The 212,376-nt window shown below is 37.3% G+C and overlaps 3 protein-coding genes across 6 annotated transcripts; 1 reads left to right on the top strand and 2 right to left on the bottom strand.

The window, feature by feature from the left end:
* Positions 1-8,137: 8,137 nt before the first annotated feature.
* Positions 8,138-127,135, top strand: NRG4 (neuregulin 4). 3 transcript variants are annotated; one of them, XM_069456975.1, is made up of 8 exons: positions 53,727-53,805; positions 53,984-54,127; positions 54,855-54,919; positions 57,238-57,331; positions 113,443-113,592; positions 117,445-117,524; positions 117,744-117,826; positions 125,669-127,135. In XM_069456975.1, the coding sequence occupies exons 3-7, from the start codon at positions 54,910-54,912 to the stop codon at positions 117,758-117,760; spliced, it is 351 nt and encodes a 116-aa protein (XP_069313076.1). In that variant the 5' UTR covers positions 53,727-53,805; positions 53,984-54,127; positions 54,855-54,909; the 3' UTR covers positions 117,761-117,826; positions 125,669-127,135. The 3 variants fall into 3 exon arrangements, with proteins under 3 accessions (XP_069313082.1, XP_069313076.1, XP_069313090.1); XM_069456981.1 differs by lacking the exons at positions 53,727-53,805; positions 53,984-54,127 and adding an exon at positions 8,138-8,192; XM_069456989.1 differs by lacking the exon at positions 53,984-54,127.
* Positions 127,136-127,550: 415 nt separating this feature from the next.
* Positions 127,551-152,249, bottom strand: FBXO22 (F-box protein 22). The gene is made up of 7 exons (XM_069456965.1): positions 152,017-152,249; positions 151,537-151,675; positions 147,123-147,210; positions 145,593-145,688; positions 143,313-143,477; positions 131,809-131,974; positions 127,551-129,489 (listed from the first exon to the last, which is right to left on the bottom strand). Exons 1-7 carry the CDS (start codon positions 152,157-152,159, stop codon positions 129,072-129,074), a joined length of 1,215 nt encoding a protein of 404 aa, XP_069313066.1. The 5' UTR covers positions 152,160-152,249; the 3' UTR covers positions 127,551-129,071.
* Positions 152,250-155,697: 3,448 nt separating this feature from the next.
* UBE2Q2 (ubiquitin conjugating enzyme E2 Q2) lies at positions 155,698-211,900 on the bottom strand. Of its 2 annotated transcripts, XM_069456947.1 has the most exons (13): positions 211,445-211,900; positions 199,217-199,318; positions 194,976-195,080; positions 187,425-187,481; positions 184,471-184,611; positions 182,569-182,653; positions 180,679-180,739; positions 179,817-179,907; positions 173,485-173,543; positions 166,171-166,219; positions 165,615-165,710; positions 159,706-159,772; positions 155,698-157,338 (listed from the first exon to the last, which is right to left on the bottom strand). In XM_069456947.1, exons 1-13 carry the CDS (start codon positions 211,631-211,633, stop codon positions 157,307-157,309), a joined length of 1,134 nt encoding a protein of 377 aa, XP_069313048.1. In that variant the 5' UTR covers positions 211,634-211,900; the 3' UTR covers positions 155,698-157,306. The 2 variants fall into 2 exon arrangements, with proteins under 2 accessions (XP_069313048.1, XP_069313056.1); XM_069456955.1 differs by lacking the exon at positions 194,976-195,080.
* Positions 211,901-212,376: the final 476 nt, after the last annotated feature.

Here is a 212,376-nt window from a genome sequence, read left to right as displayed (position 1 = left end):
TGTTGCTCTGAGGACTGGCAGTGAGACCAGAAGATAGTGTGCAAGGCAGCAGAGCAAGAAGGGTAGGGTGGGATGCAATAATGGAAAACAGGAGCGATTCATTCTACCCAGTACATATACATTTCATAGGTTTAAATCTGGAGTCAAACAACTTCTTGAACTTAACTGCTTGTGTGGGAGAATGAAGTGGAAGCACCTCTTGGACCTCACTTTTTATAGGCTCAGGGCCACCTCAAAAAATTCCACACAGACCCATTCCAAAACAACAGTTTTCTTACTGGAAAGCCACAAAGTTAGTGTGAAATCTGAGAAATGGAAAATCAGACCCAAGCCAGTGTGCTTATGCATAAGCTTGATCTTAACGAACAGGTACTTAAAGTGGAGCAGCAGCACCCACGTTAAAGGTTACCCCCAACCCCCCAGTAATTGATGCACTTGAGTTTTTATCCTTAACCTGTCCCCGACGGTTTGACCTTGGACAAGCTAATTAACCTTTCTAAGTGTTAGCTTCTTCATCTTCAACGTGGAGATAAAAGGTTTGTTGTGAGGATTAAATGAGATCATGCACAAATAGCTTTTAGCTCAGTACCTGGTACATATGAGCATTTAAGAAATGTGTCCCTCTTGTGATTAGATGTGGTACTCTGACTATATTTTAGAAGCAATTACAGTCCAACTGTCATATCCCAACATCTTGTGATAACCATTTCATTCTATGCTTCTAGCTCTTACAATTCTTTTCACCACAACATTTTGGGAGGTTCGGGAGGGAAGGTAAGCAGTCATATATACCCCACTTTTCCAACTATTGCCTAGAGCAAGGTGAAAAGCCAGGGAAATAGGTAACATATATACTAAAGAGAAATTCAGTCTTTAGGATATGATGTTATAGGTGTATGGAATATAAACAAATCATATAATTTCAATCTATAACATATGGGGCATCAAATCATAGGTAGGTTTTATTTAAAAAAAAAAAAAAAAAGCCAAGCAGCATTGAAGACAGAAGGAACCCATATGGGCCTATCACTATCTCAGTGTTGGTGTCTATGAAACAGGGATTGGTGGGCTAGATTATGGGGGTTTCATGGGGTCTGACTTCCAACAGGTGGCTAGCTTTGGTCATCTTCAGGTGCAAAACCTTAATGAGTTTGAGTATTCATTTCTCAGGCATTCTGTTCAAGGCCTTCTCTCGACAATTAAGGGAGACAATTTTCTAGGTTTAAGCCTCCCTGTCAAGTTAGCAAGCAGGGAACTGTCTGCTGTAGCTTGCACCTGTCCCCTGAACGAGATTCTGGCCTGACGGTGAAAACCCACCATCCTTTCCAGACAGCCCATCCTGCCACCGGGGCACCTTCCAACAAACGGAGGAAGCCCACTAGGAAGTGGTCACGACCAACCAAGCCACAAATCCCCAGGGTGTGGGATTTCCACCTCTATACCACGTCTGAAAACCAAAAATAGGCGCCGGCTTGCCACACTGCAATGGGAATCCCCCCAGCAGCACCACCCCCCCCACCCCAAGCTTGCATGCTTTATTAATACATGCAAGATGGCACACGGAGGCAAAGAATGGGAGGTAAGGCATCTGCGGCTGGACCCGAACCAGGGCAGTTTGCAAAAATAAATAAGAAGCATGTGACAAGAAGCAGGTCCCCAGGCTGGAGCTGAAGCCCCGGGCTGCCCCACGCAACCTCGCCTGGCTTCCCCGTCCAGGGGGATGAAGGTCAGCAGCAAGATCCCAGCCCTCCGGGCACTCATCCTGCAAACCTTGACCGGCCCCCACCCCCGCCCCGCCACAGGATTCGGGCCGCGAGGCAGAGGAAGCCCGGCCGCTGCCAGCTGCCAGAACACATACCTGCTGCCGGGGCTCGGGATTCTCGGGGCTCTGCAGCGGAGCCGGCCGCGGCTCGCGCTCCCGGGGCTCCCCTCTCCGCCCCCCCGCCCCCTCGCGGCCCCGCCGCTCCCGCCGCCCCTCCGCCCACCGCGCTCGGGGGCGCGCTCGGCTTCGCGCCGGCCGCTCACCCGGGCCCGCGCCTGCGCCCTCGTCTCCCGCCGGCCGCGCGCGTCCCGGAGGCTGCGGGGCGGCCGCGCGGCTGTCTAGGAAACGGCGGCGTCCGCGGGCCGGGCAGGCGGTCGGAGCCGGGCAGGGGGAGGGCGGGGGCCGCAGCCCAGGCCGGAGCGCAGCGCGCGGGCTTCGTGGCGTGGGTGAGGAGGTCGTGGGGCAGGGTCGCGGCGAGTGTGTGCGGGCGGAGAGAGGAGGGGTCGCTCGGGGAAGGTCTGAGATGGAGGCGGGCGGGGCAGAGAAGCAACAAGTGCGGGGCCGAGCGGGCCCCTCAGGGAAGCGGAGGCCCCGCCCGGGCGTTCCGTGCAGCGGAGAACGGGAACCTCCGGTGGCTTTGGTGCAGTGCTTTGCAGCTTCCAGAGCTCTCGCCCGCTGCTCCGTTTCTGCGCGGGGCGCGCTTGCCCCCTGTGTTCGGAGGCCTCTGACGGGGAAACGCCTCTTTCTGGCCAGGGTCCTGGCAGAATCAGAGACCCTTGACTCAGTCTGCTGCTGCCTGGGAGAAAAATATCTGTCATACAGTCATTTGATGGCTTTTACTCAGGCCCCTTTTAGGACAGTGTTTCTCATCCTTTTTTTCTCGTTCGTTCATTATGGCACTCTTAAGCCTACGCATTTCCCCTGCCCCCGAATCCCCCTTCCGCGTGAAATTCTAATACCACGGATATACCGCGTATCTGTGCCTTATACATGAAAGGAGTAAGATTTCGCCTCCCCCCGGAGGAGATATCGCCCCGGTTGAGTATGCTTATTCTAGGGCCGCGGTTTCTAGTTAGTGGGTAGGGTAAGCGGAGTCACAGAGCAATCTGGATACACCCACAAATATTGTCTGTAGGTTAAAAAAAAAGTCCTCAAACAAAAATGTACAACTCTTTCTAATGTCTGCAGGTGCTGCTGTGAGCACAGCCATTTAAGCAGCTTCAGGATTCATAGCTTATTTGTCTTCTTCAATTCTTGCTAAAGATATAGCTGTTTTCTTATGGGGTCTTGACATTTTTATGTTAAAATATTTGAAAAGATTGGAAACTCTGGTTTCTAGGACGCTAAGTTCCAGAGTGGCCTTTGGCTCTGCAGACAGTCTTGATTTCCAGTTATCATACTTCTTCTGAAGTGTTTTTATTCGGTTAGGTCCCGTTGGCCTCCCAGGAGCGTTGTCTTTCTTGCCTCCTCTAACCTCAGCTTTTCTAGTTAAACGGTAGAAAATCATTGTAGAGCTGAAAGACTTCAAAACCCACCTCATGGAATTGCCCCAGGGTCTTGGATTATACTTTTGTTAGACACAGGAATATCTAGATTGGGAGTATCTAATTTTGGACAGCTGGGAAAACGTAAAATTCTTCAGGACCTCCCTTACCTTTCAACATTTCTTACTCAACTCTAATCTCTAATGGTGGGATTTCAGAGGGAAAAAAAGCCCTTGAAGGTGATATTTGGAAAAGCTACCTGGGTTGCAAGAGGATCTTTCTTCTACATTTCTAGAAGGAAGCAATGTGGACTGAAAAGGATAAAGTGGGGATGAGTTAAGCAGAATTAATGGAGGATGCCTGGGATGGACAGTATAGTTTTCTGACAGGTGGTGGCAACATTTCAACCACATACACTTGATTTAGAAAAAGCCTTGGCATAGTTACCCAAGTTGTTATCCACTCCACTTTTTCCCTACTTAGAACTCTACTTAAGATTTGATTAAAACCATTGAAAGCATCTAGTTACAATGCTAATTAAATATTAGAGTAGGAAGGACAAGTATTTTGAAACTTGCGGAGAGAAATTGGAAGACGGCTTTGGTTTACTTGCAATCTTTGTATTCTAATACAAGTTTTTCAATTCAGGTGCATGCTTCTTCAAGGGAACTTTTTTACTACAATGGCTGTCTGTAAAGACCTTCTAGAGAAATCTATTGGAAAATTACATGCTAATAACTTTTACCTATGTCTTTTAAGAGTGCTTTTTTTTTCTTTTTTGGGTAATCTGCGTTCATGGAAATTGTAGGTGCAGCCATTTTAAGTTGTACTGTGAAGTCAAAAATCCTAAAACATGTGTAATTTGTCAGCTCTATGCTGCCCCCTCGTGGTGTCCTGCTTCAGAACCCATACCCAAACTAAAATCTTCACCCTTTGATAAGTTCTTTAGGGTACTGAAAATTTAAACCAGGTGTAGACACGATGTCATTCTGCATTCTCCGAATGTAGTCCTGCCCTTGATTTCAAATGCCCTACAGCCTAAGAGGAGGATTAGCCCTTGAGGCTGATCATTCTAGAAGCACTATGAAGATCTACCACAGACCTCGCTTTCACTTGGAGCATTATTCTCAAACTTGCCTGGCCTGTAAGAGTCAGGTGGGAACACTTTTGAAAAATCAAATTCTGGAGGCTCACCTCAAGTCCCTTGAAATCTAATTCCAAGGGATTGACTTGTGATTTTTATTTTTAATTGCTCCAGGTGATTCTCATTGATAGGAGTGGTTGGGGAAATCGTAGAGCTGTAAATAGCACAGGTGCTGCTTCAGTAGACTGCAGGTGACTAATGGGAGGGAATTTTGTGGGTGAAGGAAATTCCCAGCAACAGGAAATCATGGGAGCTATATAAAGCGGGAGTGGCATTGTGGGTTTAAACCTTATGTGTCACTTTCTTGCCAGATATACCGTTTGTAAAGTGGCTGTAATTGGCATGATGTCCCATACCAAGATGACTTTTGAGGTAAGTCAGATTTTCTTTTAGTTAAAAAGACTGCCTTTTCAAGAGTACCAGGATCACATAAACAGAATATTTTTTGCGTGTTTGCAGCTGGGAGATTATGGGAGGGCAGCTTGATCCTATGAATGTCTGAAAAAGATTGATGTCAGAGTTAAAACTTTTGTTCTCTTTAGGTAGTTGCGTGTAAAAATAGAACATATGAATCTGGTGCCATATGATTTGTGAAAATTTCAGTAACACCCAAAGTCCTTAAATTGTTAATGTTTATGTAAATATTAACATTTTGAAAGATCTTCTAAATGTTGAATTATAATATAGCCTCACTTATTTGGAATGTTCAGTGAAATCTCAGTGAAAGCTTGAAAAATGGAATATGTTTGACTTTGTGTGATATTTATTTTAAATTTAAGTACACATGATAACTGCTAACAAAGCAAGTTTTTAAAAATCCTGCTGAGAGGACTTTAATGAATAAATATGATTGACTTGTAACTAGCAATATTCATGTGTGTACAGTCTATGTGAATACAATACAAAGCACAATACCATGCAGTCAGTAGTAGGCTCTTGATAAACATTAACTGTAAAAAAGTTTTCTCATAAGTAGTTTAAATATATTTAATGCAGCAAGCCCATCTTTAAGGATAGTACTCTAAGGGCAGATTTTACCTTGAGCAGTGGCATAACAAGGATGGGGCAATGAGAGGAGTCACCTTAGGTGTAGGCAATAATAATTCTTATTATCTGTAGAGAATTTAAACTATAATAAACCCACTAAAAGTCTATCTGCTTTTTATTGCCAGCAATTTTTATGTACCAGTAATTCTAAGCAATGTCAATGGCAAAATAGTCCTCCATGAAAAATCTCTTGTGGGTGTAGGTTCTAAACAATTTCTGCAGTTTCTGTTGTTTTAGTAATACATATGTAAACTTCAACTTAGCGTATTTTAACTATCCCTTAATAAACATTATATTCTACATGGAAATTAATTTAGAGAACTCCCACCTATGCAAATGGCCATAAATAAATATGAACTCAGCTATTGCTTACGTTTCCAAGTAAATTCATGAAAGTTCAGGGTAATTAAAGACTTGAGGCCCAGTTCATGTCTACAACTCCATGGGTCATATTTAACTGCATTTAAACAGTAGATTCTTGATAAATAATGGTAGTACAGTGATTATAAGCATGAAAAAACAGAACTTGATTACTTAAAATTGTCATTTTTGTGACCACTTAGAGTTTTTATTTGTGTGTAAAATTTAAGAATAAAACAAAGTGCAGACTTTGAGGTGTAATGTTTTTGGTTGGCAAGTACAAATTTTAGTTCATCCATGAAATTATTCTCCTGAATAACTGAATTCAAATACTGTCTTTAATTTTGAAATTTATTCTTTTTTAATTGTTAATATTTACTTCAAAACTAAAGAACAAATCAAGAAAATAGGAGGTATGATGTTGTTATTTAGTACTGGAAACAGGCCAATATGTAGGTATAAGTTTTTTCCTTTTTTCAAAAACATTAATTCCATTACATTTTCCTTTTTTGTATTATTTATTTTATTTTATATTGGCACGTAAATGGAGTTAAATAAAAAAGAATTTTTACTGTCAGATTCTTTCCCTGCTATTATTATTTTATTTCATGATCATTACTGAAAATAATTTTATCACATAAAAGAGAGGGTATTCTCTGAGTGTCAGATATTCTGAGTATATCACTGGGCCCAGATGATCACCAAGTGAATCGTATCCAATGTTTAAGCGAGTTTTATTATGTGTTTACTATTTGGAATTTTGCATGTACTCTGTGAGGAACTATTCCTTTGTCCACACAATTCACGCGCCAAACTGGAACATCAGTGATTATGTATACATGTACTTGAAAACACAAAAATGATCCAATATCCCAATTCTAGTATAATTATGCTAGTTTAAAACCTAACAAGTACGTAACCATGTGTTTATTTACAGAATCCTAGTAATTGAACATTTACTGAATTGAATATTTACTGAATGTTTACAATGTGTTGGACACCATTCTCTGTGCTTTCTGTGTATTAATATTTTTATAGCAATCCTATTGGGAAGATATGGTTATTATCAATCTCCTTTCACAGATGAAGAAACTGAGACACAGAGGCTTTAAGTAGCTTGCTCAAAATTGCACAGCTAGTAAGTGGAGGAACGAAGATTCAAACCTGGGGTCTGATTCAGAGACTTCAGTTCAGCCCTGGTGCCTCACTCCTTCACAGATATACACAAAGTTGTGCCTAAATAAGTTTGAGAAATCATTAAGTAGTGAGAAAAGCATTCTGGCTTCCAGGGTTCCACCTGTAATTCATTCTGTGACTTTGAGTAAGGGAATGTCTCTGATTTAGAGAGTATTGAACTTATTCCATCTGGAAGGTCTCTAAATTTTTTTCTAGCTCTAAATTTTTATGTCCATGATTATTTTTATGTAAAGAAGAAAATTTGACTTTTATCTAACAGACTAACTAAAAATAAGCCAGAAAAATAAAGGAACCAGAATAATCGAATTTGAAGATAGATAAAACTTTGATGTTTTGTAGTTGTAAAAATACAGCTACAAAAAAAAAACCTTTTATGTTCATTATTTGTATGACTATAGAAAGACTATAAACTTCTGAAAAATTGCCCCATTCTAACAATTGGCTTGAATAAAAATTTATAATAGTATTTATGCCACTTTTATATAACGGTGTTCTGAGCCATTGCCTTGATCTTAGTGCCATATAAAGTAAAAGATCTTTGGGAAAATTAACTTTTTAAGTGGAAGATAGATTGTATTATATACCACTGTTTCCCTTCTTTCCCATGAAGGCTACCACCTTATTGAAGTGACAAGCCTTATTAAGCCTCTATCTATGATAATGCATGTAAAATTTTTTTCTTGGGGAAAATATAACACAAAAAGTAGTTTTCATAGTAAAAGAAATATAATTCCTTGCCTTTCTTCAGAAGTCCCTGTTTGTATGGTATGAAAGGGCTTTTCCCTTCCCCTATCCAATAATCTTAATAACATTCTATTTCCCTCTGAACCCAACACCTTGCCTTTTATCTGGAAATAATAACAACAGATTATTTTCCTGGGGCACTAAAAAAGGTTGAGGAAGACAGAGAAATTAAACATGTCAACAAAGTGAAGCTTCTGCTTCTTATTGTAAAGTCCTTTGAGGTATCACTAAGTAAAAGGAAAAGTTCGTATGAAATTTGTAAACATATTATTGTACTTTCTTTCTCTTCATGCATTACTACAATTGTTACATAAATATTTTGTTTTTATTTTTTCTTTACGGTGTCTACAATTTCTATTAAAGCAAAAGAAATAGACATGAACCATAAAGAGACAGCCAGTTTCCTCTCTATTCTGCAATCTAGAAGAAAAATTTTCATCTAAGGACAGATAAGGTAAGTATTCATTCATTTTAATGTTTTAGAGCTATATGTGCAGCCATATTTTGTTAACTATATGCCTAGATCATTGATTTGACTTAACTAATAGACAGTCAAGAGCAGCCTCTGCAATAGGAAAATTCTATAATTTTTTAATTTTCTAGGTCTCAAGTCTAATGTTTGAGAAGCCTATATGTATAGAACTATGTTCAATTATATGTTAACTATTTATATAAAAAAATTGGCTGGGTGCAGTGGCTCACACCTGTAATCTTAGCCCTCTGGGAGGCCAAGATGGGGTTGTGGGGGTGGGGATTGCTTGAGCTTAGGAGTTCGAGACCAGGCTGAACAAGAGCGAGACTCCATCTCTACTAAAAATAGAAATATTAGCTGGGCTTCGTGGTGGCACCTGTAGTCCCAGCTACTTGGGAAGCTGAGGCAAGAGGATCGCTTGAGGCTGGAGTTTGAAGTTGCAGTGAGTTATGATGACGCCACTGAACTCTTTTACCCAAGGCAACAGAGCGAGACTCTGTCTCAAAACAATTAAATAAATAAAAATAAATAAATAAAAAACAACAAATTGCTTTATACTGGTTTAATCTAAATCTAGTCTTTGTGATTTAAAAATAATATGAGCTGGGTGCACTGGTGCATACTTGTAGTGCCAGCTACTTGGGAAGCTGAGGCAGGAGGGTCACTTAAGCCCTGAAGTTCAAGACTAGCCTGGGCAACATAGTGAGACCTGTCTCAAAAAAAATTAATATGAATAGAATTAAAATGTGACCAGAATTAAAGTTTTGGAGAACAGGAGTCTGGAGAAAAGTCCAAGTTCTTGAGGTGAGAAAAATGAAGGCTCAGGGGTGACAATAATGCTTTTCAAGTAGATGAGATCTGTCGTACTGAGGATGGTGCCTGTCTTTTTCCAATCTCTACAGGGGAAAAGTAGCAGGATAAATTTAAATTGTAAAAATCAAAGATTTTGAAATTAAGAATGTTTAAGATTGTGATTATTTACCTTGGGAAATTGTAGAATCTTTCTAGAAGGTCTTTTAAGTAGTGATCATCTGTCAAGAATAGCTTATATGCTCAACTTCTATACCCATCATAAGGCCTTCTAGCCTTATGATGCTATAGTTTCTTTTGAAAAGCAGATGGTGATTTATGTCTAAGGCAGTAGCTAACATGATATGTTACTACTGATAGAATATATAAATTTATAGAACTTGACTTTAAGAGTACTATGAAGTTATTTTATGAGTGCAGAAATAGTGATGTATTTTATTCAACTGGATTGTTGACCATGTGACCATCATTAACATGTTTAATTTTTCTGGTTCATGTAATACTCTCTAAGTACATATACGTTAGCATTGACAGAAGTTGAATCGTGGACTCTTAATGTATCACCTCTACCAAGACTAGAGAGAAGGATGGAAGGACAAATTTATAGAACAGTGTGTTCAAATAGAATTGTTGAGGATGGTTCTCTGAAATGTGGGATAAGGTGGAGATTTCAAACAATGAGTAGTGGACCACACAGTATGATAATCTGAAAATAGCATGTGAGAGCAAAGAAAAGACTGTTCCTCAATTTCTTTCCACTGAGTCAGAGAAAAAGTTGAAAGTAAGGATTAAATGGTTATATTGGAAAAGGTACCTTGTGATCTAAGAGAGAACCAGATTTTTATTAGAGTGGAAAGAGTTTGTCCTCAAAGAAATGGACTTTCCTAGTAGATATGGCTGATGGATGGGGCAGAGGGAAAAGTTGAAGAATTAGGTGTACAGTGAGTGTGGCTGAGAGGGTTTGAGAGCGAAGGTGTGAGAATCAGAAGCAAAAGAAAAAAGAGGCTTGTGTTCATGGAGGTGAGCAAGTAAAATGAAAATGAAAGAAGCATTTGAGTAGGAGGGAAAGTAGACACGTCAGAGGAAATATTAAGCAAGGAAATATTAAGGATCACCAGTTATGTATACCAAGGAAAATGGGGAGGAAGATAATTACTCCAGGCCTGCATAGGGCACACACATGTGAAAAGTAACTAGGCTGATTGGCCCCCTTATTTCAGAGATGTTTTCCCAGGACATTGTTTGGAGACATATCCTCTTGGGGTGTTGCAGACTGAGTTTCTAGGCTTCAAGGACATAGGAAAGCTCTAGGGAGACCAAGGTATGCAAGGCAGCGCTGAGGGAGTGGCGGAGTGGGGAGCTGGATGATTTTTCTTTCCATTACATTTCTATACAGAGCTATAGCATTTTGTAGGAGACATGCATAATTCAAGACTATTTCTGGCAGCAAAGAATGGAAAGTTTGATATTGCCATGTGGCAGTAGCTTAAAAGAGTTTATAAATCACTCACTAAACAGCTTCGAAACTGTGATTCTTGATGAATTATTAATTTGGGGGAATTTGTGTTATTTTGTATTTAGCATATAAAGTGAATCTTTATTATCAAATCATCTTACATTTGCATAGAATGCAACCATACGCTATTTAATTTTTCCAGTTAAGGGTAATAATGATAGCTAACACTTGTTGAATCCTTCCTATGTTCCAGCTATTTTACGTGTAGAATTCATTTTATATCAGATAACCATTTGAAGTAGGTACTATCATTCTGTCCTCTCCTACCCCAGCCCTCATGTATAGATGAGGAAACTGGAAAGAATGACTTTTACCCAATGTCACACACCCACTGTGGGGTAGAATATTGTACTGTGGAACTGGGATTTGCACTCCAGCCTTCTGGCTCCGTAGCCCATGCCCTCTATACTGTATACCTATACGACATTCCTTTTTATACGTGAAAAGTGTGAGCTGAGGATTGCTTGGAAACTATCGTACTTTGAATGGTTGGTGCCTTGGGTATATTTATAGTGGCACAATTTAAGTGAAATAAAGTGGCTTTTGTGAGCTTCATGGATTGAAAATTGATTTATGGCTTTTATAAACATTTTAAAGAGGTTTAGCCAGGCATGGTGACACATACCTGTAGTCCCAGCTACTTGAAAGGCTCAGGCAGGAGGATCACTTGAGCCCAGGAGCTTGAGACAAGCCTGGGCAACATAGAGAGACCCTGTCTGGGGGCGGTGGGGAAAAGAAAGAAGTTCATGCTGATACACTTAGTGATGTGAAGGGCTATAGCTATAGCCTGGGGCAGATCAGTTGCTGTAATTCAAAAGACCACATGGGGTCTGGTATAACTTTAGTGAATTTACCAGGGGCTGACCCTCAATCTTGTGGTCTTAACTGATCTGATCAGTAGTGTTCCAGACACTACTGATTAAATTGGTCTAACAACCTTATAAACCTAGTATGTAATGCCAGAATGCAAATTTATTAATAGATAAGGAGATAAAACTGTTACATAAACCAGTTGAACCAGGATGATCAAAGCATTTTCTTCCAGGTGGTGGACCTAGTTGGGAAACCAAATTATAATCAAGAGATTCTTGGTGAACAACAGGCACCTTAAATATTTTTCAGGTTTTTTTCCCCTCAGTATCTATTTTAGAAACGCCACAAATATTTCATCAATAATAGCTGCTGTTGGAATGTGCTGTTGATCTTTAACTTATAAATAGCCTCCATCCCTGTCCCCCCTCCCCGCAACCAGGGGCTCTGCTGCCATAGAAACAGCTGTTAATAAACATGGGTATTTTAGAGAATCTGTGGGTTCAGAATTGAAGGAAGGGAAGAGCCTGTGAAAAGCAGAATTGCTTGCTTAAGGGTGCTAATTTCAGGGATAGACTCCTAAGTAGAATGAGTTTGCTTGAGTGGAAATTTCTTTACCTAAAATATATTTCTATTATACTGTCTGAGGGGCTTCCCTCCCCCCACTTCTATTATAGTATCTGAAATTTCACCAAAGAGAGATTGGTTTCTTAAAACTACAAATATCTATGTATGGCAGGTATCCTAATCCCCATTCCCCATTGCTTACCTTCATTTTGTTAGGGCAGCAGTGTGCCCAGGTTCGAGCAAAAAACCATGACTAGCTGAAGCTAGTCATGACAATCCCATTCATTTCCCTTTGCCAGTGATTTGAAAGGAAGTCGGGGAGGGCTTTTGCTTTTCTGATACAGAGGGCGTAGGTGGCTGGTACTCTGCTTATTCCTCTTGCTTTATTCCTTAAATGCATACATGAAGCCTGGAGCTGTAGCAGCCATCTTGCAACCATGAGATGACAAGCATGAGGCTGAAAATGTGATTCCAACAAGCTGAGGACCTTTGAGGAGGACGAGTGAAAGAATCTGGGACATTGTTGAACAGCAGTTCCAACCTTGACTGCCTATCCCCAGACATTATGGAGAAAGATAAAGAAAGGAAAGTTGTAGCCGTTGATACATGATAGCAAAGCATTTGATTAACTTGTGCCTGCTGTTCCATGGAAGGCTAACTCTGTGCGAACTGAGGCTATAGTATTAGAAAAAATAATAGGAAAATTTTGGAATATTTTTATGCATTTGTTACTTCTTGCGACTTTTCAGTATGAGCCTATGGAAGGGGGTGAGTGAACTCAAATTAGTGCTCCTCCGCATGAAAGCACAGAGTGGGGAAAATACAGCTTTGCTGTAGAGGTACGCTGCCTTAAGCTCCAAATTGACAAAGAGCTTCATAATGTGGAATTTTGCAGGAGTTAATGGTAGCATCTCCCTATCTAAGGTTATTGTTAGAATTGCCTGAAGTCTGTTATGAATTCAGAGGTCAGCAGCAAAGAGATGAGAATCTCCAGGCCTAAGTATTATCTGGAAATGTTTTTTAGCTATGGTTATTCACATAAGGAATTGATCTGAAGCAAGTAGAACAGAAGTTTGATATGTTTTTGAGGGAATTGTATTACAAAGCTGGCAGCTAGTTCTGATTGTTTTTAGTCTCCAAGCGATTCCCATTTTTATGTCCCTAAGTCAAACCAACATAAAGTAGGCTACAAAAGCTGTGGAGCCCCTGGGAAGGGCATCCATTTCAAAACCTACCTTAGATATGGCCACAGAGGACAATGATGAAGCAGATTCTTCTGAGACTTAAACTAGGACCTACCATATTGACTAACCAAAGAGTCGAGTTTATTGCTTGCCAGGAAATCGGCAATTTCTGTCCAGTAAGATATGGTAAGGATTGTGGACTGTTGACAACTGTGTGCTTTCCATTATCCCCTTTTCTGAATGGGAGTTCTTATTGAAGTTACTCTGTTCTCTCTTTTTCACAGTTATTTTACAGGAGAGGGTTGTTTAGAGACAGATAGTTTATGTTTTAGTTATATAGATGGTCAGACAAGAGTTGCCATATTCAGACTTGAGAGAACAAATAGAAAAATCACCCAGAGATTCTGCTTCAAGCTGGATGCAGTAATTGGGTGAGATAACAGGGTTGTCTTGAGGAGAGTATGCGTATATTTAATGAATGAAGTTTGTATGTGCATGTTGGGTTGAGGACTGTGGCAGATACTGCTGGTTGGCCAATCCAATATCCATTCGTTACCTCTACCATAAAAATTAGAGAAGTTAAATATTAGATTTTCTAAACTTTCTTATTGCTACAGTGGCCATGTAATATGATTCCAGTCCATGAATCTCCTGGGGGACTTCATGGAAGGCTTTCCCTTTTTATAATAAAAGGGTCAGACAGGGCTGGGGTAACCCTGTTTTCTTGCTTTGACTTTAGATGTGATGCTTGGAGCTGCAGTGACTGTCTTGGAACCATTAGGCAATAAATATGAGTATAAAAAGTTAATGCACTGAGGATGGTGAAACAAAAATATTGAAAATATTGATAATCATTGATTAGTAAACCAACTTTAGAACTTTAGCAGTTGCTCTGTTCAAGATTTCTTGTCTTGGGAGATAAATTAATCTGTATTTGTTTATGTGATTGTGAACTGGGTTATCTGTTACTTAAAACTCAAAGCATTGGAAACTGATACATTATAAAGATCTCTTTTATATGCTACAGTGTCAGGGACAGTTTTTGTTTTTAACTGTGATGTCTTATTAGTAAATAGTGGTTATATGAAGTGACTTGTTTAAAGAAAATGTTTACAATAGGCTGATTCACATGTAAAATTGCACTATTGAAGTGTTACTATTGACAGGCATCTTCTCCATATATGGCCCAGTTTACATTTTACTTTTAGGAATAGAATATCAGCATAGCTCAGCCTTGCACTTTAATATAATTGGGGAACGCCTTCGGAAAATTGATTTCCCATGCAGTAAGAAATGCTAAAAACTTTTGCAACCAAGTAAGTCTGCAGAAAGCAATTGCTAAGTCCTGTAGAATAGGTTCAATATAAAGTCATGGCTTTTGTATAGAATGATATCTTAGTTCTCCATCATTAATTGCTAGTGAATCTTTGTTATTTCTAAAGTAATATTTTACTCTAAATGCCTTATATCAAAAAAATGTACTTTTTCTTTGAGTTGTCCTTTTAAATGTTTTTGTTCATCATTTCAGAAAATTTTTTTATTCCAATTGTTGATGTAACCATATGAAGTTCAAGATTTTGCTTTTCTATTTTTGCCTTTCTGAAAATTAATTAGTGGTAATAGCCATGTGTGCCAGCTTTTTATATCACAAGGAGATGCTTGAATGCCAACTAAAGGAAAATAAGGGGCAAGGAGAACAGACATATTTTTGTTAATGTAGTTTATAGAAAAATTATATTTGGCCTTCAAGGAAAGATAGCTTTTTAAAATTGTGTTTGTTACTTTTTAACAAATTGACGAGATGTGACCCAAATAATTTTCCTAGAAAAGTGTTTTAGCCTGAAGGGAATTTTTAAATTTTGTTTACATTAAATTCTAAAGCCAAAAGCTTTTAAAAATAATATGAAAGGTCTTGAAACTGAAGATTCTTTTATTACCATATCTCAATGTTTAAGAAGTGATTTGAGGCCGGGCGCGGTGGCTCACGCCTGTAATCCTAGCACTCTGGGAGGCCGAGGTGGGCGGATCGTTTGAGCTCAGGAGTTCGAGACCAGCCTGAGCAAGAGCGAAACCCCATCTCTACTAAAAATAGAAAGAAATTATATGGACAGCTAAAAATATATATAGAAAAAATTAGCCGGGCATGGTGGTGCATGCCTGTAGTCCCAGCTACTCGGGAGGCTGAGACAGGAGGATCGCTTGAGCTCAGGAGTTTGAGGTTGCTGTGAGCTAGGCTGACGCCACGGCACTCACTCTAGACTGGGCAACAGAGTGAGACTCTGTCTCAAAAAAAAAAAAAAAAAAAAAAAGAAGTGATTTGGGGGGTATTGAGATGTATTGGTCTCTACAGTGATTTTCCTGCTGGCTTTATACACAATATTTTGCTTTCTTTTCCTGATGCACACTGAGTCAGGCCTGAGAAAAAACTGGTAATATTTATCGTAAGACTAGCAAAGTTAACATATAAGTGGGAGATTCTTAAATGTATGATAAGGGTATTTTTAACCAACTAACAGAAAAATCTTTCTGGTCTATTTCTGAGATTTGAGCACTCTATTGAAGAGGTTTGAAACAGAGTTCCTGTATGGAAGAGGTTTGAAACAGTTTAAAGCTCGAAGTCCTTTCTTGTTTAAATTACTCTTATTTTTAAGAATGTATTGTTAGTAGGGTGGTGGCTCTATGCCTATCATATAAAGTCTTTTTGCTTGGTGATTCTGTCTACTTTTTGTTTACCCTGTTTGCTGGCTTTTCTTAAATCATATATGATGTATACACATGCTCACTTTCTTTCACTATTGGAGGAATTCATCTGTGAATAATGACAGCTTTACTTTTTCCTTTCCAATTTTTATGTTTCTTTTTATTGTCCTAATGTGCTGGTTAAGACCTCCAGTATAATGGTGATAGACGTAGTGAAATTGAATATTTTTGCCTTGTTTCTAATCTTAGGGGAAAAGCTTTTAATATTTCAACATTAAGTATGATGTTTATTGTAGGTTTTTAGTAGATATTCTTTATAAGCTTAAGGAAGTTCCCCTAGTTTGTGGAGATTTTATTCTCTCATGAAAGGTTGTTGAAGTTTTATCACATGCCTTTTCTGCACCTGTTGAAGAAACAATTTAATTTTTCTCCTGTATTTTGTTAATGTAAGTCATGTTGATTCACACGTGTTAAACCAACTATGCATCACTGTGATAAACCCTCACTGGTCGTGATATATTATCCTTTTACTATATCATTAGATTCAACCTGCTAATATTTTGTTTAGGATTTTTCAGTCCAAGTACATGAGGATTAATGATAATTTTCTTTAATTCCTTGTCAGGTTTTGGTGTCAGGTTTATGTTAGCCTCAAAACAATGAGTTGGGAAATGTCCATTCTTTCTCTATTCTCTGAAAGAGTTTGTATAAGATTATCATTTCCTTTCCTGAAATGTTTGGTGGAATTCACCAGTGAGGCCATCCAGGCATGGTGTTTTCTGTGTGGGAAGATTTTAAATTAGAGACTCGATTTCTTTAACAAATACGAAGGCTATTTCAATTTCTATTTCTCCTTATGCCAGTTTGAGAATGTTGTGCTTTTGTGGGAATTTGTTTCATCTAAGTCATCAAATGTCATGCGTGAAGTAATTCATAACAATGTCTTATTAAAAATGTCTGAATCATCTGTAGCGATGCTGCTTTTTTCATTTCTGTTATTGATAAATTGTTTTCTTTTTCTCTTTATTGACCATTTATGTCTTTTAGTTGGAGTATTTAGTCCATTTACATTTACTATACTTACATGACAGGGCTTACATCTCCCATCTTTCTATTTGATTTCTATTTGTTCCATTTGTTCTATTTTTCATTTTATAGTTTTCACTTTCTACCTTCTTTTGATTAATCAAATATTTTTTCATATTCTATTTTATCTCTTCTCTTGTTGAAGTTTGAGCCCCAATATTAGAGGTGGGGCCTAATGGGAGGTGTTTGAGTCTTGAAGGGGGTGGATCCTTCATGAATAGATTAATGTCTTCACTTGGGAGTGAGTTCTCACTCTGTTAATTTCCATAAGAGCTGGTTGTTAAAAAGAGCCCAGCTTCCTCTCTCTAGCATCCTCCCTCACCATATGATCTCTGCACATGATGGCTCCACTTCACCTTCGACCCTGAGTGGAAGCAGCCTGAAGCCCTCACTAGAAGCAGATGCTGGCATCATGCTTCTTGTACAGCCTTTGGAACTGTGAGCCAAATAAACCTCTTTTCTGTATAAATTACCAGCCTCAGATATTCCTTTATAGCAACACTAAATGGACTGAGACAATCTCCTTTACTGGTGTTTTAGTTATGCCTGCATATCGTTTTTTAGTAGTTGCTCCAGGGATAACAATAAGCATCCTTATATGATCATAATTAACTTTGAATTACTATTTTACCACTTCATGTATAATTTAACAACTTTACAACATATATTTCCTTTTCCTCCCTCCCATCCTTCATTATTGCTGCCATACATATTAAACATCTACTTATATTATAAACCTCATTATCTACTTTTATTATTTTTGTTAAAATGATTTTATATTTATCCATATATTTACTACTTACAGTGTTCTTCATTCCGTCTTGTGAATTCAGGCTTCATTATGGGATCATTTATACTTTCAGCCTGAAGAAATTATTTTGGTCTGTTTTCATTGTGTGGGTCTATTAATCACAAATTCTCTCACTTTTGTTTTTAAAGTGTCTTTCTTTTTGCCCTTAATCCCGTTAGTGTTTTTACAAAATTCTAGAATTTTTTTCTTTCAGCACTTGAAAGCACTTGAAAGATGTCATTTTGTTATTTTCTGGCTTCCTGTGTTTGCAATGAGAAGTTAGGCATTGTTCTTATTTCTCTGCAGGTAATTTACCTTACTTTTTTCTCTTTGGCTGCTTTTATAGTTTTTCTTTCTTTGGTGTCTAGTAGTTTGACTGTGATATGTCTAGATATGTCCTCCTTGTTTGCTGAAATCCTTGGATCCCGGGGTTTATGTCTCTCAGAAATCTTGGAGATGATTTGACCATGATCTCTTCAAATATTGTTTTTGCCATATTCTCCTTCGTTTCTTCTGAAACTCCAATTACACATGTTAGAGCATTTAATATTGTCCCACCGCACTTGGATACTATATGTTTTTTTCGTTCTTTTACTCTCTGTGCTTCTATTTGGATAATTTCTATTCAGCTGTCCTCAAGTTCACTAATCCTTTCATCTACTATGTCCAGTCTGATGTTTAGACCATTCAGTGAACTGTACGTTTCTGCTGTTTTACTTTTTAGTTCTTGACATTCCATTTGGTCTGTTCTAGAGTTTCCACTTCTCTGCTGAATACTCCATGTCTTCCTTCCATCATTTTCTCTAAATTAATTAACGTATTTATCATAGTTCTTTAAAGCCCTTGTCTGATAATTCTAACACCTGGGTCATCTATGGTCTGATTTCATTGACTGCTTTTTCTCTTAGCTACAGGTAATATTTTCCAGCTGCTTTTCATGTCTAATAATTTTGATTATATGCTTGACATTGGTGGAGATGTATTTTATAGACTTTGGATTATGTTATCCTCTACTGAAGAGTTCTGAGTTTTTTCTGGAAAGCAATTAGATTCCTGATAGATCACCTTAATCCTTTCATTTAGGTTTGAGACTTTCCTAGGACAGATCTATTTCTGGCATGTAACCCTTACTCTTAGGACATGATTCATACTTCTAAGGTTTTGGCCTTAATGGAATCCCAACCTTCATGCCCAGGTTATTAATCAAGATCTTTCTACTTTGGCTAGGAACTCCAGTGTTAGATAGGTATTCAGCTATTCTCTGCTATGCCTTTTAGAATAGCAATTCCCATTCCCACCATCGGAGAATTCATGTGACCATTTCCAGGCTGCTTATTTGTGGTCACTGAAAGTGCTATTCTTTTTAATTTTTGTTGGGTAATTAATGAAAAATTATCTCATCATTGCTTTTATTTCTTCTCTGACTCTGTTAATGAAGATAAACATCTTTTCGAGTTTATTAGACATTCAGATTTCTTCTGTGGAATGTTCCTAAGTTTCACCCATTTTTATCTTGCTATTTATTTTCTTATTAAATGATCAGCTTTTTGTATACTACAACTGTTAATAATTTGCCTGTTATAAACATCAAATACTTTCTCAGTCTTTTTATTCTTTTGACTCTGTTTATAGTAGTCTTTTCCCATATAAAAGTTGATTTTTTAATGTTAAACATGTATACTTTTTCATTTATGGCTTCTGGGTTTCCTGTCTGTGTTAGGCAGCCTTCCTTTGCAGGAAACAAAGATAAATCTAGCTATTTTAAATAGGAAGAAAAAATTTAATACAAGAAATTAAATGCTTACAAAGTTTTAGAAGAAATAAGCAGTAGGATCTAGGCCATGCCTCAAGGAATGAATGCCAGGACAACAATGCCAAACTGGCCTGCAAGACTGGAGGACTTAGGAAAAGTAACAACTTAATGCAGTGTGGGATCCTCAATAGGATCCCAGCATAGAAAAATAATATTAGTGGAAGAATTGGTGAAATTCAAAGTGTGTATTTCAGTTAATTATAGTATACCAATGCTAATTTCTTGGTTTTGGTCACCGGACAGTGGCTATATGTGATGTTAACATTATGGAAAACATGCTGAGGGATATAAGGGTACTCTGTACTATTTTTGCAACTCTTTTGTAAGTCCAAAATTGTTCAAAATAAAAAGTTGTCTTTTTTTTTTTTTTAAACCCAAACTATTAATTTATAAATAACCTGCTACGGGAGGTACTATCATTGCCACGGTTGAAACTACTGACTAGTACTAGAACTGATTTCGAGAACATAGTGCTAAAACTATGGTTCAGGGATCATCAGGCTGCCAACAGCTACTACCCAAGATCCTTGAAGCCAATGGCTGAATGTTATTAGAATGCTAAATCTGACTCCCAGCACCATTTGTTGAAAAACTCTTCTTTTCCCATGGCTCTGCAATGCTATTGTTGTTACACATGCAAAGGCTTGTTTCTGGATTCTTCGTTCTGCTTGATTGGCCTATTTGTCTAACCCTGTACCAATTTCATACTGCCCAAATTATTATTGCTTCATAATAAGACTTTATCTTATTAAACAAGGCTTCTCTCTTTCTTGTTCTTTAAGAGTGCTTTGGCTATTGTTAGTCCTTTTATTTCCAAATCATGAAGTTGCAGTTCCACAAAAATAATCTCCTGCTATTTTTATTGCCATTGCATTGAATCTAGAGATCAATTTGGGAGACTTGACATTCTTACAGTGTTTAGTCTTCCAATCCATAAGTATGGTATATTCCTTCATTTATTTAGGTAACCTTTAACTTTGCAATTATTTTACATTTATTTTATAATTCTCTTTCTGAAGGTCTTATGCATATTTTATTAAATTTATTCCTAGGAACTTGATATTTTTGATGTTTTCAGTTTTCTGTGCTGCAAATCTCTGCTTCCATTCTGTGCTTTTTTTGTGCTCTTTAATAGTGTCTTTTAATGAAAAAAACTTATTAATTTTTCTTTATGGTTGTGCCTTATGGTGATTCTGAGTCCTGTTTAAGCAATCTTTCCCAACTCCAAGGTCATGAAGATATTCTATATTTTTTTTGTGTGTTGCTTTGTTAAATTTCATTTTCTCTCTTTTTGTTACTGGGATATAGAATACAATTGAAATTTGTATATTGATCTTTATATCCTAGAATTGTGCTAATCTCTCAATTTTAATCTTTAGATTATCATCTGGTTATTCTATCTATGAATAATAATTTGTTTCTTTCCTAAGCTTTTTACAATTTTTCTTGCTTCCCTGTGTATCTGTAAAGTCCAGTACAATATTAAATACAGAAGTAAAAGTAAATGCTCTTTCTTTGTTCCCAAACTCAAAGGGAAAGCTTTCAATGTACTATTATTACATAGATGTTTATAGTAGGGGTTTTAAAAATATATACCCTTTATCAAATTAAAATAGTTCCCCTTTTATTTCTAGTGTAAGGGTTTTTTTTTTTAATCATGAAAGTTTATTGAATTTTAGGAAATCCTTTTTTTAAAAAAAATCTATTGAAATCGTATAGCCTCTCCTTAATCTGTTAAAAGTTAATTACATTGAATTTTTTCTAATGTTAAACTAACCTTGCATTTCTCTTATATACCCATCTGGTCATGAGTAATATACTTTTTATATGCTGATAGATTCAATTTGCAATTTTTATTAGATTTTTGCGTCTGTGTCCATGGTGAGATTGTCCTATGATTTTTCTTTCTAGTTTTAAGGGTGTTCAGGATTTGTTTTAATTAGATATGGTAAGACAAACAGACACAGAATTGACTTTTTTTGGGGGAGGGGTGGACAGGGTCTTGCTATGTTGCCCAGGCTGGTCTGAAACTCCTGGGCTCAAGTGATCCTCCTGCCTCAGCCTCCCAGGTAGCTGGGACCATGGGCACCTGCCACCACTCCCAGCAGAAATGACTGTCTTTTTTTTTTTTTTTTTATTTTTTGAGACAGAGTCTCACTCCTTTGCCCAGGCTAGAGTGCTGTGGTGTCAGCCTAGCTCACAGCAACCTCAAACTCCTGGGCTTAAATAATCCTTCTGCCTCAGCCTCCAGAGTACCTGGGACTACAGGCATGTGCCACCATGCCCGGCTAATTTTGTTTTTTCTATATGTATTTTTAGTTGTCCATATAATTTCTTTCTATTTTTAGTAGAGACAGGGTCTCGCTCTTGCTCAGGCTGGTCTCAAACTCCTGACCTCGAGCGATCCTCCCACCTCAGCCTCCCAGAATGCTAGGATTACAGGCATGAGCCACCGCACCTGGCCCAGAAATGACTGTCTTAAAGGAAGAGGTTTATCGTACCCAGAGATCCTGAGAGAAAAGGGGCATGGTGTGCCATACAGGGCCACATAGGGAAGCACTGGTGTGGCTCAGGAGGCAGAGGGAACAGAAGGAAATGTGGGTAAAGGCCTTTATTATGGGTTTCTATGAGAAGGAGCGGGCAAAGCAGGGTAAGCAGGTTTAGGATTGGTTAGTTTGAATAATTTCAATGGGCTCTGAGCATAGGGAATGTCCCTAGTTGTCTGGTACCTGGCCTTGGGGTGATTAGGGCAGACGGACAATGACCTAGAGTGTAAGAGCTCAATAGAGGAGGTGGTTGGGAGTGTAGGCCCTGGATTGGTTGGTTTGCATTTGAAAAGTGTGCTTCCAGGTAAGTTGTTTACTATCTCTAGGAATTGTTTAACTCTGGGAGGTGCAGTCCCTCCAGGGGCAGCAAGAACCCAAAATGTCAAAGCATCAGAATACAACAAATAGAAGATGTGGTTGTTAATACCATCCTTGTCAGATTTTGTTATCAACATTATACTAGCCTCGTAAGAGTTAGGGATTTCCCCTCCTTTTTCCTATTTTCTAGAAGGATTAATATAAAATTGGAATTCTTTCTTTTTTTCTTTTTAGAGACAGGGTCTCATTCTTTCACCCAAGTTGGAGTGCAGTGGCACCATCATAGCTCAATGCACCTCCAAACTCCTAAGCTCAAGCGATCCCCCCACCTCAGCCTCCCCAGGAGCTGGGACTATAGGCACATACTACCACATCTGGCTAATTTTTAAGATTTTTTTTGTAGAGACCGAATCTTACTGTGTTGCCCAGGCTGATCTCAAACTCCTGGCCTCCAGTGATTCTCCTGCCTCAGCCTCCCAAAATGCTGGGATTACAGGTGTGAGCCACCTTGCCTGGCCTGAATTATTTCTTATTTGGATGTTTGGTAGAACATGGAATGTTCTTGTTGGGCCTGGAATTTTCTTTATGGGAAGATTTTTCTATTAATTTTTTTTTTATTTCTTTAACGTTTATGGAACTATTCAGATTGTTTCTTATGTCAATTTCTTTAACTTATTTTTTTATAGAAATTGTTAAATTTCATCCAAATTTTTATAAATTTGTTCATAATAGTTTTATCATTACAATATCTGCAAGATCTGTAAATTTCTCCCCCTTGTTTTTTTTAGAGACATTGGTTGTTCCTACCTTCTCTTATTTTTTCTTGATCAGCCTCAACAGATATTTGTCAATTTTTTTTTTTTTTGTAAAATCTTTTTTTTTTTTTGTCTTTCTGTGCCTGGTTTATTTGACTTAAAATTATGTCCTCCAGATCTATCCATATTTCTGAAAATGACAAAATTTCCTTCTTTTTTAAAGCTAAATAAGATATTTGTCAATTTTTTAAAGACTTTCTAAAGAACTAACTTTTGGCTTTGTTAATTCTCTAAATTGTGTATCTTTTCCATTTCACTTTTTGAGTTGGATGTTTAGCTAATTTGTAAGCCTTTTTTCCCTTACTACATGGATTTAAGGCTATAAATTTCTCTTTAAATGCTGCTTTAGTTTCATGGACTAGTTCTACTATATGATATTTTTATAATTAAAATTTTCTAAAATCGATTTTTAATTTCTTCATTGACCTATTTATTTCTAGTTTATTCTCACTGTAGCCATAGAACTTACTCTGCATGATTTCAGTCCTTTGAAATTTTCTGAAACTTGCTGTTCAATAATGATAATGTTTTTTATAAATGTTCTGTGTATGGTTGAAAAATGTATATTTAGCAGTTGTTGGGAGCACTGTTTTATATATGTTCATTAGGTCAAGTTTGCTCATCATGTAGTTCATGAGTCCTTTATTTATTCATTTTTTTGTAGACTGGTTCTCTCTATACTGAGAAAAATGTAGACAACCCCCACTATGATAGAGACTTTGAGTTTATGCCATTGTATTTGCTTTTCACTGCTTATCTTATGGGTTTCATATTTATTTTCTCCCCTTTTGCCTTCTTTTGGAATTATTTTCAAAAAATTACTCAGTTTACCCCTTCTGCTAGTTGGGACTTATACACTGCTTCTATTCTGCTGGTAATTACCCTAGAAAGTAACAACATGCATTATTAACTTATCAAAGTTTAATGTTAATACTTTTCCTCTCATCCCAGAAAATAAAAGGACTTTAACTTACCCCCTCCCAATTGTCATGCTCTTGTTTTCAGGTATTTAAGGCTATATTTATATCAATTAAACCCAAAGGATTTTACCATTTTTCTATAGTGTTTATTTAGATTATTATCGTATTTACTGCTTTCTTTGACTTTATTCCTTCTTGCATCTCAGACTTTTTTTTTTTTTTTTTTTTGAGACAGAATCTCACTCTGTTGCCCAGGCTAGAGTGCCCTGGCCTCAGCCTAGCTCACAGCAACCTCAAACTCCTGGGATCAAGCAATCCTCCTGCCTTAGCCTCCCTAGTAGATGGGACTACGGGCATGCGCCACCATGCCCGGCTAATTTTTTCTGTACATATTTTTAGTTGTCCATATAATTTCTTTCTATTTTTAGTAGAGACGGGGTCTCGGTCTTGCTCAGGCTGGTCTCAAACTCCTGAGGTCAAACGATCCACCCGCCTCGGCCTCCCAGAGTGCTAGGATTACAGGCGTGAGCCACCGCGCCTGGCCACATCTCAGACTTTGTAGCTAGAATCATTTGTGTTTCTTCCATTCATCCTTTAGAATTTAATGTAATGTTTTTAGTTCAACTTTTTTTTTGTTTTGAGTTTTGGTTTACCCAGAAAATGTTTAAATTTTAAAAAATATGCTATGAACATTTGTGTACAAATCTTTGAGTGGACATATGTTTTCATTCCTTTTAGGTAGATTACTAAGAGAAGAATTGCTCAGTTGTATGATAAATATGTTTAAATTTTTAAGAAACTGGCACACTTTTTCAAAGTGGTTGTTCCATCTTACATTTCCACCAGCAATATATGAGGCTTTCAGTTTCTCCACATCCTTGCCAAACTAGATTACCTATATTTTTATGTAATTAAAAATGGCTATAATGGCATTCTAGTAGATATATAATGGTATCTCATTATGGTTGTAATTTCAGTTTCCCTAATGACAAATGATGTTGAGCATCTTTTCATGTGGTTATTAGTCATTTATGTATCTTTTTGGTGACAGGTCTATTTAGATCTTTTGCCAATTCTTTAATTGGGTTGTTTGTTGTCTTTTTATTTGTGTTATAAGAAATCTTTGGGCTAGGCGCAGTGGCTCACACCTGTAATCCTAGCACTCTGGGAGGCCGAGGCGGGCAGATTGTTTGAGCTCAGGAGTTTGAGACCAGCCTGAGCAAGAGCGAGACCCCGACTCTACTAAAAATAGAAAGAAATTATATGGACAGCTAAAAAATATATATTATTATATATAATAGAGAAATTATATTGTATATAATAGAGAAAAATTAGCCGGGCATGGTGGCGCATGCCTATAGTCCCAGCTACTCGGGAGGCTGAGGCAGGAGGATTGTTTGAGCCCAGGAGTTTGAGGTTGCTGTGAGCTAGGCTGACGCCACGGCACTCTAGCCTGGGGAACAGAGTAAGACTCTGTCTCAAAAAAAAAAAAAAGGCCGGGCGCGGTGGCTCACGCCTGTAATCCTAGCACTCTGGAAGGCCGAGGCGGGTGGATCGCTCGAGGTCAGGAGTTCGAGATCAGCCTGAGCAAGAGTGAGACCCTGTCTCTACTAAAAATAGAAAGAAATTATATGGACAACTAAAATATATATATATATACAAAAAATTAGCTGGGCATGGTGGCACATGCCTGTAGTCCCAGCTACTCGGGAGGCTGAGACAGTAGGATCGCTTAAGCCCAGGAGTTTGAGGTTGCTGTGAGCTAGGCTGATGCCATGGCACTCACTCTAGCCCGGGCAACAGAGTGAGACTCTGTCTCACAAAAAAAAAAAAAAAAAAAAAAAAAAGAAATTTTTGTATATTCTGAATACAAGTCTTTTATTGGATATATGATTTGCAAATATCTTCTTTCCATTCTATGGCTTGCCTTTTCATTTTGAATGATATTTTTTAAATAGAAAAACTTTTAAATTTTGAAGTCTAATTTGTCAATTTTCTTTCTTTTGTAGATTGTACTCTTGGTGTCATATCTAAGAAATTTTTGCATAACCCAAAGTCACAAAGATTTTCTCCTATATTTTCTTCTAGAAGTTTTATAGTTTTAGCTCTTACGTGTAGGTCTGTGATCTATTTTGAGTTAATTTGTGTGTATGGTGTAAGGTGAAGGTCTAAGTTCATTTTTGGCATACAGATATTCAAATATCCCAACACCTTTTGTTGAAAGACTATCTTTTCCTCATTGAATTGCCTTTGCATCTTTGTCAAAAATATTAGTAACATAAGGGTTTATTTTCAATATACAGATTTTGATCTATAGATTCAACACATTCCCTGGCAATATCCCAACTTGTTTTTTGGTTTTTTTTTTGTAGTAGTTGACAAGCTATTCTAGAATTCATATGGAAAGGCAAAGGTCCAAGAATATCCAAAATAGTTTTAAAAAGAAGAACAAAGTTGGAAAACTTACTTACCTGATTTCAGAATTTATTATAAAGCTGCAGTAACCAAGACGGTGTGCTTTTTCTAGGAAGAAAAGAGAAATCCAACTTAGGCCACTATCTTCAGACCAGAAGTTTTCTCTGTTTCATTTCTTATTATTGTGACAGTAATCCATTTTGGATATTGCAAAAGCATAACCATCACAAGCATTGAAAAATTTTAGGAAGTTTTTCCAGTTGATGAATTTTTATCTTTTTGAGATAAGACTAAAGTAGCCGCTAACATTCTTTTCTCATGTTTAGAAGGTGAACCAGAAGAACTTGTAGAACCTGTAAGAATGAGGTATAAAGGTGTGGCACTGGGCACTCTGTTCTTTTGGGCAATTCCAGGTCATTTCATACAAAATTATTTTTAGAGCTTATAAAACATATTTCTATCTATGTTTCAGAAGATGAAAGATTGAGGTGATAATATTCTGCCTTATTCATATAAATTAAAAATAAAATATGCAAAGACTGATATATTCTTTCAAAAAAAATCCTTGATAATCAAAGCTTATAGTTTTGTTTTTTTTTTTAGTAAAACGTAAGAAATTACAAGTCATTCTAGCAGTCAACTATCAACAGTAAATTCATAAACACTTACTATGAATAAGGCAATGGTGCCAAATCTAACCTGGAGGAATACAAAGGTAAATAAGACACAATTTCTGTTCTAGAAAATTTATAGTCTAAATTAAGGAAATAAAGCATATTCATATAGAAACTAAAAAGAAAAAATCCAGGGTAGGAAGTGAAGAATGTTATCAGGTTTCTCTTTTTTATCTTTTTTCTAGGTGGTTCAATTTCCATTTTTCTCCCAATGAATTCCTTATAATAGTTTTATTCCTGTTATCAACCTGGTAGTATTCTTTGGATCTGCTTTGGTTTCAATCCTAAAAGATTGTACAACACAGAATGTCACAGACACTCAAACTGTACCGTAATCTAGTGGTTCTCAAAGTGCAGACCAAGACTAAGTAGCATCATCATCACCTGGGAACTTGTTACAAATGCAAATTCTTAGACCCCACATCAGACCTACAGAATTAGAAGCTCTGGGGATAGGGCCCGTGAGTCTACTCTTTAGCAGGCCCTCCAGGTAATTCTGGTGCATGGTAAAGTTTGAGAATTACTGGCCTAACCATTATAGGATAGAAAGGAATTATTTACTCCTTTGTTCTAGAAATTCTCTTTCTTAAAACCAACTTTATAGAGATATAATTAACATACCATAAAGTACACTCATTTTAAATATACAGTTTAATGAGTTCTGACAAATATATAAGAGGTATCTCTATATATTCATTTCTATTAATACAATCAAGATACAGAACATTTTCACCACCCCCGAAAGTTTTCTGATGCCCGTTTGCAGTCATTCCCTAACCTCTGTCCCTAGCCCCAGGCAACCACTGATCTGCCATCTATTACTATAGATTAGTTTGCATTTTCTAGAATTTCATAAACAGAATCAAACAGCATGTATTGGTTTGTGTTGGCTCCTTTCACCTTACCTGTTTTTGAGATTCATCTGTGTTATATGTTTCGGTTGTTTGTCCTTTTTTATTGATGGTAGTATTCACTGTCTAAATATACCACAATTTGTTAATTCACCTGTTGACGGACATTTGGTTTTTTCCAGTTTGTGGCTATTAAGAATAATGCTACTACAAGTAATTCAGGTACACATCTTTGTGTATACATGTTTTCTTTTGGGTAAATACGTGGGAGTGGAATTGCTGGGTCATACGGTAGGCTTCTGAGTTATCTATTGCTGTATAACAAATAGAGGCTGAAAACAACAAAAATTTATTATCTCAGAGTTTCTTTAAGTGAGGAATCTGGGAATGACTTAGCCAAATAATTCTGGCTCAGGGCCAGTGAAGGTATCAGTAGGGGCTATGCTCATCTCAAGTCTTGCCTGGGTGAGAATCTATCTCCAAGCTCACTTGTGTGCTATGTCAGGCCTCAATTCTTTGCCACATGACTGCCTCATGAGATGACATCTGGCTTCCCCCAGAGTGAAACAATCTAAGAGAGGGGAGAGTACCCAACACAGAAGCCATCATCTTTATCATCTTGTCTTGGATCCCCTTACTTCTGCCGTATTCTACTCTGTAGAAGTGAGTCAGTAAGTCTAGCCCACACTGAAGGGGAGACAGTCATACAAGGGTGTGACTATCAGGAAGTGGAGTTCATATGGCTCCACCTTAAAGGCTTTCTATCACAGTAGGTGTTGGCTTAAATTTATAAGACACTATCACACTGTTTCCTAAACTCTTTTACCACTTTACACTCCCACTAGCAATGATGAGAGTTATAGTTGTTCTACATTCTTGCTAACATTTGATATAGTTAGCCTTTTAAATGTTAGGCATTCTAATATGGGTATAGATTTCATTGTGGTTTTAAATTGCTATTGTCTGATGACTAATGATGTTGAGTATCTTTTTGTGTGCTTATTAACCATTCATACATCTTCTTTGGTAAAATGACTTCACATTGCTTGCCAATTTTACAATTGAATTGTCTCCTCATTACTGAGTTGTAGGAGTTCATTATATATGAGTAAGGGGTACAAGTCCTTTGTCAGATATATGTATAGGAAATATTTTCTCCCAATCTGTAGCTTGCCTTTTCATCATCTTAATGGTGTCTTTCAAAAAGCAAAAATTTTTATTTTGATCAGGTCCAGTTTATCAATTTTTATTTTATGGTTCATGCTTTTTATGTTCTAAGAAATCTTTTCTTTTTATAAGGCTGCAAAGATTTTTGGAGATTTTATTTTTATTAATGTAAACTGGGGAATTGGGAACCTCTCAATATTGTTATAGCAGAAAACTATATTAGCTTGTATAATTCATATATGTGCAGCGTATATAAACTGCTTTGCATGGCTATACATTTATTTTTGTTGAACTTTTCATGTTTCTCATTAACTAGATTATATGAATCTTCAGAATAGAAAATGTTTTTAATTCTTTTATGTATCCTTTTGTGTCCCTCTGGAACAAAGTAGGGACTCAGTAAATACTTGTTGGTTTGAATTATTTTTTAAAATTAAGATAACACTGGGACCCTTACATAGAAATGTTCAAAAGTAGAGCTTATGAGAATGATTCAGGCTCTAAATAAAAAATGGGACTCCTCTCCATAGAGGAATAATTAAAGTCATGGAAATGGATGAGATCTGCAAGGGAGAGCTATACAGAAACAGGGTCGAACCTTGGATTGTAGCACCTCTGAACTATAATCAACAAGGGTGCTTCATTTGATCTTTTCCTAAAAAGGACGACTCTGGATCAGTTATTTGCATTATTTTGGCATCTCTGCTTATATGTGTGTCATTGAATATTAAAACAATATTCTTCAGTTTGAATAGTAAGAATAAAATAGTAGCCAAAAATTAATCCCCACTTCAAATACTGAATTATGAGGAAGCTATAATTTGGCTTTAACAGGTGCTTGTTTTTAGTTATATTTTGAATTATTAATATCTAATTGGTAATAGTATTGAATTCAGAATGCTGCTTTTGGGTTGTGGATTATTTTAAGGTACAAGCCTAGTGCTTCCATATATAGACTAAATGTAGATTCTGGGTGCTACTCACTGCCTGTAGATGCTTCATCCTTGACGTTTTTGTTGGTATAATTTAGGGTCTCCAAGAAAGAATTCTAGAAATTGTCTGCCCTTTTAAAGTTGCAGATATTTCTAACCCTCTTGAAAGTTGGAGATTAGGTGTGCCTTGGAGAAAGAAGAGGATGGCTTAAAAGGGATAACTCTCTTGTTACAGATCTAGCCTGCTGTTTAATTGCTTTTTTATTTTTTAAAAAATGGACTTCTTTTTTTTAGAGCAGTTTTAGGTTCTCAGCAAAATTGAATAGAAAGTACAGAGAGTTCCCATATATCTCCTGCCTCTACACATTCACAGCCTACCCCACCTTCAATGTCACATTGACGCATCATTACTTTCAAAGTCCATATTTTACATTAGGATTCACTCTTGATGGCACACTCTTTGGGTTTTGACAAATGTATAATGACATGTATCCACCATTATAGTATTATACAAAATAGTTTCACTTCCCCCCAAATCCTTTGCTCTATCTATTCTTCCCTCCCTCCCCCTATAACCCCTGATCTTGTTACTGTCTTTTTAAAAACTGATCTGCCTTTTCAAGAATGTCATGTAGTTGCAATCATACAGTACGTAGTTTTTGGATTGGCTTCTTCCACTTAGTAATATGCATTTGAAGATCCACCATGTTTTTTCATGGAATGATAGTGCATTTCTTTTTAGTGTTGAATAATATTCCATTGTCTGGATGTACCACAGTTTACTTATACATTTACCTATTGAAAGACATCTTGGTTGCTTTCAAGTTTTGACAATTGTGAATAGGACTACTATAAACATCCATGTACGTTTTTTTTGTGTGTGTGTGGACATGAGTTTTCAACTCCTTTGGGTTGAAATTCCAAGAATCATTGCTGGATCATATGGTATGAGTATGTTTAGTTTTGTAAGAAACTGCCAAACTGTCTTCCAAACTGGCTGTACCATTTTGCATTCTTACCAGAATGAATGAGAGTTCCTGTTGTTCCACCAGCTTTTGGTGTTGTCAGTGTTTTGGATTTTGGCCATTCTAATAGGTGTGCAGTGATATCTCATTGTTTTAATTTGCATTTCCCTAATGACATATGATGTGGAGCATATTTTCATGTGCTTATTTACAATGTATATCTACTGTGGTGGAGTATCTGTTTAAGACTTTTGCCCATTTTTGGGTTGTTTTCTTATTGAGTTTTTAGAATTTTTTAAATATATATATATATTTTTGGCTAACAGTATTTTTTCAGATTATTTGCAGACATTTTCTGCATTCTGTGTCATGTTTTTTTATTCTCATTGACAGTGTCTTTCATAGAGCAGAAATTTTTAATTTTAATGAAGTCCAGCTTATCTTAGCAATTAGTAATTCTTTCTTTCATTTCTTTTCTTTTTTTTTTTTTTTTCCTGAGACAGTCTTGCCCTGTCACCTGGGCTAGAGTGCAGTGACGTCATCATAGCTCACTGCAACCACCACCTCCTGCGCTCAAGCAATCCTCCTACCTCAGCCTCCCAAGTAGCTAGGACTATAGGCACGTGCTACAGCACCTGGCTGATTTTTTCTATTTTTAGTGGAGGTGGGGTCTTGCTCTTGCTCAGGCTGGTCTTGAACTCCAGACCTCAAGCAATCCTCCTGCCTTGGCCTCCCAGAGTCCTAGAATTACAGACATGAGCCACTGCACCCAGGCTCAATTCTTTCTTTCATGGATCATGCCTTTGATGTTTTATCTAAAAAGTCATCACCAAATGCAAGGTCATCTAGAGTTTCTCCATTGCTGTCTTCTAGAAATTTTATAGTTTTGCATTTCTCATTTATGTCTGTGATCTATTTTGAGTTAATTTTTCTTAAGCGTGTAAGGTCTGTGTCTAGATGTATTTTTTTTTTTTCATGTGGAGGTCCAGTTGTTCCAGCACAATTTGTTGAAAAGACTGTGTTCTCTCCATTGTGTTGCTTTTGCTCCTTCGTCAAAGATCAGTTGACTTTTTACATTGATCTATTTCTGGGCTTTCTATTTTGTCTCTTGTTCTATTTGTATTCTTTCACCAATACCACACTGTCTTGATTACATTGGCTTTATAGTAAGTTTTGAAGTTGGGTAGTGCTAGTCCTGTGACTTTGTTTTTCTCCTTCAATATTGTGTTGGCTATGCTGGATCTTTCGCCTCTCCATATAAGCTTTAGAATCAGTTTGTTTATATTCCAAAATTAACTGGTTGATATTTTGATTGGGATTGCATTGAATCTATAGATCAAATTGGAAGAACTGACATCCTGACAACATTGAATCTTCCTTTCCATGTACACGGAATATCTCTCTACTAGTTCTTCCTTGATTTCTTTCATCAGAATTTTATAAATTTCCTCATATAGATATTGTATATATTTTGTTAGATTTATACCTAAGTATTTAATATTTTTGGGTGGTAATGTAAATGATATTGTGTTTTTAATTTTAAATTCCACTTATTCGTTGTTAGTGTATAGGAAAATGACTTTTGTATGTTAACTTTTTATCCTGCAACCTTGCTATAATCATATATTCAAGAAGTTTTTGGTTGATCCTTTCAGAATTTCTACATAGATGATCATGTCATCAATGAATAAATATAGTTTTATTTCTTCCTTCCCAGTCTCTATGCCTTTTATTTCCTTTTCTTGTCTTACTGCATTAGCTAGGATTTCCAGTATGATGTTGGAAAAGAGTGGTGAGAAGAGACATCCTTGCCTTGTTTCTGATCTTAGTGGAAACTTCTAGTTTCTTACTACTAAGTATATGTTAGCTGTAGGGTTTTTGTAGATGTTCTTTTTTTTTTTTTTGAGACAGAGTCTCGCTTTGTTACCCGGGCTAGAGTGAGTGCCATGGCGTCAACCTAGCTCACAGCAACCTCAAACTTCTGGGCTTAAGCAATCCTACTGCCTCAGCCTCCCGAGTAGCTGGGACTACAGGCATTCGCCACCATGCCTGGCTAATTTTTTCTATATATATTTTTAGTTGGCCAGATAATTTCTTTCTGTTTTTAGTAGAGATGGGGCCTCACTCTTGCGCAGGCTGGTCTCGAATTCCTGACCTCCAGCGATCTACCCACCTCGGCCTCCCAGAGTGCTAGGATTACAGGCGTGAGCCACCGTGCCTGGCCTGATGTTCTTTATCAAGTTGAGGAAGTTCCCTTCTATTCCTAATTTGCTGAGTTTTTTTTTTTTTAATCATGAATGGAAGTTGGATTTTGGTCATGCTTTTTCTGCATTTATTGATATGGTCATGTGATTTTTTTTTTCTATAGCCTGTTGATGTCATAGATTGCATTAATTGATTTAAGCATGTTGAACTGGCCTTGTATAGCTGACAAAAATCCCACATGGTTGTGGTGTATAATTCTTCTAGACAGTTGTTAAATTTGATTGGCTAATATTTTATTGAGGGTGTTTATATCTATGTTCATGAGAGATATTGGACTGTAGTTTTCTTTTCTTGAAATGTCTATGTCTGGTTTTTGTATTACAGTAATGGTGGCCTTATAGAATGAATTAGAAAGTATTCCCTCTGCTTCTATATTCTGGAAGAGATTGTGGAGAATTGGTATCATTTCTTTCTTAAACGTTTGGTAGAATTCACCAGTGAATGAGTCTGGGCTTGGTGCTTTCTGTTTTGGAAGGTTAATAATTATTGACTCAATTTCTTTAATAGATGTAGACCTATTCAGGTTGTCTGTTTCTTCTGTTGTGAGTTTTGGCAAATTGTGTCTTTCAAGAAATTGATCCATTTTGTCTAGGTTGTTGAATTTGTGGGCATAGAGTTGTTCATAATATTCCTTCATTATCCTTTTAATGTCTGTGGGATCTGTAATGATATCCCCTCTTTCATTTTTGATGTTAGTAATTTGTACCTTATTGCCTTTTTTCATCACCTGACTGAAGACTTATTTCTTTTGATCTTTCAAAGAATCAGCTTTTGCTTTTGTTGATTTTTTTTTTCTCTGTTGATTTCCTGTTTTCACTTTTATTGATTTCTGTTCTTGTTTTTTTTCTTTTGCTTACTTTGGATTTAATATGTTCTTTTTCTACTTTGCTAAGGTGTAAGTTTTGATTATTAAATTAAGATCTTCTTTTATAATGTCTACATTCAATGCTATAAATTTCCCTGTAAGCACTGCTTTTACTGTATCCCACAAATTTTGATAAGTTGTAATTTTATTTTTATTTAGTTCAAAAAATTTTTTAATTTCTCTTAAGATTTCTTCTTTGATCCATGTTTCATTGTTGTGTTATTGTTGTGTAATGTCGTTTAATCTCCAAGTATTTGGGGGATTTTTTTTTAAAGCTATTTTTCCGTTAGTTATTTCTTATTTAATTCCATTGTGATTTGAGAGCATACATTGTATGATTTCTATTATTTTGAATTTGTTAAGGTGTGTTTTATGGCCCAGAATATGGTCTGTCCTGGTGAATGTTCCATGTGAACTTGAGAAGAATGTGTAATCTGCTGTTGTGAGATGAAGTATTGTATAGATTTCAATTATATCCAGTTTATTGATGGTACTGTTTTTACTGACTTCTTGCCTGCTGGATCTGCCCATTACTGACAGAGGAGTGTTGAAGTCTTTCTTTTTTTCCCTCATCTTTATTGAGGTATACTTGACAAAAAACTGCATATATTTAAGGAGTACAGCATGGTTTGATACACATTTACATTGTGAAATGATTATCACAATCAAGCTAATTAACACATTATTATCTCATGTAGCTATCAATTTTGTGTATATGTGGCAAGAACACTTAAGATCTGCTCTCTTAGCAAATTTCAAATATTCAATACAATATTATCAACTATAGTTACTAAGTTGTACATTAGAACTTATTCATCTTATAACTGAAAGTTTGTTCCCTTTGACCTACATCTCCCTATTCCCCTATCCCCCTGCTCCTGGCAACCACCATTCTACTCTCTGCTTTAATGAGTTTGACTTTTTTAGATTCTACATATAAGTGAGCTCATACAGTATTTGTCTTTCTGTGTTTGGCTTATTTCACTTAGCTTAATATCCTACAGGTCAGGTTCATCCATGTTGTTGCAAATGGTAGGATTTCCTTCTTTTTTATGGTTGAATAATATTCACATGTGTGTGTACCACATTTTTTAATGCATTCATCTGTTGATGAATACTTAGGTTGTTTTCATGTCTTGGCTATTGTGAAGTCTTTCAATTGCTTTTAATACTTTCTCTTTGCTCCCTAATCTTCATTAGTTATACAACAGATTCTGTAAAGGGTTAGTTCTTACAAATTTAGACCATTTAATTGAGGAGAGTGTTGAATAGAAGTACAATATTATTTTAATTTTACTCTCAATGAAAACAGATGAAAAAATCACATGAAGTAAGAAAGCAACATATATAAAAGTCTAGAAACAAGCTAATCTTTTTAATGATCTCAAGTTAAATTCTTAGAATCTATAGATTTAGGCTTTCGAAGTATACCTAAGGTAGAGGCCAAATAGCCATCCATTAGATCAATTTGGGTGAGTTGTTTGTCTTGTGAAGACTTTGGCTATAGCTTCATTTCCTGATTTTAGTCTTGTAGAACTTTAGCCCAGGGAACTCTGGAGGCATTTCATATTGGAATTACATGAGGGAGCAGCTCTATTGAATGGTGATTTTCCTGTGCTGTGACCTGTCAACCCAGCTTCCTCAACTACAACTGTCTTGAATCTCTACAATTTGATCACCTAGGTATGCTTATTCTAAGTATAGCATAATCTAGATAAAACTAACAATAGATTATATTAATAGTTTATTGATTACTCATGATAATCTGAGAACTATCCTAAGGAATTTACAAAATTAAGTTTTTATTTTTTTGAGTATTAAAAGAGATAAGAGGTTGGTAATATTATCATCTCCACTTTACAGGTGAAAAAACTGAGGCTTAGAAAGGTTAAGCAACTTCCTTAAGATAGCACAATTTAAGTGATAGAACTATTTTTTCCAGCACAGGTCTGCCTGACTCCAAAGCCCATTCTCTTAATTGTGCTACCATGCCTTTCAATCTTGAGGACCCTCTGAGACAGTTTTAGGAACCAATTGCTTAGGCTTGAAAGTAATAGAACATGAAACTAGCACACACTTGCAACAGCAAAACACACTTTTTTAGTTTTCTAGTTCTTAATCCCAGATCCCATTCTCACAGATTCAGCTTTAGCACTTTTTACTCCCTTACAGTGATAAATTATAATATAAAACAGATCAAGACTATATTAATAAGATCTAGCAAAAGTGCTTGGATGGTGTTCCTTTGAAATCATTGCTTTAGAGGAAGGAAAAATATAACCATAGATGTTTAAGTGGTACTTTGTAGAAATGATCTAAGGTTTTGGTATTTTAGTTTCTAATTTTGTAAAATGTGCCATTTTTCTATATTCTAAAAGCGAAATTTGTTTTAAGTTGGAATGAATTTGAGCTGCCAAGATTAAAGGTGTTATTACTATTAATGGTGTGGTAGGATTTCAGCTATCACTTTAACTTATGGGTTTAATAAAACCTTTTCTTACTTCTTAATGCCAAGCTTTAATGAAAATGTAGTTATACATGTCTTTCACAGAAAATTTTGTATAAAAATGATTTCAATTTGTTTTCTATTTTTAAAAAATATGATACAAGTCATTTCCATTCTTCTCCAACTAGACGTAATATTTTTATATGGATGGTTTGTATTCATATTTATAAAAAATATTGATTTTGTTTTCTTTTACCAAATTTACAGTGAGAGTAAAAGCCTTGGGTGATTAGATGCTAAGATTCCATCATTCTATAAAAATATGGGTATTTTTTCCCTCCATATGAAGTTAACACTAGCTCCATCGTTCTATAAAAATAAAAACATTTCTTCTTATGCAATTAACAGTTTTTTAATGCATAATACTTTCTCTTGCTCACATAAGGATTTTCTGGCTGGTTAACTGAAATAGTTGAGGAACAAATGTGTAGTTGTAACTTGAATTGTATCTGTTTTCTACAGAATTAGTCAGGGGGGTACACAGTGACAAAATGGAAGAAAAACTGGTTTCACTACAGTCACTAGTCATAAGACTGAAATGATCTATTAGCTGGAAATTCCCTTTTTCTTTTATTTTGTTCCAACATGATTGTTGGCTCTGGAACAAGGGGGTGCAAACTTTCTATAAAGTGTCAGATGGTAAATATTTTAAGATTTATAGACCCTATAAAGTTATGATTTCTGTGTTAGTTTGTGCTGCTATAATAAAAGGACTCAGACTTTTGTTTCTCACAGTTCTAGAGGCTGGGACATCTAAGATCAATGTGCGAGTAGGTTCAGTGTCTCAGGATGGCTGCTCTCTGCTTCTAAGGTGGCACCTTGTTGCTGCATCCTCTGGAGGCAGCGATCACTGTGTCCTCACATGGCAGAAGGGACAGAGGGCAAAAAGGTCAAATGCTGTATGAAGCCTTAAGATAGAGAGGGCCCAAATGACTGTCCAGCACTATTTAGGAAAATTTTTTTGAGATATCATTCTCATAAAATTTTATAACCTTGAGGATAAATAGAAGATCTTAAATACTTTGCCAGGTTGGAGCGGGGAGGTGGGTGGGAAGCAAACAGATAACCTAAAAAGTTTTAGTGATTAGACTGGCATCAGGCTTCTCATCTGTATCTCTGGATATTGAAAGAAAACAGTGCAACATCCAAATTGAAGGGAAAATATTTTTAATGTGAATTAATATGACCAACCAAACTGTCATTCAGATATGAAGGCAGAAGAAAGATGTCTTTAGTCATGCCGGAACTCAAAGTTTCTGCTGCATCCTCTTTGGGAAAATTAGTTGATAATGGACTCCAGCAAAATGAGAGTAAACCAAATGGAAGACATGAAATCTAGGAAGCTGCAATTAATCCAGAAGATCATGTTAGGATTTTTAGAATGACAGCTGAACTCAGTAGTATTTCTAAAGTAAATTTAGAGACAAAGTATAAAATATTTCATTAGGGTTATATACCAGAATGTAAATGTTAAAAACCTTTACAATATGAGAGTCAAGATATAGCTAACAAAGAAGAAGGTAGAGGAGAGAAAAGATGGAAGGAAAGTTAGTGGTTCAGTTACTTATTTTGTAAGGTGAGTCCTCAGTCTGTGAACTGACCCAAGTTCATTAAGACATAAAGGTGGCCGGGCGCAGTGGCTCATGCCTGTAATCCTAGCACTCTGGGAGGCTGAGGCGGGAGGATCGGTCAAGGTTAGGAGTTTGAGACCAGCCTGAGCAAGAACGAGACCCTGTCTCTACTAAAAAATAGAAATAAATTAACCGGACAACTAAAAATATATAGAAAAAATTAGCTGAGCATGGTGGCACATGCCTGTAGTCCCAGCTACTCGGGAGGCTGAGGCAGGAGGATTGCTTGAGCCCAGGAGTTTGAGGTTGCTGGGAGCTATGATGATGACACCATGGCACTCTAGCCCGGGCAACAGAGTGAGACTCTGTCTCAAAAATAAATAAAAAAATAAAAATAAAAAATAAATAAAGGTATATTATTTAAAATTACAAATGTAACCAAGAGAACAAATATTTATTAAACATTGAAATGAGGAAAGGTTAACGAGGTGGAGGGTAGAGTAAGAGAGCAAAAACCTGTCTTTCGTAGTTAGGAACCTAGATGTTGTCTACAGTGATAAATGTAGACAGTGTAAGTGTTTTAAATTATGGAGGTAATACCAAAAAATCGAAAACAACAACTGTTAAGAAGAGCTTGCCTCTGGAGAGAGGGATTACGATCATTTTGCCTTGTTAGGTTATTTCTGTGATCATTTAACGGGCCCCACCTCCTCTAATAACTCTGCTCTTAAATGTTGGTTTTTTCAGGAATCCACCCATGGCTTCTGTTTCACATGACACCTGCACACTCTGAGCTAGTTCATTCACATAAGTGGCTTCAACTACCACCTGTGGGCTTTTGAATCCCAAATCTTTTTATCTCTAAACTGATTGTTTCCTTCAATACAAGATGTACATTTTCAGACATCTCCTTATGCATATCCCAATAACATTTAACATTTGACATGTCCAAAATGGAAGTCATTCTCTTACTCATGAAATCTGTTTCTCATGAATTCTTTGTTTTCAACAGTTTCATTGAAATGTAATTTAATACCATAAAATTCACCTGTTTTAAGTGTATAATTCAATGACTCAGTAAATTTACAGAGTTGTGCAACCATTTCCAGAATCCAATTTTAGAACATTTCCATCACACTAAAAAGATTCCTCAAGCTCTCACCCAATTCAGCAGGAAGTAGCTCGATGACTAGGTCACCCCTCCTCCCATAGATATGGAATGGCAAAATTGACAGGGAGGAATATGTAACAGAGTAGTCGCCCTTCCTTCCGTAGATATGGAAAGGTGACATTGACAGGGGGAATATGTAACAGAAGGAATGGCCTGAAAAAAGACAGCAAAGATATTTTATGTCTCTTAAAAGCATTCCCCACTCCTTTTTGAGAACTAGGACCTGCATGCCTATCTCAGGCCAGCGGTGGGGAGGAGCAGGGGAATGTCTTCTGTTCTTTGTGCTGCAAGAGATGGCTTAGTAGACGGCTCAGCAGAACTACTGCTGCCCAGACCTGGCAGACGGAGGTCCTGAGTGGAAGTCATGAGATTGTCCTAGACAGAGATGGGATGATCAGAAGCATCAATAGTAGTTGAAGGGCAATTGCCTGAAGCTGAGAACCCACCCTTTAAAAGCTCTGTATTTCTGCTTATTATTAAGACAATGACATTTTTAGACAGTAGTCTCTACATTCCTCATTTACCAACAGATTAGTAAATGTCTCTTTCCTTCTCCTCAAAAAATAAATAAATAAATAAATAAATTCTTCATGCTCATGTGCAGTCATTGTCCATTCCTCGTCCCAGTCAACCATTCATCTCTGTCTCTATAGATCTGCCTTTTCTAGATATTTCATATAAATGAAATCATATAATATGTGATCTTTTGTGACTGGCTTCTTTCACTTAGCATGTTTTAAAGTTCATTCATGTTATAACATGTACTAATACTTCATTCCTTTTTATACTGAGTAGTATTCCACTATATGGCTGTACCACATTTTATTTATCCATTCATCAGTTGATGGACATTTGGGTTGTTACCAGTTTGGGGCCCTGATGAATAATGCTTTTCTAAACATTTGCATATGAGTCTGTGTATGGATAGGTCCATACATGATAAGTTTGTTTAACTTTTAAAGAAACTATCAAGCTATTTTCCAAAGTAACTGTACCATTTTATAGTCCCATCGGCAATGTATGAGTGTTCCAGCTTCTCTATAACCTTGCCAGCATTTGTTACTATTGTCTATCATTTTGTTCGTAGCCATTCTAGTGGATGTGAAATGATATCTCATTGTGGTTTTTTTCTTGATTAAATTTATTTATTTTTGTGGGGTGCATAGTGATGTTGTGATAAATATAATGTGTATAATCAGATCAGGGTAATTAGTATATCCATCATCTCAAACATTTATCATTTCTTTGTGTTGAGAACATTCAATGTCCTCCTTCTAGCTCATTTGAAACTATTATTGTTAACTGTAGTCATCCTACAGTGGTACAGAACACTAGAACTTATTCCTCTTATCTATTAGAGCTGTAATTTGTATCCTTTAATAAATCTCTTCTTGTCTCCCCCTTCCCAACCTTTAGTATCCTCTCTTCTGCTTTTTACTTCTGTGAGATCAACCTGTTTTGTTTTTTTTTCTTCACTTTTAACATATGAGTGAGAACATGCAGTGTTTAAGTTTCTGTTCCTGGCTATTTCACTTAACGTAATGTCCTGCAGTTCCATCCATGTTTCCAAGAATGACAGGATTTCATTCTTTTTTATGACTAAATAGTATTCCATTGTGTATATATACTACATTTTCTTTATCCATTCATCTATTGTTGGACACCTAGGTTGATTCGATATCTTGGCTATTGTGAATAGTGCTTCAGTAACCATGGGGGGGTTGCAGATGTCTCTTTGTTATACTGATTTCCTTTCCTTTGGATAAATGCCAATTAATGGGATTGCTGGATCACACAGTAGTTCTATTTATAGGTTTTTGAGGAACCTCCATAGTGTTCTCCACAGTGGCTGTACTAGTTTATGTTCTCACCAATAGTGTATTAGAGTTTTCTTTTCTCCTCATCCTTGTCCAAATTTATTTTTTGTTTATTTATTTTTTTTTTTTTGATAATAGCCATCCTAGCCGGGGTGAGATGATACTTTATTGTGATTTTGATTTGCATTTCCCTGATGATTAGTGATGTTGAGCATTTTTTCATATACCTGTTGGCCATTTTTATGTCTTCTATTGAGAAATGTCTGTTCAGATCATTTGCCCATATTTGCCCAGCGTTTAATTGGATTTAATTTTAATTTTAATTTTTTTCTGTTGAGATGTTTGAGTTCCTTTTGTATATTCTGGGCATTAATCCCCTGTCTAATGAATAGTTTGCAGATGTTTTTACCCATTCTGTAAGTTGTCTTTTCACACTGTTGATTGTTTCCTTTGCTGTACAGAAGCTTTTTGGTTTGATATAATGTCATTTGTTTATTTTTGCTTGTGTTGCTTATACTTTTGAGGTCTTACTCATGAATATTTTCCCAGACCAATGTCCTGAAGTGCTTCCTCTATGTTTTTTTCTAGTAGTTTCATAATTTTGTGTCTTACATTTAGATCTTTGGTCCATTTTGAGTTGATTTTTGTATTGGGTGAGAGGTGGTGGTCCAGTTTTATTCTTTTGCATATGGATATCCAGTTTTATCAGCACCATTTACTAAAGAGACAGTTCTTTCTCCAATAAGTGTTTGTGGCACCTTTGTCAAAAATCAATTGGCTGTCTACATGTGGATTAACTTCTCTGTTCTCTATTCTGTTCCATTGATCTATGTGTTTGTTTTTATGCCAGTACCATGCTGTTTTGGTTACTATAGCTTTGTAGTATATTTTGAAGTCTGGTAGTATGATGCCTCCAGGTTTGTTCTTTGTGATTTTTTTGTTTTTTTGAGATAGGGTCTTGCTTTATCTCCTGGGGTAGAGTGCAGTGACATCATCATAGCTCACAGCAGCCTCAAACTCCTGGGTGCAAGTGATCCTTCTGCCTCAACCTCCTGAGTAGCTGTGACTAGAGGCATGCCACCACACCTGGCTAATTTTTCTATTTTTCATAGAGATGGGGTCTCACTCTTTCTCAGGCTGGTCTAATTCCTGGCCTCAAGCAATCCTCCCACCTTGTAATCCAAATTGCTAGGATCACAGGTGTGAGTCACTGTGCCTGGCCCAGCTTTGCTCAGAATTACTTTGGCTATTAGGAGTCTTTTGTGGTTCCTATAAATATTTATATTTTTAAAAAATTTCTATGAATAATATACATGAATTTTGATACAGATTGCATTGAATCTGTAGATTACTTTGGATGATATGGTTGTTTTAACAATATTCTTCCAATCCATGAGCATGGGATGTATTTTCATTCATTTATATCCTCCTCAATTTCTTTCATCAATGTTTTATAGTTTTCCTTGTGGAGATCTTTCACCTCCTTGGTTAAATTTATTCCTAGTATTTGTTTCGTTGCTATTTTAAATAAGATTACCTTCTTGATTTCTTTTTTAGCTTTTTGTATACAGAAACAGTGCTGATTTTTATATCCTCTGACTTTACTGAATTCATTTATCAGTTCTAAAAGAGTTTTTTGGTAGAGTCTTCAGGTTTTTCTATATGTAAGATCGTGTCATCTACAAACAGGGACAGTTTCACTTCTTCCTTTCCAATATGGATGCCTTTTATTTCTTTCTCTTGCCTAGTTTCTCTGGCATGGACTTCCAGTACTATGTTGAATAAGAGTGATGAGAGTGGGCATCTTTGTATCGTTCCAGTTCTTAAAGGAAAAGTTTTGAGCTTTTCCTTGTTTAGTATGATGTTAGCTGTGGGTTTGTTATATGTAGCCTTTATTGTGTTAAGGTACTTTCCTTCTATACTTAAGTTATTGAGAGTTTTTTATCATAAAGCAGTGTTGGATTTTATCAGATACTTTTCTGCATCTATTGAGATGGTCATGTGGTTCTCATCCTTCATTCTGTTGATTTGATGTATCATGTTTATTGATTTATGTTGAACCATCCTTGCATTCCTAGAATAAATCTCACTTGATCATGATGTTTTATCTTTTCGATGTATTGTTGCATTCATTTTGTTAGTATTTTATTGAGGATTTTTACATCTGTATTCATCAGGGATATTGGCCTATAGTTTCCTTTTGGCCTGTAGTTTCCATTTTTCGTTGTGTTCTTGTCTGGTTTTGGTATCAGGGTTATGGTGGTCTCATAGAATGAGTTAGGAAGAGTTACCTTCACTTTAATTTTTTGGAATAGTTTGAGAATTGGTATTAATTCTTCTTTAAAGGCTTAGTAGAATTCAGCAGTGAAGCCATCTGGTCCTAGACTTTTTCTGGGAGGGAGACTTTTTATTAGTGATTCAATCTCATTACTTGCTATTGATCTGTTTAGGTTTTCTGTGTTTTCTGGGTTAAATTTTTGTAGGTTGTAAGTGTTCAGTAATTTATCCATTTCTTCTAGGTTTCGAGTTTATTGGTGTGCAGCTATTCATAGTTGTCTCTAATGATCCTTTGTATTTCTATCATATTCATTGTGATGTTGCCTTCTTTGTTTCTGATTTTATTTATTTGGGTCTTCTCTTTTTCTTAGTTTAGCTAATGGTTTGTCAGTTTTGTTTATCTTTTCAAAAAGCCGACTTTTTGTTTCATTGATCTTTTGTATGTTTTTTAATTCTCAATTTTGTTTATTTCTGCTCTGATATTTATTCTTCTACTGATTTTGGGTTTAGTTTTTTCTTTTCTAGTTCCTTGAGGTATATCGTTAAGTTGTTTATTGAAATCTTTCTGGTTTTATTTGAAATCTTACTACTGCCTTTGCTGTGTCCTATAGGTTTTGTTATGTTGTGTTTCTGTTTTCATTTGTTTCCAGGAATTTTAAATTTCATTCTTAATTTCATCCTTCATCCATTGTTTGTTCAGGAACATGTGTTTAGTTTCCATGTATTTGTACAGTTTCAAATGTTCCTCTTCTTATCGATTTCTAGTTTTATTCCCTTGTGGCCAGATAAAATACTTGATATGATTTCAATTTTTAAAAATTTCTGAGACTTGTTTTATGTCCTAATATATGGTCAATCTTGGAGAATGTTCCATATGCTGATGAAAAGAATGTGTATTCTGCACCTGTGGGTGAAATGTTCTATAAATGTCTATTAGGTCCATTTGGTTTATGGTACAGTTTAAATTTGATGTGTCTTTGATTTTCTGTCTAGATAATCTGTCCAATGCTGAAAGTGTGGTGTTGAAATCCCCAACTATTATTATATTGAGGGCTAGCTCTCTCTTTAGATCTAATAATATTTGCTTTATATATCTGAGTGCTCTGATATTGAGTGCATTTATATTTATAATTGTTATATTTGCTTGCTGAATTGATCCCTTTCTTATTGTATGATATCCATCTTTGTCTCTCTTTACAGCTTTTGATTTGATCTGTTTTATCTGATGTAAGTAGAGCTACTCTTGCTCACTTTTGGTTTTCATTTGTGAGGATTTCTTTTTTTATTATTATTTCAATAGATGTAGGGGGGTACAAGTGGTACAAGTTTTTGTTACATGGATGAATTGTATCATGGTGAAGTCTGGGCCTTTAGTGTACCCATCTCCTGAATAGTGTACATTATACCCAATAGGTAATTTTTCATCCCTTATCTCCCTCCCAACCTCCCCTTCTGAATCTCCAGTGTCCCGTAAGACACTCTGCATGACCATGCGTACCCATAGTTTAGTTCCAACTTATAAGCGAGAACATAGGGTATTTGTTTTTCCATTCCAGAGTTACTTCACTTAGGATAATTGCCTCCAGTTCAAGTTGCTGTAAAGGACATTTCATTCTTTTTTGTGTCTAAGTAGTATTCCACACTTTCTTTATTGCATGGAATATCTTTTTTCATCCCTTCATGTTCAGCCTATGTGTGTCTTTATGGACAAGGTGAATTTCTTGCAGGTAGCATGTAGTTGGGTCTTGTTTTTTTTAAATCTATTCTGTCAGTCTATTACTTTTATATGGAGGATTTAGTCTGTTGACATTTGAGGTTATTGATAGATGAGGATTTACTACTATCATTTTATTGATTGTTTTCTGTTTTTTTTATATCCTTTGTTCCTTACTTCCTTTTTATTGTTTATTTTTGGAGTTAGCTGATTTTCTGTAGTGATAACGTTTGATTCCTTTCTCTTTCTCCTTTGTGTATCAGCTCTACCCATGAGTTTTTATAGTTTTGCATGTTTTCATGATGGTGGTTATCATCTTTTTACTTCCAAATTTAAGATTCCCTTGAGCATTTCTTGTAAGGCCAGTCTAGTGGTGATGAGTTCTCTTAGTTTTTGCTTGTCTTTGAGAGATTTTATTTCTCCTTCATTTCTGAAGGATAGTTTCACTGGGTATCATATTCTTGGCTGACAGGGTTTTTGGTGGTTTTTTTTTTTTTTTTTTTTTCCCTTTTAGTACTTTGAATATATCATCCCATTCTCTAGGGCTGTAAGATTTCTGCTGAGAAATCTGCTATTAGATTAATGGGATTTTCTTTATATGCGACTTTACATTTTTCTCTTGCTGTTTTTAGAATTCTTTCTTTGTCTTTGTCTTTTGACAATTCAACTGTAATTTTGGCCTGGAGAGTACCTGTTTGGGGTTCTTTTCACTTCCTGAATCTGGATATCCATCTCTCTCCAGAGACCTGGGAAGTTTTCAGCTGTTATTTCATTAAATATGTTTTCTACTTCTTTTCCCTTCTCTTCAACTTCTGGAATGCTCATAATGCAAATATTTGTTCACTTAATGGTGTCCCATTAATCCTGTCATCTTTCTCATTTATTTTCCTTTTTTTTTTGGTCTTCCTTTTATTGCAAAAGACCTGTCTTCAAGTTCAGAAATTCTTTCTTCTGCTTGATCTAGTCTATTGTTGAAGCTCTCAATTGTATTTTTTATTTAATTCATTGAATCATTCAGCTCTAGGATTTGTTTAGTTTTTTTATATATCTCTTTATTGAATTTCACATTCAAATCATGAATTGTTTTCTGATTTCATTGAATTGTCTATCTGTAATCTCTTATATCTCACTGGAGGTATCATGTTTACTTGCCTTTTTATGTTTGATGTGTCTCTGTTGATTTCTACACCTCTGGTGGAATAGTAGCCTCTTCCAATTTTATGGAGTAGGTTTAATTTGGAAAGATTTGTTCATATAGATGGGTCTTGGGGTGTTGGTTCAGTGGGGTGCATTGGCTTTGGTTATAGGTGAATGCGGTAGTATAGTCTCCATGTAGTTTCTTCACCTGTAACCTATGCTAGTGATATCTGCAAGTCTCTCAGTGGCCTAGACTGAGAATTTGTGATGGTAGTGGTGCAGCTTTGCTGGGGGTGAGCTCACTGGGCTGTCCTCAGGTCAGGGCACATGTGTGCACATGGTAGGTCAGCCAATTTGGGGTCTTGCTCACTAGGATTGGGGCCATAGGGCTGTAACTCCAGCTAGGGGCATGTGCATACAACTGCTCATCTGGCCTGGGGCCATGCCTGCCAGGGGCAGCCTATAAGGCTGTTTCTCAGGCTTTGACTGCAGGTGCAGGGCCTTGGGCATGCCAGGAGTATGTCCACAGGGGGTGGGCACCATGGGGCCTTTTTTAGGTCTTGGGCATGAACCACTTTACTTGCCTGGAGGTGTTTCAGTTGCTTGTTGGCTCAGAGACCTCTTCCTGCATGAGGGAAGGCATGCAGTGGTTTGGCTGGCTCAAGAATGGGTTCACCCTGGGTGGGACTGCCAGACTGTTCCTCTAGGAACTGGGCTCAAGGCTTCAGAGGACTTTGATGTTCTCCTGTAGTAAGGACTGTAGGTATTTGTGGTGGCAATGGGGGTTAGTGGGGTTCTCCTGCTTGCCTTTCCCCCTAAAGGGGAAGTCCCTCCTGTCTCCAGGACAGTCTGATCCAGGTGGGGGAAATGGGACTACAGAGGATAGGTGCTTCCATGTTGCCCTCCTGGGCTTCAGCACAGGTGCCTCTCCACTCCCCTGCTGTACTCCTGAGCTCTTACTTCTACGCTCCAGTGCTCTCCCTTCTGTACTCCAGGCAAATCTGAGCTGTTTATTTGTCACCTTGGTCCTTTCTTATGGGGAGGACAAGTGCCAGGCATCTCTGTTCAGCCATCTTGCTGACATCACCTGATTGTGGTTTTAGTATTGCCTTTCTCTAATAGCTATTTCTTCACTTGTTTAATTTCAGCAATACTTGAAAGTTATCTTTGATTTTTCTTTCTTACTCTGCTCACCTATTCTGCGGCTGTACAGAATAGTCTTTAATTATCCCTCTCCTTTATTTTTTTTTTTTTTAAAGCTTTCTACCACAAAGTATTTTATTTAAGTTTTCTCTAGAACTAAAGGAAAAATGAAAATGTCAGGAGGCTGGGACTGTCCTCAAAACTCTTTTCCCCAATTTTATTCAGTATTGATTGATTACTTGTTGCTATGCCAGTTATAGAAATTAGCATTGTTAATTTTTTTCACCTTATCTCATGTCTTTTTTTTTTTTTTTTTTTTTTTGGAGACAGGGTCTTGCTCTGTGGCCCAGGCTAGAATGCAGTGTCATGGTCATAGCTCACTATCACCCGAAACTATTGAGCTCAGGTGATCCTCCTGCCTCAGTCTCCCAAGTAGCTGGGACTACACATGCATGCCACCAGGCCCAGTAATTTTTAAATTTCTTTTAGAGACAGATTCTTGCTATGCTGCCAGGCTTGCCTCGAACTCCTGGGCTCAAGTGATCCTCCTGCCTCAGCCTTCCTCTTGAAGTACTGGGATTACGGGCATGAGCCACTGCACCCAGCCCCCTGTCATTTTTGTTTTTTTGTATGTTTTTTAAAATTTCAAAATATTAAGGAGGTACAAATGTTTTTGTTACATGGATACATTGTATAATGCTGACGTTAGGGTTTTTAATGTGTCCATCACCAGAATAGTGTTCATTGTACCTGATAGGTAAGTTTTTATCCCTCCTTCTCCTTTATTCTAATTCCTATTGCTTTATTTCTTCACTATTACTGATTATTAAAATAGCCTCCAAACTGCTTTCTCTGATACCATTTCCCTAGCAGGTTCCAATCTATTTTCCACACTGCCATCAAAATGAATTTTCTGAAATGCAGACGTGGTCATGTTACTCTTTTGCTAAAAAGCTTTCAGAGTCTTCCATTGCCTTTAAGATAAAGTCCACAATTTGGACCCTGCTTGTTTTAGACTATCTATTCTTGCCACTCTTTCCCCCACCATTCCATCCTTCTATAACCACCCCCCACTACACACACACACGCACACACACACACACTCCCACACCCTGCACATATCCTTAACTGTGATCTACCCTCAATTATTTGGTTTTTTTTGTTTGTTTGTTTGTTTGTTTTGAGAGAGTCTCGCTTTGTTGCCCGGGCTAGAGTGCCGTGGCATCAGCCTAGCTCGCAGCAACCTCAAACTCCTGGGCTCAAGCAATCCTCCTGCCTCAGCCTCCCGAGTAGCTGGGACCACAGGCATGCGCCACCATGCCTAGCTAATTTTTTCTATATATAGTTTTAGTTGACCAGATAATTTCTTTCTATTTTTAGTAGAGACAGGGTCTCGCTCTTGCTCAGGCTGGTCTCGAACTCCTGACCTCGAACGATCCACCCGCCTCAGCCTCCCAGAGTGCTAGGATTACAGGCATGAGCCGCCACACCTGGCCTTACCCTTAATTATTTGAATACTTCCTTCTTCTGTTCCTTTGAACATTCTGTTACCTCTGTCTGGAATGTTCATTCATATCTGTTTACAAACTCTTACTCATTCTTCAAGGTTAAGCACAAATAATACTACCTCTTGGAATCTTTCCCTAATTCTCAACAGTTAGCATTGTGTATGTGTGTGTGTGTGTGTGTAAATATAGTGATGTACACCTGTGTCTATGAGAATATTAGGTTGAATCACATGAAATTTTCATTTGTTTATTTACATTGTGCAAAAAATAGTCAACACAAACTGTCATGATATGTCTCTTAATAAATATACCTTGAATGTCATGGATGAAGTCATAGGTTAACTTCCACACACAGTTTAGTAGTTATTTTTATGTTAGTAGACAGCATCATAATTCCATAGTACAAATAATAAAGGGTATTGATTTTTTTCAGAAAAGCATCATTTTAAAATTCAAACACCATAAGCTAAAACAATTTATGTGTGTATGTCAGATATACCTCAGAGATATTGCAGGTTTGGTTCCAGAACACCACAACAGAGCAAATATCACAATAAAGCAAATATTGCAATAACGTGAGTCACACGAAGTTTTTCATTTCCCAATGTGTATGAAAGTTGTGTTTATATTATGTTGTAGTCTATTAAGTATGTAATAGCATTTTGTCTAAAAAACAATGTACACATCTTGATTTTAAAATACTTTCTTGCTAAAAAATGGTAAGGATCATCTGAGCCTTTAGTGTGAGTTGGAGTCTTTTGCTGGTGGAGAGTCTTGCTTTGATGTTGATGGCTGCTGACTGATCAGGGTGGTTGCCAAATCTTGGGGTAACTGTGGCAATTTCTTAAAATAAGACAACAGTGAAGTTTGCTGCATCGGTTGACTCTTCCTTTCATGAAAGGAAGCATGTAGTATGCAATGCTGTTTGATAGCATTTTACCCACAGTAGAACTTCTTTCAAAGTTGGAGTCAATCCTCTCAAATCCTGCTGATGCTTTATCAACTGGGCTTATTTAATATTCTAAATCCTTTGTTCTTATTTCAGCAATGTTCATAGCATCTTCACCAGGCATAGATTTAATCTCAACAAACCACTATTTTTTTTTTTTTGCTCATCCATAAAAACAACTTGTCATTAATAAACATTTTATCATGAGATTGCAGTGATTCAGTCATATCTTCAGGCTCCACTTCTAATTCTGGTTCTCTTGATATTTCTACCACACCTACAGTTACTTCCTTTACTGAAGTCTTGAACCCCTCAAAGCCATCTATGAGAGTTGGAATCAACTTCTTCTAAACTCTTGTTAATGTTGATAATTCTTAATGAAATCTAAAATAGTCAATTTTCTCCAGGAGGTTTTCAGTTTACTTTGCCCAGATCCATTAGAGGAATCACTGATCTATGACCTCTAGCCTTACAAACTGTGTTTCTTAAATAGTAAGACTTGAAAGTCAAAACTACTCCTTGATCCATGGGCTGCAGAATGGGTGTGGTGTTAGCAGGCATGAAAACAACATTCATCTCCTTGTGGCCGGGCGCGGTGGCTCACGCCTGTAATCCTAGCACTCTGGGAGGCCGAGGCGGGCAGATTGATTGAGCTCAGGAGTTCGAGACCAGCCTGAGCAAGAGTGAAACCTCGTCTCTACTAAAAATAGAAAGAAATTATATGGACAGCTAAAAATATATATAGAAAAAATTAACTGGGCATGGTGGCACATGCCTGTAGTCCCAGCTACTTGGGAGGCTGAAGCAGGAGGATTGCTTGAGCCCAGGAGTTTGAGGTTGCTGTGAGCTAGGTTGACGCCACGGCACTCTAAGCCAGGGCAACAGAGTGAGACTATGTCTCAAAAAAAAAAAAAAAACCCAAAACATTCATCTCCTTGTACATCTCCATCAGAGCTCTTGAGTGACCAGGTGCATTGTTAATGAGTAGTAATATTTTGAAAGGAATCTTTTTTTTATGAGCAGTAAGGCTCACTGGATTTAAAATAATCAGTAAACTGTGCTGTTAACAGATGTGCTGTCATCTGGGCTTTGTTGTTCTGTTTCTAGAGCATAAGCAGAATAGATTTAGTGTAACTCTTAAGGGCCCTAGGATTTTCAAAATGCTACATGAGCACTGGCTTCAACTTAAAGTCACCAGCTGCATTAACCCCTAACGAGACAGTTAGGCTGTTCTTTGAAGCTTGGAAGCCAGACATTGACTTCTCTCTAGATATAAAAGTCCTAGATGGCATCTTCTTCCAACAGAGGGCTGTTTCGTCTACATTGAAAATCTGTTGTTTAGAGTAGCTTTCTTCATAAATGATCTTAGTTAGATCTTCTAGATAACTTGCTTCAGCTTCTACATCAATACTTGCTGCCTCACCTTGCACTTTTATGTTATAGGGACGGCTTCTTTCCTTAAACCTCATGGACCAACCTCTGCTAGCTTCCAGTTTTTCTTCTACAGCTTACTTACCTGTCTCAGGCTTCACAGAATTGACAAGAGTTAGGGCCTTGTTCTTGATTAGGCTTTGGCTTAAGGGAATGTTGTGGCTGATTTGACCTTATATTCAGATCACTAAAACTTTCTCCATATCAGCAGTAAGGCTATTTTGCTTTCTTATCATTTATGTGTTCACTGGAGTAGCACTTTTAATCTTCAAGTACTTTTCCTTTGTATTCACAACTTCCCTAACTGTTTGGCATAAGGAGCCTAGCTTTCAGCCTATCTTAGCTGTCTATATGCCTTCCTCACTAAGCTTAATCATTTCTAACTTTTGATTTAAAGTGAGAGACCATGGTTTCGCTTGAACATTTAGAGGCCATTGTAGGGTTATTAATTGGCCTAATTCCAATATTGTTGTGTCTCAGGGAATGGGGATGCCCAAGGAGAAGGGAGATGGGGGAACAGCCAATCAGTGAAGCAGTGAGAATACACACCACATTTATTATTAAGTTCTCTGTAGTATATGGCATGGTTCATGGTGTCCTAAAACAATTAGAATAACATCAAAGATCACTGGTGGTAAATCACCAGATATAATTATAATGAATAAGTTTGAAATATTGTAAGAATTGTCAAAATGTGACACAGAGACAGAAATTGAGCACGTGCTGTTGGAAAAATGGTGCCGAGAGACTTGTTCAATGCAGGGTTGTCACAAACCTTCAACTTATTAAAAAGAAAAAACCCACAATATTCATGAAGCACAATAAAGCGAAGCACAATAAGATGAAGTATGCCTGTATAATGGTTATGGCTATGTAAAAATTGCCTTTGAATGTGGGAGATAATATATAATAATGAAGACAGTTGTTTTCATAGTGTATGATTATGAGTTTATTTTCTTAAAAGAATGAAACAAATGGCCGGGTGAGGTGGCTCATGCCTGTAATCCTAACACACTGGGAGGCCGAGGTGGGAAGATCTCTCAAGGTCAGGAGTTCAAGACCAGCCTGAACAAGAGGGAGACCCCATCTCTAATGGAAAAAAAAAAAAAATAGAAAGAAATGATCTGGACAGCTAAAAATATATAGAAAAAAAATTAGCCGGGCATGGTGGCACATGCCTGTAGTCCCAGCTACTCGGGAGGCTGAGGCAGAAGGATCGCTTAAGCCCAGGAGTTTGAGGTTGCTGTGAGCTAGGCTGATGCCACGGCACTCTAGCCAGGGCAACAGAGTGAGACTCTGTCTCAAAAAAAAAAAAAAAATGTATTTCTCTACCACAGTGTGTGTGGAAATAGAAATTAAGAGCATTTTCTGCAAGTTTTATAAATGTCTTATTATAAGGCTAATAAAACCAAAGAAGCAACATAATTGCATGTAGAATAATTAATCTCTTGACAATTTTGGAAAATATAATATCCTTTGAAATATAAAAAAAAGTATTAGTTTCTATGTTTTACAGTAATCAAATAGTAATGTCTGAATTGTAGTTTTGGAAAAGATAACTATTTAAACGCTTGGCATGATTTAGATAATTATATGATGAAGAGCATTGTACTTTATTTAAATAAAATTACAGTTTTAGTAAATATTTTTAAATCATTTATGATTTTTAAAACTTAACTCTCCTTAATGCATGAGTAATAGCTTTGCCATAGTATTCAGGTAGTTATATTATCAATAGTACTAGTCAAATTAGTCAAGTTCATTGATTATATTCATTTTAAATTGAACATGGTGTTATAAATTCTATTGTAGCTATTACCTTCTTTCAGTTTTATAAGTTTGAGTATTACATATATAAATTTTGTGATTTGTAAGGAAACACAAACCATATAAAACGCAAATTTTAAAAAATTATTTTAAAAAATCCTGTGGAATAGTTATCTATTAGCTCCACGTTAAAAGTCCTTTTCTCCCAAACTTACACAACCCTCTTGAATTATTCAGACAAGCAAAGATAAGTAAGGAGTCTAAAGAATGTGGCTTATTTCATAACTTTAAAACTTGGACAGTGATTTGGGAGTGCGCTTAGTACAAATCCTTTTCTAAATAAAATTCTGCTCCATTTGCAACTCTGAACATGACGACTGAAGGGGTGGTTCCCTTGACCAGTGCCTGACCTCTGTGCACACCTTGATTGGTCTTGACCTTGCCCACACTGCACACTGCAGCCATATAAATCAGATTTTTGGCATGTTGTAAAATGCAAGTCACAGCTGCTGCAGTCTGCAGTATTCAAAAACTTTTGAAACACTGCATGTCCAACTAAACTTATTTTTTGTGTGAATTTAAGTTTTTGTTGAGGGTAAGTCTTATTTGTTTGGAAAAAAGAAACTCAGAATGAGCCAGTGATTATCTAAAATCAAATGGGTAATATCTTTCTTTCTTTCTCTTCCTTCCCTCCCTCTTCTTCCCTCCCCACCCCCTCCCCCTCCCCCTCCCCCCCCCCCCCCCCCCCCGCCCCCTTTGTCTGTGTAAGACAGAGCGATTGGCTTTGGGAGAAGACCTTGATATTACACCTGTGTTAATGGGAAGTTGTAGATTGAGATTTCTGTTACAAAGTCTTTGTGCTTAGGTCAGGAGTAGGTGGCCTTTAAGGAACAGAATTGAGAGCTTGTAATCATAGTGTAAGTATAAATGCTTCATCTCTTCAAATATGTTTTAATTCCTTTGTTTCTATTATAGCAAATAACTTTACACATAAAGTATGTCTCGTTAGCTACTTTGCTTTGCCAGATACCAGACATTTTTTAAAAGAAAGGCATGTGTAGACTGGTAAATGTAATCTACAGGAAACTTAAAAAGTGCTTTTATAAAAAGGTTTAAAGGTTCTATAGAAATGTAAAAATTTTAAATGCTGTTAAAGATTTTTCTATAGTATTTGGCTATTTTCAATAAATTGAAAAATGGGAAGTTACTGATTCTACTTAAAAGTCAGATTATAAATGGGCTTTATGAAAAAGTAAAAAGTCAATTCAGGTCATTCAGTTTCATTTACTGCCTCAGATCTTTCATATAAAATCTCATAGTACACTACTATATTAATGTTTACTAAAGGTAAAGCTTATTAGACTTTTCTGCAGAGAGATATTTAAGATTAAATTATGTTATTCAGGCAATGATTCATATTTAGTTTATACTATTTAATGTTGATCTTTTAGTTTTATCTGTTCAGATTTTTTATTGATATGTAGTATCTATCTAAAAAAATGCTGTAACTAGATTTTTTGCTGGTATGTAAATGTCTTAATTATTTTCAAAATTTAAGTGTATTGCTATTAGAATATTTGACATTTTATAATGTCCTCAAAAGAAGATCATTTTTCCTAAGTTATTAATTTTAAACTGTTTTAGGTGCTGTTTTTCAACCCTAATTTTTGACCAAGAATGAAACTATTTAAAAATTAAGATGCCAACAGGTAATTTCTTGTAAGTTTATAGTTTTTCAATGTGTATCACATAGCAATAGAACAACAACAAAAAAGGTATATTAACACAAGGCTTTATTGTTCCTGTCTAACATCATTTCAGAATATGAAATATTTTGGTTTTGAAAGCCCTTCCTTTATAACATTAAAAAAACTATTTTAGACTTACATATTTTATTGGTTTTCATAAACTGACAAATTCTAGCTTATTCTATATTTGAAATCAAGTTCTCAAATAATAAATAAATCAGTGGTTGGGCATGGTGGCTCATACCTGTAATCCCAGCACTTTGGGAAGGTGAAGTGGGGGGATCACTAGAGGCCAAGAGTTCTAGACCAGCCTGGGCAACATGGTGAGACCTCATCTCTAAAAAAAATTATTTAAAAAATTAGTCAGGTGTGGTGGTGTGGCCTGTAGTCCCAGCTACAAGGGAGACTGAGGCAGGAGGATTGCTTGAGCCCAGGAATTCAATGTTGCAGTAAGCTATGGTGACGCCACTGCACTCCAGCCTGGACAACAGAGTGAGACCAAGAAATCAACCAGAATAAAAATAGTCGTTCGAGTTAGATAAGTTTTCTTTGCTGATAAAATACCAGATGTTGAGAGATATCTGGTTATAATCCGGTTAAAAACTAAGACATTAATTTTTAACAGTGATAAAATTACATTGCACCGTTAATGGAAAACCCATATTTGATGGCTCTCGTGATGCTGATATAATGAAATGTTGATTGAGATTTTATTTGTCTTGAACTCCTGACCTCCAGCAATCCTCCCGCCTCGGCCTCCCAGAGTGCTAGGATTACAGGCGTGAGCCACCGCGTCCAGCCAGTTGAGATTTTATTTGTTGGCCAAATTATTTCTGAAAATGTGTACAGTATTATTAAAGGTTTTTTGCTTATAATGAATCATGGCATTGTGTAAAAAAGAAAAATATCTTAAAAAATTAGTTTTGGTTAGTTTGGTTTCTCCTTTACTAGTTAAATTCTCTTTAGTTCTGTTTTCCTCTTTACATTTTTTTATTTTTATAGTTAATGATGTGATGTTGAAGTAGATTTTTCTCAATCTAAAGTAAAAAAGTTTTAAAATTTCAAATTCTAATTATGAAGACATCTGACTCATAGCAATTGTATCTTAACAGGTATTGACATCGTAATGGCAAATAAATGCTAGACAATTTTTTAAAAATTTAGTATACTTTTTGTTTAAATGCCAAATTGGAGGCCTAATGGGAGTACTGCCATTTTCTTTTTCACGTTAGGTGATTCTGGGTCATTTGCTAGACAGAAACAATCAGGAACTAACAATGTGTAATTTTAAAGCAAAATAATCCTGCCTTCAAGGCTAAAAGATAAAGTATTCAGCTGTTTTCTCTTCTCATCATAAATTAGTAGTATAATGACTCAATGAATTCTTCTATTATTATTTCTAATTTTTTCTGTATGGTAACTTTGGTGGCCAGGAGTCAAAGGAAAGGGATTTTTTTTTTTTTTTTAAGATAATTGGGTCAGGGTGAAGCTGGAATGGGGGAGAGAGGTACCAAGGGAGAAAAGGAAGGCAAAGAGATAAAAGAATGATAAAGGAAAGTTCAAAGACAAAGAAGGAAGGTGAGGGTGGAGAAAGAAGAGGAAGAGGAAAGAAGAGATAAATGGAAGTTTATTTTCTTAATATTCTGAAACATTTGGCTGTATGACATAGGTTTATAATTTTACTTTAGAACTTTAGATATTTCCTTACAGTTACTAGCTATTACCTAAAATCACCTTGCAAATCAAAACTGTATACGATTATTTTTGGCTTTCACATTAAGACTGTCATATAGGAATATTTAAAGATAATTTTGGAAATAAAAATTTATTCCAATCATCTAAATCTTTTTTCCACCACAGCTTCAAATTTTAATACATTTGAGACCCAATAGGAAAAATAAGAATCGAAATAAAACCTTGGGACAGGGAAGCTCTAAGTAATAATACAGAATCTCTGTACTAAATAAGAAAGGTCCCATTTATTCTAAGATCCTAATCACCTTTTAATCTGACTAATATAGATATTCCTTATTTCTATTATATAGCTTCTAAATCCATTATAATTAATGGCCATATCTTTAGGATGGATTAATTTTTCCCTCAAAGGGACAGAAGTTCCTATCAAGTAAGGAATAAGATTAAGTCTTTCACTTTGAGAAAAAATTCTTAATTGTGAATTTTAGGATTGCTACTTCATTCTAAGCTAGTTATTCCTATTCCTTGTTGCATTAGAAAAACTTTAATTGCCTTTCTCTATTTCATATATGTATGTGTTTTAGATCACGAAGAGCCCTGTGGTCCCAGTCACAGGTCATTTTGCCTGAATGGGGGGATTTGTTATGTGATACCTACTATTCCCAGCCCATTTTGTAGGTGAGTGAAATGGACTGGGGGGAGAGGGTAATTTTATTTTTTATCATCTAACTTCTTTGAGAAATGATTAAAAAGTAAGCAAAAAATGTAAGATGAAAAAGTGTGTTTTCATATTTACATAGGGTAAAATTATGCTTTTAAGACAAAACAAAAAATAGGAAATAAAAATCTCACTCATCAGGTATTAATTTTGAAAATGGGTAATGGTAGTTTCTAGCCTAGACAGATTTCTTAGAAATGATCCATTTCAGTGAACTCTCTGATTGTAGCAATTTAGGGAAGACAGTCTATGTTTAATATTACTGGCAAAACAGCTAGAGAACTCACTAATGTCAAAAGTGCAACACGAGGTATTTTGTTCTGAGTTTAGAATACATAAATACATGAGAACTGAGTTGGTACCAAAACTTACACTTGATATGTTAAAAAGAAAATGGAGAGTTAAATTTTTCTAATGGTAATAGCAAATAAAAAAGAAGGTTATCTTAGCCACGCTTGTTTTAAAATAATACAATTCACTTTGGGAGTATGGATATAGCCAGTAATCAATAAAGACTTCAAAATAGTAATTGTATAGCTGGCTTCCTGTAAGTTTGGTTGAATAGGATTTAAGTGTATATAATAATCCTCTTTTAGTACATGAGTTAGCAACATAGTAGTGCCAGTGAGGCCCGTAGACTTTGTGGAGCTAACAACTAAACACCTCAAGATATTTTGTAATATATGTGAATTACTATTTTTTTGTTCTTTAGCTGAAATGAGAGGTATACAATCTAAATTTAAGATCTTGCTATGCAAAAGGATAGAAAGGTGAAATTTGTAGGGAGAGTTAAAGATACTGGGATTTAGTGTGAAGCAGAGGAGGCCAAGAGCAATAACCTCATAATTATCACAGGAAGTTTTTAGGGATTTTCTTACGGGGAATAGTGCCTAAGTGTTTTTCCTTTCAAGTGAAGATATAAAGGGAAGGGGGTGGAGATACAAACTAACAATTACTTAATACCTACCCCTGTGCCTCAACAATGTTCTTTTTGTTTCTTTTTAAATCTAGTTAGTGAGATATAATTTATGTATGATAAACTACATTCATTCAAAGTGCACAATTGACTAATTTTGACAAACGTTTATACCTGTGAAGTCACCGCCACCGCCATGTCAAACTATATTAATAGAATATTTCCATTGCTCCCCCCAAATTTTGTTGCTCATCCTGTTCTTTGTTTACATTTTAAATCTTCTCTCAAAAACTTTAGACAGTAGAGAAGGGAGGCAGGGAGACCTTAGACAATAGAAAAATAAGAAGAAAATGAGAAATTAAGTGACTTGTCAAAGGTCACATAGCTAGGAAGAAGAAAGAAATGGCTTTTGAATACAACTCCCAAGTTTCGCTTAACCTTATATTCATTCTGAATTTTTTCTATGGGGATATGGCATTTATAAAATGAAACTAAAATGCTTGTTAGAAGTACATTTAATGTTAACAATTTTCAAATACATATTTGCTTCATCCTAAAAATTTTATAGTTTGTTATTCGGTTTTAAGTTTTAAAATTTTTCCATTATGATTTCTTTAAGCAGTGGAATTTTTTGTTATCCTTTTATATCTAATTTAATTGTATTATGGTCAGAGTACTTGGTCCATTAAGCTGTACACTTAGTATTTGTGTACTAAGTGTCTGTTATACTGCACTGAATAAGTTGAAAGAAAGAATTAGGAGTATTAGAATTTGGGGAGTCATTAAAATGGAAAGAAACCTAGGTTGTCACCCTACTTTTGTACCTTGGTTAGATGCATTTTTAGTATATTTTCAAAAAGTTACCAACAATGAAAGACAATAGTCAACTTTGCTGGTAACCCACACCAGGTTTAAAAATATGTCCTGTTTCTTCCTAATTTCAAACTTTAAAAGTAGTAATTAAGGAATAGTTGAAACCATGCCTCATGGGTTTATAATGGATAGAGAATGAAGCAAGGTTGCACTTGTTGCTCAATAACAGGATAGTCTGTGGGATTGGCACCTTGTACACAATGTGGATGGCATACCCTGGAGTTGTTAAACACCTGAAGGAAGTGAAGTAGTGGAGGGGAGGAACAAAAAGGAGACTGAGAAAAGGAAGGAACACAGTGACTGAAGGTTCAGTGAAGTTGAATGGCAGATATATTTTAAATCATATATTATTTTATAGAAATAATAGCTTTCCAGTGCTTTTAGGACCTCATTTTTAATCTAGCCCTGTAGGCTATAATAACAATATTCAAGGGTGCAAGAAGAAAAGGCCCTTCTTACAGTGTTCCTCCAGTGCCCTTTACTGACAAGGCCTAACATTGTGCAGCTGGTAAAGGAGAAATGTTGTAGGTTGAAGCCACAGTTTCACAAAACTAGGTCAAGGAAGGGTAGATTTAGAGGGGAGAGGTGAAAAAGTGGTAAGTGGCATAGTCTACCTCTTTGGCTGCTCACCTTCTGTGTGTACCTTCTACACATTTGAACTTGCATGCAATAAAAAAATTCTTGCGTTTACCCAAATGAAGAAGCATCCAGTGCCAAAGGTCGTTTTCATAGCTAGTAATATTAATTATTCCTCAAACTTCATTGTAGTGTGGCTGAATGTACTGTTGCATAAAGACTAATTGCTAAAGTTAACCTTCTATAATAGCAAGAAGAAGAAGGAAATAGTTAATATATCCATATATATATATATATATATATTTTTTTTTTTTGAGACAGAGTCTTGCTGTGTTGCCTGGGCTAGAGTGAGTGCCGTGGCATCAGCCTAGCTCACAGCAACCTCAAACTCCTGGGCTTAAGCGATCCTACTGCCTCAGCCTCCCGAGTAGCTAGGACTACAGGCATGTGCCACCATGCCTAGCTAATTTTTTCTGTATATATTTTTAATTGTCTATATAATTTCTTTCTATTTTTAGTAGAGACGGGGTCTTGCTCTTGCTCAGGCTGGTCTCGAACTCCTGAGCTCAAACAATCCACCTGCCTCAGCCTCCCAGAGTGCTAGGATTACAGGCGTGAGCCACCATGCCCAGCCGGTTAATATATCCAAATGAAGACATACACATAATAAGCAGAGAAAATATGTATTACAGTCCTTTTTGTAAATAATTGGTCATCAGACCATAGATGGTATCTGCAGCTTCCTCTGCTACTACCAGTTCCATATTTCCCTTGTCTTCAGTCATAACCTCAATAGGTTTCTTACTTGATAGAGAGACCCAAACCTTCCTTCCTGAGAGGTGTGGGTCCTCAATACTCCTGCTTCTTTTTGGTTGCTGTAATTTGCAAATAACCTGTACTGTTGGGAGTAGACATAATGACAGTATTAAGAGGCACCCCAAAGAATTCCCTGGGTTCAGGTATACTCTTCCTTTCCCCTATTATATAACAGTAACTTAATTTCCTCTTGGTAATTGGGATCAACCACTCAAGCCAATAGAGTAAATCACTCTTTTTACTTTTGGTTTAGTGGCATGAAGAGCCCAAAATGACCAGGTAGGAGTCTTATCTCTCGATTTATTGTTTTATTCCCTGATGGAATCATTCTCCCCTTGGGGACTATGATCTCTACTCTATAGGTACGGAGAACAAAATTGCTTGGATGAGAATTAAAAATTCAGCAAATGGGTTATTAGGTATGATAGTGACTGAAGCCACTATCATTCCACCTCTTAATTCCCAGACCTATATATTCTGACTGTGGAGGAGACAGCACCAATGACATGATCTCTGATTCAAAGCATATATTGCATCCTATAAGACGGAGCCCCCTCCTTTCAGGGTGTTGTCTCCCACCCAACTGGTATCATTTTATCTTTAATTAGTCCAGATGCTTCTGAGTGGAAGCATATGTGGTAAAAATCAGCTAATTTCATAGACATGAGCTCAGAGCTTCTCTTCCTAGGCTGTGAAATTAGTTCCATGATCAGAAGCAAGTTTCCTTGGAATACTGTGATGGTGGATAAGTCCGTGGATGATGGTGCTAGCAGATCATTATTAACAAAAAAGGTGAATCCATATTCAGAATATGTCTATTCCAGTGAGAATAAATCTCTGCCTCCCTCCGTGATGGAAAAAGGTATAGTGTATTAAACCTATCACCAAATGGCTGACTTTTCCCCCAGGAAATGGTTCCATATCAGGGACTCAGTGTTGATCTCTGCCTTGGCAGACTTGGTGCTCAGTAGTGGCATTAGTCAGGTCAGCTCTGGTAAGGGGAGGTCAATGTTGTTAAGCTCATTTACATCCTCCCTCTGCCACCATGGTCACTTTGTTACTGGACACATTGAGCAAGCACTAGGGCAGCTGAAGAGAGAGGGTAACAGAAAAAGTGTTATTTTGGTTGCTAATCGTACATAACCTGGTTGGTAAGAGCTTCCTCTGCAGCAAAAGTCTTTTGTTAGGCAATCACAATGGGCACAGATATCATCACAGTCTGTGCCCATTCCGAAACATCCATCCACCTACTTCTTCCCCAGGTTTCTTTGTCATCAATCTTCCAATCTTGTTATTACTACCCATGACCATCAGCCAAATTGTTAACAACTGTCCTTAGATCTGTATATATCTGTAGAGCAACTGCCCATAGATCCATACTTCTGTCCATCTCTCCAAATAAAGTGGACAATGTACTGCTCTCAGTTCTGCCCACTGGTAGAATTTTCTTTCATTAGTTGCTCTTTAGGGTCTCTGCTGAGTAGGGTTGTGATGCTGTAGCTGTCCAATTTCAGGTGGTATAAGCATATTATACAGATCCACTCATAAACTGGGTTTGAACAGTTTCTTCCTTATTTAGTTGGTCATAAGGAACTCCCCAGGAAACTGTAGGCATAGATTGAGTGAAAAGAGGTAATGCAACAGAAGTCAGAGTCTGAACTACCTGCTCCTGTAACTTATACCTTCCAGACCTGTCTGTACTTGATCTTATAGGCCATTTCCATTTGACAGTGTGCATACTCAAAACTTATAGCTAGTTGAGTCAAACAGCACCCAGTTCACAATGGGGAGCTCAGGTCACCTGGTCATCTGATGCCCCATGTGGTATCATCTATGGTCATATATGGTCCTACAAAGGAAAGCAACTACAGAGCTTTTCAAAGATATAGGTGATGCCCTCACTAATACATTTACAAATGCCATAGTGACAGGAGTGCCTTGTAGGTCTTCTTGGGAGATGATGTGATAAGGTGGACATGCAGATAACGCATGACAAATCCACTCCAGCATTCCTATCGCCCTAAGCCCTTATGTTCCCTCCTCTATAGCACCAGTCCCCTACCTTTTTGGTACCAGGGACTGGTTTCATGGAAGACAATTTTTCCATAGCTGGCAGGAGGCAGAGCTCAGTTGGTGATACAAGTGATGGGGAGTGGCTGTAAATACAGATGAAGCTTCACTCGCCTGCCACTCACCTCCTGCTGCATGGCCTGATTCCCAACAGGCCACAGACCAGTACTGGTCCACAGCCTAGGGGCTGAGGACTGCAGCTGTATAGCATTCTGTGGAAGCTCCTGCATTTCAGTCTCATTAAATATAGGCCACTGAATCCAAGTTTCAGTCAACCAAATAAGTAACTTCCTAGCTTATACAGCAGGAAATGACTCTAACATATTAAATCCAGACTCTCTAGTAAGTATACCTAAATCCATAAATTTGTCTTTCCTTGGTCTAACACCTGTAAAATCCACTCCAGCACATATTCCCAGGATAGACACACACACACACACACACACACACACACACAGAGTTATGTAACTCTTGTGGTATGTAAGCTATGTAAGCTGTCTCCTCTTGGGTCCCAGTGTGTACATTACTCCTGAAGCATACTAATATAGTTGACCCTAGTTATTGGTCTACTGTGGTTATAGTGAGTTTTGAGGAGGATGAGTGTCCCCTTGTGAGGCATTTGCTCCAGGTTAGGTTACCATAAGATTTTTAAACAAAGAAAAATTAATTTCCTCAGACACAGGAAGGCCAGCTCCTTCCGCTGGCAAAGGAGTCTCAGGGAAACCTGGGAATTTGAAAGTGCTGATTTCATCTGGCCTACCAGATGTACCCATTCCTAGTTCTAGAGGCTCATTCTCTATCAATTCCCTGATATTCACATAAGCTTGGCAAGACTATGAATCCAACTAGTATTATAATTCAGAAGCATGAACAAGTAAATTTTGTACTAGATTTTAGCAAAAATAGCCCTGTGGCTAAAAGAAATGGATTATTTTTGGGCTGTTGTGGGAGCTTTCTGGTTCTCAGACCAGGATTTGAGTTTCTTTTGTTTTCTTTCTGTAAGTGCTCTAGAGCACTCAAGGCAATCTATCCCACACCTTATGGTCATCATTACTACTGTAACAGTCAAGTGCTCCCCAGGTACTTGCTTCAGTTGGCACTTCATCACAATTGTTATGCCACTACATGCCATGGATTAATAGCATCCTGTTTCCTGCTGTCGAAGAGTTTATTTCTGCACTTAAGCCTCAGGGCATGACCAAATCAGTCCCCAAATATTTTTTAATTTGTTTTTTTTTTTATTTGTTTCTTTAATTTGTTCTAATTTTATTTTGTTTAGAGATAGGATCTCACTATATTCCACAGTTTGGCCTCAAACTCCTGGGCTCAAGCAAATCCTCCCACCTCAGCCTCCCAAGCACCTGGGGCTACAGCAGTTCATCACCACAGCCCAGATCTTATTTTTGAGAGTCTTCTGACATCACTCCCAGAAACAATTCTGTTTCAGTCACTTCCAGTCAAGAGACAGAATCCAAAATAGTAATTTGCACAGGGAATGTTTAATGCAAATAATCTTAAGTTTGTAAAAAGGGATTAACTACTTTTAGGGTTTACTGAAGGCTATAGTGAAACCTAAAGAATATGCAGGAATAACAGATGAAGAGGGCAGCCACAAACTTAGAATACTTTGTCCACCTTCCCATGTTGAGCTTCAGACCTTATTGAAGAAGGTGAGACTACGGCTTACTGGATGGGGAACCAGTTTGCTGAGGTGCCTTAGGCCAGAGCTGATGAGCGGGAAACCTCTCCCCTGGTTGTCAAACAAAGCTTGTTGGGAAGCTCCTTGCTGCAATACCTCCAAGACTCATGTGCTAGTCAGTCTCCTGTGTAAAGCCACTCACTGGCTGCTGCATCATAAGAGCCAAATAAATGCACCAAAGCCAAGAAACTAAACACCTTCCTTTTTTCTGAAGCCTGAACTTTTGCATTAGTTTTTCAGCAAAACTAGATGAAAATCTCCAGTGCCTTCTACTGACAAGGCCTAAGATTGTGCCAGCTGGCAAAGGAGAAATGTTTACAGGATCTAGTTGCAGTATTACAAAGCAGGGCAAAGAAGAGTGCATTTGGAGCTGACAGGAAATAAATCTATAACTGGCATATTTTCTTCTTAGTGTCTGTATGATCTGTAATTATATTCCCTCTCTCATTTCTGTAATTGATAATTTATGTCTTCTCATCAGCAGTTTGGCTAGAGGTTTATACATTTTATTCTCAAAGAGCCTGGTTTTGGTTTCATTGATATTTCTTTTTTGTGTTTCTGTTTTCTATTTCATTGATTATTAATCTTTATTTCTAATTTGCATTTAATTTAGCCTTTTATTCAAGTTTTTTAAGGTAAAAGCTTAGGTCATTGATTTGAGATCAAATTTTCTTAAAAAGCACTATTTTATTTGTATCCCATAATTTTTGACATATGCTTTCGTATTCATTCAGTTACAATTACCCTAATTTCCCTTTTGATTTCTTTGATTCATAGGTTATTCAGAAGCATGTTGTTTGGTTTCCAAAGATTTGGGGATTTTTCCAGATATCTTTATATTATTAATTTTTTTCTATTTAAAATACATATAAAATTTACAATCTTAACCATTTTTAAATGTACAGTTCAGTAGTATTGAATACATTCATAATGTTGTGCAACCATCACCATCATCTATCTCCATAACTCTTTTCATCTTGTAAAAGTGAAACTCTATGCCCATTAAACAATAACTCCCCAGTCCTCCTCCCCAAAGCCTCTGGCAACTACCATTCTACTTTTTGTCTCTATGATTTTGACTACTGTAGGTATCTCATGTAAGTGGAATCATGCAGTATATTTTTATGAGGGACTTACTTCACTTAGCATAATGTCCTCAAGATTCGTTTATTTTGTCACATATGCCAGAACTTCCTTCTTTTTTAAGGCCAAATATATTCCATTGTATGTATCTATCACGTTTTGCTTATCCATTCACTCATGGATGGACAGTTAGGTTGCTTCCACGTTTTGCTATTGTGAATAATGCAGCTATGACTATGATACATAAATATGTCTTTGAGATCCTGCTTTCAATTCTTTGGAGTATATACCCAGAAGTGGAATTGCTGGATCATATGATAATTCTATTTTTAATTTTTTTAGGAACTGCAATACTATTTTCTATAGCAGTGGACTGTTTTACATTCCCAACAACAGTGCACAAGGATTCTACTTTCTCCACAGTCTCACCAATGCTCTTTATTTTCTGTTGTTTTTTTTTTTTAATATGTAGTGCCATCCAAATGGGTATTAGGTGATATCTTATTGTATTAATAATTTTGATTTGCATTTCTCTAATGATTACTGATGTTCAGCCTCTTTTCATGTGCTTATTAGCCATTTGTATATCTTCTTTGTAGAAATGTCTATTCAACTCCTTTGCTTACTTTTTAATTAGGTTGTTTTTTATTGTTCAATTTTAGGAGTTCTCTATATATTCTGAAAGTTAATCCTTAATCACATATATGATTTGCAAATATTTTCTCCCATTCTTTGAATTGTCTTTTTACTAGGTTGGTGTAGTATCTTATGTTGCAAAAAATTTAAAAATTCTGACAAAGTCTAATTTGTCTGATTTTTCTTGCACAGGCCTTTGGTGTCATACTCAAGAAAACATTGCCAAATCTAATCTCATGAAGCTTTTGCTTTATTTCCTTCTAAGAGTTTATAGTTTTAGGTCATACATTTAGGTCTTTAATCCATTTTGAGTTAATTTTTGCATATGGTGTTAGGTCAGGGTACAGCTTTAATGTTTTGCATGTAAATATCCAGTTTTACCAGCACCATTTGTTGAAAAGACTGTCCTTTCTCCATTAAATAGTTGTGGCACTTTGTCAAAAATCATTTGATCATATATGTGATGATTTATTTCTGGATTCTCTAATCTATTCCACTGGTCTATATGTTTGTTTTTGTGCCAGTACCACACTGTTTTAATTACTGTAGATTTGTAGTAAGTTTTAAAATCAAGAAGTATGAGTTCTCCATTTCATTCTTCTGTTTCAAGATTGTTTTGGCTGCTCAGGATCCTTTGAGGTTCTTCAGGATGAATTTTTCTATTTCTGGGAAAAAAATTTTAATTTCTTTCAGCAGTGTTTTGTAGTTCTCATTGTACAAATTGTATACCTCCTTGGTTAAGCTAATGTTTATTCTTTTTGATGCTATCATAAATGGAATTGTTCTTGTAATTCTCTTTTCGGATTGTTCATTGTTAGTGTATAGAAATCCAACTGATTTTTGTGTGTTGACTTTGTATCCTGCTGCTTTGCTGAATTGATTTATTAGCTCTAACAGGGTTGGTTTTCTTTTTTTTTTTTTTTTTTTTTTGGTGGAATCTTTAGAGTCTTCTACATGTAAGATCATATCACTTGCAAATAGATAATTTTACTTATTACTTTCCAACTTGGATGTCATTTATTTCTATTTCTTGCCTAATTGTTCTAGTTAGAACTTCCGTACTCTGTTAGTTAGAAGTGGTGAAAGTGGGAATACTTGTCTTGTTCCTGATCCTAGAGGAAAAGCTTTCAGTCTTTCACCATTGAGTATGATGTGCACTGTGGATTTTTCATGTATGGCTATTATTATGACTTCGTTTCCCTTTATTCTTAGCTTGAGTGTTTTTATCATGAAAGGGTGTTGAATTTTGTCGGATGCTTTTTCTGCATTATTTGAGATTATCATATGTTTTTCCACCTTCATTCTGTTAATGTGGTGTATTACATTCATCTAGTTTCATATATTTGAAATATTCTTACATTCCAGGAATAAATTCCACTTGGTCATGGTATATAATCCTTTTAATATGCTTCTGAATTCAGCTTATTAGTATTTGTTTGAAGAAAAGAAAGGTGAAGGATCTAGAGCTGGAGAATTTAATGCCAGCAAAGGATGATTTGATGATTTTGGATAGAAGTTTGTCTTTAAAAAATGTCAAAATAATAAGAGAAGCAACTTCTGCTAACCAAGAGGTAGCAGACTAGTTCCTGAATACCATCAAGAAAATCACTGAAAAGAAAGGATATTTGCCTAAATAGGTTTTTAATGCAGAATAAAGTGCCTTATTCTGGGGGAAAAAAAGGCCACAAAGGACATTTATTAGTAAGGAAGAGAAGTGAGCACCAGGGTTTAAGGCAGGAAGGGATAGGCCAACTCTACCATTTTGTGTAAATGCAGTCAGGTTTACGATCAGGACTGCCCTTATCTATAAAGCTGCTAATCTCTGAGCCTTGAGGGGAAAAGATAAACACCAGTTGCCAGTCTTCTGGTTGTACAACAAGAAGGCCTGGACTATAAGACCACCTTTTCTGGATTTGTTCCATCGAAGCTTTGTCCCTGAAGGTAGGGAGTATCTTGATGGCAGGGGACTGCCTTTTAAAGTTTTGATATTATACAATGCCCCTGACTACCCATGAATTCAACACCAAAGGTGTCTAAGTAGTCTACTTGTCCCCAAACACAGCATCTCTAATTCAGCCTCTAGATCAGCGGGGTCATAAGGACCTTTACGTTTCATTACATATGGTACTCTATGGAAAGGATTGTCAATGCTATGGAAGAGAAACTCAATAGAGAAAACATCCTGAAAGTCTGGAAGGATTACACCATTGATGATGCCATCATTAAGGAAAAAGCTGTGAAAGCCATCAAGTCTGAAAAAATTCCTTCTGCAGATATGACATTACAGGATTTACAACAGAGCCAATCAAAGAAATCCTGGAAGATATTGTAGATATGGCAAAAAGGAGAGGGGGCAGAAGTGTTTCAAGATATGGATCTTGGAGAAATTCAAGAGCTAATAGACACCACACCAGAGGGATGGCAGAATACAGCTTGATGGACATGAATGCATCCAAACCAGTGCCAGATGATGAGGGAGAAGACATAGAAGAAGCAGTGCTAGAAAACAAATTGATATTAGACAATCTGGCCGAAGGGTTCTGATTATTCAAGAATGCTAGATGATGGACCCTTCTATAATTTGGGCACTGAAACTAAAACAAATGGTGGAAGGAGGATTGGCACCATATAGAAACATTTTTAGAGAAATGAAAAAGCAAAAAAATCAGACAGAAATTATGATGTTATTTCCATAAAGTTATACCAAGTGTGCCTGCCTGCCTTTCCTGCCTCCTCTTCCACCTCCACGTCTTCTACCTCTGCCACCCCTGAGACAGCAGCTGACTCCTCCTCGTCAGCCTACTCATGAAGATGACAAGGATGAAGACCTTTAAGGTCAACCACTTCCACTTAATGAATAGTAAATATATTTATTCTCTTCTTTATGATTTTCTTAATAACATTTTCTTATCTCTAGCTTATTTTCTCAAAAGAATATAGTATATAATACAGGTAACATGCAAAATATGTTAATTGATGTTTATGTTATTGGTAAGGCTTCTGGTCAAAAGTAGGCTATTAGTAGTTAAATTCTGGGGGAGTTAAAAGTTATACATGAATTTTTGACTGCATGGAGTGGGGGTTGGTGCCCCTAACGCCCACATTTTTCAAGAGTCAACTATATTTGTATCTTTAGATCTAAAATATCCCTTGTAGTTAGCATATAGTTACATCATGTGTTGTTATCCATTTTGCTAATATCTGCCTTTTGATTAAAGAGTTTAATCCATTTGCATTTAAAGTAAGTACTGATAAGGAGGAACTTCTACCATTTTGGTATATATTCTGCATATGTCTTATCACTTTTTTGTTTCTTGTTTTCTATATTACTGTCTTTTGTGTTTAGTTGATTTTTTGTAGTAAAATATTTAAATTTCTTTTTTTATTTCCTTTTGTGTATATTCTGTAGCAATTTTCTTTCTAGTTACCATGGGGATTATATTTAATCTCTTAAAGTTATAACACTCTAATTTGAATTTATACCAGTTTAACTTTAATAACATACAAAAACTCTGCTCCTTTATTACTGTCCCTGCTTTTATTGATTGTCACAAAATTACATTTTTGTACATCATATATCACAAAACACAAACTAGTATTTTTCTAAATACATTATTCTCTTAAATTATGTAAAAGATAAAATTTGGAGTTACAAACCATTGTTATAATACTGCTAGTTTTTTTAATTGTCAATATATTTATCTTTATATCTTTATTTCTTTGTGGTTTTGAGTTACTGTTTAGTATCCTTTCATTTCACCATGTCGGACTCCCTTGAGTATTTCTTGCAGGGAAGGTCTAGTGATAACAAACTCCCTCAGCACTTGCACAGCAGGTCTAGTGATAATGAACTCTCTCAGCTTTTGTTTACCTGGAAATGTCTTTTTAAAAAATCTGTGAGTTTTTGGCCGGTCATGGTGGCTCACACCTGTAATCCTAGCACTTTGGGAGGCCAAGGTGGGAGGTTCGTTTGAGGCCAGGGGTTAAGACCAGCCTGAACAAGAATGAGACCCTATCTCTACAAAAATGAATAAATACATACATACATACATGCAAAAATTAGCTGGGCGTGGTGGCATGTGCCTGTAGTCCCAGCTACTTCGGAGGCTGAGGCAGGAGGATTGATTTTGCCCAGGAGTTTGAGGCTACAGTGAGCTATGATGACGCCACTGCACTCCAGCCTGGGTGACAGAGTGAGACCCTACCTCAAAAAAAAAAAAAAAAAAAAAACAAAACAACCTCTTAATTTTAAAGGACAGTTTTGTCAGATATAGGATTCTTGGTTCACAGTTTCAGTTTTTTTTCTTTTAGAACTTTGAATTTATTGGCCTACTGCCTACTGGCTTACATAGTTTTTGATGAGAAATATGCTTATAATCTTATTGAGGATCCCTTATATGTGAGGAGTCACCTCTTTTGCTGCTTTCAGGGACTTTGGCATTCAGAAGAGAAATTTTGATTATAATGAGTCTCAGTGTGGGTCTCTTACAGTTCATCTTACTTGGAATCCATTGAGCTTTTTGGATGTTTATATTCGTGTCTTTCATCAAATCTGGGAAGTTTTCAACAGTTATTTCTTCAAATGTTCTCTTTACTCCTTTCTTCTCCTTCTGGAACTCCCACGATGGGTATGTTCACCTGTTTGATGGTATTCCACTGGTCCTTTAGGCTCTATTCACTTTTCTTAAATCTTTTTCCTTTCTGTTGCTCAGAATCAATAATTTCCATTACCTTCATCTATTGTAATATAGAATTTTAAAGTTATAAATTTCCCTCTGAGAACCAATTTAGTTGCAACCTACAATTTTGGTGTGTCATATTTTCATTTTATTGAATTCAAATGTTTCCTAATATCCTTTGGGACTTTTTCTTTGATCTGTTATTTCTATGAAAGTATGTCATTCAATTTTCAAACATTTGTGGATTTCCTGGTTACATTTTGCCACTGGTTTCATGTTTAATTCCATTACAGTCAGAGAATAATATACTTTTTCTCTTTTGAAATTTATTGAGACTTTGTGGTCCTTCATGTAACCTATTTCGGTTAATGTTCCTTGTGCGTTTGAAAATGAGAAACTGATTGGTAGTATTTTATAGTGCTATTCAAATATTCTATTTCCATACTGATATTTTGTCTGATTATTCTGTCATTTACTTAGATATGTTTGTTAACATCTTGAAATGTGATTATCGATTGCCTGTTTCTCCTTTTAGTTCTATCAATTTTGCTTTATATATTTTGAAGCTATGTTAGTTATTACATGTACATAAGCTTAAACTTTGTATGTGTTCTTGTTTAATTGACCCTTATATCATTATGAAATGGCCCTGTTTATCTTTAGTATTACTTCTTGCCCTAATGTCTAGCTCCCTAGCTTTTTTTTTTTTTTTTTTGCATTTGTGTTTTATAGGATTTATCTCTTTATATCCTCTTACTTTTAATCTATCTATGTCTTTATATTTAAAGTGTGGCTCTTGTAAACAGGGTGTAGACAGGTTTTTTTTTTTACTTTTTTATTCAATTTGATAGTCTCTGTCTTTTAATTAGATGGTTTAGTCCATTTGCATTTAATGCACTTAATGATATAGCTAGGTTTAAGTCTACCCTCTTGCTGTTTTGTCGTCCCATCTGTTTTTTTCCTTCAAGTATTCCTTCTCTCTTGCCCTTTTGTTGGCTAATCATTTACATAGGTCTAAGCTGAATTGATAGAACTAACAGGAGAAACAGGCAATCAGTAATCATACTTCAAGATGTTAACATACATATCTAAGTAAATGATAGAATAATCAGACAAAATATTGGTATGGAAATAGAATATTTGAATAGCACTATAAAATAACATTTTTTATTCCCACTTTATTTTCTTTATCTTTTTAGTTATACTTTTCTATATCATTCTTTGAGTGATTATCCTAGATAGTACAATATGTACTCTTGATTTATTACAGTTTACCCTCAATTTGTACTTTTACTCTTCCTGAAAAATGCAAGTATCTTATAACAGTTTAAATCCATCTAACATGTTTTTGCCTCTTTTTTGTGCATTTTTGTGCATCAGATATGTTTAGTGATTAGTCCATGTGCATTTCAGGTTTTGAAATAGCTATGTTTAACTTTATCCTCTTGTTATTTTCTGTTTGCCCTATCTGTCCTTTGTTCTTTTTTTCCTATGAGAGATTTCATTCATCTTTTCTGGCCCAACCCAGCTTTTGATTGAGTGGCTGTAAAGTCTCTGTTTCCTCTGCTTTGAAAGTTAGGCCCTTTGGAGCTTTTGAACTTAGCTACAAGTTCAAAATCTGGTAAAAGTCTGGCTGGGAGTAGGAGACCTGTCATGTGTTTATTGTAGGCCGCTCTTACAAGAAGTTTAAAATGTATAATAAATATGTTCATATTTTTCAAAGAAAAAATGAAATCAAAAGATATAGTGATATATATTTCTCTACTTCTCTCTCTATTGACATTTTTTCTCCTTGGGTACTATAAGAAAGAAATAGGCTCTTATCTAAACTTGCAGGGCTGCTTTTTGCAAATTCAAGGAAATACAAATGCATATTTTAACCTCCCACTCTTACTAGAATAGTTCCTAATATATAACAGTCATTCAAGAAATATTTGTCAAATGATTAAAAGAACAAACATTCTATACTTCTGTGGTCCAGTATGGTAGCCAGGAGCCATGTATAGCTAGCGTGACTGAGAACTAAGTGGAAATGTACAATGAAAATAATCCTTAGATACCGAAGACTTAGTATGAAAAAACAGTGTAAACTATCTCATTAGTAATTTTCATATTGATTGTAAGTTGAAATTATAATATTTTAGATATATTGAACTAAAATATATCACAAAAAATAATTTCATCTTTTTTGTTTTTTAATGTGGCTAAAAAATTTAAGATTAAACATTTTATTTCTGTTGCTATATACACTATTCTGTACTTTGTTCTTTTTTCTTAATACTGTATCCTAGATAACTGTTCATTTCAATATATAGCTTCCTAAATCTTTTTACAGCTGGAAGCTATTCCATTTGTGTGAATGTAGCATAGTTTATTTAACCAGACCTCTATTAATGGACATTGTTGTGCACACAGTGCTGGAATAATAACCTCATAAATAAATCTGCACATGTATGAAATTATACATGTATGAAATAAATTCCTGGAAGTAAAATTGCTGGGTTAAAGGTAAATGCATTTGTAACTGTAATACAAATTGCCAAATTGCTCTCCATAAGGATTGTAATACTATTTTGAACTCCTGCCAACAATGTATTTGGGTACCTGTTTTTCCATACCCTTGCCACAGAGTTGTCAAGCTTCTAGTTTTTCCAATCTGATAGATGAAAGCATGGTATCTCAGTGTTCTTTTAATTTGTATTTTCCTAATTATGAGTAAAGTTGATCATATTTCATTTGTTTAAATACTAATTAAAGTCTCTTTTGGTAATGCATTTGTTTACATATTTGCTTACTTTTAGTAATTAAATCTTTGATTATTTTCTTTTTATTTCTAGAATTTATATTGGGAAGATTATCCTTTTGTCTATAATATTAATTGCAGATAATTATTTATAGTTTATTATTTTTCCTGTTGCCTGGCCTATAGCGTTTATTTTTCCATGCATTTGGTTTTTTGTTTTTGTTTTACTGTAGTTAAATTTATCAATTTTTTTTTACATTTCTTAGAGTTTGAGTCATACTTAGACAAGCCTTTCCTACTCCAACATTATAAGGAATTCTTTTATGTTCATTTAAAGTACTTTTTAAAAAATTAAATCTTTATTCTGTTTGGATTATGTACGTGGTTTAAGGTATGTATCCAGATTTATCTTCTTCAATGTGACTATTGTCTTAGTCCATTTGTGCTGCTATAACAATGTATTTGAAACTGTATAATTTATATAAACAATACAAATTTATTTTCTCACAGTTTTGGAGGCCTGGAAATCTAAAATCAAGGCACCAGAGAACTTGGTGTCTGATGAGGGCCTTCTTGCAGCATCCTCACATAGCAGAAGGGGCAAACACTGAGTCCTCACATGGTGGAGGGAAGAAAGGCAAACAGGAAGGAACACCTTGTCCTCACATGGCAGAAGAGTAGATGAGCAAAAAAGAGCCTAAGCTAGTTTCCTGTAGCCTTTTTATTGGGGACCAATTCATCATAAATATGGAGAAGGCCCCACCTCCTTGTACCAACACAATGGGATTACATTTCAACATGAATTTTTGGAGGAGACATATTTAAACCATAGTAGCTACCCAGTCTTCCCAACATTATTAGTTTTTATATCATAATTTGCATTAGAATGTCAGCCCCATGAGTGCAGAAATTTTTACCATATGTTTACTGCTAGAGCAGCACCTAAGACATAGTTGGTAATAAATATTTATTAAATGAATGAATGAATTCTCCCACTGATTTTAGATGCCAGCTTTGTTATATACTAAGTTCCATATGTATTTGAATTCTTACTGGAACTTTTATTATTTTCCTTTGGTCTATCCATTTATTTACTTGCCAGTAGCATCTCCTTTCATTGTTGAACTTTATAGTGATTTCAGTATACGATAAATCTAGTTTTTGTCCACCTTCCCTCCAATGGATGTTCTTGCTCTGTTATTTTTCCATATGAACTTTAGAATCAGTTTATCTGTCCAGAAGAAAAAACTGTGAATTTTTAAAAATTACATTAAATTGATAAATTTTCTTAACTAAAATTTCTCATGATGCTGAGTTCTCTTATCTAAGATTGATGTCTTCCCATTTGTTCAAATCCTTTTTTTGTGCCTCAGGAGTGTTTTAACATTATTTATATGTGTTTTGCACATTTTTGAAGTTTTTTTCCCTATAGATTCATTTTTTGTTGCTTATGTAAGTCAGTTTTCATATGTAAAAATAAACATATTACTCCTATGTTAAAAACCTTTCAATGACTCTCTGTCTCACTCAGATAAAAGCTAGTGGCTTATAAAACCCTAATGATATGGCCTCCTATTATAGTTTTGGCCTCAGAGCCTACTACTCTTCCGTTGTTCCGTCTACTTCAGCCCTTCTGCCACACCAGTCTCCTTGCTGTTCCCTATGCCAGGAAACTTCCTGACTTAAGGTGTTGCCCTGGATCTTCCTTCTGTGTTGGATGCTTTCCTCCATGATGTCCTCATGGTTAACTTCTTCACATCCTTCCAGTCTTCACTATTAACTTCTCAACTAGGCTTCCCAGACCACTCTTAAAAAAGTAAAACCCACTCTTCTCGTATTCCCTCTCTTTTTTCCTCCAAATCTCTTACCATCTACTAACATTCTATGCAACTTACTTTCTCTCTTCCCAAGCTAGTATATAATCTCCACAGAGAAAGAAAATTTTGTCTGTTTTGCTCACTGATATTTTCTGTGCATCTAGAACAGGCATAGAGTAGGCACTCAATAATTATCTGTTGAATAAATAAATGCTACTTTGTTCAACTACTTTGTTGAATTCTTTTATGATTTGTAATATTTTTTCTGTTAATTATCTCAAGTGAATTTGATTAAAGTTGAGTGATCTGAAACCCAACTCAAGCTTTATATCCTATATGAAGCTTTTCCAGGTAGAATTAGGCATTCTCCATTTTATGCCCTGTGGCAGAGGCTGTAAGTATCCATGTGGTGCTCTCTATTTCCCAGCCTCACTTGCAGTTAGATTGGGTCAATGTGATTGGGGTCTGGACAGTAGGGTATGGGCAAAAGGGATGCAAGCCACTCCCAAGTCTGGCCCCCAAAAGCCATCTGAAAAACTCTAGCCCTAATTTTTCCTGCCTCAGTGCCCTTGGAGGCCATGTTTTCCACGTAGCAGAGCCAAGAAATGGAGAAGGACTGCCTGACTGGCATTAGGAATTAGACTGTAATGTTAGCAAGAAATGACCTTTTATTGTATGAAGCCACCAGTATTTGAGGACTTGCCTTTAATGGCGGCTAGTTTCAATTTTTTTGACTATTATATTGCCCACATTGTACCCAGACATATTTCCATCTTACATCTCTCTATTGCACTTATGATTTATGTGTATATTGTTCCCTAATAGAACCTAACCCCCATGGTACTGAACCATTCTCTTATTTGTCTTTGAATCTCTTCCATCTAGTATAGTTCATGGAATTTAATAAGCACTCACATAGCAAGTAAACAAGGGTAAGAGAAGAAATAATAAAGAAGAAATTCTATGACGAATATCCTTTTGTTTTGTGGTGGTTTTATTTATTTGTTTATTATTTTTGTAGGTAGTGTCTCACTATGTTGGCTAGGTTGGAGTGCAGTGGCACAATCATAGCTCACTGCAGCCTCAAACTCCTGGTTTCAAGCAATCCTCCTGCTGCCTCAGCCTTCAAGTAGCTGGGACTACAGGTGCACACCACCAAGCTTGGCCGATTTTTATTTTTAGAGAAAAGGTTTTGCGATATTGGCTAGGCTGATCTCGAGCTCCTAGGCTCAAGCATACTCCTGCTTCAACCTTCCAAGGTCCTGGGGTTACAGATGTGACCACCATGCCCAGCAAGAATAACTTTGTAATACAGTAGATTTTTAAGTATTCATTGAGTTGAATTAGTTCCCCCTAAAATCAAAATTTTCTCACATTAGGGAAAATGAGAGGATGAATTATCTCATAAAAAGTTATTTGTAATTTTGTACAGAGATGTTATTGAACTGGTTTTTGCCCTTATTTAAGTTTACATATTTTTCTTCTCTCATTAAGCTTATAGCAAATCAGCTTTTCTGGAAATCTCTGAAACTTAGTCTAATAGAGTATTAAAGTGGGATAAGACTCAAATTGGGGAGGGAAGGTCATGAAAAAAGCCTTAAAAATACTATTAAAATAATTTCCTGTTTTACACCTACCTCATCCTTTTTACAAAGTATCTCAACAAATATGTGTTAAATGAAAATTCCAAATATAGAGCTAACCCTGGCCATCAAGTAGAGATGTGTAATACTGATATTTATGGATCTTTATGATACAATTCCCATAATGCATTTCACTGGAAATATTCAAGGTTTGATCTATTTATTTCCACATTCTGATATAGCCATTTCATCTGATTCCTACCAAGACCACAAACAGATATGGTAATCATAAAATATTGAGATCTAGTATTATGTAGGTGAATGAGTTAAGCAAGTCACTATTCACTGTAAAAATAAATGATTATTAACAGGAATTTGGCCCTTTTTCCAATATTGTGATTGAATCTGTTCTTTGCTACATCTAAGGAATTTTTTTATGTCAGGGATTATTGTCTGGTTTCCTGTCAGATTGACAGCTCTTTCTTTAGGTATGTTAATACATATTTACTCAGTCTCCCTTATTCAAGGGAACTTTGCTTTTTTAAGCTCTGATTAATGGATATTATAATTCAATTTGTAATAATCTTATTTTCTTCCATTGTGAGTATTAATAGATCACATCAGTTCTCTACTTTGTACTTAATATACAATCTAAACATAGGTGAGGCATATTACAAACATTATGTTGCGCATTTTTCTTTGTGTCTTAGGCTTTCAGGAATATGATTCTTATGGCTAATTCACCATTTTTCTACTAAAGTCTTAGAAAAAGCATATAGATTTTAAATTCTTTAAGGTCCTTTCATGCTTGAGCATTATCAGTGTTAAGTTCTGATTAAAACCACTTGCTTTGCATAAGGCTGGAGTACCTCATATCAGACATACCTCCTTTTTACAAATAAAAATGATAAACTCTGTACAAACAAACACCGTTGAAGGCTCTAAAAAATGACTAAAAGTATGCAGAAACAGAAAGAAAGTTGAAACTTGGAAGAAGGGAATATTGCTGCGTGAGTTTCCCATTTTTTATGGCTTTTTGCTTGAGAACAGGCCCTAATCAGTGCCACCTAGAGTGGGTAATACTGGATAGAAATTTGCAGTCACCACAGCTGGAAACTGATGGGGAGAACATCCTGAAGAGAGCCACAGAGCCCAAGATCTTTATATAAACTCCTCCCAAATCTCTGGTTGGCCCTGAATTTATATGCAGAGAGGAATCCAGACAAGCCCAGCTAAGGCTAAGAAAAGCGAATAGATATTTTAGCTGTTGCAATAGTAGGAGAGAGTGAGTTTAGAGTTTCAATTAATCCAGGTTATCCTGGTAAAACAAAAGTCAATACTATAAAGAGGAACATAACAGAATCTACCACGTATATTGCTCGTAAGGTCAGAGATAGAATTCAAAATGATTAGACATATGAAGATAGAAAAATGTGATCCCAACTCAAGGGTAAAGAAAATTAGTGGAGTCTTACCCTGAGATGACCCAGATGTTCGAATTAGCAAACAAGAATTTTATTAAGAAGTCTGAAGGATTTATCCCCAAGGACATAGTAGGAAATAGGAAATAGGTAACCCCAGCAGAGAATTAGGATATATGGAAAAATAAATGGAAATTATAGAACTAAAAAATATAACATCTGGAATAAATTTTCTGGATAGGCTTAGTAGCAGACTGGAAAAGACAGAAGAAAGAATAGTTAAAGGTAGATCAGTAGAAATTATCTATATGAAAAAGAGAAAAAAAAATTTTAAAACCCTTAGTGACCTGTCAAACAAAAAAGCTCAAATACTTGTAATTGAAACCCCAGAAGGAGAAAAGAGGATACAGTGGGGAAAAAATATTTAAAGAAATGATGGCCCAAAATTTAGTGAAAGACGAATTTGCAGATTTAAGCTCAGGAAACACCAAGCAGATTTAGGCATATTATAATCAAAGGGCTGGGGGTGGAATAGATAAAGAAAATCTTGAAAGCAGTCAGAGAAAGTGACATATAACATACAGGGAGGCCAGGTGCAGAGGCTCACGCCTGTAATCCTAGCACTCTGGGAAGCCAAGGCGGGAGGATTGCTTGAGCTCAGGAGTTCAAGACCAGCCTGAGCAAGAGTGAGACCTTGTCTCTACTAAAGATAGAAAAATTAGCTGGTCATCATGGTGTGCCCCTGTAGTCCCAGCTTTTCAGGAGGCTGAGGCAGGAGAATCTCTTGAGCCCAGGAGTTTGAGGTTGCAGTGAGGTATGATGATGCCACTGTACTCTACCCGAGACAACAGAGTGAGACTCTGTCTCAAAAACAAAAAACAGAGAAACAGCAATATAAATGGCAGCTTATTTCTTTTCAGAAATCATGGAGACCAAAAGATAGTGGAAGAAAATATTTAAAGGATTAGAGAAAACTCTAAACCCAGAATTCATCATTATTGGGTCACACTACAAGAAATGTTAAAGGAAGTTCATCAGCAAAAGTCAACTGAAACCAGATGGGAACTTTGATCTATACAAAGGAATGAATAGAGCAGAAGTCTGATATTCTTCCTGTCAGTCCAAAACATCCACATTGCTATGAGTTAAAGCAAAAATGGTACTCTTAAGAAATTGATGTAGGATTCTATGTTTGGTACCTTCTGGGGTAAATTCGTGTGTTTGATTTCTTCCCCAGGGTCTATGTGGTCTTATTTGCAGACTGACTTCCACTGTGTCTTCCCAGTTGATTTCTCCTGATATAAAAAAGCACATAGACTTGTTGATTCAGATCAGAGCTAATATCACTGGTTGGTTCCTTGGCATCATCCATTTTACACCATTTACACAGAGTTAATTTCTAGTGTGACATACAGAAAATAAGCAGTTCTGTTTAGCTAAGACCTGTGTTTATCTGTCAAGAGACTCAGGATATTTCATATCCTAAACAACTTTATGAAATCTGTGAAATGCTTCAATACAAAACTATGAACGTTAGAAAGAGTTGTGTAAGAGCCAACCTCTTTGAGGCTGGCATGCTCTTTGACACACGCTGTAACTGTAGAATTTCTCCCATCTAGCTTCTCAGTCTTCACAAATTGTTACAAAGCTTGGTTCACATTCTTAACTGCCTTAATATCCAGGGTAATGTGTCAATATTCAAATGTCAAGCATCTGAAACTTCTTGGTAATGGAGACACTTTATTTGAGAACTTTAGGACACCTGTCTATATTGTCATAGCTATTCAAACATGCTTCCTGTACAGCATCTACCATGTATATCATAAATTCGTGTGCAACTTCCTGCTTTTGACTGTTGGAGCATCTAGATAGTGTTTGAATGTCACAGATGTCAGTGCCTTAATGATATTACCAGGATTATCGTGAGCCCAAGTAATATGAAGCTAAAGGCTCCTTGCTGGCAGCAGGTCATAGAGTGCTCTTGGAACAGCCCTTCTAATTAGCAAGAGGTGGTATATGCATCACACTCTGCAGTGGTATACATGGAAGTGGTTATCCATATTCTAGAGCAGCCATTTCCAGTGGATTCTATTGCTTAGTAAAATAGGAAAATGGATTTGGGGAAACAAAAAAGCATCCTCTCCCACAGACCATCCAAATATGTATTCAGATTCTTCTTACCTAAACTCTCATCCAATTTGAAGTCCAGAATCTCTGGGCAATTTATAGTTTTATCTAGCAGGTTCAGATTTCGCTCCTCATGGTCCAGCAACCAATAAACTAAAAATTATTAGCCACTACTGCACCCCATATGTCTTAGTTCAGGCTACTATAACAGAATACCATACACTGGGTGACTTAAATACCAGAGATTTATTTCTCACAGTTCTAGAGACTGGGAAGTCCAAGGTCAAGGTGCCAGCTTATTTGGTTTGTGGTGAGGGCGCTCTTCCTGTTTTGCAGATGGACACCTTCTTGCTGTGTATTTACATGGCAGAGAAAGAGAGGGAGGGAGGGAGAGATGGAGGAAGTGAATCTCATCTGTCTCTTATAAGGAAAAAAACGAAACATAAAATAGTCACTGGGCCGTAGCCATTATCATATTCTCCTTAACAAAAATTGTAAAAACCCCTTGCTCTGATATGAAATAAGTTCCTTGGTTAGCCATTCTGGCAGCTCCTTTGGAAGGAGCTTTTAAGTCCATTGACCTCCTTGGCCTCTGGCTCTGTCCTGGTGGATGATCTTACATAATCATTTTCCTCCAAGGCCACATCTGAGTGATTGAAAAGTGTGTCTTTCTTGGTGACTGTAAAACTTTCATAGCGCACTTCTGCTCTTGAGGGCCTAGGGATTGCTTTAGAATTTGAACAGGCTTTTGCAGGCTGGACTTTTGTGTTCTTTGGTAATACAATTTACTCAAAAACATACTAGGCTCTGGAGCTCTCCCTATTTCCACTCAGTTTCGTATTCAAACAACCACAGCTAAAGATCTAATATAAATAGTTTTTAAACTTAAAGATTTAGATCTTTTACATTAATGTCCTCTATTCTTGGTCCATCCTTTCCCTTCCAATTTAACAGCAGTTACCCTAACGCCATCTGAAACAATAGGCTTAGTTAGAGAAGGCCACATCCGTAATCTGATTTTTGCCTATGAGTTGGCTACCATTGTCTAGCAAAGAAATAAATAAAAGACTTGGGATGTAGTCTTATCTCATGCTAAGATTATTCCTTAGCAGCCATCTCCTACCACTGCTGCAGTTTTGGTTATAGAAGCTGTTGACATTTTAAAAAATTGGTAATAAATTCATGTAGTTCAAACATCAAACAATAATAAAACATATATAATGAAAATTATTTCCACCCCTTCCCTTGATGTGTCTGTTCCCTACTCAACTCTCACAAGTGACCAATTTTAAGTTTATTACTTATCTTCTGACATATATGTATGCATATATAAGTCTATGCCAACTTGAAATCTTTTCTATCAGTTTTTATACTGTTTTCTACCTTGTTTTTTCACTTTATAATACATTTTAGGGACTACTTCATGCCAGTACACAGAGTACTTTATTACAGCTTCATAGTATTATATTTTATGCAGATAATGTGGTATATTTAACCCTATTGATGGACATTTGGGTTGTTTCTCATCTTTCACTAATGCAAATAATACCACAATGAATATAACCTTATATGTATGTTATTTTTTAGGGTGCAAGTAAATTCCAAGAATTTGGCTGGGTCAAAAGGTAAATGCATTTGTAATATTGGTAGGTATTGCTGAATTGCTCTGAATAAGAATTTGAATTCCTACCAACTATATTTGAGAGTGCCTCATTTTCTAGCAGGGTATATTGTCTAACTTTGGACTTTTACCAATCTGATATATAAGAAATGGTATCTCAGTGTTGCTTTAATTCACATTTATCTTATGATAGGTGAGGTTGAGCCGTTTATATTTCTTTTCCTGTCAACAGTTTTTTGTCCAGTTTTTCTATTAAGTCATATTCTTATTGTCCATTTTAGTAACTTTTTATAGAATAAGGATATTACAAAAAGATATCTTTTTGATTGAAATATGAGTAGTAAACATTTTTTCCTAGTTTGTCACTTGTCTTGTGATTTTGTTCCTGGTAAATTTTGGCTATGAATAAGTTTTTTTTTTAATTTTTACATGCCTAATTTTATCAATCTTCCATAGCTTTTGGATGTTGACTTATAATTAGGTTTTCCATATTCAAGATGTACAGAGTTAATGTAGCAGGCCTTAGGCTGCTATTCTTAGAAAGGCCTGCTTGCAAAGTTGGCCCTTATTGGTGTTTGGAAACTTGGCTGGTACACAGCTCCCTATACTTATGTGAAACTTTCCCTAAATGATAAGGGTGTCTTGCTGTGCCTAAACTGTTGGTGTAAGCAGTGTGGTTTATGCTGAAACACTGCTTTTCTTTTGGGAGTCTGGAATTTTGATATGTACAAGGCAGAGGATACATACAAGACCAGTTCTCATTAAAAATCTCAGGCACTGAGTCTCCGATGAGTTTTCCTGGTAGACAACACTTCACATGTGCTGAAACAATTTATTACTGGAGAAATTAGATATGTCCTGTGTGACTCCACTAGGAGAGAATTCTTGGAAGTTGTGCCTAATTTCCTTTGGACTTAGCGTTATGTGTCTTTTCCTTTTGCAGTTTTTGCTGTTTATCTTTTTGCTGTAATAAATCGTTACCATGGGTACAACTGTGTGCTTAGTTCATTGAGTCTTCCAAATTACCAAACCTGGGAATTGTAATGGAATTTACATATTTTTTTCTTTTGTTTTTTAAAAAAAAGACTTTATTTTTTTAGGGCAGTGTTAGATTCACAGCAAAATTGAGAGGAAGGTACAGAGATTTCCCATATACTCCCTACCTTGACACATGCCAATGTGTCCTCTCCTATTATCAATATCCCCCATCAGAGTGGTACATTTGTTAACAGTTGGTGAACCTTCATCAGCACATCATAATCACCAAAGTCCATAGTTTAGATTCTGTGGGTTTGTACAAATGTATACGGTATTTTCACTGCCCTAAAAATCCTCTGTGCTCTGTCTATTCATCCCTTCCCCCTGTGTTTTCTTTAGGAACTTTGATGGGTTTCTGTATTTAGATATTGGAGCAACATTTATATGCATAAATTAACTTAGAATTTATGTTTATGAAGTTGAATCTATCTAACCTAGAATATGTTTTAAAAGTTTTTATATATTTCTTAAATGTATTCTTAGTTATTTCCTCATTTTGTTTCTATTGTGTCTGGGGCCTTTTTTATCTTCTAATTATTGTTTGTAAGAAACCTTGTGGTTTCTGTATATTAATCTTCCTCCACAATTTCACTGAATTATGTTATTATTTATAGCAGTTTTTCATTTGATTCCCTTGGGTTTTCAAGGTGTGGAACCATCTCATCTATAAATAGTAATAGTTTTACTTCTTTCTAATTGCTGTGCCTTTTATTTCTGTATCTTGTATAATAGCATTATTAGGACTTTCAGTACAATATTAAATAATAATGGTAGCAGTGGGTGTTTTTTACTTTGTTTTTTTTTTTTTTTTTGAGACAGAGTCTCACTCTGTTGCCCAGGCTAGAGTGAGTGCCGTGGCGTCAGCCTAGCTCACAGCAACCTCAAACTCCTGAGCTCAAGCGATCCTCCTGTCTCAGCCTCCCGAGTAGCTGGGACTACAGGCATGTACCACCATGCCCGGCTAATTTTTTCTATATATATTTTTAGCTGTCCATATAATTTCTTTCTATTTTTAGTAGAGGTGGGGTCTCGCTCTTGCTCAGGCTGGTCTCGAACTCCTGAGCTCAAACGATCCGCCCACCTCGGCCTCCCAGAGTGCTAGGATTACAGGCGTGAGCCACCACGCCCGGCCTTTTACTTTGTTTTGATTTTAGTGGGAATGCCTTTAGTATTTCTAGTAAATCTGATGATAACTTTTGGCTGGGATAGATATATTTTGTCATGCTAAGGAAGTATCCATCTATTTCTATTTTACTGAGGCTTTTTTCCAGTTCTTAGATTTCCTTTTTTGTTTTTTTGTTTCTGTATCTCTGCTGAGACTTCTCATTGCCTTGCTGATATTTTCATGCATTGTAAATGTTTAGCTTAACTTCATTAAGGATGGTTATTTTTATTAGTGGCTTAAATTCTTGTCCATTAGATCCAATATCTGGTTCATCTTGGGTTTGGACTCAATATATTTTCTCTTAAGAATGTTCAATATTTTTGGTTATTTGTATGCTAGGTGATTTTGGATTGTTTCTGGGATACTATGAATGTTAATTGTGGATGATTCTATTATTTTTCTCTGATTAGCATGGTTTTCTTTGTTTAGTAAGCAATTTTCTTGGCTGAGCTTTTACTGTACATGCTCTTTCTTGTATGGCAGCTCCAGTCTGTTCAGATATTTTGTTTTTATCTGGCCTGTTTTAAATCTGTTCTAAGCATGCATGGTTCAGGTGTTAGTCAGATGTGGGTAGGCCGATTTTGGGGACCTCCTCTCTGATTTGTGCTCATCCAGGATTCTCCTACTCTTTCAGCATTCATGGCTTTCTTGTCAAGAGCAGCCTAAGTCTAGCTGCTCTTAGCACAAAGATCCAATTTTTGAGACAAGGATTGCGAAGGAAGAAAGGAATTTCTTAATACGAAAGGTCTTGCTGGGAGAATGCAGAAGCTGCCTCAAATCCAACTCCCTGACTACTGTAGAACATGGGCTTTTTAAGGAGGGGCCACCTGCCTTGGGGCAGGTTGTGGTACATTGGGGGCCGGGTGAGTCAAGGAGCAGGAAGTCTGCCCAGAGGCCTTAGAATCTCAACTCCTTTGTCTTGCAGAAAATCCACCATTTCTGGGATACAGCTCAAAGGTCAAATAGTTAAGGGAAAGGATTATTAAAAAAAAAATATAGGGGTCATTTAAATTTGTTCCTAAAGCCAGTTACATACAGCATCATAGCTTCTTTTTTCTAGTTCCCCAAATCAGAAAGAGTTCTTCCATGCAAGGCCCCCACTGCTGCTGTACTTACTAGTTGGCTTGTACGTGGCCCAGGGTTAAAAGCTGCAGAAACAGGAATTTACTTGCATATCCCTGTCTCCTTTCCTCTGAACTACCATGAACTCCCCTCCAGAGTTGTTATCTGTTCACTTTCTAGGACCTTCAGGTAGTTGCTTTTCAATTTGTCTAGATCTTTATAGTTTTTTGCAGAGGGTGGAGAGGAGATCATCCTATAGAATCTTGGCAAGTCATACCCAGAAGTGGAACCTCTCACATTCATCAAGTGTTGTTTTAAATCAAGAATGGTGGTTGAATTTTATCAAGCATCTTTTCAGAGTTGATGGACATGATCATGGTTTGTTTGTTTTTTTTTTGTTTGTTTGTTTGTTTGTTTTTTTGCTTTGCTCTTTAACTGTATCTACAGGATGTATTGTATAGTTGGATTTCCTGATTTTGAACCAGTCTTGTATTCCTGGAGTACAACCCACTTATTACTCTTTTTTTTTTTTTTTTTTTGAGACACAGTCTCACACTGTCTCCTAGCCTGGAGTGCAGTGGCATGATCATAGCTCACTGTAGCTTTGAACTGCTGGGCTCATGAACTCCTGGGCTCAAGCAATCATCCTGCCTTACTCCTACTCCCAAGTAGCTGGGACTACAGGCACACACCACCACACCTGGCTAATTTTTCATATTGTTTTGTAGAGACAAGGTCTTACTCTGTTGCCCAGGCTGTTCTCAAACTCCTAGACTCAAGCAGCCCTCCCACCTCGGGCTCCCAAAGTGCTGGGATTACAGGCATGAGCCACCACACTTGGCCCAAAATAGAATTATTTTAAAAAATATTCTCCATTTCTGTGGTTAAGTTTTCTTTATCATGTCTTCATTTACATTTTGTAGCTTGTTTATCTATTTTGCATAACAACCCTAAAAATCAGTAGCTTAAAAAACCATTTTATTTGCTTATAATGCTGTGGAACAGGAATTTGGGCTGGTCTCACCCAGGTAGTTATGCTCCACATGGTATCGTGGGGCTACATTCAGCCTCCAGTAGCAATTTCCTCACTGTACTTTCAGCCTCTAATAAAACAGTCTCCTTACTGCCCCTTAGGTCTCTACGTACTGCTTGGTTCAAAATCCAGTGCCACGCATTGTAGGTTTCAGTTATACCAACACCCTACTTCTAGGATTATCTATTTCTGTGTAACATACTGATGGTAGGGGATATCCCAAGGAAGGGAGGAAAGCCCCCTGACCTTGCCAAGTCGGTTCTTGGCTTCAGGCAGAAAAGAATTCAAGAGTGATAACTAGTGACAAGAAAGTTTATTGAGAGAGAGAGACAGACAGCAGATCCTATTCCACAGACAGAGTAGGGGTCCTCCCTCAAGCAGGAGGCAAACCCCTTGTGGGGCAGTGGTAACATTTTAAATGTTCCAAAACCCTGTTGGGGAACAGCTATATGTTACTAACATTGTCTTGATGATGGTCAGTCCGTAAAGGTTAATCTTAACCTGCTGTCACAGAAAGGTAAGCACAGTTTATAAGGCATCTAGCTTAGAAATTTATTCATCTCGGCTGGTCCTGGGCCAGAGGCTTTTTGGCAACTTCTTTGTTCGTGGTGGTTAGGGTCTGGTATCAGACAAAATGGCTGCACTGAGCCTCTCTTGGCCTTCTTTTTCAGCCTTATCCCTACGTTAATGCTATCCCACAACTTAGTAGCTTAAAACAACAATAAGTTCTGTGGATTAGGAATTCCAGCAGGGTGATGCTGGGTTGTTCTTTTCCTCGTGGTATTGGCAAGGGTTATTCATGGAGCTTTGTTCAGTTGGGTGTTTGGCAGGGTCTGGAAGATCTAATGTGGCTTCAGATCTCTCCCAAGAGGAGAGTCAGACTTCATACATGGAGACCAAAAGGGAGTATTTCTATAGATAAAAGTGAAAGCTATAGACCTGTTAATACCTAATTTAAAAAATTATGAAGCATCATCTACCACATTCTACTTGTCAAAACAAATCATAGGGCCACTCACATTCAAGGGGAGGGGAAATAGATCCCAATACTCAATGAGAGGAGTGACAAAAAAATTGTGGCCATCTTTAATCCACCACAATGTGCTTTCTCCCAAGTTTATTTCATTTTATTTTACTAAGAACCAGCTCTTGGATTTATGTGTTGGTTTCACTATTTTTTCTGTTTTCTAACTCATTTATTTCTGCCTTTATCTTTATTAATTCTTCCTTTCTATTTACCTTGGAATTACATTCTTTTAAAAATCTTTTATATCAAGATGTCTTATTAACTTGTTTTCATTTTCTCTCCTATTAATGTAAGTATTTAGAACTAATGAGCATTGCTATGAAGGTTGCATTAGCCATATCCCATAGGTTCTAATATTTCTTGTTTTCAACAAATGCTACAATTCTGCTCTTTATTTCCTCTCTGACTCAAGGAATTTCCAGTAGAAAAACCTTTTATTTTTCACTTTTGTTTTTTATCTCTATTTTTTTTTTCCTGAAATGTTATCAGAATGTTATCTGTAGGGGTTTGTTTTTTTTTTTTTTGGTGGTATAATATTGAGTCAGTATTTTTTACTATTCTTTGGGCATTGATATAGAAGAACTATATTCTTTTTATGGTAAAGAATTTAATATATCAATCAGATCTTTCTTAATTATGTTATTTGGTTCTATATTCTTATATATATATTTTATACTTTATCATGGACTATGAGAAATAAAGTTGTTGACTATTGTGTTTCTCTCTTTCCCTTTATCTACTATAGTTTATACTTAATGATGATTGCTGCTGTGTTATTTGCTATAAAGATATCAATAACTGTTATGTCTTCATGTACATTAGATCTCTTAGCATTATGAAGTAGCTTTTTTGGTCTAATTTAATGCTTTTGGCCTGAACTTTACTTTGTCTAATGTTAATATCATGATTCCTGATCTTAATCTTTCTCTAATCTTTTATTTTCTACCTTTCTGAATTACTTTATTCTAGATATATGTCATAATGCAGCATAGAGTTGAATTTTGTGTTGTGAGCCAATATGAGCACTTTTTTCTTTGAAATTCCTTTATATTTCTTGATGTGACATATATTTAATCTTACTTCTGTCATGTTATTTTTTTTATTTTTGTCATCTTTCAAAAGCCCTCCCCTATTTCGTTAGATAGCATGTATTAGTTCCCAACTATGAACAGTGATGAAAAAGAGCAGGTATCTTTACCCCTGCTTCTCCTCCACCCTTCAGTTTTAGACCATAATATTATTAAAAATCCTTAATGTGCTTATCCTTTTATAGTACTTGATATTACATCATTAAATTATATGCTGTGACTACTAGCCAATGTAAACTTTAACTCTCAGTCTTCACTCTACCTTCCATTTTCTTTATTTCCTTTCCTTCCCAATTTTTGTAAAATATAGAATTTCTACTCTGTTAGGCTATATAACATTTTCATTCTGTTTTGTCACCCCATTCCTTCATTTGTGTCAGTCTCTTCTATAGTTACATATATTCTTGCTGCCTGTCCTTTGGCCAATGCCTCTGCAGTCCTGTCATGATTCGCTGAAGTGTGTCTTCTAGCTGCCTTCCACAAGGAGGGCTCATAGGTTCAAATTCCCTCCACGTTCCAGCACACTTGCACATTTATACTTATGTTTTTATTCCTTCCTCTACTTCCTGGTTCCTTCAGAGGCCACTGCATGTAGGAAAACTTGTTCCTGCAAGTCAAAATGAGCCCTTCACCTTCAGGAAGCATTTTTAATGGTGCACACTGAGATCTACCATCACTGGCCTTCTTGATAATCCCTAGAACTCTTACTCTGTGGCTTCTGCCCAATCCTAGCTGCTTTTGACATTTCTCACACATGTTTTAGAATCTATAGATTACATCTTTTCAAATATTATAGGGAGAAAAAGGAGACATTTCTGCTTCTTTAAAGGGCATTTCTAGAAGTTAGAAGTTGCACCCATCACTTTCCTCAACTCTGTTGTTTGGCACCTAGTCACATGACCTTGCCTCACTAGAAGTGGGACTGAGAAGTGCAGTCTTTAGTTTTTGTAGCTGTGTGCCTAGCTAAGGATTTTGTAATTGGACGAGAGAAAAGATAAAAAGGGTAACAGGAATTGAGGGGACATCTAGCAGTTTCTGCCATATCCCCACTCTTTTAGTTGACATAAGGAGTGTTGTCTGAAAATATACATACAGTCGTGCATCACTTGATAGGAATACGTTCTGAGAAATGCATTAAGTGATTTTTTCATTATGCTAACATCATAGAGTGTACTTACACAAACCTAGATGGTGTAGCCTATGACACATCTATGCTATACTGTATGGCCTATTGTCCCTAGGCTACAAACCTGTACAGCATGCTACTATACTGAGTACCGTAGGCACTTGTAACACAGTGGTAAGCATTTGTGTATCTGAACATATCTAAACATAGATAAAGGTACAGTAAAAATGTGGAATAAAAGATTAAAAATGGTACATCTGTATAGGATACTTACCATGAATAGAGCTGCAGGATTGGAAGTTGCTCTGGGTGAGTCAGTGAGTGAGTGGTGAGTGAATGTGAAGGCCTACTGTAGACTTTATAAACACTGTACACTTAAGCTATACTAAATTTATGAAAAAAAATTTGTCTCCAATAGTATTAATAAATTAACCTTAGCTTATAGTCACTTTATAAGCTCTTTAATTTTTTTAACTTGTCTCTTTTGTAACAACATTTAGCTTAAAACACTAAACACACTGTACAAAAATATTTTCTTTCTTTATATCTTATCTATATTTTTTCTATTTTTAAAATTTTATATTTTTTTTACTTTTTAAACTTTTTGTTAAAAACTAAGATACAAACATATTAGCTTACACCTAACGTAGGATCAGGATTATCAAGCCATCACCAGGCAATAGGAATTTTTCAGCTCCATTATAATCTTATGAGGTCACCGTCCTATGTGCAGTCCATTCTTGACTGAAACGTCATTATGCGGTACATGTCTATTTATACATGTATAACATTGGTAAGGATTAAAGGGTGATGTGAACTTTTCAAGAGAGAATATGCAGTATCCGTTCTTTTCTAACTGTGACCTAAACTGAGAAGTCTTAGTTATCTATAAAATCTTCCTTAAGACTATCTACACACCTAATGGGTGCGGTGTGCACCATCTGGGGGATGGACACACTTGAAGCTCTGACTCAGGTGGGGCAAAGGCAATGTATGTAACTTAAACATTTATACCCCCATAATATGCTGAAATAAAAAAAAGACTATCTAAATTCTTTTGAAATTGCTGAACTTCCCTTTAGTAGGATGAATACAGTCATTATTATCCAAGTCTAGCTAAATATATAAGGACCTTGACTTGTATAACTTGATTATTTTCTATAAGTTGTGAAGTGGTTCTTGGTTACGTGCAAATGAGCCTCAGAGGATTAATGCTGTGGTCATTAGTAAGTATTAACTTAGCAGTAGAAATTAATTTATTAGAACTGACTGAAGTCTCTGAGGGATGTAGGGGGCAGAAAGTGATCTGGAACATGGGACCTTGCCTGGATATCTCTGCAATAGGATGTCCTAAGTACCTTTGAAGACTTGGCTCTGGGTGCCATGTGGCAACAGAAAACTGAAAAGTGAGGTGAAAGGATGGCAGAGGAAACCTTGAAACACTTTTGCATGGAAATACCCTAGATTATGCCTGACATTCATAATGAGTGTACCCTTCCTTATACTTTCTATTGGTTTGCTATATTTGATTATATATATTGAGTATCCCTTATCCAAAATGCTTGAGACCAGAAGTGTTTTGGATTTTGAACTTTTGGATTAGTAGGGATACTCAATCTGTATCAAATAACATCAGTAAAAAAAAAAAAAAATTCCCTAAAGAAAAAAATTGTATCTATTTTGAATTTATCCAGTAGTTTTCAACCCATACCCACTATTTCTGCTTTCACTAATTTCCATTTTCCCTCTTACTATCCTCCAGAATCTAGACATTTTAGAAACACTGGCAGTTTCTTATGCACCTTGTAAAAATTCCTTGAGATGCTTTCTTTTCACTTTATTTTTGTTCTTAAACTAACTTGTTTTACTGCTGAATGTGGTGTTTTGGTTTGGTTTGTTTTATTTTTTGTAAGAGACAGTGTCTCACTCTGTTGCCCAGGCTGGAGTCCGGAGTGCAGTGGTATAGTCACAGCTCACTGCAACCTCAAACTCCTGGGCTCAAATAATCCTCCTGGCTCAGCCTCCCGAGTAGCTGGGACTACAGGTGTGTGTCTCCATGCCCAGATAATTATTTTATTTTATTTTTTGTAGAAAGGAGATCTTGCTATGTTGCCCAGGCTGGTCTTAAACTCTTGGCCTCAGGCAATCCTTCTGCCCGGGACTCCCAAAGTGCTGGGATTACAGGTGTGAGCCACTATGCGCAGCCTATAGATCTTTTTGAAGCAAAATTCTTTCTTGTATATGTATTTTGAACATGCTATAAGATTATCAGGTGAAAAATAGTAAGAACAGTCAATAAAAAGTCAGATAATATTTTAGGTACTTTACATATACCCACAAACATTTTTCAGGAAACAATTATAAATTAGTTGACTTATCAGTAAAATAATTTTGAAAGTCTTTCACATGATAGCTATAAGATTTATAAGTTAATACTAAGAAAAAAGCCTAAATTACCATTTGCAGTGCAATTTCAGCTGAGTTCTTTGTTGTTTGTCTCATTTTGTTTTAATAAGAATTAAAGTTATTGAGAATGGGAATAAATACATAGGAGGCAAGAAAAATATGTGATGAAAGAAAAAATAATTTAGGAAATGTATTTTGAAATACAAAAAACTAAATGTTAAAATGCAATATATTCAGTTGACCTTTTATATAAGTTAAGCTCTTCATATAATATCTAGAAAATGAAATGTATCACATAGTTGTGTGCATAGTGAATGATCATTGTTGTCAGCCTTTTTCTTTTGTCAGCATTTTACTGGTCTGTTCTAATACAGTGATTATTAAAGCAGGAAATGTAACCTTTTCAATAAAATGTAACCTTTTAAACCAGATTTAATTTTAGCTGTTTTAATCTTGACAAATAATATTTCCAAGAGGCACCAAGATAAAATTATGTGTTTGTGTTTTTCCTCTTAAAATCCACATATTCAAATAAACATCATTAAAACAGCCTAATTACAAAAAAAAAAGAGGAGTCAAAATCCACTCAGTTTAGAGTTCAGAGAAGAATAATATGAACAGTTTTGCTGATACAAGCAAAACTATTACTGCCTATATATAGCTAATGCTGAGCTGTTCTGCTATTATTCAGGTGTCAGCATTTCTATTATGGACTTACATCGTAGTTATAAGAATCTACTATAATTTATAGTCTGGAATAAAGTGTGCTATTGTTTCTGAACTTCACCTGAGAGCCTTAACACAATAGGAAGAAAATATAGCCCAAGTTTTAAATATCCAGTCACATTATTTAGCTTTTTACTCACTTAAAAAAAATTGTATGTAACTATCTAAAATGTTTTAAAGAAATTTCAGAAAACTGAGTAATTATTATATGTCTTCATACATTTTTATGTATATAGCATTATTTTATATTCAGATACTCTATTCATATATAATTTATTCCAGTTTTACACATAAAGTGCATAACTCCATTACACAAACCAGACTGTCGGTTAGTATGTCAAAATCTACATTATCCCTTTCTCCATTTATTTATTTATTTCCTTCTCAGACTTCCCCTACTCAAACCATTCATAAAACTAGGAAAGCAGCAAGCAGTCAGGCCACAGCTCATATTCAAGAGTTTACCAGATTGTGTATTTGTTCATAAACATTATTGAGCACCTTGATATGCCAAGTACTTTGAAATATAATAGCTCATTGGATTGTCCCAGGATTCCAATTAGGTCAGTATAAGAATATAAGTTTAAGTAATTTATTTCAGCTCATTGGCCTTTTCTACTACCACACACTGGCTTACCTTTGTATGCCTAAGACCTCTCTGAGGAGCACATATTCTAATGACTGTCCAAGAAAAAGGTACTTGTCATCAGAACCAACTGGGAAGTAGTAGAAAGTTATCTTTTTTTGCCTCTTTTCCTGTCATGATTCTTTTCCTTATACTATGTATTCTTCCCACTGTTCTTTCTTTCTATTCTTTCTAAAAAATCTCCATTCACACTGAGGTACAAATATCAGTGTAGCTTAACATCTTACTTTTCCCAGAAATATTGACATTTTAACTTTGTCCATAGAAAAGGAATTGAGAGGAGAATCAGAATCTTATGGTTCCAACTGTCTCACTATTAGGAAGTCTTTTACCTATATTTCCTCAAGCTGCCATTTGTTAAATTTGTTATGCCTAATCCAAATAGATTTTACTAATATATCACTTAGTTCTTTGTAAGATAAAAGGAATTTCAATTGCTTTATTGCTTGACATCCTATTTTTGAAGTATTTTTTAGATTATTTTCCTGTTCCAATGCAGTGAACAAGTTATAGAAATTAACCCATGAAATATTGTGATTCTGAAAGAAATTACATTTTCAATTCTATATTTTTAGTCATTAAAGGTAGGATGGTAGATAGAAGAAATTTCAGAAGTATGATTCTTTACTGTTAAAGTTTTGATCCAGGGTAATTTGTTTTATTATGACTTTTGTCTTACTTTTATTTTTCATGCATAGAAGGTTTTAAAAACATGTTTGAAGATCAGTGTCTAAAATTTGTTGGTGAGGTGCTATAAGGTACCTTAGAGACCTGTAAAATATCATAAAATTCCAAAATATGATAGCGTAGTTGCTGTTTTCTTTTATGGTGGCAACTCAATTGATGTGTAAGAATCTTTCCAGACTCAGGTCAACCTTCCTGGCATTAGAGGATAATTTTCTTAAAAGATAAAAGAATGATCTCTTACAAATATCAATGAACCTGTCAAAGATTTTATTTAATTCATTAATTAGGGAACCAGTAAGGTGTTACAACCAGTACAAAGGGGAATTAAAGCAACAGATGCATATGTAGACAATCAAGAATGCTGAAAACAATTTACAAATTAATGTAAAACTGATCAACATCTACAAGTCAATAATTAGTTGTATTCCACCAGGTAAAATTCATTTGTATTTCTGTAGAAAGGAATCATTTGCACTACTGTACATTTTCTACAATTCACAGAACTGTAAAGTAGCTTAAAGAGGAGAAAGGATGCAGGCCCCTATAAAATCAGATAATTCAGAAGGGTGCATTGGACAGGATACCTAGTAATGTTTTAAGAAAAATTTTGTCCATTTCAAAGTCTTTCATAATTTTTCCTAACAGTCTCCTCTCTAAGAGTGACATCAGCAAGATGGCAGAATACAACATCCCCCAGCATCATTTCACCAACAAAACTACAACTAGAATCTATTAATAGAAACAAGAATACCACCCTATTTACACCAGGACTCGGAGGGAAGCAGAGAAACCGCCTAGTACCACAGAATTGAGAGAAACTGCAACCATTTACAGAAACAACCATTTCAGACAGTGCCATCTTCTCCCCTAAGGCAGCCTGACACCACTCACAGAGAATTTTCCTAGACCCATGGTTGCCAAGGTGAGAGGAAAAATTTGGAGGTGGATGTTCATTCTCCCCACCAGTCTGGGAATCTTCACAATAAACCCACTCCAGTCCCGTCCCATGGAAACCATTGGGAGTGTCATGAGGGCTGGACTACCTGGTGTGAATTGAGGACAAACAGTGGGTTACTAAGCACAGCAGTTGGCACACTGGTAACCCAGTGCTCTGGTCATTGGGGGCTCCATGTTGAAGAGACTGCCTGGCACCATAGTGCCACAGGGACATAATCCATGGGAAGGCCCAAATCTCTAGCCAGATTTTCCACAAAGCCCAGGTGCTCACATGGAGTCTTCCCCTGGCTCAGAAACAACTAAAAGGTAGCGATTAAGTTCCAGCACGTGCTTAAGTCTTCCCTAGACTAGGAAAGATGGCAGGGCAACAATGGAGTTCTAGGGCAGCAGTTAAGCTCTGGTGCTCACCATAAATCTTCCCCAGACCAGAAAACAATGCAGGGCAGTGATTTAGTTCCAGAATAGCGTTTAAGTTCCAGTGTTCACTGTAAGTCTTCCCCAGACTGGAAAACAATCACAGGGCAATGGGTTAGTTCCAGTGTAGTGTTTTAGTTCTGGTGCTCACTGTAAGTCCTCCCTAGAATGAGAAGTGACAACAGGGCAGCATTTAAGTTCCACTACAAAGAAATAAAAGTCTAAGGAGGGGCCAAGAAGTGCACTAGAAGTAGCCTGCACAATGCTGCTCTCATGGAGAGGATGGAAAGTGGTGAATAGATATTCACCTTCAGATAGATCACCTAAGAGAGAGCATTGGGAATTAACAGAGAGGCGATGGGAGGCACCTAAAGTAGAGAGGGAAGTGGGATGACCCACTAAGCAGAATCAGAAGAACTAGGGAAGGTGCCCACATGTGCAGAAGGGACAGAGAGAATCCTGGGGCTCCACACTTTCCCTGGGGACATTGCAACGAGAGCTGTGGGAGGGCCCCTCCACCTCAGCAGGCCTGCGGACTGATACGAAGACTTGACTGGAGGCTACAGAGTGGCACTGATCTGGAAAGAAGGCACAGCTGGCTTCCGAACCCAGGCACTACAACTAACACCATTTTGAGGTCCCAGACCCAGCGTGCTGCACCTACCCAGGGGTCAGCTCCAAAGCTGCCACCTCCCCCTCACCCCTGCCAGGTAGAGGAGGCAGCAGGGAAGTTCAGTGCACCCTGTAGGGAGATGCTGCATACCCTCACCACTGTTGGGGGACCTAGGCAGAGCAGGCACCCATGGACCTGGCACCTGCTGCCAAAGCCTGGGTGGCCCTGACAAGCCACACTTCCCGTGGGACCTGAGAAGAACACATGCCCATGGTTCTCAGTGCCTGCTGCCCATCCTCTAGGCAGCGCAGCTGCTGCTGTCTGGGAAACCCTGCTGCAGACAGAGCTGGGAAGGGTGAATGCCTATGCAGCTGCTGCCACCGGACCTGGGCAGACTACCTGTTGCAGGCCCACCTTGTCACAGGCCTGCCCTGCCATGGTGGCCATGTGAAAACCACAGGGCAGCAGGAAGCCGTAAGAGAGCAGCAGTGTGAAAGGCTCACAGGGCTTCTGCCCTTCACCTGCCTGGTACATCTTCCAGAGTAGGACTCAAGCATACCATCCAGGGACCTCTCTGTCTCTTAACCAAGCAACAGAGGTCTGAGCAGAAGAGAACAGGTGTACTACAAAGCTATCTGTTTTGAGCTGAGAGAAGAAGTTCCAGATGAGAAGGATACCAGGTTAAGAACTTTGACAACATGATAAAACAGGCTGTCTCGACACCCCAAAAGAATCATAATAGCTCTCCATCAGTGGAACTCCAACCAAGATGAAATTGTTGAAATGTCAGATATGGAATTCAGAATATGGATGGCAAGTAAGATCAATGGATTGATGAAAAAGTTGAAAACGAATACAAAGAAACCAAAAAAATAATTCGGCACATGAGAGAAAAAATCACTGAAGAGATAGATATTACAGGAAAAATAAAACAGAACTTCTGGAAATGAAACAGTCATTTAGGGAGTTTCAAAATATAGCAGAAAGTTTTAACAACAGACTAGACCAAGCAGAAGAAAGAATTTCAGAGCCTGAACACAAGGCTTTTGAATTAACCCAGTGAATCAAAAATGAAGAAAAAAGAAGAATGAAGAATCACTCCAAGAAATATGGGACTGTGTAAAGAAAATGAATATAGGAATCATAGGTATCTCTGAGGGAGACGAAGAAAAAACAAAAAGCATGGAAAACCTATTTGAGGGAATAATCAAGGAAAACTTCCTGCATATTGCTAGAGATTTAGACATCTAGATACAAGATTATTAAACACCCAGAAGATTCACAGCAAATAGGACTTCACCAAGGCACTTAGTCATCAGTGTGGTTAAAGTAATAGTGAAAGAAAACATCCTACAAGCTGTGAAGTGAAAGCAACAAGTTACTTACAGAGGAAAACTCATCAGACTAACAGCAGACTTCTCAGCAGAGACCTTACAGGCCAGAAGGGATTGGGAGTTTTAGTCTTCTTAAACAGAATAACTGCCAGCCAAGAATTTTGTATCTTGCAAAACTAAGTTTCATAAATGAAGGCGAAATAAAGTCTTTCTTATATGAGCAAACACTAAGGGAATTTGTCACTACTAGACCTGCCCAACAAGAAATGCTTAAAAGGGCTCTGTACATGGAACAGAACAATCAACACCCACCAGTATAAAATGACCTAAAAGCTAAAACTCACAGCTCTTATAAACCATTAACACAAGGGAGAAAACAAACCAACTAGGTTAGAAAAACATGATGACCAGAATAGTACTGCATATATCAGTACCAGCATTGAATGTAAACAGTCTTAATGCCCCACTTAAAAGATACAGACTGGCTGAATGGATTAAAACAAAACAAAAAACAAAACCCACAATCCAAATATTTGCTGTTTCCAAGAAACCCATTTAACTCACAAAGATTCTCGTAGACTCAAGGTAACAGGGTGGAAAAAATATTCCATGCAAATGGAAACCAAGAGCAAGCACAGTACCTATTCTCATTTGGATAAAATTGACCTTAAATCAACAATGGTAAAAAAAAAAAAAAAAAACCCAAACCAAACCAAATATGTTCATTACATAATGATAAAAAGGTCAATTCAATAAGAAAATATAACAATCTTGACTGTATATATGCCCCTAACACAGGAGCTCCCAGATTCATAAATTGAATTCTACTAGACACAAGCAAAAAAATAGACAGCAACATTATAATGGCCCAGGACCTCAACACTCCACTGACAGAAGTAGACAGATCATTGAGAAAGAAAATAAACAAAGAAACACTGGACATAAATAGGACTCTAGAACAAATGGACCTAACAGACATTTACAGAAGAGTCTACCCAAAAACTGCAAAATATACATTCTTCTCATCAACACATGGAACTTTTTCCAAGTTAGATCATATGTTAGGCCACAAAAGAAGTCTCAGTAATATTTAGAAAAATCGAAATCATGCCATGTATCTTCTCAGACCACAGTGGAATAAAACTAGAAATAACTTCCAAGAGGAACTCTCAAAACTACTCAAAGACATGGAAATTAAACAGCCTGCTGCTGAATGATCCTTGGGTCAATGACAAGACCAAGATGGAAGTAAAAAAAGATTTCAGATTGAATGACAAAGATGACACAAGCTCCCCAAATCTCCGGAATATAGAAAAAGTAGCGCAAAGAGGAAAGTTCATAGGCTTAAATGCCTATATCAAAAAGACAGGCCAGGCACAGTGGCTCACGTTTATAATCCTATACTTTGGGAGGCCAAGGTGGGAGGATCACTTGAAGCCAGGAGTTCAAGACAAGCCTGAGCAAGATAGCAAGACCCCATTTCTATAAAAATTAGATTAGCCAGGTGTGGTGGTACATGCTTGTAGTCCCAGCTACTTGGGAGGTTGAGGCAGGAGGATCACATGAACCAAAGAGTTTGAGGTTTTAGTAAGCTGTGATGATGCCACTGCACTTTAGCTCAGGCAACAGAGCAAGGTATTATCTCAAAAAAAAAGAAAAAAAGAAAAGAAAAAAAAAGATCACAAATTAACAACCTAATGTCACACCTCAAGGAACTAGGAAAAGAAGAAAAATTCAAACCCAAGCAAACAGAGAAAAGAAATAACAAAAATAAGAACAAAACTGAATGAAATTGAAACAAACAGAAAAAAAATACAAAAGACAAAGGATCAACAAAACAAAAAGTTGGTTTTTTGAAAAGATAAAATGAATAGACCACTAGCTAGAGTAACTAGAAACAGAAGGGAAAGGATTCGAATAAGCCCAAGCAAAAATGAAAAAGGAGACATTATAATGAATACCACAACAATACAAAATATCCATGACTACTGTGAAAACCTCTATGTACACAAACTAGAAAATCTAGAGGAAATGGATACATTTTTGGAAACCCACAACGTCCCAAGTTTGAATCAGGAGGAAGTAGAAATCCTGAACAGATCAATAACAAGTAGTGAGATTGAAACAGTAACAAAAAATCTCCCCCTCCCCCCAAAAAAGCTCAGGTCCAGAGAGATTCACAGCCAGATTCTACCAGATGTACAAAAAATTGGCATCTATTCTACTGAAACTGTTTCAAGATATCAAGAAGGAGGGAATCCTCCCTAACTCATTCTGCAAAGCTAGCATCACCTGGATACCAAAGCTAGGTAAGGACACAACAAAAAAATAAACCACAGACCAATATCCCTCATGAACCTAGATACAAAAATCCTCAACAAAATACTAGCAAACCGAATCCAACAGCACATCAAAAAGATAATTCACCATGATCAAGTGGGTTTCATCCCAGGGATGCAAGTATGGTGCAACCTACACAAATCACAGAATGTGATTCACCACATAAACAGAATTAAAAACAAAAACCATGTGATCATCTCAATAGATGCAGAAAAAGCATTCAATAAAATCCAACACCCCTTCCTGATAAAAACCCTCCATAAACTAGGCATAGCAGGAACATACCTCAACATAGTAAAAGTCGTATGTGACAAACCCTCAGCCAACATCATACTGAATGGGGAAAACTTGAATGCATTCCTCTTAAGAACTGAAACCAGAGAAGGGTGTCCACTGTCAGCACTTCTATTCAACATGGTACTGGGAGTCCTAGCCAGAGCAATCAGACAAGAGAAGGAAATGAAGGGCATGCAAATCAGGAAAGAGGAGGTCAAACTATCTCTGTTTGCTGATGATATGATCCTATATCTAAAAAACCCTAAAGACTCCACTGAAAGACATCTAGAATTGAGAAATACATTCCATAAAGTCTCAGGTTACAAAATTAATATACACAAATCAGTAGCATTTCTGTATACTAGTAACAGTCAAGCTGAGAGTCGACTGATCAAGAACTCTATACCATTTACAATAGTTGCAAAGAAAATAAAATAACTAGGTATATACTTAACTAAAGTATATAGTGTATATGCTTTAGTGTATAAACTAAAGATCTCTTCAAGGAGGACCACAGCACACTGGTGAAAGAAATCATAGATGCCACAACCAAATGGAAAAACAGCCCATGCTCATGCATTGGAAGAATCAACATTGTTAAAACGTCCATACTGCCCAAAGTGATTTACAGATTCAATGCAATTCCCATCAAACTACCAACATCACTTTTCACAGATGTAGAACAAAGAATCCTAAACTTCATATGGAACCAAAAAAGAGCTGACCTAACCAGATCAGTGATAAGTAAAAAGAACAAATCTGGAGCCATCACATTACCTGATTTCAAATTATACTACAAGGCTATAGTAAGCAAACAGCATGCTACTGATATAAAGGTAGACACCTAGACCAATGTAACAGCATAGAGAGCCCAGAAATAAAGCCATATAGTTACAATTAACTGATTTTCATCAACATAGACAAAAACATATACTGGAGAATGGACATCTTATTCAATAAATGGTGCTGGGAAAATTGGATAGCCATATGCAGAAGAATGAAACTGGATCCCTATCTCTCACCATATATAAAAAATTAAGACATATGAAAGACTTAAATGTAAGACTTGAAACCATAAAAATTTTAGAAGAAAACATATGAAAAACTCTTCTAGACATTGGCCTACTGGGCAAAGAATTTATGGCTAGGACCCCAAAAGCAATTACAGCAACAGCAAAAATAAATGAGACTTAATTAAACTAAAAAGTTTCTTCACAGCAAAGAAAATAGTCAACACAGTAAATATACAACCTCCACAATGGAAGAAAATATTCTCAAACGATATGTCAGACAAAGGACTAATATCCAGAATCTGTAAAGAAATCAAGAAAAATAACAACTCATCAAAACTTGAACAAAAGACATGAACAGGTCTTTCTCAAAAGAAGATAGACAATTGGCCAAGAAACATGAAAAAATGTTCAACATCACTAATTATCAGGGAAATGCAAATTAAAACCACAGTGAGGTACCACCTTATCCCCGTCAGAATGACAATTATTAAAAGTGAAAAAACAATAGATGTTGGTGCAGATGCATTGAAAAGGGAACACTTATAAACTGTTGGTGAGAATGTGGATTAGTACAACCTCTCTGGAAAACAGTATGGAGATTGCTCAAAGAACTAAAAGCAGACCTATCATTTGATCCAGCAATCCCACCATTGGGTATCTAGCCAAAGGAAAAGAAGTCATTTTATAAAAATAACACCTGCACCAGAATGTTTATTGCAGCACAATTCACAATCACAAAGTTATGAAACCAACCTCAATGCCCATTAACTGATGAGTGGATAAAGAAAATGTGGTATGTATATACCATGGAGTACTACTCAGCCCTAACAAAAGGTATGAAATAATGTCTTTTGCAGCAACTTGGATGGAACTAGAGACCATTATCCTAAGTGAAATATCTCAGGAATGGAAAAACAAATACCACATGTTCTTACTTATAAGTGGAAGCTACATGAAGGGTATATATGATTATAAAGTGGTGTAATGGACATTGAAAACTAGGAATGGGCAGGGAGGGAGGGTAATGAGGGATAAAAATCTACCCATCAGGTACAATGTACAGTATTCTGGTGTTGGGTACACTAAAATCTCTGACTTCAGCATTACACAATTCATTCACTTAACAAAAAGCACTTTTGCTCCCTAAGTCTATTGAAATAAGAAATAAATAAATAAATAAAAGTCTAACACCACCAAAGAACATCTGCAAAAACTGCAAGAGGTGGCCATCTCCTTAAATGCACAGGCATCAGTGTAAACATACAAGGATTTTGAAAACGTAGGGAAATATGACACCACCAAAAAAAAGCCAACAGTAATGGACCCAGAAGAATGTAAGATCTATGAAATGTCTGACAGAGAATTCAGAAAATCCTCTTAAAAGTAGTTCATGGAATCACAAGGAAATACCAGTGAAACCAATCCAGGAAAAAAATGAGAAAATTGACAATGAAATAGAAGCAGGAAAGAAAAGAAAACCAACAAAACCATACACACACAAAAATGAAATAGAATCCTAGAAATAAAGAATACAGTAGCAGGGCTAGAAAAAGTCATTAGAGAGATTTAATAGCCAACTTGATCAAATAGAGGAAAGAATTGGCAAACTTGAAGACAGAATATATGAAATTACACAATCAGAGGAACAAAGAGAAAAAAGAATAAGAAAGAAGGGCTATGAGAACTATGGGACGCCATCAAGTGTACTAACCTTTGCATAATTAGAATTCCCAAAGCAGATGAGAGAGAAAAAGGCCTCAAAAGCCTATTTAGGAAATAATGGCTGAAAATTTCTTAAATCTGAGGAAAGACAAAGCATCCAGGTACAGGAAGCTCAATGCAAAGAAGAAATCCCTGAGGCATACCTTAATCAAATTAGCAAAAATCAAAGACAAAGAATACTCAAAACATATAACATTCACACATATCACATTGAACAGAACCCCAGTATGGCCTTCAGCAGAAAACTCTGCAGGCTAGGAGAGAGTGGGATGCTATATTCAAAGTGCTAAAGGAGAGGGGAAAAAAATCCTGCCAACCAAGAATACTGTGTCCAGCAAAACTATCCTTCAAGCACGAAGGAAAGAGACTTTCCCAGACAGACAAAAACTGAAGGAATTCATGAACACCAGAACTATCTTACAAGAAATGCTAAAGGGAGTTCTCCATACTGAAAGAATTGGATGCTAATGTGAAATAAGAAAACATTTGGGCTGGATGTGGTGGCTCATGCCTATAATCCTAGTATTCTGGGAGGCCCAGGCAGGAGGATTACTTGAGGTCAGGGGTTCAAGGAGAGCCTGAGCAAGAGCAAGACCTCATTTCTACAAAAAATAGAAAGCCAGGTGTGGTGGCACCTGCCTGCAGTCTCAGCTACTTGGGAAGCTGAGGCAGGAGGATCACTTAAGCCCAGGAGTTTGAGGTTGCAGTGAGCTATGATGATGCCACTGCATGCTAGCCTGGGTGACAGAGCAAGACCTTGTCTCAAAACAAAAAAGCATTTTTATAATACTAAGATGTTATTTATAACATGCTATGTGTTTATCATTCTTATTTTCAAATGAATCAAATATTTTTTTTTAATTATGCTCAATTTCCAATATAGTAAATACCAATAATTCTAACTCATGTACACAAAAACACTCTGGAGTCCTCAGTAAGTCCTAGAGGGCTCCAGTTTGGAGGCCAAAAGGCCTAAGAAATGCTGCTTTCAAACAAACTCTTTTTTCTTGAAAAACAAAAGTGCATACACAATTATATTTCTGTCATGACTATTCCTAGTATAGTCTCATTACTCATATGAATTATAACTTTCAACCAAGTAACTAACTTTTATTTCACAGAGAAAACTAGGGAGTGGATAGTTAACAACTGCCTAGCATACACTGTTAAGTTAGTAGACATTCAAAAGTCATGAACACACATTACAATTTTCTACTGCCACACACATCCTTTATACAACTTTTTATTTATTTATTTATTTATTTTTATTTATTTATTTATTTTTTTTTTGAGACAGAGTCTCACTTTGTTGCCCTGGCTAGAGTGAGTGCCGTGGCGTCAGCCTAGCTCACAGCAACCTCAAACTCCTGGGCTTAAGCGATCCTACTGCCTCAGCCTCCCGAGTGGCTGGGACTACAGACATGCACCACCATGCCCAGCTAATTTTTTCTCTATATATTTTTTTTAGTTGGCCATATAATTTCTTTCTATTTTTAGTAGAGACGGGGTCTCGCTCTTGCTCAGGCTGGTCTCGAACTCTTGACCTCGAGCGATCCACCCGCCTCGGCCTCCCAGAGTGCTAGGATTACAGGCGTGAGCCACCGCGCCCGGCCTATACAACTTTTTAAAGTGGCAAAATAAATATCTTCATTAACATGATCCAAAGCTATAACCTTTATATAACAAACAAAAGTATAAACATAAAATTATAGTTAGTGATTGTTTCCATATTCTCTTTCTTAAAAATTATTTATTTCTAATGATACTAATTTAATATTAGTCTAAGGTTTACATTTACCTTGGAAATTATTGTACTATAAAAGATAAATACTACAAAACATAATTATGGTTGAAATAAAATGTCAGAATGATTCAAGTTAGTTGAACATAGTTTTACATTTTTTAATAATTTCTAACAATTTATAGGATCAATGTTAGCTTATTTGATCAGTAAACCTATATAAGTTAGGAAAAACAAACCCAAGTAGAATAAAATGTATGTTTGTGTCATACTTAATATGGATAAATGAGAGAAAAGATATAGCTGTTTTTATTAAACCAAAATTATTAGGCTAGTCTTGTTGAATAAAGATTTATTAATATGAGGCCGGGCACGGTGGCTCACGCCTGTAATCCTAGCACTCTGGGAGGCCGAGGTGGGCGGATCGTTTGAGCTCAGGAGTTCGAGACCAGCCTGAGCAAGAGCGAGACCCCATCTCTACTAAAAATAGAAAGAAATTATATGGACAGCTAAAAATATATATATAGAAAAAAATAGCCGGGCATGGTGGTGCATGCCTGTAGTCCCAGCTACTCGGGAGGCTGAGACAGGAGGATTGCTTGAGCTCAGGAGTTTGAGGTTGCTGTGAGCTAGGCTGACGCCACGGCACTCACTCTAGCCTGGGCAACAGAGTGAGACTCTGCCTCAAAAAAAAAAAAAAAGATTTATTAATATGAACTTGGATTTTTAAAATGTATGTTTTGGTGAGAATAATTTTATTTAACACAATTAAGGCATTAGAAGTTCAATTTCCTTATTCTGGGAATTTTAGAATATTCAACTTATATAAGGGCTTATTTATCTTTATAAGTCAATCAGAACAGAACTTATTTAAGAGATGTTATATTATAATTTATTAATATCGTCTGTTGCTAGGAAGACATTTTACCCTCACATAATGAGAGGTAAAGGGCCTTCTGAATTTCAGACACAGATACAGAGCTTATAGCTTCAGATCTCCAAATTTGGCACAAATCTGAGTAAACACAGAAACACAAAATATCTCTGGTCCAAATGTCAAAGAGGTGTTCTCCTTTGCAGTGGGCATAACATTTTAATTGATTTGAGCTAAAAAAAAAAAAAATAGACAAATAGACAATGTTTTTTAAAAAGTCTAACAAACCAGCTTCTCTGTCGTGTGTCACCCAATAGAGAATAGATATCTCACCATTAGATGGTTAAACTATAAAACCGAAGTTCTCATCACTGCTCTTACAAATGACAAAATAACTAATCAGCCATAAATCAATCAACAATAAAAAACTCCATAAAATTAGTAGAGAGGGGAAAAAGCTAGAGAAACAGAAAGCCAGCAGATTTAAAGCTCTACTGCTCGGAATTCACCTCTGGGAGCCAGGAAGAGACAGGCCTGGGCGTAGACTGTTGTGGAGGTATATTTCTGTGGCATCTCATTTTCTGTAGCTCTGTCAGAGGAATGCATTGTGCATGTCAGTGGATGACCTTCAAAACTGTTAAAAAAAAATTTTTTTATAAAAGGGAAAATTATACAAATATGAAATGAACACGTCAAGATATATTTAATTAATGAGGAACTGATTAATGAGGGACCAGTAGATGTCAGAACTGACTCAAAGGAGCATTGAAGCCATCCATACATATATAGGTAATCAGACATGTTGAAATGAATTTACAAATAGGTATGAAACTAGTCAGTATCCACAGGGCAATCTGTTGTATTATCCTGACAAAATTCATTTTAATCAACATAAGTTTTCTACAATTTACAGAGTTGTAAAATAGCTGAAAGACAACGAAAAGTGCAGGCCCGTATGGAATCAGATAACCCAAAAAGGTACATTTGACAGGACACCTGGTAATCCTTTTTTGATGTCTACTTCAGTCTTTTACTAGAAAACCATCCAGGCACTTCTTGGCCAACTTAGACACAAGGTCAGCCAGCCCCTAATCTTTCAACCTTACCACTGGAACTTACTAGGTTCTTGGAGCAAGAGGGGCACTAACTGGGTGAAGCCTCTACTTGCTGCCCCACTTTCCTCCATGCATCTTGTGACCCATCCTGAGGATGCCTTCAGAGCTAACCCTTGCATAGTGTGGGCATGGAACTTTGTGGTAGGCGGTTTAACTTGGCAAAGAATTATCTGTTGGAATAGTTACCCAGAGTGACTTAGTAAGCTCCCGCCCAGAGGGGCATTTCCAAGCAGTACTTGCCCACACAGCCATAAGCTTAGACCAGGGGGGCTCCCTGCTCCCCTGGCTGGGACCAAATTCTGTCCCCTGTCTACACAGTGGCAGTCCTACTGTTGAATAGGTGGAAATCATCATTTGTCAGGTGCTAAAGACTGAAATGTATTTAAGAGAAACAGTTTAGGAGTGCAAACATGTAATGTATGAAAGGCCAGTTAAATGAAAGTAAAATGATTAAGGTTGAGGATCACTTACAATTGGAAGATTTAAGAAAACCAACATTTATTGTGCTTCTACATTTGGCATATTGTCTCATTTAATTGTATATTGTATTTTTGTTTGTCTGCAGTTTTGCTGAACCTCACTGTATATTTTACTAAACTCAGTTTCCAAAAGGAATTGTCAGGATTTTATGAGTTGCTTTATTAACCACAGAAAATTTTAAGATTTTCTTAAGCTCAGTTGGTGAAGATGGTCTGGTTCTTGGCATTCTTTTTAGATAAGACTTCTGCCTTTTCATCTGTAAATTTAATAGGAGGTTGTAGTTCAATAGAAAAAAGTTCAGAATGCCTCTGTGATGATATTAATTAGAACAACATCTTCTTTACTTTGACTTTTGGCACTGTGCCAATAGCTTTATTAAACATCAGGAATTAGATTGATCTTTAGAACACCTTTAAGAATGGAAATATCAGCCTCAAAGCTTATAATAGAAGAACAGTTGCAAATGCATAAAACAGCTGCTCTATTTAGCTATGCATTTTGTTAACACTTTTCATTTTAGTAACCTTCCTTCTGATAAAGATTCTTTATTAGTGTTCTCAGCAGTAACAAGTGATATCTTTCTTGACCTCACCATGCTTAGAGAAAAACTTAAAATAGGATAAATCTTCTTTAAACCTCACATTTTGCCAGATCATTGTGCTGCTAATATCACACTTGCCCGGATATGGTTATGAAATCATGGAAACACATGTATACTTGCTCTCTGAGGTCTACTTCTCTTCTACCTGAGTTTGTCTTACTGATTTGTGTCCCTTGTCCAAGAGTAGAAACTCCTCTCCAGAACTAGCTCAGGTCAGCTCATTGCTGTTCTAGGAAGCCAACAGCTGATAAAGGCAACATATGCCTTACTTTAAAGTTCCTTCATTTTCTTATTCTTCTTGTTGCATAATGAAGTTATATCAAATTATGCACTTCCTTCCAAATTTTGATTATCCTTTTGATTACTGTCTTTATCATCCATTATTTCCTTTGGAAGGCAGCTGAAAAACATTCCATTATGTCATCAGTAAGATTTCATTTTCTACATAGGAATACCCTGCAGAGTGACAACTGTGACTTTTGCCCAGCTCTAATACTTAACTTCTTTTGTCAGGAAGTGAACTGATGCTGGCTTCTCTTTGTCTTATTCCAAGTTGAGGCATGAGATTTTCCCTGCATTAGAAGGTTGTTGAGACCTGAAGCCTGGGAAGGTAAGATGCCAGCGTGAATACCATCCATTTAGAACTGTGGTTTAACTGAGTGTCTGGTGATTTAAGAGCATAAGTCTTTCCAGTTGTCCCTGGTTTATTGTCTTAATGAACCCTTAAAGTTTTACCCAAACATGAACAATGAAAAACCTTTATAATTGGAAGGCCTATTACTATATTATTTATAATATTTAAATATAATTTTGTTTATTGAAATTACCTTTTTACTTAAAAGACAGACATATACCAATTTTTATGTATAAATACTTTTTATATACAAGTGTATATGTATATTTTTATTACAATAATCATAACATAATAAACTATGAAAAATATGTACTTTTTGTTTGTAGTTTTACTTCTTCTGATTTTTTTTTTTTTTTTTTTTTTTTGAGACAGATTCTCACTCTGTTGCTCGGGCTAGAGTGCCGTGGCGTCAGCCTAGCTCACAGCAACCTCAAACTCCTGGGCTCAAGCAATCCTCCTGCCTCAGCCTCCCGAGTAGCTGGGACTACAGGCATGCGCCACCATGCCCAGCTAATTTTTTCTATATATATTTTTAGTTGTACATATAATTTCTTTCTATTTTTAGTAGAGACGGGGTCTTGCTCTTGCTCAGGCCGGTCTCGAACTCCTGACCTCGAGCAGTCCTCCCACCTGGGCCTCCCAGAGTGCTAGGATTACAGGCATGAGCCACTGCACCCGGCCTTCTTCTGATTTTTTTAAAAAATATAATAGACTTTATTTTTTAGAATAGTTTTAGATTTCTTCCCTGATCAGTTTTTTGAGGCAGGCAAAATAGAGAAAAGAAAGACTTGAGTTACTTATTTTGTTAATAGGGAGAAAGAAGACAACATTAAGAAAATCAACAAATCATAAAATTTTGTCTTAGTACTTCAATGACCCAAGCAGCATTCTGTGGGCATTTCTCCCCAAAAGTCTTCATTGGAGAAAACTAGCCAATGTACACACTCAGTAATAAAGGTCATGTTTTTACACTCCTGTTGCTTACTCTCATCTTTTCTTTAACATGCTTCTTCTTTCACTGTGCGTTAGCTAGTGTCAGTAAATAAAATGTTTCAAATTTTCCTAGTGATTTACTTAACCTCAAAAATTATAGTCCTTCACAATGAAACTATAGATAATACTTGACTTCATGACAAATGTGGATTATTCTCTATACAGACTGTTTTGTCATTTATATTCAAATATAATATGTAGTCTATTCCAGCATAAGAATTATCTGAGTAACAGTCAATTTTGAAAAAATCTAAGATACTACTCTTTAACTGGACTTAAATTATGCTAATTATACTAATACATTTAAATTATACTAATACATTTGAAGAACTAATAGCTTTTAATGGTGCTAATGTCATATAAATATGACATGGAACAACAAAATTTTTGTAAGATTGAATATATAGTATCTAAGTATCCCTAGATACTGTAAAGAATCTAACAAATGCTTAATGAACTTGCATTTATAGCACTAGCTAACAAAAGAGGCAAAGGTTGTGAGCCAGTCTTCCCTAACTGAGTTCTTGGCCTATAAAATCTGGTAGGAGTTTCATAGGATTTTGGCTACATTTGTGTGTTGTTATGTGGCCCTGGATTATTAAAGGGATCCAAGCCCATGTTGTCAGTTTGTTTTCTTGAACACTTTTAATAGTTTTATTTTATTTTTGATTTATTTTTCATGAGTTTCAGATTGAACTTTGATTGCCACAGAGTATCACGGGAAAGTCAACTTTGCCATTTGCCAGTATTAGACTTTTTCTTTCCAGGATAGATTAGCTCAAGTGAAGTGGTATTGACAGTGAGTCTCCCTTTGGTTAATGAACTCTTTTATAATATTATAAACTTTATATCCTATTTCTGACAAATATTTAGTAATATCACATTTACTGATCACCATGCTCTTAGCCTTTTCTAGTTATAATTTTTCTTAGGAAGTTTATTCCCTGTAGTCTAACATTAGATGTAAACATGACCCTTGTAAGTTGACTACTTTCATTTCAATTTTACTTGTATAATGTATGTTTCAGTGTTCAGAGCACCCTTAGACTTTGTCTCAATTGATTCTGACAACAGCCATATGAAATAGTTAAAGCAAGTGGTGTTATTTTCATTTTACAGAGTCTTAGAGAGTTTAAGTGACTTGCCTAAGATCACACAGCCAGCAAGCATGAGAATGGGATCAAGAACCAGTTTGTTTCAGCTCACAGTCCAGTATTCTTTCTGGAAGCTAAATGGCACTGTTTGTTTACGTGACTACAAACTTGGTTCTTTATTCATGCTAAAGTTGTAACAACTTTACTTGAATGCTGTAGAATCTAATGAATTTATTTCATGTCCAGTAAACACAGCTTCTGTATTTGGGTTCAGATTGTTGATAGTATTCAGCCAGAAAACCAGCATGTATAACTTGGATTCTGAGTTTTGAAATTTCTCACCTAGGGGAGCATTTGTACCTATTCCAGCATTAATCTTCAATTCCAGGCAAATGTGCATGACCTCTTAGTACGTGGTATTCACCTCATTAGGTGGCACAACTGTTTGCTACTTGGCAGTGTATGCAGAAGCGAGGTCCAGAAATCATTTAGCAAGAGCATTACTTACATAAAGACTGAAAGCTACTTAGTTCTGTGTAAATGCTGGTGCAACATTTAACCTACGTTTTGCTTCTACTAGTTCTGCCAGCTGCCTGTCTGTATCTACTTAACTCACCATTATTTATCTTTAAAGAAATTGATTAATCTATTTGCCTGAAATTTGGTATCTGCGTCATAACTGAGGCCATAACATTTTCATAAATGAGCTAGAGTTTTAAAAGTGGAATCCTTGAACACAGTCATTGGTAGGCAGTATTTACTTTTTTGTATGATAAATATTTAAAAAATTAAAATTTATTTTTAGGTTAACAATCCTGTATCTTAGTAACAATATAATATTTAAATTTGTCTTTGCCTTTCTCTAGATTCTGATTTGACTAGTTAAACAATAAGATTGCTTTTTCTTGACTTTGCTTAAAGTTATCATCAGGTTTTTCCTTTCCCACAAGAGCACATATTTGCTTTATCCCAGCTACAAGACAATAGAATTCCCTAGTGTTGGTTTCCTCTGTATGCCTTTTTCTGTTAGCTTAAATCTTGATCTGACCACTAAGCTTGTATTTACACCATTCCCTTGACTCCTTCTAACTCAAAGTATTTATTGTCCAAGTAAAACATTTACAGTTAGTCATATCAAGCTAGTTTGTCTTTTTTTCTTTGAAATTCAAACTTACCTAAACTTGAACAGCCTTAAGAAATCTGAGTAATGAGCTTATAGCTTTTTTAAAAGAAATCGTCCCTATCAAAAAGAATTATAATGTCCCATTTCAGGATAGGGTCTAGTTATTTTTTCTAGAATGGAAACTGAACCCCAGTTTTAACATTATTTCAAAACTTGAAACTTATTCTAAAACTATGGTGGGAATTTTCCTTGGCTAAAACTTTCCTTTAAAAACCTTTAACAGTCACAGATAATTGTTACTAAATTATAATTTAAAAAACAAAAATAGAGAAATTATAAAGGAGATTTATTTTATTTTTGTTAGTGATACTTTTGAAAATTAAATTTAGTCCCCTGTTGTGTTTTTTTACCGTGTGGAATGCTGTCCCTCTCCTTTACTTTATGGTGGCGTGTGAACTGTGATGGCAGTCTCTGTGTTGACTTTCAGGGGGCGGGGGAGTGTGTTTATTCCCCTTTGGAGAAGCAAGAGGTGGAGCTAGAAGGGAGAGAAACAAATTATTTTATTTTCATTTATTCTATTTTTTCCTTAGCTTATTTAACTGACTTACACTATGGAAAATTTGGTATTTTATATTTTGACTTTAGGTAATTGTGATTTTCCCAAAATATTTTTGCTTGCATTTCAGTTTGCCACTCCTAGCCTATCCTTACCTTTCTTTTCTATGTATCCTCAACCCCATCGTTACGGTAGTTTGAGAGAATCTGGACTGCTGCTTTGCCTAAGCTGACACCCAGTGGAAGCTATCGCCAGTCACACCACTGCCTCACACTGAGTAGAGCTTAAAGTGCACAAAGCGTCTTTCCTATGCTCATTTAACAAAAATTTATCCCTTGTGCTATATCTCAATGTTCTTTCCTCTTATTTTACAATGCTTTATTAGTCTATCACTGATTAGTAACAAAGCTAGTAATTAGTTCTAAACCTATAGCCTTATTTGTCTACAGTGAGAGAAACAGAGATAAAATTTCTAAATACCCACCTAATCTGGAAAGAGGTGAGGAGTATTTAGTAGAATCAAGCTTTCTATTTTTTGGTAAAATAGCTTAACATCAGATGGTTTGGTAAAACCAGCTTATATACACATACACATACTTTCTTACACAGAATTATTGCTAAGTGTCATCTTCTCCAAGTTTACTCCCTAAAGGTTCTTGGATTCCTTTATAAAAATTAGTTTATATTAAAATATTCTTTATTTTAAATGCAACAACAAAATAATGAAATTGATCTGGTGCCAAACAGTATCACTCTCGTTCATTTGTATCAATCCCTGTGTTTTATAATCCTTTGGATATACTAACAGGGAAAAAGGAACTGTCTGGCAATACCAAAGACAATGGTCTTTGTCATACAGTTTTAGAGAGCTAAAAATAATTGGCTTTAAAATATTTGGTTGGAAATTGGGAATATTAAAAAAATTCTAAAAAAAAAAAGTAGTAAGATAGGGAATAGAACTACCAGATATTAAAACATAAAGTAACAAAATTGAAGCAATGTGGTAAAGGCCCAAGATTAGATGTGTAGATTATTGAAAAACAGAAAGAAATGCTGTTACTTACATAAATTTGACATATGTTAAAGGAGTCACTGTTAAAAGTGGGTAAGGGAATGATTATTTAATAAATGGGGTTGGAATAACTAGCTAGCAGTTTTAAGAAAAAAAGCATTTAGATCCTCATGTATACCAGATACAACAAAAAATAAATTTTAAATGAATTTTAGTTAAGTATGGACAATTACATCACTGAAAATCTGGAAGATAAGATTGAATACTCTATAATTTCTCTAGAGTTTCTAGGCAATTAGAAAACTGGAAAAAGAAGATAGCAAAGATTACACTGAATTTGTTTCATTGTAACTGTAGTTCTGTTAGCGTTATAGGAAATGAAAGCATGTCTATTCCATGTTCACATTCTAAAAATTAGTCTTCTTTTCTCTTCATAACAGCTGGAAACCTTTTTCTTTCTAAATTAGCTAATAGAACATGGAATGCAATTCTTTATCTAAAATTTTATTCTATAGGTGCATTGAAAATTATACAGGAGCTCGTTGTGAAGAAGTTTTTCTCCCAAGCTCCAGCATCCAAACGAAAAGCAACCTGTTTGCAGCTTTCGTGGTGTTGGTTGTCCTTCTAGTAACACTTATCATTGGAGCCCTCTACTTCCTTTGCAGGTAACCGTAATAGAAACGTCCTTTGAAAAGAAAAAGGTAGTGCATGTAGTAGTTGTTCCACTAAATAATCAATATGCCCTTTAGTTCTAGATATTTTTTCCAGATACTGTCTTATGTTTAGAGTTATCTCTCAAATACAGTTTTTGTTATTAAATTAATATCATTTTTGAAAGGGTCTTAATAAGCAGTCTTAATTTGGTTTTTGTTACTGTCATCATTATTTACTTTGACTTCTCTAAAGTACTAACATAGACCCACACTCACTACAGTAATCATGCCAAAACACCTAAATTTGGGGGCTAGGTGTATTTAAAAGTAAAATTTGAATATGAAAGAAAAAAACAGGTATGCAATACTGTAAATGTTAAGTTTAAGACATATGGTTAATATCTAGGGTCAACTATTTAGTGCCTACCATGTGTTAGGCATTGTGCTAAAAAATACAATAATGAACAAATAGACGTGTTCCCTAACTTCATAGAGATTTAAATCAATTTGGAGAGATAAATAAGCAGGCAATTAATTTGGGGAGACTGGTAACTCAGAAAAGAAAAACTGACTTGCATGAAGCAACACTATACAATTAAGATTACTTTCATTCATTAGTTTTGTCTTCAATTTTTTAAAAAATTGTGAAAATATTTAATAAGTGAATGTGTGGAAAATGAAAGATCTCTGGTGTCTCTTCCTCTTCTTATGAGGACACCAGTCCTGTCACGTTAGGGCCCCACCCTATGACCACATTTTACCTTGATTACCTTCCCTAGAAGGGAGGTCTTCCTGTCTTCAAATGTAGGTGCATTGGAGGTTAGGGCTTCAACATAAGAATTTCGGGGGAACACAATTCAGTTCATAACAGACAGTATGTTTTAGTGTTTAAGTCAGTGTTCTCCAAAGAAACAGAACCAATAGGGTGTGGGTGTGTGTGTGTGTGTGTGTGTGTGTAGAGAGAGAGAAGGAGAGAGAGAAGAGAGATTTATTTTGAGGCGTTGGCACAAGCCATTCCAAGGCTGGCAAGTCCAAACTCTGCAAGGTGGGCCAGCAGGCTGGAGATCCAGGGAAAAGCTGCTGTTGCAGTTCAAGTCCAAGGGCATTCTGCTGGCAGAATTCCTTTTTTACTCAAGGGAGGTCAGTCTTTATCTGTTAAAGCCTTCAACTGATTGGATGAGGCTCGCCCACGCTGTGGAAGGCAATCTGCTTTACTCAAAGTCCACAGATTTAAATGTTAATCTCATCCAAAACACACCTTCACAGAAACATCAATAATAGTGTTTGGCCAAACATCTGGGCACCGTGGCCCAGCCAAGTTAACAAATAAAATGAACCATTATGTAATAAAAAAGAAAATTATGGGCCAATTTTATTCATTAGTCTAGATGTAAAAGATTAAAGATTAGTCAACCAAATCCAGAAAGGTATTAAAAAAAACAAATTGGTATTTTGAACTCACGAGTAAAACTCTGTGATGATCTTAGATTTATTCCAGGAATGCAAAGTTATTATAACACTAAAATATTAACTAATATATTTCATTCTATTTATAGATTAAAGGAGAAAAATCTTTTAACCTCCTCAATAAAGATACTTACAGCAAGCAGCATATGTGAATGGTTGGCATACAGCAGAGGTGGTACTGGAGAGCAGTGGGGAAATAGTGGGCTTTTCAATAAGTGGTGTTGGCATTAATGTGTATCCATATAGAAGAAAGGAAAATTGGATCTTTGCTTCAAAACTCAAAATCCAGTTCAGGAAGATTAAAGACCTAAATATGAAAGCTCGCAGAAGAACATGTAAAGAATGTCTTTGTGCCCTTGGGGGGTAGGGATAGATTTTTGAAACAAGAATCAAGAGGCACAGGTCACAAAAGACGTGGCTGATAAATCTGTATTAAAATTGAAAACTTCTAGTTATCAAAAGACACCATTAGAAAAAGAAAAAAGCCAAGCTACAAACTGGAGGTAGATGTTTGTAACACATGAAAATAGACTTACGGATATTTATGTCTTGAATATATTAACTCCTATACATCATTAAGAAAAAGGTAGACATATATGGGAAAAATAGTTTATAGAAGATGAAAGCTCCAGCAAATATATATATGAAAAGACACTCAACCTTATTAGTCAGAGAAATGCAAATTAAACCTACTATGAGATACCATTATCTCACCCATGAGATTGGGAAAAACTTTTTTAAAAAACAACCAGACAATATAAAATATTTTGAGACTTTAGAATCTGAAACAGTTTTGACCACTTTTGAAGCAGTTTGCAAATACCTTGTGAAGCTGAACGAGTACATGCTCTACACGCCAGTAATTTCACTTCTGGGTATATACCTTACAGAACCTCTCACAAATGTGTACCAGGAGTTTATACTAGAACTGGTCATAATAGCAAAAAATTAGAAATTACCCAAGTACCTAATAAACAGTAAAACAGACAAATAAGTTATGGCATGTTTATATCAAAGAATAATACATAAGAGCAGAAATGAACTACAGCTACATACATCAACCTGGATGAATCTTAGAATCATAATTGAGTGAAAGAAGCAAGTCACAGAAGAAAACGTAATAGCACAATTCAATTCATATAAAGTCTAAAACTAGGTAAAACTAAATAATGTATTGTTTAGGGTCCATATATAAGTGGTTAGCACAAAATGTAGGATAGCAGTTACCTCTGGTGGGAAGAAGAGGGAAAAAATTAGAGAAGGCACATTTCTGGGAAATGTTAATGGCCTATTTTTAATCCTGTGCTGGGTGCATAGGTGTTTATTGCTGATTTCTAAACTGTACATATTCTTATCCACTCTTTTTGTATGTATGCTTTAACATTTTCATTTTAAGATGTTTGGAAAATGGGTATCAATTTAATCAATGAGAAAATAGCATCCTTAACATGCTTATAAAATAACATCCTTGAATAATGTTCAGATAGGGTTGCAATGTGTTTGAAATCATACATTTTTCATTTTTTGAAGAACAAGCAAAGCAGATATATGAGCAGAGGTATGTCATAGTGTCGAGAGCGGAATTAATTTGAAAAATAACACGAGCAGCTATTGCTTATGGAATCTAGACGTAAGATTTAGGTTGTTATATATGGACCATGTGAAATGTATTTGTCTCTTGGAAATGTGGTGCTTTCAAGAATGAAACTGTTGATTGTAATAGTTTTGGTCTATTCATGGTTGAAATTGCTTTAAACTGAGGGCCTTTTGAACATTAATTACTAATGCCATCTTTGAATAGGGGCCAGGATGGTACCCCACTAATGCTAAAATCTGAGGTAGAATCAGTAGTTTCAGGAGCAACTGTACATTCTAAAATCTTTAAAGTCGTTTTTTAAAAATATGTCATGATCACATAAATTATAACCTGTATTAATTGATCAGATGATCCAAAAAACTGAGGGACTGAGACCTTAAAAATGCCCAAAGTGATGTTTTAAAATGCCATTAATAGTTGACTAAAGCCACTCCATGTCACATAGGGGTCCCTACTAAAAATGGAAATTAACCTCTTCAGAAAGAGCACTTGATGTTTAAGGGGGATCTTAAATAAATAAAGCACAAAAAAATTGCACTAAGGTATAGCAGCTTTGCTGTCTTAAAGGAGAAAGACTAGGTGGTATCATCAGCATCTGAAGTCCCCACAGATGACCCACCTGCACTGAGGGATTTGTTAAATAATGAGACGCAATTTTAAAGCATCCCTGACAATTTCAGGTAATTGTGGAGAGAAAATTAACTTGTAAATATTCAAGTGTAAACTTTCTTTCTAGCTCTTCTGACATACTTTCCTATTACCCATTTTTCTATTTTTGTGTTTCTCTTATTTGTTGTCAGGAAGGGCCACCTTCAGAGAGCCAGTTCCGTCCAGTATGATATCAACCTGGTAGAGACAAGCCATACCAGTGCCTACCACAGTGAGTAAAGTCACAATGAAATGCTTACCTTCAAGCCCTAGATGAGACTGTTGTTGTAAAAGGTAGGGATTTAGATTTGGATCTATCCTCAACTCTTCATATCACAGACAGAAGAAGCAGGTTTAAATATGTGAATAAGAGAGATGTGTAGGTGGGTGTGTGTATTTAAAAAAAAATCACAATGGAGAAAACATCTCAGTTCTTAATTATTTTCCATAGGTCATGGAGAACATTGAAGAAACGTCAGAGTGAACCAAATCACTGCTTTTATTTTACAAAGGCAGAAAATGAAACAACATAAGGTAAGAGCAATTAAAAGTTAACCCTTCATTTCCTAAATAGTTGTCATATCACAAAACAGTCTGCTCTGCTGCAAGATATATGTGCTTCTGTGAGGTACATCAGCTCACATGCAATTGGTAAATAGGGGAATGATATCAGTATAATGTGGAAGTCACATTGGTTCAAAATGATTTTTCCCAGCAAGCTAATGAAGCAATCAGGGACAAATGTTCTTAGAACTAGAGAGAAGGAATAGATGAAGAACTTATGAAAAAGAAGATAAAAATCCTTTGAGTGCAAGGAGTGGCTGGTTTAGAGGATTCATAAACCACCTCACTTTTTGCTATGTTAAGGTATCTGAGAAGCTGCAAGTACAGAGGAAAAGCTGTGAAGATGTTTCACCTGGCAATTAGGAAAAAGCACTGACTGATGAAGAAGGATACCTCTGCATCGTATTTTTAGTATTGACAAAAATGGTTTCTATTAGAAGGGATTGATTTTAAGGATCTGTATTTCACAGGAAGAAACACAAATTTGAAAGTTTAAGACTGCAAAAGATGGACTAATTCTCCGTGCAAATGCCAGTGGAAATTTTGGTTTTTGCTATTACTACACAGGTTACAAAGTTCCAAACCTGTTTTCTTCGTAAAGCCTATAATTTCTAGTGCATGATTTTGTAGAATGGGAAGTTTTAATCTTTTCAGGTGCAAATTAAGAATTGGTTAGGGCCGGGCGCGGTGGCTCACGCCTGTAATCCTAGCACTCTGGGAGGCCGAGGTGGGCGGATCGTTTGAGCTCAGGAGTTCGAGACCAGCCTGAGCAAGAGCGAGACCCCATCTCTACCAAAAATAGAAAGAAATTATATGGACAGCTAAAAAATATATAGAAAACATTAGCCGGGCATGGTGGCGCATGCCTGTAGTCCCAGCTACTCGGGAGGCTGAGACAGGAGGATCGCTTGAGCTCAGGAGTTTGAGGTTGCTGTGAGCTAGGCTGACGCCACGGCACTCACTCTAGCCTGGGCAACAGAGTGAGACTCTGTCTCAAAAAAAAAAAAAAAAAAAAAAAAAAGAATTGGTTAGGTCAGAACAATTTAATTTCTCCTTTTTTTTCCCCCCTAAGTTACATGGAAAAAAAAGAACAAGTAAAGGGAAAAAAGCAATAGTGACTTTAAGGAAGTATGGAAATAAAGTCTTGGAGCAGTGTGGAAGAGTGGAAAGGTCTGGGGGCTGGCAAATGGTCAGGCAGAAGAGCAAGCACTGGCTGAATTTAACAGCCCATCTCTGACCCATGTCCTCCTCAAGACTGGCGTGCAAATTGGCTTTTCTGCACAGCCTGGTCCAGTGTAGGCATTGTGAATTGAATCTGTCACTAGTGTCATTGATTCATTCACCCGTCATTCACTTATTCAACAAATATATATGAGCATGAGACACTGAGATAGAGTACATAAAATGAAAATTATTTTTAATTAATTTTAAATAATTATTTTATTTGAAATTAAAATTAATTCTTTATTCTTCAAAAAGTTTTAGATTTACAGAAAAACTGAGCAGATAATACTGAGTTCCTATATGCTCCCCTCCCCCATCCAGTTCCTCTATTAAACATCTTACAACTAGTGCGATATGTTTAATTAATGAACCAATACCGACACATTCTTATTTGCTAAAGTCTGTAGTTTACATTAAGTTCCTCTTTTTGTTGTACAGTTTTATGGGTTTTGACATTTCTTGTAATCCTAGTATTTACTACTCCTTCTCTCCCAGTGAACTTCTGGCAAACACTAATGTCCCTACTGTCTCTCTAACTTTGCTTTTTCCAGAATGTCATATACTTGGAATTACATAGTACATAGCATTTCAGACTGGCTTCTTTTACTTAGTGATACACATTTAAGATTCTTCTATGTCTTGTGGCTTGATAGCTCTTTAAAAAAAAAATAGCTAGGCCATATATTTTTCTTTTTAGTGGTCTAAAAATTTTATTGTGGTAAAATATAAATAGGATTTAAATTTTAACCATTTGGAACTATATGGTTTAGTGGCATTAAGCACATTCACAGTGCGTGGCAACCATCCCCACGATGCATCTCCAGAACTTTTCCATGACCCCACACTAAATCTCTGTACCCCTTAAACAATAAATCCCCATTCACTCCTGCCCCCAACCCCTGACAGAAAGTATCCATTGTCCTACTTTGTCTCTATAAATTTCACTATTCTAGGTACCTCATATAAATGGAATCACACAGTATTTGTCCTTTTGTGATTTATTTCACTTAACATAATGTCTTAAAGGTTCATCCATGTATCCTGTATCAGAATTTCATTCCTTTTTATGTCTGAGTAATATTCCCTTGTTACAGATATACCACATTTTGTCTATCCAGTCATCTGTTGATGGATATTTGGGTTGTTTCCAACTTTCAACTACTGTGAATAATCCTGCTATGAACACCGGTATACAAATCTACCCTCAAGCCCCTACTTTGAGTTATTTTGTATATATACCCAGAACTGGAATTGCTAATCAAATGGTAATTCTATATTTAATTTGAAAATTGCCATACCATTTTCTACAGCATCTGCACCACTTTATATTTCCACCAGCAATGAACAAGAGTTTCAGTTTCTTCACTTCCTTGCCAACACTTATTTTCTGTTTTTGCTTTTTTTTTTTTTTTTTAATAATAGCCATCCCAATAGGTATGAAGTGGTATCTCATTGTGGTTTTGATGTGCATTTCCCCATTGTTTAGGGAATCCCTGTTGTTTCTGGACCATCTTTTCATCACCTTTTCATGTGCTCATTGTCCATCTGTGTATCTTCTTTAGAGACCTGTCTATTCAAGTCCTTTGCCACTTCTTAATCAGGTTTTTTGGTTGTTGCATTTTAGGTGTTTTGTATGTATTCTAGATATTAAATCCTTATATGTATGAATTGCAAATACTTTCTGCCATGTTGTGGACTGCCTTTTTACTGTTGATAGTGTCCTTTGATGCACAAGATTTTAAAATTTTGATGAAGTCTAGTTTGTCTCTTTTTTCCTTTTGCCTATGAATTTGGTTTCAAATCCAAGAAAGCATTGCCACATCCCACATCCTGAAGCTTTCCCCATTTTCTTCTAAGAGTTGTTTCTGCTCTTACATTTAGGTCGTTGATCCATTTTGAGTTAATTTTTGCATGCTTGGGTAAGGTTCCAACTTCATCCTTTAGCATGTGGCTACCCAGTTTTCCCACCACCATTTGTTGAAACAACCCCGTCTTTTTCGCATCAAATGGTCTTGGCATCTTTCTCAAAAATCATTTAACTATATATGAGAGGGTTTATTTCTAGGCTTTCTATTCTATTCCATTGGTCTGTATGTCTGACTTTATGCCAGAATCACACTTTTTTTTATTACTATAGTTTTGTAATAAGTTTCGAAATCAGCAAGTGTGAGTCCTCCAGCTTTTTCTTTTTTAAGATCAATTTGACTATCTGGGGTCCCTTGAGATTCCATATAAACTTTAGGATGGGGTTTTTTTTTCTGCCAAAAAAAAAAAAAAAGTCATTGGGGTTTTGATAGGGTTGCATCGAATCTGTAAATCCCTTTGGGTAGTAGTATTGACATCTTAACAATATTCAATCTTCCAATCCATGAACACAGGATGTGTTTCCATTTATTTATGTCATCTTTAATTTCTTTCAGCAAGTTTTATAGTTTTCATTGTACAAGTCATTCACTTCCTTTTGTTAACTACTAGGTATTTTATTCTTTTTGATGCTACTGTAAATGAAATTGTTCTTGTAATTTTCCTTTCAGATCGTTCACTGTTAATGTATAGAATGCAACTGATTTTTATGTGCTGACTTTGAATCCTGTTACGTTGCCGAATTCATATATTAGCTCTTTTTTTTGTGGAATCTTTAGCGCTTTCTACATGTAAGATCATATCATCTGTGAATGAAGATACTTTTACTTCATACTTTCCAACTTGGATGCCTTTTATTTCTTTTCCTTGACCAATTGCTCAGGCTAGAACTTCCAGTACCATGTTGAATAGAAGCGGTGTAAGTAGGCATCCTTGTCTTGACCTTAGAGGACAAGTTTTCAGTCTTTCACCATTGAGTATGATGTCCACTGTGGGATTTTCATATATGGCTTTTACTATGTTGACAGTTTCCTTCTATTCATTTGTTGTTTTTAATCACGAGAGGATGTTGAATTCTGTCAAATGCTTTTTCTGTATCAATTGAGATGATCATGTGGTTTTTCTCCTTCATTCTCCTAATGTGGTGTATTGATTGGTTTTTGTATGTTGAACAGTCCTTGCAGTCCAGGAATTAATTCCACTTGGTCATGGTAAAATCCTTTTAATAATGCTGCTGAATTCAATTTGCTAGTATTTTGTGAGGATTGTTGAGTCAATGTTCATGAGAAATATTGGTCTGTAGTGTTTTTTGTTTTGTTTTGTTTTCCCTTGTATCTTTGTCTGGCTTGGGTGTCTTAGCCTCTCAGAATGAGTTAGGAAGTGTTCCTCCTCTTCAACTTTTGGGAAAAGTTTGAGAAAGACTGGTTTTATTTCTTAATTGCATGGTAGAATTCACAAGTGAAGCCATCAGGTCCAAGGCTCTTCTTTTTCAGGAGAATTTTGATTACTAATTCAATCTCCTTACTAGTTATAGGTCTATTAGGTTTGGCCTTTCTAGGAATTTGTTCGTTTCATCTAAGTTGTACAATTTGTTGGTGTACAATAGTTCATAGTACTCTTATAACCCTTTTCATTTTTGTAGAATCAGTGTACTCCCCATTTTCACTTATGTTAGCAATTTGAGTCTTTTTTTTTTTCTTAGTCCATCTAGGGATAGGTTTTTCAATTTTTTGATCTTTTTAAAAAACTTGTGGTTCCATTGATTTTCTCTAATCTTCTATTAATTTCTTTTATCTCTGCTCTAATGTTATTTCCTTCCTTCTGCTACTTTTAAGTTTAGTTCTCTTTTTTTCCTCACTCCTTAAGTTTTAAAGTTAGGTTACTGTTTTGAGATCTTTTTTGTTTTTTAATGTAAGCACTCATGGCTATAAATTTCCACCTTAGCAATGCTTTTGCTGCATCCCATAAATTTTGGTGTCTTGAGTTTGTGTTTTTATTCATCTGTTTAATTTCGCTGTGATTTCTCTTTTGACCCATTAGTTGTTTCAGAATGTGTTCCTTAATTTCCAGATTTGTGAGTTTTCATTTCCTTTTGTTACTGATTTCTAACTACATCCTGTCGTGGCCTGAGAATATACTTTATATCTTCTTTACCTTGTGTGTGATATATATCTTTTTAAATAACTATTGAAACTTGAATTTCTGTCCTTTCTGCTTTCAGTTGTCCTGTCTCAAGTTTGCTGATCCTTTCCCCACCCTGCTCAAATTTGCTGTGTTTTAGAACCCCTACAGTGAAAATTTCATTTGTTATTGTATTTTTCTTTTCCTGACTTCTTTGGTTTCTTTTTTGTAATTCTTATCTCTTTGTTGATATTCTGATTTTGTTAATTTATCATTTCCTGATTTCTTTGTTCATTTCTTCCTTTAGCCCTTTAAGCACATTTAACACATGAACTGCCATGTGAGTTGTATTTAACTCACACCAGTTTTGAGCCCGGGGCCTCCTGCAGCGTATGTAACTCACACATCTCTTCACGCTGGGAGCTGCGAGAACTATTTTTCAAGTTGCGTATAACTCATGCACAGAAACAATAAAAAATAACAAATTTTTCATTAAATTAGAAAGGACTGTTTTGTTTTCAAAGTTTTTATTCTATTTTTGAAATAAAACACCATGGCCCCAAGGGAAAGAAATTTTTTTTTCTAGTGTGGTAGTCAGTGTGTTAAGACAGTTATCTTAGTCTTTGTCCAGTGAGCTTAATGTCTGGGCCTCTTTAGGGACAATGTCAATTAATTTTGATCCTTTGGGCTTTCCCTGTTCCTTTGCATTGCTCGTGGTTTTTTTCCTTGAAATCTGGGCATTTCACTATAATAATATGGTAACTCTAGGTAGCAGATTCTCGCCTTTCCCAGGGTTTTCCACTTGGTTTATTTTTGTTAAAGGCTATCATCCCTTTGCTTTGAGACTTTTCCAAACTATTTTTACAAAGGACTACGTTTTTGTGTGCGATCATTTAAGTCTCTGTTCTTTTTATCTCATTTTCAGCTATTTTGACAGAAATTCCCTTGAATGCCAGGAGCTCTCCCAGTTTTTTCAGGTTGGCTTTGTGCTAGGGTAATCCTCCAATTCTTAGGCTTGCGCCGATCTTAGCAACCGTACTAAGGTGACAGCTTAGGTCCTAGAACTTTTCTGAGTGTCTCCCCTGGGCATGTGTGTGACATTTTATATCTCCCTTGTATGTATGACTGCTTTTGAATGTCCAATTTCCCAAGTCTTACCCCAGCTCCTCCTCTGGGTCTTAGCTGCTCTATTTTATGTCTCCACCCATAACCTCTTCCACAGGCATCTGTGAGTCCCTGCAGCTTTCACAGGAAGTAGCCACCCTTCCAGTTAGGCGAAACAAAGATGAGCACCTGTGTCAGTCCTTCAGGCATCCCCAGACAGATTAGAAAAAACATACACAATAATTTGCAAATAAGGTCTATTCTGCTTCCTCCAGTTCAAGGGAGGGACCTGGGAACTGGCCTTTTGCTGCTTCAAGAACAAGATCTCCACTATGCCAGGGAGGGGTGGGGCAAGAGCCAGCAAAAAAAAAAAAAAAAAAAAAAAAAAATCACGAAACTTTCCTATTGTTTTAAAGATAGCTTTCCTTGACTGGGCGTTCCCTTGGTTGCGGTAAGCCTGTAACTGTTTTCTAGCGCTCTCACAAAGCTGGTTCAGACAGCTGCTGCTGCTTATTTTCAGTGTTTCTGTGGGGGAACACGAGCTTGGAGCTTCACAGTCCACCATTTTGCTGGTAGCACTCAGGTCAAATTATGTTTTATTCCTGTCTGTAATTCTAGTATTATGACAAGACCTTGAGTAGAGTATGTTTATTAACTATGTGGTGTTTGATTTTTGGTTAGTCAGAATTACAAAAATGTTAAGACAGTGGTCTCAAAATTCTTCTCAATCTGCTTGTTTGCATTTACCATCAATGTTAATGAATATATTTTCTTTCAATTTTTTCTAAATTAATGAATCTTGGCTTTTTTTTTTTTCCTGGCTATGACGACAGTCACTAAGAACAAAAACTTTTATAAAATCTGCTTAAGAAATGAAAGTGTAGCCAGGCATAGTGGCTTATGCCTATAATCCCAGCACTTTTGGAGGTGAAAGCAGGAGGATCACTTGAGCCCAGGAGTTTGAGACCAGCCTGGGCAGCACAACAAGACCCTGTCTCTACAAAAACTGAGAAAAATTAGCCAGATGTGGTGGTGTGCCCTTGTAGTCCTAGCTATGTGGGAGGCTGAGGCAGGATTGCTTGAGCCCAGGAGTTTGAGGCTGCAGTGAGCTATGATTCTGGCCTAGGCAACAGAATGAAACCTCATCTCTTAAAAAAAAAAAAAAAAGTGCTCCATACACTCAGTACCAAAACATTAAATGACATCTATTGGCTTTTGCCAACGTTTTCTACACATTGTAGTAGTATAATGTCTTGTAGCCTGTCTTCAGTTGTGGCACAAGGTAGAAGTGAAATATATAAAACAAAAATAACATGTTTTGCACATATTTGACTATTCTGCCCTGTATAGGGCCAATATTAAAATAACTTTCTGGTAACCACATTCTTTACATAGTATAGGTGCTATTTTTGTTCATATAATGATATTAGTATAGGTGCTATTTTTGTTCATATAATGATATTATTTCTGATGCTTATTACATTTTCTTTATTATTTTAGGATTTTCATTAAGCCAACTCACCCAGTTTCTACAACTGAAAATCAAGGCAATCATCTAAAAATCTCATGATTTCTCATCCAGAGTATTTGGAGTCTTCCATTCCCATTAAAACTGAATTTATGGTAGTCCAAACCTGGGCCAGACTGTGTATGTATAAAATGACAAAAGCACATTTATTTTTTTCTTGAACATTTCTGTAGATTACATAGAAAGTTCTCAGATTTGTAAAAGTTTATTTCTATTGTATAATAATTCTTTGCACGTTCACTCTGTTAAATTTGCAATATAAATCAGTGACAATCTGCTATCTGGCCACCTACATTGAGATATCCAGGTTTAAGCAAAATCAAGAGAACTGTAGTGAGGCAGCTTACCGGACCCCCGTTCCATCACCCTGCAGGGCGTATCTATCCCAGGTCTGAGATCCAGCGCCCACCTTCCCTCTCCTTAAGATGTCCACTGGCTGGTAGGGGCTTTCATTCTGCCTGGACTGAAGGGAATGGAAGCATATTCCTTGACGGAGCCTTTGACAAAGCAAACTGTAGGCCCAGAAATGATTTTGCTTTGAAAATCAGTGTTTTTGAATGTCTTGATTAATAAACCATTCTGTAATCTAGTCTTCACTTGAGAGAAGGCCAGCAACTCAGTACTTACACTAAGGGTACCCCTTTACTTCTCTTTTTGTGCTTGCCTCGATTTTTTTCATGTGATCATTTTTTGTTTGTTTGTTTCATAAAGGACCACAATGGTTGTCATCTCTAGGAATTTAGTTTGTTTTTGGCTGAAACAATAATTATTCCTTTAATGCTTGCTTTTTTTTAAGACAGACCTTTCAAAATTGTAATAAATTAGTTATTGAGCTTTAACTTTGGTTAAATTACTATTCTCCTTCCACATAACCTAGAGGCCTAAGGCAGGGAGGATGATTTTCATTAGTACTATTGTTGTTTCTATTGGTCACTTCACCCCTTTCTACTGTGCACTAAGGTTGCAACCCGCCAGGCGCGGTGGCTCACGCCTATAATCCTAGCACTCTGGGAGGCCAAGGCAGGAGGATCGCTCAAGGTCAGGAGTTCGAAACCAGCCTGAGCAAGAGCAAGACTCCGTCTCTACTAAAAATAGAAAGAAATTATCTGGACAACTAAAAATATATAGAAAAAATTAGCTGGCCATGGTGGTGCATACCTGTAGTCCCAGCTACTCAAGGGGCTGAGGCAGTAGGATCACTTGAGCCCAGGAGTTGAGGTTGCTATGAGGTGGGCTGAGGCCACGGCACTCTAGCTCGGGCAACAGAGTGAGACTCTGTCTAAAAAAAAAAAAAGAGGTTGCAACCATGTAACCAAATGATTTTATTGTTCATAACAAGCTCCAAAGGCTCAACTGTAACAACAGCAAAGATTGCATGACATTCTCCTGCAGCAGACTCTCTTTTGAGAACTAACAAAGTATCTTATGTGAGTATTAGTTTGAAAAAGTAAAATAATACATTCAATTCTCAGGCTCATTTTGTTCATATTTTCAGTTTTAAAAATTGGTTTTCCTCTACTATTCAACCAACCAACTCTGGTTAATATCAGAGACAAAAAAAAATTATAGAATGTTTGTCTTAAATGCTATATGAGCACATTCAAGGACTAGAATTTTGAGGTACTGTCTACTTGATAATGCATACCAAAGTGAAATAACAGAAAAGTTAATAGCCAAGCAGCGATGACTAAATATAAATATTCACTGATAAAAAGTTCTGACAATCAGACTTTTCTATGGACTTTCCTCAGGAACTAAGATTTATAATACTGAAAGATAAAGGAATCTTTTAAGTATTTTTATCATATATATAAATAAGAGAAAAATCTTTTGAGGTAAAAATCAGTAGAAAAGTCATAAAAACAGAAAAGCAGGAATGTTAATACATTTGATTTTTACTTACCTTGCAAGTTTTCTACTGTCCTGTTAGAACCACTGACCACTACAAAAGTGCCATACGTTAGTTATATCACACTGCATTAGGTAGGGTATGTTAATATAAGGATATCCTGCAACAAAGACCTAAAAAAAAAAACAGCAACACAACAGCGGTGTAAGCAAGCCCAGTGTTAATTTCGCTCCTATAAAACAGTCTGGAGGTAGGTTGTCCAGGCCACTTAATGGCCGCGCTTCAACAAGGTTGTACAAAGACCCAGGATCCATGTGTGGGTCTCTGCCACAAAGGGGCGCTGCCTCCTCCGTGGGCTCTAGGATGGCTCACTACCAGAGCCACATTCCAAGCAACAGGATGGAGAAAGGGCCAAAAAAAAAACCAAATAAATAAAAGGTCATGGACTTTTGAAGGCTACACATCATTTCCCCCTCAGATTCTATTGCCCAGAACACAGGGTCAATGTAGTCTTTATTCTGGGAGACATGCGCCTCACTGAGAAATCAAAGGTTCTACCACTATGTGCAAAAGAAAGAATGCATAATGAGGGGAAAATGGTGTTACCTGCACATCTGTCATTTAGATATTTTTGTAATTAGAAATTCAGATTTGACACTCACTCCATTAGGAATATGACAGCATTGACTAGCTAAAAAATACTATTCTCAGTTTTCATTTATAATGCATTAGTTTACTTCCTCTTTTGTTCACCCACCAAAAGCAATGAAATGCACAACACTATCTGAATGAGTTTCCAAGGTATGTTTTATTGGTATAAAACCAAAATAAGGTGATATAATTCTCTGGTCTGCCAATTAGCTATATAGAACTAGGTGAAAAAAAGATTTTCTCTTGCAATTTCTTTATTGAGGAAAGAAGGAAAATGTTTTACTTATAAAATAATAAAATACTGATTAGTCTTGGCAATCTATCTGACTGAACAAATGTAGAGTACCAAAACAAAAATATTCTTTAATTTTTACCAAATAAGTAAAAAGTCTGTAATAATATTGTTACAACTTCTGAAAAATTCATAAAATTGAAAAGCAGAGAAAGATTTCTCAAGCCATCTGCGTATTTTTCTCCTTTATAAAGGGAGAAAAAAAATGTCTTCATGATTCTGCTAAAAGATCATCTAGCAATACAAAGAGGTAGTTGTGGAATGTCTTCCATCTCCATCCTATCGATGAATCCCCTTTAAGCTTCCTATGCAGGAAGACTTGGTCACGTGACACAGCTACAGGACCTGGTAGAACACAGCTCACTGTTCCTGCCCGATGCAAAAGCTCTCAACTCTTGGTCTGTGTTATGTTACATACAAAGCTGTCTTTCATCTAATGTATTAAAAACTTACCCCTATGTGATCTTAGAGCATCAATCAAAGGTACCAATCAGATATCTCTAAAGTATTTTTGTTTGAAATACACATATCCCAAGGCAGAACCCGAAAGATATAGACTGCAAAAGCCACTTTAAAGATGGCTTTATTTAGATGACCCCAGATGAATGAGTGCCATTATGGTTGTGTAGCTATGAAACAGATCGTCATCCTTTACCTCGTTACATTTCCTCAATATAAAGTTCCCAGTGACTATCCGATCACATCCAATCTCTCCATTTCCAAAGAAGCCAAATAAGGGGACACTAGGAAAAAACTTTCTAAATGCATCAGCCTCAACATTCCTCTTGGCTCTGTAATGCTGAAAGCCCCTGCCCACACATGCAAACATGAAGCCAATGGTATTCTGTTCTGGAATGCTGGCCGCTTTGAGACGCTGCATCGCAGCCTCAGCAGTCTTCTCATCGTTGACATCCTCGTTGAGGAGCACAGTGGCACTCTGGATTCGGTGTCCACTAAATGACAGTCCAACCACACCAGTGGCATCAATATCCAGAGGGTTCCTGGAAAATTAAATGAGAAAAGTGGCAATATATCATGAAGCAAAATTAAAAATTTAAAGTATAAAAAAAAAATCCTTCTGATTCACTGACGGGTGGCTGCTTCCTTTAGCAGCCTATGGTTAATCTGAGGTTCACCCTCCCACATAAGAGGAAGACAATAAGGGTTAAAATTTGAACTATTAAAATTAATACATTAAAAGAATGCAGAAGGCAGATCAAGAGAAGCCACTATTTTTTTCAATCACAAATGCAAAGGGACAATGCATATCCACAAAGATTTCTGAAACCCGCCTTGGATCGTTAGAAGGTAGAGAGTATTCTTACCTTCCTGACTTCCTTAAAAGGAAACTTCTAATTCATATACACAAAGATTATTAAGTGAAGCTTTTTGGTATTATTTATATCATTAACATCTTCCCCACCCCACCCTTAGCTATCAAATTCTGAAAGAAATATAATCATGGAGGGTAATTTTAAAAACCTATTAACTCTGCAAGTTTTAGCTTTGTTTGGTCCATTAGGAAGTCTTGTTCATTGCTTTGAGCCTAGAATTCAGCTTATTCTGATAGTAAAAACTCATGTTTTCTTTTTGTATTTTCATGATATTTTTTAAATGAAATATTTGATCCTTACAAAAGAAAATATAATGTTGATAAAGGTTATAAAGCATAATATAATGAGCACACACTGGAGGAGAAACAAGTACATACGTTACATTTCTATCATGATCACCAACATCTGAATCTATAAAACGGGCAAGATTCGCTGGGTTAGTGAGAAACTTAAGACTCAAACAGGTTAAGTGACGAAGATAATAAGGCTAACCAGTGGCAAAACCAGTCTGTGAAGAGCAAAATCCATCTTCAAAAGTCCTGTGCTGCTTTTGTAATCACTTTTCCTCTTTGGTATACAATTGTTAATAAATGTTGTCAATCTCTTACCTCAAAGAATTATCTACCTATCTTCTTGGGGGCAGAGGTAGGCTGGGTTATATGGGCACTCCATGGCTTCTCTTACCCACTGATGCAGTATGAAGACCACATTAAAATTAATGTGTCACATAAGGAATAATGATGTCGGGAGGTATATTTCCCATATTAGGTATAAAAAGTAGATGATATACAAATAGCCACACTAACACTGTAAGGCTAGCACCTCGCATGTTGTAAGTCTAAGTGAGATATGTGCATTTCAAAGGTAAACTGTATGTTAAGTCACCACTGCCCTATCTGTATACAACTTAAAGGCAATCACAAAGACGGAAGAAATTAGGCAAGAGGGGAAATAACCTCAGATACCAAGAATTAGGTGTATGTATGCACGAAATCCAGTGTTTGATATCCTACTCCCTGGGATTCAGTGCACTTGGCTTTTCCCTGTTCTTCCCCACTGGCGGTCTAGGGACCTTGGCTATAGCTATTTGCTTTCCCAAATCCATAGAGACTACCAGGAGAGAGACGTAAGTAGGGTGATTTACATTGCTCTTACAGATACTGGTCTCGTCTGTCCCCATGTCACCACTCTGGCACCAAACATTAAACATAAATATAGTGAGAAACAAATACTAGTGTTTACAAGTATTGGGGGTTGGATGGGATCTCATTTTCCTGCTTTTGGAAACAATATTTACATCCACTTAATTAGCTCAAACTCAAAATGTCACATACTGTCATTCAAAATGGAAAGGGAGTAATGGCTCCCAAGATAGAAGAGCAAATATTTTTTATCTTTGAAAGCAAAAGCCTTAGTAACAAAAATCAAAATTCCACAATTTTTGAGCTTGAAGAAGCTTTTCAAAAGATCTAGCACAGAATTTCCAAAAATGTATGCCAAGGAATACCAGTGGGCCCTGGAAAATGCTTGTGGAAAAAAGGTTTTGTGATTTGAGAACTGCCACAGTTAATATTACTCCCAAAGCACTGAGCATATCAGAGGCTCTGAGTTTTGCCATGAAGATCCACTTTAACCGTGTATTTCTTTAAAGGAGGAAAGAGAACTAGAGAGGAAATGACATACTGAGTTCACACAGACCACCGCAGCTGTCAAAGGAAAGATCAACAGACAATGTTGAAAATCAATTTTTAGAATGTGAGTCCAACTAGGAAGTTCTTAAAGGACAATATATAAATATGTAATTCTTCACCTGTAAGCAGAATTATGTTGAGTAAGCCCCCTAACCAACATCTGTAAAATGGAATGAATTGTTACCTTAATTCTTTAAATGTGTTTTTTTTTTTAAAAAAAAAAAACCCAAAGTAACAAAAGCCTGAGACCATTTCTGTTCATCCACAAAAGAAATCAGAACCACAGCAGACATACTTTTCAGAAGTCAGTGATGACAGGTTGTCCACCTGGCCCCCAGCCAAGATGATATTCATATCACTAAAAGTGCTGACTACTCGATGCAGGTAGTTACTGGCTCCCACCTTACAGCAGTTGTAGCCAAAGACAAGGACCACACGAAGTTCAGGGTTATCTAAAAGACCTGCGGAGAAACAAACGGCAGCAATTAAAGATGGCCTTAAAACAGAAATTATTTCAATACATGTTACAAAATAAAATGTTACTGGCTTACACTCCTAGTTAAGTGCAATTTAGTGGCTTAATCTGTCAAGTTTTCCATATTTTACCATTTTAATACAGAAAATCTTAGCTACAGTTTTATTTCTGTAAAAAAACTAAATGGCTATTTGCAAATAACACAATCAACGCAAACATGGAAGCAGCTACGCACTGAGCAGCAACCTGTGGAGGACCACGGCACAAGCTGGCTCTGCACAGGCCACCACCTGGAACAAAAGGGAACACTGGTCTACACGGAGCAGGTTTAGCAGCACAGCTGCAAGGGGAATTTAAAGATACAAACAAACAAACAAACAACAAACCAGTGCAGTGGAGAGAAACGGTGCTAATCACCTGCAGTGGGGTGAATGGGTGCCCCCCAAAAGATCTATTACAGTAAATCCCTGGAACCTATGAACGTGACCTTATTGGAAAACGGATCTTTGCAGACGTGATTAAGGACCTTGAGATGAGATCATCTGGCTTATCCAGGCGGGCTCTAAATCCAATGACAAGTGTCCTGATGCTAAGAGATATAAAAGAGAGAGAAAGAGAGGGTGGCAGTGTGATCACAGAAGCAGAAACTGGAGCGATGCAACTGTCAGGAACGCCAGTGGCCACCAGAAGCAGGAAGGGACAAAGAACAGATTCTTCCCTAGAGCCTCCAGGGCAGTGCAGCCCTGTTGACGCCCTGATTTCAGACCTCTGGCCTCTTGATAGTGACAGGATAAAATTTCTGTTGTTTTAAGACACCAAGTTTCTGGTACTTTGTTATAGCAGCCTTAGGAAACTACTATAGCACTGAAACACAGGCTTTACCCACCTCCTCCGGGAAAGCGGGTGGGAGTGAAGGCGGGTCAGCCACTGGAAACTCCTGCCAAAGCAGGACGGTGTCCAGGACGGTGTCCCAGTCTGTGGCGTACGAACTAAAAGCCGCTCCCACTGAGGGGCAGCAGAGTCTCCCGGAGACAGGCTGTGCTCGCATTGCCCACGGCCCCCAGGCTTTCAGCGGAGACTCTGGCACCTTGTCACAGACTGGCAGTTGGAAATGTGCCAGCATTACCAGAGGTGGCTTTGGGGAGAGGGAAAAATCCAAAACCGAACCACACTTGTGTTTCCACCTGACTCAGCTACGTGACTTCCATCTTGACAGACCCACGGTGAAGGTTACCAGGCTCACTCACAGAAACGTGTGTGAATGACCACTGACTAACACCAAATACTGACTTAGTCTGGGAAACTGCCTCTGGTTCGTTTCTAATTCTCCACACAGTAAATCACGGACTTGGACACTGAAAGGAGTATTAGTACTTTCATGACACCATATACCCCAAACCATGACTACGGGGTCTTTTTTCCCTATAGACTAGCCCAACAGATTTCAAAAGAATATTTTTTCCTTTTTAGAACAAATTTTCAGGGTTGGAAGAGGCCTGTGAGATCAACAATCTTATTTACAAACCAGGATTAACAATGCCAGAGAAGTGACTAAACCTAGGACGGTATCATGGCGGACTCTAGATTAAAACCCTTATCTCCTGACTTTCAGGGCTTTAGGTTTTAGAAACCTAAAGACTTCTAAATCTCTATCTTTCCTACTGTTTTCTAAGCTCCAGATGCTCTTTTACAATTGTCCACTAAACATTTTCATCTGCACGTTCTAAAGACACCACCTTCATTCATTTAACAGACACATACCCAACATCTTCCCCAGTGGTACTGTTCTCAGCTAATGGAACCCCCTACACACACACACCCTAGGAAAGTGGAATCACACTCCCCTACCCCAACTTAGAGAATAAACCCGCCTAGGCTAAGGCTGGCTGTCTGACAGAGCAGGCTCTCTATTTAACCAACAGATTGGTGCTTCAGTTAAAACAGAGGAAAGGTACAACTCAAACTCCCTGCCACTCAAAATTGAAAGGCCTAAAGTATGTATGGCCTGAGAATTGCATCACTCAGCTTCACACAAGGTGAGGGGCAGTGCCAGTTCTTCCCCAAAGATTCTGAGGTCCCCTCCAATTTGCCGTAAAGAATCATCAGGGATCCAGTATTCTGGGCCACTTACCATAGAATATGACTAATAATTTGATTCTAGAATTTTTTAAAAAATGGTTGAGGTAGCAGGAGCTTACTTCAACCATTAAAAACAATCCCACAAAAGCATTTCATAAGGCACTTGAAATAGTGTAACCTTTCCGGTGAACCTTTCAAGATGGTAAGCTGGTTGCAAAATGTAACCTCTGGTAACAGAACAGATTGCCCTGCCATGTAGGATTGGTAACTATAATCAAGTTAAATACTGTGGGTGTCTACCAAGAAGTGTCTTAGTTTTAGAATAGTATGAAACTATTTTTTGTGTGTTTGTTTGTTTGTTTTTTTTTGAGACAGAGTCTCACTCTGTTGCCCTGGCTAGAATGCTGTGGGGTCAGCCTAGCTCACAGCAACCTCAAACTCCTGGGCTTAAGCGATCCTCCTGCCTCAGCCTCCCAGAGTGCTGGGATCACAGGCGTGAACCACCACGCCCAGCCTGAAACTATTCTTTCTAGCAAGAATCCTGTTAGGTCAGTTTAGCAAAGAATTACCACCACTTAAGAATTTTTCATCCACCAACCCCCTACCCCCACCGTGACCCTGCTCCTTGGCTATAAATCCCCACTGGTCTTTGTATTTAGAATTGAGTCCAATCTCTCTCTCCTACTGCGAAACCACATCACAGCAGTCCCCCTGAATAAGTTAGCCTTCCTCTTTAACAAGTATCAGCATCACTTTTTCTTTAACACCACCTTCCTGTCACTTAGCTTTCTCAAGGGCTGGGCAACTTCAAAAAAGCAGAGCGAGTTCAATCAATCCCCTTAGCACCAATTCTCTCGGCTTCACACCTGGTCACTGCTAATCACCCCTAGAGATTCTTTATAATATCCCTAGGTAATTTGAGAACTTTGTCCTTCTTTGAATTTTTTTGGAATCTGACAAATCATTAAAGTTTTTGTTTATACCCCTCTTGGTTGCTGGTAGAATTCAGGAAGAGTACTCAAAGGACCAGAAACAGGACACAGAAAGGACCTGAACAACCCACAAGCTAGATCACTAGATTACCAATGTCACAACAAACACAGCATTTCACTGTTCTAAGCACTTTACAGAAATTAACTTATTTAATGCCTGTAAAAACACATTAGGTACTGTTTAGCTCCTACAAAGTCTGTGAGGACCCAATGGCTTTCAAAATTCACATTAAACATGCAAATTATATCCATATTCTAGGACCTAACCCAGAACAGACGTAAGTAAATCAAATACACACCCCAGAACTGGCTGCCAGAAAGGAACTGGTGCCTGCTGAGCTACGGAAAACACAAGACACTTCCCACTCCTCTCCTTCCAAGAGCAAATGCAACTGGATTCTTCAAGAGCTTCCTCTCTTGACCCTAAAATATAAAAACCAATGGGAGAGCTTTTCTAATGGGAATCTCTGCAAATAAAACTGAAATTGAAAATCACCATGCCCCAACAGGTAATGTTACAGGTTTGAGCTTCTAGGAGAACATCAGAAGGACATGTTTGTAAAAGGAACAGAGAGAAAGGACCACAGGTGTGAGGCAACTAGTAGAGCTAACCACCTCAAGCATTCCCAGAGGAGGAAAGGCCCTTAAACTCAAGCCCACCTTATGAGCAAGCAGCAGTGCTGAGGCTGCCTTCTCCAGCTCTCTCATCTGTGGTACAGACAGATGGTCGGAGCCTCCAGGCACTGCTCCGAGTGCTAGAGGTGGATTACAGGAAGCCTTAGGAGAAGAAGTGCACGAGCACTGTCAGGGAGGGAGGCTCCTCCCGCCCCTGCAGCTGTGGCTTTCAGACTGTGCCCTAGTGGGCTGAGAGTTCCAAAGAAGCCCCTGGGGTACATGGGGGAGAAACTAAGCAACCTCAGTCCTAGGCCTACTGCACTTCCTTCAACCTAAGCAGCCCTGCATTTATCTGCTTTATTTTTACGTTGGTGTCCTATGTAAGACTGTATTTAGAAGTGAGCTGTTTAAAAGAAAAGTTAAATGGTTCAAGAAGCTCCTTACTGAGTAGTCTCAATAAAGTCTTCAACATAAGCACAAGGGAGGGACGTTATAATGATACTACATTAGTACCAACCTGGACAATCAACACCCACTACTGAGCCCCCTTCCCCGCCCCTCCTCCTCACATCACTGACGCTAGTGGCCTCAGCTGCCATTAATTACCTGGTCCGGCCCACTCTCCAGAGCTCCAGACCCATGTAGTCAACTATCTAATCAATATTCAACATGTCAGAAACAGAACTGATGATCTGATTCCTCTAAACTGTGCCTTGTAGTCTATCCTCACCTCAGTGGTACTGTGCAGCTTCCCTAGCCAGAAACCTGGGTGACACTGCTGCCACCTCCCTCATTCTCAACACCTAGCATTTCATCAGTCTACCACATCCTGTCCACTCACCTCCAGATGTCATCTCGAATCCATCCAGGTTTCAACTCCCTGGCCACTGCCCTAATCCAAGCTGCCACATCCTCTTGCCTTAAGCACAACAGCCTCCTGTTTTTCCTGCATCTACTTTTTTAAAAATTTATTTTCATTGACAAATGAGAAATATATATATTTATCATGTACAACAAGGTGTTTTGAAATATATATACACTACTGAATGGTTAAATCAAGCTAATCCTGCATCCACTCTTACATTCCTCCAAACTGATCACACCGCAGCCAGAGGAGTGTTCTCAAAAGACCTATCTGATGATGCCACTCTTGTTTCAAAGCCTGGCTTCCCGCTGCCCATCTGGGGTATGTCCTGCAAGGCAGGACCTGGCCTCCTGCCCGCCTCCTGTCCAACTCCACCTTACACCAAGCCCCTGCCTGCTGTCACTACTGTTAGACACACTGGTATTTATGGTTCCCAGATGAGCTATGAGAATCCACATTTATATCCTGAAGGGGAGGTGGCAGGTCCTTTCTATTTCCTGTCCCTTGTTCTCTTGGCTACTGTTTTTACTGTTTGTTTGTTTTTTTTTTCCTTTTGGTCTGCAACCTGGAGAGAAGGTAAAGACCACCTGCAATACTGCTCCCCACTGCACACCTGAGGGCTGAGTCTGTCCACTCAAGCCTCGTTCTCGTCGTCTTAGGGCTGTCAAAATGTCACTTTGCCAACACCCGGCCTCGATTAAGTCCCCTATGTCTTACAGCACACCTGTGCTTCTACCTGGTAGCACTCAGCACATCTGTGGTGGTTTATTCAAAGTCAGCCTGCTCTGCAAGACTGGAAGCTCCAGGAGCAGTAGCAGCGTGTCAAATGCAGTGACTGGCACACAACATACAAGTAGTTTTCTAATAAATAAACATCGGCTTTTTATGAAACTTTGCTGAGGTATTTTTGCTTTTATTCCATAAAAATTAAGTTTGCCCATTTGTGTTTTTTTTTCATTCCAGAGACCCATTTTAACACAGGATACCACATACATCTTAGAACAATCTATGCCTTATTTTAAAAATGTACCATATTTGGTAAGATTTCTCCAAAAAGAATTTAACAATGTGTATGTATAAAATTATATGTGCTATGACACTGGGGCAGATTATGACATCTCCTACACACAAGGTCTAGCAAAACTATAATTATCAAACACAAGGTCGCTGTCTTCAGGGGTACTGCCAATTTCATGAGAGAATTTAGCCCCTTCTTTGTTTTTGTGAGCTTTTCATACGAGGTCTTACAGTCACTGTAGCTAAGCACTGTAAGGCAGGGGGAGACAAACTATACACGGGCCAAACCCAGCCCACCTTCTATGTCTCCTTTTGTAAATAAAGCTTTATTGGAACACAGCTATCACTTATGCATTATGTATGGCTGCTTTTGCACTCCAGCAGCAAAGAATAGACACAGCTGGCACCACATGGCTGGCAAAACCTAAAATATTTACTATCTGGCCCTTTACAAAAAAACTTTGCCAACCTCTAGGAGATATGAATAGGATGCTTTGAGTGTTGAAGAACACAGAGAAGACTGGCTCCAGGTATTTGGTTCAGGAATGCAGGCTGGGACTGAGCAGAAGGCGTGTCCCATGTCACAGCCTCCAGGCAGTCACTCCTCGCCCACTTTAGATTACTACATCTTCTTGAGCACGTAAGAGACAACGGTCCAAATGTAGACAGTCATCCCTCAGCATCCGTGGGGGATGGGTTCCAGGACCTCCCTCGGATTCCAAAATCTGTGGATCTTCAAGTTCCTGATATAAAATGGTGTAGCATTTGCATATCACCTATGCACATCCTCCCGTACACTTTAAATCATCTCTAGATCACTTACAGTACCTAATACAATGGGAATGCTATGTAAATACTTATTATACTGTATTGTTTAGGGAATGACACAAAAAAAGACTGTACATGTTCAGTATAGATGCTTTCTTCCCCCTTCTCAAACATGTCTGATCCGCAGTTGGTTGAATCCATGGATGCAGAACCCAGATATAGAAGGCCGACTATACATAAAATTAGGACACAAAATAGCATGTGAAAGAAAAGAGATTATTATCTCAAGCTAGGCAAAGATTCAATTTCCAGAAGGCCATGAACAGGATGAAAATGGTGCCTTGGAATAAGCCAACAATGCTGACAGCAAGTGGCTCAGGAAAGGAACCCCATAAGAAACCATCAGAGAGCAGAATAATTCTGGGGTTGTTTCTCCTTTCAGTTTTCTCCTTCCTATACTTGGCCCTATAATGCAAACATGCTCTAACAAATGTAACAATTTTATCATAAAGTGGATGGTTTCTTCTCCTCAAGATTTTGGCTTTTTGTAAACTGACAAACTAGGATTCCAGCTTAAACCAGTTCTGTGTATGAGGACCTCATCGAGGATTCCCAAGGTGCTCCAGGGGGACAGAGGAGGGAAGTGCCCTATCAGGTTTAGCCATATGACCTTTAGGAGAAGCACTGAATTAAAAACCAAAACAAGCATCTCTAGTGGGGTTTCACTGTTCCCTATTTCTTCTCCCGGTCCTGCTTCCCCTGTCCCAGCGTTCCCTGTTTCTGCTCAAAACTCAAGAGTCATCACTGAGTCCCCAGCCTCCCTGCTCCACACCCAATCAACCTGGTAGTTTCCTCCAATCAATTCCCTACTCTTCACACCCTGGTGTTATTTCTTGCCTAGACTCTTAAAGAGGGCTCCTACCTGGGCTCTCACTTCCAGCATCTCCGCACTACGCAGGGCTGCATCCACTGCCACCCAATCCATCTCTGAGTGACAGCAGTCATTACTGAGGACAGGACCAAGTCCAGACTCTAACCTGGCCGCACCGCAACCCCTCTTTTGTTCTAGCGATTCCCCTCACACACCCTTTGCTTGCAAAACTGATTTACTCTTTCCCCAACATGCTCTGTGGTTAGCTGGCTCTGTGCCTGTGCTTCCCTATTCTTTCAGCCTGACAAGGATGAGTAACATCCTTACCTCTCATATGCCCTCTCATCCTTCCAGGGTTTGAACACTACGCGCTCCGTGAAACCTCCTTGACCTGCCTCCCAGTGGCAGGACCCTACGGCAATCTACCACGCCACCTCCTGGCATAGCTCACATCCTCACTTGGGTTATAACCATACAGTCATGCTCCACAAAACAACACTTCCGTCAAGGATGGACTGCACATACGACGACAGTGGTCCCATAAGATTATAATGGAGCTGAAAAATTCTAGCCCCCTGGTGACGTCACAGCACAATGCGTTACTCGAACCTCCGTGATGCTGCTGCTGTGAATGAACATGCGGCCCCGCCAGTCACACAGCAAGTGCAGCACATCCAACCGTGCACAGCACATCACTCTAGATAATGACAATGAGCAACCATGTTACTGGTTTATGTACTTACTATAATATACTTTTTGTCATTATTTTAGAATGTACTCCTGATACTTACAAAAAAAAAAAAGTCAGCTGTAAAACAGCCTCAGGCAGGTCCTCCAGGAGGTGCTGCAGAAGAAGGCATCGCTGTAACAGGAGATGACAGCTCCATGTGTGTCACTGCCCTTGAAGACCTCCCGGTGGGACAAGACACGGAGGTGGCAGACAGTGACAGTGACGGTCCTGGCCCTGTGTAGGCCTAGGCCAATGTGTGTGTTTGTGTCTTAGTTTATAACAAAAAGCTTAAAAGTAAAAATAGTAAGTAAAACATTTTGAAAGTAGAAAAAAGCTTACAGACTAAGGATGTATTTTGTACAGCTGTACAGTGTGTGTGTTTTAAGTGAAGTGTTATTTTATTACAAAAGAGTTAAAAAGCTAAAAAAAATTTTTTTAAAGTTTATGAGGTAAAAAAGTTATAGTAAGATAAGTTAATTTATTATTAGAGAAAGAAAATTTTTAAGATAAATTTAGTGTGGCCTAAATGCACAGTGTTTCTATAGTAGAGCACAGTGCTGTCCTGGGCCTTCACATTCACTCACGACTCAGTGACCCAAAGCAAGTGCTAGTCCTGCAAGCTCCGTGCATGGTAAGAGTCCTACACAGATGTACCATTTTTAAAAAATCTTTTATAAGGTATTTTTACTGTACATTCTCTAATGTTTAGATATGTTCAGATACACACATAGATACTGGTGTTACTGGTGCGTACAGTATTAAGGACAGTAACGTGCTGTGCAGGTTTGCAGCCTCGGAGCAGCAGGCTGTACAGCACAGCCCAGGTGTGCAGCAGGCTACGCCACCTAGGGTCGTGTAAGTACACTGTATGATGCCTGCACAAAGACGACACTGCCTAGCAATGCATTTCTCAGAACTTACCCCCACTGTCAAGCAACACCTGCCTGTATAAGTATCTTTCACACCCTTCCTAGAATGTCACTAAGACAGAATCTGCACTCAATTCGTTTTTCTAACCCTATGAGACCTTTTAATAAACTATATAAAATTAATAGAGGATTTCTACATCATGAACCAACTGTATATAGCCAACTCCTTGTCAACATCAACATGTATTTCTTCTTCCTTCCCTGTACTAAATGTGCTGCTGTAATCCTTTCCAGAGTCTAAGTTGTCCTGAACTGATTTACTGCAAGACCTTCAATGGCAGCTGACACTTTTACAAACTGCAAATGGCTCTCAGACCAACATGTCTGACTACAGCTTCTCCTTTGAGTTTTACACCTACTATTTTCTAACCACCTGACCAATTCTGAATATGATCAGGTTTGCTGAATGTTGTTAGCTCCAGCTAGCCTTCCAACCTCGGGTCGCATTATGATGACAAGCTCACCTGAGCCTGGCTACATGGCTACATTTGCCCCTAAATTCTTTTTCCCTTTACACTTAACATTGGGTCAGTTTAAAGGCACTATCTGATCTTTTCTCTAAAGGAAGTTTAGCATCAACTTAGGGTAGCTTTAACCATTCAGTTAACTTTACTGTTTACATACCCCAGTAGCCTTCGCTCTCTATTCCCATCAGAGTTCAGCTTCCTCGTCGGTAGTATTCCATGATAAGTTTTGCCTGGCAAAGCTGTGGTGAGGATTAGAAATAACACAGTGCCCAGCATACGATACCTCCATGAATGTCAGCCATCGTTGTCACTATAAGCAAAGACATACGCGAGCTCCTCTGGCATGCTGCTTCTGAACGGGCTGACAAGGACACCTAAGACCCCTGGCTGCCCTTACACCGTCCCTGCTGGAGCTCCCTCTAGCCTAGTCCTCCACAGACCATGAGGCCAACGCTAGCCTTCCATCCACCATCTGCTGAACAAGGCATGTTGCTAAGCACTTTTACACAAATCATTTCATTCAATCCTCACAACTCAGTTATTTCCAATTTATGGATGAAGAAAACAGAGGGTTACAAAAGTTTAAAAACTTGCTCTCAATAAGAGAGCCAGAAAGTAGCAGAACTAGGGCAGCTATAAGCCTGTATTCTTTTTTTTAAAGGTTGACTACCTTCTATTTATTTATTTGACAGATTAAATTGTACTTACTGTATACAACATGATGTTTTAAAGTCTCTAAACATTGCGAAATGGTTATATCTAGCTAATTAACATATATACAATGCACATACTCCTTTTTTTTCTGATCAGCAAATGAAATTTTCCCTTTCCTGCTATATATATATATATATATTTTTTTTTTTTTTTTTTGAGACAGAGTTTCACTCTGTCACCTGGCTAGAGTGCAGTGGCGTCATCACAGCTCACTGCAAGCTCAAATTCCTGGGCTCAAGTGATCCCCCTGCCACAGCCTCCCAGGTAGCCGGGACTACAGGCGTGGACCACCATACCTGGCTATTTTTTTTGTTTTTAGTAGAGGCAGGGTCTTGCTCTTGCTCAGGCTGGTCTCAAACTCCTGACCTCAAGCGATCCTCCCATCTCAGCCTCCCAGAGTGCTGGGATTACAGGCGTGAGCCACTGTGCCCGGTCTGCTATACAATTTTTTATTTCTGCTGGGTTGAGTGCCATTTCAAATAAGGGAGGCTTATCTCTATAGGCTGGCTGATTTATGTAGAAGTGAGGTGTTACCGTTGAATTGTTTTTATGCCAACATTGAGTTTTTTAATAGTGATTATTTTAAGGAGTAAAACAAGTCCCATGAGTTTATCTGCAGATGTGGATGAAGGGACTTCACACCGCTTTGCTGTGCCTTACTGTATTAAGCTTTCCCATCAAAGCCGAGGCATTAAGCCAACTCTTTACCTCTGCAAACTCACCTCTCGTGACTCCATCATACTTCCTGCAGATGTTTCCTAGTGCACCCTTGCTTAATAGATTCTTCCTTAACAACTTCTACCTTTCCTAACACTTACGAGGTTCACTACACTTAATTCCTATCTTTCTCATTAGTCCCCTGCATCTTCTAAAATGTTTTACAATAAATGCTTATTACTAGTATAAAAAAGAAATAAAAGTTTAAAAAAACTTTTCAGCTTCAAAAAATAAAAATAGGGCAAAATAAAAAACTAATAGAGCAAGAATTCCTTCAAAATTCAGAATTACATACAAATAAGTTTTATTATTAACAGAGTACTGATGAGAAACTTTTCATCTCTAGTTCTCTTAGGCTTTAATATGTCACATAATTCTAAAAGTAAATCAATTCGACAAAAATTTACTGCACTAGCCTCTGTTAGTCACTAGTTTGAATTACCTACATCTCCGCTAACATTCTCCCAAAGGAGCCAAGTATCTACCAACCAGCCAGAAATAAAAACAGAACAAAATTCATCAACAAAATGAGCAATTAATGATAAATAATAGTAACTTACCTACTTCAGTGAGTTGATGTCTTTCTAATGTTAAGTTCTTCGGATCCTTAATAAAATGAAAGGGCTGTATTTTTATTCCTTCAATTTGAGGGAATAACAGAGCAAAACCAGATTCTCCAATTTCTATTTCCTGAGGTCGACTGCTACCTGATCCCATTGGAGTCACTAAGGAAAAAGTTAAACAAATTTGTGAACAGATTGAGTAAAAAGGGGAATTTAATTTGGCAACAGTGTAGATTAGCCAGCCCGACCCAGATAACTACCATTCAGCTCACAAAGACAATCATCAAGCCGATGGGTCACTATCTGTGGAAAAGTTTTCCAGCTTTGACATTTCAAGGTGTAGTGTCATGATGTCTGCAACTTAACTTTCAAATAGTTCAGAGAGAAATGTTTTTGTAAACAAACTGAGAAAAAGCAAACGCTGCAAAATTTTTTCAATCATTGAATCCAGACGAAAAATATATGGGTGTTTACCATACTGTTCTATCATTCTTTCAACTTTCCCATAGGTTTGAAGTTTTTCAAAATAAAGAGTTGGGGGGTAGTAAATACACTTTCATAGCAATTTCACTTTTTAAAATTTTCCCTAAAGATATTTGACAATCATATGAAGTATATATACACACAAGTAGTTTTATCACAGAATTTTTAGTAGGAAATAAAAGAAAAAAACTTCAATGTCCTAACTGGTATTTAGATTAAAAGTTACATTTGTATAATACAATGTAGCCATTAAAATGATGACAGGTGTATACTTACTGACATGGAAATATGTTTGTCATATGCTCTGAAATTTAAAGGCAGATATTATAGACTAAATTGTCCCCCCCCCAATTCATGTGTTGCAGCCCTAACCCCACTATGTGGCTGTACTTGGAGATAAGGCCTTATAACACACAGTTAAGATTAAATGAGGTCATATGGGCCCTAATCCAACAGGACTAGAGTCCTTGTAAGAGGAAAGGACACAGAAGAACGCATGAGAAAGCCACTGTTTGCAAGCTTCAGGGAAACCCATGCTGATTTTGGACTTCCAGGCTCCAAAACTGTGAGAAAATAAATTTCTGTTTTTTAAGTCATCCAATCTATGGTATTTTGTTATGGTAGCCCTAGGAGACTAATACAGTAGGCCATAAGTCTATAGAAAATTACATTCTGGTTTTATATATATTAACGTATGTTAACATCATAACGTTAATAGAGTGGCATTCTGTGGTGCTTAAAGGTGCTTAATTTTTTTTTTTTTTGCTTACTTGTATCTTCTAATTTTTCTTTCTCTTTTCTAATAATAAATGATTACAACTAAAGTAAAAAAGTAATAAAGTTTTTGAAAAAAAAGGCCTTTTAAAAACCAAAGCTAGGGCAAAATGAAAAAATAATATTCATTTATAAACACCCGAAATCCTTTGTACCTCAAGAGTCTTAAATTCAGTTCAAAAGTCTTTCAGTGAAGATTAAAAATGTTAATTATGGAGTACTACTGAGTTGGAACAAAGAAAATAATATTAGCCAACATTTAACTTATTGCTTTCTGTATATTTCCCTTCTAAATGCTTTACATGTGTTAATTCATGTAAGCCTCACAACCCTCTAAGGAAGGCACTACTGTCCCCATCCCCATTTCACTGATGGGAAACTGAAGCCCCATGAAGTTAGGTAATTTGCTCAAACTCAGACAGACACTAGGTGGTACAGATGGGATTCCAATCCAAGTGTCTTAACCACTGCACCCTTACAGCCCCAACAGAATTTCTCCCCCCATTACCTATAGAAAACAATCAAAAATAATAAACAAAAATTCACCAACAGCAATCAAACATGGAAAAGGGCACAACTTCACACTATAAACCCTAACAGTGGCAGCCAAGCAGAGAAATAGAAGTTTCCTAGTAAGATCCATTTTAGCACCTAATCCCAGTCCTACCTCACTCCTACTGACCAGAAACAGGACTGGCTGAACTGACACAACTCTGAAAATGCCCATGAATATTTTCTAATTTGCATAGAGACAGAATGAGATCTTTTCCCTCTTATGATTGGCTACTAGGTATTTGTTACATTTGGTTTACACAGGTAGCCTGGAGATTTGAAATACTAACCACAATAACTTAAATATTAATATAAGTCAAATATAATACTGTAATAAATATGACTAACTTTATTGTATTTTGGATGGCCACTAATATAAATGTGCTTTTAAGCTACAAATAATTCACCCATCTACAGGATCCCACATTAATGCAAGAAAGAAATCACGAAGCTGCTAATTTCTCTCACCTATAATTCCTGGGGTCACAATCCCAAGGACTTGGCATTGTTTCGGGAATAGCTTTTCAAGGGCAAATGCTGTTTCCATACTAGTTCTTCTCCTTGCTGCAAAAATACAATAGCAAAATTATTATTTTTTTTTTTATTTTTTTTTTATTTTTTTTATTTTTTTTTTAATATGGGAAATATTCATGATAAATTATTAAGTGAACAGTGCAAGTTAAAAACAATAGTTTCATATTTTTTTCCCCACCCCCCCTTTCCCGAGTCAGCACCTTCAAGTGTTACCACTCCCCAAACGGTGCGCAATGCACTCATTGTGTAGGCATACCCCCATCCCCTCCCCCACCCCCCACCTCAGTCTGATGTCCAATTGGTGTCGTTTCCAGATTTGCAAAATTATTAAATATCATCCATTTAAAGTCAAATCTGACAATGTAAAAAAGTCATCTGACACCAGAAAGCTTTACAAAAAAGCCTAAAAGCTTTGATTAAAACAAACGTTTCCCCCATTCCGGCCCCTGCTTTATATTTTAAATTCTAAATCTGACCTTTAGCCTCAGTAGTTTGCCTTTCCCCTTTGTTCATATACTGCTTTTGCCCCAATAATGCCAAATTTAGCAGTCGCAGCTAAATGTTAGACTTACTACTGTACCTTTGTGTTCAGTTGATATACAGCATAACAACTACGTGACTGCATAAACAGTTAGCTAGACTCAAATTAGACAATGAGAGTCTGTTATCTATGTCTAACTCGGGGCCTCAGTGTGCCCATCTTGGATACTTAGTCTGCTTTTTGTCTTAGCAAGCCAAGAATGCACAATCTCTGCAGACAACTCTGGTAAATGAGACTCCATGTTCCAACACAGTAAAAGACTTCAGTAGCCAAAGTCATACATCCTGTTTTAATAATAAAAAGAAGTGCTTAGAAGATTAAAGTATTTCAAAATGAGAAAAACACCTTTCTAAAAAATTTGTTTGAATTGAACTACAAGGTTTAAAAATCAATCTGAAGCAAAAAGGGCTCATCAAGCAAGGTTCAATGACAAATATATTCATGCACATTACAGGGCGCAGTCCCAGAGCCTCAGACAGTCACCAGCTCTTCAAGACTAGTACAATATTGGGCCGGGTGCAGTGGCTCACGCCTGTAATCCTAGCACTCTGGGAGGCTGAGGTGGGAAGATCGCTCCAGGTCAGGTGTTTGAGACCAGCCTGAGCAAGAGCAAGACTCTGTCTCTACTAAAAATAGAAAGAAATGATCTGGACAGCTAAAAATATATATAGAAAAAAAAAAATTAGCCAGGCATGGTGGAACATGCCTGTAGTCCCAGCTACTCGGGAGGCTGAGGCAGGATTGCTTAAGCCTAGGAGTTTGAGGTTGCTGTGAGCTTGACGCCACAGCACTCGAGCCCGGGCAACAGAACGTGACTCTGTCTCAAAAAAAAAAAAAAAGAAAAAAGACTAGTACAATGTTGAACTCCATGCAGAAGGTACATAAGGAAACAAGAAAAATAAGCCTTTCCTTTAGATATTTACCTCTCTTATGGCCACGGCACTCTTCCAGACTAATGAACGTTTCTGAATCAGCCATGTAGAGAACAGTGTGTGGTAAGATATGAACATTCTGCAAAGAAAAAAAAATCGGAATCGGGTCCCATGAATCCCTGAGTGCTTTCACGTGGTCCCTCAAAGTGTCTCCCCGGTCCAAACTGCTGTCACCCTATCTTCCTTCAGGTCAGTGTTGGCATTCTGAGTCCATCCACTTCTCGTGCATTTTTCACTCATGCTCTTTCATTTTCAGCTCACTTACTGAGCGCCTATTTCTTCAAGCTGAACTCATTCCAGTCCTCAGGAAGCTTATTTTCATAATGGCAATTTAAGCTCTTAGAACAAAAACATCAAGTACCAGCAAAAGATGCCACTTGCTTTATTTGAACAGACATCACAGTAACAGACATCTCAGCAACAGGGAAGGCATACAGGCCGTGTCACTCTTTTCATTGTCTATCAAATCAAATAATCCAGGCCTTCATTTCCAGCCTCACTGACTGGCTTCCTCTAGGAGCCCTTAGCTTACTATTATCCAGACGTATCCACTTACGCATATGTCCTCCTGTTGCTCTTTTCTTGTGGAACTTAAAAGTGTTAAAAAAAAAAAAAAAAAAAAAGCCAGGCACAGTGGTGGCACCTGTAGTCCCAGCTACTTGGGAGGCTGAGGCAGGAGGATCCCTTGAGCCCAGGAGTGTGAGTATACAGTGGGCTATGATGATGCCACTGCACTCTAGCCCAGGGAACAGAGCAAGAAGACCCTGTCTCTTAAGTGCCACCTCCTCTACTACAAAACCTTTTCCTAGACTCCCTCAGGACTGTGGACTTCAAATGCAGCATCCCTTAATCCCAGTTATTCTTTGTGCCTGATCTCTCCTATGAGCTGTGCTTATTCAGACTCTTGTTTTCCACTAAACCTTCCAATCACAGACAAGCAGCAGAGCAGCTGAATTAAATGAAAAGGATGAAGATATTCTGTCTAGCTGGTTATTTTCAAAGATTTTTACTATGAAAATGGAATGAAGTAACTCGCTGGTTAGATGAAAAAAATGTTAGTCCATTATAATTTGGGGGACTGAGATGTTTCAGAATATAAAGATCTATATTCTATAAAGATAAAGATTCTATAAAGCTGTTTCAGAATATAATATAAAGATCTCTCTATAAACTCACAAAAGATACCAAGTCAAGACGATGACCTGTAGGCCCCAGGGACAGATAAGACCTATGGATGTAGTTTCTATGGCCCACACAGCATTTTCAAAAAATGTAAACTGGCTGCCAACTTCAAAATGCCACAGAATTTTTTACATAAAATGTGGATTTCCAGATTCTTTTGAAAAACTAGACATTCTGGTGACACTCAGACCGGGGCTAAACAGAGGCAAGCCTTCTGCAGTCTGCCATGGCTCTACCAGTCCACCGAGCGAGGGGGACTCTGCAGCTACTTGCCTGACCCTTGAGTATTCTGACCCTGTGGTGCCTGGTGCAGAGAGTAAAGGAGACAGAATTCAAGAGATTTAGGTCTCAGTGCTAATTCTGCCACAAACTAGCAGAATAACTGTCAAAGTTTTTTGGTCTCAGGTTCCCTATTCTTAAAGAAATGTTAGAGGTCTGGTCCTGAGGTTTTATGAGTCTCTCTTTTCTCACACACACTAAAAAGCAATTGCTGAATCCCCCTTCCTGATTCAGAAGCAGTGACAATGACAAGCCTCAACATGAAATTTTCTCAAAGCACAATTAAGGCAAATAGGACCACATTCCATTATTCAAAGAAGTTACAAATGGCAAGTGATTTTATAAAACTTCTAGAGGACTTTAAAATATTTCTAATAAAAAAAGTCAAATCAACTTTTTTATGGCTACGAAAGTACTGTGTCCACTAGACAATTTGAAAACACAAATAAATAGAATGTACGATTTGGATAGGGTTTCCATGTTTTTGTCTCACCAGTAGTTTATTACAATGTATATACTTCTTTAGGAGTATTACTATATGAATTTTAGTAATGATACTAATAACAGTATTTAATAACATCTGCTAAAAACTTATATTCCTGGTACTGTAGGTATGTGTTATATGCATTATCTTTTCATTATTTAATCCTTACAACTCTATATGGGAACAGGGGAATTATTATTTTTCTTTTTATTTTATGGAGATAGGACCTGTGGCCCAGAGAGATTAAGTAACTTCTTCAAATTCACACTGCTAGTAGGTGCCAAAGCTGGGGTTCACACCTCAGTCCATCTGGCCATAACAGCCACTGCAATGTATAAACTTTTAAAGCTATATAAAAATAATACCTGCTGTGGTAAAAATCTGAAAACCAAGTTTTCAAAAGCATTAAAAAAAAAAAAAAAAAAAACACACAATTCTATCCCCAAAGGAAATTTGCTAACATTTTAGTTTATTTCTTTTCTACTCTTCTTTTCTTGTTTTCAATAATTCAGATTATACTAAACATATAATTTCATAATCTGCTTTTTTCACTTTTAACATCAACATTTTCTCTTGTCATTAATGCATCTTGCAGTTTATCATTTAATGTTTTCATTTATTAGATTAACATTAAGTTGTTTTTAATTCTCCTTATGATAAATGATGCTCCAAAGAACAATTTTGTGAGTAAGTCTTTGCTTGAATTTTGAATTTTTCCAAATAACATACTTTTGGAAATTGCGGGATCTGGGCCAAAGTGCCAGAGAAGAAAGTCTTCTAACCCTCCTGCCTTTAGATACTGCCCAACTCCTTAGGATGTGAGTGCCACAACCCAAATAGGGTAAGGAGAAAATCTATACAAGGGGGAAACGAAAGATTGGTTACATATGGGGGGCACTGATCTAACATCTAAGCATATTAAGAATGATGAGAACCAGGCTTCTCATTGTCCAAAGCGAGGTACAAATATGAGCAGAAACAAAACTAGAAAGAATCCTATGTTTGATTGGAAATAGATGTACCTGTGTGAACTCATGGGTATCAACAGAAGTATAGTTATAAATGTGTGCTATGTATACACACGTATATGCATGCATTTACATACATGTACTCCTGGTTTGGAGCAGCAAACCCTCAATAGCAATGAATACACTTAGAGAGTCCAGGTTTTGGCTTCTAAATACCATTCTCTGCTACAAGGAACCAGGGCTTCTTGGAGAAATGGCTGATTGGTGCCAGGACTGAAGTAGGCAAAACACAAGACAAGCTTAGAACATCTTTGTGCCAGAAAGCAAGAAAGTGCTCAAAGATAACGTCATCTCTAAAAGACACTGAAGCCAGCCTGAAGGGACTCCCACTAGCGAAAATCGGGGGTAATCTGAGCAACCAAATAAATACTGACAGTAACAGATTATATCCCATTGAATAAGAGACCAAGAGTGTGTACAGATATAAATAAATGAATAAACTGAAACAGGATATTGACATAGTTTCAAGCTATCTCTCCACGAAACACTTATTACAGTGGAAAAGTAATTTTAGTGTAGATGCACCTTGTAGACACCACCTTAATCAAGTAATCAAAGGTAGTATCATCAGCAATGGGACAAATGGAAATCATATGCCACCCAAAAGGATGCTGTAAGAGCACAGCATCACCTCTGTGCTATTCCTGCCAAAAATACATGATCTGAATCTAGTAAGAAACCTCGGACATGGTCAATTGATAAATGTCCCACAAAATTACTGGCCTATAACCTTCGTAAGTGTCAAAGTTGGGAAAGTCAAGAAAGGCTTGAGAAACTGTTCCAGATCAAGGGAGATTAAAGAAACATGCCTTGTTGGCCGGGCACAGTGGCTCACGCCTGTAATCCTAGCACACTGGGAGGCCAAGGCGGGCAGATCGTTTGGGCTCAGGAGTTCAAGACCAGCCTGAGCAAGAGCGAGACACTGTCTCTACTAAAAATACAAAGAAATTATCTGGACAACTAAAAAATATATATATATAAAAGAAATTAGCCGGGCATGGTGGCGCATGCCTGTAGTCCCAGCTACTTGGGAGGCTGAGGCAGGATTGCTTGAGCCTAGGAGTTTGAGGTTGCTGTGAGCTAGGCTGACGCCATGGCACTCTAGCCTGGGCAACAGAGCGAGACTCTTTCAAAAAAAAAAAAAGTTCTAAAATAAATAAAAAAAAGAAAAAAAATACTTGCTTCAAGGGAGGGTCTGAGCAGCACTATTACAACAGTGAAAATCTGGATACTTAAATACCCAAGATTTGATGAACAGCCAAATAAATCATGGCACATCCTTACAGCATAGTCACTAAAACTGATGTCTACAAAAATCTTTTCACGGCATGAGAAAATGTTCCCTAAATTAACAAAATTGGGATTAAAAAAAAGTTCTCAAAGATTGACCACTAATGCTGCAAGTGACTGCATGACACCCCTTTTTACTTGCCTCAAGCTCCTCTGCGACCACACGAACCAAGCAATGCCCCTGAAAGTGGCCTGCCTCGGCCAGGCCTGCGGAGATCCAGGTCACACTTCGATGGGTCCGCAACACTCTCCGCACACACTCCCTCCATAAGCGGCACACGCTGGGGACGCAAATGCACAAAAGATTGCTAACTCACGTTCATCTCTCCGGCTGCTCAAAGCCCCCCACCCGCTGCGAAGCAGCAGGAGATCCCCGCGGGATCCAAGGCCCCGGCAGAGGGCGCTGCTGCGGAGGCACGCCAGGCGCGGAGAAGCCCCAGCGGGACTTCGCCCTCAGGGAGCCCAGGTGAGCAGTTCGGCAGGCTAGCTCGCGGGTGGGGTCGGCCCAGGAAAGGGAAGGGAGCCGGGCACACTCTGGGTCTCGCAAATGGGTCCCGATGGCCTCTGTACCCCCGCCAGCCCGGGACATCCCCGAGGTAAGCTGCCCGCCTCCTCTCCTCACCCGGCCGCTCGCAGCAGCGCCTTGGCGGGCAGGAAGGCGAGCACACGCTCCACCACCTCCGCTAGGTTACTCAGCACGAAGGTGCCCCGTGGGTCTGCGGAGGAGGAGCCGCAGCGGTCTCCGCCACCGCCCACCGGCTCCATCCTCACCAACCCGCCGGAGCAGGCAGTACGGCGGCCCGGAGGGACCGGGCTCGGCCGGCACGAGACTGCCGGGCCCGGGCGCACTGAGCAGGCGCGCGCGCCACTTCCGGCCGGGCGGGGAGGCGGGGCCGCGGCGGGGCGGAGTCGTTTCCGGTGCCGGTCTAGGAGTGCCCGCCTGTGCTCGGAAGTCGGGCCGGTGCCCAGTAGTCTCCTGGGACTTTCTGAGAGGCCTCCCGAGTCAAGACATGTTCTCCTCCCTCTGTGCCTCTCACTGCACCTGCGCTGCGGTTTCTTAGTTCACATGTTTGTCTAATCCATGTGTTCTTTTAAGGCAGGGACTAGGTAGCATTTATTGGTCGTTATAGTCCCAATGCCTGTTAAACAACATGAGCCCAATTTTTGAACCAACAGCATGTTTTTAAAAAACTGCCTTAGTGTGTGAAAACCACAGCTTTTATTCAACACCTTGTGAACTCTGTCAACTAGTTGTCACCTTCAAGTTTTGATGTGTAAAACGGCATAAATAGCACCTGCCATTCTAAGGTGGCTCACTAATTGCTGTGAGGAGACGCCCCAAGCCGCGCACCAGTTCCACACCAGTAGCACGAGAATCACCTGGGAATTTAAGTGTTGGCACCTTCTCAATCCTTACTCCAGGGCTACTGAATCAGACACGGGAGTGAGGCCCAGCAGTCTACGTTTTAACAAACTTTCCGGTCATTTTGATACATGCTCAAGTTGAGAATGCACGACAGAAGGAATGGAAACACAGCAGACAGCTGCGTCCCCAACCTAACATGCGTCCTTCCAGACGCTTCCTTTGCTGAGAGTGTCCTGATTTGATTCCCAGCTCTCGAGGGTAAACTTCGTTAGTCTAAACTAGTGATTCTCATTTTGGCCTCAGGACCCCTTTACACTCTTAAATACTGACACCACCAAAAAGCTTATGTGTGTTATGTCTATCATTATTTACCACATAAAAAATTAAAATATCTTAATTTAAAAATAAATCAATTACACATTAATATTTTTATGTAAAATAACCATTTCCCAATCTTCCTCCCCCTAATAATGAATAGTATGACATCACTTTACATTTTGCAAATCTCTAATTTCTGACTTAATAGAAAACAGCTGGATTCTACTCTGCACTACTACATGTCATGTAGCCTCTGGAAAACTCCACTGCACACTCATGAGAATGAGTGAAAATGGGAAATGTTTTAGTATTACAAAAAAAAAAATAGTTTTAAATAATTTTACGCTTTGTATGGAATCAGAGAAGACCCCGCTTAGCAAAAGCAATTTTAGGTAATAAGAACAAAATGGGAGATATTAATTTACCAGACTTCAAACTATACTACAAGGCTGTGGTTATTAAAACTGCATGGTATTGGCACAAGTGCAGGGACATAGACCAGTAGAACAGAACAGAAAATCCAGATATAAAACCATCCTCATATAGCCATCTAATCCTTGACAAAGCAGACAAAAACATACTCTGGGGAAAAGAATCCTTATTCCATAAATGGTGCTGGAAAAACTGGATAGCCACATGTAGAAGATTGAAACAGGACCCACCCCTTTCACCTCTCACAAAAATCAAATTTAAACATTAGGTGTGAAACTATTAGAATTCTAGAAGAAAATGTGGGAAAGACTCTTATAGACATTGGCCTAGGCAAAGAATTTATGAAGAAGACCCCAAAAGCAATCACAGCAACAATAAAAATAAATAAATGGGACCTGATTAAATTAAAAAGCTTCTGCACAGCCAAAGAAACAGTCACAAGAGCAAACAGACAACCTACAAAATGGGAAAAAAAATTTTGCATGCTACACATCTGATAAAGGACTGATAACTAGAATCTATTTAGAACTCAGGAAAATCAGCAAGAAAAAAAATCAAACAACCCTATCAAAAAGTGGGCAAAGGACATGAATAGAAATTTTTCAAAAGATAGAACAATGGCCAACAAACATATGAAAAAATGCTCAACATCGCTAATCATCAGGGAAATGCAAATCAAAACCACAGTGAGATATCATCACTTAACTCCAGTGAGAATGGCCTTTATCAAAAAGTCCCCAAACAATAAATGTTGGCGTGGATGCAGAGAGACAGGAACACTCATACACTGCTGGTGGGACTGCAAACTAGTGCAACCCCTGTGGAAAGCAATATGGAGATACCTTAAACAGATACAAGTAGACCTACCATTTGATCCAGCAATCCCATTATTGGGCATCTACCCAAAAGAACAAAAGACATTCTATAAAAAAGACATCTGCACTTGAATGTTTATAGCAGCACAATTCACAATCGCAAAGATGTGGAAACAACTCAAATGCCCATCAATACATGAGTGGATTAGTAAAATCTGGTATATGTATACCATGGAGTATTACTCAGCTATAAGAAGTAATGGTGATATAGAATCTCTTATGTTCTCCAGGATACAGTTGGAACCCATTCTACTAAGTGAAGTATCCCAAGAATGGAAAAATAAGCACCACATGTACTCACCAGCAAATTGGCTTCCCTGATCATTACCTAAGTGCACATTTGGGAATAACACCAATTGGGGGTTGGGCAGATGTGGTGGGGGGGTAGGGGAGGAGGGTGTATACCTACATAATGTGTGTGATGCGCACTGTCTGGGGAATGGACACGCTTTAAGTTCTGACTCGGCGGGGGGGGGGGGGGGGCATGGGCAATATATATAACCTAAACTTTTGTGCCCCCATAATATGCTGAAATAAAAAAAAAAAAATAGCATGTTAAAAAAATCATTGTAAAGCACAAATTGAAAAAAATATAATAGTTTTGACCATACAAACCTCCCGAAAGGGTCCCAGGGTTCCCCAAATTATGCTTTGAGAACCATCTGTCCAAACTAATCATGATGTTTCATTCTTTTCACCAGGCACTGGTTTAGGGGTGGGCACAGCAGGCCCTTGCTCTAACCAAGGAAAAGCGAGAGGTAGTGTGCTTGGGGTAGGGCTTCCAAAGATTTCCTCACCTCTTAAGGAGACACTAGAAGAGAGTGCCATTACTTACCTCTGCCTCTGGGCCAAGTAAGGTGGCTGACATCCAAACATATCATTCAGTCAAAAGATGAAAACATGGAAAAATCTCAAAGCAGCAAAGCCCCAATGTGCTGTGCCTGGAGCTGTCCCACCCTCTGTATTTCTTGTCTATGAGATAACCTGAAAACTGTGTGCAAGGAGGCCTTGGGTATGGTAAGACGGAGACTTTTGTAACCAGGGTAGAATTAGGGACAGCCATCAAGAAAGTGGGTCTTGAATTTATATTAAAGAATGAGTATGGAAGAGGAAAAAGGCTGAGGAAAAGCTGAGTATATCAAGTGTGTAGACACCATTTCTAGGTTCTCTCACTTTCTCTTATTAAATCAATCTGCCGTTCTTCCTCTCAAGCCTCCCTTTACGCAATCCCTCCTTAAATATCCTATTCCAAGAAACTCAATAGAGCCTACAGACACCTGAAGCAGAGTATGTCTTATGAGGGAAAAGTGACAAAATAATTTTTAAATGGTTCTTTATTCATAAACTTGATGCAAGTTTACAAAATTTACTGTACATTGCCAAATAAATCTGCAATGAAAAATAAAATCAAAAAAAAAAAAAAAAGCATGCCAACTGTGCAGCTGTCAATCTGCTAGCCATCAGGATATTAAAGAATTCAATAATGTATTCAAGATTTAGCCTTAGGTTTAAGGAACTTAAGGAACTTTAATGCTTTAAAGAATTCTGCCTCGTCACTTGTTATCTGAGTAACTGGCAATCAGAACTTTATATAAATGTAACCGAGTGAACAATAATACTATAAAGTCTTCATCTACTGCCCTCTTAACCAAAACAGAATCAAAAGAAATTAAACACACACAATAATGCAGAAGTGCCAAGTCTCTTGAATATGGTTTACAAAGTTAAAAACTGAATCTTAAACCAAATGCGTAAGAAACACTTTTGAACTTTGTAACTGGTTTGTGCAGAAAAGTGTGCTTCTGGATTTCTTTTTAAAAGTGCTTAATAACTACAATTTACTTTTAAATCAAACTTGGGCATATAAAAAAATCGATTACCAACTACACAGGACTGATTCAGGTAAGGCAGTAAAATGGAGAGTACCTTGATTTGAGTCAGGTTTTATAAAAGAATTAACATATGGAGAGTTCCTATTAGTCTTTCATTGTAAAAGCCATTGTTATGACTATAGCAAAACTTTTAAGAGTCTCCAAATTAGGTATCTTTTTGTACTTGACTGCAGCTTTTGCTCAAGGAGTCTTTGTGCCAATCACTTTATAAGTTTATTAGTTTACAAATGATTGCAACATCCCGTTAATAAAATGGAAACGTAAAATGACTTAGTATTTTAAATAACTTCAAGTTCTATACTGTGGCTTTTCTTCATAAGAAATCTTGAACCAACAAGAAGCAGATTCAGCCCAGCAAGACTCTGATGCCCCAGTGGAAATTACTACTTACAAGCCTTGATTGGCATAGCCTTGCTTTGCTTTGCCTAAAAGCACGATATAACTCAATTAAGAGTGTATCTTCAGGAAATAGTTCCTATCTTCACATAGCCATAAAAAATTTTTTTTAACAATTTAGGTTTCCTGACATTATTTTGGCAATATCATAAAATGGTTTTAGACCTCAAAGAGCTACTGTGATTTAGAAGACCTGAAATTTTCTAAACCAATATTGAACGTCAATTAAACTTTTATTGGCTCTAAACAGAACAGTATCTTGCAAATCGTCATAACCTATGGACTCCATATAGGAAAATTACCCTGAAGTTACATCTTCAGTAACCTGATGCTGACTCGTCTGCTTAAAAGATTTCACTTTTCAAGAAAAAGAGATGATAAGGAGTGGCCAGTATGTGTATTTATCAGGAAAAATACAGTAAAGGCCCCACTGCTCAGTCCAAGATACCTAAAATGAGCAAAATGAAAAGGCTGTAACTTATACTGGATGTCAGTTGACAGATTATCCACTAAAATATCTATTAGCTAACATCTTCGGTACTGCTGTTATAGGGGCACTCAAAGCTTGTGTCTGCATGTTGGAAAGATTTTCTTTAAAGCAACATTGGTCCGAACGTATGACAGTCAACATATTTAGCCATCTTCCTTTGGAGGGGTGTACCAGCCTGAAACAGAATGCAAAAAATAAATAAATAAATAAGTTAAAATAATTCCTAAAACAACTAGGAGAACTGGCACTTATTAAGGTTAACTACAGTCTCTAGCCATAATTTTGGTGTTTAAATCTACTGTAAAAATTACACTTATTCTTGGGTCAGTAACACTGCATTTTGATATGCTCACAATAGAAGTTATTTTCTATGAATAAATTGTACTTGCATTTTCAACACAAGAGCTTTTTATATTAATGGAATTCCTAACTAAATATGATAGTGTGGAATATTAGACTACATGATAGATTTTATTCCATTTTAGTTCTGTACTTGAAAGTAAACTTCACTGAAAATAACTATTCCCAAACAAAATCCTGGCATTTCAGAATGAACTTGGATTGTCATCAGCACAATGATGTCATTTCACCAATGAGGAAGCCACTGAAGCAGGTGCAGTGACTAAATGACTATGCCTAAGATCCGAGTTAGCAGCAGAAGCCAAACTAGACTCACCTCAATCTACTATACGACATGGTGACTATAGTTAACAATATATTGTATTCTTGAAAGATGCTGAGACAATGGATGTAAAGTGTCTCACCACAAAAATAACTAGGTGAGGTGATGCATATATTAGCTAGATTTAACTATTCCACAAAGTATATATACTTCAAAACATCCATGTTGTACACAATACAATTTTATCTGTTAATTTTTTAAATATAAGATTTAAAAATTAAAAAAACCTGGAATCCATCTCTCTTGATCCTGAATCTATTGCTCTTTCACCATGGCTAAGCTTACACACTCCCAAATACATGATTTTCTATAAACATTTGAATGCAGGTTATAATGTTTGCTTTAAGAAAAAAATAAAAGAGAGATAAGAAAAAATATGACTGTTTCCCAGACTCCACCAAAATCTAAGCTCTCTATAGAAAGGCAAATTAGATTAAGTACTGTTTGGTACAAAATTGACATTGGAACAGTGTGTCTATACTAATATTTGTAGAGCATCCATATGGTTATGAAGTAGCATACAGGTTTCTTTGGATCTACTTATTTAGTGTGCCAGCTATGATTATGAAAACCTGGCCTTGTCCTCAAATTTTATCATTTCTCTCTTTGGGCTTGAAAATTTTGTTTTGAATCCTATTTTCAGAAGTAAGCTATCACTGAACAAGTGACAAGTTTGCTTTGTCATTAAAATGAAAAAGAGCACAAAACACAAATCTTGAGTCACAAACTGCCACCCTTCTAGCAAAGTAAAGAACACTTTACAGGCTCTGGCATGCACCTATAGTCCTGCTACTCTGGAGGCTGAGGCAGAACGATCACTTGAGCCCAGGAGTTGGAAGCTGCAGTGAGCTATGATCACACCTGTGAATAGCCACCGCACTCCAGTCTGGGCAACATAGCAAGACTCTGTCTCTCGCAAAGTTTTTGAAAAAACACCTCACCGTTAATACTCTCCTTAAAGAAAATCACTTCCTACTATTTATTTTGCACAGAAAGGCAGTGTCACTACCACTGCTACAATGAATACCTTATTATCAGCACTTAGATACAAAGTGCTATACATACACGCTACTCTTTTTCTTCACAAGTTTGGCAAGACAGACATTATGTCAATTTTAGAGATGAGGAAACTGAGCCTAGAAGAGATAAGGGGACTTGCTCAGGACCACAGATCCAGTGAGTGACAAAACTGGCACTTGAAAATAGGTATTCCAATTCCAAGTGTAGTTGGCTTTTTAAATCTTACTGTTAGAGACAAAAAAACAAACAAACAAACAAAAAAACCACAAAACGTGTATTGTAAATAAAGTACAAGCAAAATTTAAAGGCCAATAAAGGTTATGAAAGGTATTTTAGGATTTAACTTTTTTATTAATTTACTACTCATACTCAAGTGTATACTGAAATTAGAACTCATCTTAAATAGATAAATGTATAAGGTTGTCAAAAGCATTAAATATAGTCTGAAGGTGTTTCAGAAAAAGCTGGTCATGATCCTGATTACATCTACTCAGTTATAACAAGAACTCCACCTGTAAACAGTGGCCTTTAACTCCTTTTCCTATCCTAACACCATAGATTTCAAGCGAGTACAGGGAGTCATCCATTAATCTACTTAAAAATCCTGACTGACTCAGAGGTACCCAGGCGAGTGTTTAAGATACAAAGAGTGTGAATGAAGCACAATGATGTTAAAGGTTCCCTGAAAGATTCTGAATGTAGCACAAGTTAAATTTTTTTCACTATGGTAACAGCACTTTAAGAAATTAAAGCAAAAACAGAAAAACAAAACAGGATAAATATCAATATATTATATAAAACTTCATAAATGCCAATACATACTTATTGAATTAAACATACCGTTTTTCTCATGTATCTGTACAATGGAATTATAGGATTGTTGAGCTCTTGCTAGATTATATTGATTCTGAAAGAGAATTATACCTTTTAAATCAAAACTAACTAGATGAAAGTCATAATAAATTTATGAATGCATCAATGCTGTGCTTAAAAGAACACAGGAAATGGAATTATATTTTCATTTCAAAAACAATTTTAATTTAAACTCTCAATTTCATTATTCTTTACAATTTTGTAAGAATAACAAAAACAAAATTGTACTCCAATAAAAATTTACAGGCTTCACAGTTCATTTTTGGAAGTCTTCCTACCATTGGCCAAGCACAAGGCTTTTTAGTTCTAGTGTTCCTCTTCCATACTGATGAATCAAGTTAAAGGATGCTATTTGGACATGAGTAAAGCTCAAACTCTCTTCCTCATAACTTCTATCCAAGTTTATACACACATAAAACTTTCAAATAAGAAAATATTAAGCTTCAAGGCCTACACATATGAATGACAATTTGAGTTAGAAATCTAAAGAATGCCTATAACTGGCACCAAGCCATTACACTAAAGGAGTCCTCTTTTGGTAAAGATATAGAATCTTTTCTAAGGAGCCAAATCTAGGATCAATTTTGTCACCGTAATTACAACTGACCTACATCTTAACTTCCAATTAAGATAATAATATCATGAGTATTCACCATAGTGGTATATACCTATCTAATATATTGTCATAGAATTTTTTGAGTAATAAAGTCACACAGTACAAGAATCGAAAATGTATAAAAAAAAAAAATTCTAAGTGAAAATTCTCCTTCCTTCCTCCCTGTCCCCCCAACCACCCAGTTCCCCCAATTCATCCGAGTTCCTCCATTCAAGTTAATTACTATTACTAGTTTTTTGTATGTCCTTTTTTAAGATTATGCAAGAAAATTCATGTATGGCCCATTGTTATTAGCCATTGTCCCCCGCTTTCCCCCAACTAACGGCTGCATGCTACAGACACTGTTCTGCCTCTTTTCTCCTTTATCATACCTTGCAGCTTGTTCTATATCAATATTCAGAAAGCTTTACCTTTCTTTCTTTGTTTTTACAGTGAAAAATTTCTATTGTATGGATACTCAAAGTCAGTACTGGTGGACATTTAGGTTGTTCTCAATATTTTGCTATTACAGTGTTACAATGAGCAACTCTGTACACACATTTGCAAAGTACTAGTAAAAATGTCCCAGTGGAGTTGCTGGGTCAAAAGACTTACATGCCTTTGTAATTTTGAGATAGTGCTAAACTGCCCGCTATGGGACTATATGTGCTTTCCCACTAGCCATGTATGAAAATACCTGGATACTGCCTAAGAGTATTTCATCACACCTTTGTGATTTTTGACAATATACAAGGTGAAAGATGGGCTCTCAGTGTAGTTTTGATCTGCATTTCTATTATTCAGTGAGGCTGAGCATGTCTCCATCTGTTTGCAAGACATTTATTTCTATTTCTACAGACTTTTTATATCCTTTCCCCAATTTTTCTACAGGATAGTCTTTTTTAATTTCTAAGAGTTCCTTAAAGTACCAAAGCCCTGACGTAACAAACCTAACAAACTAAAACATAGAAAACATGCAGTACTATTTTCTCAAAGTTAATGAAAACTAGTGTTTTTCAGTCTGTATATCTACAAAAAGGACAAAAATGAAAGATATGGAAACAGCCTGTACGTAACACAAAGCACACACCCCCTGGAACTCCCAGGCGCATCCCACCCCACTGCCCACCCAGCCAAGGCACAGGAGAAAAGGTCAGCCTCCCCACTCGCAACTGTCAACAGCCAGGTATTCGGGCTGGTTTCACGGGGACTAACGGGGACGTTCTGCAGAGGCTTTACTGGAATGCGGAGTTAGCCCTTCCTATTTTTCTAACTCACTGATTTCTGCTTATGTCTTTGTTTCTCCATTCTGTTTTCCTTCAGATTACTGGATTGTCCTTTCTGAGTTAGAGGCTCAATTCATTTTAATTCTTCTTTTAATAAGGATTTTAAGGCTGCGAATATTCCTCTGAGCTCTCCTTTAGCTTATGGTAAGTAATGATTGCATTATTGCTAATCTCTAAATAGTCTCAGTCTTAATTTCAAATTCCCATTTGACTTAAGGGCTACTGGAGTTTAAAATTCCACAAAGAAACATTTGTTTTCTGGTTTTGTTATAACTTACAGTTTTATTTAACTAGGATCAGAGAATGACATCTGTCCTTTTTTTTTTTTTTTTTCTACTTTTCAGAATTTGAGGTTTTCTTTATGGAACAGGATTAGCTTCATGAATGTTTCAGACAGAGAGGGAAAGGGAGGATATTCGATATATAGAGAGAGAGAGGGAGAGAGTGAAGAATAGATAGAATTTTAGTATTTTAATTATGGTTCAATTTCAACTATTTTTAAATTTTCATTTTTTTTTAGCCAATATTTAGAAGTATGTTTAATTTCCAAATTCATGTAGGTTTTTATTAGTCTCTACATTACTGCCTTCTAACCTTAATTGTATCATATTTAAATTATTATTATTTGTATGGTACCAATTGTTTTTAAATCTTCTGACTTGCTTTATGGATTAATATATGAAGAATTTTTCCCCTATATTCCATATATGCTTGAGAAGGACATATAATATCTAATTATTGGGTATAGAGTTCTATGTTTATCCACTAGACCATTCCTGTTAATCGGTTACTCAAATCTGTATTTTGACATTCTGTTTAACTTACCATAAGCAGGGCATGTTGAAATCTCCAACTAGTGTGGTAGACTCGTCAGTTTCTCCCTGTGGTTTTAGCAGGTTTTTCTCTGTATTTTGAGGCTACTTTGATAGGTATGTGAAGCACAAAAATTGCTACAGTCTCCTAGTTAGCTCAGACTTTTATCATTTAGTTCACTAATGCTTTCTGTTCCAAGATCCTACTTTGTTTAATAGATACTAGAGCTACATCACCCTGTTTTTGATTAATGTATGCATAGCCTTATCACCCTTCTCCCTGTATTAAAAAAAAACGTTAAATCTTTTTGAATCCTATTTTAAATACACTCCTTAAAAACAGCTGCATTTTGTTTTGTTAATTCAATTTAACGGGTAACTTCAGTCCATTTACATTTGTTATGACTGATGTATGTGAACTTGCTTCTGTCACCTTTATAACTTCTATTTCTCTCACTTTTTAATATAATTTTAGTATTTCCTCCTGGGATTCCACTAAGCCGTATCTTAGACCTCACTCATCTCTTTCAACATGTGCCATATTATCTATCCCCATGTGTCTCTGTGCAACATTCTGAGTTACTTCTTTGGAGACATCGTCTAATCAATTTTCTCTTCTGATAGATAATCCATCTATTGAGTTTCTCATTTCAACAACTGTATTATTTCTGTAAGTTCTATTTAATTGTTTTTCAGATCTTTCTCATAATTCCTGGTGGTCTTATTGCTTGTCCAATTTTATGAATTCCATCTTTTTCTTTATATTACATTTCAGATACAACTATTTTCTCACAATTCTAATATCTGATGCCTCTGTTCTGTATCTGGAAATTCCAAAACCTATGAAGTCTTTGGGAATACATGTCTATTGTTCATCATTTCTGCCAATTCTCCTCCATGCAGGGTTCCCTACTTGAATGCTATGATCTTTAACTGAATTCCTACATGCTTAACTTTACTCTTTAGGAATCCTGCAGGCTTAAATAAGAGATGCTTTCCTCCCAGAAAGTATCTGTGTCTGCTTCTGATGACAGCTGTGGGTACAACTCACATGAGACCATTTTAGCCCCCCGGAGAATCTCAGGGTTATGCAAGGTTCTCAGATTTGGCTCTGTAAGCTTGCTACTTTATAAATAGAAGACTAGACTGCTTAGTATAGGTAGCCACTCGCTTCCCCCTGGCCTTGCAAAGAACAAAAACAAAACAGATCTCCCACCTGAATGTGATCACTAACTAGGGGATTCTGTAGGTGAATCACTGGAGGTTTGCAGGCAGTGGGGAAAGAGAAGTGCCCTTCCCGACTAGAGAAATAGGTCAGGAGCTGTTCCAAGGCTGTGTGCTCCAAGATTTCACTATAACTCAACTACCAGTCCCTCCAATAATAGTGAATGGAAGCACTATCTTGCCTTTAAACCCCAAATTCCTGCTAGAAGTCATGATAACAGACCTCTGCTTTGGAAGGCTTTCTCACTACTATGTCCTAGAGTGGATGTTACACCCTGTGTTTCATGTTAACTGAACAGAAAACCAGCCTGATGACCAACATCCTTCTGCCTCGTGGCTGGCTCTCAGCTCCTGATGGCTAAGCCTAGGTGAGCCAGACTGGTCCCAATTCTTGCTCTGCTACCCATGACCTTAGACAAATTACCTAACCTCTGTGTGCTTCAGTTTCCTCATCTACAAAACGAAGACAATAGCAGGATCGACCTTTTAGGTTATTAAGAGGGTTGAAAGAGTTAATATAGGTAAAAATTTCAGACTAGAGCCTAGCACATAAAGCTCACTAGGAATTAAGTATTATAACATGATCTCAATTTTGCAAAACTTCAAAGTACATATAATTTTTTACTTATTAGGCTATACATACCAATAATAAATTAAAAACTGTACATAAGAGATTTTTATAGTATTCAGAGATGATATTTTGTATTTCCATGGTTTCAGTTGTGATTTCTCCTTTTTCATTCCTGATTGAGCTTATTAGAGTCCTTTCTTTTCTTTTTTTGGTTAATTTAGCATAGGTCTGTCAATTTTGTTTATCTTTTCAAAGAACCAACTTTTTGTTTCATTAATCTTCCATACAGTTCTTTTGTTATCGATTTCATTTAGTTCTGCTCTGATCCTGGTTATTTCTTTTCTTCTGCTGGGACTGAGATTGGTTTGCTCATCCTTTTCCAGTTCCTTGAGACAATTAATTAGATTATTGATTTGTGATCTTTCTGTCTTTTAGATGTAGGCATTTATGGCTATGAATTTTCCTCTCAGGACTGCTTTAGCTGTATCCCAGATTTTGTTGTTCTTGTTTAGACTCCTGGTTTGACTAAATGTATCCCAGATTTTGATAACTTGTTCCCCCCCCTTTAACATTTAGTTCAAAGAATCTTTTGATTTCCATCTTAATTTCCTCCTTGACACAACTATCGTTCAGCAGTATGTTTAGTTTCCATGAGTTTGTGTAACGATGAGTGTTTCTGTTGAAGTTGATTTCTAATTTTATTCCACTGTGATCTGAGAGGATGCATGATATAATTTCTATTTTTTTTTAATTTGTTGAGACATGCTTTGTGACCTAGGATGTGATCAATCTTAGAGAATGTTTCATGAGTTGATGAGAAGAACATATATTCAGTGGGTTTTGGGTAGAATGTTCTGTAAATGTCAGTTAGGCCCATTTGTTCTAGAGTTCTGTTTAAGTCCATTGTTTCTTTGTTTATTTTCTGTTATGAGGATCTGTCCCATTCTGTCAGAGGGGTGTTGAAGTCCCCGGCTATTATAGTGCTGCTGTTTATCATTTTACTTAGATCAAGTAAGATTTGCTTTATGAATCTTGGCGCACCTGTGTTAGGTACGTAAATATTTAGAATTGTTATGTCTTCTTGTTGAATTGTTCCCGTTACCATTATAAATTGAATATCTTTTTCTTTACTTTTGTTGATTTGAAGTCTATGTTATCTGATATGAGAACTGCTACATGTTTATAATAAACATAAGACAAAAAGGACAGATACTAAATAATTATCAATGAGTATCTTCAATTTTCTTATACTTATGTTTTCTATAGATCTCTTCTGTAACAAGAACCAAATGAAAATGAAATTAATTGTCTCAAGAAGAAGTAAATCAACACAGAAATAAGCCTCACAAAGTAACATATAGTTTACGTAAAGTTCTTATTAAAAGTACCTTATTTGCTCCAAACTGTACTCTGGCTTTGCCTTTGACTAAGGTGGCATTTATTTGCATGATGACAGATTCTATCGAGTAGGCACTGCTCCAGCCCTACAGGAAGAAAAAAACACATCTCTAAAACACAGTAGTATTCCCCATTCCCACTTGGGAAAACCTAATGAAATGGCACATAACAACTCAACAATAGCAAATCGGTTTTAAGAAGTTTGTAGTCAAGGGAACAAAGTAAAATTGGACCGTTTCCAGAATCTCACAAAAAATTAAAAAAAAAACAAAACCCTACATTCTAAGGGCCTAACATGAGCAAATTATAACCTTAAATAAACATCACTCTTAATGCCTATCCTAGCATAGATTCAGCACCAAGTACAATGTCATTTTATTGGTTTACCTTAAACAGCTTTTTCTTTATTAAAAGTAGATGCTATTAAGAAAAATTAAATTTTTTAAAAGTGGGAGCTATTACATAAGAACTTTTCTACTTAGAATCTAACTGCATAATCAAAACATCATTGAGGTTGACAATTGAGTACCATAAGAAAACAGTTACCTGTTTTGTGAGAAGTTCCATACATAATGCTCCTCCACCCAACACATACCTTAAAAAGAAAAAAGGAATCATACAAAATTCTCTTGATCTCAATGTTCCTTCTCAAACAATTTTTAAAGTACCATTACTTAGAAAGTATGTATACAAGTAAAGATTAAAACATGCAAAAATGAAAACAGCTGTTAGGGATATAGGACTATGGGTAAAAGTTTTAATGTCATTGCGGCAAATCTAGTCAATTCTTAAAACAATGGTTCTTAGAACAGAATACTTTCAGACTTCTACGATACCAGAAACTAATAACTTAGCCCTAAATATTCCAAAGAATAGGACAGAAGAACCAGTTTTCTTAAAGGGCATTCAAGTGTTTGCACCTTAAACTTTCTCTACCATCATGTTATACAGCCAAGAGTTTTTCCTCCAACAATGGCACCAACCTTACCCTATCCATAATAATGAACATCAGGATGTATTTTATGGTTTAAGTTTTTATCCACTCTGTTGTCAAAATCAAATGGTTCTGACCAAGAAGCCTCTCTCAGGGATTCAATTACCTTTGCAGGCCAGAGGACTGCTCTCTGAACCAAAGACAACTCCTATGGATTGCTCAAATCTGCCTGCAGGAAATCATTATTTAGATCAAGATTCTTCAGCCTTTTAACCCTTTCTGAAACAAAATAATTTCATTCCTCCCTTAATATTACTTGAAACTTCAAAATACATTAAATAAAATCAAGGGAGTAATTTTATTAGAAAAACTGTGGTACTCTTGAAAACACAAAAGCTAAGACCACTAATGAGGTCTATGTGGAGTCCACCACAAACTGACTTGTCCTCTGGAGCTTTGCTTTGCCCATGCCCTTCCCTTACCGGTGAGTCCTTCTGCTTCCTTCCAAATGCCGTACTTTCCCCCCATAAAATCTGCCAAGACCATTCTAGCCTGTGAATCTTCCATTCCACTAACCAAATGCATCCTCGTGTTGACTAAACCAAGTTACTTTGCAGGAAAGTAAGGAATCTAAACATTTCTACTGTTGAACATTAACAATAGTAATTGTTACAGTGAAATTATTCAATAATGAAAAGAGAGAAAGAAGTACTCTTCAACTTCCCCATCCTGGAGAATTCAAGCAAGTATCTCTCTTACTTGCTTTGCCCAAACCCTGTGACCTTTCAAAGTGAAAGTTTAATAGGAGGGAAAGAAAACCTAAAAGGAAAATACCCACCAAAATTTAATTTGGGTGATGAATCATGGGATTAAAAAAACATAACAAAACAAAACACTTCCGCATATTCTCTTGTATTCCTGAAACAAATCTCCAATTCTGTGAATTTCCCACTGGGCTAAAAGAGTATCTAGTACATAATGAGCACTTGCTGATTTAACAGAATTAGAAGATCTATAGGTTCTCATTTCGATTTTGGTTCCACAACTGCTCAAAGTCTAGTAATCTGTTAGTAAGTTAACACCATACTTGTTCTATACATTTTGGAAAAGTTAAAGGTAGATATGGAGTTGTTTTAGGAAAAGGAAGTATGCAGTACACACTAAGTTAACCATTATCCAACTACCACCGTTCCTTTAAGTACCCTACTCTTTCTGTGGAGGAGTACAGAGGCTCATTGGGTGGGAAGAAGGAAATTTTTGCATTTCCAGGTCAAAAGAAAGTACATTTGTACAAGCACATGATACCTACACGAATGTTTGCTGGATGTCTAAACACAAGACAGAAGTAGTTCTAGTACCTACATAAAAAGTGAGATAAGTAAACATTTCCTTAATATACACTATCAGCAGCATTTACACCTAAAAGAAGTGGTTGATTCTACTTCTCTATTGAATTATTTTATCAGTATCAATAACTCTTTATCAAGAGTTGTGTTCCCAACTCTTATTGCTCTTTGCCTCCAAAGAGTTCCTGAGACAGTTCACGGACACTAGGCAAAAAAAAAAAAAAAAAAAAATTAATAATCTAAGAATAATCGAAGGATAATATGCCACACACATGAACATAGTAATACTTTAACTTAAAAAATTTCAGTTGCCAAAGTTGTGTAGCAAGTGCTATCCTAAGCTCAGCCTCTTTAGGCATTCAGTTTATAATTATTATAAAAGATGCCAGCCACAAAGGCTACATTTTATATGATTCTATTTATAGGACACGCAAATCTAGAAAGACAGAGAGTAAGACCAGTGGTTGCCAGGATCAATGGTGGGAGAGACGGGGATAGGGAATGACTGCTAATGAGGTTTCTTTCTGGGGTGATGACAATGTTCTGAAATTAGGTAGTGATAATGGTTGCACGACTCTAAATATACTAAAAACCACTGGATTGTACACTTTAAAAGGGTGAGTTTTAGCATATTAATACGTGAATGATATCACAATAAAGCTGTTGGTTTAAAAAAAAATTGTCTATGTCAAGAAATAAATAGGGTAGTAGCTAGAAGACATGGTATAGAAAAAAATATATGGAACAAAAAGTGCTTGATAATCTACCCAGAATCACACAATGCTTAAACTTTACCTTAATTCTGAGATTGCAAACTCTGAATTTTATCAGTAATTCACAATTTTTGGTTCTCCATTTTGTAGTTTTTATTAATAGTTCAGCCAATAATAATTCTACCTCACTTAACAGTTGACTATGAAGACCGAATCATTGATTCTGCCTCAGTTGAGCTTTTCACTCCTCTTTCCCTTCCCGTTACTACCGCACCAATTTAGGTTCCCACCCCTTCACTCAAAGACAGCAGCACGGGCTCTCAGCTAATGTCACGTCCTGGGCTTCGTGAGCAGTGTGTCTTGTAGTCTATTCTGTCACCAGATTTATCTTTCTAAAACATTTTCTTTACTGTTGTTCCCTTGTTCCTGCACCAGTTATGGAAAGATGAATTCAATACCCAGGGATAATAGTTTGTTTACAAGGGGGAAAAAAAAAAGACGTGTCAGCAGTTCCATGGTGCTACGTTAGTACAAGACATGTCAGCACTATTTCTTACAACTCTTCTGTATGAATCCTGCCCACCTTGTGCTAGAGCTCAGACTGGTCTGGTATACTCTGAATATATCATACTCTTTCCTAGAAATGTGATTGTGTTTACTTTTTACCGATCTACATAATTATCCTTGAACCTCCAGCAGCTGACCAACCCCACTCACATTGCCAGGCCCAGCTGAGATCTCACCTACTTCATGGAGTCTCCCCAGGTCACTACTGCCAGAGCGACTCCTTGCTCCTCTAAACCTCTGAGAACTTAAACCCATACTTAACATTTGACATTCAGTGGAGTACTTAGCGCTTTTAATCCCCTCTTATATAGCTGGCATTTGGTATAATGGAAAACACTTTCAGGGCTCAGAAGATTATTTGGACAAATCACAAGCTGACTTATTACTCGGATTTTTCACTTGAATAATGGGGATAACAACCCTGTTGTGGCAAAAAAACAATCAATGAAGAGAAACTATGTAACAGATTTTAAAACTGAAAATGGAATTATTCGTAAATTCATGTATTTGTCTCTACTGCTGGGAAGTAAACTACTTAAGATCACAAACTTAAAATTCCTGGGACTTCTCACAACAAAATGTGAAAAATCTATGCTAGTCAATTTTATGATCAGATTTCAAAATTCTTCAAAGTATTTTTATCTCTTTATCTTGAATTTTAAGAATTTTTCCAAATCCTTTCCTTGATTATTTTTTTCTCTTGAATAAGATTTAACAAAAAATAAACTTTCTTTTCCCATATTTATGGAAATTTTGAGTAAACATACAATTTTATGAACAAGCACAAAACTAAAGCACCACAGTATGTCTTCTCCCCAATCATTAAAGGCTTCATAAAAAAGATATTTTAACATGAAACAATGAAAAACACAACAACTACAACTTGGTGTCTAGTAAAAGGCTGGTGTTGTGAGCAAGAGACGCAAAGGCTGAAAGAGGATCATTTTTCATTCCTAGGTTTGTTTTGCATATTTACCTATCATTTCAGCTTCCAAAATTCATCATGAGGCTTTATGACTAGACAAGTTTTTATAGGACTTTTACTGCCTAATCCAAAACAGTCTAGGACAGCCTTAAAGGTAACAAAATGAAATTTTATACAATTCTAAACAACTTTGTTTCATGCTTAATTAACCTGTGACTTCCACTCATCTTCGTGATCAACTTTGTAACAGCCTGTCAAAGAGAGACCCCTAAAATCCACCCACATTACGTCAGCTTTTCTTGCTCACCAGCAGAAAATATATGGGAGTCACTTGGAACTTTCAAGTTGTTTTTTTGGTTTTTTTTTTTTTTTTTTTAATTTCAGAATGCTAGGGGGATACTGTTTTGGTTACATATATGGCCTTTGCATCACCCAAGCCAGAGCTACTAGTGCCTGTCCCCGAGACATGCATTCCGCACTCATTTGTTACAAATTTATTCATCCCCTCCACACCCCTCCCACCTGCCCAGCACCTGATGAATATTACTTCCACCTGTGCACCTAAGTGTTGACCAGTTAGTACCAGGTGAGCACATGTGGTGCTTGTTTTTCCATTCTTGCGATACTTCACTTCGAAGAATGGGCTGTAGCTTCAATCAAGATAATACTAGAGGTACTAGATCACCATTGTTTTTTGTAGCTAAGTAGAACGCCATGGTATACATATACCACATTTTATTAACCCACTCATGTATTGATGGGCACTTGGGTTGTTTCCACATCTTTGCAATTGTGAATTGTGCTGCCATTAAACTTTCAAGTGCAGATGTCTTTATTATAAAATGACTTTTTTTCCTTTGGGAAGATGTCTAGTAGTGGGATTGCTGGATCAAATGGTATTTCTATTTTTAGTTCTTTAAGATATCTCCATATTAATTTCCATAGAGGTTGCACTAATTTGCAGTCCCATCAGCAATGTAAGAGTGTTCCTATCTCTCCACATCCACGTCACCATTTGTTGTTTTGGGACAAAACTCCATTCCCACTGGAGTTAAGCGATTATCTCATTGTGGTTTTGATTTGCATTTCCCTGATGATTAGAGATGTTGAGCACTTTATTATTATTTATAAAAGCACTTATTTATTATTCTGTCTTCTTTTGAAAAGTTTTGGTTCATGTCCTTTGCCTACTTTTTAATGGGTTGTTTGATTTTTTCGTGTTAATTTTCTTAAGTTCTACATAGATTCTAGTTATCAGCCCTTAATCAGATGTGTAGCATGCAAATATTTTCTCCCATTCTGTAGGTTGTCTATTCACTCTAATAATATTGGCTGTGCAGAAGCTTTTTAATTTGATCAGGTCCCATTTATTTATTTTTCTTATTGCTGTGATTGCTTTGGGGGTCCTCTTCATAAATTCTTTGCCTAGGCCAATGTCTGTAAGAGTTTTCCCAACATTTTCTTCTAGAATTCTTATGGTTTCATGTCTTCAGGTTTAAGTCTGTTATCCATTGTGAGTTGGTTTTTGTGAGAGGCACGGATCCAGTTTCAATCTTCTGCATGTGGCAATCCAATTTTCCCAGCACCATTTATTGAATAGGGATTCTTTTCCCCAGTGTATATTTTTGTCTGCTTTGTCAAAGATTAGATGACAATATGAGGATGGTTTTATATCTGGGTTCTCCGTCCTGTTGCAAAGGTCTGTATCTCTGTTCTTATGCCAGTACCAGGCTGTTTTGGTTAGTAATAAGTTTCTAACAGAGTAGCCTTTCCCAAAGAACAACCCAGAGGACACCATCCTCTTAGATGCTTGTGGGGTAAAAAATTATGAATTAAATAAATCTGGGAAAAGTTGTTTAACATCATCTTGGAAAGTCACATCAAAGCTCCAAGAAGTCCTTTGGTAAAGAATAGTTTGAGCCTGGTTTCCCAAAATCCTGCAATCCTTTCAAAACAAGTATCCATTAATCTATCACCGTACTAGTGCTCACAGAACATTCTGGGAGATGTGGCAAAGGATAAGGCTGCAGGTATCAGGTAAGCAAACCCTCAAGAAGCAGTATTACTGGCCAGGCATGGCCGCTCATGCCTGTAATCCTAGCACTCTGGGAGGCCAAGGCAGGAAGATCCCTTGTGCTTAGGAGTTCGAGGCCAGCCTGAGCAAGAGAGAGACCCCATCTCTACCAAACATAGAAAAATGAGCCAGGCATCATGGCACATGCCTATAATCCCAGCTACTTGGGAGGCTGAGGCAGGAGGATTGCTCGAACCCAGGAATTTGAGGTTGCAGTGAGCTACAATGACGCCACTGCACTCTAGCCAGAGCAACAGAGCAAGACTCTGTCTCAAAAAAAAAAAAAGGAAAAAGAAATGTTACTTTACTGTGTTGCAGAACTCAAAATGGGCTGAGCACATCCATATGTAATACTAAACTTTTTTTAAACCATGCTTTTTATTTACCCTGAACTTTATAGATAGATATCATGCCCAAGTAACTATTCTGTAGTATCAACACTACAATTAATACATATTCTGACTTTACAGAAACAATTCTTAAGATGTGAGTACAAAAAGCACAGAAATAAGCACGTAAAGCAAACATAATTTAAAAAAGTGCAGGAGCAAACCACTTCTACAGAAAATTCTGAAGTCTTTAAATAGTCGCCCATATTTTTACCCTAAATGTAATTATTACTATCTCAACCACAGAAATGATCAAAAGAAGGTCTGCATATTTTTAGATTTTAATCATCATAATGTGGATTATCTCACAAAATGGAATTAGCTTAGTATCTGAAAATTCTCAAATTAGTTTAATTGCTCCTACACTGAGGACCTATAGAACATTTCATAACCAACCTGAGTACAAATTCTGATCTTTTCCACACCATCGTAAGACTTCCAATCACAAAAAAAGCATCAATATGAACTTCAGTAAAACTGCATGACAATTACCATTTGATTCTACTAAATTGCAACTACTACACTTCTAGAAAGAACTAGACAGCCAGTTCCAAAGGCCCGTGAGATTTCCTGTGATTATACCTAGTGATCACAAGCATGTGGGAATCACTCTCTAGTAACTTCCTCTAAACCTTTAATCACAATTTATATTTGAAAAATATTTGGGTTTTTTGTGGTGAAATATACATGAACAGGAACCATTAAAAACTCTACCTATAAACAATAAAATGGTTTATAACCAATGGTTTTCAATGTGGGCCCCAGGACCAATAGCATCAACTTCACCTGGGAACTTCTTAGAAATGTAAATGTTCAGGCCCACCCCAGATCTAAATAAAAAACCCTGAGATTAGTTCTCCAAATGATTTTGTTGCACACTATTAAAAAAAAAAAGTAATCACTTAAACTTACCCTCCTGAGAGAACAGGTAACACCACTCGAACAAATGGTGGATCAAATGGAAAGTTATCCTAAAAAGCAAATATGTTTAATTAATTTTAAGAACATCCTTAAGACTACATTCAGAAAATTTTGAGCCAATAAATAATATGTACATATCAGATAATGAGTGAGGGTCATAAAGTTAGTACCAAAAAAACAAAATGAAGTGAAAACCAAAGCAAATAAAAATGAGGTTAAGATCAGGCCCAAATAGAACTGTTTTGATAAACTTATGAAATACAGGAAGGGGTTCCCCTTCCAAAAGAACTATATGAAGGAACCATTCCAATAACAATACACTGGGTAATTCAGATCAGTCTTCTGGCTGAGAACTAGAAAAGGTAGAGCAAAATGTGACAGTTACAGGTCTAAGAGCAGAAAGAAAAGGGAACCTCAGAGAGCAGGCCTTTTTCCTTAGGTTTTCTTCCAATTACAGAAGAGAAAGACAAGAGGTTAATAAGCTAGGTAGAAGTCACAGAACCACAGAGAGATAAAAATTGGAGCTCAGGGTCCAAAGAGAGGGCCTGATAAGTCTCCCACACTGTAGGTTGGGGCCCTGAAGGACAAACTGCAAACTGTCCAATGAAGTCTGGCTTTAAATCATTTCAATTTCTGATTCGATGAGGTGATCCCGGGTTGCTAATACCCAAATGTAAATCCTCCCTGGAGGAGAATATTATTCTAAGGCTTCCAATTAGCTCTATAATTTTTCATACGTAATGTCTATCACTAAAAATAATCAGCCATGGGTCTTACAGACGACATGATCAGAAAACAAGAGGCACAAACAAAAGACTGGGAACCACAAGAGAGCAAGATAATAGAGTTAAAAACCTGCTGGGTATGTGCAAGGAAAGGAAAGGCAAGACGGAAAGAAAACCTGAAGAGAACTGCAAATTGTAAAAATGAACCATATGGAAATTCTGACATTTAGAAACGTAACAACTGCAATGAATAACTTAATGGATGAGTTTAACCATAGCAGAAACTAAGAGATTCAGTAAATTGGAAAATAGCAAAAGGCAAAAAGGTGAAAAATGCAGAAAATAAGACAAGATAATATATGGAAAAGGTCTATCATATACATAGAACCCCTGCAGGAGAAAGAATGGGACAGAGCAACATTTGAAGATATGGTTGCTGAGAATTTTCCAAAACTGATCAAAGACTTCCCAACATTTAATCACCATAAATACTTCAAGAGGAAGTAGAGGCTACGGTAAGAGAGTATCTTCAAGGTGCTGAAAGAAAGGAATTGCCAAGCTAGAAATCTATCCTCAATGAAAATACTCGGCAAAAACAAAGTAAAAATAAAGGCATTTTCCTATCTACAGGCCCACACTAAAGGAAATACTAATAGGTATTTTCAGGCAGGAGAAAGATGATCTAGATGAAAATTTGGAGAATAAAGAGCATGAGAAGAGCAAATATGCATGTAGATCTAAGTGGACATTGACTATTATATAATAATTATGCGTAGGGTTTTAGATAAGTATAGAACTAAAACACATGACAGTAACAGCACATATTTGGCAGGGAGTGCATGAACTCAAAGTGTTCTATGGTCCTTGCATTGACGAGCAAAAGAAAAACATATAAATTAAAAAATTTATAATAGACTTTGACAAGTCAAGGACATGTACTCTAACTGTAGAGTAGTAGAGAACTACTAAACTAACAGAGGTGGGAAACTGCAGTAATAAAAAAATAATCCAAAAGTGAAAATGGAACATGGAGCAATGATGACAAATAGAAATCATCTAAAGATGGTAGATTTAAGCCCAAATATCAATGAAATAACATTAAATGCAATGGACTAATTGGTCCAATTAAAGAATGATCATCAGACTTGATAAAAATACACGAAGAGAGGAAGATGAGTTAGAAGATGAGAGAAAAGAAATCTCTGCTACTTCTTAGGCTGCCAAGCACAATTCTCTCTCTCAAATTCCCAGTCCTGGGCACTGAAGCTTTCCAGAAGAATAAGAGCTTTTCCAGTAATGAACTGAAGCAAAGACCATAGCTGAAGTAGCCAAGAGTGTTATCAGTCAGCCCCTGGATGGCCAGGAGAGAAGGCCAAGAAGGTTGCCCCTCATCTTCCTCCTGCGGGCAGGCAGAGAAATGGCATATTGCCTCTAATGAAGATACGTCAGGAGATCCGAGAGAAATTGCCCCCAATTTCTATGTTCAAACAAAAAGGGATTAAAAGAAACAATGAATACCTTTTAAAAAACCAATTGGAAGGTAAGGAATCTAAACAAACATTTGTTTCATCCAGTTATTTCCAATGAACTGGGAGGAAGAATAAGCAGCATAATTTCAGTACTTTAACTCCCTTCCTCTGCTTACTCTCGAGTAAGATTCTGAGAAACATAAAAACTATGAAAATTCAATCCTGCTAACAGGAAGATATGTGTATTATTTCTACTACAAGTTAGGAAAGAAAGAAACCTACCCACACAAGATACCAACTTAATGACAGATGTTACAATCTACTTTCAAACAAGCAGCTCACCTTTTAGAATATCTACAATTTAACAGACATAATGAAAAGAGGAGATGCAAAGCTTGGTAAAGCAAAACCTCATTTAATCTCCTATTATTTAGATCTTTCAATATGTGATGCCAAATCAGTGACTACAAAGTCTCACATCAATTGATTATGTGAGAACTACCTTCATTTTAAGTAGTTCTTCTGAGTAACTGTTCTGTATCAAAACCTGGGGATTCTACTCCATAAACTCTGTACCCTGGAACTTAGTAATTAAGATTTTACGGAAATAAAAAGGAGTTCTTCAGGAAAAAAGGGGGGAGGACGGGGGTGGTTGAGGATGACTATTAAAAGGAAGTTTGATCTACCTTGGTTAGCACACGTGAACTCAAACTCTCAGGCTTCACAAGGGGCTCAGAAGGTTATCTGGACTTCCAGTTTAACATCTTGGCCTCCTAGGTAGGCTATTCTTTTTTTTTTTTTTTTTTTTTGAGACAGTCTTGCTCTGTTGCCTGGGCTAGAGTGCCGTGGTGTCAAGCTCACAGCAACCTCAAACTCCTGAGCTTAAGCAATCCTTCTGCCTCAGCCTCCCCGGTAGCTGGAACTAGGCATGCACCACCATGCCCAGCTAATTTTTTTTCTATATATATAATTTTAGCTGTCTAGATCATTTGTTTCTATTTTTAGTAGAGACGGGGTCTCGCTCTTGCTCAGAGCTGGTCTTGAACTCCTGACCTCGAGCGATCCTCCCGCCTTGGCCTCCCAGAGTGCTAGGATTACAGGTGTGAGCCACCTCGCCTGGCCCTCCTAAACTATTCTTAAGGATGAACATTCTCTTTTTGAAAGACTACCTCACCAGATGGCTCTACATAGTTACAAATCACTTCCTTACATTGAATTGAAAATCGCCTCTTTATAATTTGACTTATTTGTTCTAGTTTTATGCCCTGTGTTCACCAACAAATCAAACTAATGCTTCCACGTCCTTGAAACAGTTCAAAACAAGCTATCATGAACCCCCATGTTCTCCTCTCCAAATCCACAATTTAAGCAGCTATCTTAGGACATGAAATAGAATCTCTTCCAACCCTGGCTACTAGTCTCTAAATGAGCCTAAATTTGTCTAAGGAACCCCTTCTTAAAGTATTAATATTCCCTCACAATTCAATTCAATAATTCAGATGTTGCCTGAAAAGTCAGAAAACCACTTCCTTAAAAGCACACAAAATGGATTTACCAAGCTGCTGTCCCATTCCCTCCTGCCTCCATTTCCAGCCTTGTGTTATATCTCAAGTTCCATTTTTCTTATCATTCATGGCTCTCAAGTTGTCACTGTGGACATCAAGGCCATAAATATACACTGTTCTGGCTCCTTCCTGTGTCATACCTGCTATCCTCCAAAGTCTGTGAATCCTGATACTAATAACTTGGCAATTTAGTTTAAGGTCCTCTTCATAGGGTCAGTTAGCTCAAGGCAATCACATTCTTCCCAGGCCTCTTAAGAAATACTCCAACCCTAGAAAAGGCCCTTCTTTCTGGTATCAGAAGCCATGGTCCAGAAACACAAATCCAATAGAATTTCAGCCATTTACCTCCCAGATCATCCCCTCCCTGAAGTTTCTACCTACAGTAGGAAAAAATAATGAAAACACTACCTGCAGTCACAAGTCCTCCAGTTTCCTGGCCAAGATTTCATATTTCCTTATAGATATCTCCCCCAAGGAGGAAGTGACAGGGGAAGGGCACACAGGGGGCTTTCTAAGGTACTGATAAGGTTGTTTTTGTTTTTTAAAGAGACAGGGTCTCACTGTCACCCAGACCGGAGTATAGAGGCGTGATATAGCTCACTGCAACCTTGAACTCCTGGGCTCAAGTGATCCTCCTGCCTCAGCCTCCCACATGGCTAGGACTATAGGCATTCCACAATGACTGGCTAATTTTTTTAAAAAATTTTTTTAGAGATGGGGTCTCGCTATGTTTCCCAGGCCGGTCTCGAGCTCCTGGCTTCAAGCGATCCTCCTGCCTCAGCCTCCCAAGTCTAAGGTTTTATTTCTTAAGTTTGGTGTTGGGTATATGAGCATATGCTTTAATGTTTTAAAAAGAAAGATACCTTCCTGGTTTTTCCAGTGTTTTTTGTTTGTTTTGTTTGGCCTGGGCATTTCATTCATTCCCCATAAGAATCAGTAAAAATGCAGTCATTAGCAACTTCAATAAACATAGACCACATTTACACTCTAAGGAGACAACCCAGTTGACAACCACAACAGTTCTGACAATAAAGAAACTGAGAGAAAATACTGACATTTGGGCAATTTCAAGAAAATTCAATCATAACATATATCCCCAAACAAGAATACGCATGCACAAAAGCGAGGTAAGAAACTTTCAGAAAATTATAACCATTCTTTTCGCAAGTATGAAAAAAGTATTCTTTCATGTCTTTGTTTTCCTTCAAAATAATCTCAGATCCACAGACTTTAAACCATTACATATTAAATCATTAACATTTTATCTAGATTCCACTGCTATTCTTTTTTAACCTTTATTTTTAGCATCTTAAAAATACTTTATCAAACATAACACATAAATTTAGAAAAGTGCATAAAATATAGAGGTACATCTTAACAAGTTATTGTAAAATATGTGCCCATGGGACCCCCCACCCTGGTCAATAAAAGATTACAGTCCGTATGCAAGAACCCCGCAGACGTCCCCTGCAACACCTCCTCACTCCCACCAAAACGAGAGGGACTCCTTATCCTAACCGGCATGGTCTTTGCTCTTCTTGATAGTTTTACTGCCCACCCAAGTATGAATCCACAAATTAGTGTTTCTCAGCCTTTCTTTAATTTTTGCCCCACTAAGAAGCCTCTTTATTTTTTTTTTTATTTATTTTTTTTTTTTTGAGACAGAGTCTCACTCTGTTGCCCAGGCTAGAGTGAGTGCCATGGCGTCAGCCTAGCTCACAGCAACCTCAAACTCCTGAGCTCAAGCGATCCTCCTGTCTCAGCCTCCCGAGTAGCTGGGACTACAGGCATGTGCCACCATGCTCGGCTAATTTTTTCTATATATATTTTTAGCTGTCCATATAATTTCTTTCTATTTTTAGTAGAGATGGGGTCTCGCTCTTGCTCAGGCTGGTCTCGAACTCCTGAGCTCAAACGATCCGCCCACCTCGGCCTCCCAGAGTGCTAGGATTACAGGCGTGAGCCACCGCGCCCGGCCAAGAAGCCTCTTTAGAAATTCTTTTTTCTAATTCCATCTCCCTGCCCCATGGAATTTTAACACCACAGATATATCTGTTTCTGTTCTCTGGCCCTTTGGAGAGCATCAGACCATAGCTAAGATTTTTTCATTTCAAGGACCAATTTTCACCCCACTGGGGGTGATCCTGTCTCCACTGAGAATGCATGTCCTAACCAATATTAGTTTTACCTATTTTTGAACTCTATATAATGAAAATATACAAAACAGATTTTGGAGTCTGGTTTGTTTTACTCAACAATATATTTAAGATTCACCCATCATGTTGCATGTAGCTGTATCCATTTTATGAATATCACAATTCTCCATTTTATTGGAATGAACATGGGTTATTTTCTGTTTGAGGCCATTATAAATAGTGCCACTCTGAACACACTCCAGGTGCACTTAAGTCCTCATTTCTTACAGAATATATACCTGTAAGAAATCCTGAACCACATGGTATGAGTATCTTCTACTTTACCAAATAATACCAAAGTGTTTTCCAAAGCACTGCACAAACACACGCCCATCAGAAGCAGATGGAGTCCCATAACTATTTTCTTACCTTAAAAGAGAAGTTAAGCAAAATATATTCTATGCCTTCTTTTTCTTTTAAGATCTGAAGATCACTGTGCAAAGGACTATCAGGGTCAACCCTAAGAATTACAAAACACAGTTCAAACAAAACGTTAGAACATTTTTCTTACTAAACTCAAAAATGAACCAGTCCAAGAGCTAAAACAGAGCCCCTAAGATAAGTTCCAGACAGAGAAGGGCTTAAAGGTGCTCTACAGCCCCAGGAAAAATAGGTCCCTATAGCCTCCAGCTCCTTGGGAATAAATGTCCAAAAGATCATATAATAGTACTCTAAATCTGTTCTAATAAGGGGAATTAAAGATAGCAATCATTCTAAAAGAAAACAGTCATATGTATATAATTTTCTCAAGAACTCAAAAATAATTTTAATATGCTTTCCTAAACTTGTATTATTAGCCAAGGAGTTCAAGAAAGAAATTTGCCATGAAGAAGACTACAAAAAGTTAAATTGCTAATAAAATCTGAATTTGTCTATAATTGTTCTATATATGCAAATCCTACTCAAATCCCTTACTTCAAATATAAACTGCTTATCACAGTCAGTCTCATCAAGTTACTATCAATAAATACACTTGTTTCTAAGTTCCCACTGTTTCACTAATTCCATGAAATACTTTATCCCACAACTGGTCCCTCTTTTTCTCCTTCTTTCTCATTTTACTTAAGCCTCAGAAATAGCACATTTTAACAATCTAAGAACTATTTCTATAGAAACAAAGTCTAAAGTTTTAAGTAAAAGCCATATATAAAGGTATCGATTTAAGAGAAAAAAACTCCATTGTGATAGTCCAATATTGCAAAGAGTGAGGTAGCATAAAAAAGCCACTTACTTCTGCAGTTTAACATGCCAGTCATACAAACTATCATTTATGAGTTCCACTGAATAAATCCCTGTTAACATATAGAACATGTTAATGACTCTTCATTTGCTCATATAACTATTACTCTGGTATAAATCGATACAACAAATATCCAACAAAAGCCAGAAATTTTGCTATTAAAACACGGAAAAACTAAGCTAAATTATAAATATTTTAACACTAGAGCTGAGTTTCTTATTCCCTTAACAGACAATTAAAGCAATCAATTAAAAGGATTCTTTAATGAGTTGAAAAACTTACCATTAAGTAAATGAAAAAAAAACTACCATGTAAAATCATATGTACCTTCTCTTCTATGTACACATAAACATTTCTATAAAGATGGAATCTTTATATATTGTTTCATAGTCTTTCTTCAACTTTCCAAGATTACCTTTCCAAGTTAGTTTACATAAATCTGTATCTTTTATTATAATAATTATAGCATTTTATGGATATACTGTAATTTAACTAATTCCATCCAATATCTGGTTATTAATTTTGCTACTGTAAATAATGCTGAAACAAGTGATTATTTAACATTTAAACATAAAATCAGTATTCAAATATTCGTACTCTATTAGGTTTCTACAGATAAACTTTTAGACTTCTTAAAAGAAAAACTATAAGGATACCCAAAACTTCTAATAACTCAGAAACAAGTTTGGCTTTATCTTGAACTCTATAAAGCAGAGAGGTTTTTGTTTTTTTAAGTTAAGTTCTAATGATTGTGATTTGATCCTGAATGGGTTATAATGCTATCCCTTCAAACAAGTTAAAGTTTGGCTCTTCACAAGTTAAAGTTTGGCTCTTTCCCTTATTTAACACTGTTAGAATCTCTGTAACAATATGGAAGGATTTCACCTCTAGTTACAGAGGTTCCACAATATTCAAGTCTTATTGGATAAGAACACTCAAGTCAAATAATGAAATAAAAATTTTAAAAACCCACCTATTTAAAAAATAATACCGTAACTATCTCTATAATAAAGGTTGGTTTCAAAAAAGTGGAGAAAAATCAACTTGGCAATAGTTCTTTGTACAGTGAAATACATTATTTCTGGGTTTTTTTTGTTTTTTTTTTTTTTTTGAGACAGAGTCTCGCTCTGTTCCCCAGGCTAGAGTGCCGTGGCATCAGCCTAGCTCACAGCAACCTCAAACTCCTGGGCTCAAGCAATCCTTCTGCCTCAGCCTCCCGAGTAGCTGGGACTACAGGCATGTGTCACCATGCCCGGCTAATTTTTTTCTATATATATTTTTAGCTGTCCAGATCATTTCTTTCTATTTGTAGTAGAGACGGGGTCTCACTCTTGCTCAGGCTGGTCTCAAACTCCTGACCTCAAGTGATCCTCCCGCCTCGGCCTCCCAGAGTGCTAGGATTACAGGCGTGAGCCACCGCGCCCGGCCCATTATTTCTTATTTACTTTCCAAAGTAATATTACTCATGCTTTTGCCAGAAGATAAAGAATTATGATATATGTATAAAAACAATTTTTTTTCTTTCTTTTTTTTTTTTTTTTTTAAGAGAGAGTCTCACTCTGTTGCCCTGAGTAGAGTGCCATGGCGTCAGCCTAGCTCACAGCAACCTCAAACTCCTAGGCTCAAGTGATCCTCCCACCTCAGCCTCCCAGAGTGCCAGGATTATAGGCAAAAACAATTTTCTTTTTTAAAAATCCAAAGAACAAGTAAACTCAGCTTATTTTACCCCTAACATTTTGGAACTTGATTATATCTGAGTTTCACATCCCCTAAAATAAAATTAATAAACATTTCCATTTCTGTCCAGTTATAAGACATGACATTATCTGAAAATAGAAAAGAACAAAATAACAGGAACAACAGAGATCCAGAGGTCCTTACCTGTTTTATAACTCTGTGATCTGTATATGTCCCTGAGCTCTTTCATAAGTCTATCTGAAGCTTGCACTGACCCAGACACTGCACCCTGAAACACAAAACTTGTTGTTTACCAAGGTGTACTGAGTCAAGTAATTAAAGATTTAAGGTATTTCAACTTGATATAAAAGTTTACAGTAAAAATGGATCACCACTCAACATTTTAAGAAGTCAAAAAAGTTAAGTTCAATTAAAGGAAGGATTACAAAGTTTCAAGAGAAATAAAAAACTGGGGACAAGTCTGGTTCATTTACTATTTCTTATCATCTGGAAGGAAAAAAAAAAAAAAAGTCTAGCCAACATGTCCACACCACTATGGACTCTGCCAACAGCATAGAATTCAGTATGGCTCTATTCCAAACTCCAAATTTTGAAAATATTAGAAGACCCTCATCATGACATGGTAACTAAAACAGAGTTCCATTAAGGAGACTACAAGCAAGAATGTTCCACTGACAGTCTAGTTCACATATTAAGAAACTGAGAAACATGTTTGCCCTACATGCAACTGGTTTCAGTTTTTTCAGTGTTGGGACTTCTTCAAAGATGAGAATCTGCCAGTATCTTACCCTAAGACTGAACATGAATGGAACTATTTTTTGATAGTGTGAAATTTTGATCACATAAAATTAAAGATTTTAAAGGTTGCCCTATGCTTTGAGGAGGGGGAAAAAAGCCAAGTTACAAAGATGTTACTTCCTAGCTATGTGACCTTGAACCGGTTTAAACCCAGTTTTCATATCTATAAAATATAAAGAATACATATTTCACACAGTGGCAATGAAGATTAAATGAGAAGGTATAAAGTACCTGGCATAGTACTATCATGTGAAAGTGTTCAATAATTTACAGCTGTTTGATTACAACATATACACACTGAAATTGATCACAAGGCACAGTAAAGCATCACCAATCCAGATGCCACAAATTTTTTTAATAATCAAGATACGGGCTTGGTTAAATTTCTTTGCTCTATTAGAAAGGGTTTGCCAATTAAATTAACATGCTAAATAGGAATGAAGGAGGGAGAGTAATCTACCTATTTTCAACACTTGGCATCTATTTGCATAACGATTCATTCCCTATGTTTGAAAACCTGTGCCCATAACAAAGTAACTGGTTCTCAGATTGCATGGGGTTGAATTAACAGCTCTAATACAAAGAAGGAAGCAGGAAGTGTTCACATACACAGCCAGACTATCATTTGATGTTTCCCTATTCTGTCTGGGCATTTTATATATATATATATATATATATATATATATATATATATAGACACACACACACACACACACACACACACATCATTATCATTTATTTTTCACAGCAATCATCCAAAAGGTATGTATTGTCCACATTTTAGAGTTGAAGAAACCGAAGCCACAAAAGATGTGTTTGTCACCAAACTCAGTGTTCACTTCACACTCCTCTGCTGCTTCACATAAAAGAGATTTAAGTCAAAAGAGAAAAATTACTTTTGGTTTGCTCAAGACAGGACAGACCAGAGTTCAGCTTCCTGGAGGAGGAGAAAGAATATGAATGCATTTTGTCGGAAAGACTGAACTTGACTATGCAGATCCTGCAGGAGGAGGGTAAGCAGAGAAACAGCTTAAAAAGGCTGGAAATGGGCACATACAGGGACCAGCAGGTGAGTCCAGGATATGGAGAGCAGAAGAACAGGGTAGGAAGTGACTATGGATAGAGGAGAAAGGTAAATTAGGGCAACAAAACCCATGACCAAATCTACCATTAAGGCAGGGACAAAGGAAGAGGGCAGCTGAGATTGGTATCTTAATGAACTGCCCAGTGTTAATTATAATTACTTAACCACAAAAGTCCAGGTTCTAAATATTTACACACACTTACATTTAAATGGTCTTGTCTTTGAGTCTTCCTAATTTTCTCTAATATTGCCAAATTTTCTTTCTCAATTCCTTCATCCTCCAACTTTTTCCCACTAATGGGCTCTTCTTCCTTCATCTCATAGTGATCTAAGTCTTCTATATCCTACAAAAAGAAAAATATTACCTTATACCAGTTATTTTTCTTGAGTAGTTTCTTATGCAAAAGTTATTCTTCACTCAACCAGAAACAGGAAAGAGAATGCATTTATTCCATGGAGAAGGGAAAAATGCCTTCATATTCAACTCAAAAGACTCCCTCCCTCTTATATCCTATATTTTATTAAAAGCTAAACTCTGGGTAAAGCAGTTTTAATAGCTTTACAAAGTTATAACTATGACCAAATGAGCCATCCTTTAAGTCTCCTACTAAAAGGAACTTTTGAAACAGTTTAGCAGCAGGGATCAAGAACCTTAACTGTCAATACAATTTCTAGAATTCTATTCTAAGAAACTAGTCTAAATTGTAAACACAGATTTAGGCATAAAGATACCTATTTCAACCTTACAATCACAAAAACACAAAATACACATGTGCAAAAATGGTAAAAGTTAACTCAATTCCATGGAATACTAGGAGGCCATTAAAATACCAATATAGCATAATTATTTCTTCTGTATTAATAAAAACTTTGAAATGAAAATCGGAATACAAAACAGAATATACAGAATCTCAATTGTGCCAAAGCAAGCACAGAAAAAGACCAGAAGGACTTATACCAAAATGTTAACAGCTGTTAACTCTGAGACACTTAATACTTTTCCTTGTTTTCCAACTTTTCTGTAGTAAGCATATATTGACTTTTAAAATTAGAAATCAGGAAAAGAATTTGAATAATTCTAGACCAACATCTTTAATTACATGATTCTGCTCTCTCTTTCCCTGTATCATCTGCTCTTAAATATAAATCTACGCAGAATTCTTTTAATCCTAACTTTTTTCAATTATCTTACTCCTCTTTTATTTCAACTGCCAAAACCTCTAAAGGAGTAGTCTATACTTACTATCTCTACTTTTTCAAGCCAACTAATTAACCAATTTCTAGACCAGGTTAATGACCACCTTCTACCCAGACACAACGGGTCTCTTTCTGGGCATGCCATCTCTTCAACCCTCATGACACTCCATTCCTATTCAAACTCTGCCCGTGACTCTATACTCAGAGCTCTCTTCCCCGGTGTGTACCTTTCAGCCCTCATCTTCCATTCTACACTTGTTTTCTTCAGAATTCTCACAAATGCCTTTAGCCTGTATCTTCCCCTCTTACACCTTCAACCTCGGTCATATTGCCATCCACAAAACTTCTCCACTTGAGTATTAATCAGCCCATCCCAAACAAAATTCATCATTATCTTTCTAAAACAATATCCTCAGCACACTGTTCTCTGCTTAAGGCCTTGTTTTCAACAATCTTACCAAATAGGAACATTTGTCTCTAATTCAAGACTTGTAACCATCTGCCTTTTTTAGTCCATCTTGCTTTCCATGACTCCAACACATTAACCTTCTTCTCCCCAAAGAACAGCATCCAATGCACCCAAACACATCATGCCCAAGGACATTCTGGGCCTTTTCTACCACATTATTTTTGTAGCCTAGAATATCTTCACCTGTCCTAACCTGACATCTCCAAAGTCCAGTCTCCTACCTTTCTAGATTTCCCTAAAAGTTGCTGTCCCTTGTTTATCATCCTATGAGGAAAAAAGGAAAGGTACATAAACTGTTTTAGTTCATCATACACTTCATTGTACACCGGACCCATGGAAAAAGTTTGATATTTTCATGTAGCACATTCCACCTAAGTTAAACTGCAAGAAAACATTAATCTCTCTACCCCGAAAAGGCATTCTAATTGGACAATTTTAAGAACTATTTTACTCCCAGACACACAAAACAAGCCTACAACTACTTCAGTTCTGAAGCATTCTAGAAGTATGTTTTAGATTAAAAATTTCCAAATCAAGAAAATAAGGTGAAAGCCTGAATTAATTCTAAGATCCAAAACAGAAAAAATGTTTTAAATTCAAGACCACAGAATTCATACACCTTCTATGTGATCAGTGCAGAGACAGATCTTCATTCTGAAGTTTGCATTTAAGTGCAAAGCTTCAGAGCCTGAAAACCTCTAAAATTGTATCAATGACTGACAACTAACTGGCCTAAGCTCAACGTCTTTGGAATCCGCTCTACTAAATTTGCTATGGTTTGAATGTGTCCCCTCCAAAATTCCGGTGTTGCCAGTGTGACAGTATTAAGAGGCAGGGCCCTTACGAGGTGATTAGGTCACGAGAGCTCCTTGCTCTTTGATGAGATTAAGGGCCAGCACGCCCTGTTGCCCTTCAGTTCTGCCATGTGAGGACACAACAAGAAGGCTTGCCAGACACCAAATGGCCAACAACTCATTCTTGGACTTCCCAACCTCCAAAACTATGAGAAAATAAATTTCTGTTCTTTATAAATTGCCCCATCTCACGTATTCTGTTATAGCAGTTTTAATGGATTGAGACAAAACTCTTAGTTGATTTTTCAACAAGCAATGGTTTCCCTGTTCCTGGCAAGTAGTCCTTGAAATGTTCTCAAATTCACCTTTTATGCAAATACAGAACTTTTTAAACTTAGTAGTTCCTCTTCCTAATAATAAACAAATACAGGTTAAGTACTGATTACTATTAAATGTAAATATAATTTGAGTGGTAAATGTTAATAAGAGCTTTTATTTTCTAGGAAATCAAATCCAAGGAATTCAGATAAAGCAATTTGCCCAAAGGTGTATCATTAGTTAGAGGCAATGTCAGAGCTTAGAAATTATATATTGCATTCCAAAGACAAAGTGCTTTTCATTATTTCACATTAGAGAATTATTAATGCTCAAAAATGAAGACATTTATAAAATTTTTTTCTTACATAAAAATACCTACTTCAGCCATCTCTTCCTCCTCCTCTTCTTCAGAAGTCACTTCTTCTGTTGTCCCATTCTGAAACAGAGAAAGAATTTGCCAGGGCTACACACAACAAATATGAACAGGCTGAGTACATCAGAAGGCTGGTGCCACAGCTTTAGGGACAAACCATTTATCTGTCACTGCAGTTCCACTAACAGCTTATTAAAATTAAAACAATTATTTTTACATCTCGCTTTGACAAATAAAATCTACCAGCTTTTAAAAAAGAAACAATAGTGAACAATTCAACTTAATAGATGCCTGAGGAATAAACAAAGGCAATCAGGCAGATATAAAGCAAAACTGAAAATTTTAAAACATAAATCTAATTTAAAAGGAGAAAACATTTTACTATTATATGGCTCTATATCTAAGGTCAATGGCTTATTTTGTTTAAAATAAATATCCCAACCTATTGATACCTTAAAATAGCTACCTTTTCAACTTTGAAAAGCCTGTATTCTTTACCTAAATTCAACTGCCTTAATTTTAAAAGTTCAGATGTTTTCCAATAGACACTTCATAAAACAGATACTTTACAAAACTAAAAATGAAATAAACAATCACCACTTCACTGAAGAGCCAATTTAAAAAAAAAAAAAATGCTATTTACTACAGAATACTTCTCTACAAGACATAATTTACCATTCATTCACAAATGAATTTAATGAAGTTTCAGGAAAGGCCTTCAATATCCAGTTTTGGCGGAGTTCAAAAAGACAAGTTTCCTGGGCCAGAGCATAGTTCTCTAGGACACAGGACATACATGCATCTCTAACCAGAAAGGCCAGCTGAGGTTAGAACCCAGACTATCTAAAAGATCAAGAAACTGGGTTCCAGAGATCAAATCATACCAACAAAGATCTCAGCAGTCTCTATTCTTACTCTGATGGCATAATTCTTAAGGGAAAAAAAATCCATTATCACAGAGGATATTATAACTCTTCTGCATTAGTGAGCTGGAGAATTTCACATGGGCACACATACTCATGCAGAATAAACTTATAATTGCTTTAAATCTGTATCTCTTGAGACATTATTTGTCTCCTACAAACTAAATGAGAAAATGAAGCAAGCAGCAGCTCCCAAAATGTTACAATTCACCCCTTTTTCACTTCCGTAACTTGTACATTCCAAATCAGACTGTTTTGGGGTATCTAAATATACCTCACCTAAAAGTCCCAATGACAGAGATCATTTTTTAAATGCTATTTTCAAAGCCTACCCTAAGGAATCTGCTTTTATAAAGCAATTTGATGTGATTCTGACAGGCAACCAGGTCTGTGACCAATAACCCAGTCCTTATTCTTCCTTTTACAAATGAGTAAGCTGAGCCCCCACCCCCTCAAAAAGGCAAGTAATTTAACCAAAACACAAAGCCAGTTAGGGTTGTAAAATCCTAAGATGAATTTCATTTCAAGATGTGCCCTGGCCTTCTTTCCAAAACCCCACTGAAATGACAGAAGAATTTTATTAAAAAAAAAAAAAAAAGTAACATCACAGCACTAGAAAAACAACAAACACAAGAAGGGTACCATCAGTGAACCACAACTATAGGGAAATGTTAGAAGACATAAAGCAGGCGGAATCAGACCTCGAGTCCTGAGAAAGCCATAACCCAATCCAGACAATGGAGGGGCCACTTTACACATTCTTTGCTGTACTTGTCCCAACTATAGTTGGTAAGGATTGCTTTCCTACATAGGAAGCCTAGCTCGAAGCCTCTTACTACGGGTGTTGGAACCAAAGAGAAAAGAATGTTTTTATTAATAACATAACTCAACGCAGCAGCAAAATCTCATAACAGACTCTGTCTCTTCCTTTTACTTGGGAGCTGGAAGCCACCTACCAGCACTTCCCCATCCTCATGCCCCAGGAAGAGCATAGCTCTGCAAACCAGGAGGGGAGGCCACAGCAGAGAAGAGTGACAATTCTGAGGCCACCCATATCAAAAGTCAAAAATAAGATCCCTCCACCCTGCCTCAAAAAAACAAAACCAAACCTCAGTAGAAGGGCCACAACACAATGGGCTTGACTGAACAAAGCCTTTATGTCTACAAGCACCAAACTGTGCCATTGCCTTGGAAGAGGAGGAGATAGGGAAAAAAACAGAGGAGATGGAATTAAGAGAATAGTTAAGGGCATGGAAGATACAGAGATCTAGCATTCATCCAGAGGATGGAAGGAAAAACTAAAAAGGAGTAAAAGAGACAAATGTTGCCAAGCTACAGAAAGACTTTAGACTATTAAGTGGCTCTGAATACCTCAAAGGAATACTAAAAAGTAAAACTTCATACTTTACACAGTTACAGAGAAAAAAGGAAAAAATAAAATATACAGAAAGAATAAAGAATCAGACAGGCATCAGACTTCCCATTTGTAACAATAAATTCCAGAAGATAAAAGCGTGAAGAACTGGGAAGAGACTCAATTATTTAGAGCCTCCTAAAGAATTCTTATTTAGAATCCCATATCTAGCTCCATCAGGACAGGAACCGTATCTGTGTGCATTCACTACTTGATCCTCTACACCAACAGAGTACTTTTTACAGAATCAGATATTTGTTGAATGAAAAAAACATCAAGTATTCAAGGAACACTCTCCATACACATTCCCACAAACCCTTCTAGGAAGAAAAAAATCAGGATATTATTCAGGGATATACTTGGAGGGCAGGGAGCAGGGGACCATGAAATACAAGAAACAGCAATAAACAAGGACAACAGGCCGGGGGCAATGGCCTGTGATCCAGCACTTTGGGAGGCCGAGGCAGAAAAATCAGTTAAGGCCAGGAGTTTGAGGCCAGCCTGGGCAACACAGTGAGACCCCCAACTCTACAAACCAAACCAAACAAAACAAAACCACAAAGACAACAGTGACACCAACAGTTAAGTCCAAGCAACTGCTGATAATGCAGCCAAGAGGTCACAGGCTATAGTCTCTGACCATATCGACAAACTAAAAATAACCCAAAAGCTACCCGAAAATGTTTTCTAAAGTTTATTTCCTAGATAAATCTTGGGTTAAGGAAGAAATTGATCCCCATGCCCCAGTAATCCAACTACGTATTTGCCCCAGAGACATGCTTGCACAGGGGTACCATGAAATACAGACAAAAATCATATTTGCCTCCTTATGTGTATCAAAAGTTTAAAAAAAAAAAAAAGAATGATCATACTAAGACTGTTCCTAATAGCAAAACACTGAAAACACCACTGATTTTTATACACAGTCAAATGGATAAATGTTATGGTATAATCAATGGAATAAATACAGCCATGAAAAGAACTACAGCACACATAGTATGAATGAATTTCACACACAATGTTGAGCAAAACAAAGATGAACAATACATACAGTATTTCTCTTAACAGAATGCTTGAAAGCAGGCAACACTATGGTGTTCTAGAATGCATACATGAGCGATAAACCTGGAGAAAAGTAAGGAAAGCATTATATCCAGAGGGACGAGGATCTGGAAGGACCTCCAGAAGGTTCCCATAGTGCTAACAATGTTCTGTTTCTTCACCTGGGTGGTAGCTCCCAGGTAGTCAGTGTTACACTAAACTCATGTTTTACACATTTTCAATATATATTTCCCAATAAGAAGTTTTAATAGTGAGAGTAATGTGAACAAAAGATGGAATAAAACAACTAAGGAAATACAAACTATTTGGAAAATACACTAAATTTTAAAACTTGGGCAATAAAGTCAAATGGCACTCCAAGAAATGTATATCCTTACATGTTTGTTAAAAAATCAATTTAAATTACATTGATCTGCTAAGCTAGGAAAAGCAAAATAAAAAAGGGGAAATAATTAAAACACAAGAAAAGAAAAACATCCTAGATTTTAAAACTAAAACTATTTCAAAAGGCCAATATAATAAAAGCAAACAAGCCACTGACAAGATACCAAGGCAAAGAAAATAACTTTAGAAATAAAAAGAGGATATAACCACATATGAAGATTATTCAAAAAGTGAAAATACTTTGACATCTTTACAATAGCTTCAAAAGTAAAGATGAAGTGATCATTCTTTTTTTTAGGATCTAAAGTTACCAAAACTGACTGAAGAAGTGGAAAATTTGAACAGACCAACACAAAGAAAAGATAGTCAAAGATTTATCCTCCAAAAAGGATCCAGCTCAGATACTTATTTAAAGCAGGGTTTCTGAACCTCAGCGACAGCGATATATGGGACCAGATAATTTTTAGCTGAGGGGAGTTCTCGGGTGCGTTGCAGGATGTTTAGTATCATCCCCCTACCCATGAGATGCCAATAGCACCCCCTCACCACAGCCAGTTGAGACAACCAAAAACATCTCCAGATATTTCCAACGTCCCGTGGGAGGCAATAATTACCTTTGGTTGAAAATTACTGGTTTAAACTGTCCTAGATCATAGAAAGAAGACGTAAAGCTTCCCAAGTGACTGGCCAGCATAGCCCTGATACTGAAATGAAACAAGAGCCACAAGCAAAACTATATTACAATCTCACTTAATATAGAAGTTAAAAATCCAAAAATAAAGTATTGCCATATCCTTTCTAACAGTGTCTATTATGGAAATGTAAGGATGATTCAAAATTAGGAAATTGTCATGTACTTCACAAACCGTTGTATCTCTACATAAAATTATAGGCACAATCATGAAAAAATGGTAGGTCCATGTGCATTATGTCCATGATATTACTCAGTGAAAAACACAAGTTGCAGACAACACAGAGAAGGAAAGTTGAACATAGAACATACTTCTCCCATATTCTCTCTTTCCTGAGGCTCCACCAGAATTACAGTGAAGAATAAACATTGTATAAACACAAAACAAGAAAAGGAATAAGGTTACCGACAGAAAAGAATTCCCCTACAACACTAGAAGACGACAGTAAATGGAGAAATGGCAATTAATGGAGCAAAGCAAATAAGGTGCAGAGGGAACCTGATAACGAGGCTAATCTGCCCCACAGCGCCCGGAGGGGCTCTAAACTGAGACACCAGGTACACTGGAGAGTGGGAATGACAGGTAGGACTGAGAACAGAGAGATTAACCAAAAGCCTGTAGACAGAACACATTTTCCAGCCCCTAAAACACACTGCTCTCCCACAGCTCCTTAAGCAGAATCCAGACAGACACATCTGCCTTAGGCAAGAGACCATAAGGCTTCATCTCCAGAGAAACGGAATAGTTCTGACTACCATCCTGAAGAAAGAGAAGCCACACAAAGAGGCCCAGGAGGATGAGGTGCCACGAAGAGAAAGGCCGTGTGAAGAAATGCCGGGACAGACCTGGGAGTGAAGCAGCTGTCTCAGACGTTCCCGAGCAGTCGAAGGTCCAGATGAGGCCAGCACCAGCCACCACCTAATGCACAGTCAGAGTCCCCAAATGAGACCAGTAGGAAAACTGTCCAGCTAAGCCTATTTATCCCATACAATAGCAAGAGACAGATAAAATTGTTCTTTTATGCTATTAAGTTTTGGGGCAATTGGTTAAGCAGGCAATAAATAACCAAAACAAAACTTAAAGTTATGGCTGTCCAAATAAAATTTCCAAAAGTTGAAAGAAAAATCTTCTAGAATTTAGAATTAAAAGAGGTAGAATTTAGAAATAATGTAAGAGATACGACTCAAGCCAAGATGTCTAAAATCCAATTAGCAGGCATTCCAACATAAATAAATAAAATGGAAAGGAGAAAGCTGGTTAAAAAAAAAAAAGAAAATAAAATAAAGAAAGAAAAGAAGAGAAGAGAAGAGAAGAGCAGAGCAGAGCAGAGCAGAGCCGAGCCGAGCCGGGCCGGGCCGGGCCGGGCCGGGTGCGGTGGCTCACGCCTGTAATCCTAGCACTCTGGGAGGCCGAGGTGGGAGGATTGTTTGAGCTCAGGAGTTCGAGATCAGCCTGAGCAAGAGCAAGACCCCATCTCTACTAAAAATAGAAAGAAATTATATGGAAGTTAAAAATATATATAGAAAAATTAGCCAGGCATGGTGGCACATGCCTGCAGTCCCAGCTACTTGGGAGGTTGAGGCAAGAGGATCGCTTGAGCCCAGGCGTTTGAGGTTGCTGTGAGCTAGGCTGACGCCACGGCACTCTAGCCTGGGCAACAGAGTGAGACTCTGTCAAAAAAAAAAAAAAAAAAAAATTTTCAGGATTCCAAATTTGAAAAGGCATCCATACTGAGTGCCCAGTACAATCAATGAAAAAAGACTCACAACTAAGTACATCACTGTGATATTTCAGAACACTAAGGAAAAGAAATTCCTAAAAGCTTCAAGAGAGAAAGTCATACATAAATGAATGAAACCCAGAATGACATCAGGCTTCCACACCACCATTGTTAGAAGATTAAAGCACAGTCTGAAATTCTGAGGTAAAATTATCTTCAACCTAGAATTATATATTCAAACAATCGTGAGGGCAGAATATAACATTTATTGAAAATATACTATGCACTGGGCACTGTTCTGAATAATTTACATGTACCAACTCATTTAATCCTTATAACTCCCCAAAAATACAGGTACTACTACTATTTTCTCCATTTTGCAAATGGGAAATTGACACAGAGTGATTAGTAATTGGCCCAAAGGCACACACCTTACAAGCAACAGAACCAAGATTCAAACCCATGGCAGTTGGGCTCCAAAACCCAAACTCTAGACCATACTTTTTCAGAAGCTAGAACTCAGAAAATGTATCTCTCCATGCTTTCTGAGTTTTTTACTTGAGGATGTACTCAGGCACAATGAGAAAGGGTAAGCCAAGAAAGAGGCCATGAGATCCGGGAAACAATGGATCTACTCTAGGAGAGCAGACAAGAAAAACCTCACGATGACAGCTGTACAGCCGGCCCAGAGAACAACCTGCCAAGACTGGCATAGGACAGAGGGAGAGCTCACAGAAAGGGACAGAACATAATTTTTTTAAAACCAGGAATTACTGTTTAAAACTAGGAAGACACTGTAAAACAAAAAGCTCACAAGAAAGGAAATATAATAGAAAACTTGACTCTAATGATAAACGGTGATTATTCCTATGACTAAAGATAATATTTTAGGAAGGAGAGGTGGGTGGGTAAGCTGGTGGTGTAAGAGCTCAATATTCGTTTATTATAGTAAAAAGTCAATAGTCGATGCCAAAATAGGTAGGTGTAGAAATCCAGAGACGTTAGGGGTGGTGGTGAGCTAGCGTGAACTTTGTTGCACTTGGGTTACTCCTTAGGAAGCACAGAGAGACTTAAGGAGGCGGCATTCCAGGTGAAGGTAACCAAATACGCAAAGAATCAAGGAACATTTATGGAACCCAGGAATGTTAAGAACAAAAAGGTGGTGGTAGGGAGGGGGCCAACTGTTTGCCTGTCATAGTAAATACCAGTAGCTCCAAAGAATGAAAATCTTATTTTTAGTACCTAAAACAAAACAAACAGAACAATTCAACAGGAACACAAAAGCTAACTTCTAAATAAGCAGAATAACAAAAAGAAAAATCATCCTAGTTTTACTTTTGCTTGAGAGAGTTTTTACTTTACCTGACCCGTGGGTAGTGGTTGATCTAGCATCTCAACATCCAGGTGCTTAGGAAGGTTATATAATCTGCAGAGTTCACATATCAACCACTTCAATTGCTGACGAAGCTACAAAACACATTTCAGTAAATAAGCATTATGTTAAAGAGCCCTTAGAAGACATGAATAATGCTATGACGACTGTAACCAATCCAGGAGGAAATGAAAAAGTTTGCTACTGCTCAACTGCAACCTACAGATAAAATAATAGTCTTTAAAATACTTTTAGGGGCTGCTAGTGTAAGAAAGTTACTATGGCTTGGGGTATAATCCCTACAACTCATACCTAGCAGAATGACGACAAAAAAGCAAACGAAGGGAGTTCCAGACACTGCCCAATTTCTAGTTGTTAACTTCAGACAAGAGAACATTAATTCATTAATAAGGCTACAAAACATAGGCAGTGTTGTTACACATGGATTACAGAATTACATATTCCAGTCACATCATTTAAAAGTACAGAGGCAAATGTGATCTAGTAGACAGAGCCTGGGAAGGGAATCTAGATGACCTTGAATATGTTATCTAACTCCCTGAGTTTGAGTCTGCCCATCTGTAAAACAAATTAAAACTTTTCTAGAATGGTAAAGATTAAATGAAACCTGTGAAAACATTTGACGATTAGTAGGCTCTTAAGAATCTTAAGATCTTAAGTATCTTAAAAAAATAAACAATTCACCAGGACAACTGCAAAGAATAACTGTAAATTTCCATTTCTAAACCCAGATTATTTTGTAAGTACATTTACTTTAAGCAAGCAAGGTAAATTATGTGCACAAACATGTTTTCCATTGTTGAAATTTTTTTTCAATGTATAAATTTACCAATTACGGTTTAAGAAGAATGGTCAACACTTAGTAGACTCAAATGGGATCTAATAACGCAACTTATGTCATTTGGTCAGGAATGGTTTCCTAGGTGTCTCTGACCATAAAACAGATGAAGAGAAGGAGCTAGGTTTATGAAGGACTAAGAAAGAAGACATAGGATTAGAGGTTAACAAAGCAAAGGCTTTCCAAAGTGGACAAAGGAGCAAGTGGAAATGAGGAAGGCTGAATAGTAAATTAGTATCAAACAAAAATCCTCATGCTTACAAGGAAGCAAAGCCCCACTGTGGATCTGTTATCCATCCAATGAGCTCTGTTTTGTGCTAAGGACATAATGAAGATGAGGCAGGGCGATCTGGACACAGACCTGGACACTCCAACCCCTGGCACGGGAGGATCTATAGGAGTGCTGTGGGAGAGGCAGCAGTGTGGTGGAGTCATACCAAACAAGGTAGTACATCTTCTTGCCCGAAAAAAAAAACAAAGGTGTTTGAGGGATGGGGGGAAGAAACTAAGAGCATAACGAAGAACTTAAGAAATATTCAGAAGGTAGATGGACACGTCTTAGAAACTTACTAGATAGTTTAGGGGTCAGGAACAGTGGTGTAAAAAGAACTATATGATAGCTCCCACGTTCAGGCATGAGTGACTAGTTTCATTATTGCATTTTGTCCCACACACTGTCACAGAGAGAATTACTGAGAGAAAACATGATGGGAGTGGTGGAGTGCTAGGAGGCAGATGAGTATAAATTTAAATGTCATTTGGAAACCCATGGCACATCCAAGTGATATTCCCTTAACATATATATAATATATGGACAGATATATGAGTTTGAAACTCTGAAGATAAATTTTAGCTAGAGACACAGATTTAGGAACCCCTGGAATACAGGTCATGACTTAAGTAATGGGAATGGAAGAGATTACTCAGAGAAAGCAGAGTGAGAAGAGGAAGACCAAGGAAGAGATCAGAGGAGACCTTGCAAGGCAGGGTGATAAGATAAAAACAGTGGCAGTGATCTGACATTAGATTATCAGTTCCCAGAGGACAGGGACATGCCTTATTTGTCTTTTATACCCACCACTCATCAGAGTCTGGCACAGAAGCCAATCAATTTTTTTAAAAAATATTTTTCTGTGTTCTACTATTAACAGTTTCCTATATATCCATCTACCCGGGAGGGTGAGGGGGAAGTAAGTATACAAGCTTAGATACGGATTTTTTTTTTTTTTTTACAACATTGTAATACAAAAGGGGCCAGATTACACAATATTCTATGCCATAATTTTCATTTAACCAACTCTTTGCTGGTGAACATTAAGTAATAAATGTCTGTTGAAATATTTCAACAAGGGAACAATCAATAGTATCAAAATGCTGTAGAGGGGTCAATTTTGGGACTAAAAAAGGAGCCACTGGATTTGGCAACTAGGAGATTAATTTAGTGCAACAATGAAGGCAGAATCCAGATCATAATAAGTGAATTAAAGATGAAGAAATATAGCTTATTTTATCAAGAAACTAGATTATGAGAAACTGGCAGAGGCTGTAAGATAAAGTGGAAAGTGAATTGTTTTTCCCTTAATGCAAATATATCTACTTTTTATAAAATTAGGCCCAATTTTATATCCTATTTCATTTAACTTTAGGAGCATTTTTATGTAATATTTTAGACACTGAAAAATAACTTGATTCATTTCTGCCATTATAAAACCGGTATCTTCAGATCTTTTAGAGGCAGCCTCCTAAAAGGACACGGCAGTAATGGGGCTGTGTCTACCGCTCTTTTTCATCATCCCCCTGCTGGAGAAGTGAACATACATCTGTCTAGCTTTTAATTTTTACCTCTTACCTTCATCACTCTCCATACCAGCCTTAACTCTTAAAATATCTTCAAACTGACGTTCTTCTGTCCTTAAACAATCTATAACTGATTTTGACAAAAATCTGAGTTAAATGGCCGGTGCTCCCAAAACCATTTATGGAATAATCTATCCATTCTTTATTGAATTAAAATACCACCTTTATCATAAATTCTCATTTGCGTGACCCTGGTTCTAAACTTCTATTGCCTTTCTGTGTCTGGTACAGGGCCAGTACACAGTATCTTATTTAACATCTAGCTGGGCAAGTCTCTTATTACCTTTTTATAACTTTATTTTTTATTATTTACTCTTCTAAACAAATTTTAGAGTCATTTGTTAAGTTCCAAAAATAAATTTGCTGGGATTTATACTAGAATTGCATTTTATTTATAAATTAATATGAAGACATGAATATAACTGACATATTTAATATGGAGTCTGCCCGTCTAGGAACATAATATTCAAGTCTTTCATTCCACTCAGCAAAATTTTGTAGTTTTCTTCATACAAGCCCTGTACATCTAAGTTTATTCCTTGGTATTTAATTTTTATTATAATTGTCAATAAAATACTTTATCACTATGTCTTCTGATTATAGCTGAAATTTGGAAAAGCTATTATATAACAGAACTTTTAACGAGTCATCTCAAAAATTTTTTTCAGTTGGTTTCTTTGGACTTTTTTTAGTAAACAATCATGTCACCTGCGAATAATGATTGTTACTTTTCTATAAGAACTTTATAACATCTTGGGAAAATACAATGACAATGTTACCTTTTTAAAAGGATACAAAACTGTACAGAATATGACCTCAACTATTTAAACATATGCGTAAGAGTACATGTATTTTACTAGCAAAGAAAAAAATACTAGTAGACAATAGCCATCATGTCAACAGTGGTTACATTACATAAACTATGGGAGAGATTTTTAATTTCTTCTTTTTGCTTTTCTGTATTTTACTAATTTTCTCACAATGGCTGCTTATGAGTTTTATAATCAAAGAAAAAGTTTTTTAAAATTTTTATGAAATGGAAAGTTACATTTCTTTACATATTAAAAACAAGAAAACTTTCTATTTGAATACTTTTGGCTTTTACTACAGACTTACAGACCCTTGAAGGAAAGACCAATTCTCTATCACTAGTACTGGTGTCATTCTATCATCTTCCTTCACACCTACCTTGGTCTTATTCCACTTCCCACCCTGGCCAGTGGTCTCTCCCAAAATGCTCGGTTTAATGGTTAGAATTCAGGGAAAAGAGACCCTTAATTCCTAATTTAAATTAAGGGTATACCCATGGGAAATAAATTTAAAAAAGAGAGAGACCAGGTAGTAAACAGAATTTGAAGGACTTAAAAAACATATACACACTCTGATCTTTAACCCCTCTAAGATTATCAAATAATCATTAATCGTGCTTTTCATATCATGATATCTCTTAACATTTAAGTGTGGTATAAAATGTTCATTCTAAAGAAAAGAAAGTAGCTTGGCTTATTTTCTCACCAAATTGTTGTTCTTAGTATCTTCTAGACGTTCCAGAACTGATGTCAGATTTGGGTCATCAGAGTCCACAAACCATATGGGTGAAGAAGATGGATAGGATTCCTGTTACAGAGACATCTCTGTTAAACACATTCACATACAGCCTGACACACTTAAACCACACCGCTAAAGGGCACGATGACCACGGATTTAAGTAAAATTTATCAAGAGGGGAAAAAAGCAACACATTAAAATCCATGTGGGGAGAAACAAACTTCTTTTTATGGATTTCTTTTAAAAATATAATGTTCCTAAGTTTCATGGTTTAATCTTGCCTGTTCCATGTTACATAATTCGTAAGTCTAAAAACAACAGAAGCACTTTACCTAGTAAGCAGTATGATTTAAAACCAACAAGAGAATACACTGCAAAAGTTATGTTTTATCAAAAGCATAAAAAATGGTATTCAGGTACCAAGGAAGATGGGCTTCCTTCCTTTACAAGGAAAGGTCATCACGGCCTGAATTCTCCAGCTTTCACAATTTTAAAGGGCTTTAAAATCTGGGATCATAATAAATCTCCCAAAAAGCAAAAACAAATTTAAAAATAAATAAAAACATCCCAACCATAAAGTACAGTCTGTAGATTTAAATTGTATTATATTTGCCTTTTAATGTAACAAAGTTACATTTTCTAAACTGCACCTGGAAATCTAACTCTACATTTTTTTAATAAAGCCAAGGATTATGTTTTTAAAACATCACAAATGCTAAAAATGATTTTTAAAAATCCTCTACTCACTATCGTGCTTACTTTCTGTGTAATCCCAGAATTTGAGATTTTTCTCTACTAGAAAAATTGGGCCCTAAGATTTATCCCATTTAATTTTGTCTTTTTCCTAATAAATTTTCATCTCAGAATATAGGGCAGAATGTAATTTCTAAAAGAACAGATTTCTTAAATGAAGTTAATATTAATTCTTAAATACAGCAGATGTTAGAAGGCAAGACAAGCAGTACCACAGGGCTACCATGGCGCTTTCACTTGCCATAGCACCTGGACTTTTGAAACCACCATTCTCCTTGCACAGCCATTGTCTGTGTGCTACAGCTCAGAGACGTCAATGATGTTCCCGCACTGTGGTAGGCAGCCTCTAAAATGGCCCCATAATGCTCACCTCCTGGTATTCACACCCTTGTAAAATTCCCTCCCCTGGACCTACTGACACCTCCAAGAAACAGAATACAGGAAAGTAATGGATGTCACCTCTGCGATTAGGTTACAAAAAGACTATAATGCCTGCCTTGCTCACTCTCTCCTGCTCTCCCTATTGCTCTGCCGGAAGCGGCTGCCGTGTGGTGAGCTGCCCTATGGAGAGGCCCACGTGGCAAAGAACTGAAAAAGGCTTCTGACCAATAGCCAGCCAGAAGGTGAGGTTTTCGGTCCAACTGCCTGTGAAGAGATGCATCCTGCCAACAACTACGTGAGTGGGCTTGGAGATGGATTCTCTCCCTGGCCAGCCTTGAGATGACCGCAGCCGCCACCACCAACACCTTCACTGCACAGCGTACCCAAGGGAAAACTGCAGACAGACTCCTGACCCGCAGAAACTGTGAGATAATGTTTGTTGTTTTAAGCTGCTAAATTTGTTACAGAGCAAACGACAACTAACTCAAACACCATAAAATCTAATATTTATTCCGTCACACAAACTGAGTACTACCAAGAAATGCTATTACTACGTATGTGTTTTTTAAAACACAATTATATGTGTTGATTTTTTAAAAAAGTGAATGAACTAAGCATTATGTGTTTTCATCTACTAGTACAGCAATCCTCGACTTTTTGGGCACCAGGGACCAGTTTCATGGAAGACAATTTTTCCACAGACCAGGGTGAGGGCAATGGTTTCGGGATGATTCAAGCCCATTACATTTATTGTGCAGTCAAACCTCTCTGCTAATGATAATCTGTATTTGCAGCTGCTCCCCAGTGCTAGCATCGCCTCCTCAGCTCCACATCAGATCATCAGGCATTAGACTCTCATAAGGAGTGTGCAACCTGGACCTCTCCCATGCAGTTTACAGTAGGGCTAGTGCTCCTATGAGAATCTAATGCTGCGGCTGATCTGACAGGGGGCGGAGCTCAGGTAGTGATACGAGTGATGGGGAGCAGCTGTAAATACAGATGAAGCTTTGCTGGCTTGCCCACCACTCACCTCCTGGCTGGGTCCTGGTTCCTAACAGACCATCGACCAGTATCAGTCCGCAGCCCGGGGGGGCTGGGGACCACAGCACTAAAAGACATTTACTTTGTTCATTTGTGCTGTTTTCTATTATAAATTGGGGGAAAGCCATTATTATTAGATATTAGCTGCAGAACAACTAGGTTCAAGTCGTAAGAAAACAATTTTGCACACAGTTTTAAAGAAGCATTGCTTTGAGAACTATAATCTTAATTATTAATATAATATAGTTAAGCCACAGAAACTGAATCTTTTTAAGGCATTTTAACAAATGTTAAGTAAAAGAAATTGCATGGAAGTAGGATATCATTAACAGTATTAGTATATCTGTTCAGTAATGGTTTATTTTTCTATTCTTATTTCTCTAACCCTTACTGTGTCCCAAATCTCTTTACAGGCTAAAAGGTAAACTGTCTTTAGAATTAATCCTGTTCTTAATGAAAACCACTTATTGAGTATTGCATTTTCTTCTTCAAATTCTTCAGCCTACTTTGGGAACATACCATCTAGACCATTTTTACTGTTTTAGTTTTGTATTTTATTTAGCCTTAAAAAAAAAAACTAGATTTAGCACTTCATTCTATAGATTAGTGTTGTCTAGTAAACTTCTGCATAAGCAAAATAAAACACGCACTGTTGCTTTGGACTGAAACTTCTCAAAACCATATTAAGAGAATTGTAAAAAAATTAACTGGAATCATTTACTACCTCAGACGTTTTTTTCAATCCTGAACATGAGAAGATATATAATAGGTCTAAATACCTCTTTCAATGGTTCCCAAAGTGGGGCCCTCAGACCTCTAAATCCAAACTATTTCTGTAAGAATACTAAGACGGTGACATTTGCACTAATGCACCAAGTGGTGGGTAAAACTGCTGGTGCCTTAGCACAAATAAAGGCAGTAACACCAATACTAGAAGTCATAGTACTATTCACCACCATGCACTGAGGTGTTTAAAAGGCAGAAGAAAAAAGGGTCAGTTTCACTTAAGTATGTCTATGACACAGCAGTAAAAATTATTTTTCTAAATCTGGATCCTTGAATATTGCCAGTGATGAAATGGGAAGTATACATGAGCACTCCTACAGTCTACCAGAGAAAAAGCACTTATGTGGCTGAGTTGAGGTGAACTAACTTTAATTGAACACCATTTTTACTTGCAAAGATGAATGACTGACAACAGTTAATCCAACTGGGATTTTTGGCAGACGTTTTCTCAACAATGAATGAAAAGAGTCTGTCATTTCAAGGAAAACAAAGGACAGTACCTATTGCCGATAATAAAATTCAAGCTTTTGAGCAAAAAATTAGAACGTTGGAAAACTTGTACCCACCGCCACGAACTTGATATCTTCCAGAGTGTTCTGATAGGACTGATGGCAATATGAATACATTCTGATATTACATAATGAATAGATCTCAATGAACCAGTATTTTCCAAAGGGCAAAAGATCTGTTCAAAGTTCAAGAAAGAGCAAGTTTTGATGGAGTATCAAAAAAGAATATCCACAATTATCTGAAATGGCTACTAAAATACCTCTTTTTCCAACCAGGTATCTGTGAGGCTGGATTTTGTTCATATCATTTCAACTAAATGTCACACAACAAATTGAATGCAGAAGCAGATGCTAGACCAGCCACCAAACAGACTTGCAAAAAAATGTAAGACTGTACTGCTATTCTCACTGAATTCTTTCAGTTTAGAAAGTACGGTTATTTTTCACAAAGCCATTCGTAATAATATGTAATAAGTTTTTTTAATGAATTAATGTTTTAAATATTTCTAATGATAAATATCAATAGATATAACCTGCATAAACAAAGGCTCCTTGGGCCCTCAAAATATCTTTAAGAGTGTAAAGGAGCCCTGACCCCAAAAACTTTGAAAACTGCTGCCTTCCCCTTCACCTTTCCCCACACCTAGAATTTCTTCCTTGGAAGAAACATCCCTTCACCATCCTGTGTTAACCTTTGTAACTGCATTGACAGTAGTTTTGCTACCTCCATCCATCCTTCTCTCGCCCTCCCTCCCCTGACATAAAACCTGACCAAAGGACTCTACCAGCCCACCCCATTCCCAGTGATTAGCTGTCAGGTAGGCTAAGCCAGGAAAATCTGTGTCTTTCCTGGGGCTAGAGCTTTCTTTCTGGGACACCTGGAGTCACAGGGATAATGCTGGCCCACCTGGGATAGTCAGCATTTATCTTGTCTAAATCGATAGTAGGGAGAGTACATGGAGCCAAATAAATCACTTTCTAAAAAGTCACAGATAATTATACTTTCTGCCATGGCTGTGAGAATGCCCACTTCATTGCCCACTTGCTAACATTTTTACCAATCTGATAAAAGCTGGTACCCAGAAGAAAAAAAAGTTCCTATACAATATAAGTTATTTCATCTCTAGAAACCAGCTCAGCAATAAGAATAGAAAGCCACCACTCCTAGGAAGGTTTCAAAGGACATTACCTACACGTACAAGTATTTAGCTCTAGCTTGACGTTCACAGCATCATTTATGATAGGGAAAAAAAAAAAACCAAACACATCTCTATGTGCAGTACTAATAGTACAGCCATACAACAATTGAAGCCACTATAGAGGAGAGTACGTCATGACACAGATCTACAATATTGTGGAGTGAAAAAGAAGATTTAAAAAAATCAGACTATTTTGTAAAGAAAAAAAGGGGGGGGGGAGAAAATATAAGCACAGGAGAAAAGAGATGACCAGAAAGATATATAACAAAATTGATAGTGGTATCTTCTGAGTGGTAGAATTATATGTGATTTTTTCTAGTTCTGCTTACCTGGTTTCTAAATTCCTTACAATAAGAACGTCTTGTTTTCTATATTATATATTTCCACCGCCACCCCCCAAAACTTAAACCTTCACAAACTCGACATCATGTTCAAGGTTTGTTCAGTGTAATGTTTAAAAGACAATCTATTTTGAAAGACATCTAAAATGATGACCCATTCTTAAACCTCTGCATTACTATTTTCAATCTTTCATACACTTCAAGCTTTGCAATTTGTATAAGGTTAACTAAGCTTTGTATCTCTCTATCTTAAAAAGATAGTTTTCTTGTTATTGCTCTTTAAAATGACCTGTAATATCCAGGGGTTTTTTTTATTATTATTTTATTTTTTTCACCCTACATGAACTTTGACTAGATATCCAGTTTTTAAACATTAGATGGTGCTCAAAAATCCCAATACGAATTCAGGCAGTTTTCCTTAACAAATTATGTTTGCTTCTAACACAGCTCTTTTTCACCAGTTGTGAAAATTTTAAAGACTTAAGTAAATATAGAACAATTACCTAAGCATCTAACTATGTAGGTCCTTTGTTTCTACTCCATTCTACTATTAGTTTTACAGTGATTTTAAGGCCTACAGGATGATGTCTGTGAACGCCACCACAAAGGTGACCATAAGTGGACAAACTGCAAACAAGTTCACCCACTACTATCCCTACCATAAAATTGTCCTAATATGGGGCAACACAACTCAAGGTTAATCAAGCCAACCTCTTTACCTCTCGCTGCTTTAAAAAGGGAATTTTTCATCTTGTTTAAAAATAGCTTTATTTTTCTACATAAATCCACTAAGAGACCCATGTGTGGCTCTATCTCAAGCATCAGCCAGGAAAACTGCCTGCCAGAATGCTCAGTTTTTGCTATCTTTCCAAATGGTAGGACACAGCTATCTCCAGGGATTTCATACTTTTTTTTAAACTGATGCCCATACTTCTTGTTGAAGGTTCAGAAATACAGCAGTTGTAATCCTTCTGGAGACCGGTTATAGGACACATTACTTTCACAATTTGCTGTTCAATAAATGTGGGGTGGAGAATGAAGTAAACTAACAAAATTACCATATAGCACCTTAATAAAATTCTAAGTGCTCTGACAACATAAGATACTAAATATATATACACACACACACATAAATATACATTGTTCCCTGCTAATCATTTTACAGGTAATCAAGTAGCTAGCCCAGAACCCATATACTAGCTGTTAGTGAAAGTACTAACACTTGGTAAAAGAAAAATACATACATACCCTGTGACTTTAAAATTATGCTTAAGTATCCAAACACAGGGAGCAAATTACAGCTACTCAGAACATCATTCTAAGTGAATTGAGGCAGAGAAAACAAAGGTGCTAAAGAGGATTTGAATCACCTAAGCTGCTGAAACCCACTGGATGGGTTTCCTTGGTTCTGAGTCTTTCAGAACGATCTTCTAGAAGAGATCACATAACACTGCTACAAAGGACTTGGGGAAAAAAGGATCCCTGCTTTATCACTCTGGCTCTCCAGTAATGCTTTACATTTCACAGTGACTACTTCAATTCAATTCAATTCCCCACCCCTCAACTAGCTGACATTTAGCTAATGCTACCATTTTCCAGGTCTAAGTGAGTTTTAACAAAAAAAATAAAAATTAAAAAAAAAATAATCAAGGGATACACCACTCATAAAAAGGAAACCTAAGTATCCTCTTCATATATCTGCTCCTTTCAAGGAAGGGCATAAAAATGGAGATGGGGGAGGATAGACAAGCACTAGGAATTTGACCTTACATTACATATTATAAATTGGCCAAATAAATGAAAACAATGATTTTCTCCAGCCTGAAAATACCACTTAGGCACTTAACATGGCAGTTCTGATATTTCCAAATGCTTCTCCATGTTCAATTTGGAAAAGTAATCTGTCCCACAAGAGTAAACCAAAGAAAAGGTCTTGGGTTCCTTAGTCAAGATTTGTCCATTATTTCCTTTGTACAACTTTGGCTGGACTACTTTTTATCAAGGTAAAGACTAGAAAAATGAAAAATGAGTTAAGAGCATTGCCCCATTCCCCATGAAAAGCTGTTAGAAAGCATTTTCAAAATAAAGTGTTATTCAGCCACAAATGACACCATCACTTTTCTATTTGTAGGGAACAACGTGGTTGCCAAAGCGTTTTTCTATATATGCTCTTTTGCAGGGCAAAAAGTTTTACCTATTTGATAGAGAAAGATAGTAAAAGAAGTGATCATTTAAAGTCCTAACTACTAAGTAAAAGCTAAACCTCTCTCTTCCCACTACAATCAGAGTTCCAACATGTTTAAATTTAGTATTTTGCTGTTGGAGGAAAGGACTTTTTGGCAATGATGGATACAAATTGAGCTAACCAAAAAACTGTTCCACCAAAGATAGCCTAGCACACAGCCACTCAGGCAGAAAGAGTAATGATTTACGTTATATGAATAATACAAAACAATGAATTTTCATCTGTTTACCAGGTGATTACTTCCTGGGGGAGATTTTTTACTTTAAAACTGTGATTCTCTACCAAGAGTCCCCAGATGTCAAGAAGTCCATAAAAGGAGTAAAATGGAGTTGCCAAGTTAGGTTAAATACTTCAAAAAGACTAAAGGAAAGCCAAATACTAGCTTCCAATAAGGCTGCACAGGTTATTAAAACAAGCTGCTTTGCTTTTAGGTGTGATCACAACTGGATGTTAGCACTGACTGGCAATTAGGTCTGTTTACTGAAAATGACAAAACCATACTTAAGTTTGCATAACAGACAATCTTTCATATTATGACTTCAAAGAAGTGATAAAAAGGACTCCTTGAGGTTGAAAAAGAGCACTCTTTTCCCTTCATATTTAAGATCAGGATGAATTTATAAAATAGGGGTGGGGAAATAGCTCAATTCCCTTGGCCTAGAGAGTAAAACATCTACTATGTTTTGGGAGTTTTTTTCCCCCACATCTTACACTGTCTTTCACATGAAGTCAATTTACAGATTTCCTATAAGCCTTCAGTGACCTTGCTGTACTATCTATGACACATTCTTGATATTATCTCTACAATTTTTACAAACTCTTGGCAATTAACTTACAGGGCAGTTAAGATTTTTGTGCAAACAGAATATAGCTAGACTGGGGCCATACAGTCAATAAAACATATTTACTGAGCATTTACTGAGTGGAAGATGAAAAACATAAAGCATAATTAAAGAATATTCTCCCTTGCCACCATAAAAAAAACAAAACTTAAAAAAAAAGATGCAAGGCCAGGTGCGGTGGCTCACACCTGTAATCCTAGCACTTTGAGAGGCCAAGGCAGGAAGATCACTTGAGACCAGGAGTTTGAGACTAGACTGGATAACACAGTGGACTTATCTCTAAATGAATTTTTTTTTTTAAAAAAAAAAAGATTTAAACACCCAAAACTATAACAGAATACAGCATAAGAAAACATAACCAAGGCCGGGCACGGTGGCTCACGCCTGTAATCCTAGCACTCTGGGAGGCCGAGGCAGGAGGATCGCTCAAGGTCAGGAGTTCGAGACCAGCCTGAACAAGAGTGAGACCCCGTCTCTACTAAAAAATCGAAAGAAATTATATGGACAACTAAAAATATATATAGAAAAAATTAGCCAGGCATGGTGGTGCACGCCTGTAGTCCCGGTGACTCAGGAGGCTGAGGCAGAAGGATTGCTTAAGCCCAGGAGTTTGAGGTTGCTGTGAGCTAGGCTGATGCCACGGCACTCTGGCCAGGGCAAAAAGAGTGAGACTTTTGTCTCCAAAAAAAAAAGAAAGAAAGAAAAGAAAACATAACCAAAGCAGAAATAGTAAGGACTAAAAGAAGGGAGGAAGGAGAAATATCAGCATGAACTGAATATATCCCAGAAGAGCCTTAAGGGACAGTCAGACTTGGACAGATAGATTGGGTACTGTAAGGGTTAGGGGTTGGGGGCACATTCTACACGGAGAAAAATAGCTGATACAGAAGGCTGAAAGGAAAAGCGATACAGTATCTCTAGGGGATTATTCAGAAACTAGCATGCACGTGTGTAAAATAACTAGTGAAGTACTATTCATTCAAACATCACAGAAACTGTATAAGGATGCTTCTTGGTGGGCATGAAGAACACAGGGCCTGGCATGTAAAAGAGCTAAATAAATATCTGAGCAGTCTAAAGAGGAAAAGTTAAAAAAAAAAAAAAAAAAAAAAAAGGTCAAACTCATTACCTCCCCCTCCCACCCTCTCCAGAAACAGGATCTTACGCTTGTCACCCAGGCTGGAATGCAGTGGTAACAATCACAGCTCACTGTAACCTCGAACTCCTAGGATCAAGCAATCCTCCCACTTCAGCCTCCCAAAGTGTTGGGATTACAGGCCAGAGCCACCATGTCAGGCCTTTTTTTTTTTTTTTACAACTACAACTTTTTAGAGAATAACAAATCACAAACCCAGCAAACAGCTCCTGGCACTTGAAATCCAACTGCATTTTTTCCTTGCTAAGCAAAGGGTGTCAATATGAACAAGCCATGCAGATTTATCAAAACATTCATCCATGTTTAAAAGAGATACATACTGAAAATTTACAGATAAAATGATCTGTCTGGAATTTGCTTCAAAATAATCCCAAGGTGGAGTATGGATGAAGTAAGATCAGCCAAAAGTTTACCATTGTTGAGGTTGGGTACATGGAGGTTATCTACACCATTCAACTTTTGTATGTTTAATGTTTTTCCATAATAAAAAGTTACACACATACTGAGCATCTACCAATAATGTCTGTCATAATTCATTAGCACCTCAATTTTAATAGTTTCTACTAGTGGTATGCCATTATACTAGTCCTCACCAAATCCTGTTTGCCCAAAGTATCTAATTCACTTCTTGCTCCATATTTCTGTTGCCCTTGCCTAATCCAGATCATCACTCATTATCTTTGTCTGCAGCAGACCCTATCAGCCTCTAATATGGTTCTCAATGAGGCTCTGCTGGCATTTCAGGTGTGATAATTCTTTCTTGTGGCAGACTGCCAGAATGTTATTAATACAAAACATTTGGCGCTAAATGCCAGCACAGCAACACCTGCCCACCCCCCCCCCCCCCCCAACAACCTCCACTGGGATAACCAAAACCACACACACATTTCCTAAAGCCACCCACTGCAGAGAACCACTTCTAGTCCTGGATGGCAGACACATTTTCCCAACTTATCTGAGTAACTTAGTAGCTCCCCACAATCTAGAAGTTCAGTCTCCGGTCATTTAAACCAGCCCTACCTTTTCCTAGCCATACCTCAGCTTCTACCAGACTAATCACCCTCCAAACTATTCAGGCCAATCTTCCTGTTATCACCTACTTCATGCTCACTACTACTACCTATTTTCCATTCTTGGAAAATCTTCACCAGCTTATACCCTGGCTTCTCCAATCTGAGCATACATTGTCTACTCCTAAGCAAACCACACTTTCTCAAACTTTGGCATGTTTTTCCAGTAGAGTTTCCTCTACCTAAAATGCCCTTCTGCCAGCCTTCCAAAAATTGTACTCACCTGTGGAAGCCCAACTCCACTCTCCGCCTCTCCTCAAAGCCTTCTCTAAAGAGCACCTCCCAGCCAAAATTAGTTGCTCCCTCTGGCTTTCATAATGATACCACAAGAGCTGTCACACTTTGTTGTATAAAGCTCTCCCTCCCAAGACAACTGATTTCTAAAACCAAGGACTGCTCTGCAGTTTTGCAACACCAATGCCCAGATGACTCAGATGTTCAATAAATGAATTATTTCCTCAGTACGGCACTTGATCGTACTGTGTTTTTTTTTTTTTAATTTTTTTGGAAATACGCACCTTCTCCCCAGATATTTAAGGTCAAATATCATAACATAAGGCTTTTGCGAACACCAGCCACACTGTAGGCTCTTGAGTACCCACTGACTTAACCAAGGCAGTTAAAGACCACGGACTTGGTTTTAGCCAGATTTAACATATCAACTGCCATGTGAGTTGTATTTAACTCACACTTCTTTTGAGTCCCGGGCCTCGTGCAGCAAAACTGGGGCAAAACCCTGAAGTTGGTTCGTGAAAATATTACTTGTTGATGTTATTGCTACAGTTAATACTGACAAATTAATTCTAAAAACGTGTACTAAATGAATAGAAGTAAATAAATTTCATTTTTCAATAAATTTTTCATTAAATTCGGAAAGATCGGGGTTTTTGAAGTTTTTATTCTATTTTATTGTTTTCTAAGTTATGTTCTATTTTCGCAATACTCTAAGTCAATTTCACAACGAATAGCCTCATGATACATTTTTATGAAGAAACTTACTTAATATGTCAATTATTTTACCAAGTCTTGGAGTTTCGAATGAGCTTTCCTGCTTAAAGCAAGCCTTTAAAGTGTTTTTGCAGCTCTGTGGCATAATGCGGTCTTTCTGGGCAGGAGACTTGGGCACGTCTCTCCTTTCACCTATCAATTTTCCAGGCTCGCACAGGAGGGGCTGCACAAACACACACCCACACCACCACCTGCCGCAGCCAAGGTGCAGGACGCCTTTCCGAAACGCTCCAGCGCGGAGCCAGCGAGGGGGAAAGGGTAATTCTAACCAGCACCAGAGGCTGCACTCGAAACTTTTTTTCCTTAAATGAGTGTGTTTCCAATATTAGTTTTTCCTTAAACGCAAACTTAAGAAGAACTGGTTGAACAAGCAGGGACGAGGGAAACCTGTCTGAAGAATGAGGCATTAAAACTTAAGGGCTACGAAGGGGGGTGGGAAAAAAAAAAAAAGCAAAAAAAACTTCAAGGCCTTTCGCCTTCCCCGCCTGGGTTCAAACAACAGCCGGGGCCAACGCGCCTAGCCGCGGTCCCCGGAGCAGGCCGACTGCGGGCGGCCATGGCGACCGGCAGAGGCTCGGACCCCGCGGCCCCCCACCCCGGGGCGCGGCGACGGGGGCCGAGAGGGGCCAGCAGCCCCAAAGCCAGCCCCGCGCGAGGGCCGGAGTGACGCGCCCGCCGCCTCCTCCCACCCCAGCCTCGCGCAGTCCCAGCGGGGCCTGGGCAGGGCCACTCGCCGGGGAAAGGGGCGGGCCCGCCCCGCCCGGGGAGCCGGGGGCCCTCGGGGCAGGCGCCCCTTTGTCCGGGGACTCGGGGCGCCCCCTCTGCGCCCCCGCCTGCCCCACGGGGCCGCGGCCGGCGCCTCACCGTGATGTTGCAGTGGAGCGTGAGCGGCGGCGGCGGCGAGTGCGGGCTGCCCGGCGGCGCCGGCGGCGGCACCAGGAACTGGCAGTGCAGCTCGTCCAGCTTCCAGCTGACGATGCGGAATCGCTCGTGGTTCTTGTCGAAGATGGACGCCAGGAACTTCAGCTCGGCTTTGAGCCCTGACACGGACATCTTCCCCTCATCTCCGGCGGGAGGGGTGCGGAAGGGGAGCCCGGTCCGGAGCCGCCGTCACGGCCGCGACCGCCCCGCGGGGCCGGCCCGGGCCGCGCTCTCGCGGCTCCGCCTCTCTCCGCAGCCGCGACCCGCGTCGGTGCGCGGCTGGAAAATGGCGAGGGGCACGGAGGCCTCGCCGGGCGGTCGTGTAGTGGCCTGGGCGGCTGCTCCCTTTGTAACCGACTCCACGGGCAGGCGGTGACGGCCCCGCGGCTTAAAAGGGCAACAGCGACACCGCCCCCGCTACCGCCTGGGAAAAGGCTGCCCCCACCCCGCCCCCATCCCCTCCCAGTCCCGGCGCGTGCACGCGGCCAGCGCGCGCGCCCGGCCGCCCCCTCCCCGCCGTGACCCAGCCCCCTTCCGCCCGGCCCATCTGCTCTGCTCCTCGTACCCGCGGACTGGAGGCCGAGGCCAGCTGGCGCGCCGGGGTCCCAGGACGCCTGGAGGATCCGGAGACCCCCGCGCGCCCCCGCCCCCGGCCTGGGGCCAGACACGTGCGCGGCCTATTGCGCCGGGCCCTGGGACTGCTCCTCCACGTGGCCCTCGGTGGGCCACCCACTCACCTGACCCAGGCTGAGCCGTGGTGGGCGAGGGCGGGGTGCGGTCTGGGGCGGCTCCGGGGACCCCAACCAGCCCACCTAGCTTCATCTCCGCTACTCTTGCCCTAGTCCGAGCCACCACTTCTCTAGCCTGGTTTCCGC

The sequence above is a fragment of the Eulemur rufifrons genome, chromosome 2 (assembly GCF_041146395.1).
Source record: "Eulemur rufifrons isolate Redbay chromosome 2, OSU_ERuf_1, whole genome shotgun sequence".
Classification (NCBI taxonomy): Eukaryota; Metazoa; Chordata; class Mammalia; order Primates; family Lemuridae; genus Eulemur; species Eulemur rufifrons.
This window is presented reverse-complemented; position numbering and strand designations above follow the sequence as displayed.

Coding starts and splice junctions, on each gene's coding strand:
- NRG4 (XM_069456981.1), top strand. Junction 57,332..113,442: donor ATTCCCAGCCCATTTTGTAG/GTGAGTGAAATG, acceptor TTTATTCTATAG/GTGCATTGAAAATTATACAG. Junction 113,593..117,444: donor GCCCTCTACTTCCTTTGCAG/GTAACCGTAATA, acceptor ATTTGTTGTCAG/GAAGGGCCACCTTCAGAGAG.
- FBXO22 (XM_069456965.1), bottom strand. CDS start 152,159: ATGGAGCCGGTGGGCGGTGGCGGAGACCGCTGCGGCTCCTCCTCCGCA. Junction 151,676..152,016: donor GCGCTGCTGCGAGCGGCCGG/GTGAGGAGAGGA, acceptor TTGCGTCCCCAG/CGTGTGCCGCTTATGGAGGG. Junction 145,689..147,122: donor GTGCCGTGGCCATAAGAGAG/GTAAATATCTAA, acceptor GTATTTTTGCAG/CAAGGAGAAGAACTAGTATG.
- UBE2Q2 (XM_069456947.1), bottom strand. CDS start 211,633: ATGTCCGTGTCAGGGCTCAAAGCCGAGCTGAAGTTCCTGGCGTCCATC. Junction 199,319..211,444: donor CGCTCCACTGCAACATCACG/GTGAGGCGCCGG, acceptor TCTCTGTAACAG/GAATCCTATCCATCTTCTTC. Junction 182,654..184,470: donor AAAGACAAGACCATTTAAAT/GTAAGTGTGTGT, acceptor TTTGTGTTTCAG/GGTGCAGTGTCTGGGTCAGT.